Here is a 286387-nt window from a genome sequence, read left to right as displayed (position 1 = left end):
GATACGAGATGCGGGGAACTATGCATGCATAGCTAGGAATGCACTACAATTAACACGAGAAGAAATGTTTTTAGCAGGTATGTTTATATTTTATATCTTTCCACTTCCATGAAATATTTTCCAATTTCCATTGGATGAATATTTCCATCTCCATGAAAGTTTTTTTCCATGTGAATTTAGATTTTCCATTTTCAACAAATGACCTCATTCGAACGTCTGCTTGAAAATGATGAAGATGTGCATTTCACATGATGTTGATGTGGTCATAGTGCATGGTATTTAATTAATTGTTTACGTCGCACCAGCCAAAAGCAATTAATTGGACGTCAAATGCTTGCCTTGCATTGGAAGCTGAAGAGGAGAAGTTGACTCTTGTTTCACAGCTAGATCTAAGACCGCTTCATTAATTACTATCAAAACAAACATGCCATGACCATCAGATAGTTTGGTGCTGCCAAACCATCGGAATTGTCTTTCCAAATTGAACATGTTGAATAGTAACAATCGTCTACGTGCTCATTTTTGGGTAAGAGTTCGATATTTAGAATGGTTCGTGAAACTGTGTGAGTATGTGATTTGTCATTAATGGTCTGTGTGCAAAATGTTTTTGGCGGAAAGTTTTTCGCAAAAGTCCTCGATCAATTTGTGAGTGAGAAGAGCGTATGCTGATAAAAAAGTTTGGTGTGAAAATGAGTGATGTGTGAGGATTTCTACACTGAGTTGGTTCCAAAAAAACGCTGACCGAGAAGTGGATCTTTAAACAGCTGACTTGTAGTCTGCTACAGACAGAAATCAGGCTCTCACTCCGTTGGAGCAGTTGTCGGTATTACGTTGCGATTTTATGCAAGAGCGTCATTCCAACTTGACATCGGCAACATGTATGGCGTTTCCCAAGCGACGGCATGCCGTGTCATTCATCGTGTTTCTGCTGCAATTTGCGCACAGAAGAGGCTATTCATTCATTTTCCGGAAACAGCTCAAGAAAGGCAGAATGCTGCTGAGGACTTCTACGATATTGCGCCATTTCCCGAAGTAGTGGGTTGTATAGATGGTTCTCACATTGCTATTGTGAATCCTGGTGGAAACTACGCTCTTCGCTTCATGTGCAGGAAAGGATATTACAGTATCAACTGTCAGTTTTTAACTGACCACGAGTCCCTCTTCACCAATGTTGTTGCGAGATGGTATGGTTCAGCGCAAGACTCCCGTATCTTTGAGGAATCGCAAATCTTCAGAAAATTCCTGGCACACGAATATCAAGGCATTTTGCCTGGTGATCCCGCTTACACATGCCGCACACTTATGCCAGCTCCAGTTCGCAACCCAAGGATGCCAGCTGAGAATCGCTACAACAATGCTCCAGGGGGGTGATTCAAAGAGCATTCGGAGTTTGGAAGAAGAGGTTTCCACTGCATGCATTTCAAAGGGAATTCATCTGAGATGTTCAGTGAGTATGCATACAGTTAGTAGGCCTACCGGCCACTATTCAGGTTCATGGCCTTGTGATCAACTTCCGAACGTGACATTCTGTAAAACGTTATTTGAGATTAAACATGCCATCCTGAAAATCAGCATGCATGATTACCACCTCATGCAAGGCGATGAGAAGTTTTTGCATCATTTGCCGTTTGCTTGTTAAAGATCCGTACTTTATGCAACCTGAACTCTGGTTGAAAGTACGTACCATCCTAGGCCCGCACCCCTGACATGATAGTTGGCGCTGGTATGCACTAAGGTAGGAAGGTTTAACACGATATGGTACTGCATGAATTCACTTGCTGCACAGTGAAATTCATACTCCTGACTTTAATTTGCATTTGGATCACAATATTACCATTGTAGATGCAACTGCCTGCTTACATAATTTTACCAAATGAAGAAATGATCCTTTGCCAGAACCTGTCAGGCAGACCTTGTTCGATGTGATATTGAAAAACCAGATCAACTCGTCCACGCAGTTGAGACCGATGTGAGAGGCAGCTTATTTCGACAGAGGTTCATCAGGCAGCATTTTAATGAGTAAGTGAAAAGAATGAAAGAAAAACATTTCCGTTTTATCTCCATTTTATTCCGAATTTAGAGATCAATACACTTTTGCTTCAGCTTTTCTTTGTGGAATTCTGTTTTCACGTCTTAGGCCTTTCATTTTCATATTGCTGCCTGTTTCTGCAGTTCGATCAATTCCATCTTTGCTTGGTGTTCATCTTTCAGGTAAGACAATGCTTCAGTCATCTTCTGCTCTGCCGGAGTTGTCTGTGGACGTGGGGCTGTCGCAGGTTGCTGTCGACGAGGAATTGTCACAGGTTGCTGCGGACGTAGAGCGGCGACGGCTGGCTTTAGACGTGGAGCAGCGACGGCAGGCTGCAGACGTAGAGGTTTTATTGGCATTAGTTGAGAAGGGACTGCTGATGAAGATGACTGCTTGCTCCGATCAGTTGCTGGTTTATTGAGTTGTCTGAAAGTAAACAAGAAAACGTGGGCAATGCAAATGACATTGTAATTGTAAGAACGCTGAATACTGGTAAAATGCATATGGGGGACGTGTCCACATTCCAGACGGCAGAGCATTTCCTGAAAGGAAGAAACTCCTCAAATCAGGAATGCTATGTTGGTGTCTCTTACCCTGTTGATGTACTAGAGGGCTTGAATAATGGCTGAAAATCAACCTGCGTCATGTCTAAGTCACCGAAGTCTTCTTCAACCTCATTGTCCTCATCATCAGAAAGGTTTTGAGAAACATGACTTTCACTGTAATAGAAAGCTACAAATACGATAAGAATAACACTTTAAATCAAAACCTGTGTTTTCTTATTGTTCTCATGTCCATCCTGATGGATGTTCATATCCCATTTTGTCAGCATTTCCAAATTAGAACTTCCTTTAATCAAACTAATCCACCACATGGAAAGTGAAAATCTGTAATGATGTACATTACATTGCAGTAAGCCACTTATATATTTGGATTATCCCCGTATATCATAGATGGAATATTTCAATGCAGCTAGAAGACATACTAATACTTATGCTAAACTTAGATTTGATGGTGCTAGTTTCAGTTATGAAACCACATCTCATTAACTCCTCCACTTCCATTTCATCTGAGTACCGCTTGGCCATAATGAGGCCAGGAGTCCGAACGGAATTCTATTTGCCCCGAGCCAGCAGACTACACGGCGACTACTCATAACTTAACTATATTTTCCTGTGTAATGAAGTTTCAATTCCCCGTTCAACTATCCCATTTCCCAGTTTAGCTTAATGAACATTTGGCAGTTGACCAACAATAATCATCGCACTACCTATAATTGTTCTGATTTCATTCACAATTTTTACCACAGGATTTCCTTGAAATTTTCCAGTTCTGCTTTTACTGAAGCCTAATGCTTACCATCAGATATCCTAGAAAATTCTTCAGTTCTACTTTTATTGAAGCCTAATGCTTACCATCAGATTTCCTAGAAAATTCTTCAGTTCTTCTTTTATTGAAGCCTAATGCTTACCATCAGATTTCCTAGAAAATTCTTCAGTTCTTTTTTGATTGAAGCCTAATGCTTACCATCAGATTTCCTAAAAACTCTTCAGTTCTTCTTTTACTGAAGCATAATGCTTACCATCAGATTTCCTAGGACAAATGTTTCAGTTCTTCTATTATTAAAGCCTAATGCTTACCATCAGATTTCCTATGACAAATTTTTCAGTTCTTCTTTTACTGAAGCCTAATGCTTACCATCAGATTTCCTAGAAAATTCTTCAGTTCTTCTTTTATTGAAGCCTAATGCTTACCATCAGATTTCCTAGGAAATGCTTCAGTTCTTCTTTTACTGAAGTCTTATGCTTACCATCAGATTTCCTCCAAATTTTCCAGCTATCCTTTTTGAAGCCTCTTTTCTTCGCACCAATCAGTGTGGCGTTCTCTTCTTGAAAGATACAGCCCTACATTATTAAGTTTGCCTGGGTGTGGAGTGACTCTTATTGGATGTCTCAAGTCCCTTGGAACATGTCCAGGGAGTTTAAAGCTAAGACTCGCATCGGGTTATCGGAGAGTTGATGAGGAGGCATTGATTGACCAATTGTCTGAGGGTCTCCCGAATAGCTTACTGTTGGTATCAAACATATGGCATGCTCAGGATTGCTGTTAGTATGGGAGGTAGGGTGTTCCACCAGTTTTGTCTACCGTCTACTGTTAGCCAATTGACTGCTGCTGCTAAGGTCAACAAATACATGCCAAAGCTGCTGTTAGCCCCTTGATGGCTATTGCCAGCGAATGATGAAGCCGTTCAAAGTTGTTGCTGGTCCTTAAACTGGAGCCGTTGCAAGCTTAAAGATTGCCAATGCTAATGTTAGCCTCTTGACCGCTATCACAGCAGCAACAAGTGTTATCGAGCATGTCAAAGGGCCGTATCAAACTTTAGTCACCCTAATGATTATGATCTGTTGATGATTAGCTATCAGAATGCTGTCTCAGTGTAAATGAGTCATTAATCCAGGGTTGCACATTTTGATCGACTTATACATTTCCCCGAGTGTCAACAGTCCAGACAGATTAACACGTAATTAAGCGCTGGTCTGCTGAAATAGTTCCCAGAAATACATTGCCATATTTCTGAGAATTGTATATGATATATGCTTACTTTCTGATTCATTTGCAGTTGTGGAATCAAAAGTATTATGAAACAGTTAATCATTGATACTGATTGAGGTCTGGGAGGATTACGTCTGGCTGCTGGTATTGGCAACAGAGTAATTGCTCCCTGATACCTTTTGATCTCCCCATTGACATGGCATAGACTGCATTTAGTCATTAAATCGACATTGAATTGGAGGATGAAACGGAGAAGACAAATGGTGTGTGACTTGAAACAGATGAGAAGAAAGTTGGGGAGGGGGGTAATTATATCAAAGGATCATAGGACTGCCTACATGTACAAGGCTTAATTTGGAGAAAAACTTTATTGCACTCTAGATGAAAGTATACTGGCTTCCCTTCTGTTCTTGTGTTCTCTCTGATTGTCAGAATTTCCAAAACTTCTCAAATATTTTGTTGTAAATAGAGCTGGAGTTGTTTTTGTAGTCTTTTTGTTACCTCACCATGGTTGTTTGCTGAAGGCATAGTTTACACACCTGATGAATTGGTATCTGGAATCTTCTACAAACCTGTGAAGTTTCTAAACTTCCTTGTCTGTACATCTAAACTCGGAAGTTATGCTAATTGCCCACAGTTCATTATCAGGTTTAATAGGACTGATCAGTTCAGGTTGTTATTGGGGATTCTGAGAGAATAGGTTGCAGGCCTGATTTGCGAGTTCACGTTGATAGCCTGAACTACCAGGTGCAGTTGGGAAGATCAAAGCTTCACTGGCTGAATGGGATTTTTAGAGTCCATGACGAACTTTTAGGTAAAGTTCCCAGGCCAGGGCCCGGTTTTTCCAAAACAGGTTTGTTAATTCAAATAAAAACGAGCATCTGGACATCTTTGAAGAGCCACCAGTCGGCAACATCAAACAACGAACCAAGTTACCTCGGGTTCGTTTGATAGTGACTCCGTCGATCAAGACACTGGGCAACATCCTGCTGTACTGGATCATGGAGACAGTGACCTCCTGGCAGAGTACAAATGCCTTTCAGTCACTCTAGATTCCATATCTATATCTTTGTCCTGCTCATGTTTCTCTTTGCGATGAAATCTTTACTGTTTGAAATATGACTGATGTGGAATAAAAATTTATGGCTTTGTTGAGTCTATTGTCGAAGCCATTTTAAATGATGGGAGAGTGGAAGAACCGTTTTTAAACTATTATACTATACATTACAAGAAATATACTTTGGCGTCACCTATTAGGAAAACATTGTGATACACTTGTGATCTAAGCTTGACAAGATTATTCTTGCTTCCAGTTGAACAAAGCCTGACTGTTAATTAATCACCGCCCCTTCTGCTTTAACTAATTAAAATCACAGTCGAGAGAAAAGAAGCTACTAGCGTATGAACTGAAAACTGAAAACGAATCACCTGCTAAGATCAATCTCTCTATCCGCCCCTATAGTGCAGTTACTACAGAATTCTGCCGAAGTTGCTTAATATCGGGGAGTAGGGAGAGGGTCTTCCCAATCTTCTATAAAGGAAGCTGAGGAAATACCCAAAAGCCCTGTGCACCTCGTCAGAGGAAGCTGAGAACATTCTGGAAAAGTCCTGTCCCTCTCTGCGAGGAAAGTTCTGTCTTTTAAGTAGTTCATCTGATACTATTGATCTTGGCATTATACAAATATCTCCCTTAAATTTCTCTTTCCAAAACACCTGTGCAAGTGTGTGATTGGCTTTAACCACCTTGGAGCTACCTTAAGTGTGATACCTTACTTAACGCTTCATTGAAAAACACTATCAATCAGATTTGTTTATAATCATAGCGTGAGGAAAAAACATCGGTGGCTTTGTATATTTGCGGCCATCTTGCTTCGAATAAGAACTTCATTGATTGGTGATCGAATCATGAGCGGTAACTCGCAGACGTACGTCTTATCACGTATACTATTACCAGTTCATATTGACAGTTTGTTTTCACTTTAGCTTTCATTTACAAATAAAAACCGTGGGGTGTGTTTTTCCGCTGCAGGAAATGAGTAAGAAACACTGTAGAAAGGTGGCAACCACACAGCAGTGGATTATACTCAGCAAGTGTTTCCGCCTCTGCCGAAAGCCAGCGCAAGTTGCAGGTCTAAATAAGGCAAAAGGCTCAGTTGCCAATCAGTTTGTTGAGAATTTTCTGCTGCAGTTTATCCGTGAAGATTAGACTGCGAGGACCTTCATGAAAGTGAGAGATACTTTACGCTGTGCTTGGCATCATTTGGACCCAAATGACTCGGGCCTCACGCACCACTCGGAGACTTGGTGGTTATTTTTAGCTCTCGTTAACACTACCACTTGCTGAGCAGATTGGCTTTTTCTGCCTTAGTAGTAAACCGAACCTCTTAAAATTCCTCATGTTGTATAAATATCAAGGCGTACTATTTCATGTGACACACTTGCTTCAGACTTGCTCTGCTGCAAATCGCTGGCGTCAAACCAAAACATTTGTCGAAGTCGACAACTGACAATTTGAGATGGACTGTTCTTAAAATTGGATGTACCTGAGGACCTAAAACTGCAAGGATAGAATTTGAAACAATGGATTTCTTCTTATCAGGTTTGTTGAAAAAGTCTTATTTCATGACCTCCGTATTTATACACACAGCTTCTCATCATGTCAGAGAGGCATAGAAACATAGATGCAGTGTTTGGATAGGGGCCTACCTTCTACAAAAGGAAGATACTCGGCATGCTATCTTTCTATTAATGTACTTGGTAAACTTGCAAAATGGTTAGCCAGCCTTTGCCTACTACAATCTAGGTTGATTAACTCAGCCCTTTGTTGAGGGTATTGTGGATTTTTCTGGCTCAAGGACTGCGATATTGCCCGAGGCTATCGGTTGTCCTTTCCAAAATCCCTTCTGTTTTTATCCCGATCGGCCACAGATGGTCTGTCTATCCATCCATCAAGAAGACGAAAACACTCTAACTGGAGACTGCTTCAAGATTTTCTTTTCATCAAAGTCAATGAATAGCACGTCAGTAGGTGACTTGTGGAACAGAATTTGTATCAAATAGTGGTGTCTGTTTTCTAGAACACTCAGTTAAAACAACTGGCCTGATCTCACGATCCCCAGAATCAGTCATGTCACTTTTGGCCTATATAGGGAATGTGTCTTTCCAGTCTTCCGCTGAGATTTGTAGTGATATAAAGAGTGTGATCCTTTGTGGCATCAAGTCATGAGCCAGGCTGTCTTGCTTGTCAGGTCGCATTGGCCTCATTCATTACTAGAGGAAACCAACCATTGACTGACAAAATAAGTTAGGCCTACATTGTATTTTTGTCATGTCGTCATATGTTGTCATTCCAACTGATGCAGCGGTCAAGGTAAACTGTGCACCCCCTGATCATGCATTTGACCATGTCGACGCTTTATCAACACTTCAGAAGTTCTAATGCACCCAACCTATTTTCACATAAAGTGGTGCAAACATTCACCCAAACTGTCAAATTCTCAAACCCATCCATGCCATACTATATTCAGTTATAAATATTGGTACTACTCCATGCCATTTGGTTTGTCTTCTAACCTGGTTTTCAAATGGCGTCCCCTGCGGCACGAAGATGAACATCATACCCTAACTCAATCTTGTTCACCAATATTATGCATCATTCAGCAAGACAATTTCATAGTGAACCAACAGCGTATTTAATCATTGGCTATTGATCTTGGCAGGGAGAAGCCCATGTTGACCCGGGTCATTATCTCCAGTATGGTCTGGTGGGGTTCAGTCACGGGCAAGTTGGTTCATTGCCTTGGCCGATCATCATCCTCAGAGTAGTATAGGGACGAGGCGTATCGGCCAGTTGCTAATCTCTTTCTGGGCATGCTTCATTGCTGGAATCAGATACCTTTAATACAACATAACAAGGCTGTATTGATTATGGAGCCCATCAAAAGAACTCTCGACTCTTTTCCAGTACTTAGTCCAAGCAATACACAAACAAGAGATTTAAATTGCTGCTACATGTTCCTGCGATTATAATCACTGCTCTGTGGGACAAAAATATTTCTCTGTTGTAAAACTGGTTATCGCAGGGTTTGTGATTTGGATCACAGGTCTTCGGATCATCAATTCTTGACCTGAGGTACCTGCAATGACCACCAGCAATAAGCAATCATGGCAATGCATGTCACTGCAGTTTTGAGCGTGGGGGACTTTTGACCTGAGTGCCTCCAACTTTATAATATAAAAGTCTTGTTTTATGGAAAGTTTTCGATGCATCGAAGACTATTTTCATTGATTTTGTCTTCTATGTGTCTTGAAATCGTTTCCTGATAGGACAACGATGAACTGGATAGGTAGCTGCAAATTTGTACTTCTTCTTCATCATCACTGGATCTTCTAGCTTAATCTGCAAAATCAGCTGATTTATCATTGTATTAGCTTCCTGCGTGCACAAAAACAGACCTTCGTGTGGGAAATGGTCGGAAATCTTCTGTTCATTTCGCCATCCCAATTAACCAAATAAGTAGTTTAAGTGATAGCAATAGGAATTCCTTGAAGGTTTGGCTGTACTTGAGATGTCATTGTGTGGGCGTGGATGAGGAATGTTTCCTAATGAGAAGACATTAGACACCGCATGCAGATTAGAATGCTTAAGATTCTGAAGATGGAATGGTGATGGTACACTTGAGGATTTGGTGTGTGGGTGTGGAGCTAGCCACCAGGTCTATAGCTGTTTGTCATATGGTATCTTCTGGTGCCATATATGGATAATTCAGTTATCCATATATATGGATAATTCAGTTATCTATATAAGCTTACCAGTTAAGCGGCTCACAAAAGAGAGATTTTTATCGAAGTGACTGCAATCATAATCGCATACGGCAAAACACACTGGTTTTTCGGTGGTCATCATTGGTGCAGGCCACAATAACAGTGATTGAAATGGGATTTGGGGAAATTCGAAAGGGCAAAAAACGGCATCATTTTAGGAAATGCCACGCCCAAATTGTCCCTTTAATGTTGGAATTGGACAACTAGGTCACTTAGAGGATGTCAGGGAGCAATAAAAGAAGAAGTAGCTAGGATATCATGTCACAGTTCTGATTGATTATTGTTGGTTGGCTAGCTTTAACCGTTCAGATTATTTCACCATTAACGGATTTGTTAAACTAGTGGTCGAACGAACATACTTGGTCAGAGCCTCCATTCTGATTAATGGCTAAGATTGGTAAAGATTGTATGTAACTGTCCATTCCCATTTAGAACTGAAAGAATGTCTGATATACAATGTAGCGCTGTCTTCCTAAAGCCTACGTCCATTTGAGATGTGTCTCTGCGCATGGGAGGGGATCAAAAGTTTTCCCAGTTTTTACTAATCCGAAATGTCTGGTTAACTATACAGTAGAACCTCCCTTAGCGGACACCTCTCTATTAAGGACAACCTCTCTATTAGGGACACTAGTTTTGGTCCCAAATTGGTTGTTTCCATTCAATTTGACCTTTTCAACCAGGACACCTCTCTATGAAGGACAGCACTGGTCAGCCCCGATGGTGTCCTTAATAGAGAGGTTCTACTGTAGTTGATTTACATCTTAGGATGAATACTGAATAGAATGTGTGGTTGTTCCTTACCCTAAATTGTGTGGCTGTGACATTTGGTGAATGTGTAGGAGCTTGGAATAGGCAAATCCCTTCACCGACGGAAAAGTGATTTTTTCCACCCTGCATGTCCTAATTGCTTTTGGCTGTTTGCTGTGAATATTTGGGAGGGGAGAGTCACAACTTTTATTGACAACTTTGATACTTTTCTACCCGACTATAAGCACTATAATACTTGTCACTGTGTCTGTGAGAGCGTGGGAGGATATTCTCAGTCTCCAGCATGTATTGACAGAAGTTAGTTTCTTACCATTTTCACTGTAGATTTTGCTTAGTTCGGTATGTTTTCTGAAGCCGAAAAAGTGACATCAAAAAGTTTCATCATCCAGCATCATTTGCCTCGGGCTGGCGACGTCTCTCAGTGTATCTTCTGTCATTGACAGAACCTCATCTGATCTAGACATCATAACATCCATGTCATATTTCTAAGCACTTTTTTGTTACATTATTTTTCAACTGATCCATACTAACAACTTTTGGAGATATCTGGGAGAAAGTTTATATTTCAGGTTTGTGGTTGAGGTTCCCTCTGGGTAACTGGCTTTATATTGATATTGTAAGACATAGATTGATGTGTCATTTTGACCATTCCATCACATTGATTAGCTTCTGTTTCATCCGTAATTGTGTACACCTCCAGCACCCTTGCCTAAGGGTTCAAAACTGAAGAAGCGCAAGAAGAACAAGAAGAAAAAGAAGAAGAAAAACTCGAAAAAGAAATCTACACCAGGTTTGCTCAAAATCATGCATACCGAGTGTAGCCTTCTCTTCTATTCACTACCTACTGTAAACGGCAAAATTTTGGAACTTATTTATTTTTGCAATTTGCGAAAATTTCTAAAAATACCAATTTTCACGACTTTTATTTAGTTGGTTGTAAAGTTCTTTGCGTTTTTTATTTCGCCAATCATGGTTAATTGCAAAATCTGCAAAAATAAACAAGTTTATAGTAGTATTCCCTTATGGTTTGTTTTCAAGAGAGTACGTTTGTCCCATCGTCACTATTGAATGATCTTCTTGTACCAGGAGAGTTTGGTTGCAAAATGCTATAAATCCCTGCACAATCTGCTTTACATCTTGACCCCCAAGGTTTTAAAATGGCTTAGTCACTCACATGAAGTTTGTGGAGCCCAAATCTAGATTTTGAACCGTGATTTGGCATTTATCGTGTTTTGCAACAAAACCGTTCATTTCCAAAACAGCCCATGTGCGTGAGATCTGTGTGTTTCATTCTAACACATTACATCACTGGGTATAAGGGCCATTTACACACACTGAAAAAGGCCAGTTAAGATCAGATCGATTTTGGTTGTCTAAATGCGAACTAACCCACAATCAGGTCTTACGTGGACTGAAAGGCACTTTCCTTACAAAACCACCTGGAGAGCTTCTTTTCTCATTTGCATCTCCATTAGACCACATTAGGCGGGTTTTGTAAATGGGCACTTTTTGGCTGCGTGTGTAAACGGCCCATATAAGGTAGAATGGGGTAATTGTAGCCCCGGTTTAACTGTAGCCCCTGCCTATGATATTGATTGATAACCCAATGCATCAAACAATGCACGGGCTACAAATAAACTGGGGCTACAATTACCCCATTGTACCCTATGTGTTGATTGATATCCCCATGCATCAAACAATGCACGGGCTACTAATAAACCGGGGCTACAATTACCCCATTCTGTGTTTGTCTCCGTCTCTTCTTTTCTAACCCTGACTGCATGCTTCTTTACAGTTACACCTTTTGGTACATCAGGAAAGACACGTAGGCCATATAAAAAAAAAACAACCACAGGTAATGTGGTCGATGTTGTGTGTCAAATTGTTGTCGCTTTGTGTCCGGGGTTAATTTACCTAAATAAAGTTTGCCCACATCACTGTGTCCTATTGAGAGTGTATTCCATGAGCAAATCTGACTTCTTATTTCTGTTAACGTTTTTTGATTGCCACCCCCTGAAAGAGTGCCCGGAATGATGGTACCACAATTTGAGTGAAGAGTCCAGTGCACTGGGATGGGGATAAGACAACCTGGGTCTTCTTTAACGGTCATCAATTCTCGAGGTTGTTGTTGTTTTCTCTGTCAAAAAGAGGGATTGTGTCCCCACAGAATGTCTAAAGCATTGTTCTATTTGATGAAAAATCACAGCATTCTGAGCTAGTTGATGTAAATTACTACAACCACCCTGCGGACTTTTCCTGTGTTGATCCTGAGCAAAGCGTTTCATGGCCTCGAGCCTGCTGCAGTCATCTCATCGCCTTAGTGTAACAACATAAGACTTGAGTTTATGAGTCCCTGAGCTATTGTTAGCGTTGACACTGATGTTCTGGATCCACAAGCCGGGCTAACCCTTGGTATTTCACACTAATAGGCTATACTGATAAAAATAATGTAATCAATTGACCATTTTCAATATCCGCGTCACTACTGTCGAATGCATAGCGCGGGGTTGTCTGCGGGGAAAGTAGGGCTTCGTCGAGAATGGGATGGTTTTGTCCTGTATTAGATTGAAGAAGATGCTGGGGATGATGATGATTGTTATTGTCTGTAGATTGGTGGTGTAATGTAAGCTACAGAGTGGGTTGGTAGGGCGAGTTTCAGGAAGTGAACTCAGTATTTAGTCTTTCACTTCAGTGACTGTGTAAAATCTGTTGAACTGAAAGCTTTGAAAATTGTGTCATCTGCGCTGGTAAGCTGTTCAAGAGTCCACAGTATACATTAGCAGAGTCAATGTTTTAACCCTCGCTAAGACAGTCAGCAGTTTGTGTGCAGTTATCTTGTTGCTTTGTAAGTTATTGTCAGCTTTGATGGCAATCTTTTGGATTGAGAAACGGAAGGCCTGGGGTCCAATAGCTTCCGGTGTGGCATTTACTCTTCTATCCAGTGGCAAGAGTAACAGAGGATACTACGGATTCCTATCGAACTCACTAACATCACTCATTTACTGTCTTTATTAATTTCATGTTTTAATCATTGTGCGACTAATGCTTCCATATTTCTATAGCATGTTGGCCTTTACATCTTCCAGTCAGTCCAGTGACATCCCCTCCTATAGGACCAGTTAAGCCAAATATAACATCCAATTCCACAAAAGAGCCAACTCATATCTTGCCAACGACTGCTAGCACGCGCAAGCCAATCAGTATTACGTCTATAATCAGGAGTTCCACAAGTAGACCTTTACTTTCAACCGCTACAACCTCAAAATCTTCAACAGGTAAAATCGATGTTGTGAATCCAGTGGATTTTTCATCTAAATTTGTAGTCGCTTCCTTATACAAGCTTTTAGATTATCGCAATTGCTTTTTAAACATTGCTTTTATTATCCATCGTACATCGATATCCTCGCTTATTCTTTTTTTGTGAACTCCAGCCAACTCCCAGATTCTTCTTTATTTCATCCTCTTGAACATGTTGAAAGTGTCAAGCCATCTGAAAAACATACAATATTGAATAATTGCCCCTGCCCCAATTTTTTTCCCCTCCGCAAGTCCTATCCTGGCGAAAACCTTCTAGCGTTTTTAGGAGCAAATCTTGGCAATGATTCATTTCATTTGAGACATTGGATTCCTCTTGTCAACTTATATAGTTGTCTTTAAGTCATTTTATGTTTTTATCTTATTGCATCAGACAGCTAACCTACTTAATCATTCTGTGTGAGAGCAAAGAAAAACCTTAATTCCATATTGGCAAAAACTTCAAGTCATATGCACTCTTGATCAAAATATGACTTACCAGGAGTATTCTTATGTGTTGGCAATATCGAAAACTTTTTTCTTACCTATAGACACCTCAATGCAATCTTAAATCACTACACCCCACAGCATGCCATAGACAATATTCAAGTTCAAGAAGTTCGCAATCATTTGCACCTAATGTGCGCAGAACTTGTCAACTTGAAATTTGTCTGTTGGTAAAATTCAGCTATCCTCTTAATTTTTCTTTCCTGTCGAAATTGTTGCATGGTCCTCAAGGTAATGTCTGTGGCACTGCAGGTCTTTAAAATCTTATATCAATAGAAAAGTGAACGTTTTTCCGACTTTAGATGACACAATGCCACAAAAGAAAGTGTTTGTTTTTGTATTGATACGGGATTTTATAGACCTCCTTGACACAGTCTCAAAGGCAACGCTGCGTGATTCCAACTTAAAACTGATGACTTGTTCAGTACACGTTTATATTCTTCACCCTGTTTTCAGAACATACTTTTGTCACCATATTATACATTTGTCACTTCACTGTCGTCTATTTGTTGCCAAGTTTTGAAAAAATAAGGCTTTCTTCAGACAAATTTTCTTAATTATTTGTATATAACTTATAACTTTGTTATTAATTAACAAATTTAATCATAACAAATTTAACATCACGCGCCTGCATATTTCTGACACACATAATGATATGCTCTGGTTTCACCTATCTAAGACAGTTTCTGAAGAGTTCAGACAGACTTCAAATATGCACATGGATTCTTGAGGCGGTATTAGATAGGTGAAACTATAGAGTCTTTAGAATTTAGTATAACTGTCTTTGTCATGTTATTTATTTCATTTATATATTCATGTTTTAGTATGAAAACCTCTTTGGGTTTTTTTAACAACGGCTTATGGCCATCATGACTCTAGTAAAATACAAGTTATTTTCACGGCATTAACGTCTGCTTTCTGTTACAGTTGAATCCATATTGAATGGAAAAGAGACGACATCAACTACTACCACGGTGCAGCCCATCAGAACGACAGTAGCGCCACCAGAGTCAGTGACTGATGGTAAGAACATCTTTATCCCTCGAAATGGGAACAGGAGAGTCCCTCAGCCTATTTTTGAGTTGATCTGGCCGACAAAATCACTTGTTGGCAGGACACTCAAGGGAAACGGTCGCTTCAAAGATCGTGTGGTGATGTGACCAGGTTTTGATAGGACTACTTACAATTTAGGCCAGGGGGAGATTTTCTAACCTTTGGAACTAAGGTCAGTCCCTGAATGGTTAAAATGGCCACGCTGTGACTCTGTTCAGATTTAACTGGGTTAAATTCGGTTATTAATATCAGCCTTTTTCCCTAGGTCCTTGTCGGACTCAAAATGTCCCCGTTATTGGCCTTTATTAAGCAGTTTTCCAATGATCTTTGGATTTAATTGCCCCTGTGCACCGAATTCATCTCATCATGAGTGCTGAGATCTATATGCCAGTGAAATTGCGCGAAAAAAATATCAAATTCCTTCGCATTCGAAGTCAGTCTGCGCTAAAATTGGGATAATTGGAAACAAGAATATTGAATTTGTTGAAGAAGTAGATTGACCCTATACTTCCCAGCTGAAGAATTAGAAACACCCTACATGTTTCCTGGCTGAAGCAGTTTAGATTGACCCTACAGTATGTCTGAATGGTTGAAGAATAACAAAATGACATTTATCTCCTTTATCCTTGGAGTTCAAAGCCAAGTCAGATATTGTTTGATTTGAATATATCTTTCCATTAAAATAATCAACTTACTCTTTAGTGTCTCTTTAGCGAAAGCTTTACTACTTGAAAACAGAACCGCATCATGATTTGAGTGCAGAAGGTGTTAAGGGAATCTGGCTGAGAAGGAGTTAATGGTCATGCTTATACTCAACACCCAGTATTAGGGACAATCATCGACTGAGAGAACAGCTGATCCCATCATTTAGCTGGCGATTGCAGCAAAGACACTCGCCACTCTGACCTTTGCGGCATATAATCGCTAATAAGTCCTTATATTGATTTACTAATTAATCTGATGTATTGATGCCATTTGTTCTGCAAACAGGATTACCACCAGACCTTGACTAATTGTTCTGGTGTCATTGGTGTAACATGCGGTGCGACCATCTGTAAAATATCACCCTCTACCATGTTATGCGAATTATAACTTTTGAAATTGAAGTTTGTTTTATCAAACCAATATGTGTGAGAAAGAAATCTCCAAATGATGGCGGTGTGTATAGATTTGAGTTGTCACCAAGAAACACTGGCGATCAGATAGCACCAGTCTGTTCCATTCCTCTTCCAGGGTGTGCACAAATAGTTTGAAACTTCTCATAAAAAGGACACATCAGTTCTATCATTTTATTGAAATCGTTTTCTGACTATGGTTGGTCTTAGTAGTAACCGAGCTCCATTGAATGCGGCTACAATTGCATATAGTTGAAGTAGGAGGAGTGGGATGAGCGTAGGTGTTCCTCGCCTTTTTCTTGCGGAAGCAATCGGTACAGGAAGATCAGTCCTTTGTAACGGTGATCGGAATACCGATATTAAGTTCCCTCAGGGAAACTTAACGCTTCTGAGGACTTGATCCTCCCTGTCACCAATAAATGCCTACGGGTGTATTCTACTTAAGACGAGAGTTTCTTTGGCTGAAAAATTCTTTTCCAACTTTCTGGCCTTGATTATCCTAGAACTTTAATTGATTATAAAACTTGGTTGGAGCTTCCTAAATATCTGTAGATCAGGCCCTTCCTCCAAATGTTTCAACTTAGACAAGAGTTTTCTGTTCTGAAAATGTTTGTGACAGTCACATCGAATAGGCTAGATCCTCTCCTAGATAATTGACAAGTTCCATGAATATAAGCAGAACAGGGCCTACCTCAAAATGATTCACCCAATTCAAAGCGAGATTCTATCTCTGCATGATATTCTTTATTGTTATACCGGAAAAAGTTTCCTTCTCAAGTAGCCAAGGATTATGAGTCTGCAGGATCCAATATGGCCACCATATCTCGGGTGTCAGCTTTGTTCTTTGTACATCAGAGTGTTGTGAGCTGAATGAAACTGAGTTTGTAACCTTGGAGGGTCTAATCTTTCTCTGTTGTTAGTATCTATAGGAACATTTTCCAGCGTATAGGCAAAATAGGCATCTTGTATGTTGTCAATATTGTACATTTCGCTTCTATTTTGAGCCAATGGGAAGGTTAAGGTTGGCTAATGCTTTTACAACTAGAAGAGGGAATAAACATCTGCTTGCAACTGATCACATAACACTTGGTTGTGTGTTGCCCAAGTTGAAATGTTGGTTTAGTTCTTGATCTGGGGTTAAATTGTGAAAATAAATCAGAAAAATAGGTGGCAAAATATTCAAGGTCAACCAATTTGAATAGACAATGGGTTGTGACACCAAGAGTGTGTGGTCATGACGTCATGTTGTACCTTGGCCGGTGTTGATTTCATAGAAATTATCATAGTGGTCTTAGATTGGTGAAACTAGAGTATTAACATTTCTTTCTTCTCTTTGCAGTGGAAGCATCGCAAATAGCACCAACTGGGCATTATTATCCGTGCGAAAAACAAACTTACTGCTTGAATGGTGGGACCTGTGTATATTTACCAGCATTCAAAGCTCAATTCTGCAGGTAAGACCCCTTTTCCTTCTGAATCCTTGAAGTCTGGGTACTAAGATTCCATCTAATTAATACCTACCATATACCATCGAAATCAGATGGGAAAATTGTTTCAATTGTAAAAATGTGCCTAATGACTGTCTGAGCATATGGGCGTCTGACGTCACATAGTAGACACATTCTGCTAAGACCTGTTCAGCTGCATATTTTGATGTTTGCTAATGTTCGATTTACCTGCTTGAGGCTGTCCAAATGTGGTATGGAAAGAACGGGATTAAGGCCTGAATCCCTGGTAGAGCCGGCAAACTGCTTCCACAGACTGTTATGGTCAGTAACAATGCCAACCAATAACTTACATCAAAATTTATCTTACGCCTGTGAAACACCAGTACCATGCCTGTGAAAGCTATATGGTTTCCCCCATTCACTCCTGCTGTAGTGGAATGACGCCTTTACTGTTTGCATATCATTCTATTGGGTTCTTGCCCCAGATGTTAAATTGAATTATAAAAACTATAGGAATGAAGAATACTAGAGCTGTCAAAAGATTTGAGTGATGACATCAAAAAAGCAGTGTAACGTCATCCCGTTGGCTGATTCTGCGTGTGGATTGAATTGGAGAATGGGCATCTTGGGGGGAGGTAAGAAAGCTCCTTGATGAACAGACACCATTGGTTGTGGCAAGATAAAAACTACGTTATCATATGATCTTCTTGTACTTTTAGTCTGATTAGCTGTGTGGCTTAGACGTTCCATTGATACTGTTCATATGAGTATCCACCCCCAATCTGCGTAAACCTCTCCGATATTGGATTTCTTGTAGGCCTAGCAATGAACCTACATAATACTTTGGCAAGTTTGTGAGAAAGAAGGCAAGTCTTCTGTTGCAAAGGCACATTTGTGGCTATTACGTAGGAAACGGCATTCAGTAGTCAGGCTAGATTCTTTAGAACTTATCAGATTCTTTGTATCCAGACAGAAATGAAAGACCAACTTCATCTTATCCCTTCTTGATCTAGACTAAGACGGGTATAGCTGTCCTATTGAAACATATATTTTTGAAGTGGGCAGTAGGAAGGATGACATCATTGCCATTCCTTTTTTTGCTCGGGAAAAGTCAAAGTTTCTGCTATTCTGGCGTTGACCTATCGATCAGAGCTTTATTTCATAACTTTGCTGCACCACAGCATCAATGAGCTCTGCAGAAGACAATGGAAATGATTGTAAGTTGTCACTTCCGATAGTAATACGTTTTAAAATGGCGCATGAGATGGATAGTTGATGAGAGAAAAGGAAACATCTTGCAACTAAATAGTGTTTATTTGTGTCGCAATTTGTCTCGTAAACTTGTGGCTGACCCGGTCGAACTAAAAAACTGTTTTGCAGGTCAACTGAGAAAGTTCCTGCTTGTGGCGCATGAGACGGATAATTGATGAGAGAAAAGGAACATCATGCCATTGAATAGTATATATTTACGTGGCAATTTGTCTGTAAACTGTGGCTGACCTGGTCGAAATAAAAAGCTGTTTTGCAGTTCAACTGAGAAAGTTTCTGCATATGATGAAAAGACAATTGCCGTAAACATCTGATAACTTGAAAAGAACGATTTAGTTTTTCAGTTTCCAGCAATGTATAAAGAGCAACGATACTAATGGTTCACCGAATATTCATTAAAATTCATCAAATTGTAATTCAAGGAAATATTCCTTTAAACTGAAATAGCACACCACTCCAAATTGAAAGTATGAATCCTGCAAGATTATCCCATCGTATCAGTTGACTTTACCAGGGACGTCTAGGATTTAATTGAGCTGTCTGCTGTGCTGGCGGGATTCATTTATCGCGGGCGACAGTAATCACTCCAGTGCCGAAGAACACATTATCAGCCATTGTTCCATTACAATAGAGAGTATCCTGTATCCCCTCTTGCCTGAACTGAGGTCCCATTTCATGAGGAGCATGGATGAGTGTAATTAGCTGGTAAGGGTCTCCACCCTTGGAGGAACATTTCCCTTGACCTGCCAATTTCTTAGTGTTAAAGTGATTGGCAAAATTTGTCAACTTTTTCACCAAATTTGATCCCATAAAGTTTTTGATAATTTCTTGTGACTTTAATGCTTCATGCAAATAGTGAGAAAAGATTAATAATTCGTGCTTAAAATTTATCATAACCTGTATGAAAGAATTTGATGAAGTGATAGTCAACTTGTTCATGCAGAGGGGTCTGGCCATGACTGAGCAAGCTGTGATTTTTATTGCAGACCTTACACAGCCATAAAATGACCCCAGTGTGCTGCGATGGTGATAAAAATCACTCATCTGCAGTGTGGGCTCTAAAGCCAGAAATCAATCTCGGAGAGATGATATTAGATTAGATGAGAAAAATTGCACCTAATTATGTGATGGTCTGTCTTGACGAACAAAACATCTATAAGGGGAAGAAAGGGGATCTCTGGCAAGCTCTGCGTCATCACAATCAGATGTTGTTGCAATAAATAGATTTATTTGAAATCCCCAGAGAACAACTATACCGTTACTGTTCATTAGACTGAATGCATCAACCCTTGGGGAGTTAGTGACCTGTCCTTCATATCTTGTTTATGAATATTTCTGTTGATATGCATAAGGCCATTGTCCACAATAGGATCGAAATAGGGAAACCACAGGCGTTGGATTAATTTCGATGTAAGTTGGTTTGGCAATTTCAACTGACCACAGAAGCACGACGGTCAATACAGGAATCAGACATTTTGAACTGTGATGCAAATTGAATTATTCATCATGAAAACCACCCATCATAATTTGTATGTACATGTATACAATTCCTATTTCCCTGTGCCACAAGAGGTTAAATGAATGCGAACAGCATAGGTCTTGTCAAGTGTAAAAAATGTTTTTGACCGTAAATAACCTTGTGCTTTACGTGAATTCCTTTTACATCATGCTTATAGCAATTGAAACTTGCACTATTGAAATGTGAAACCTTTTATCTTATGAAAAAGTTGCCTTATCTGAAATTCCATTACCTTTCACGGAGCTAGTCTCAGTCCCGGGAACAGTATAGTGAGGATTTGCCTTTAGTATTGAAACATTAGAAACCCTCTTTAGAAAAATGGTGGGTTCATCCAGTTCATGATCTTGTTTCTTTGTTGTCTGTCTCCCAGCCTGATATATTTGTCTCGATGGTAATTAACGGTATTAACTGTGTGATTTATAATGACAAGAACTGGCTGTGAAAAAAAACCCTGGCATAAGAGAAGACAGAGTCACCCGTGTGAGATCAGAAGATGTGCTAATGAGTTACTATTTAACCCTTTCACTGCCGGTCATTTTGGTCACTATACCAGAAGATACCAGAAGGATCACGCAGACTCGAAGATTTCACAATTTATAATATCCTGTTTATGTTGTATGAAATATTATAAATTTTCTGATCCATGGCATTTTTGTCTTTCTTTGCATGTCTGTTTTAACTCAGTGTCTACACATGAACTAACATTTATTTCTTCTTAGCATTTGAAATTTCAGGGTGGCTGGGTATAACTTGGCGGGCGATGGCAGTCTAGATGTTTGCTTCCATGCACTGCAGCTGCTTACAACTACTAACACAATATTGCTGTAGATAGATTTGGGGTCAGTATTCAGAAACATGGTTGCTTTCCCTCTTACGCAATCCTTGATTGGCCAGGTTTTCACGTGCCAAGCTAAAAGTAAACGACAATTTTCATGATTTATTCCCACACGACTCCTGATGTCACTCATGTCACACATCATCATACACTCAGCGCTTGGCCGATTTGAAAATATCACATGGCATGGCGGAGTTGATGTAAATGGCTGTTGCCAATCGTTGAAACCACTCTCCAAACAGCTATCCTAAAATCAGCTCCGTGCATGGGCATTACATAGAAAAATAAAGTGTGACCTTGGTGACAACCTAAGTTTTGGAAGACAGGTGTACATTCTAGTAACCGAGCTTTTCCCCTTGGTCAAAGGAGTTGCTAATGCGCCAGTGTTTCTGAAGGTTGACCCACGGTTTAACAGCTAACCATGTTCACGGCAAGGTAATATGTTCAATCTGCTTTCCATAGCTGCAACCGTGCTCAGTAGGCCTATAACTTAAACCAGGTAGAGCTTCAATGGGAGTGGTGGTAATGGTAATAGGCTTTATTGGGGCCTAATAACATCTGTACCCATTTAGATTAAAATGAATAACCATCTCTGGTCAGTTCTGATCAAATAGGATGACCAATTTCCTTTTTTTTCATCTATTTTTTACCTGGTACCGATTGCGCGGATAGAAACGACCCCTTCTTTGTGAGAAACATACGTAGCACATCCCATGATGGACACCTCTTTTTTGGCAGAAGCCACGAGGCCAATAACTCCAATTAGTGCCCAACTGTAGTGCAGTGCAAAAAACGCTCGAAAAGGTCAGCGCAGAAGAAGAGAAATGAAGTTTAGTTATTGGTATAAAACTCTGCATTGAATTTTTGTTGGGGGAGGATAAATGATATTGGTATCTAAGTAAGCTGAGAAGCCGATATTGCTAAAGCAGGTCGGATACCATGATATTGACATCAGTGTGTGGGAATGTTGGTCCTTTAACATACAAAAGACTCGACAAGAAACTGGGCAAGATGATGCTGATGGAATTGCGAGAGAATACAAAGGCACTATTTCTGGCATAGTTAGTATGAAAGGTCACTCAGCGGTGGCTATTCTATCATTTGTTGGACAGTCATTTTTTTACGTAGGACACACTTTCAAAACTGCCTTGGCTGTAGTGGGTGTTCCGCGTTTTTATTCCCTTTTCTTAGAAGCATTGCAACAAAGTACTGAAAGCATGTTTCAGTTTGAAATAGTCTTGGGGGTTTAGGGATACTTCAAATGTCTCTAGAGATTGCTTTTTTATGTTTAAGGCATGTTGGATTGCGTGTTTGGGTTTATTTTGGTGTAGGCTCTTTCAGCGATATAAGGCATAGAAGTAGCACTTGCTTGTCAAGTAAAGGCATTTACTAACAAAGAATGCTAAGGTTTAGTGGAGTCGACCCAGAAGAGTGCCATCTCCATTCAACCACAGGACATCTCTCCGTCAAAAAGCCTAGTTTTACAGCGCCATATTACCATTTCCTGGAGAAATGGTCCTATGATGACGTTCTCTTCCTTGGCTTGGTGGGCACTCTTCTGGGTTGCATGCAGGGGCAGTTGCCGAACATACTACGTGAACTTGTCTAGTTGTTTAACCAAGCTAATGTACTAAACGGACAAGATGTTTGTATTACAGGTGCCCATTGCAGTTTTCTGGCGATCGATGTCAGGACTTCGACTTGCGATTTATCACCCCTAAGCAGCAACCTACCCCTAAGACTAAGCCAGTTCTTCGTATGTATAAATTTTCATGCCAACTGCTACCATACTAAAAACCCAAAAACCATGTGGTTATAGGAGATGTCACTGACTTAGGGTGTCAAAAACAAATCTCATTTCTTTCGTTATCGTACAAAACCTCCAGGTTACACAGATGTCCCCTTATTAATTGACTGCTTGATATCTAGATCCGCACTGTCCCCGGCTGTACACAACTTTGCACTTTGGTTGATATCAGAACTCCTTCTTTAGGTTCAGGTGAGACAGAGGCAGATGGGACATTACAACATCTCACAATTTGCATTGGAGCATTGGTGCATCAGTTTCAGCATTCATTTCTTCATTCTTTTTCGAGTTCGAACTGAGATGCAAATTTGTGTTCAGCCATTTTGAAATGTGTAACCTTGAGGTTGACCCCAGTGGCTGGACAGTCACACATCTTGTCAACACAATGCTTTAACGACTCAAATGTAACCAAACAGCTTTGTTAATAGCAGCGCCAAGTTGCTGTATTTCTTAATAACAGTCAGTGCTTTCACATACACATGGTTTTTGTACAGCTCTAACCATGTTTACCATCAGATAACCTTTTATTCATCTTGGAAATGCCGGAGAATGCCTGTGCTGTCTTAGAGAACTGTCCTCCTCTTCAGGTGATCCTGTTAGGAATTAGAAGGATCCTTCCTCTTTCTCCTTCACATTCTTTGGAACCCATATCTCATTTTGAATTAACTCGATTCTTGGTGGGAGAGAACTTTGATGGTCTTGTGCACAAAGTAGCCTCTTTGGTTTCTAACCATTACCCAATGCATGTACTAAGCCCCGGCCATGCATGCGACCATGGTTTGACAATGACTAATGCCCAGTTTGAAGTGATTCTTCAGATGTTTGACTCAAATCCATCATCCCATTCCATTATCAAAAACCATCTTTGAAATCTTAGTTTGTCAATGCTCTCCCTTACCTTGACTCCAAGGAAAGGAGAACCTTCCATAGCCATGCGTGAAATGGAATGCTATTCAAACCTGACTTAAATATTCTGTTCTTGAAAGTTTCCTTTTTTCAAAGCTTGGTTTGATCATCTTTAGATTTACCACTGTTTTGAAGAAAAAGATTCTTTATTCGTATGAAACAGGATGCAAAATTGTCTTTAGTTTTTGATATGTTCAATTGTTTGTTTTATTTTCTATTACTTATACTGCATTTCAGTATTGTTGAGAGTAACAATTCTCAAGGCTATTAACAGAAAATGTCTCATTGATAAAGAAATTAATCATGATATCATTCTCATTACTCATGGGTTAATACTGATTGCATGCAAGTCATAAAAGTCACCAATATCATTCCCGAAATTATGTATCAATAAATGCTCATTGAATGTTCTAAGACTAAATGACATCGTGCATTGGTTTTGCGTAAGATCTAAAGAGGAAGCTTGTTGTGTCATGGGCAAATCAGCCATCTCTGCTCAAGTAATGTAAAACCATCAAAACTGGACCACCATGCAACTTTCCTCTTGACCCAAAGAGATTGAAGTGACCTTCTCAAGATTAGAAAATACATGTCAAAGACTATCTTTAATATGAAACCTCAAGGCAATGTGAACTACTGTGTATTGGAGTAGTGCCATGAAGGATTCAAGTTGAAGATTGTTTTTTAAAATTGACTGTTATTTTCTATTTGACTGATGGTTGGGTTGACAATCTCAGCGGGGTTGGCCTTTCTTGCACAGTGGAGTTGTCATGTTCAAAAGTGCAAAATAAGGTAAGGTTTCGCACGAATACAGCAACACGGCACTATATCTCTGCTTTCATCAAGAGAACTGGCAACTCCACCACTTAAATCTAGCAACTCTACATCTGTTAACAAATAGCGAGTCTCGTCTTCTTGGAGATACAAGCATACACCAGGCTGATGACAGCGTCTCTCTGATGGTAGACATGGTGTATATATACATACACGCATTAAATGTTAATATGTCGAATAATGATATAACTTAAGCTTTTTCTGCGTCAGCTTCCAAAGCATAACCCCCAATAACCCAGGAAGTGTCGTTATGAGGACAGGTATCATATTGTCATTAGATGATCACCATTTTGTTGTGTCGTTGTTGATCAGGTGCCCACCAGACTTCACAGGAGAGCGATGCGAGACCAAAGACCTATTTATCCTTTTACGAGAGATCAAGAGTATGTAACTATATCGCTTCTATGCATGTCATGCAACATGGTTGGATTTGGTTTATTTGGCTGGTGTGAAGCTTACTAGCACTGCATATACACCCTTGCACTTTTGTTTCACCAAATCCTCAAGGACTGAAAATATTAATGGATCTACAATACTGAAAATCTGTCACAAATGTTTGGTGTAGTCTCCTATCAAACTATATATCATTGAATAAGGATTTGATCACCTAAAATGTGCTTTGCACTATTCTTTCCGTCGGCACATTTGAAGCACGAATCTGATTTTTGCCCCTTTTTGGAGCCACCATTAATATTCAGTCCTTGAAGAATTACACCAGAAAACATCATCAAAGATACATCTCTTGTTTTGAAGACCCTGGATTCCTGAAATTAATGAGGGGATAATTGGGTGCTTAGTACAATCTGAATATGAGACAATTATGATACTGATATTGAAATTAATGATATTGAAAAGAATACCCCGTTGGAATAATTGGGGCAATGACATCATGAACACGACAACTGTTCTGTTTTGCTTGTTGGTGACGAAGATAACTATTAACTTGTTATCTTTATTCTTGTTATTTCTCAATTTGGTTTTACATAAAAATCAAGTGTTATAACAAACTTTCTCATCCTCATTGGCATAACAAGTCCGCAAGAAATATCATTTTAAGAGCATTATAAATGCACTTTTGTATAGTCACAAGAATGCATGGCTGTAGAGTCCAAGGTGTCACCAAGAAAAACAATACATGTATGTGTTGATGACATGATTAAATGTTTATTTCACTGCCTCAGTGTGTTTTATCCTGTTTTATGGTTATTATGCTTTATACCGTCTCATTTCCCGCTTGTAGCATGTCAGGCAATGATTCCTTAACATTTTGCATGGGGTGGTTTTAAGTTCTCACTTTGCATGTGTCCAAACAAGAATGTAGGTATCTATTTTGGTTTTTAACTATTTCGTCACCTATGGATAGAATTGAGTGATCTAAGTTTCAATATGTGATGTCATGAACATGAGACCTTTTCCCGCCCTCAATATTGACCATCAATATGAACCCTTTAGATTATGATAAACTATCGATGAGTTCCGGAAATCCAGTCTAATTTTTGGCCTATCCAAGTATCGCAACCATTTCCATTCTATACTTCATCAAATATTGTGATCGGATGTAGCCAGTCCATCATCTGTTTCAGTAGGATCCTAAGATCATTGGATTATGTCTTTAATCCTGACTAAGCTTGTCCCAAATAAATGACAAAATGGCGATCAATTCTTAACCAGCTCAAACCGCAAGTGCTCATTCCCCTGTCTACCCTTGCCAATGGCAGCGACTTGCTTCATCTCTTACACCAAGCAACTTCTAGACCTGGAGTTCACGACTAGACACGCCGACATTCTCAACAATGCTTCCATGGTTCCTCGACTCGCTATTAGATCGATGAACTCATCACCGGACTCTATAGACTGTGGTAATGACAAATCCCCCCACCTCATCCACATCTTTGATCATTTGCGTCGACGATGAACCCTCGAGGTCCGCTGGGCCAGCGACGTGGCAGCCTGTAATTATAAAGGGTGGACACCGGTAGGGTGGACGCTCTTTTTTATTGACACTAGACACGTTCAATGTTATCTGTACTATTGACACATTTTCTAGAACTACTGTGTCCAGACAGACTACCCCACATGGGGATGTCTTTCAGACTGTTGATAATATCATAACTGATAAGTTGGAAATGTTTCATAAGTTTGTTGTGGCTTATTAAAGCCCGTCAGGCTCAATATGCAAGCATAGCCTGCAGATGAGGTTGGTAGGTCGACTATGTTTGAATATATCAACAAGAAATCAAATGGCTAAGTAGGGCTACTCATCGGCTGTCATTAAAGTTGAGCTAAAAAGTTAGTGCTTTTCCAAACCTTCTGAAGGCAGAAATCTTCCTTCAGTGATTTATATGCATGAGAGCTATTTATATCAGTTTGTATCTTAGGCAATTATTTTCTCAACAACTTTCACCTTTCCATGCAAATGTTATTATTTTCATGTCCTTTTGTTCTTGTGTCATTTGTGATCAGAATTAGTTAAAAATCCACCACTATGTCAGTTAATACAGAAACACCCAATTTATGTATTTCTTCCTATTTTCTTGATTCTTTCTTACCTTCACACATTGTGTATATTTCAACACAAATGTTTCTCAATAATGTTTAAGTTAACATTTCATTGTGTTTCAATCATATCATTAAGTCAATAATATTATTATTATGGTAATTCTTGATGACAAATGCTTGTATATTTTATGCCCAAATGTTCCACTGAACAATATTGTGCAATCTGGATTTCATGTCTCGAAAAAAAATGTATGGAAAGAAATAGTGGATTTCACTTGGATCTTGTCTTCCTTAGAAATTCAAGGCATAAGTGAAGTAACATTTAGCTGTTGCAGGCAGTCTAAGCCTTAATCCTCCCTGATTGTAGCTCCAGATCAGACTATCAATCAAGGCGTCGGAACATCATTAGTCCTACGGTTATCTCTGAGGCTAACTACATCATTACCAAGACATATAAGACTGACAACGTTATCATTGGCAACTGGATTTAAAAGGTTTCCTGTCTTGTGATGGAGTCTGGCCAACTTATTCTAGAGGAATAAACAGATTTCTCAGGTTTTGTAATCAGTCCCATGTACTGTGATTTGTGATTAAATAAATGATTTGGCTCTTCATTTACTCATTTGATAAACAAATACCAAGAAAACGACAAAGATGAAAAATAGGGTCGGTACTCAGAGGGTAAGGGGAACCATAGGTGATATAATATCACTATAGTGTCAGTCACAGAGAATGGGACTGGTTGTCAAAAGTTACAATGTGTAAAAATGCATGGGAAGACTTTATATATATGACTTTAACTGTCAAGTGGTAACTAATATCTATATTCGTAGTGGTTAAACATCAACAACAGAAGATTCTTGTATGAACGAAAACTAAACTCGCATGATACTAGTGCACACAGGGGAGTATCAACCCTTGCGATCAAAGACCATTGACCATAGTCGAGCATTTGTCAGATGTGATGATAAATAACCTGAGAGCCCTTCTCTAAAGCCCATCGCAGACCAAATATTTCTCTTACAGTGACCAGCGATTTTTGTTACATAATGCATATCACTGCTGATTTTTGTTTGCATGCAGCAATGTGACATGTGATTGCAACAAAAATCCCTGGCGTATGACAGTCTTAAGTTTCCTGGTTTACATCTCATGCTTGATTATGGCTTCTGAGTTTCTCATGGTATCCTCCTGAGTAAGGGTTACAATAGTTTTATCATCATCACTGTTGGTAAGAATGGGGTGAAATTCTATTGGGCGAACTCGATTTACAAAATCATCTTCTGTTGTGATGTGTTTGTGAAGATATACTGATGCGTTGTGTTTGTCTGATCTTTGCTTGACCTTGACCTTTGATCTTTACTGTTTTGACTCATGGTAGATCTGTCCTGTTTTGTCAAACCTTTCACACCATCGGCACATTCTTGCAAGGAAACAACGAAGCTGTTTCCGGCAAACTGATCAAAGCACCAACAAACAAAGGAAATGAAAGTAAAGCCTACTACAAAGGCTTTGAAACCGGTGAAGAAATCATCGCAGGGAAATCCCACTTCATTTCCAACAAAAAGGGCAGAAAAGTGAATTTGAATGAGGAGTGGGCTTGTCCCTGAATACGTGTGGTTCATTACAATGATTCCAGCCACTAGCCACATGTTGGCGATTCCCTTGAAAGGGAGATCTGTAAATGTCAAGGTCATGATATCATCACCCTTCGAAATGAAAACGTCTGCACAACACCGTGAATCTTCACATATTATATGATGTGCTCATCTTTTCGCCCAGAATTAGACGAACAACAATCCCGCTAAAAAGATGGTGCCCCTTTTTCAGGTTAGAAGCAGTGAAGCAGGGCGGGTTTTGTCAGGGAGGCAGGTCGCCCTGCTTTTTCCATGTTTGGGCAGAAACCTGAGGCCTAGGTGTGGTTGGACACTCAAGGTACATGGTTGTCATTTTACATCCATGTTGTGATTTTATTCTCAACTTTGTCATCCCGAGTAATGAGTAGCTGCTTCATTGTCTTACACCACATCTAAGTGTTCTCCCAGGTGCTGCCTCTAGTTGTTGTCATCCATGTGCTTTCTGGATAATTGTTGTCCTTTCCCTTCATGTTTCTTGGCAGTCCTCACTGCTGACACCTTTTCCAAAAGGTGTTCGTGTTACCTTTTCCTAAAGGTGTTTATGTTACAGATACTTTACTCTCGAGGTTTTCATGTCACCTTTTTCTAAAGGTTTTCATGTCACCTTTTTCTCAAGGTTTTCATGTCACCTTTTTTTCAAGGTTTTCATATCACCTTTTTTTCAAGGTTTTCATGTTACCTTTTTCTAAAGGTTTTCATGTCACCTTCTTCTCAAGGTTTTCATGTCACCTTTTTCCCAAAGGTTTTCATGTCACCTTTTTCTCAAGGTTTTCATGTCACCTTTTTCTCAAGGTTTTCATGTCACCTTTTTCTAAAGGTTTTCATGTTACCTTTTTCTAAAGGTTTTCATGTCACCTTTTTCTCAAGGTTTTCATGTTACCTTTTTCTAAAGGTTTTCATGTGTTTTCATGTGTTTATATAACTTTTCTGAGCAGGTTGATGAATGTGTCAACAAGTAAAGAAAAGTGGAAGGCCTCAAATATTTCACCCCTTTCAAGGGGTGCCTTTTCTATTTCAATGTTGTCCTTGATTTTCATGCATTTGTGTGACACTACACTCTCTTTTCTTTGAGGCCAGACTGAGGATTTTTTATTCATGTCACATACCATTCTTTTCTAGGGTCCTTTTTTCCTTCAGAGAAAAATTGGTGCTTTTGCTGTGGAACTTCAGTACCATACACCAATAAATTGTGTGTTTTCTTGGTTGAATAAAATAGACCTTATCTACTTAGAGAACATGACGAATTCAACCAAGTTCAAAATGAATACAAAACATGAGTGTCTGTGAAGAACTGCATGATCTGTTGTAACACTAATTGTTGTCCACATTGGTTGTTGTTTCGATATTTTTTCTTCATTGTTTACTTGTAAATTCTCTTGACTTCTTGTTGGATCCAGTATGGGTAACTCTTGGATTCTGTCTGTGGTTGCTTGTATATGTATCTCAGTTGTAAAGTCAATGGGAAATATTTGTGGAGTATATGTTTTGGTATGCTGGTGCAAATTAGACAAGTCGTATCATTCCTCCTTTCTTCTTCCCAATCCATTGTCACCTCTGCTGCTTCAGCCCATAGGCCTCATACATGTAGAAGTATTATTCTTTGACGAACTATGAAAGGAATCATGACTATGTATATCCTCCATCTAAAGCATTCCCAAGAACGCAAAAAGACTCTCGATATGTATTCTCTTCTCCCTTCTCTTCAGAAGATCTATCGTTATTATATTCTGCACCAAGGTTCATGCTGTTTATCAAAGAGAAATGTAAGCAGCCGAGTCAGACCTTTAGAAAAACAGACAAGGCTACTTATTCTAACTTAAGTTGCATTAATCCTGTCTCCAAGGGCAAACATCATTGATATACTGCATGTATATATAGCATTGTTTCAAAAATTGTATCAAAACATGTTCTTGATGTCTCGGAATTGTTGACAAAATCAAAGTACTTTGACTACAATCAGGTGGGATCAAAGACTTCATAAAGACCTTGAAGCATATGAACCCAAAAAAACAGCTGATCACTACAGCTAGGTTCTTTGATAATGCAGACCAGGTTCCTGGCTTTATATACTGACCTTGAGCAATGTGAACCTGGAACCGAAGTCGCAAGTGACCGGGAAACAATGAGAGTTAATCCTTGGGAGGATTGCACCCAGCCCCTTACGTTTCCTTGACTGTTTTAGACCAGTTCTTGAAATGGGTTTCAAGAATCACCCAAAAGAAGATATCAAATAGAAAACTCCCAACGTTTCTGCACTGAGAAGGTGTCACAGCAGATTCGTGCTTTAAAAGATGATCTAATGTAGTTTTTTTATGTCAGGAGTTGATCCATGCCTCCATGAGATAAAAGGGAGGCTTGTGTTTCTTACTGTCAACGTCTCATCAGCTGAGCTCCCTGACGATATGCTGTGGATTAGCTGAAAGCCAAACTCTTATTGGTAATTTAATATCAAGGAATAAGAACATAGATGACACCGGCTTGTTGAACTAAAGTACATGTGTGTCACGTGTGTCTCATGTCTTGGGTAAAACGGTTTGTTATTTGGATGATCGACTTCCCTCAAACTCTTGTATGGTTCGATAAGTTAACTCGTGGTATTCATTGCAAAACTTCAGGGCCATTCACAATGTTATGTTCTTCCAGTTGACTAATCTGATACGTTTGATTCAAGCAGGTCTCATGATGTCGTGCTCTCTGGGTGGGCCACCGCCCCCCCCCCTTCCCAAATTTCTGACCAGATCTGTTGCTGATATGACATATGCTTGTTGTTTATGCCAATGACCTCAGATCCTGTCCAATAATCAGTGACGTCTGAAGTTCATATGCTTGAATATTTTTATAGATCATATTATGAAACCCTTTTTCCATGCTTGTTAGTGTTGTACTGTTCTTGTGTCCTGGTGTTTTTATGTGCCTCATCAGCATAATAATTCACCTTATATCATCTGAAGGAATACCTTGAATTGCCAAATAAATCCATGTCACAAAGTGTTTGTCGATTGGACATAAAAGAATGAATCCAGATCTTAAGATGGGATGGTTTAAGTTTGTATCAAATGTTTAAATTCAATATTCCAAGGATTAATATGGTGAATTGTATGACTGTTTATTGCTCTCAATCAAAGGTGATCAATCCCTCCACTCTGAAACATAAAGTGGTAGCCATGTGACAGTCTGGTTAAAGTTAAGACAGGGAATTGCTGACAGGTGGTAACATGTGACTCTGAACCCAGTAGCTTACTATTGCATAATACCATAATGCATAAAGTGATGCACTATTAGAATCTCTACCTGTGGTAGACAAGGAGTGAATGTCAGGCTAACTATACTAAGCATCCTTTTGTAGGCAACTGCATTAAATAATGCAAATGACTCCCCAATTTATGCATCAGAGTGAAGGGACTGTTTGTAATGGCCAGTGTTTGGGAATATTGAAGGAATTGAAAAAGTGTAGCCTATTTTCATTCCATTATATGTCTTTTCCTTCAAGTATTCCCACGTGAATCATATAGTAATCATAACTATTTGCATGCATTAAAGTGGTGACGATAATATCTTATAGTGAATATGGTGGAAACTTTGTGAAAATAGTGACTTTAAATGGCTATGGCTAACCTGTTGTAGTGAACTGTGCCAAATGTGAAACCTGTCAATGGATGTCTGGAAACTCTATTTCTAACATACATGAGCTTACTTCCTGCTTACTGTAACCACGCAATATAAAGACGTTACTCTTTTCATGTCTCTTGCCTCGAATTTGACTGATATTTGCTGTTTGTGATTTCAGTGGCTGAACACCAACACCAGGACCGTGTCATCACCATCCTAGGTATCGTGATTGGCCTGTTGGTGTTGATCGGGATTTTCATTGGGGCCTATTGTAAGGCCAGGTGAGTCATTTACCTGCTCTCATTAACCCCCCCCCCCACCCCCCCCCCCTCTTACCCCCTCTCTTACGAGTCTAAAAATTCAAACTGCCATTCCGGATGGATTGCAGGCCTTCATGGACGTCATCACAGTTATACATGTAGATCTAAAGATGGTGATGAAGAGAAGTTTGTAACAATGCCTCAGGTGATTTGGTACCTATACCTTCGGCCCTTTTTCATTTCCGATGAGAGCTGGCTTAGTTTGATGAAGGTCTCCTGTCTAAAGCTTTGAAAAAGTGCCATTTAGACATTTGGGACATGGACGTCATAATAGTAATGGACTTAAAAATTCTTGCAAAGACTATTGTACCATACATTTGTACCGTTGCCTTGTTGAAGTTAAATGGGGCCCATCCTCATGTTTACTAAAGAAACTTTCTTACATGTAGCTTTAGAAACTGCCATTCAGAATGGACATTTATTAGGCCTGCGCAGACGTCATTCAGTTATAGATTTAAAGACGGTAGCAAAGCCATCGCCGTTCTGTTGCCTATTCACATGGAAGCGCTGACATCAGCATCAGATTACTGAGGGCCTAGTGATGCATTGAAGTGGTGTCCATGGATACCCCTCCCCCAGGCTTGTGACAAAGCTGTTGCTATCTTTAGATGCCATGGAAGTTGTCACACTTCTTGTAAAATGATCTGTGGACGATTAACCCTTTTCGCTGACTCTTTTACCAGATTCATTCTCAGGTGCTTCTGCTGAGAGCATAGCGATTGACAAACAATGGTGTCAGCCGGGGGCGTAGCCTTTGAAAATGCCGGATATGTTTTGCAACAAATTCCTTTAAGATTTCATGTGTAAATTGTCATTTTCGTTGTGATCTTCCTGGATGATGTCACCTGTTCGAATAACACTGTTCACATGTACATGTATTGTTTACACCTGATATAAAAAGGTCATGCTGTGAAATAAACAATGTCCCTCCGTATTGTTGCTGATGCAATGAAAGGATGTTTACTTGGTGCTGAGAATATGATTCCACCATATTGCCATATACTCACTACTCCATCCTTTTCTGATTTCAGGAAGAGGAGGAAGGCACTCCACGAAAGGCAGGAGTTGAAGAGAAGGATTACGGAAAGTTTAGAGTCTGATGGGGCCGGGAACTTTCCAAAACCAAACCATGGAAAAAAATCAGGATCCTCAAAACCGACCATGATGCGGAGTAACAGTGTAAGCTATTAATGTTAAAGGGGGACTATAGGCAGGAGCAGAGAGGCTAATTTGGCCATCTTCAGGTGACTAATATACACAGTAAGGGCCCTGGGTCATGACAGATTCAGCACTAAATGTATTCCTCGTACAAGCATGAATCATTTCGACGTACTGTGAGATGTGAGAGACCCCTATTGGTGACTTTGTGTAACTTTATCTTACCTGCCTAGCTGCTGCCTATATTGTCCCTTTAATGATTGCTGAAGTATTGCAAGCGTAGGTTTTTGGTCTTCCCTTAATTTAGTGTTGTTTATGAGCTGTGATTAACCCTTTCAGCCCGAGCCGATTTTGACATTCAGAGGATAGTTCGATTTCTGGTGCAAAGCCAGAGTGCAAAGAATTACTCGACAGAAAGCGTGCTGATACCCTCCCAAGTAGACTAAAAAAATGAACCAACTATCATCGGTGAATTTTTACTTGAAGTCCAGAAGTCTATTACTTCGATTTGCAAACTGTAGATGGCTCCCCAATCGCATTTGGGATCGTGTCAATGATGAACTACAAACTGGTATCGGTGTTTCCGTGTATATGCGGCAGCAGGATCTGGAAAATGATTCGATATCCGTGTATACACGGTCGTAGGGCTGAAAAGTTCAAATCCAGTAGGGTGATTCCATTCTCTCTGGGCAGCCTCATCATTGTTCTTGCAGCCTGAAATCGATAATTAATTTGATTATTTCCTTGCAGACCACCCAAACAGACGCTTACAACATCAAGGAGTCGTTTCCAACCATGCCGAATGGTAAGGATACCGGATTAGACACCGCCGACTCCATTCAAAATGGAACAGGTGGGATGCGCCCAAGGCTCCCCGGGGTATCCTCAACTCCTCAGTGTGTTCGGGTGGAACATCACGACAACCCCGGGAAGGTGGTGTCTGGTGAGTCATCTGATGGAGGCTCTAAAGGCAGTACACCTTCTCAGAGTTCTCAAACTGAATCCGCAATGCAATCTTGGCCTCCGCCGACCCGTAGAAGGGAGTCAAACTCCAAACCCGACTCTTGTGTAGACAATGATCTGAATCAAAGCGATTATGAAAATCTCGATAGTGACGAGTTAGAGGGCAAGCTAGGCGTTGTCCCTCCGTACTTAAGCCAGGAAAGTCGCGATTCATACACCGGCCCTCGTGATCTCCAATCAACCAAGCGAAATTCTGGTGGCACTAAGACTAAAGCTGACAACAATCGCAAAATCTCTCAAAGGAAATCTGCTGGTCTGAGCAGCGATTCAGGTAGTGATTCAGAGGATACTTCGAGTTCTGGTGGTGCAAAGCCAGAGTGCGAAGAATTACTCGACAGAAAGCGTGCTGACACCCTGCCAAATAGATGGAGCAATTCTCATAACAGTGCTGGCAATAAAAACTGCGATAGGTATGGCAATAGCCCAAGTGGCTTGACAGTAAATTCATGTGCATTTAGTCCATATTATGATGTCAATAGTGACAGAATGGATAATAGGTACCCGCATCGGCAAAAACCGCATTGTAAACTTTCGTATGACAAAGAGCAACGTCAAAGACTCTTACGCACACAAGATGACCATGATGCAACCCGTCTGTGATATTTTTGTAACACTGCCATTTTGTATATAAGATAGACGTTTCTGATATAATTACGCATAGTTGAACAGGTGGAAATAAAGATAGGTGTACGTTTTGTTGGTGTCTATTAATACAGCAACTGCAGTTCTGTAATATTGTAAAAAATATTGTGTACACTAAAATGTCTATTTATAATCCTATTGTGACGTCTGCCTGTTATTTATTATTTGTAAATAAATGTAAATAACAAATGACACAGCTAAACTGGTGTTCATATAATGGTACTATTATAATGGCATCAGATATGTAATGCTTTGGACTTATTGTTTTTGAACAAAACGCTTTGGTTTAAAATTCTATAAAGATAAATACTATGTACAGAAATATCGAGACAGTAAAGGTTAAAAATAGTTATGATATAGTGGTCATTTTCTGATGATTGTCAAACACAACTTTTTTGGACTAAATAGTTTTTTTTGCATGTTTTGTGTTTGTGTAGGTTTCTGAGTAATTGATGAATATATGCTCTTCTACCTTTTAACATGTTTAAGATATAATATATCAACAGTTATAAGTTACTGTTGTATCTGATTTGAAAATGACCAGTATATTTCATTGTATTTGCTATATCCGACTGACCCTTATATGGAGGTTGTAAATTAGGCTTATGGCTCACTACTAATAATAAGACAATATTGTGATAAAGAAAAATAATTTAGCTTGCTCTTATTCATTAGTAGTGATGCCATACAATTCATTTGGGGCCGTTTGAAGCCCATCCACAGTAGTATTGAATCTGGGGTTTTTCTTAGGAGAAATATCAGTTTGGTTTGACATGTCTGAGCTAAAACTATAAAGATTGCCGTGATCATCACATCAATGATGCTGGTTGGGTAATGGGTGCTGTTCATATTTCTTGTTGAATACCCTCAGTGTGTACTTTTCTTTCGTAAAAGCGTTGTTTTCTGAAACAGTAAACCGTGAAATTTTCTCTTTTTGACTCATGTACCAAATCCTTTCGTCTTCTTAGTCGCCCATCCAACAGGCTACTGAATCATTTTGTACTTTATTTTCTAGTTTCGTTTTCAATATCCTTCTTGAAACTGGAGGTGTGTTTAAGGGAAGAGAAAATACAGCTCCTGACAAGATATTTCTGTCAGCGGTGAATGTGCTTTTGACTTCATGATAAATTGGTTGCTGATGAATCCCAGGTGAGATCATCAAAAAGAAGTTCAAGATTCAAATGAAATATCGCCAGCGAAAAGTACACGTACACCTCCAAATGTATTGCTTTGTCGAAATAGCAAGTAAGGAAATTCTGAACTATGGACAGTACAGATACACACCAACACCTGTGTCGGGTAAAAATGGCCATTTGGGTTCAGAATTTTTATCGAACTTGGACAACTTCGATAATTTCAAATTCTTTTGACATTTCATTTCATTCTGGGTTTCATCCCAGTGACCATGCAGTCTGATTGTAACTTTTGGTGTACTTAGTTTAAAATTGTATACTTTTCAATTGTAAACAAATCTTCTGTTAGCCATTGTGCATGCTTTAAGGCCCATGGAAGGTACTGCTGCTTCCAGTAAGTTAGTTACTGAATCACTTTCTTTATCGCAAATATAATTACCATGATTTGCTTTTAGAACACAGCTTATTTCGTGTACAATTAGCCTGTACAAGCATATTTTGTTATCTTTTCTATAAAGCTGTCCTTCGATGATTATATTCCTTGTTGTTGTGTCAGGTGCAGCTTAAGCCGAAGCATTATTAAATCATCACCAGCAGCACCTCTTGTTTTGTCCTTGATATTTGATGAATGAAAATGTAATTGACATGGATCAAGGGGCCATGTTTGACTTCTCGGTCCTGGGGGGCAGTAGGCCTAGGCACAACAAGTAGTGAGATGAGAGAGATATCAAAGATTTCTCTAAACCTCTCTACCACACTATATATCTGAGGTAAAAAAATCTCTGATCTGAGACAAATTTTTTTATCAATCCCTCTGTCTTGATTTTTAGCTCGTTCTGGACGGCAAAGAAAAAGTAATGTTAATCCTTCCAAATCCAAAAAAATTCTGTGATATTAATCGTACACTTGACGTAGTCATGGTGTTGTTAGATTTATTGTTACAGAATTTAAATATACTGCACTTTCTCTCCTTTATTTTCAAGGAGTGTTAATGTTGTACTTGTTTCCGAGGGGTCAAACACACTTGCTAAAGTAGAAAAAATAAAAGTAAAAACATTTTGGTTGACGAAATAGAATAAACGGTAGTACTGTGTACATTTCATATTCGACACTTCTTGTACATATAGTGCCTGTCATTTACTGATCAAAGAAGAACAAAAATTCAAAAAAATGAAATTTTGCAAAAATTCAGATCTTTTTTCAGCCTGTCTTTCAGTCTTTTTGGTGAAAAATGAGAAAGACTGTACGAACAGAAGGCTGTACTATGTTATTCATCGGACGTTGTTACGGAAGGAGTTTAATATGTCTCCCTACTCGTAGCACATTCTGCATGCTGAAAGTAGTGTAAATATACATTTGGCTGGCTCTATTGTATTTTTGCATTTCCACGGATGATTTCATTGATGTGATACAAGTGGCCGTGAATGAATTCCTTGTTGTTATGATTGCTCAATGCCTCATTGTTAGTATTTGCAAAAAGGGCGTTGGATAATTTTCAGCAGTTTGTTATTTTGGACATGGTTCGATTTGTGATATTTACGATGTCATTTTATGAGCATGTTTTGAGGCAGATGTTGGAAAACTCAGTCATGTGGTCACATAATGTGGTCACATAATGTGGTTACATAATGTGGTCACTTAATGTGGTTACATAATGTGGTCACATAATGTGTTGTTTGTGCCTTACGGCTCCAGAAGATATCAAACCTTTTCAGTCGGAGTTCTCCTGAGGGTGTTTCTTCAACATTTCTAAAATACTTAAGATTTTCTATGATATTGAGAAGAAAGTCATCAACAATTGTGTAACAAACATTTTGGGGGTTTTCGATCAAGAAAATGTTGGCATGTTTTGTGGGGATATGAGACTACTGCCCTACATCATGCGACGAAGCCTTGTATTAGCCCATTGCATGCCCCTTTCTCTACCAGGAACCTCACTGGCAAGGGCAACTACCCAATGAGTTTTATAGCTATAGTACCTCGTGATTGGAAGGGCATGTTGAGAGGTCTTGCTGCGGTTCCATTGGAATCCAGTTGAAAGGTCTTGCTACAACTGTGTTTCCACTGGAACCTAGGTCATGTTTCCGTGGCTCCACTGGAACCAGGTTGGTAGGTCTTGTTGCCGTGGTTCCACTGGAATTGGTTGAAAAGTCCTGTTGCTGTGGTTCCATTCGAACCTGGTTGAAAGGCGCTGTTGCCGTGGTGTGACTGGAACCCAATTGAAAGGTCTCAATGCTGTGCATGGTGCTGGAAGTTGGTTGAGATGCCTTATTTCTGTAATTTCACTTGTTCTAACAAACCATGCAGGACCTGAGTGAAACATTTTGTGTGGTGGCCTTTGGTTGTAGTTCCGGAAATACCCTGGAGTGAAAAGTGTTTGTTAGAATTTGTCGATAATACCTCTCAGGTGTTCAGTTGGGCAATCCGTCATATATTCAACTCAAAATATTATTTTTAAATATTAAGCCTCAAAAACAAATATTATTTGAATAGAATTTTTTAAGTGAATGTATATAGTGTTTCTTGTATGATATGTTATTACGAACTGCGGCTTTGTAAGACTTATGGTGATCCTAAAAGACAGTCGGAGTTATATTTTCACAGACGTCAAAATGGTTTCCTATGGGTCTTACATGCTGATGAACATCATGGTTCAAGATGTACATGATTATTATCGGTATCAGAAATAAATAGGACTAGAATTTGCAGTTTGGAACCTGCCAGTATATATAAAACAACAAAATAATCAGAACTTCTGATGTACAAGTTTTCAGTATTTTGATACTGAGACATGTGATGTTTGACTTAAAGTATCACAGAAGAACAGTGGAACCTCCCTTAGCGGACACCTCTCTAATATGGACAACCTCTCTAATAAGGACACTAGTTGTGGTCCCAAAGTGGTTGTTTCCATTCAATTTGACCTCTCTAATCCGGATACCTCACAAATGAGGTTAGCAATTGTCAATCCCGCGGATGTCCTTAATAAAGAGGTTCTACTGTACTTGTATATGGACTAGCCTTGTTCATTTCTGATGCAATTAACTTCAACCAAGATGTGATGTGGTCGGATTGTACTATTTCAACTAACTTAATGGCAATTACTACAGTTGAATGTGTGTATTGGTTTCATTGCTCATATGTTTTTAATCAGATACTATTACATTTGGTTGATTTCATACGCATTTCTTCATTAACCCATTGCGAAAAAATCTTTAAAGGGACAATATAGGCAGCAGCTAGGCAGGCAAGATAAAGTTACACAAAGTCGCCAATAGGGGTCTCTCACATCTCACAGTACATCGAAATGATTCATGCTTGTACGAGGATTATATTTAGTGCTGAATCTGACATGACCCAGGGCCCTTACTGTGTATATTTAATAGTCACCTGAAGATGGCCAAATTAGCCCCTCTGCTCCTGCCTATAGTCCCCCTTTAAGGTAAAAGACAACTACTGCATGTGTCATGTGGGCATCTCATATGTTTTAAGATGAGAGCTAATTGTGTGAACTATTGACACATGCAAAAGGGTTTGTTCCTATCATTGGTTTCAACAAAATTGGAACTTCAGAACCCCCCCCCCCCCCCAAAAATTGTTTTATTCTTTATCAATGCTTGATAATAGTAATGAGCAATAAAAGATCAAAGGAAATGATCCCTTTTAACTTGGAATCAGGACTCATTTATCTGTGCGTTGGGCCATTTTGTGACATTAGTTTCTGCTATAAAACCTCTTGAAAAAATGTCAGAGCAATTGAAAAACATCATATTAACACACTATTCTTGGGCTGTGTGCAACATCCTTGTTATAAGCCGCACTTACACCACCTGAAAATGGACCACTAATCTTGGTTCGGGAACCAATGCCGCACCATCGAAAATCCACCAAGCGCTTACACCAGCGCTGCAGCTAGTTATAAAATCCGGCTACAGATGGCGCGCAAACAATAAATTGCATGCGCAGAAAGCGCCATTTCGAAAGCGCCGCCTGGAGCCGAACCATCCAACTAGCTAATTGCCGAACCATTTGCGCGTACACCACGACAAAGCCGAGCTTTTAGCAAGCCGGGCGAATTTGGACCATCAAGCTTGGTGGGACAAATTCGCTCGGCAATTTGTATCGGCAATGGATTGCCGAACCAATTTGTCGCGGCAATGTGGTGGTGTAAGTGCAATTGGTCCACCAATATTTCGTGGTGTAAGCGCAGCTATAGTGATTGAAGGGTTAATGTTTATTTACTTAATAAGTGTATATGAAGTCAATCGAAAATGTACACATATTATATCAGCTTCCATTCGAGTCAAATGTAATTATCCATGCATATTAAGGTTCAAGTTCTTGAGTGTAAAATCAGCTGAAACTATGCTATATTCCATCAGCTATATGATGTATATTTACAAAGGTACAGAAATAAATCCATTGCCTGTATCACAATAAGACACACTTAAAGGGAGACTATAGGTAGGAACAGGTAGGTCAGATTAAGTTGAATGAAGTTGATGATAGGGGTCTCCCCCATCTCTCTACATCAGACTGTTCAAATTATGAGGAATATAATAATAGCAGAATCAAACACAACCTGGGCCTTTAGCTGTGCATAATAGTCACCCAAATTTGAGCTTCTCACACCTAAGTATAGTCTTCCTTTAAGGTACATGATGCATGATCAAACTATGTATATCACCAAACATATGTACATAAAATCGAAAAAGTCTTCTCAAAGTTGTTAAACTTGTTAATTATGAATTGAGATATATAGTTATATGAAAATATCGAGGAGACCATCAAACACTATAGGATGAAATCTCATGTCTGTTTTATAATCCCAAGTCTACTAGTAGTCATGGTTGTTTATAATGCTCCCAGTGTACACAGACCCCCCCCCCCCCATAAAGTATTGCGCGCCAAGGAAATCACAATTTTTTAATAATGTTATTATGATTTATAATGTGATAACGTTATAATGATTTATAACGTGATAATGTTATAATGATATTCTAATATGTTTTGACAACATTAAAGGCCTACGCCATTGATTAAAAATTGTGAATTTGTAATTGAATTTAAAAATGTCCAATTGCAGAAATACGTACTAAATATAAATTTCAACATTGCCGTTGTGTAGACTGATATACAAATACACGTACTATGAATACCAACTATAAACAAATTTGTATTCACAATAACTGGACTACGGCATTGTGTATTAGTGGATTTCTATTTAGCTGGACCACAATTACGAATGACGTACCCCTTTAACTCCAAATTACCAATACATATATCTATTAGTCAATATCAAGCAGAGAAATACCAGCTGAATATCGACATAATATTGATATTGAACGTATCAGAATATCATGATATTGGAACATTTTGATATTCTTGATGCGCCCTAATAAAGCCATGCTGGATTTGGTTAGGCTATATACAGTGTCCTTTATCCTTAATATGCCAAAGTATAGTCTGCTTCTGTAATTTTAATTGTTATGTACGTTTTCTTCTGTGTATGTTTTTGAGTTCTGTGTCCAATTTCTTGTGTTTGCGTAGATACGTACTTTTCAAACTGAAATTGACTGCATTTCTGTCTAAAGACATCACCCCAGTGTCAAATTTTCTGAAAATGCTGAATCAGGTCCTAATGTAGCTACTAGTAATCAAGCACTATGCCCTGAATCTGTATTTTCAAAGAACTTGATCCTTTGTTGTGCAGGTCATGCTGTTTGATATCAACGGATGTTATCCTATTTGGTGACTGAATTTGACATTCTAACTTTGCTCTGCGGTAGCTTTGTAGTAGTTGCCATCTATTGAAATTGGCACGCAGGTGTCCCCATAACCACATTTGTCAATTTCATATTTGTCCCAGATCTAATGTAAGAAAGATCTGCAAAGAATGTAAATATCAATTTGTATATAGAGAAAATGACATCCCTCATATTGTGCAATTGGTAAGCTTATAAAGGAAGTTAACAGAGCTATATACAGTGACTAAAATATTGGCGTAAAGTGAAAATTTATTGGATTTTGATCCATATCCATGACCATTTCTTGGATTTTGATTCATATCCGTGAAAATCTGTTGAATTTTGATCCATATCCATAAAAATGTGTTGGATTTTGATCCATATCTGTGAAGATCTGTTGAATTTTGATCCATATCCATAAAAAATTGTTGGATCCATATCCATGACCATTTGTTGGATTTTGATTCATATCTGTGAAGATCTGTTGAATTTTGATCCATATCCATAAAAATGTGTTGGATTTTGATTCATATCCATGACCATTGGTTGGATTTTGATTCACATCTGTGAAGATCTGTTGAATTTTGATTCATAACCGTGAAAATTTGTTTGATTTTGATTCTTGTCCCTTAGTTTTGTATGAAATATTTGAGGAAAATAATTGTTAGTTTGTTGTTGTTCCATTGTGCTGTGTTATGACTTTCGGCCCACAGCTCCCTAGTCTTCCCGTAGGTTTTAGGCAATTAGGAAGAAGTTTGGAGTTCTTTTTTCAATGCACGTCTAAAAAAAAGCCAAATTGATTACATGCAACATTGAGCCAAAAAGCAATCTTTGCTCTTGAGATCCCATCAAATTGCTAAATTATGCTTGTAAAACAAAGTGACAGAGGCGAAAAACCATTTGTCATGGGTGGTGTAAATTTTATACATGCTATACCCACATCAAATGACTTACTTCTCTTGTCTATCTGCAACTCATCATATATACTATAGACTTTGGCTCTCATAGCAATGTACACACTTATGCATCAAGATATGTAAATTAATAACTAGAAAATACAGCTGTTAAATGCAGCTACAAAAAATCCAGCTGTTATTAGAATCGCTATTTTAATTTCCTATTTATACCAGCTGAAAAGAAGTAAGTTTCTGAAATATTCGATTTGAACACTTGCATGCCATGATCAGGGGCAAAATTGGGTGTGCCGGGTGGTATACAGTGATATTAACAGTCAATTTCAAATATTCTTTCCCAAATTCTAAAATGTCATGGTCAATTTGAAAGGTTTTTTTCTCCAAAAAATGGGGGGGGGCCTTGGATGTGCTGCAGTTTCTGGTTGGTGTTAAAACTGCAAATAATACTTACTGAAGGTCCATACACTTTAAGTTGAAATATGTTTGAAACAGAGTTTTTTAAAATTTCAAAATGCTCAAGTTTCAAAGACATCTACAAGGTGCATGGAATTTTTTATGCTAATCTTAAATTTGCACATACTGTCTCGTGATTGGGAAAGGTGGACCCCTTGTCTTCCAAGCTCTTCTCTGATTTTAAGTTCTTCAAATCACTTTGTCAATTGACATTGGTGTTCTTGTATTGCTGGGCTGAGATTCATGTATCTTCTGTTGATGTTAAGCGTAAGAACTGAAATTAATTTATTTGTGTATATTTATGTAAATAAAGGACATTATATATAACATATATGATATAATATATTGTATTATTGCAGTATAATAAATTGATTATGCAAGAATGTATATGGATGTCTTCTTGTTTATCCGGTTTCAACTGCCAGCTGTGCCAGCCTCCGGCTGTGAACGACAGACAACCAAGTTGCGAAAGACAAGGACTGTTCCTCCCCCACATCAGCCACTTTCTGTGAAACACAACGGACTATATCACAGGTTGTGAAAGAGTGGGGTTTATACCACCAGCCACAGGTTGTGAGAGATAGGGACTACACCACCTGCTACATTAGCCACAAGTAATGAGAGACAAGGGAATATAGCTCGACCGTCTTTAACCACAGGTTATGAGAGATGGGGGACCAACTAAGCTTTGAGAGACAGGTAAACAATTGCTACACCAGTCTGCAGGCTGGCCAAGAGCAGGGACTACTAAAGAACTTACCTCCTGCTACCCCACTACCAGTTGTGAACAACATGGGGCAGCCTGCACAGCCTGAGGGTCGGTGGAGCTGGTGGTATAAACCACAGTCTTTCACAACCGGTGGCCTAGTCCCTTGTCTTTCACAACAAGCAGCTGGTGTACCAATAGGAATGGCCCTTGTCTTTCACAACTTGGTCCTACATGGCGGGACAGGAAGGCGGGGCAGGAAGCAAGGCATCATTGGGCTGGGTGTGACTATCTCATCTCCCTTACCACACTGATGGGACAGGCAACAGGACATAATCAGGCTGGGTGTGACTGTCACAACTCTCACATTGTGTTGACTAAACGGCGGGGCAGGTAGCAAGACATAATCAGGCTGGGTGTGACTGTCTGATGTCTCCCACCACGGGAAAGGCAAGAGGACATACTCGAGCTGGGTGCAACTGTCTTATCTTTCTCACTATTGACCATTCAGCGGGGCAGTCAGCAGGACATAATCAGGCTGGGTGTGACTGTCTCATGTCTCCCACCACGGGAAAGGCAAGAGGACATACTCGAGCTGGGTGCAACTGTCTTATCTTTCTCACTATTGACCATTCAGCGGGGCAGTCAGCAAGACATAATCAGGCTGGGTGTGACTGTCTGATGTCTCCCACCACGGGAAAGGCAAGAGGACATACTCGAGCTGGGTGCAACTGTCTTATCTTTCTCACTGTTGACCATTCAGCGGGGCAGTCAGCAGGACATAATCAGGCTGGGTGTGACTGTCTCATGTCTCCCACCATGCTGACGGGACAGGCAAGAGGACATACTCAGGCTTGGTGCAAATGTCTTTATCTTTCTCAATATTGACCATTCAGCGGGGCAGGCAGCAAGACATAATCAGGCTGAGTGTGACTGTCTCATGTCTCCCACCATGCTGACGGGACAGACAAGAGGACATACTCGGGCTGGGTGCAACCGTCTTATATTTCTCACTATTGACCGGACGGCGGGGCAGGCAGCAGGACAAAATTGGGCTGGGTGTAATTGTCTCATTTCTCAGTTGACTGGACGGCAGGGGAGAAAACAGGACATAATCGGGCTAGGTGTGACTGTCTCATCAATCTCACTATTGACCGGATGGCGAGGCAATCAGCAGGACATAATTGAGCTCTGTGTGTAATTGTCCCTTTTCTCTATTGACTGGACGGCAGGGCAAGAAACAGGATATAATCAGGCTGGGTGTGACTGTCTCATCTCTCTCACTATTGACCGGACAGCGGGGACAGTCAGGAGGACATAATTGGGCAGGGTTTTACTGTCTCATCTCCCACCATGCTGAAAGGACAGGCAACAGAACGTAATCGGACTGAATGGGACTGTCACAACTCACACATCGTATTGACCGAACGGCGGGGCAGGTAGCAAGACATAGGGTGATATGAATAAAGACCAGCAAATGCTTTTATCTAAAACTCCATGTACATTTACACTAGGCCTTTCTGTACAAAATTGTAGTAAAAGCATTTACTTGTCTTTATTCATATCGCCCATAATTCGGCTGGGTGTAAACTGTCTCATCTCTCTCACTATTGCCATAATTGGGCTTGGTGTGACTGCCCTATATTTCTCACCTTGGTGACAGGACTGCTGGGCAGAAAACAGGACATAATCGGGCTGGGTTTGACTGTCTCATCTCTCCCACCGTGTTAACAGGACAGCGGGGCAGCCAGACATAACCAGGCTGGGTGTGACTGTCACATCTCTCTCACCAAGTTCACAGTACGGCGGGGCAGCCATCAGGACATAATTGGGCTGTGTGTGACTGTCTCATCTCTCTCACCAAGTTGACAGGACGGCAGGGCAGCCAGTAGGACATAATTGGGCTGGGTGTTACTGTCTCATGTTTTTCACCGTGTTAACTGGACGGTAGGGCAGTCATCTGGACGCAACCGAGCTGCGAGTGACTGTCTTATTTATCTCATCAAGTTGACAGGACGGCGGGCAGCCAGTAGGACAAAATTGGGCTGGGTGTGACTGTCTCATATCTCTCACCGTGTTAACTGGACCATGGGACAGTCATTAGGACGTAATCGGGCTGGTATGGGTGTAAATGTCTAATTTTTCACCGTGATGACGGAGGGCGGGGCAGTCATTAGGACATAACCAAGCTGTGTGTGATAGGCTCATCTCTCTCACCAAGTTTACAGGACGGCAGGGCAGCCAGTAGGACATAATTGGGCTGGGTGTGATGGTCACATCTCTCTCACCGTGTTCACTGTACGTCGGGGGAGTCATCAAGCCGTAACCAGGCTGCGTGTGACTGTCTCATCTCTCTCACCAAGTTGACAGGATGGCGGGGTTGACATCAGGATATAAGTGGGCTGGGTGTGACTGTCTCATGTCTCTCACCGTAATAACTGGATGTCGGGGCAGTCAGCAGGACTTTATCGGGCTGGTATGGGTGTGACTGACTCATTTAATCGCCGTGTCGACGGACGGCGGGGCAGTCAGCAGGACATAATTGGGCTGGGTGTGACTGTCTCATGTCACTCACCGTGTTAACTGGATGTCGGGGACGTCAGCAGGACGTAATTGGGCTGGTATGGGTGAGACTGTCTCATTTAATTGCCGTGTTAACCGACGGCGGGGCAGTCAGCAGGACATAATCAGGCTGGGTGTGACTGTCTCATGTCTCTCACGGTGTTAATTGGACAACGGGGCAGTCACCAGGACGAAACCGGGCTGCGTGTGACTGTATCATCTCTCTTACCAAGTTGACAGGACCGCGGGGCAGCCAGTAGGACATAATTGGGCTGGGTGTGACTGTCCCTTGTCTCTCACCGTGTTAAGGGGACGGCGTGGCAGTCAGCAGGACGTAATTGGACTGGTAAGGGTGTGACTGTCTCATTAAATCGCCGGGTTAACGGACGGCGGGGCAGTCAGCAGGACATAATCAGGCTCGGTGTGACTGTCTCATCTCTCTTACCAAGTTGACAGGACCGCGGGGCAGCCAGTAGGACATAATTGGGCTGGGTGTGACTGTCTCATGTCTCTCACCATGTAAATTGGACGGCGGGACAGTCATTAGGACGACCTATATTTCCCACCTTGGTGACAGGACTGCGGGGCAGAAAACAGGACATAATCGGGCTGGGTTTGACTGTCTCATCCCTCCCACCGTGTTAACAGGACAGCGGGGCAGCCAGACATAACCGGGCTGGCTGTGACTGTCACATCTCTCTCACCAAGTTCACAGGACGGCGGGGCAGCCATCAGGACATAATTGGGCTGTGTGTGACTGTCTCATCTCTCTCACCAAGTTCACAGGACGGCAGGGCAGCCAGTGGGACATAATTGGACTGGGTGTGACTGTCTCATGTTTTTCACCGTGTTAACTGGACGGTAGGGCAGTCATCTGGATGCAACCGGGCTGCGAGTGACTGTCTTATCTATCTCATCAAGTTGACAGGACGGCGGGCAGCCAGTAGGACAAAATTGGGCTGGGTGTGACTGTCTCATATCTCTCACCGTGTTAACTGGACCATGGGACAGTCATTAGGACGTAATCGGGCTGGTATGGGTGTGAATGTCTAATTTTTTACCGTGATGACGGAGGGCAGGGCAGTCATTAGGACATAACCGAGCTGTGTGTGATAGGCTCATCTCTCTAACCAAGTTTACAGGACGGCAGGGCAGCCAGTAGGACATAATTGGGCTGGGTGTGATGGTCACATCTCTCACACCGTGTTCACCGTACGTCGGGGGAGTCATCAAGCCGTAACCGGGCTGTGTGTGACTGTCTCATCTCTCTCACCAAGTTGACAGGATGGCGGGGTTGACATCAGGATATAAGTGGGCTTGGTGTGACTGTCTCATGTCTCTCACCGTAATAACTGGATGTCGGGGCAGTCAGCAGGACTTTATCGGGCTGGTATGGGTGTGACTGACTCATTTAATCGCCGTGTCGACGGACGGCGGGGCAGTCAGCAGGACACAATCGGGCTAAGTGTGACTGTCCTATATTTCTCACCTTGGTGACAGGACTGCGGGGCAGGCAGTAGGATATTACTGGGCTGTGTGTGATAGGCTCATCTCTCTCACCAAGTTGAGAGGACGGCGGGGCAGCCAGTAGGACGTAATTGGGCTGGGTGTGACTATCTCATGTCTTTCACCGTGTTCACTAGACGGCGGAGCAGTCATCAGGACGCAACCGGGCTGCGTGTGACTGTCTCATCTCTTCCACCAAGTTGACAGGACGGCGGGACAGCCAGCAGGACATAATTGGGCTGGGTATGACTGTCTCATGTCACTCACCGTGTTAACTGGATGTCGGGGACGTCAGCAGGACGTAATTGGGCTGGTATGGGTGAGACTGTCTCATTTAATTGCCGTGTTAACCGACGGCGGGGCAGTCAGCAGGACATAATCAGGCTGGGTGTGACTGTCTCATATCTCTCACGGTGTTAATTGGACAACGGGGCAGTCACCAGGACGAAACCGGACTGCGTGTGACTGTATCATCTCTCTCGCCAAGTTGACAGGACCGCGGGGCAGCCAGTAGGACATAATTGGGCTGGGTGTGACTGTCCCTTGTCTCTCACCGTGTTAAGGGGACGGCGTGGCAGTCAGCAGGACGTAATTGGACTGGTAAGGGTGTGACTGTCTCATTAAATCGCCGGGTTAACGGACGGCGGGGCAGTCAGCAGGACATAATCAGGCTCGGTGTGACTGTCTCATCTCTCTTACCAAGTTGACAGGACCGCGGGGCAGCCAGTAGGACATAATTGGGCTGGGTGTGACTGTCTCATGTCTCTCACCATGTAAATTGGACGGCGGGACAGTCATTAGGACGACCTATATTTCCCACCTTGGTGACAGGAATACGGGGCACGCAGCAGGACATAACTGGGCAGTGTGCGACAGGCTCATGTCTTTCACCGTGTTAACAGGACGGCATGGCAGTTGTCAGGACGTAACCGGGCTGTTTGTGACAGTCTCATCTCTCTCACCAAGTTGACAGGACGGCGGGGCAGTCAGCATGACATAATTGGGCTGGGTGTGACTGTCTCATGTCTCTCACCATGTAAATTGGACGGCGGGACAGTCATTAGGACGACCTATATTTCCCACCTTGGTGACAGGAATACGGGGCACGCAGCACGACATAACTGGGCAGTGTGCGACAGGCTCATGTCTTTCACCGTGTTAACTGGACGGCGAGGCAGTAATCTGGACGTAACCGGGCTGCGAATGACTGTCTTATCTCTCTCACCAAGTTCAAAGGACGGCAGGGCAGCCAGCCGGTCATTATTGGGCTGGGTTTGACGGTTCCATCCCTCTCACCGTGTTAACTGGACGTCGAAGCAGTATTCAATACGTAACTGGGCTGTGTGTGACTGTCTCATCTCTCTCACCAAGTTGACAGGACGGCGGGGCAGCCAGTAGGACATAATTGGGCTGGTTGTGACTATCTCATGTCTCTCACCATGTTAACTGGACGGCGGTGCATCCAGCAGGACATACTTGGGTTTGATGTGACTGTCTCATGTCTCTGACCGTGTTAACAGGTCGGCGTGGCAGTTATCAGGACGTAACCGGGCTGTTTGTGACTGTCTCATCCTCTCAGCAATTTGACAGGACGGCGGGGCAGCAAGCATGACATAATTGGGCTGGGTGTGACTGTCTCATGTCTCTCACCATGTTAACTGGACGGCGTGGCATCCAGCAGGACATACTTGGGCTGGGTGTGACTGTCTCATGTCTCTCACCATGTTAACTGGACGGCGGGGCATCCAGCAGGACATACTTGGGCTGGTTGTGACTGTCTCATGTCTCTCACCATGTTAACTGGACGGCGGGGCATCCAGCAGGACATACTTGGGCTGGGTGTGACTGTCTCATGTCTCTCACCATGTTAACTGGACGGCGGGGCATCCAGCAGGACATACTTGGGATTGATTTCACTGTCCAATGTCTCTGACCGTGTTAACAGGGCGGCGTGGCAGTTGTCAGGACGTAACCGGGCTGTTTATGACTGTCTCATCTCTCTCACCAAGTTGACAGGACGGCGGTGCTGACATCAGGATATAAGTGGGCTGGGTGTGACTGTCTCATGTCTCTCACCATGTTAATTAGACAGCGAGGCAGCCAGCAGGACATCAATGGGCTGGGTGTGACTGTCTCATGTCTCTCATCGTGTTAACTGCACTGCGGGGCAGTTGTCAGGACACAACCGGGCTGCCTGTGACTATCTCATCTCTCTCTCCGTGTTAACTGGACGGCGGGGTAGCCAGTAGGACATATTTCGGCTGGGTGTGACTGTCCCATATCTCTCAGAGTGTTAACGGGACGGCGGGGCAGTCAGCAGGACTTAATTGGACTTGTAAGGGTGTGACTGTCTCATTTAATCGCCGTGTTAACGGATGGTGGGGAAGTCAGCAGGACATAATCAGGCTGGGTGTGACTGTCTCATCTCTCTCACGAAGTTGACAGGACGGCGGGGCAGCCAGTAGGACATAATTGGGCTGGGTGTGACTGTCTCATGTCTCTCACTATGTTAACTGGACGGCGGGGCATCCAACAGGACATACTTGGGCTGGTTGTTATTGTCTCATGTCTCTCACCATGTTAACTGGACGGCGGGGCAGCCAGCAGGACATAATCGGGCTGGGTGTGACTGTCTCATCTCTCTCACCATGTTAACTGGACGGCGGGGCATCCAACAGGACATACTTGGGCTGGTTGTTATTGTCTCATGTCTCTCACCATGTTAACTGGACGGCGGGGCAGCCAGCAGGAAATTATTGGGCTGGGTGTGACTGTCAAAATTTTGAACGTGTTAATGGACGTCTTGGCAGTCATCAAGACATATCCGGGCTCGGTGTGACTGTCTCATCTCTCTCACCAAGTTTACAGGACCGCGGGGCAGCCAGCAGGACATACTTGGGCTTGATGTGACTGTCCCATGTCTCTGAACGTTTTAATAGGGCGGCGTGGCAGTTGTCAGGACGTAACCGGGCTGTTTGTGACTGTCTCATCTCTCTCATCAAGTTGAAAGTACGGCGGGGCAGTCAGCATGACATAATTGGGCTTGGTGTGACTGTCTCATGTCTCTCGCTGTGATAATTGGACGGCGGGGCAGCCAGCAGGAAATTATTGGGCTGGGTGTGACTGTCAAAATTTTGAACGTGTTAATGGACATCTTGGCAGTCATCAAGACATATCCGGGCTCGGTGTGACTGTCTCATCTCTCTCACCAAGTTGACAGGACCGCGGGGCAGCCAGTAGGACATAATTGGGCTGGGTGTGACTGTCCCATGACTCTCACCGTGTGAACAGGACGACGGGGCAGTCACCAGGACGCAACCGGGCTGCGTGTGACTGTCATCTCTCTCGCCAAGTTGACAGGACCGCCGGGCAGCCAGCATTACATAATTGGGCTGGGTGTGACTGTCTCATTTCTCTCAGCGTGTTAACTGAATGTAGGGGCCGTCAGCAGGACGTAATTTGGCTGGTATGGGTGAGACTATCTCATTTAATCGCCGTGTTCACGGACGGCGGGGCAGTCAGCAGGATATAATCAGGCTGGATGTGACTGTCTCATCTCTCTAATCAGGTTGACGGGACGGCGGGGCAGCCAGTAGGAGGTAATTGGGCTGGGTCTGACTGTCTCATGTCTTTCACCATGTTTACTGAACGGCGGGGCATCCAGCAGTACATACTTGGTCTGGGTGTGACTGTCTCATGACTCTCACCGTTTTAACTGGACGGCGGGGCATCCAGCAGGATATACTTGGGTTTGATGTGACTGTCCCATGTCTCTGACTGTGTTAGCAGTGCGGCGTGGCAGTTGTCAGGACACATCCGGGCTGCCTGTGACTATCTCATCTCTCTCACCATGTTAACTGGACGGCGGGGCAGCCAGTAGGACATACTTGGGCTTGATGTGACTGTCCCATGTGTCTGACCGTGTTAACAGAGCGGCGTGGCAGTTGTCACGACGTAACCGGGCTGTTTGTGACTGTCTCATCTCTGTCATCAATTTGACAGTACGGCGGGGCAGTCAGCATGACATAATTGGGCTTGGTGTGACTGTCTCATGTCTCTCACCATGTTAATTGGACGGCGGAGCAGCCAGGAGGATATTATTGGGCTGGGTGTGACTGTCAAATTTTTCAAAGTGTTAATGGACGTATTGGCAGTCATCAGGACATATCCGGGCTCTGTGTGACTGTTCTCTTTCTCACCGAGTTAACTGGACGACCGGGCAGCCAGCAGGACATAATTGGGCTGGGTGTGACTGTCCCATGACTCTCACCGTGTTAACGGACGACGGGGCAGTTGTCAGGAGGTAACCGGGCTGTTTGTGACTGTCTCATCTCTCTCAGCAAGTTGACAGGACGATGGGGCATCCAGCAGGACATAATTGCGCTGTGTAGGACTGTATCATGTCTCTCAACGCGTTAATTGGACAACGGGGCAGTCACCAGGACGTAACCGGGCTGCAAATGACTGTCTTGTCTCTCTCATTAAGTTGACAGGACGGCGGGGCAGCCAGCAGGACATAATTGGGCTGGGTGAGACTATCTCATGTCTCTCACCGTGTTAATTGGACAACGGGGCAGTCACCAGGACGCAACCGGGCTGGGTGAGACTGTACTGTCTTGCCAAGTTGACACGACCGCGGGGCAGCCAGTAGGACATAATTGGGCTGGGTGTGACTGTCCCATGAATCTCACCGTGTTAACAGGACGGCGTGGCAGTTGTCAGGAGGTAACCGGGCTGTTTTTGACTGTCTCATCTCTCTCACCAAGTTGACAGGACGATGGGGCACCCAGCAGGACATAATTGCGCTGGGTAGGACTGTATCATGTCTCTCAACGTGTTAACTGCACGGCGGGGCAGTCATCAGGACGTAACTGGGCTGCGTGTGACTGTCTCATCTCTCTCGACAAGTTAACAGGACGGCGGCGCAGCCAGCAGGACATAATTGGTTTGGATGTGACTGTGTCATGTCTCTCACAGTGTTAACTGGATGTCGGGGCCGTAAACAGGACGTAATCGGGCTGGTATGGATGTGACTCTCTCATTTAATCGTCGTGTCGACGGACGGCGATGCTGTCAGCAGGACATAATTGACCTGGGTGTGACTGTCCTTTATTTCTCACCTTGGTGACAGGACTGCAGGGCAGGCAGTAGGACATAACTTGGCTGAATGTGACAGGCTCATCACTCTCACCAAGTTGACATTACGGCGGGACAGCTAGCAGGACATAATTGTGCTGGGCGTTACTGTCTCATGTCTCTTACCGTGTTTACTGGAAGGCGAGGGCAGTCATTAGGACGTAATCGCGCTGACATGGGTGTGACTGTCTGATTTTTCACCGTGTTCAGGGACGGCGTGGCAGTCATCATTATATAACCGCGTTGTGTGTGACGGTCTCATCTCTGTCACCAGTTTGATAGGACGGCGGGGCAGCCAGTAGGACATAATCGGGCTGGGTGTGACTGTCTCATCTCTCTCACCAAGTTGATAGGACTTCGGGGCAGCCAGTAGGACATAATCGGGCTGGGTGTGACTGTCTCATCTCTCTCACCAAGTTGATAGGACTTCGGGGCAGCCAGTAGGACATAATCGGGCTGGTTGTGACTGTCTCATCTCTCTCACCATGTTAACTGGACGGCGGGGCAGCCAGTAGGACATAATCGGGCTGGGTGTGACTGTCTCATCTCTCTCACCATGTTGATAGGACTTCGGGGCAGCCAGTAGGACATAATCGGGCTGGGTGTGACTGTCTCATCTCTCTCACCAAGTTGATAGGACTTCGGGGCAGCCAGTAGGACATAATCGGGCTGGTTGTGACTGTCTCATCTCTCTCACCATGTTAACTGGACGGCGGGGCAGCCAGTAGGACATAATCGGGCTGGGTGTGACTGTCTAATGTCTCTCACCATGTTAACTGGACGGCGGGGCAGCCAGCAGGACATAATCGGGCTGGGTGTGACTGTCTAATGTCTCTCACCTTCTTAACTGGACGGCGGGGCATCAAGCAGGACATACTTGGGATTGATGTGACTGTCTCACGTCTCTCACCATGTTTACTGGACGGCGGGGCAGCCAGCAGGACATACTTGGGCTGGGTGTGACTGTCTAATGTCTCTCACCATGTTAACTGGACGGCGGGGCAGCCAGCAGGACATACTTGGGCTGGGTGTGACTGTCTAATGTCTCTCACCATGTTTACTGGACGGCGGGGCATCCAGCAGGTCATACTTGGGCTGGGTGTGACTGTCTAATGTCTCTCACCATGTTTACTGGACGGCGGGGCATCCAGCAGGACATACTTGGGCTGGGTGTGACTGTCTAATGTCTCTCACCATGTTTACTGGACGGCGGGGCATCCAGCAGGACATACTTGGGCTGGGTGTGACTGTCTAATGTCTCTCACCATGTTAACTGGACGGCGGGGCAGCCAGCAGGACATACTTGGGCTGGGTGTGACTGTCTAATGTCTCTCACCGTGTTAACTGGACGGCGGGGCAGCCAGTAGGACATACTTGGGCTGGGTGTGACTGTCTCATAACTCTGACCGTGTTAACAGGGCGGCAGGGCATCCAGCAGGACATACTTGGGCTGGGTGTGTCTGTCTAATGTCTCTCACCATGTTTACTGGACGGCGGGGCATCCAGCAGGACATACTTGGGATCGATTTGACTGTCTCATGTCTCTCATCATGTTTACTGGACGGCGGGGCATCCAACAGGACATACTTGGGCTGGGTGTGACTGTCTCATTTAATCGCCGTGTTAACGGACGGCGGGGCAGTCAGCAGGACATAATCAGGCTGGGTGTGACTGTCTCATCTCTCTTACCAAGTTGATAGGACGGCGGGGCAGTCAGTAGGACATAATTGCGCTGGTTGTGACTGTCTCATGTCTCTCACCATGTTAACTGGACGGCCGGGCAGCCAGTAGGACATAATTGGGCTGGTTGTGACTGTCTAATGTCTCTCACCATGTTTACTGGACGGCGGGGCAGCCAGTAGGACATAATTGGGCTGGGTGTGACTGTCTCATTACTCGCCGTGTTAACGGACGGCGGGGCAGTCAGCAGGACATAATCAGGCTGGGTGTGACTGTCTCATCTCTCTTACCAAGTTGATAGGACGGCGGGGCAGCCAGTAGGACATAATTGGGCTGGTTGTGACTGTCTCATGTCTCTCACCATGTTAACTGGACGGCGGGGCAGCCAGCAGGACATACTTGGGCTTGATTTGACTGTCCCATGTCTCTGACCGTGTTAACAGGGCGGCGTGGCAGTTGTCAGGACGTAACCGGGCTGTTTGTGACTGTCTCATCTCTCTCATCAAGTTGACAGTACGGCGGGGCAGTCAGCATGACATAATTGGGCTTGGTGTGACTGTCTCATGTCTCTCACCATGTTAATTGGACGGCGGGGCAGCCAGGAGGATATTATTGGGCTGGGCGTGACTGTCAAATTTTTCAAAGTGTTAATGGACGTCTTGGCAGTCATCAGGACATATCCGGTCTCTGTGTGACTGTTATCTCTCTCACCGAGTTAACTGGACGGCCGGGCAGCCAGCAGGACATAATTGGGCTCGGTGTGACTGTCCCATGACTCTCACCGTGTTAACAAGAAGACGGGGCAGGTGTCCGGAGGTAACCGGGCTGTTTGTGACTGTCTCATCTCTCTCAGCAAGTTGACAGGACGATGGGGATCCAGCAGGACATAATTGCGCTGTGTAGGACTGAATCATGTCTCTCACCGTGTTAATTGGACAACGGGGCAGTCACCAGTACGCAACCGGGCTGCGTGTGACTGTATCATCTTTCTCACCGCGTTGATAGCATGGCCCGGCAGTTAGGAGGACGTAATCAGGCTGGATGTGACTCATATCTCATATCTCTGATCTTCTTGACTGGATAGTGGGGCAGCTAGCAGTACATAATAAGGCTGGGTATGACTGTTTTATCTCTTCCACCGTGTTGAGAAACGTCGGGGAGCCAGCAGGACATGTTAGGGATGGGTGTAACTCTCTCATCTCACCGTGTTGACAGGTGTAATTGAAGGTGCTAGAGTTATAGTCTCTGGTTTCTCAACTTGTGGCTAGTGTAACAGGAGATATAGTCCATATTGGTCACAACCTGTGGCTGGTGAAGCTGGTTGTATAAACCCCGATCTTTCCCAACTGATGGTATAGTCCCTTGTCTTTCACGGCTGAAGTGGCAGGATCAAGGAATAGAGCTTGTGTTTCACAGCTTGGTCCTGTGTCGTTCACACCTGTTGGTGTAGCAGCAGGAGGTACTGCGTTAGTAGTCCCCTCTCTTGCACAGCCTGCAGACTGGTCTAGCAAGAGTGTCTCCCCTGTCTTTCACAAGTTAATTGGTCCCCTGTCTGTCAAAACCTGTGGTTGAAGACACCATAGTTATGGTTCCTGGTCTCTCATAACCTGTGGCTAGTGTAGCAGGAGGTAAAGTTCCCTGTCTCTCATAACCTGTGGCTAGTGTAGCAGGAGGTAAAGTTCCCTGTCTCTCATAACCTGTGGCTAGTGTAGCAGGAGGTAAAGTTCCCGTCTCTCATAACCTGTGGCTAGTGTAGCAGGAGGTAAAGTTCCCTGTCTCTCATAACCTGTGGCTAGTGTAGCAGGAGGTAAAGTCCCCTATCTCTCATAACCTGTGGCTTGTGTAGCAGGAGGTCAAGTCCCCTATCTCTCATAACCTGTGGCTTGTGTAGCAGGAGGTCAAGTCCCCTATCTCTCATAACCTGTGGCTTGTGTAGCAGGAGGTCAAGTCCCCTATCTCTCATAACCTGTGGCTTGTGTAGCAGGAGGTCAAGTCCCCAATCTCTCATAACCTGTGGCTTGTGTAGCAGGAGGTCAAGTCCCCTATCTCTCATAACCTGTGGCTTGTGTAGCAGGAGGTCAAGTCCCCAATCTCTCATAACCTGTGGCTTGTGTAGCAGGAGGTCAAGTCCCCTATCTCTCATAACCTGTGGCTTGTGTAGCAGGAGGTCAAGTCCCCAATCTCTCATAACCTGTGGCTTGTGTAGCAGGAGGTCAAGTCCCCTATCTCTCATAACCTGTGGCTTGTGTAGCAGGAGGTCAAGTCCCCTATCTCTCATAACCTGTGGCTTGTGTAGCAGGAGGTCAAGTCCCCAATCTCTCATAACCTGTGGCTTGTGTAGCAGGAGGTCAAGTCCCCTATCTCTCATAACCTGTGGCTTGTGTAGCAGGAGGTCAAGTCCCCTATCTCTCATAACCTGTGGCTTGTGTAGCAGGAGGTCAAGTCCCCTATCTCTCATAACCTGTGGCTTGTGTAGCAGGAGGTCAAGTCCCCTATCTCTCATAACCTGTGGCTAGTGTAGAAGGAGGTCAAGTCCCCTATCTCTCATAACATGTGGCTTGTGTAGCAGGAGGTCAAGTTCCCTATCTCTCATAACCTGTGGCTTGTGTAGCAGGAGGTCAAGTCCCCTATCTCTCATAACCTGTGGCTTGTGTAGCAGGAGGTCAAGTCCCCTATCTCTCATAACCTGTGGCTTGTGTAGCAGGAGGTCAAGTCCCCTGTCTCTCATAACCTGTGGCTTGTGTAGCAGGAGGTCAAGTTCCCTGTCTCTCATAACATGTGGCTTGTGTAGCAGGAGGTCAAGTTCCCTGTCTCTCATAACATGTGGCTTGTGTAGCAGGAGGTCAAGTTCCCTGTCTCTCATAACATGTGGCTTGTGTAGCAGGAGGTCAAGTTCCCTGTCTCTCATAACATGTGGCTTGTGTAGCAGGAGGTCAAGTTCCCTGTCTCTCATAACATGTGGCTTGTGTAGCAGGAGGTCAAGTTCCCTGTCTCTCATAACATGTGGCTTGTGTAGCAGGAGGTCAAGTTCCCTGTCTCTCATAACATGTGGCTTGTGTAGCAGGAGGTCAAGTTCCCTGTCTCTCATAACATGTGGCTTGTGTAGCAGGAGGTCAAGTTCCCTGTCTCTCATAACATGTGGCTTGTGTAGCAGGAGGTCAAGTTCCCTGTCTCTCATAACATGTGGCTTGTGTAGCAGGAGGTGAAGTTCCCTGTCTCTCATAACATGTGGCTTGTGTAGCAGGAGGTCAAGTTCCCTGTCTCTCATAACCTGTGGCTTGTGTAGCAGGAGGTCAAGTCCCCAATCTCTCATAACCTGTGGCTTGTGTAGCAGGAGGTCAAGTCCCCTATCTCTCATAACCTGTAGCTTGTGTAGCAGGAGGTCAAGTCCCCTATCTCTCATAACCTGTGGCTTGTGTAGCAGGAGGTCAAGTCCCCTATCTCTCATAACCTGTGGCTTGTGTAGCAGGAGGTCAAGTCCCCTATCTCTTATAACATGTGGCTGGTGGTATAAACCCTAATCTTTCACAACCATTGGTATTTGCTTGTCTTTCACAACAAGTTGCAGGTGTAGCAGGAGGAAAAGTCCAAGTCTTTTTCATGACGCAGCTTGTGTAACAGAAAGAGTCGGCAGTCGTAATGCAAAACTGTTTGCCAAGTCTCTCACACACCTGCACATGTGGTCGATGTAGCAGGAGGAAAAGTGGTCAGAATTTCACCCCTCACAATGGGTGATATGAATAAAAACAAGCAAATGCTTTTTTTTTAAACTCCACGTACATTTACACTAGGCCTTTCTGTACAAAATTGAAGTAAAAGCATTTGCTAGTCTTTATTCATATCACCCAATGGGTGTAGTAGGAGGAAGAATCCTTCACAACCTTATTGCTGTCTCCGATGTTTTTTCATTTAATAGATGACAATGTAGGCCGCAATGGCCTGTTCTACTGGGCAATAAAACTGGCTTAGAAAGCATTAGTGGGCTTCAGGTGTTAAATTAGAGGAATAAGAGGAAGTGGATCGTAAAAATATCCCATTCGTAAATGACGTGAGATGGGTACACTGATTGAACAACAGGATTCTACCAATATCAAGTATAGGTTTATTCATGATGATATCTATCTTGATATTAGCCTGTTCAGTGTTACGAATGACCAGTGATTTATTTTTAGCACCACTCCCTTTCCTAGTGCTCTTGTATTCTACCGGAGACATTTTTCCAATAGTCGCTTACTAGGTTAAGAGTCTGATTCCTGGTGTTCTAGATCAAAGACTTGAAGCGCTGAGGGGGAGTTGGCAAGGTGAGAACTGATACGGTGCAGAGGAAAAAGTATACCCAGTTTTAACCCAAGATTCGTGTAGTAAATCGAACTCTATGAGCAAGAAGACCCCAAGACACTTCGAAAGAGTATTCAACAACACAAGATCTGATACAGATTAACCTGACAGAAATTATAAACCCAATTTTAACCCAAGATATCTTGACCAGTTACATGAGGACGTCCATATCGACTAAGATTTTCTTTATTTTTACACGGTTGCTTTGATTTCTTGTCCGATGCAAATAGTAGTGCAACTTGTGTTAATTTGATCATCTTATGTGTTTGGCAAGCATTAAAGACTGGTGGTTTTCAGGATGACCGATGGTGAATGGACCAAAATGGCTTGGATAAAAATATTGAGTAGAGAGCACATGAGCTTACTTGGCTTTAGTCATTTTATGTAGGTAAACCAACTTGGACCTCAAATTTTCTTGACCAATTATGCCCGACTCAGACACTTTACAATGCGTGATGCAAAATCATTTTTGGGTTAACTCAAGTTTTAACTTGTGATTTATCACCAAGTCAGAATTTCGAAAACATAAAGAAGAAAGCTTCTTTTTACATTCAAGTCATGTTTATTCTGAATACACTCGTAGAACTACCAACACCAATCACCTGGTTAATGTGAATAAATATCTTCCATACTAACCACTTACTCCCTGTTGAGAGTGCCAAAGCCCTCTCGAGTGGAACTACAGTTGAACCTCCCATAGCCGACACCTCTCTATTAAAGACACCCTCTCTATTAAGGAAACTGCACCTAGGCCCAAATTGGTTGCTTTCACTGAATTTGATCTCTTGGATCATTACACCTCTTGATTAAGGCAAGCATTTGTCAGTCCAAGGGGTGTCCTTAATAGAGAGGTTCAACTGTGTCATGATTCAATGTAGTCTGGCCACAATTCTAGATTGTCTTAATTACAAAATGATAGCTGTCTGCAAAGGGTTAAACTTCTGTTACACTGCCTGCCTGATATCTTAATCGCTTTACGAGATGGAGGATTCATAGTTTCACAAAACGATCACAGATATCAAGTTCACAGCTGAGGGCAATGTCTCATTTCGAAAGACAGAAAAATTTATTTGCGTAAGCTATACAAAGAAGTTACTTCCGACCACGACAGTATGAGCGTCTGCAAACCTAATGACTGTTGCCTAACATTCTTTAGTAGGATGACATCCTGTAGTGTTACGTATTCTGAACACCTACCAGCACGTATCAAAATTCTGAAATATGACTTCAGTTTTTGAAATAAGTGCAAAATATTTCTTCGAGAGTCCAATGACATGTAGCATTTGATCTCAGACTTTATAGGTGCACACTGTTGGTAACATTATAAGCTGTCATCATACTATTCAATAGGATTTAAAGTATCAAGGCATGATTTCTAAGCTGTCACAAAGGACCATAAAATGCAATGTGGTCTTGTAAAATGAAACTTTTCAATACGATTGGGGTGGTTTCAAAAACTTTCTGTACAGTATTTACAGCAGGAAAACTCAAGTTAAAAATTTACATTTCACACACACACCCAGTATCAATCGATATGCAACCATCAAATCTGTAATACTATAAAAGTGGTAATAGACAAATACATAGGCCCTGTTCGGCATACCTTATTTGTTACACCCCAAATCGTGACATGTCGTGACCTGGTTACAAAGGGACTTATCACCTACGCGTAGTTCTAAAGGGGTTGAGTGTGTAACATTGGTCAAACATTGGCCAAACATGTGCACATCCTGTCTAATCTGGGCATTTTGTAATTTGTCAATTCCAGCTTTAAACCGCACAAGATTTCAATTGTCCGATGTACCTTTCATTAAGAATAATGAGCGTTGATAGCGCGGCCTATGATGAGGCGGCGAACTTCACTTGTTCCAGCACCTATTTCATAGAGTTTTGCATCTCTTAATAAACGCCCTGCCGGGTAGTCATTGATGTAACCATTCCCACCTGTAAGTAAAGTTGAAACGCCTTTGTAAACAAACATAAATACAAAAGTCTGGTGACAGATTGTTCGTCAAGAGTCGCAGCCAGTGTGGCGATTCTTATCAATCTTCGGTTATGGGTGGTCGGAAATAGGGGAAAACAAGGTGAATCTTTGTACATGTACTAGTGTCCTTAAGCTTCGTGCTCATTATGATGTACGGGTGTTGACAGGCCAGATGAATACTGCATCTAATATACTGCAAATGGTGTCAAACAGACATCTTTACTCAACTTACCTAAAAGTTGAATGCAATCCAATGCACTCTTTGTAGCTGCCTCGGCACAGTATAATATCACACCAGCACAATCCTGCAGAAAAAATATAACCAAGTAAAAAATATTTCAACAAGTGAAGTTTCAATTCTTAAGCATTGCCCCCACAAAACTACCCAATTTCCAATGTCTGTTCCCCCCTCTTTTTCAAACAACAGCATTTTCTGACTGATCGATCATGTTACGGGGATCGTTAGGTTACTTTTGGTGTCAATGAATAAGCCATTAAACTTTTCTGTGAGCCAGCTTTCTCACCTTTGCTTGTCTCTGCCCACTATCCAATGCTCTGGCTACATTATACAGGTAGGCTCGGCAAGCATTCAGTGAGGTATACATGTCGGCCATCTTGCCTTGAATTAGCTGAAAAAGATTGATAGCCGACATAAATACAGATTTTCTAGCACAGGATTTGTTTTCTTCTTATTGTCATCAAGTCTGTTTAGAACGTGTAAACCACATTTGCCTAACTACATTATTTTGTATTTTCAAGTTAAGTTGTAAAGTTTTAAATGTTTATAGCGTGTTTTTCCAAGGTGCCTCTCCTCTAAGTAATGTTTATAGTGTGTTTTTCCAAGGTGCCTCTCCTCAAAGTAATGTTTATAGTGTGTTTTTCCAAGGTGCCTCTCCACAAAGTAATGTTTATAGTGTGTTTTTCCAAGGTGCCTCTCCACAAAGTAATGTTTATAGTGTGTTTTTCCAAGGTGCCTCTCCACAAAGTAATGTTTATAGTGTGTTTTTCCAAGGTGCCTCTCCACAAAGTAATGTTTATAGTGTGTTTTTCCAAGGTGCCTCTCCTCAAAGTAATGTTTATAGTGTGTTTTTCCAAGGTGCCTCTCCTCAAAGTAATGTTTATAGTGTGTTTTTCCAAGGTGCATCTCCACAAAGTAATGTTTATAGTGTGTTTTTCCGAGGTGCCTCTCCTCAAAGTAATGTTTATAGTGTGTTTTTCCAAGGTGCCTCTCCTCAAAGTAATGTTTATAGTGTTTTTTCCGAGGTGCCTCTCCTCAAAGTAATGTTTACGTGTATAGTGTTTTTTTCCAAGGTGCCTCTCCTCAAAGTAATGTTTATAGTGTTTTTTCCAAGGTGCCTCTCCTCTAAGTAATGTCTATAGTGTTTTTTCCAAGGTGCCTCTCCTCAAAGTAATGTTTATAGTGTTTTTTCCAAGGTGCCTCTCCTCAAAGTAATGTTTATAGTGTTTTTTCCAAGGTGCCTCTCCTCTAAGTAATGTTTATAGTGTTTTTTCCAAGGTGCCTCTCCTCAAAGTAATGTTTATAGTGTTTTTCCAAGGTGCCTCTCCTCAAAGTAATGTTTACGTGTACAGTGTTTTTTTCCAAGGTGCCTCTCCTCAAAGTAATGTTTATAGTGTTTTTTCCAAGGTGCCTCTCCTCTAAGTAATGTTTATAGTGTTTTTTCCAAGGTGCCTCTCCTCAAAGTAATGTTTATAGTGTTTTTTCCAAGGTGCCTCTCCTGAAAGTAATGTTTATAGTGTGTTTTTCCAAGGTGCCTCTCCACAAAGTAAAGTTTATAGCATGTTTTTCCAAGGTGCCTCTTCTAAAAGTGCTTTGACATAAGCACATCACATCACCTACCCGCTCACCTCAACTTGGCACTGGGAGATAAGTGGCATAGTAGTTAGAGCACCAGGCTCCCACACATAAAACATCAAACAACTAGCATACCTGGAATTCTCCTATCCTTGTATCAAATTGTTTTCTCTGGTGAGCATAATCAAATGCAATATCACAACATGCCTGCATAATCCTGAAAGGAAAGTGATCAAGTTTAATATCTGACATTCTATTCCAAATCTCCCATTGGCTGTTATGATAATTCTTATAGAAGTGATAATTCCATTATCGGGTATGTACATCAACCTGTACCAAAATAACTAAAGAGCACAGTCAGCCATAACGCAGAACACCATCTAACGCCCACGACCGTAAGGTTGCTCAATAGAATACAAGTACAGTGGAACCTCCCTTAGCAGACACCTCTGTATTAAGGACAACCTCTCTATAAAGGACACTAGTTTTGGTCCCGAATTGGACGTTTCCATTCAATTTGACCTCTCTATCAAGGACACCTCTCTATAGGACAGCACTTGTCCGTCCCAAGGGTGTCCTTAATAGAGAGGTTCTACTGTATCTTGGCCTGCACATACCAAGATGACATGGCATGCATAGTTATACCTCTTGATCAAGACAAGCTGCTCTCGATGTTGCTTAAAGCGAACTGGAACCGCCGAGCGATTTATTCAACTTTTCGACTTTCACCGCCCGAGAAAGTCGAGTTCAGATTTGTAGCTCCGCCCCCAGTGCCCGAGCATGCGCAGTTCAATTTGTTATTATTGAGAATCATGTGAGTCATGCGATCTTTCATTCATGAATTTTCGTAGTAAATTCCATAGTAGTGACGTCACTGAATGATTGACAGCTAGGCGCCATGTTTCATTCATGCCTCGTTCTGATCACCCGATATGCGGGAAATGAAAACGAGGTCATACGAACTGGCTTGGCGGTTCCAGTTTGCTTTAACTTCACTGATGGTGCCCAAACACACCAACTACAATTCCATAAAGGATATTCCTTCAAACATTCGTTGGTTGCATGTCTCTTCAACCACAACAAATGTAACTCTGATGCCCAACAGGTCAAGTAGCCAAAACTAGCCTCTCAATATCAAGACTGCTCTTCAACATGTACAGTCCTACCAGAAAGTAAATTTTTACCGTTTTTACAAAATATCACAGAGATAAATAAGATATTTGAATGCGGTTTTCAGCAGAGTATGGTATATTTAGTTGGTCATATATCTGTTGTACTTTGGCCCAGCTCTCTGTGATATTATAAAAATCCTATGGACATTTACTTTCTGGTAGGACTGTACACCTTACATGCACCAACCATGTCATTACTCACCCAACGGGTCCTGCAGCCAAGACTAGCCTCTCAATATCAAGACCACTCATCAACACATAGACACCTTTATTCATTTCACCCAGCATATTTTCGGCTGAAAAATAAATGCAAATTCAATTAAAAACTCATAAAAAACAAAATAAGGATTTACAGTAGAACCTCTCTTTTAAGGACACCCTCGAGACTGACAAGTGCTGTCCTTAATAGAGAGGTGTCCTAATTAGGGAGGTCGAATTGAATGGAAACAAACCAATTTGGGACCAGAACTAGTGTCCTTGATAGAGAGGTTGCCCTCAATAGAGAGGTGTTCCGCTAAGGGAGGTTCTACTAGATATGATTCAGTCATGCTATGTGTATCAAATACCTCATATAGCAAAAATTACTATATTTCATTTATATCAGTTGGTAATCACGCCAATTAGGAACAACTGTTTTGATAGATGCTACTGTAATTTTTTCTCTCACCTGGGACTTTACAATCCTCAAATATCAATTCCCCTGTTTGAGAGCCTCTCATTCCTAGTTTATCCAGTTTAAGGCCAACGCTGAACCCAGGCATGTCCTGAAAAGGGGGAGAAAATATTACAACGTTTTCAAATTTTCAGGAATTTCAAAAGGAATCATCGGGAAAATCAACGAGTAACTTGCATCTTCATGGTGATGGCAAAACTTTAATAGTGTGAGGATTCGAACATAACAACATACATATTAAAGGACACCAATGAACATGACGCAAGGGGTAAAAGGGCTTTATCCAGATGTGCACTCGTGCAATGAGAGTAATTTGGGCCGATTGCATAATGGGATGTGTGGTGATTTTTCCAAACACTTTTCAACTCCCTCATTTCCCTCTTTGATACATCAATCTCAAGAGCGCATTCGTCAACAAAAAACCACAAACTCGCCCCACTAGCACAGGCCTACTTTCCCCTTTTAAAGGGTTAAAGTAGAAACTTCGTATTAACTCGCCTTACCTTTTCAACAATGAATGCACTAATTCCATGTTGCGGTTTATTTGTAGTGCGATCTGTTTTAGCATAAACGACAACAACATCAGCATTCGGTCCATTTGTGATCCAGAACTTGGTACCGTTCAAGACATAAAAGTCACCTATTATAAAATACAGGATCATTTTTGTGGATCGTTAGGACTACAATTCTGGTTACACCAACAGATCAGGGGCCGGTTGCACAAAAGTAAAAAATAGTTAAAAATCACTGTTAGTTTATCTTGGCTTTAACTTAACTCCAAAAAGTTAATTTGGGTTGCAAGAAAGAAAATTATTTAAAAGTAGCATTAAGTTAACACTAACTTTAACTGACCTCCTAACCCCAAGATAAATCCCTATTTTGGAGTCAGCTGAAACAAAATGGCGGATAACCAGGCCCTGTTTGTGGCTTTCCAGCCATTTTTTCAAGCTCCACGGCATTTTAGACAAAGAATCAACCACTTGGAGTTCTGAAACCTAGGGGACTTCCCCACTGACCTCTGACACTGTGTCTAACATCAACAAATGGTTTATTCTGTCTCTAGGCCCCACCATCGTTGATGGACGATGGACACTGCCAACAACGACAACGAATGCTCTGACGTCTGAGAAGACAGGCGTTCACCCATATGCTAATAAGGTGTACAACTAACCTTGTTTATCTGCCCTGAGTTTCATGCTCACAACATCAGAGCCACTTCCCGGTTCACTCATGGCCAAGGCACCTATGTGTTCCCCACTTATCAACTGCAACAGAAAAATATTGATATCTTCACAATATTGATGTGATTTCAAGGCGTGTGCAAACTATGAAATGGTAAAATGATGGAATGCACACTGATTCAGCTCTTACAGTTAACTTCGTTCTGACGTGATGTTTTCTTTTGTGTGCTGATGCAACAATTATGTACAGTGGAACCTCCCTTAGCAAACACCTTTCTATTAAGGACAACCTCTCTATTAAGGACACTTGTTTTGGTCCCAAATTGGTTTGTTTCCATTCAATTTGACCTCTCTAATCAGGACACCTCTCTATTAAGGACGCTCTTGTCAGTCCCATGGGTGTCCTTAATAGAGAGGTTCTACTGTATAACTCATGCAACAGTGTTCAGAATGTTGGATGCAACACAACACACTGGTAAAAGTTAGAATCAAAGATAGTTTTCACACCATTCTGACTTGCAGGGATGGTTGAGTGACCCCCTGGTCTCAACCCATTCTCTTGCATAATTGATCCCAGGTCTTGGGTTATCGCCAGCCCAGCCTGAGGAGAAACACCCTTTAATACCTTTGGGAGATATTTTTCCTTTTGAGCTGCACTTCCATTCCTCACGATTTGGTTGACACAGAGATTGGAGTGGGCACCGTAGCTAAGAGAAATGGCAGCAGACGCCCTGGACATCTCCTCCTGCACGATGCAGTGATCTAAATATGAACCCTCTGTTCCACCATAGACCGCTGCAAATACAAGAAAATGATAAAAAGGCTAAATCGATTCAAATCTAAACTGTCGATGGCATGAATTTCACATTTTTTATATTTTATGCCCAATCAAATTCGCACCTCATCAGAAGTAAGTTCCTCCCAAAGGTGTTGATCATACTCTTTTTTGTTGAGGTGTTTTGTATTAGTTTCCTGACAAGAAGACCAAATTTATCTAAAATGCAGCTGGGAAGAACAGGCTATTCCTGGCAATTACAGACAAATATCGTCCACTCAAAGACCTGTTCTCAGTATTTTGTGTTATCCTTCATTCTTGTGTTGAGAAATTCATCTTAAATACTCCTCGAAGACCAAAATGAATGTCCAAAATATAATGTTGCTTGGGAGTTAGTGAGTTCGAAAGTTACATACCTGGCGCAGTAAGGCCTAGAAGTCCCATTTCTCCACATTTTAACCAGAAATCCTGCAAGATGAAATTATTTAATGATCAGTTGCCGACACGATTTTTACACCTAATAAAGCCAACGTCCCCAAGACATGCCAGGCCTAAGATGAGTATTTTGCTACTCAAAATTACACCCCAACTGATTAAAAATATTAAAACTGCTACCGTACACAAAATAATCTCACACTTACAGTGCAACATTTTCATAACTATAATATGAAACGAGAATGTATATTAGTCTTTCGATAAAATCTTCTTAATTTTAATAATATGCTATCATTCAAGGACCTGAATAACATACAATTACCAAGAATTCACAAAAATTAGTCTTCGTTATATCTTGCTACATTTCGTAATTACTATGATGATTAACCAGAATCACAACACCTGCACCCACCTTCATATCTTCGAATTTGTCCAACTTGTCAATTTCTGCAGCTTTTGGAGCCAGTTCTTTCTGTACAAAGTTGAATACGGACTCCCTCAGCTGAAACAACAAAGAATAAATGAAAGGAAAAAGACCAAAGGTAAATTCTTTAACCCTTTTGCTACCACTGATCACAGAGTGGTACTAAACTCCAATGACAAGAATGACCCTGTGGCCTACTTTGCTCACAGCTTGCTCTTGCTTCATAACATTAAACTATTTAAACTTAAAGGGGTACGCCGTTCGTAATTACTTGTGGTCCAGTTAAATAGAAATCCACTAGGCTAATAATAATACACAATTTACGATTTTCCTGTATCACTTTGGCCGTAGGCAGCAACAACACACACACAGCTGCAGAATATAATTTGGCCTTACCCCTTCTAGTTGTGCGAGACTCAAGAACCCTAACCTGTTGATAAAAAAGAAATTCGATTCCTTTTTTATGGTCTACACTGTATATCATTTACACAAGCAAAATAAGACCATGAAATATGGCGTGATAATGACCTGTTTCTGTTCATCTGTCAAACCAAATAAGCTATCGTCAATAGGGAAGAAGCTAGCTGATCTTATGCTACATTGGAACTGATGGTTTGTCCCTTTTCGGAAGAGCTTTGCAGGGTTATTTCGAGCAAAAACTCGAACACTTCGGACGAAAATTGACATCTTGTATTTTTAGTCTACAGACCAGAATGGCAAAATTTACACTATTTGCTAAGGCGAAGATAAACGCATATACGCCTCTTCCTATTTAAGAATGTAATGAATTATTTTTGTTTACTGATTTTATGTATTTTTGTTAAAAAAAACATTGAGTTATAACAATTCGAAATATATTTTTCACTAAATTGGTCTGTACAAAAAGTGTTGCGAAGAAATCTTGATTTTTGCAACACTTCCCATTTGTCATGTTTTTCACTTTTTATCACTCTGAAAAGGCCAATTTCCGTGTATATTAAATTACAGTAACTACTCTGGCCATATGTATGTGTTCATTCTACGTTAGTCTATTGCTGAAATGCATATATTTTAGATTTGAACCAAGGGTTTATGTCACATTTGTTGTGAATAAGTAGGCCCACAACACAAGTGAGTTTTTAGTTTTCAGAAAAATGAGATTGTTGGTAGGCCCTAGCGGCCTAGGCATATACATCCATACACTTCTTGATTGGGATCAACGTTTGGAACGAGTTTACAATCCCCGATCACACCCCAAAAAAAAGTCATCGGTTGACTAACCAAGCACCACTGTTCAATGGATTTATAGTTGAATGCGATCAAACTACGTCATTTCTGATCGGGGATTCTAAAGTTTAGCCCAACGTTTACATAACGTAGTGTTGGCCGTCATCACGTCACCACGCATTTTTACATTACTGTAACGTGACGTGACGCGACGTCTTCGTAAACGTTGTTCCCAATCAAGTGCATCAATCTTTAGTTAATAGTTGGTCCTCGACACCATCATGCCATTACTTTGTTGCAAAATGCAAGGCCAAGGGGAATATGGAATGCAGGAAGACACAGATTGTATGCTTATATGGAATCACTTATATGTTATAGTGGTATACTGTTCTGGGGAAAAAGGCAGTTAGAGTAGGCCTACCCGTGTGAGCAGGTTGGAAGTGGACCTGGAATGAGGGCTAACCCTGTAAACAACCTGCTTTTATTCATGTGACAATTTCGTTTCAGCTCCTGCCTCGTGGCTGTGAAGGCCCAACATCAATGTCTAGCTCCCAATGCCAGTTTCATATCTCTGGGCTATTGGCAACCAAGGCAAGGTCTACCGCGTGTCTGTCACCTCCTCTCAGTGGGAGGAGACCCAGAGAAAGTGGCACCATGTGAGAGGCTTCAAGAAGATCTCAGCTGTTGGAGACTGCGCCTGGGCCATTGGAAGTGATCATCAGCCATATATATTTATACATTCTTCAGATGTCCCTATTAGGTGAGATTTTAATTTGTCATTTCTTTGTGAGAAATGTAATCAAAAACAAGACTTTCGATGAGTATCTAGATACGCTACATGAAAGTAAAATAACCTCTTACTTCATGTACTTTATGTTCACGCAGAATTATAAATGTAGATTAAGTTAACTATTGTGAGCTAGTGTTTGGGATACAATGGTTCTATGATGCATCCGAAAATGTACAGAAGCATTCCATCAATCGTTTGTGTTACAATCTTTCACAAACGTTTTTGTCAGTACTCACCTTTTACATGGTGTGTTCCAGGTATCAAGAAGTGACGTATGAAAACGAACGATGGAATCCTATCAGTGGTTTTTCCGGTAAGCGTCTCCTGCCAACTGATAGATGGCACTACAGTACTGAGGATGGCCGCCAACACACTACCAAGTATGAGTTCCAGTTGCCGTCTACGGCTTGGGATTGGGAAGATGACTGGGTGATTGATGAGAATCTGAATGGGGAGATTACAGACAAGGGGGTGAGTTAGTCTTAAAACTTACAACGATAAAAGAAAAAAGACTTCAAAGAAGCTTTATGGCGTAAATCCGATTGTCTCAGCCAATATACGTCGATGGTTCATTCGACTAGGAGTGAGTATTAAACAGTGTTCTCCACAAGGCTATTTGTCAGGGTGGCCCACCCTACCTTGGCAGCTTACCACCCTACCTAAGAAGAGCCACCCTACCTTGCTCTAGAACTTTGTAGAGGGTTCCTATAGGGCCACCCTACCTCAAACTGCTGGCCACCCTACCTTGTGTTGCACACTGGTAAAACGTCATGAAAATCAAGGGTATCGCCCTACCTTGAGAAAACCCTGTGGAGAACACTTGAGTAGGAGTACAAAACAGGCTCAGTTATGATTCCGCATACTCCTGCACAGGCTTGTACTGCAGTGGTTGACATGTCATATACAGTGGAACCTCCCTTAGCGGAGACCTCTCTATTGAGGACACCTCTCTATAAGGACACTAGTTTTGGTCCCAAGTTGTTTTTTTCCATTCAATTTGACCTCTCTAATCAGGACACCGCTCTATTAAGGACAACACTTGTCAGTCCAAACGTTGTCCTTAATAGAGAGGTTCTACTGTATTGTTACTGATGATTGATGCAGAATGTGGGAACATTGATTCGCAGGGGTGGAACTGTGGAATACAGAAGAAAGTTGTAAAAAATTCATGATGATTTTTTAAACAGGAGACAATCAGTATCATCAACAAAACTTGCACTTTCAGGGCTGGCAATATGCTAGAAAATTCAATGGAAATTACACTGCCTACAGAAAATGGAACTCGCTGGTGAGACGAAGAAAATGGATTCGTTACCGCAGGTATATTGCAACAGATGCCTGGGCAAAGGTGAGAATGAAGATTTGCTTTTGATATGATATTGAGTTTAGAGCTTGAAAGCAGTTACATGTACGACATTTTTAATTCCATCCATAAACAGACTTGGGCTAGGAGACCCAGAGAAATCTTACGCTGTCAGTGAGAGTTGTCTTTTCTCTAGCACGTAAAGACGTGCACTGATGAGCCACAACCTTGGAGGTGTCTGGTGCCGATGTTATTTTGAACATCAGTCGTACCACTGTGCTACTCTGTGTTTTCTGCTCAAGCCATGTAGCTGAAACAGCCAAAGGTCCATGGGATAGCAAAATACAAAATAGCTAAAGAGATGTATATCTTTCAATACCGTTTTTTTTCACCCCCTGCAGGTGCCAGGACCTACCCTTGGCTTAGACGCCATGGTGGAGCCATTCATAGATATTGCTGTGGGAGGCTATGACCTACCTAATCAACCTAAGGGCTATCTCTGTGTATGGGCCGTCACTCTCACTGGCAAGGTAAGTCACCTTTGATATGGAGGTTGTTGGGAACTGGGTGTTAGTCCAACTATCAAGCAGCAGACCAAGTGAAAGGTGCAACTGTGTGTTGCACGTAGTTAAATGACCTCTTGGTGTTCCAGTAGGCAGGGGGCAGTGGCACTGGGGTATAAACATTATCTCTTTAAATACTGTTGTTAGCGCCCACACCATAAAAGCATGAACCATGCATTTGAAAGTACATTCTAAAATACCCTGGTACCGTAAAGTCAACTTTTAAATGGAAAATGCATAAGCCTCGTTCTGAGAGCGGAGTGTTTTGGACACGCAACCAAGATGCTCTACCAAAGTTCCCTCGGGTTGCACTAAAATGTGGAAACCATGCACACGTCACGTCAATGGAATTTCAGCTCACTTCAGAAGTTTGAGGCTCTCAAAACACTGCTTCAAACACAAATCAGTCAAGGAAGCATCAACCACCCTAAGTTTTTTAATGAGCACTACACATATTTGCCGAGAAAAACGCTCCAAATAGCCCATTTGCGCGGATTTTAGCATCACTTGAGCGAGCCGATGCAGACTTCCTATGCGCTGTACAAAATGTACATGTCTCATTTTCTGTAACGTTGCCGTAACATAATGTAAACAATGGCGCTACCGGCGCTCCGGCCGGGCCGGCGATGGAAGGAATTTGCCAAATTTGCACATATTCAACCAAGGTCCTCCGCCTCGGGTTTAATTCCTTAAGTTAAACCTCTCTATTTAGGACACCCTCGGGAATGACAAGTGCTGTCTTTGATAGAGAGGTTTCCTGATAACAGAGGTCAAATTGAATGTCAACAACCAATTTGGAACCAAAACTAGTGTCCTTGATAGAGAGGTTGTCCTTAATAGAGAGGTGTCTGCCAAGAGAAGTTCTACTGAACTCAGCAAACCTACTCACTCAGACGTAGAGTTTAAAAAGATCAGTTTTTTTCATGTTTTACTAAAGAAATGTTCCCTTCGACGTGATTGATATAGGTTGTGGTGAGATTGGGTATCACACGTGACACACCAGAGGGGACTGAGTGGGCCAATGTGCCGACCATGGAGAATGGACAAGAGGTCACATCAATTAGTGTCGGACCAACTGGTTTACTCTGGGCAATCACCTACGATGGGCATGCATTGGTCAGGATTGGTACATCTCGGGAAAATCCCCTAGGTGAGTGACTAAAGTTTCAGATTTTAAAATGTCGGGATTTGATACCATGGTGGAGCCAGAGGTATTGGTTGTCTCACCAGTCACTGCAAGGATGGAGATTAGATGTTGACCAACACTGAGCCAGTAACCAGGCATATATAGATTTCACATGAAATATTGATATCGGTTTTGCCTCACAGTGGAATTTGAAAGTGTCACTCTGCAAATTCCCTCCAGATAAGCACGTTGTTTATTCCACAGTATGCGTATATCCTTGTTTTCCTCTTCAGGAACATCATGGGTTGAGATAGATCCACCAGAAGGTTCAAGACTCTCCCAAGCGTCTGTTGGAACTGGTGTTGTGTGGGCTGTCACCAGAGAAGGAAAGGTAGGCATCTCCCGCTGTGTCTCATGAAAGGCAGGCACCGTTCCTTGACAAAGACGTCTTTTGGCATTTCAATAAGTGTGTTGCGTGTGTCAATCATCTATCTCAAAGCAGTTTTGTCACCTGAAGATTAAGGCCCAGTTGCTCAATTGTGTCCGCATCACTCTCCTGGAATGCCAGTACAGGATACCATGTGTTCTGACCCAATCGATTGCTGCACTCTTCTTGTGGAGGAATTCATTTGTTTTCTCTTTCGACAAGGTTTGGTTCAGGAAAGGGATCAAGCCCTGTGAGGCATCCGAGTTGGAATCTGCTACTACTGGCGTAACGTGGATTGAGATGGTAGGCGAGATGGGCATGATCTCCGTTGGACATCATGACCAGGTAGGCGAAAAGTATATCCTTTATGATCAGTTCTCGGGGGTGGGGATGGGGGTGGGGTGGTTTGCTGGAGGGTGATCACCTGGTTTACGACCAGGTAGGCGAAAAGTATATCCTTTATGACCAGTTCTCAGGGGTGGGGGTGGGGATGGGGGTGGGGTGGTTTGCTGGAGGGTGATCACCTGGTTTACGACCAGGTAGGCGAAAAGTATATCCTTTATGACCAGTTCTCAGGGGTGGGGGTGGGGTGGTTTGCTGGAGGGTGATCACCTGGTTTACGACCAGGTAGGCGAAAAGTATATCCTTTATGACCAGTTCTCAGGGGTGGGGGTGGGGGTTTGCTGGAGGGTGATCACCTGGTCTAGACCAGGTAGGCGAAAAGTATATCCTTTATGACCAGTTCTCAGGGGTGGGGGTGGGGTGGTTTGCTGGAGGGTGATCACCTGGTTTACGACCAGGTAGGCGAAAAGTATATCCTTTATGACCAGTTCTCAGGGGTGGGGGTGGAGTGGTTTGCTAGAGGGTGATCACCTGGTTTACGACCAGGTAGGCGAAAAGTATATCCTTTATGACCAGTTCTCAGGGGTGGGGGTGGGGATGGGGGTGGGGTGGTTTGCTGGAGGGTGATCACCTGGTTTACGACCAGGTAGGCGAAAAGTATATCCTTTATGATCAGTTCTCAGGGGTGGGGGTGGGGGTGGGGGTGGGGGTTTGCTGGAGGGTGATCACCTGGTTTACGACCAGGTAGGCGAAAAGTATATCCTTTATGACCAGTTCTTAGGGGTGGGGGTGCGGGTGGGGGTGGGGGTGGTTTGCTGGAGGGTGATCACCTGGTTTAGAGTATCCTGTAGCCTGTTTTAGTGACAATGTCAGGCTATTTAAGAGTACCTGGTGAAGAGTATCCTGTAGCTATCTGTGTTTAGTGACAATGTAAGACAGGTGAGATAAATGTTGTCACAACTACATGTAATCGGTAAACATTTGGGTGGCTTGGTTGACACTTCTAATCTACCCTTCCACTTTCAGGTGTGGGCGATTGGTCTCGAGGATCGTCATATCTACTTCAGGACTGGAGTCGTACCAGACGATCTCAGTGGAAAGACTTGGAAGCGTATCTTGCTCCCTCGAGTCATGGGACATGCGAAGATTACGAGCTCAGGCAACAGTGAAAAGGATCCTAGGATGGAGGAGGTTGCTGCTGCTGAAACGTGGGATGGGGGTGTGCTTGAGGGAACCTGCGTCCCAGAGGAGGATGAGGTGTTCGAATCGGGACCCATCGTGCCTTTAACATCGGAGAGTTGTCCAACATTCATCCATCAAGAAATACCAGAGTTGAGTCAGTCTTGCAGTGACTCAAAAACTAACTGTGATAGTTCTAGATCAAGAAGAGTCGACTCTCTAGATGGAGCCGAGGGTGTTGAGAATCAAACCACAAATAATATTCCCAGTATTCCTGGTCAAGTTCAATTTCCTCTGGATTCAGAAGAAGCGGTGCTTGGTTGCTCTAGTGATCAGAATGCGACATTCCAAGTATGTGACACTGAAAATGGTGCTGTTAAAGTCTGTTCTGGGGGGACTTTAAATGGAGTAGATGCAGGGTCAAGTTCTCACGAATCTGATATAGTCAGTGAAATACTTAGAGCCAAGATTGAGGGTCTATCCAGCAGTTGTGGAAAGTTCGAATGTATTAGCGGTAGTCATAATTCCGTGGACGGTAAAAATCCACATCGCAAACTAACACGAGATTCAAGTTTTTGTTCTGATACATCGGAAACAATTATCGACTTTACTCAGGGGGAGGATCCGGAGGAGGAAGACGAAGTCGTTACTATATCTGCAACGAAATTGCTGCCCAGTCGCAGAATTGACGTTGTTCAGAGCAAAGGTGTCTCAAAGCGTACCAGTAGGTCTGTTGGTGACATCCAAGCGCAGAAATTTGCTGCGGGGAACCTTCTGATTAGTGGAGATTATCGTACTGTGTCGTTTACAATGAGTCCCCCGCTTATGGAGTTTCCCGAGACGCTGCCACCCACGTACGCTTTCAAGGATGAATCGGAGAAGTATCGCTATCATAAACATCAAATGACAAAAAGTAAAAGTGTGCCGGAGAACTTACAGGTTGGGAAGTTTGGGGTTGGTCTTCAGACGGAAATTGTGACGAACTTTAAGTATGATGACGATTTTACTTATGATGTTGAGACAGATGACACCTCGTGGGTATGGGTCAGTGGATCGGGATGCATGATGGATTCTGTTGCTAATGTGCCATGGTTCTCAAAATTTGGTAAGTTCAGTTTCTGCATTAGCACTGTTAATAGTTTGTCTAAGGGAGCTTTCTTTTCGTCTTAAAAAAACGTCACTGCTTGCACTGCACAACTTTTGATGGTTTGACTTTAAAAAGTGTTTTTGAATCACTTTCTATGTATTTCAATTTCTTAAACATTTTTTAAAAAGCGACAACCTGAAATGTAATCATTAAGAATGAAAAATGGCGGCTAATTTTATGATCAAGTAGGAATGAGAGGTATCCGCCATCTCCTCAAAAGCAGCCACAGTTAAAAGAAGGTGACCTTATTGGTTTGCAAACTATTTTCAGAGAAAATTTCGTCCCTGAGCAAAGAAGATCTTGTTTGGCGAAACAACTTACTCAACCAGTTGAAATTAAGGAATCGCAAAGAAGGCCTTACAGACCCGAAGTACGACTTGGCTGTGGAAAATGTAAATACGATTAAATGTCACGTGTTCTCATGTACTCCACCTTCATCATCACCTGAAGCCACAAGGGCACCCCGGACACTGAATCAGCATGTACAAAAGAACCTCCCTTAGCAGACACCCCTCTTTTGAGGTCAACCTCTCTGTAAAGGACACTATTTTTGGTCCAAAATTAGTCGTTTCCATTCAATATGACCTCTAATCAGGACACCTCTCTGTTAAGGACAGCACTTGTCTGTCCCAAGGGTGTCCTCAATAGAGAGGTTCTCCTGTAGTTCTACTATGAGTCGAACCAACAACCTTCGGGTTATGAGCTTGGCACCCTAACCATTATCTACCGATCCCCCCCCTTTGTGACCGATTTTTTTAGCTCGAATGTGAGATTTCTGTATTCTGAATCAGTGTGATTATACGCTTGCAGTCCACTTGGATTAAGAAGGGGACCATGCAGTGGTGGAGGGAAGAGAAGCGACCGAAATGGACAGAAGTGTCAGTGGAGCTTGAGCAGGGCTTGGAGAACTCTGAGGGATACTTCACCATTCATTACAGTTACAAGAAACAACAGAAGGTAGGAACCACAGTGCCTCATTTGAGCGGATCTCATTCAAGTGGATCTCATTCGAGTGGATCTCATTCGAGTGAGAAATACGTTTCTGTTGATAGACCCAGCCAAATCTTTTTTGTCTGGAGATATTCGAGTGGATCTCATTCAAGTGGATCTCATTTGAGTGGATCTCATTCGAGTGGATCTCATTCGAGTGGATCTCATTCGAGTGGATCACATTCGAGTGGATCTCATCGAGTGAGAAATACGTTTCTGTTGATAGACCCAGCCAAATCTTTTTTGTGTGGAGATATTGAGGGTGTAAGGAGTTGGTGGAGACCCTGGTTCTTGTTGATAGACCCAGCCAAATCTGTTTTGTCTGGAGATATTGAGGGTGTAAGGAGTTGGTGGAAACCCTGGTTTTTGTTGATAGACCCAACCAAATCTTTTTTGTCTGGAGATATTCGAGTGGATCTCATTCAAGTGGATCTCATTTGAGTGGATCTCATTCGAGTGGATCTCATTCGAGTGGATCTCATTCGAGTGGATCACATTCGAGTGGATCTCATCGAGTGAGAAATACGTTTCTGTTGATAGACCCAGCCGAATCTGTTTTGTCTGGAGATATTGAGGGTGTAAGGAGTTGGTGGAGACCCTGGTTTCTGTTAATAGACCCAGCCGAATCTGTTTTGTCTGGAGATATTGAGGGTGTAAGGAGTTGGTGGAGACCCTGGTTTCTGTTGATAGACCCAGCCAAATCTTTTTTGTGTGGAGATATTGAGGGTGTAAGGAGTGCATTACACGTCTCTAAAATTCATTTGAGGAATGATTCGAATGAGTCTCTTGTAGCTCGTAACCTGTATCCATTTGATTCCATGGACAAATAAGATTTTTTCCTCTTTTTCTCAGTTTATTCAAGAGACTTTGTCGGATATCATTGCTGTGTGGACGGTGAATGATCCTACCCACAAACCAGTGTTTGGTATTTACACCCCTACTCGAATAGCTAATCGACTGCCTATCAAACTTCTGGCTCGCACAGAGGAGGACCTTGAAGATTGGGTAAGTTCCGTTTCTAGTTAACTGCTACATGTACATAATCATATTCTTTGTCACAGCCTATACCTTTTTAAGCGAGGGGTCTGGAAATTGGAGTGGGTCGCAAAATAAGATTGAAGAGAAAGAAATTTGATTGAAGAGGAATCGGTCCAATAGTTTTGCACAGCAGCCCAAAAGAATGTGGACATACTTCAGTGATAGTCAGTTTGACAGCTTTTCAGTCCTGGCTCTTCAAGTATTTATTTCTGTTCTTCAGGTAACTGTCTTAAGTCTTGCCTGCTGTGATCTGAGGACAATCAATCGAGCCCCAGGAGCCTGTGCGCTATGGTCCACCACCGCTAGAGGAGACGTGTTTGTTCATGAGATATCTCCTGTCATTGACACTGCACCCATCAATCAGATGTAAGTATCATTTATATCATCATCGTATTGTATTTAACCCACTCAGATAGGTTGCAAACCTCAGATCGATAAAAAAACAACTTCAAATCCATCCAGTAGATGGCGCTCCAGAGCCAAAAATGATGTTACCAAAACAATAATGAATGGGCTTTAGATAGTGCAGTGGAACCTCCCTTAGCGGACACCTCTCTATTAAGGACAACCTCTCTATTAAGGACAACTTCTCTATTAAGGACAACCTCTCTATTAAGGACAACCTCTCTATTAAGGAAAACCTCTCTATTAAGGACAACCTCTCTATTAAGGACACTAGTTTTGGTCCCAAATTGGTAGTTTCTATTCAATTTGACCTCTCTAATCAGGACCCCTCTCTATTAAGGACAGCACTTGCAAGTCCCGAAGGTGTCCTTAATAGAGAGGTTCTACTGTAATTGAACAAATCGTCTCTTTAGTATTCAAATCACATTTATTGCTTGAGCTTTCTTTGTGTCCCACTGTTCAAATGTGTAAAAAATTGTGCCAATAAATCACAATACTATGTATGTTCATTATAAAAAGTTTTGACAATAAATAAAGTAAGAATCGTGGATGTTTCGTACACAATGTCATTCTTGAAGGCACACTTTCAACTTTATACATGTTGTGTATGGCACCCAGACCATGATCTACCGGTATACACCTTACCCAGTCGCGACAAGGAGGTTCTATCTTACATAGAATAAAATAAATCGACTCTTGTAGGGAATTGAGGACGTGGTCAGAATTCCTTTGTGAGTAGTGTCGTATGCCTCCAATGGTTGGTGCTGATATAAGTGTCCAATCAAATAGCCTTGCTAGAAGTAGCTCTCTTGACAAGAGGTACTCCTATTTTCAACAGCTCCACCCTTTCTCATATCGTAATCCTCATTCGAGGATAACACAATAATCTTCAATCGCCGTGAATTTCATGCCACAGTTTTGTCATCTTTCCTTGCGTCCGTTTACAGTATTCAAAATAAAGGTCCCTCACGCCCTCCAGTGTCATAATCTGAATCTTCTTGTTAAATTTAATGGCGGCTGTCTCACTTTTTACTGCCCGATTATATCTCTGAATTATATCCATCAATTTACGGTCCATTGTCTCTAGCTGATCGCAAGCCCGGAAGAATTTTTTCTGAAGTTGCTTCAGCTCGTCCGTTCGCTGCTTCCTGATGTTCACCTCATGAATGGAGGACCTTTTTCTCTTCATGGTGTCTGAGGGCACTTGTCATGCAAAGCAACGTATTCAAGATGCCTGAAATTAGAAGTCACGAATGGTTATGCATTGATATCTCAGCTGAATCTTGGGGGTGGGGAGGGGGTGGTAACCATGAAAAGATACCTTCACAACACTTGGCCATGTAGTATTTTATTGTCTTGATATGAAAGGTTGCAGTGATGCCATCATGAAAGATATACAGTATAACCTCTCTATTAAGGATACCCTTGGGACTGACAACTGCTGTCCCTAATAGAGAGGTGTCCTGATTAGAGAGGTCAAATCGAATGGAAACAACCTTTTTGCGACCAAAACTAGTGTCCTCGAGAGGTTGTCCTTAATAGAGAGGTGTCCACTTAGAGAGGTTCCACTGTATATAATGACGAATGGTGGGAAGGGCCCCTTTGATCATTGCTGGATGTACACAATGGCATGCATGCAGATGGGGATATCTTAGAGACCAGATGCTACAGTATTGGAAGGGGATAAGAATGGAGGGAATTAGCATATTGTACATGTAGCAATAAAGACTAGTATCATATCAAATTGGGAAAAAAATTCGAAGAGATCTCACCTTGATATCCTTGCAGACATGAAGTGTGTTTCTGGGGTGACCAATCTGGATGAGCTAGTTCATGTTGGTGGAGGCCTTTATCATATTTATATTTACTAGGCCTTTACACTTCAGTGCTTTTCACTGTATGCCTATCAACACGCATGTATATGCTTAGCACTTAAAGTTACCGAAGTTTGTAATGATGTAAGCTGAATGCCTATTATAGTTTAAGCCTAGACCCTAAGGCCTTCTGGAGTTGGGTTAACCTTGAGCATACTGTTGTATAGGCCTATGCATACTAATGACATGTTAAACCTCAATTCTATTTTAAGCAAGGCTTGATAATCTTGTATGGGAGTGTAACACATTGTATTAATCACAATGCATGTTTATTCATGTGAATATGAATTATTGACATTTAAGGCCATATTGACCTCAAGTCAAAGCATCTATCTTATTGCACCATCTGTTATCCATGTTCATGGTGAGCCTAGGAAAATAATGCTAAAGGTGTGGAAAGGGGCAGTGTTAATAGCATATTAAAGGCCAACGCCGTGCATCAAATATCAGAAATTTGTAATTGAGTTTGAAAATTTTCAAATTGTATAAATACGCACTGAATATCAATTTCAACAGTGCCATTGTGAAGACAGGTATACAAATACAGTATAACCTCCCTTAGCGGACACCTCTCTATTAAGGACACCCTCTCTATTAAGGACACTAGTTTTGGTCCCAAAGTGGTTGTTTCCATTCAATTTAACCTCTCTAATCAGGACACCTGTCTATTAAATAAAGCACTTGTATGTCCCGAGGGTGTCCTTAATAGAGAGGTTCTTCTGTATTTTAGTTACCAAGTTTCAGCGAATTCGTTTGCATAATAACTGCACTGCGTCATTGTGTATCACTGCATTTCTATTTTCCTAGACCACCAGGAATTACAAACGGCGTACCCCTTTAAAGGGGTGTGACACTCATGTTCATTGTATTAACTGGTGGCTGAGGAATCAAGTAAGGCATGATGCCATAGTAAAGTTATCTAGTCATGCAAATTCACAGAAACTTGGTACAGTAGAACCTCTCTATTATTAGTATTAAGGACACCCTTGGTACTGACAAATGGTGTACTGATTAGAGAGGTCAAATTGAATGGTAACAACCAATTTGGGACCAAAACTAGTGTCCTTAATAGAGAGGTGTCCTGATTAGAGAGGTGTCTGCTAAGAGAGGTTCTACTGTTGTTTATAATTCAGCAAACCTACTCAGTCAGACATAGAGTTTAAAAAGATCGTTTTTTTCATGTTTTACTAAAGAAATGTTTCCTTCGTGTCCTTAATAGAGAGGTGTCCTGATTAGAGAGGTCAAATTGAATGGTGACAACCAATTTGGCACCAAAAATAGTGTCCTTAATAGAGAGGTTGTCCTAAATAGAGAGGTGGCCGCTAAGGGATTTTCCACTGTATTAAACAAGAGATTTTTGTTGCATCTCAAGTAGCCGCGATTTAAACTGCTCATGTGCAGGGCGCTTGTTGTCCTCTAGTCTCCTTGCTGTGTATCCAATCATCGGTGCACTGTATACTTCATGTTTTGACATGTTTTCCGTCTCTGGCACCAGCTTTGCACATTGTCGAGATGACTCCATCTGAAGTAGTGAATAGTGTACTGTGTATATTCATATATTCATATTTTGATGATTTATCTTTCCAGTTTCTGGCATCAGCTCGGCGGCCATCAGCACATTGTCGAAACGAGTCCATCCGGAATAGTCTGGGCTATCGGTTATAATAATATTGCCTGGGTGTACACAGGTGGCTATGGAGGTGGAATATTCAAAGGTTAGTATATTTGGTTGGTTGGTTGACAAAGGAGTCAGGCACTGGTTGATGCTCTTGGCGTCCTCTCTCATGTTTTGAATCTTGCAGCTGCACACATATTGAATGTATGTTTCAATACATCATAATATGTAGTTTTCCTTAATGTTTATACATTTCACAATCTTTTTATGATGCAGTGGACTAACAGGGAGCAAACTGTACACAAATTACCTGACATAGTTTGCACTGAAAACTTGCCCACAAATGATATTAGAGAGGTTAAGATTTTGATTTGAGGACGAGGTGGGTTTTTTCCTCTGGTTGACGGCATCAAGTCCAACTGGTTGTTTTGTATTAATGTCTTTAGGCATACCAGGCATTATTAACACACTACTTCATTTCATTTCTGACAACAGGCAATACGGTATCTATCATCAAAATACCACCTCGTCCCCGTTCTCGGATCGAAAATCTTAACCTATTGCTTACTTTTCATCACATCGACTGAGATTACTTTGCCTTCTACTACATGTATTCTGTGACCATCTCCTCAGAAAAGATACTGGTGAGAAAACCTCTAGATGTGGTGTAACCTTTGTTTATTAGGTCTTGCGAGCAGTGCAACTGGTATCCATCCACAGGTGGACATCCGGCAGATGTACATTTATGAGAATCAGAGATGGAATCCAGTCACAGGATATTCTTACAAGTAGGTGAAATACTGTTAAAGGGGTACACCGTTTGCAATTACTTGTTGTCCAGTTAAATAGAAATCCACTAATACACAATGCCGTAGTGCAGTTATTATGAATACGAATTTGTTAAAACTTTGTATTTATCGTATTTGTCTGTCTGTCTACAGAAAGGCAATGCTGAAATTTATTGGTATTTATTTACGCAATTGAGAATTTTCAAATTCAATTACAAATTCAAAATTATTAACGAACGGCATAGGCCTTTATTTGGGAGTTTCTGCAAATCGAAAAAATTGCTCTGGTATGTATGTATGTGTGGGCACTTCACAATTCCAGTACAACATACACAAGTTGATATGTATGCATCAGGCTGTAGCATGTTTTTTTCATCGCCGAAACTCGCTAATGGCATAAACTCAATGACATTAGGGATCAAATGTTTGGTTAAAAACATTGTGAAAGTTGCTCCCCCTACTCTGTCTATAAGTATGACAAACTGATGACATGTGTGAGCATGAATGAAGCCCATGGACGAGACAGACGTCCAGTTTCCTCCCTGCAATTGACCTATAGGTAGCATGTGGCATCTTCTCTCATCGGGCTATGTTCTCCGTTGATCTTTCAGGGGGCTTTCGTTCGACCGGAAAATATGGAGCGACAAATCGGGCCGTTACGAGTATGCTAAAGAGACGTTCAAGTTACCCTCAACTCATTGGCAGTGGGTAAGTTGAGAAGCCATCTTTGCTCATCTGTTTTGGGCCAAAATACTGAGGTTGCTGACCCCTTTGTAATAGATATTTTCATGTCAACTTTTGCCAAATCAGTATGTCTCGTCTTTTCAAAGCAAAAGCATGGCAAGGATGTTTGGAATGAGTTTACTCTCCCCGTTCACGGCCCAAAAAAAGGTCATCGCTTGACTAAAAAAGTGCTATTGTTCAATGGATTTATAGTTGAATGTGATCAAACTACGTCATTTCCGATGGGGGAATGTAAATTTAAACGGGATGTTTATTTGTACTTGTACCAGTATGTACTGAGCAATTCATAGAGACCCAAAGAAAACCTGGTTACTCTGAGTTGTAGTTGAAAGCAATATGAAAGGAATGATTGATGTTGCTCCTCTTTTCCTGCAGACGTCAGATTGGAAGATTGACTATCAGACACCAGGTGGCACTGACAAGGAGGGATGGCAGTATTCGAGAGATTTCAATATGTGAGTTTGAAAATGATAAATGCAACTTTTATATTACACTTTACACTGACCTGAGTCACAGTAGAGGCATTCTGGAGTGTCAAGGAGCTGATTGCAGCACTTGGCTTGAGCTTAACCGCTTGGAACAAAGGAGCGAAAATGTCGGGGTACAATTTCAATGAATCTTGAATTGGGAGTTTAAATAAAATAAATAAATCTATCATTATGAACTGTAGCAAAGTTGAACGAATTTAAAGGGGGACTATAGGCAGGAGCAGAGGGGCTAATTTGGCCATCTTCTGGTGACTGATATACACAGTAAGGGCCCTGGGTCATGTCAGATTCAGCACTAAATTTATTCCTTGTACAAGCGTCAATCATTTCGACATACTGTGAGATGTGAGAGACCCCTATTGGCGACAACATGTCACATTATCTTGCCTGCCTAGCTGCTGCCTATATTGTCCCTTCAAGAATTTCTTTGGAAGTAGTGCAATGTTATAAACTTGTTGGATGTAAATTCTAGAAATATTACAACCAGCAAATATTTCTCTTTTAGGGATCTCCATGGCCAGAGAGCTTGGAATGACTACTTAAGAAGGAGGAGATGGGTCAGGTGAGAAAATAGTACCCTGCAAACTCTAATGAATAAAACCATTAATTTTGGCTGCAGATGGAGAATTTTTTGTACCGCCAATGTGAAAAGCAAGTTCGCCAACATATTGCAAAAATTTCACATTTTACAGTAATCCTATCTAAATCATCGACTAGAAAGTATATGTCAGCTTTGTCTCTCAATTCAGCCCTAAAGGCATGGGCATTGTGTTGTTCCAGTATATCTTTTCAATTTATCAATGAAAATCCTAATGAAGACCCATGTTTGCAGGGAGTGCAAAGTGGTGACAACAGGTCCATGGTTGGAGTGTGGACCGATACCCATTCAAGACGTCTCTGTCCAGGTCGACGCCTGGTCCACCGATGTAAATAGTCCACTGGCCGTTTGGGCCATCAGTGCAAACGGCGATGTTCTATGCAGAAAAGGTGTAACCAGAAATTTACCACAGGTAAGTTATCAATCTCTTGCAAGAAATTTATCATAAGTTGCAAAAAAGATGAAGCCTCTATCTGGCACTAACCAGTGATTGCAGCCAGGAAAATTTGCAACTCACTGTTAAAGATTGTTTTTAAGTATAACGGATCAAGACGGTTACAAAGTACATGTTTGCAATTGAAATGTTCCTTGTTCATTTCAGGGAAGTCAATGGCAGCACGTTCCCACCGACCAGCCATTCCAGTCCATTTCGGTTGGAGGTGGCTTCAGGGTGTGGGCTGTGGCAAATGATGGCTCCCCTTGGTTTAGAAACAGGATCACAAAAGACAATCCTACTGGTAAGTGAAGGAATTCGTTCCACTTCCACCGAGGGTGGTATAAGTTAGATGCACTTCCACTGTGGTACCACTAATACTTACTTTTTGATTTTGCTGCTTTCACAAGCTTTGTGATCAGTTCCAGTTGGAGTCAGAATTAAACATTCAAAGCACTTTTAATCCAACACCTGTGAAAACCACATGCTTCCCCATGCTCACTGCTGCTGTGGAATCGGTCTTAAAGGAAACCTATCATGAAACGCTTATAAAATTGGGGAGTTTTGAACGTTGTTAAAAACTATGGCAGGAATAAGCTGCCATTGACAAATCTTAGCAGTTTTGAGTTCCCCTCAGGTAGTTGATTATATGAGTTGGGCATCTGGGCAACATTTGCATAACGTTGCATAACATTACTGACTCCAGTCAACGAACTGCATAAGAGGTAATCACCCATTCAGTTATTTTTACTACGTTCAGCTAGTCTAAATAATAACAATTTTGAGCCACGACTGGATCTCTTTAACTGTTTTCATTATTGCTCTGAGTACCCAATCTTCTTTTGCTCTCATTATTTCTGTTGAATTCGTTTTTCAGGCACATGTTGGTTTCATGTAACAATGCCACCTAATGGCTTCTTGCTCAAACAGATATCGGCTGGTAGGACAGCAGTGTGGGCTGTGGACACGAAAAGTAAGCAATGGAATCGGTGTATCATTAGAGGAGCCTCATAGCCTAGTGGTTAACACTGCTAGCTACCACGCAATAGGGCCCGGGTTCGATCCCGGGAGAACCCAGGATTGTATTTCTGGATGAACCAGTGTGGCTTTTAAGGAACTAAAATTCCTGGCTCTTCACAACACGTACATGTACATTGCATGAAATACTCGAGGGTCTGTCGGATGAGACTAAAAGCTGTGGTCCCAATTGTACCTGGATGTCTATGCCAGGGCAAGTAAAAGATCCCACATAGGTGGACAGTAGCCTATAGTGGACTCCATACCTCCGGCAAAAATCCAATAGGGTTACGACGCCGGTAATGATATGATTACCTATATGTTATGCATGTCATTACTTTATGATACACAAAGCATATCAAGTGTGTATTGTAGGCCTTAGCTGACTATGAACCAGATCCATTGTGTGTGTGAGAAGTTTACCTTCATTACATAGACGAATACATTCTTGACATGGCCAAGTAATTCGTAAAGGTTATCCACTTTCTGCCTCTCACCTCTAAAATCTGGATTTAGCATCTTCTTATTGCCATATGTCCGTTTCTTACAGATCAACTCTGGTACAGACAGAACATCACAAGCACTTACCCAGAAGGTACCGACTGGATCCACGTGTCGAACAGCATCAAGCAGGTGTCGGTGGGCCCAGAAGATCAAGTCTGGGTCATCGCAGATATTGTGCCGAGCAAGAGCGGCCCTGTCCAAGGCATCGTCTGCCGAAGACTTGCGATTACAGAGGAAAATCCAAAGGGAACATTGTGGGACCAAGGCATTGGGGTAAGCGTTTAATACTAGGAAAAGAAGGAATGGCTTTGGGTTGTTCTGATAATTTGCACCGTACTGATTTGTCATCAAAACCATGAAGAGAACCACCACCGAACCATCAAAAGCACAGCACTTAACTGATGTACGTATTTAAAGGGTAACTCGTGTCAAATTTCACCGTATAATGTTTTAGCTGTTTTTGACAAATGACTACATCACTTTCTCATAAATCAGTAAGGTTTTCGAATCGAAATGCACATTTTCTAGAAATTGATGGTTTTAATCCCGCCCGGACGGCTCGCTTCGATGCCGTTGAAATTGCGCTACGCCGACGACGTTTTCGTTGATGACGTCACAACATGAACATTTTCGCGGTCGCGGTGGTGTACATTTGATTAAAACAGCGATTTTATAATAAATCTAATCAAAAATGAAAAATTTGAGCTTTACATTTGGGATCAACAATTAAAAACAGACGTATTTCCGCAAAGTTGTAAATCAGATCATAGTATCACTTTAAGCTCATCAGTTTTGGAGCATCATTAGAAAAGCTTTGTGATTTGCTTTTTACCAATTGACTGAGTTATTTCCTCACTATTTCAGGGAGGCTGGCAGCACATCTGCGCCCGAGGTTGCCTAAGCGATTTAAGTGGCGGCGACTATGCTGAAGACGTGGCCGCCATACTGCCAAGGGATGATTGTGACCAATGGGCACTGTCGGATAAGTCGAGCATGGTTTGTTGAAAGCAAGCCAAAGAGACCTGATGAGTACCGTATTTTGCTGCGTATAAGGCGCAGCTTTTTGACCCAAGAAAGCCCTAAAATCGGGGGGTGCGCGTTATACAAAGGTGCGTGTTATCTATGGCCTAGACCTAGGAAGCCACCGAATGATCACAAGATTTTTTCCATCAACTCATTTCTTTTGACGGCTTTTTTGGCTCGCAACCAAGTCGGCGCATTTTATATTTTTGCACGAAAGAAAAATCGGGAATATCGATGCACTTTGCATAGTTCACCGATGCTAACTCGCCTGTTCTGTACGCAATACATATTAGTATCCTCATTATCATTTCAGTTACTTCTATAAATGTTTTTGAGGGTCCTTAGCGGCAATATTCAGAGCGTAGATGCGAGATAAATCCAATTGATAAATCAGCTGATCGTGTGCCGCCATGATTTTTAAAGCCTCGCTTTGATGTTAAAACATCAAAGCGAGGCTTTTACGAAGGAAAGATAGGCAGGGGGCATCTCAGAAGTACTGCGTGTTATACGTAGGTGCGCCTTATGTCTGGATTTTGTCTACGGACTCAATGGGTGCGCTTTATACCCCGGTGCGTTTTATACGCAGCAAAATACGGTAGATCAATCAATCAATGTTCGCATTTGTAAAGCGCTCACATTATTCAGCAAGTGGGTATTCTGGAGCGCATTTTTTCCCAATGGAAACTGCAAAAAGGTGGGCCTTTTCATCAGGGACTTGAAAGTCTGGAGGGAATCAATGTTACGGAGCTTTTGCGGGAGCTGGTTCCACAGTTTTGGAGCAGATGCCACAAAGGAACGACCACCAAGAGTCTAGCACTTGAACCAGGAACCTCAAGAAGCATGGCAGATCCTGACATGCTCCCTTACTGTATTACTGGTAGAGAAATTTGTTGAATATTCTATGAACCCTGAATTTTTTAGAGATGTGGATCGGAACAGTGCTGGTAAAAAAATTTAGAGATGGATAACCGGAGATGTTTATTATATACTTGTTGAATAGTGGGGATGTTAACAGCAAGGGTTAACTTAGAAATTGTTCTGATCTATTCAAGATGTTTGAGAATTGCATGCCTTACTTTATTTTTAATTGTAGGAAAAATTTAAAACTAAAGGTTTTCTGGTTAGTGATGTAATGTTGTCTGGTTGTTAGAGATGAGAGTGTAGATCTACAAGTTTTCATGGTAGGCAGTGTAATGTACATGTATGTCACTTTGAAATGAGATGTCTGGTTGAGAGAGATATAAAACTAAAGGTTTTCAGTGTAATGATGTTATGTGTGTCACTGTGGCATTAGATGTCTGGTTGTTAGAGATGAGAGATGAAGCTCTACAAGTTTTCAGTGTAGGCAGTGTAATGTATGTCACTTTGACATGGGATGTCTGGATGAGAGAGGGATATAAAACTAAAGGTTTTCAGTGTAATGATGTGATGTGTGTCACTGTGACATTAGATGTCTGGTTGTTAGAGATGAGAGATGAAGCTCTACAAGTTTTCAGTGTAGGCAGTGTAATGTATGTCACTTTGACATGGGATGTCTGGATGAGAGAGGGATATAAAACTAAAGGTTTTCAGTGTAATGATGTTATGTATATCACTGTCATATCAGATGTCTGGTTGTTAGAGATGAGAGATGAAGCTCTACAAGTTTTCAGTGTAGGCAGTGTAATGTATATCACTTTGACATAAGATGTCTGGTTGAGAGGGAGATGTAAGACTAAAGGTTTTCAGTGTAATGATGTTATGGTTGTTAGAGATGAGAGATAGCAAGACGATTCTGTGTAACATGTCATATTATTGGTGTTATGATTGATTCAGCAGAATAGGGTCTAGATTACGGCGCACACAGTCGACTGTTATGAAGTAACACTGCAGAAATTATTAGTTCAGCTGACAAAGTCAGCAGAGCTAGTCAAATAGCTATTCGAATGGTGTCCATCCTTCCATCCATCCGTGGACAAAATTGGGCATTTTGTAACCATAAGACCTGGGCACTTCATATCTGGCCGTCGGGTAGAACAGCCCAAGATATGCTGCTGACAGAAAATTTAGCGCGATTCGACTGAGAGTCAGCTCACCAGGGGGCAAAAGGTGTAAATTACGAAAACAAATATTGTCACTTTATTCAAGTAGATAGAAGTTTGAAATAAAGTTGAGGTCGTCATAATATTGAGGTTTTGATATAAAATAGATTAGTTTCGATTTATGTCAGCGTGTGCTTGAGACAGGTAATATGAGAGCAGTTATAGCTCAGATTTGGCTCGCCTCAGCCGTTGGGTGATATGAATAAAAACTAGCAAATGCTTTTAGCTAAAACTCCATGTACATTTACACTTGGCCTTTCTGTACAAAATTGAAGTAAAAGCATTTGCTAGTTTTTATTCATATCATTGTCTAGTTTATAAAGGTGCTCTTCTTCTGCATGTGTCCTTTTTTAATTAAGATTGAGATGCCAATGAAACTAACAGATGTTTGTGATCATTGAGATCGAGAGGCTAATGAAACTAACAGATGTTTGTGATCATTGAGATCGGAACGCTAATGAAAATAACAGATGTTTGTGATCATTGAGATCGAGAGGCTAATGAAACTAACAGATGTTTGTGATCATTGAGATTCAGATGGTAATGAAACTAACAGATGTTTGTGATCACTGAGATCGAGAGGCTAATGAAACTAACAGATGTTTGTGATCATTGAGATCGAGAGGCTAATGAAACTAACAGATGTTTGTGATCATTGAGATCGGAACGCTAATGAAACTAACAGATGTTTGTGATCATTGAGATGGAGAGGCTAATGAAACTAACAGATGTTTGTGATCATTGAGATTGGGAGGCTAATGAAACTAACAGATGTTTGTGATCATTGAGATCAAGACGCTAATGAAACTAACAGATGTTTGTGATCATTGAGATCGAGACGCTAATGAAACTAACAGATGTTTGTGACCTAACAGTAGGTTCAATTTTGTACTGTTTCATTTTAATATTTTGATGCAGTTTTACAGAGTACAGTCGAACCTCTCTATCAAGGACACCCTCAGGACTGACAAGTGCGCACCCTATTAGAGAGGTGTCCTGATTAGAGAGGTCAAATTGAATGGAAACAACCACCTTGGGACCACAACTGGTGTCTTTTATAGAGAGGTTGTCCTTAATAGAGAGGTGTCCGCTAAGGGAGGTTCCACTGTATTAGTTTAAAAAAATGGCAACCCCTTGGATTCTTTGGCTATCAAGTGTGATACAAGTGCAAATCATATGGTTTGGTTCATCCAGGTTATTTATGGAAATTTTTTAGATGGATGTCTTCATATACAACATACAAGGAATTCTATTTTTTCGATTACAACATGCATGACTGACCAATAGTTCACTATAAATTTCAGAACATTCTCATTTCTTAACTTTCAGTTGAGGTGGTGGTTGTGTGTGGGGGGGGGGGGGGGGGTGCTGATAATTTACAATCTCAGTACTTTTTGGCTGTGTATATATTTAGAGCATTATAGGAGCTTTTTTGCCTCTGGGGAAGGAGAGATGAAATGTACTTACTTTCAAGACAATCTGTTTGTCCTTAAAGAGATCCAGTCGTGGCACAAGTCTTTATTTAGACTAGCTGAACGTGGTAAAATAACAAAATTGGTGATTACTTCTTTCTTATGCAGCTCATTGGTACATAATTAACGACCTGAGGGGAACTTGAAACTGCTAACATTTACCAATGGAAGTGTCTCGCCAATTTTTATAAGCGTTTCGCTGTAGGTTTCCTTTAAACTAAGTTTTATCAAATGCATTGTCATTGAAACCGTCCCAGATGCCGAGGAACTTTAATTTTGTACAACATTAGTATTGTGGGGTTGTAGTTAATTTCTGTGTAGTAACAAGGTGCTTTAGGATTTATGTTGTCCCTGACAGTCTATTGCAATATGCTCTCATGTTCTATGCATTTTATTTGTGGCAATGTTTATGGAGCATGCGGAGGGGGCTGCTGACAGCAGATTGCGAAGTGTTTATCAAAGGTATTGATTTAGTCTTTCGATGACGTTGACAGAAATGTTGCTGATGACGTAAACATTTTACGGTTTTATTCATCAGAAATAATCAATTCTCACTTGCAGCTGCAGAATGCATTATCAGTTCCTTTCTGCCCCGAAACTCCTAAAAACTGGACCAAATGGTGCTTACAGACGGCATCCAAAGTTGCAATATGCAATGAATACCTGTATTTTCCAGTTCATGTGTGATCCATGTTTTAAAACTCGCGTCTTGTTGTATGTTTTGAAATTCCGGTGTTTAAAGTATTAGAAGGTCGTGTTTAACAATGATTCTAGTTTTTTTGCAATAAAACAGTGAATTAATTACTGTTCCAACTCCGAGGCTGTAATGAGGTACCCACAGAAATTCAGCGCCCATTGGGGCGTTGGCTATCATTAACTAGAGAAAAATGGATGAGACATCACTTACATGTACCTCATTGATCAACAGAACAAATGATTTCACCCAAAACGGACAAACTTAATCGATAATCGCCAGTCACAATGGTGGAGCTTTGACGTACCTCATTATATGTCATTGCAGGATGTGGTACGTCCATCTACAGGGTGGCCCAGAATTATTTTCCCTCACACAATGGATACACAATAGAATTCTATTGTGCAAGGGAAGATAATTCTGGGCCACCCTGTAGTGAGTCACAGTTGGTCCTGACGGAGTTTTGAGAGTCGTTGTGTGATATTCATTGAGTTGGCAACTCAAGTCGTAACTATGCATGTTTGAATAGAATCATTGGCCAAATTTACTGTATTGATATTGTAGATAAAATCATGATTTAGAATTCTTTTAGTGTTATAATCGTGATTCATATTGACGCTTATAAATGTTTATTGTTTTGAAATGTTATCATGACTGTACACCTGGTACAACCTGAATAAATTTTGTGAAAATAATCATAAAAGATATTAAGTTCTTTCTTTCCCATTAACATACACTCAGGCACTCGACTGATCAAAACTAAGAGTCTCACAACTTGGTGGATCTAGAGAGAAAAGTTGTCACATCCTCAACTCGAGGACACAAGACTGCAACAGCTAGGTTGCTCTAAACAGGACAATGTCACAACCTCGTCTGATCACAACAAGAGTGTTTCAGCTAGGTTGAGCTGGAGAGGACAGTGTCACAACTGCAACTGATCGAAACGAATGTCGCAGCTAGAGAAGACAGTGTCACATCCTCGTCTGATCACAACAAGAGTGTTTCAGCTTGGTTGAGCTAGAGAGGATGGTGTCACAGCAGCAACTGATCGAAACGAATGCCACAGCTAGAGGAGACAGTGTTACATCCTCGTCTGATCACAACAAGAGTGTTTCAGCTTGGTTGAGCTGGAGAGGATAGTGTCACAACTGCAGCTGATCGAAACGAATGCCACAGCTAGAGAAGACAGTGTTACATCCTCGTCTGATCACAACAAGAGTATCACAACTATGTTGAACTGGAGAGGATAGTGTCACAACTGCAACTGATCGAAACGAATGCTGCAGCTAGAGAAGACAGTGTCACATCCTCGTCTGATCACAACAAGAGTGTTTCAGCTTGGTTGAACTAGAGAGGATAGTGTCACAACTGCAACTGATCGAAACGAATGCCGCAGCTAGAGGAGACAGTGTCACATCCTCGTCTGGTCACAACAAGAGTGTTTCACCTTGGTTGAGCTGGAGAGGACATTGTCAGATCCGCAAGATATCAAAACGAATGCCGGAGCTACAGAAGACAGTGTCACATCCTCGTCTGATCACAACAAGAGTGTTTCAGCTTGGTTGAACTAGAGAGGATAGTGTCACAACTGCAACTGATCGAAACGAATGCCGCAGCTAGAGGAGACAGTGTCACATCCTCGTCTGGTCACAACAAGAGTGTTTCACCTTGGTTGAGCTGGAGAAGACATTGTCAGATCCGCAAGATATCAAAACGAATGCCGGAGCTACAGAAGACAGTGTCACATCCTCGTCTGATCACAACAAGAGTGTTTCAGCTTGGTTGAACTAGAGAGGATAGTGTCACAACTGCAACTGATTGAAACGAATGCCGCAGGTAGAGGAGACAGTGTCACATCCTTGTCTGTTCACAAGAAGAGTATCACAACTATGTTGAACTGGAGAGGATGGTGTCACAACTGCAACTGATTAAAACGAATGCTACAGTGTCACATCCTCGTCTGATCACAACAAGAGTGTTTCAGCTTAGTTGAACTAGAGAGGATAGTGTCACAACTGCAACTGATCGAGACGAATGCCGCAGCTAGAGGAGACAGTGTCACATCCTCGTCTGGTCACAGCGAGTGTTTCAGCTTGGTTGAGCTGGAGAGGACATTGTCAGATCCGCAAGATATCAAAACGAATGCCGCAGCTACAGAAGACAGTGTCACATCCTTGTCTGATCACAACAGGAGTGTTTCAGCTTGGTTGAACTAGAGAGGATGGTGTCACAGCTGCAACTGATTAAAACGAATGTCGCAGCTAGAGAAGACAGTGTCACATCCTCGTCTGATCACAACAAGAGTGTTTCAGCTTGGTTGAGCTGGAGAGGATAGTGTCACAACTGCAACTGTAAAACGAATGTCGCAGCTAGAGAAGACAGTGTCACATCCTCGTCTGGTCACAACAAGAGTGTTTCAGCTTGGTTGAACTGGAGAGGATAGTGTCACAACTGCAGCTGATTAAAACGAATGCCGCAGCTAGAGAAGACAGTATCACATCCTCGTCTGGTCACAACAAGAGTATCACAACTTTGTTAAACTGGAGAGGATAGTATTACATCCTCAACTGATTAAGATGTGACATCTTGGTTGAATTTATAGATAGGACAGTGTCAAGTCTTGACTTGTTGACACATAGGCTACTTTAATTAGAGTACTTGGGCCAATCTTTAAGTGCTCATTGAGATAAAAGCTCGGAAGTGTCATGATAATGTCTCAGGTGGTCATGGTCTTCCTAAGGTATATAGGCTAGTTAAAGAGGGTTACTTGAGTTGTTCATTAGGGTACTGGTACTTGGACCTGTCTTCAAGGGCATACTGAATGTGAGTGGAAGCTCTACCAGGGCAGGGGCGGAAGGGTCCTGGTGTTGACATAGGAAGCCTACATACGGATCTAGAGGACGATGTCACTGTACTTTGCTTGATCAAAGCAATAGTGTCACAGCTTGGTTGGTCTAGAGAGGACAGTGTCATATTCTCAACTGATCAACCAAGAGTGTTACTACTTGATCTAGACACTTGTCCTACATACACAACATGGTCGACCCGATATGTGAAATGGCTTCACTGGGGCCTTTGTCCATGCACAGGTATATGAGGTACCACAAAAGAGCTTTGGGTTGCGTCCTATAGTTTTGGTAGGGCCAGTGTGACCCAGAGAAGACGGTGCCATCTCTGACTGATCAAATAAGAGTGTCACAGCATCATTGAACTGAAGAGGAAGAACGCTTCCTCAGCATTGAATAATCAAGACAAGAGTGTCATAGCTTGGTTGGTCTAGAGAGGACAGTGTCACATCCTCAGCTGATCAAAACAAGGATGTCACAACTTGGTTGATCCGGAGAGGACAGTGTCACATCCTCAACTGATCAAAACAAGGATGTCACAACTTGGTTGATCTAGAGAGGACAGTGTCACATCCTCAACTGATCAAAACAAGGATGTCACAACTTGGTTGATCTAGAGAGGACAGTGTCACATCCTCAACTGATCAAAACAAGGATGTCACAACTTGGTTGATTTTGAGAGGACAGCACATCCTCTGCTAATTAAAACAAGGACAAGAGCTACCTCAGGTACATGGGCTACTTCATGAAGGCTACTTGAGCCTGGGGTCTTCAAGAGCACAGCGAGATGGAAATTCTACTAGAGAGGCAGAAGGGTATTGTCATGTTTCCTGTGAATGTGGCCATCAAGGTACATGAGCTACTGGTACTTCAAGTAGTAGGGAACCTATGAGTCTGACGTCTTCCAAGAGCACAGCGAGATAGAAATTCTGCAAGAGAGGCAGAGAGAGGCATTGTCATGTCCAGTGTGAATGTGGCCATCAAGGTACATGAGCTACTGGTACTTCAAGTAGTAGGGAACCTATGAGTCTGACGTCTTCCAAGAGCACAGCGAGATAGAAATTCTGCAAGAGAGGCAGAGAGAGGCATTGTCATGTCCCGTGTGAATGTGGCCAACAAGGTACATGAGCTACTGGTACTTCAAGTACCTATGAGTCTGATGTCTTCAAGAGCACAATGAGATGGAAATTCTACCAGAGGCAGAATTAAGGGTCGTGATGTTGTTCCATTTGCAATTGGTACTTCAGTAGGCTACTGGAGTTGCTAAGTTGGGGCATTGGACCCGACTTCAGTGCACAGTGCAATAAAGCACTGTCAGAGGCAGAAGGGGCCTGATGTTGCCTGAGGTATTGAGCTACATGTACCTCCAGTTCATGGGCTACTTCAAAAATGTTACCTCCTTAACTAGGGGCGACTGGAGTTGCCAAGTATGGTTTAACTCGGCCCAGAATTGGAAAGAAGATCAAGATAGAAGCTTTATACCCGAGGTGGAAGGGTCAGTTTGGTTGATCTAGGGAACCATGTCAAATCTTGTTTGGCCGATCAAGAGGACTATGTCACATCAGTGTTTGATATGATCACAACAAGAGTGCCATAGCGTGGTTGAACTGGACAGGACAGCGTTATAATCTTTCACTGATCAAAACATTAGTACATGGTGACTATTGAGGTTAATGTCATGTTTCCAGATGAAAAGATGCCATATTGGTCTGCCTAATTTGGTCTAATCTAAAAGCCTGGGTCCCTTCCCAATCTGTGTTTTCCTTGTAAGGGGAACATGTCGTCTTCCAAAGACAATGCAAGGTGTGCAGAGGCAGGCTTGGCAATTCTAAAACCATTCCAGCAAGAGAAATGAATTTTCAGTGCCAGAGATGGATGGGATAGGATAGACATCTCAAATGAGAGTAAATAAAACAAAAGGGCAATTTACATAGGTGTTTATTCAACATATAGGCCCAAATATTTCATACATGTATCATACAGATATTTACACACAGTAGAAACAAGTCAATCAACTTGAATTTGCCCAAACATTCGCCAACTTGGGGAATTTAGGATTTTTCATCGAAGAGCATAGCATGATAGGGTACTATTCATATACAATCATAAAAGTCAATAATACATCACGCGAGGAATTTTGCTGGTCTCGCTATTTTAAAAAAGTCGAGTTGAAATCCTAACATAATGCATATTACGTAAATTCTTTGACCGTCATGGCCGTTAAAATCAACATTGACTACAGAGCCTTATGGAAGTGCACGATTCACAAAATTGGATCTTAAGCAGGTCTATGTTTGAAGCTTAAGTGATGCAATACAATGGTTCTTGGAAAACTACAGGAAAATGACAAGTGCTTTGAGCTGGTATTCGTTGGATAAGGGTACACGAACTTTGCTATTCAAAATCCATCCTGTCAACCTTTTTCAAATAAAAATACCGAACTTTCCCACGGTGGACCAATTCAGTGTTTTGAGTTACTAAACTGATGCTGGCTAAGGGAGGAAACCTATTTCAAAAGGCAATACATGCAAATTTCTGAAAAAAATTGGAATCATGCGTCATCTAAAGTACTTATTCATTGACATCTGGGGTAATCTAATTTTCTATACTCGGACACAATTACCTGCTATCCCATTTTGGATTTTTGGTGATTGCAGCATTCAAACAAAATGTTATATTTCATCCGACACTTAAAAATTCAATGTACCTAAAAAAACTTTGCCAGAGAAAGCACGACCAAGAAGGAGCTAATTGCAGTGAAATACAGCTCCGAGATGATCAATATATCAAAAAGGCATAAACAGTGCACTATTACACTAAAGTGATTCTATATAGGTACCAATACATGTATCTGCAATTCCTGGTTAAAAAATCATTCCCGGAAATCAGATTTTTGGTGGAAAGACCCCGAAGGTCCAGAATTTTCATATAAACATCAAGAGGGAAAATATTTCCTCACAGTCTCTAAGATGAACAGTGAATTGCCTTCAACCAGAGGACATGGTAGAGGCACACAGGTAGCCTTCACGTTTTTGACGATTTACAACACATATCCGGGAGGATCAGGAACCTTTGTTTTGATGCCCTTCCTCAATTTACAACATAAAAAAAGACTCCATACGACCAAAGGTGGAGTAAGAGGGGGTGGCGGCGCCTTCATGTCAAAATTGACCAGGAATTTGAGTGCTAAGTGCAAGTGTCTCCCACCTTTTCTTAATTCGAGTCGGCCACAGCGACCAGAATCACGGCAATGGTCTCTTGGAGTCTCGGCATTTGATCATTTACACTGTTTCACCGTTAGGTTGCAGTCTCGAAGAGTAGCATTCATATCTCCAGAATGTGAAGAGCCTACTCGGGGTAAATAATCAAATGCAAGCTTTGTTCTAGTCCTTTTGGCTGCTGTGAGAGCCTGATTGAATTATACACACAGCCCTTGTTATGGCAGATGAACAGCCTGAACTTTCATCAGTACAGTTTGCCTTTAAGAGCAAAAAGATGAACCACTTCTTTCGAAAACGCATTGATCTTTCAGTCTTTTCTTGACTTGTCTCTGTTTCCAGTCACAGTGGGTAAACTCTTTGTTGCAGACGCTGAATGTGCTACTGACAGGTAACCTGAATCTAAACTCTTCGGCCCATTTGCTTTTGAACGACCTGAAAGATAATCATCATCAATCTTTAAAAGCACTGTCATGAATGTGTCAATTAAGCAGACGTTCAACACGAGTCTTCGTGGAGATGTCATAATACTTGCGTCTCTTTGAATGAAACAACTTGCCAAAAAGGGTGTATTTTTCATGGACATGCGGCTGGTGTAACTGTGTCATTTGATGTTGTCTCAGTATCTAAGTTAAAGACAGATTTACAAATCAGGGTTTCCGCCCCTAAAATATTTCAAGGGGGGATATCCCCCCCTTAATTTTGAGCACTAAAGTTTGTTTTACTGTCAAATGAGTAATTTTCATGATTTGATATGTAAATTAAGCGCATTTGGGAGCCAATTGTAGCGGTTTTAGGGCCAAAAAACGTCTCAGGAGTGGTCATATACCCTTTTTAAGAAAAAAAATATTTTAGGAAAAGTTTTTTTTTTCCTCCCCTCAAACTTAATCCTGGCGGAAACCCTGCAAATAGCTGCATATTGCATGAAAATGCAGAGGGCCAACATCAATTCCGACCAGAAAGATGTCTACTTACGTTTCGTGACAACCTTGGCATGTTGATCCAGCACCTTTATAAGGTCAGGTCGATTAATCGCAGTTAGCGCTTCCTTTAGTTTTGCTACAGTTCCGTCAATAACCTGGTGGGAAATAATGTGAGATATATTAAAAGGTATCAATAACGTCTCGCGAGTCAAACAATTTTCTTTGATTTTTAGCTTGGGTGCAGAGGTGCCAAACGATTTGAATAGCTATTGCTCAAGAAAAAAATTTGGCATGAGATCAAACAAACAGGGAACCGAAAGTATTTGTCTTGGTAACAAATAGGCAGAAATCTATTTTGGGAGTTATTCAAGAACGAAAGTAAATATTGTTTTTTGTGTCACCTAGTACATGTACATACCTCATAGTTATCAAGCAATGCCATCGTTGGACTCTTCTCTCTCCCCAGTGGCTCAATAAGCGCATCCAGGTCTATCTTCTCCGCTAGACCTCTCCAACCACGCGCACTGTTATCCTTGTCTAGCACTTGGGCTAGCTTGTATCGGACGCCGAAGTTTAGATCCAAAATATCCCCTGAAGGAGAAACAAAAAAGAATATGTTAGAGCGTATATTATTAATTCCATTGAATGGCAGGCCTCTCAATTACGCTAAATGCACCCAGACACCGTTTCATGTTTAACGGTGTGTGCAACCAAATATTATGCAGTTAGTGTTGCTACTAGGTACTACCCTCATAGAATTGGGACGAGTGGAGAAAATTACTGTCACCTGGGCTCATAAAATCTCCCCCCCCGACCTTCTTCTGGATAAAGTGTCCAAAGCCTCAAATGATACTGTTGCATTCTCATCATCCTTTTTCAGGAATAAGCATTGGCTTTCTGGAGAAAATTTTGCTTAACGCAACCTTCGGGACACCCTGTAGCATAATGACAAATGAAAGAGGCAGACAAAGCTTTACCTTGAGGTAAGGCCTGCACTCCTAAGTCGTTCAACGAATTGTACAAGGAATCGATTGGAGGGAGATCATCGTGCGGATTAAACTTCACTCCTTGCATCCCCTTGGCGACAGAACTCACATTCGCGTAGGATTCCCCCTCTAGTATCCTGATCAACTGAAAAATAAACAAACAAATATTACTACAGGTAAGTCTCGGACACACACATTGCCTCAGTTGTTACTCAAAGCAGTTACTAGACTGCCTAGTTTTGTGGTTAGAACTCTGGGCAATTCCTTACAATCTCCACTGCTGCCTCAGTTGTTACTCAAAGCAGTTACTAGACTGCCTAGTTTTGTGGTTAGAACTCTGGGCAATTCCTTACAATCTCCACTGCTGCCTCAGTTGTTACTCAAAGCAGTTACTAGACTGCCTAGTTTTGTGGTTAGAACTCTGGGCAATTCCTTACAATCTCCACCCACCAAGATACTGCGGCACTGAGTGACAAACAAATTCTGTGCCCAAGATGCCAGCCGGCCCATGACTGGACTTCAGGACTCCCAGCTGAAACACCCCATACTTGACTTGCCAAATACAGTGGAACCTCCCTTAGCAGGCACCTCTCTAGTAAGGACACTAGTTTCGGTCACAAATTGGTTGTTTCCATTCATTCTGACCTCTCTATTCAGGACACCTCTCTATTAAGGACAGCACCCGAGGGTGTCCTTTATAGAGAGGTTGTACTGTACAACCATTACCTTCTTTTTGTCGTTTTCTAAATTCTTCAGCTGCTTGGCGAAGTCCATTGGCGTCTCTCCGCGGACTCCGTCTTGTTGCGCCGCTGCACACTCTTCAGCTTCATCATCTACATGAGCAGTGTTTGCAGTACGATTCGACTCGATGTTCGGGTCGGCTCCTCGCAGCATCAGCAGCGCCGCCATGCCGATACTGCCTCGGCTTACGGCAATATGAAGTGGTGTCAGACCGTCGTAATCCCTGATATTCACATCCGGGTTACCCTTAAAGAACAGATAGAACATCAGTATCATCTTCACCGACAAATGCAAAATGTTTACTGATGTAGATTTTACTAAGAATATATAAGGTGAGCATGCATGTACAGTAGAACCTTGCTATCAAGGACACCCTCGGGACTGACTAATGCTGTCCTTAGTCGAGAGGTGTCATGATTAGAGAGGTCAAATTGAAAGGAAACAACCAATTTTGGACCAAACCTAGTGTCCTTAATTGAGAGGTTGTACTTAATAGAGAGGTGTCCGCTGAGGGGGGTTCCAGTGTATATACTCATGTACTGTGTCAACCTTTTCAAGCTGGTTAAAGGGGTACACCGTTCGTTATTACTTGTGGTCCAGTTTACATAGAAATCCACTAATACACAATGCCGTAGTGCAGTTATTATGAATACAAATTTGTTGAAACTTGGTATTCATAGTATTTGTATATCAGTCGACACAAAGGAAATGCTGAAATTTATATTCAGTACGTATTTACGCAATTGAAAATTTTCAAATTCAATTACAAATTCAACATTTTTAACGAATGGTGTAGGCCTTTAAGGGGCACCTGCACAAAAGGCAGTAATGTCCTTCGTTGAGAGGTGACCTGATTAGAAAGGTCAAATTGAAAGGATATAACCAATTTTGGACCAAACCTAGTGTCCTAAATAGAGAGGTTGTCCTTAATAAAAAGGTAATGGCATCAGTGTAACAGAACCCTAAAGCCGTTACCAGCTCACCTCGCATTTCATAAATACATAACAATGTCATTGTGACTAGAGCCTACATGAATAATGAATTCAAGAGACGCCTACCTCTGTTAGAAGAGCTCCTAGGATGCCAATGTTGTTGACATCAGCGCAGATATGTAAAGCTGTGCGGCCACTTTTCGCATCCTCTATGTTAGGATCTACTTTTGCTTTCAGCAGAGCTTTCACGCAGTACAAGCTCTGACATCTGACCGCTAGATGGAGTGGTGTTACACCTGAAATGATAACCCAAACATTGAGATCTCAAATTGGGGCGTTAGACAATCTGTAAGCCAACCAATATTCCAGGTTATCTATTTATTTCATGATTTTTCGTGTGACGGATTATGAAATTTCGATCAGTGTTTCCCAATCAAAAAAGTTTATTCGATTTTATAGGATCAAATGAAACTTAAATTGGGGTGTCATTATTGTAAATCGACCAATTTCCAGGGTCATTTATTTATTTTGTGATTTTTATCATGGCGGATTATAAAATTTTGATCAGTTTTCCCAATCAAAAAAGTTTATTCGATTTTATAGGATCAAATGAAACTTAAATTGGGGTGTCAGTATTGTAAACCAACCAATTTCCAGGGTCACTTATTTACTTCGTGAATTTTATCACGGCGGATTTTAAAATTTCGATCAGTTTTCCCAATCAAAAAAGTTTATTCGATTTTATAGGATCAAATGAAACTTAAATTGGTGTATCAGTATTGTAAACCAACCAATTTCCAGGGTCATTTATTCTTTCGTGATTTTTCGTTTGACGGATTATAAAATTTTGATCAGTTTTACCAATCAAAAAAGTTTACTCGATTTTATAGGATCAAATGAAACTTAAATTGGGGTGTCAGTATTGTAAACCGACCAATTTCCAGAGTCATTTATTTATTTTGTGATTTTTATCATGGCGGATTATAAAATTTTGATCAGTTTTCCCAATCAAAAAAGTTTATTCGATTTTATAGGATCAAATGAAACTTAAATTGGGGTGTCAGTATTGCAAACCGACCAATTTCCAGGGTCATTTATTCTTTCCTGATTTTTCGTTTGACGGATTATAAAATTTCGATCAGTTTTTTCCAATCAAAAAAGTTTATTCGATTTTATAGGATCAAATGAAACTTAAATTGGGGTGTCATTACTGTTAACCAACCAATATTCCGGGTTATCTATTTATTTCGTGATTTTTCGTTTGACAGATTATGAAATTTCGATCAGTTTTTTCCAATCAAAAAAGTTTATTCGATTTTATAGGATCAAATGAAAAAGATTCTGATTAGAGAAAGTTACCCTCGTGATTCTTCTTGTTAGCCCATGACATGTCAACCACATTGTCCTTATAAAGCTTGTTGTCCCTGTATTTGAGGAGAACCTCCATGCACTTCTTGTCATCCTCCATGGCTATGATGTGAGCTGCGGTATTCCCGTCGTTATCCTGTACGGAAGGATCGGCATAACATCGGAGCAGACTGTCGAACACTTCATGCTGTTTGTAAATCACCGCCAAGTGGACAGCAGACTGAAATCAACCAACAGAACACTTGAATAAGCCAATGGAAGATATTTTCCTAAAGGGGGACTATAGGCAGGAGGAGAGGGGCTAATTTGGCCATCTTCAGGTGACTAGTATACACAGTAAGGGCCCTTGGTCATGTCAGACTCAGCACTAAATATATCCCTCGTACAAGCGTGAATCGTTTTGACGTACTGTGAGATGTGAGAGACCCCTATTGGCGACTTTGTGTAACTTTATCTTGCCTGCCTAGCTGCTGCCTATATTGACCCTTTAAAAGATTCATGAGACAGTATTCTCATTACTGTAAACCATTAAATTTTTAAGCGTGACAAATGCAAACGAAAAAAAGGTAAATATTTCTACTCTAACGTGTCTGATGCATAAACCATTAAATTTTTGTACCAAATACAGAATTCATCATTCGAATATACCGATTTTTTTGTTAATGTAGCACAACAAAGATGTTTAAAGTGTCTCACCTGGCCATCTGTGTTAGTTATATTGAGGAAGTCAGCATCCTGAATTGTTGCAGCTACTTCGACCATGGCCTTGGCAACATCTTTGTTTTTGTTGACGATAGCAATGTCAAGAGGACTGAAAAATTGAAAGCATTTTATTTGAGCTTTAAATGAAAACTCGTAATGTGCTTAAAAGTCTTTCAAACCTCTTTATACTAGGCTTGACATTGCTGGGCTTTAATTGGCACATCAATATAACCTCAGTGATACGCACTGTTACAGGTGCCAATGCTGAGAAAGAAGAGATTGAGAAACGAAAAATTAACTTACGTGTCCCCTTCCTCATCTTTCACCCCTAACAGATACCTCTGCACATGGAGAAGGCTCTTCGTGTCCGATGTCACTGCGTACTGCAAGAGGCCAGCGGTGGACCGCTCTGCAATACTATAGGCCAACGTTCCCTTGTAATTCGCTGTGTAGCGATCTTTGAGTTCTGAAATGTCGGAAAAATAGTGAGTAAAGTTTGTCAGACAACTTTTTATACTGTTGTAGGTTGCAAGGTCAGCCACAACGTCAGTCACAACGCTCTTACCCTTTGCACAAGCAGCAACGAAAACCCGTTCTCGTATGTTGAAGAAGGAAATGCCTGAAGCCTAACTGATGTTATGAATCAAGAAAAAGACGATATTCAAATTGTAACAGGTTGTGCACAGCCTGGCTTTCCTCACAAAGACCCTTGTATTTTAGATGTCCCCAATGAACCTTCGACTGATTATTGGCATAGTTTTATGTAATATTGGTCCCAAGGCAAGGATAAGTGCATCGTCACACCCTATGTGAGCTGATCATGACTGAATTTGTCGACGACTTGGATTTTGTCTACCGTACATTGAGTAGGACGGAACCCATCAGTTAGACTTTCTTTTAACCTCTGGTAAGCGTACTGGACTAGACACTTTCAAGGGATACAAACGACATCACCAAGCCATGGACGCTGATGATGACCCTTGAGAATGCCACACGGGCATCTCACCTTCTTCAGGATGCAACTCTGTTTGGCAGCCAACATCTTTCTCTCCCATCACGCCCCTCTGTATGTTGCCATGGTCAACTCGGGTTTTTAACGGCCGAATCTTGTGTTCAGGTTCAATAATACGACCAGTGTCAGCTTCTTCAAAACCACCGAAAGAATCCGCTTCCTGCATTTTATTAGCTGGTAAATGTTTCGTCGGGAACTCTTGGCGTCTTTCAAACACTGCAGCACAATCGGAGACAACATTTGAATCAAGAATCGTTGGCAGTCTTGGGGAACTGGCATTTTGCAAACTGTTCTGCCTAGTCGGTACGTTTGTGCTGCCAGCGCCCCCACTTCCTGGGGTCCGTGTGCCACGGACATTTCCACCATCCTGGCAGTTCTCTGCAACAGATTTGGGTAAAACACGGTCAAGTTTTGATGTGGTAAAAGTGGAGTAAAAACTACATCTCCACATGACAAGATTAGGGTGTCACCACCATGTCTTCCACCAAACTCTCAGGAAAACTTGCAAAAGAGACCGATCACACTCACAGAACAAGACTGGACCCATCGCCTAAGCTCACGAGTTCCTAACCTTCTAGCGTTATGAGTGGAATTTGAGCTCCACCCTTACAGCGTTAAATATCTAACAAAGATGTCTGCACAAAACGCCATTACATGTAGTTCCCTACAGCGGTTCATCACTAAAGTCGATGAATGCGTGACTGTTTTGAAACATCCAAGAATTGACCTAACAGGACTCAAAAGAAAACTCATTCGAGTTTACCCTATTGATGTCTGTAACAAATGTTATGTGGAATACTGGGAAGGTCGCCAGCTGTTTTCTTTTGAGGCAGTCAGTTGTGTCATCGATCAGTGGACAAACGTGGCATAGAACTGTAAGGAGTATATCTTACCTTGGTCCTCTCCTTCTGCCCCACCATCTGGGTATACCGGCATCAGGATTTTCTTCCGTCGTTTTCTTTGTATTTCTTCTTTATCTGAGATTTCAGGAAGAGGAGGAGAGCAGTTGAGATTAAACTGGAGAAATATTCCACAAAAGTGCCATTCGTACAACTCAAAAGAGTGACACCTGATCCACACTGCAGCTACAATAGACGATTTCGAAGAAGTTTGTTTTGGCACTGACCAGTCATGTGTTTCACCTTGAACAAAGGATTGCCGTGTCTCTAGGCATTGTCCAAAGTCGGCTTAGGCCTACTGACATGTTCTGAGTGTGCACATTTGATTTGTTTCGGCACTGATTCGTCTTCTTCGAATTTGTCTATTGCATCTACATCTGCGACGTCTGCTGATGTCAATGACCCACGTCTGCTAGTGTGACTTGGTGGGTGCGAAAATAATCTGGATTGATTTTAATAGCTTGCTGTGTGTGATTTCGCTCTAGAAGGACAACCGATTGAATTCGACTAATGATTGATCATAAATCCTACCTCGCTGTGGGCAGTATGTAAATGCCTTTGCCTCACTTTCTTCGTCATCCGATTTGCGGACGAGTTGAATCTTCACTTCAACCGGATGGTCAATATTTTGGTTCTGATATGGTGGCGTTGTGAACACAATGGCATACTGAAAGTAAGAGCAAATAACAATGATCTTTTATTCAATGCTTTAAGTCTAAGCCATCTAGTTGGGCAAGTCCCCGTACTGGCATATTCTGATGATTGGGGCAGACAGAATCAATCACGTAACAGCAGAATAATTTTGAAACGTTTAGAACTGTTCCTGTCTAAATGTAAACTCAGTCTACTAAATGTGAATTCAGTCTACATAGCTCTAAAGCGTGTCTGGTTAACCAGATTCCAACTAGAGAATGCTTGTATCTTACCTGTCTGTGGACATCTGATGGAGCAAAATTTCCCTCCGCTTCCCATTTAAGGACACCTCTATGATCTTTCTCAAAGAACCGCACCTTGATGTCATCTACAAAAAAAAGATGAAAACATGAAAAAGTGACATATTTAATGATAATTCATCACAAAATGATGGATTGCTTGTTTGCAGATTTTTTTCCACTTCCGCGTTTGATATAGGCCATCATTATCAAACAAAGATGAATCACACAATGACAAATATTATGGACAGCTTTATGATAATACATATCACCAGAAGTCTTTTTGCCAAAGACAACTAACCTTTTTGAACTTTATCGCAAAGGAGGAACACTTCCTCATGCCCCCGGCAACAACCAGCCTGTTTGTCCATTCGACAGATCTTCAGGGCAGCAGCTGCAGGTGATTCTGAATAAAAAGGAAACAAAGAAACTGCTTGAAACATCTTCTTGACGATTTTGACGATGTTATTTCAGCACAGTATTTCAAAAGACCTCGGAGACATTCCGTTTCCTTCCTCTGCTGTTTGTAAGAACTTAGGTTCACGAAAACAAAATTCAAGAAAAATCTTTTGATTGAAAAATTTTAAAAAATTGATAAACTCTTGTCAAAATAAAATCGCAAAATTTTGAAGTTTTTTAGAAATGTTTGCAAAAATTTGACGGTTAACAGTAGCCCAAAACTTACTGCTATCATAAATAGGCTTGGAGTACGCTGGAGGAAGTCTGCGGTGGGCCCTCCCCTCTGGTTTCAGAAGCACTTCAAACTGCAGACGTACTACACTCAATGGAATATCGTTTGCACGCTTCTTCGCCTCCTCTCGAATTGAAGTAATTTCCTCTTCTAGAATAAATAGACAGTCAATATTAGAACAGAGATATAGAAACAGCTTACATGTCATTAATGTCAATAATGACATGCACACACTGCAGACCTGTCAATCAATCATTTCTCCTTATTCACAAGGACAATCTTGTGACGTCCACAAGACTTCTATTTGCACATAAGAGATTTATGGGTGGCACATGAGGTCCCCTCGCCGTTTGAGTGGATAACAAATATTTTAGGGCGTCTCTCCCTATTAAAGCAGCATAAAGTCTTTTTTGGTTCTACATTGAATGACATCACTTTCACCAACATGACAGGTTTTTTTGTGAAAAGACATTGCCTTCTCAAAAGGCCAATTTATTGCCTGGTTTTTTTCGTGGGCAATATTTTGTACAGAAGTCTCGAGTGGTGGATACTCTAGGTTGTTTACCTTGTAATTTCTGGGGTATTTCCTGGAAGGGATAGCGGTTCTCACGAATCCTTTGTTCAAGTGTTTTTAACACAGACTTTTTCGTAACATGTTGAACACTCAAATTTGGAAATCTAGAAGAGGTGAAGAGGGAAATGTGAAGTGTGTGTTCTGAGAAGACTTGTTATTCTGTGGAAAGCTTGTAAAAACCATGTGGTAGTTTGATATTTTCATGTAACACGTACAGTGGAACCTCCCTTAGCGGACACCTCTCTATTAAGGACAACCTTTCTAAACGGACACTAGTTTTGGTCCCAAATGGGTTGTTTCAATTCAATTTTACCTCTCTTATCAGGACACCTCTATATTAAGGACAGCAGTTGTCAGTCCCGCGGGTGTCCTAAATGGAGAGGTTCTACTGTAATATGTTTGACGTGTCTTTGAATTTTTTTCAATACATTATCATAACTACATGTACAATACAAAATCTTATGTCAAACACAACACATCATTCTCTGAATAAAAATGTTCCATGCATGTTTTAGTTCTACTTCCTGGTTTTACTTACGGAATGTTCATTGCCCTATGAAGCCTGATTTCAAAGGAACACCTTCCATCTGTGCAGTTTTTTCCAACCAGTTCATGTGCATGCGGCTGTGGGGGGTCTTGGTCAGTCACCAGAGTGACGAACACTATTGCAGGGCCTTCATAATTGTGGATCTGAAAGGAGAGAACAGAACAGCATGTGAAAGAGACATACATCTCAATCGTCCATACCAATAAAGGAACAGACACAACACTCATATTACCAAAGACTTCATCTCTATTCTGTCAATTTCTCATAATCATTTCTAGTAATAAAAGTAAACTAGGGCAATTGCATCTCAATAGGTGTGACTGATTTTCATTGGAGTATGGGACAAAACGACCTCGAAACTCACACTAAATTCATGTCACTTCTCTCTCACAACCCTAGAACAGTCAATGCAACATACTGGTGGCTGTAGTTTTGCCGGTACCCTACTTCTGTGGATTTTCTATTACATTTTATGAATTATCTTCTTGTTCCTTTACGCACCTTGATTGCAGGATATGTTTTTTTCCCCCTTGAACTCGACTCTCCTTGCAGTCCACCATGTGATGGCCCCTCAGATTTGTATCGGAATCGAATACCCCTTGACTGCGGATGCTCTATTATTTCTACATATGGATCACCTGAAGGTGAAAAGTTTTGTGATCATTTAATTCTGAATAAGGTTGTTTTTATGGAATGATGATAGGTATCACTTGAACTTGCGGTAAAATTTTAAACTTTTTCCGTGATGGTGGTTTGTCACTAATTAGTAGTTCACTTTGAGCCAGTGACAGCGAGGTTTTCTTGGAACCCAATCAAAAGCCTTTGGCCGGAATAGTCTTATAGAATGAGAATGGAAAATAGACAACAATGAAGCCGGAATAGTCTTATAGAATGAGAATGGGAAATCGACAACAATGAAGCCGGAATAGTCTTATAGAATGAGAATGGAAAATAGACAACAATGAAGCCGGAATAGTCTTATAGAATGAGAATGGAAAATAGACAACAATGAAGCCAGAATAGTCTTATAGAATGAGAATGGGAAATCGAAAACAATGAAGCAACATACCAACACTTGCGACACCTTTAGAAATTTTGTGCGTAACTTTGGCTCCTCCATAACCAAGTTCAACAGAATCATCAGAATCTGACATTGTTTGTTACACCTAGAGAGAGAGAAAATTCATGATAAAAATGCACTGATAAAAGAAAACAATACATTTAAACTCCGGAGCTGGGTTTTAGAACAATATGCACTGCAATAAAATTATGGAATAGCATTCCGCGAAGATGACGTCACTGCAGCTGCTGCCCTCTATTTCCCCATCGCTGAATTACAGGCAATGTCGGACAAACATACGGTTTTGTAATGGATTCAGGCTTTCTAACTGGGGCAGTTAGATTCAATCTGGCACATGTCCGAGTGTTGAAAATACTACATAATTGTTCTGAATATTTCTCTCTCTGACTCTATGGTATCATTCATGCTAAAAACAATGCAGGGTCAAAGATAATTGACTTTGAAATAAGCTCAAATGCATAGAAATAAGTGTCGATGTCCGACTGTCACGTGACTAAAACGTCATCAATATCTTATGCAAATGACCTTGTGAGCTATAAATAGTAACTTCGCGGAATGCTATTTACCTTCACATGTGTATCATAATATTTCATGGTCTTAGTTATTTAGCAGAAAAATAAGCCAAGGTGGCAAAAACTGAAAGTCATAGAAGGAAGTTACTTAAGTTTTGTTGCACAATCGGATCATAGACACTTTAAGACAGAAAGGCTCAGAACATGTACATGTATTTTACAGTACCAACATCTTATCTTCCTCATTTCAACTGGGTCAAGCAGTACATGTGGTGTTTTAACATCATCTTCAAATAAACAGGAAAGAATCATAAAGGCCTATAATACATGATGTGCAGATGACATCGTGACCCCCAACATTGGACAGTATGGTCTTCCGACTCTTGGACAGCAAAATAGTGAGATTATTCACAGTTTCCACGGCACTGCACTTTGTATCGTGTGACATACTCGTGCAGTGTGAATTTACATGCGTGATGTATCATTGTACTCACGTAATGTCATCATTTTGCCCCCCCCCCCCCCGACCAAAATGGCGGTACTGAGTATACGTCATAGTCATGTTATGTAGCCTACCACACCACTAACAGAGGTACGTCAGAAGTGATCGTTTCATTGAGAATGACGTGAATGGCGATGATCGCAATGACATGTCTTCTGACCTTAGAGTAGACTACATACAGGCAGGTCATGAGGCTTAGGCCTACACCTAACTACAATACATGTGTAGGCCTAGGCTTACACGTACGTTACATACACTATACAGCATATGGACAATTGTCAATGGAGGAGTACAATACGGCTATTACTAAAACACCTTCTCCCCTCTTTCTTAACCAAACAAACACACTAGGCTATAATGAATCTTGTGAATGACATACTGTTAACTCTCAAGAACAACTTCAGTCGCAGAAGCGTCCAGTCGAAACTAAAGAATGTGAAACTGGGGAAAAACAGCGGAAAAACATCAAAATTACCAATGTGCTAAAAATAGAGCCAGGGTTATTCATAGTGGGAATTTCCCCGCATAGACTCCAGGTAGCCTATCTGTATAACAATGTACACAAGACTACATACAAATAATAACTAGGAAGCGAGGTGGATTGTCGTGAGTGGTCAGCGGCTAACAAGGAATTCGTCAGTGCAGGTTTACACTCAGTCACAGAGTAAAGAAAACAAAAGCATAAATTTGCTCGTTTTTCGCAAACAAAATGTCCAAAATCTAATTGATGGATCGGTCCAAGAATCAACCAAAACGTCCAATAGTTAAGGGCAAAGGTAAGTTTATAGGAAAACAAAATCTTTTGTTAAAAAATACGATTAAACGTACACTAAAACTGAATTGCATTGCAATCTGTGTTGTTTCTTATTATATACAGGGTGACCCAAAAAAGTGGGGGATTTTAGTACCTGTACAAATGTGCAAGTCACCAAGTGATCATCAGCAATGAGTTGTTGGGTGCCAAAGTAAAGTGGAACCCGACATATTTGTGATGAAAACTGACCAGCTCACCTTCTTTAGTCACTCACACACATGATTCACCTCTTTGACTTTAGTCTTAGTCTTTCCAGATGATCATGAGGTGTGTGAGTGTATGGTAGTAAAATGGCAGTGACTGGAGTTGACAAACTTTGCTGTCTCGAACTTACGGTCGTAAACATGTCAGCCTAAAATGATTACAATGTCACAGTTTTGAAAAAAATGTGACCTTGTAACGATTCTATTCTTTACAATAAACCATGGGATTTTTATTGGACACTAGTAGACGTGATGGACGCTGTTTAGAATGACCATCGGCGTATATTTTGACATCTGGGCTAGCTATTCTCAGTCTGCACAGTGAGCGCATTTCATTGACTCGCAATTATTTTCATTGCAGGGCATGCTCCTCCAGGAGACTTTATTGCTCTAGGTAGGTATTGTTATTACTTCATGAAATCTTGCCGTGAATCTCATGCATTTGCGTAATATCAGTGGAAATCTCTTGTGAAGTTGTGTTCAAACGTTGTCTCATTTTACAACCAGTGATGAAAATTTGCCTAAAACTTTGTAGGTCATGTCGTTGGGCATGTACGTGTATAAATCTCTATAGAAGTTGCTTAAAATACGTTTTTGATTCAGGCATATTTTTCATTGATAGGTTCAAAACCCAGAAGTGGATCTGATCCGTTGACTGAGCGACATGGACCAGTACCGTCTCAAAAGAAGTCTTTGCCCTCAACTTCGGGCGGGCTGGAGAGGAAGCGTGAAGCACCAACGCCACCTCTAGGAGCAAGCCTTGTCAAGAAACCCAAGTTGCTTGGCACCAGCCAAGTATTCACTCCGCTTGGCCGACCAGCCGATCCTGAGAGAAGGGCATCACCAGCCCCTCAACAGCTGCAACAATATGAGGAAATTGCTGTTGATTGTGAGTGAATTCTGAATTCTGTGTTCAGTAGAATAAGCTAGTAGCTTAACGACTCCGCTAGAGGGCCCAGTCATGCATGTGGCTTCTCTCGGCTCGTGTTTTGTCGATTGACTTTTTCAATCGGGGAGGATTTTTAATCAAATTTTATGTGATCCATTTCAGTTGAGCCAGCTGAGTTGATCGAGTCCATCTACGGAGCTGAGGATGCTGGTGATGATGATAAGCTGGAAGGGCTCATCTGTGGTGCTGTGCGTTACCTAAGGGCCAACAGAGCCAAGCCCGAGACCACCATGTATCTCAGTCTCATGTATCTTGCTAAAACAAAACAGGCCTTGTTTGACAGTGATATCATAATCGAGGTAATTAAGAAGTGTCTGTACCTGTGGTGTACTTTAATAGCAAATGTTACTTAACGAGTAAGTTGATCAGAACTGCACTGCTTTTCATTACTGTCATCTCTGTGAGCCTGAAAAAAATCCAAGAAATTCCAAATCAGTTATTAGGTCACGTGAGGCTACTATATGGGCCCATTTGTGTTATACCAATACCCATTCTTTAGGTAGCAATTGGCTTATTAAAGGGGGAGTACAGGCAGGAGATAGCGGATAAAATTGCCCGTCTTTGCGTGACTTTTGTACACATCTAGGGTCCAGGTTGTGTCCGATTCAACAATATCATTATATTGCTTATACAAGTGCAAATAGTTTCGATGTTCTGTGAGATCAGAGCATCACCTATCGGCGATTTTGTGTAACTTTATCTGTCCTTCTTGGCTCCAGCCTATAGTCTCCCTTTAAGATCACGGATTTCATCCGCCCTCTTTCCTCTTTTCAGGCGATGTGTAGTCTGCTGAAGCGAGATGTTGCCATCAACTTCAAGTCCAAAGGAAATGCACTTGTGTCCGTACTGACTTGTAATATTCTCATGGTAGCCTTCCAAGATGAAGAAAATTGGCCTGATCAGTTCCTCAAGGCAAGTATAACCTACCGTAAGACAGTCCTCTTGAATGGTACTGGCATGCTATGATAATAGTATTGTCACACAGTTATGGCCCAGCCATTGGTATTACTACCTCTTTTCATCAAAGATTTCGCGAAACTATTTCTTTTGGTATAATGTTGGAAACTTGGTGACGTCTGTCTTTCGAAAATAGTGCTTAAATTGATTAACAATGACATGGTATTGAGCCGAAATTTTGACTGCTGGAGTGTTAGGAGTGTGGAAAAATGGGTGATGTAGAACGGATGGACTTTTTCCCTCTCGGAATCATATGAAAAAGAATTTGTCTTAATTACTCATGTTTGCACCTGTCATGGTTCAAATTCCATCTGTGTGGCTTTATTCTTTGCACCAATTATATTCTCAGAACCTTTCATTATGATTGCAGGTATATTTGGAGGACTCTCTTGGTGAAAGAGTTTGGGTTGACCGAGAAGACTGCAAGGGCTTTGTAGAGAATATCCAGTCAGCTTTCAACACAAAAATGCCCCCAAAGTCAAGTCTTGTTGGAGACTTACCGAAGGCTATGGAAGTAGCAAGTAAGTCAAAATTTTGGTTAAGTGTAGATGGCATATGTGAATTAGTCTAGTTAATTGTGGGCTGGGCCGGGTCTTGGGCCATTGTAGCAAGCATCATACATACATACATACATATACAGATTTTTATAGGACACCTTTTCACCGTATAAACGTGTTCAAAGCGCCTACCCCTCAAAATGTCTCTCAAACAGCCATGTCTTTAGCGACCGCTTGAATGAAATGATACTGTCTGCCAACCTGATATTGGCCGGCAGATGGTTCCAAAGAATGGGACCACTCGCCGAAAAACTTCTGTCCCCGAACGAGGTCTTTGGTTGAAGCTTGAAGCTAGGAGCAGATGACCTCGTACAGTGAGCAGAATCGACGAGGGGTAGCTGAAGGTAACCACACTGGACTAAAATACTGGTCTGTCAATTTCTTCAAGATGATACTGTTGTGTGCTGTCAATTGTCAATAGATTGAGTATTTTTCATCTTACAGGTGCTAGCCCCGGGCACTATACCTCAGATGACGACCGTAGTCAAGATGGTGCAGAGTCCATGATGAGACAAGGAGGTTCCATATCCGATGAACTTAACGTTCCAGTGTTTCCAAGGTAAGACAAGAAAATTGATATAACCAATTTAACCCTTTGCTACTCTTGACCCACGGAGCGGTACATAAAATCAAAACTCTACAGCACCACTGAACTGCTGAGCGGTATGTTTTCATTTATCAAAATAAACCTCTCTATTAAGGACAGCCTCGGAACAGACAAGTTCTGTCCTTGATAGAGAGGTGTCCTGATTATAGAAGGTCAAATTGAATGGAAATAACCAGTTTGGGACCAAAACTGGTGTCCTTAATAGAGAGGTTGTCCTTAATAGAGAGGTTGTCCTTAATATAGAGATGTCCGCTAAGGGAGGTTTCACTGTACAGTGCTTAAATCTTCAAACGTTGGTAGCTAGAATTGCTATGTACTGCAGAAAACAGTTCGAATAACTCCTCCTTCAATATCCTGCTCCTCATGCTATCAAACACCCATATCTTTTAGCTGTTGGACTATCGCCTTTTGTATTATTTTCCATTGTGGCATGTATGGAGTGTGAATGAATCGTGTCATTAATGTTTGCATTTTAACCCCCTCCGATTCAGGTACACCTACCAGCAGACGAACATCGAGACGTTTGTGATTGACACCATCAAAGATCAGCTAACAAGAAGACAGGGGATTGATACGGCATCTCGGAACTTGTTGAAGCTGATCGCAGCCACTTGTGGATACCCAGAAATTAGATCCCTGGCTGTGCAACGGCTTGAGATGTGGCTGCAAAATCCAAAGGTAAGCACCATATACAGTGGAACCTCCCTAAGCGGACACCTCTCTATTATGGACAACCTCTCTATTAAGGACAATCTCTCTATTAAGGGCACTAGTTTTGGTCCCAAATTGGTTGTTTCCATTCAATTTGACCTCTCTAATCAGGCCACCTCTCTATTAAGGACAGCATTTGTCAGTACCAAGGGTGTCCTTAATATAGAGGTTATACTGTACATGTAGATTACTTTGTCATGTTAGTCTAGGTGTTAGGTGTTATCTTCATGCTGGTATGGTTTGTTTATTCAGGGCTGTTCCTGATGCAAAGCAAGCTTTGGAAACTCCCAAACTGAAATACCTCTCGAATAACTTGAGGTGACACTGACTGAAAGTCCGCTTGATATAATCAGTTAGACTGTGTGATAATAAATTGGGAATTATGTTCTGTGTCTAATTCCAGTTGACTCGGCCAGCCCAGGACTTGCTGCTATCCATCTGCCTCAACTGTAACCAGCATAGTCAAGTCGATGTGGACATTATGGCTGCGCTCATCAAGATTCGTCTGAAAACCAAACCGCTTATTAACCAGTACATGGCTAGTATCAGGTGAGATATGATGATATCATTTCTGACACAGCTGTCAAGAGCCCAGCCCTCCCTTAAAATCATCCTTTGGATCGCAGAGAACTATTACCTCGTCTCGGGGTAAGAGAGCGTCTCTCATATTTTTACTGTATGGAGAGTAAATTCTGGTCTCCAAATGTAACTTTGGAGAGAGTGAGACGCAGCTGTGTCCTGTTTCCGCATATCAAGCTTCATATCGTTAGCCTCATAGCATAATTGCCTAACTCATATTAATTTTGAAGGTTTTGAGAAAAATTAAAGAACCATTTTTTTAGACAACGCTTAGGAAATTTTTATTCGAACTTTAACAAAAACTTATAACCGATGTCTCAACATTTTTAAAACCATTAAATAAGTAAACAATGCTTGAATAACACAGAAAAGTGACATAGACGTAACATTTTCACATTTTGGCCAAAATATGACTTAGGTAATTATGCTATGAGGCTAACGATATGTGAAAACGTGAACCCTCTTTAAATGCGGCCTCAGGGTAACTGATGGCACTGAAGAAGTCTACAAGGCAGAGCTGAAAGCTTTGGCAGCCTTGAAACATTTTATATTTGATACTGTCCTCATCTGCGTGCCATTCTTTCAGAGAGCTTTTGAGCCAACACTCAGACAATACGAGGACACTGTTAACCCACATCGTCTATAATGAATTATCGACGGCGAGAAATCCAAACAATATGTCACTCATAGCTGTCATTTTACAGCATTCGCCAGAGTCCTCAGCTAGGGTGAGTGGGAAATATTATTAGAAGTGTGATCGAGGCATTGTTTTAATGGTTTGCTGCAAAATAATTTCCGTTATTTGACTAGGCCGCCAATACCTTTATAGGCAGCAGCTAGGCAGGCAAGATAAAGTTACATAAAGTCACCAATAGGGGTTTCTCACATCTCACAGTTCGTCGAAATGATTCAATTTGTACGAGGAACATATTTAATATTTAGCTGAATCTGACGTGACCCAGGGCCCTTACTGTGTATATTAGTCACTTGAAGATGGCCAGATTAGCCCCTCTCCTCCTGCCTATAGTCCCCCTTTAAAAGGTTAATATTTGAACTGTGCTGTCAAGATACTGTCAAAACCACATGGCTTGTACATAATCATGCTGACACTGACAGTGTAAGAATCAACAGCATGCCCTCTGGTTTTATCTCTGCCAGAGTGGAGCTTGTCGGAACATGTTTTCTTGAACTCTCATTTGTTTATTTCAGCTCTTGGCCGAAATATTCCAAGATTTCTTGTGCAATAAGGATGACTATTTACGTGCGTTACGTGCGCTGCTGAGAGAAATAGTTCGATCTGTCAAGTATGACATGAACTTTTCTGCATTTGCCCTCGGATTGATGCAGGAGAGAATTGAGGCCAAACTAACTGATCTAGATTCAGCTGTCAAGGTAAGGAATCTCTTAGTAACTTTTTACCACTCTCTAAATGATTTCTAGTTAGATACCTGCCTAAGGTCTTTCGCAATAGGTTCCCAAATGACCCATCTTTCAATTGAAATAAAGGCTTCTTACAGCTATGTCCTCCATGTCTTTATTTTGGCATTTCTTTTCAAAAAGGGGGCAAGTTTCAACAAAAAGTTCCCTCCGGATCATCTTAACGCTTCCCTAAATCACCAACCGAAACCAAAGCAGAAGCTTTCATTGGGAGTGACACTGTAATAAACATACTCCACTTTAATAAATTGGATGGTTTTCTTTCAGGATCGTGTTCTATTGTCATCGGCCGACTTGATCACCTTGACAGGTCTGATGAGTGTCACGCCTGCAGTGAGAGAGGCTGTCAACAGCTTCGATCGGGGTGATTTTAAGGGTAAGGTTTGGCCGCGTGTTGCATTGCTGGTGACTTTGGGAAGGGCTTTTCATTCGGCACTTCATATGATGTCATCATTCCCTAGTGACCTGGCAGCCTGCATAAATGATCAGTTGGGCATTTTTCACTTATGACGAAAACTTATTATTGTACATGTACTTTCAGCTTCAAAATGATTAAAACTTTCAGTTCACCTACATCTAGTCTAGCAGATTACTGTATTAATTTTGTTTCTTTTCAGATATTGAAGTGTTGAAGACATTTCAGAATCAGATGGCTGTCATTCAGCGGGACTCCGTCTGGTGGCTCCACACTTTTGTTCCAAAGGTTTTTGAACTCAAACCCAATGACTATGCTCACTGGTATGTTGTAATTTTATTTGCTCACTGATATGCTGTGATTTTATTTTGATGCTAAATAAATGCTGTTTTACCTTTTGAATTGTGTGTCATCAGAAATTGACATGATTTATTAAAGGAGATTTTTTGCCGCTCAGAAGGCTCCACACATTGTCTCCGATTATCGAGTGGAAATAATGCTCTAGTTTATTTTTGCAGCCTTCATAAACTGTTGTTCCTGGAGAAAGCTGAACATTACTACAACAAGGATAACTGGCCACCAGAGGGGGACAGAACGTAAGCTATCAAAAATAACGTGATGGCAATATCACCGTGAAATGTTTTGCACTTGTTGATAATATTAATAATAATAATAATGTCACATATTTATATAGCGCTCCTCAGTATTTAAATGGAACTGTGAGATATCACATTATTACCCCAGTCTCCACAGAAATCAATCAGGGGTTTGAAGGAGCAACCAGAAGGCGCTCACTTGAACTCGGCCAGTAGGGGCCGGGAGTCGAACCCACGACCTCCTGATCATGAGGCCGATTCTCTTCCACTGCGCCACCACTGCCCCTTATTAAAAGGGTATCTAAGTTTTGATTGATACAGGTTTCTCATGAGAATGTCCTTTGTCTAGATAACCCCTTTAATGGTTTAATCACCATTCCTGAAAATAAATGAAAGCAAAATCTGAAAATGCTTTCGTTTTTAGAGTGCCTCGCTGCAAACTGCAGTGATACACATTGCATCTTGTGAGTGATTACAGAAGAGGAAGAAGATTTAAAGATAAATTCATCGGCACTTTTTCCTGTGTTTCAGTATGTTGTTACGTATCGCCTCGGAGGTGCCTGTCCACGAGGATACCCTCATGCGCCTCCTGATTATTGGGTTATCAAGGGAGCTACCGATTAGCAATGTGGATGCTATCGAATTAGCTGATCGACTTATCAAGAGGGCTGCTGCTCTTCAAGATGAAGGTAAGATTCCATAACCTCTCCACGAATATTATGGATACTATGATAATAATAATAATAAAAGAATTTATATAGCGCCGTTTTAAATCAAATTGTCAGCAGCGCTTGGCAATACATACATAGGTATAAACAATTTAATCATAGAACACATTGAATAAAACACTATCTAGTGGAAATATAGGTTAAAAAGGTGCATCTTTAAACATTTTTTAAAAGTTGCCATTGTTTTGGACAATCTGATTTTTTCTGGCACTTTGTTCCAGAGCTGTGGGGTGCTGACACTGTACGCCCTATCTCCGGCTGTCTTCTTCTTTGACTTACTTTGAGTGAGTCTCGGTGCCGCTCCTGCCCTTGTTGTTCTCTGGGTCGAAAGAAGCGGCAGCCGAAGATAGGCAGGGCTCATGTTTAAAGTGATACCATGATGTGATTTACAACTTTGCGGAAATACGTCCGTTTTTAATTGTTGATCACAAATGTAAAACTCAAACTTTCCATTTTTGATTAGATTTATTATAAAATCGCTGAATGTAAACCACCGCGTCCGCGAAGATGTTCATGTTGTGATGTCATCAACGAAAACAGCATCGAAGCGAGCCGTCCGGGTGGGATTAAACCATCAATTTCGAGAAAATGTGCATTTCGATTCGAAAACCTTACCGATTTATGAGAAAGTGACGTAGTCATTTGTCAAAAACAGCTAAAACATTATATGGTGAAATTTGACACGAGTTGCCCTTTAAGGTGTTATGATTGCAAAGGCCAAACTGAATAAGAAAGATGAGATAGGCATGATGTTTCCTTCATGTGCTCTGGAGAAGAGACCTTACCATTTAAGTACAGTGGAACCTCCCTTAACAGACACCTCCCTATCAAGGACAACCTCTCTATAAAGAACACTAGTTTTGGTCCCATTCAATTTGACCTCTCTTATCAGGACATCTCTCTATTAAGGACACTGATTTTGGTCCCAAATTGGTTGTGTCCATTCAATTTGACCTCTCTAATCAGGACACCTCTCTAATAAGGACACCACTTGTCAGTCCAAAGGGTTTCCTGAATAGAGAGGTTCTACTGTATTTTAATTCGTTTGTTGCGCTTCAGGTTTCCCAGTGCTACAGGTGGAAAGACTTGAATTGATTGATGCCTTATTGAACCTGTCCACCTACCATCATCCTGAAAACATTACCTTACCGAAAGGTTACCAGCCACCAATGTTAGCCATCACCAACCTATACTGGAAAGCTTGGAACATGCTACTGATTCTCGCTGCATTTAACCCGGTCTCGTTTGGTAAGTATCGCTAAACTTTAAAGAATACTAATAATCCTTTTGCCCTTTCCATACCCTGCCTCCACAAAAAGGTTTTTTCTCATGAAATCATGAAATGTAAATATAGAAAAAAAAGAAAAATGTAAAAATGTAAAATGTAAAAAAGAAAGTACTAGGGAAATAAAAATATATATTACAAAAAAAAAAGTATCGCTAGATATCTAAATATCCTCTGATGAAAACAAATTCAAAACTGACTGAAAAGTTAATCAGCTCAACGAGAGCATGAACTGCTCGGCGAAATTCATGAACATTTCGTCCGGATGAATTTTCTTGTCGAAGTATTATCTGATCTCATTCATTCTGTTGCAGGTTATGCAGCCTGGGAAACTTACCCAACATTAAAGTACATGATGGAGATGGTTATGACTAAGTAAGTGATCAAATCTTGTTTTTAGATTGACTTCCTGGGTGTACCAAACTCATTGCGCTCAGCTTCTCATCCTTTCACTCTTGATATATTTGTGAGTTTAAAGTTCAATTTGTCACTTGAAACTCAGAGTAATTGTGAAGACTTCCTAAATCATGGATCATTTTGTGATAAATGAATCTGTTTTAAATGAAAAGTGGTTTTGGAAATAAGAACAGCTTTGGGTTCCTTTTACAACGCTCTCCTCCTCTGATGGAGGTGCTGACAATTTATCCTTACACTGTTGATATATTTGTGAGTTTAAAGTTCAATTTGTTACTTGAAACTCACAGTAATAGTAAAAACTTCCTAAATCATGGATCATTTTGTGATAAATGAATCTCTTTTAAATGAAAACTTGCTTTGGAAATAAAAAAACTTTGGGTTCCTTTTACAACGCTCTCCAGTTCTGCTAATGGAGATTCTGGCAATTTATGGAAGATGACCTGTGTTGACATGTATTTATTTTGATGCTTCTTCCCTGCATATTCCAGCAACTACAAGTTCCCACCCCCAACAACTGCAACTGATGAAAATTTGATTGAAGAAATAACAAATAGAGAGAAGCAGGTATGTTTCATCTTGGTTCTAATTATTGTGCAGTTTAATTTGAGCTTTTTCCGGGGCTGAGTTGTTCAAAATCATCCAGCTTTAACAGCGTCATTAGTCTTGACATAAACAATTTGAATAATATCAACTGATGGAGACTTCATATCATATCATATCATTACCGGCGTCGTAACCCCATTGGATTTTTGCCGGAGGTATGGAGTCCACCATAGGCTACTGTCCGCCTATGTGTGATCTTTTACTTGCCCTGGCATAGACACTCAGGTACAAGGGACCACAGGTTTTAGTCTCATCCGACAGACCCTCGAGTATTTCATACGTTAATGTACGTGTTGTGAAGAGCCAGGAATTTTAGTTCCTTGAAAGCCACATCGGTTCATCCAGAAATACAATCCTGGGTTCTCCCCGGGATCGAACCCGGGCCCTATTGCATGGTAGCCAGCAGTGTTAACCACTAGGCTATGAGGCTCCTTAGACTTGCTTGTGTATCATTTGGGATTTTTTTGGGCTTACAGATTCAGCAAACTGAGAAGCAAGAGATCCTCGAGTTTGAAGGTCACTTGGCCGCGGCGAGTCGTCCAGTTGTGACCATTACAGAGAGTAACAGTCTGCTCATCACTCAGCTCATGAAGATGGAACCCAAGTAAGCCCCGATTCCACTGAGACAGAAACAATATATGTGGTGTCCCAAAAAAATGTCACACTGTTTGACTTGTAATACATTTGAGACTGAGAGCCAAGTTCTTTGAAATTTTCCTTCCAAGCAAAGAATCTCATTGCCCCACATTGTTCAGAATTCATTTTTAATTTGTACAGTAGGACCTCTCTATTGAGGACACCCTCGGGACTGACAAGTGCTGTTCTTAATAGAGAGGTGTCCTGATTAGAGAGGTCAAATTGAATGGTAACAACCAATTTGGTACCAAAACTCGTGTCCTTAATAGAGAGGTTGTCCTTAATAGAGAGGTGTCCGCTAAGAGAGGTTCCACTGAAATCTGTTTTTCACTAAATATCTTTGTTCTAACAAGAGCAATACTCGATGCATCAACAGTTTCATGTGATTTTGACTGCTCAATGGTTTACTTGTTTCAGCGGTCCAGCACGACGTCCTCCAACCCAGGTTCTAGATCAGCTGAAGACAGTGAACAAGTCACTGCGCATTGGTCACATGTTGTGTCGCAGCAGAAGTCCCGACTTCCTAATGGACGTCATTCAAAGACAGGTACAGTAGGCTGTCCTGCCAATCAGAGTACAGTAGAACCTCTCTATTAAGGACACCCAAGGGACTGAAAATTGCTGTCCTTAATCAAGAGGTGTCCTTTATAGAGAGGTGAAATTGAATGGAAACAACCCATTTGGGACCAAAACTAGTGTCCTTTAGAGAGGTTGTCCTTTATAGAGAGGTGTCCGCTAAGGGAGGTTCCACTGTAATTCGAAGAATAAACATCAGAGGCCTATGACTGGTATTCCGTTTGGGACCTGAATGAAAATAAATGTACCCAGTACATGTAGTACCTCTCGATTAAGGACATCCTCGGGACTGAAAGTGCTGTCCTTTATAGAGAGGCGTCCTGATAAGCGAGGTCAAATTGAATGGAAACACCCTAATTTGGACCAAAACTAGTGTCCTTAATAGAGAGGGTGTCCTTAATAGAGAGGTGTCCACTAAGGGAGGTTCTACTGTATTTCTGTAAACCGCAAATTTTCTTTCCCAGGGCACTTCCTCGTCGATGCCGTGGCTGGCCGAGTTGGTTGAATCGAGTGATGGTTCATTGGATGTGCTCCCTGTCCAGTGTCTGTGCGAGTTCCTCCTACACGAGAGCCCTGATCTGTTCTCAGCACAGGAGGAAGATGATGAGTCAAATGCTCAGAAATACAAGAAGAAACAAGTAAGTCTATAACCGCTACCATCATGCTTTGTATAAGAAAGTCTAGTGGTGAGAATTTCAATGAGAACACAAACTTCCTTTTTCATTCAGAGCTCTGCCAGAAACATCATTTAAGAGGCAACTCAAAACCACCTTGTTTGAGGACTATTTGGGGGGGGGGGGTGGCGCCTTGAGCGTAGTGGACCACGGAAAGGCGCCCTATATAAGTATTTCTATTCATTCATTCAACACATATACTCAAGCGAATGACAATTACATTTGTCATTTTAAATGCAATTTTGTGCATTAACAGCCCATGTCAATATGTCAATATCTGTCTCTGTCCTAAGCTGCCTACTTTCGCCAAAGAAAGTCGCATATGAGATTTACCGCCTGACCATATTCTATTTTTGTTTACAGAAAGTGAAGAAGCAGGAGCAACTGTTGTCAAGGTTACAGAAGCTGCTTTACGATGGCGACGCTAACTATCAAACAAGTGTCGAGGTCATCGACTACTTCTTGAAGAGGCTTGGCAACCAACAGTCTTCATCCCGAGCTCTTGCTGTCAAGGTAAGGTATACTAGAACCTCTCTATTAAGGCAACCCTCGGGACTGACAAGTGCTGTCCTTAATAGAGAGTCGTCCTGTTTCGAGAGGTCAAATTGAATGGAAATAACCAATTTGGGACCAAAATCAGTGTCCTTAATAGAGAGGTGTCCTGATTAGAGAGGTCAAATTGAATGGGAATAACCAATTTGGGACCAAAATCAGTGTCCTTAATAGAGAGGTGTCCTAATTAGAGAGGTCAAATTGAATGGAAATAACCAATTTGGGACCAAAATCAGTGTCCTAAATAGAGAGGTTGTCCTTAATAGAAAGGTGTCCGCTAAGGGAGGTTCCACTGTATATCCTGATGAAGAGTACTGGTTTGATACCAGGCACAGAAACACCACTTCATGAGGTGTGAAAATAATAAGGTCAAAGATTTTGTCGTTTACAGTTACCTAGAAAACTCCATCTTATATTCGTACATAGCTGAGCACATGGTTCATGAACCATTTCATTTGAATAACCCCTCTCTATATGATTTGTTCCAGGGCCTCTCCATGGTTCTGTCGCGCTCCCACCTGGATTCGGGTGAGGGTATGGTGTGTGATAATGTCGGCCTGATGATACCCACGCACCAATGGCTACTCACTCAACTCCCTGTTATACCACACTTTGATATGGTCAGGTCGAAAGTTTGCAATGCTCTCAGACAGGTGAGTGAAAAGTTCATAGTTCAGCTTCTGATCAGTCTGATTCGTTTTGCTGTCTTGCGTCGTATAAAAGATATTGCAGTTGAAATTCAGAGCATGGCTACGTCACAACAACTAAAGCGGAACCTCGCTTTTAAAGACAGCGTTGGGACTGACAAATGCTGTCCTTAATAGAGAGGTGTCCTGATTAGAGAGGTCAAATTGAATGGTGTCAACCAACTTGGGACCAAAACTAGAGTCCTTAAAAGGGAGGTTGTCCCTAATAGAGAGGTGTCCGCTAAGAGAGGTTCCACTGTAGTAATTTTCCACTTGGTCAGTACTTTATTGTTATTCATAAGTTCTCAACGAATAACAAAAAAAGTCATATTGCTATTCACCATCATTTTCTGTTCTAGGCCTGTCAGATGGAGACGGATGTTAGTGCTGTGTCAGCTTACATTGTATTCCTATCAGAACATGGTTCGTCAGAACAACTCCATGAGGTAGCTGATATTGCCCTGGTACGTATGTTTCTGTGAAATTCCCTGATTGCTGTATGAGCTTATATAGTGTTCCTGTCAGAACACGTCCTGACAATATCAGGCCGTTCATCAGAACAACTCCATGAGGTAGCTGATATTGCCCTGGTACGTATGTTTCTGTGAAATTCCCTGAGTGCTGTATGAGCTTATATGGTGTTCCTGTCGGAACACGTCCTGACAATATCAGGCCGTTCAATCAGAACAACTCCATGAGGTAGCTGATATTGCCCTGGTACGTATGTTTCTGTGAAATTCCCTGAGTGCTGTATGAGCTTTATACATAGTGTTCCTGTCAGAACGCATCCTTGCAATATCAGGCCACTTCATGCGGTACATACTTACTCCCGCAAACATGCGTAAGGAGAAGTCGTGTTGTAGGCCCTGTTTGCAAGAGGATGGTCGGGACACGGTTCATCAGAACATTGTCAGCGATGCGGTTCTTTTACATCAATGCTCTACCTGAGCCACACTCCCCATCTCATGCTAACTCAAGCATTCCTACACTTCAATTCTTTCAGGATTTGTCTCAGTTGATTGTCGAGCGATCGTCAGTGATGGCACAAGTCATGCCCCAGGATGATGTGCAGAACAGCCCACGTGCCGACCTAGTGTTGGCATCTCTCATCAACTTCTTCATCAAGTACTTGCGCTGGGCGAAGGAGCCAGAAAAGGAAGCATACTCTTGGGTAGGTTGGGAGAATTTTTCTTGGTCATATATGTGACTCTCTAAAGCAAAAAAACAGTCACAGGATCCTACAGGGTGGCCCAGAATTATTTTCCCATGATTTGGAAACAGATTATAGTACAGCTTACATGTAAAATGTACAATACTCTGTTTCTAAATCATATGACATAGGGAAAATAATTCTGGGCCACCCTGTAGATTGAGATATTCATGTTTAGATAATAAGCAAAAAAGGGCGGAAACTACTGCTTTCCATTATAAACATTAACTAGAAAACTTTGTGTGGCTTTCAAATGCAAGATACAATTCTAGGTCTGTTTACTCTCTCCTGTAGAAATGTACTTGCTCTTCGTTGCTTAATTTGCGGGCCAAATAGTGTTCGTGGCCAGAGTACCCTGGGTCGTTTTAAAACTGCACTAAAAACTCATATTTTTAAGAAATTCTTTTGAATCCTTTGCACGTTTTCTTTAGTAATGACTTTTATTCTATCATGTATTAATGTTATGTTTTATTATAAATTGTAAAGCGCTTAGAAGTTTTAACAACGTTAAGCGCTATAAAAATGTTTTTAATAATAAATTTAATAATAAATTATGCAACAAGGGTATTGACACTCTACCTCAAATCGGTCCCAATGACCTATCAATCATTTCTTTGTTTCCAGTCTGACAGTCAAGATCAAATCCTCTTGAAGTGGACAACTGGAGAATCGGCGACTCTCCACATTCTGGTGGTGCATGCCATGATCATACTCCTAACGTATGGTAGTCCGAAAGGTAGCGAAAAAGGTGCCAACTTTTCACTAGGAGCTCAGGCTGATGTGTTTATGGACTGCTTGTCAGATGCATGCCTGACTTGTAGTGTGGTACACTGTTTATTTTCATTTTCTTTCGGGACTGCCCATAGTCCTAATCTGCCAAAAACTTTCTGAAATTTGTTTGTGTGTCGCAAAAATGAGGATATGCGACAGTATACAGGGTTAACCTTTCATTCTGATCATTCAGAGCAAGGTTTATGGACAGTCTTTCATTCATCATGCCTGTTTTTTATGATGGATAATTTGTTATTATTATTTTGGTTCTAGCAACATATTGTAATTATGATACTGCATGCTTACTTCTAACAAGTGGTTTAAATTTAATTTTGATTCCTTTTGCTCTTCATTCTAAAAGGCCTTGGTTGTTGCAACTTTGTATTGTAAATTTTGATTGTTGAATGAACTGCTTGAACATTTCCCCCTGACTGCTCCTATGGGTCTTTTTCAAAAAGTGAATACCGTCCGCCCAATAATTTTACACTTCTGTGAATATCCATGAAATATTTTTCAACTGAAATCTCTAAAAATTGTGTCTGGTATAGCTTTAAAGAATGACTACATTATATTGTACAATAGAACAGACGTCAGTTGTTACTTTGAAATATACCGGAATACTTTCAGTTCGTATCCACTGTTGTGAAAATTCAATTCTCTCTATTTGATTATTTTGAGAGGGTGCGGTTATTTTGAATTCCTAACGAATGCCTCGAAATGTTCATCTGTGTTTCAGCTACGAGTGAGTTCCAGGAATTATCCGATAACTGGTTTCCACCGGATGGCCCTTCACCTGCTGCGTACCTCGTCGACACGTCGGAGGAAGCACTGCTGCTTCCTGATTGGTTGAAATTACGTATGATAAGGTCGAAAGTTCAGACTCTTGTTGATGCAGGTAATTGTCAATTTATCGGGTTTTTTATAGGCACTTTTTATTTCTGTAATAATGGAAAGGGGATTGAGCAGTCGGCGACCTGTCTGGATCCAGCCCTTTAAAGGGGGACTAGAGGCAGGAGGAGAGGGGCTAATTTGGCCATCTTCAAGTGACTAGTATACACAGTAAGGGCCCTTGGTCATGACAGACTTAGCACTAAATATATACCTCGTGAAAGCATGAATCATTTCGACCTACTGTGAGATGTGAGAGACCCCTATTGGTGACTTTGTGTAACTTTATCTTGCCTGCCTAGCTGCTGCCTATATTGTCCCTATAATGGAAGTCAATTCAGAACTTTCAAATGTCATTTTGGCACAAACAGATGTTGTGAGTTGGAAAATAATTAAAGAATCAAATACCGCTTCGTTATTATTTCAGCTCTTGTTGACCTTGAGCCCGCCCAGCTTCTCTTGTTTGTGCAGTCGTTTGGCATTCCAGTGGAAAGCATGAAAAAGTTACTCCAGTGCCTAGACAAGGCCGTCACCACGGACATGTACAGTCTCGAGCAACACATCGTAGATAAACAGTACATGGCTCAACTTGTTGAGGTGCAGCACCTGAGGGGAGCCAAGGGCGGCGACAACTTCTACAAAATGCTAACTGATGGAGAGGAGAAACCAAAAACAGGTACGAGGGGAGATGGGTTCCCTAAATTTTACCACTAGAGGTTTTTATATTGTTATATGGTTAACACTGTGCTTTTCACCCGGGCACGACCTGGAACGTGCGCTATATCAATCCATATTTACATTACATTACAACATTGCTGTCTCTCAGTGTAAATCGTCTGCCGCAACGATGCAATATCATGTGAGCAGATCATTACGACCTGGAACGTGCACTATATAAATCCATATTTACATTACATTACAACATTGCTGTCTCTCTCAGTGTAAATCGTCTGCCGCAACGATGAAATATCATGTGAGCAGATCATTACGACCTGGAACGTGCACTATATCAATCCATATTTACATTACATTACAACATTGCTGTCTCTCTCAGTGTAAAAGCGTCTGCCGCAACGATGAAATATCATGTGAGCAGATCATTACGGCCTGGAACGTGCACTATATAAATCCATATTTACATTGCATTACAACATTGCTGTCTCTCTCAGTGTAAATCGTCTGCCGCAACGATGAAATATCATGTGAGCAGATCATTACGACCTGGAACGTGCGCTATATAAATCCATATTTACATTGCATTACAACATTGCTGTCTCTCTCAGTGTAAAAGCGTCTGCCGCAACGATGAAATATCATGTGAGCAGATCATTACGACCTGGAACGTGCGCTGTATAAATCCATATTACATTACATTACAACATTGCTGTCTCTCTCAGTGTAAATCGTCTGCTGCAACGATGAAATATCATGTGAGCAGATCATTACGACCTGGAACGTACGCTATATAAATCCATATTTACATTACATTACAACATTGCTGTATCTCTCAGTGTAAATCGTCTGCCGCAATGATGAAATATCATGTGAGCAGATCATTACGACCTGGAACGTGCGCTGTATAAATCCATATTTACATTACATTACAACATTGCTGTCTCTCTCAGTGTAAATCGTCTGCCGCAACGATGAAATATCATGTGAGCAGATCATTACGACCTGGAACGTGCACTATATAAATCCATATTTACATTACATTACAACATTGCTGTCTCTCTCAGTGTAAATCGTCTGCCGCAACGATGAAATATCCTTCAGGAGTGACAGTCATTGCATGTAGCTGTTGTAGTTTTTCTGGTACATTTCGAAACAACTGTCTGTCAACAATATTTTGAGGTCAAATGCATACAAAGTGTTTTGATGACGTAGTTAGTCATTAGAGTGATTGCAGTTATTCCAGTCTCCCGAGTTTTTCTAGTCACGTGCACGAATCGTCATCCCGACGAACTACTTTATCAACTATGACTTTGGGGTGTTAAATCTTGTGAAACAGTTTTAGAATAAAGTATCCGGACGTTAGAAGGCAAATTCAGGACTTCTTACTTTTGTAACCTGTGAAAATATAACAATTTCATAATTCACGCTCAGTTTGTTAAAATGTTGTGAGAATATAAACAAATACCTGGTCATTCTGTTGCAGATGATACGAGGGGTCGTTCTCCCGAACCGAGGAAGGAGAAATCGCCAATTAGTCTCATGTACACTCAAGATGACTGGTCGAACAAGTATCGTAGACCAGGCCATATCACTGCAGCACTCAAAAGGGTAAGTCTCGACGCGAAACAAGATCTATGAAAAAGTAGGCCAGGACAGCTAAACATGACCCTGCGTGTAAACTGATTCACGCATCTTCTGTCAGCAGTTTATTTTCTGCTTTGCCCCGTGGAACAATATAGTTGGCTCGTTTGCAATGCACTTGTATTGGAACATGTACTGGAAATACTGTCATCCTTGTCTAAGTATTCTTTAAGTTTTCTTCCTCGTGTAATGATATATTGCCCCCTGTATTACACCATTTTGCAGCAGTTTGATATTTATATCAAGATGAGAGCTTTCTAGCCTTACCTGCTCAGTATATATACTATATAATTTTTGTTGTTTAAGATGTTCCAAGATGAATCACTTAGCACTACTGACAGGGAACAGATGTACAAATCACTTCAGAAGGTAAAATATAACTGTACTTTCTTTTCTGTTCCAGTTACAATTCTCACCTAGTGTTCCCTTAACCATTTTGAGGCCAATAAGGAATAAAAAGTTGTTTCTCCTCCGAACCTTATCTCAGAATTGGGGTATTTGAAACATTTTCTATACTTATCAAAAAGTTTTCATTCCCGGGACCCAAGCTACAGTCAGAAGTCATGCTACTCTCATGCACTTCTAGGTGCAATCGCCTTTAAACGACAACAAAGTGTGAGGTTGCCAATGGTAACCATGCCAACGTCTGTCACTATACATGTGCAACGGTAATGCAAATACAGTTGTAAAACTGTCACTGTAATTTTAAGGGCCTACACTGTTTGTTAAAAAATTTGAATTTGTAATTGAATTAAAAAATTTCCAATTGCAAAAATACATTCTAAATATGAATTTCAACACTGCCGTTGTGTCGACTGATGTACAAATACTATGAATACCAAGTTTAAACAAATTAGTACTCACAATAACTGCACTATGGCATTGTGTATTAGTGGATTTCTATTTGTCTGGACCACAAGTAATTACGAAGAGCGTACCCCTTTAAACAATATTTTCTATGATTTACAGGCTGTTATGAAGAATACCAAGTTATCTGTAGCTGCCATTGAATGCTTAGAACAGGTAAGTACTGATTCAAGACTCAACTTGGCCCATTACTGAAGGTCTCTGGTGAAGAGATAATGCTGCAAAACACGCAAGGTGACCCTACCTACTGATTCAAAACCCAACTTGGCCCATTACTGAAGGTCTCTGGTGAAGAGATAATACTGCAAAACACGCAAGGTGACCCTACCTACTGATTCAAAACTCAACTTGGCCCATTACTGAAGGTCTCTGGTGAAGAGATAATGCTGCAAAACACGCAAGGTAACCCTACCTACTGATTCAAAACTCAACTTGGCCCATTACTGAAGGTCTCTGGTGAGAGATAATGCTGCAAAACACGCAAGGTGACCCTACCTACTGATTCAAAACTCAACTTGGCCCATTACTGAAGGTCTCTGGTGAAGAGATAATACTGCAAAACACGAATGATGACCCTATTACCTCACTCATTTAAGTGATCCTCACTGTTCTTCTACATGTCTTGATGATATTGGTCAGTGATCATGTTATTGTCATGTTATCATCTAAATGGTAAGCTTTTTATGATGCAATATATATCGTTTCTTTATTTGTAGATTTTCAGTTCGAGAGATGCTGACAACTTCATCAAGGCCATGTTCAGGTTTTCTGATCTGTCGTGTCCACTGTTACGCATCTTGCTGGCTAAACAGGTACATGTATGTCTTAGCAGGAAGTCTCAATTGAGATGTCTAAATGGGGCAGCGTGGTGTGGTATTGACATTTACTTCCGCAGCTTGATCTCCTGGTTCAAATGTCAAGTTCACGGGTCCATTCTTGTGCTGCGGTTGTTGTGGGGCCCAACAAGTCACTTCAAACCGTAACATCCATAAATGAAACTTCTTTTCGCCATTTCCGTTGTGCTTTAAAACTGTCTTTTCGGGAAATGCTTTTAGAAATGGAGCAACAAAAGGAAACAATTCTGATTATTGCCTTCATTATGTTGCAGAGGAAGTCAACTGGCCGGGTTGACACCATCATGGCGTGGATTCTGGATCGGGCCACAGACTCCAAGTCCCCTCTAACCTTGCTAGCAAAGCAACATTTTACCACCGGGAAACCATCAAAAGCGTTGAAGACAATCCCAGGCAAACTCATGAATGGTGATCAACTGAATCAGGAGAAATTTATTGCAGGTAAGTTTATTTGTCAGTTTTGATTTTCTTGTGTTGCTGGACAGGATAATATCAAGGCAGAGTGGTGTATTTACTGCCTTTGATGCCTGCACTGAAAGTCCTCTTGGGGTATTTTGTGACGAGGAGGGTAATCTTCCCGTTGGTGGGGTTCCTTGTCAGTTCTGGGCCCAGTTCTTCAACCCAGCCCTGGTCTCGGCCTGCAGCAGAAACCGGCATTTAAACCTATTCTTTTCATTCAAAAAACTGCTTGTAATCTTGTAGACAGATAACGACGGAGCAATATTTCTTCATTCGACTTTTTAAGGCCTTCTGTTTGTTTCAGCTGTGGATAACATGGACATCAAGTGCCATTCTAAACTTGAGGAGCTGGTTAATCTCTCCATGAAAGAGGGTCTAAGGAAAGATGTTCGCAAGGCACAGTTGTGCTCCACATTCTTAGTGGATAAAGACAGAGGGTGAGGCTGTTAGAGTTTGCTGCCTAAGCTGACAAATTTTCACAAGCATTTTAATTTTCCTAGTTTTCGTTTTTATGGTGATCAACTGAATCTGTATCTTAATTGAATCTTTAATTTATATGTTGACATGGAAAAGTCACAATGGAACAAGTTGTCAAGTCTCGTGGAACAGTGGAGCCTGTCTCTAATTAGGACACCTCTGCCAGGAGACCAACCTCTCGAATAAGGACACTGACTTTGGTTCAAAAGTGGTCAATCCTATTTAATTTGACACCTTAACCCTTAAAGCGCCAAATTAACGGCGAGGTTTTCCGACCTTTGGTCAAAAACATCGCTATAAAATCACCCTAGGCGGTATAGCGCCAGAGGCGACGATACTTGCCTATAGCTAAGCATATAAGCTTTCAATTTATAACACCAGACAGCACCACTGCATACGAGCTTTCGTGTTTGGCTTCATTCTGTGCGGGATTTTGGGAAATCTGAAATTCGACGATCGTCGCCTCTGGCGGTTTAAGGGTTAATATACTACAGTAGAACCTCTCTATCAAGGACACCCTCGTGACTGACAAGTGCTGTCCTTAATAGGGAGGTATCCTGATTAGAGAGGTCAAATTGAATGGAAACAACCATTGGGACCAAACCTAGTGTCCTTTATAGAGAGGTTGTCCTTAATAGAGAGGTGATCGCTACGGGAGGTTCCACTGTATATATTAAGAGCAGCATTCTCAAAGCATCCATGATAAAGAGTTTCTACTAAAATGGAGAATTCTTTTCGCTTCAGAAGAAAGATGAGTGCCTCGGCTGCCGGTCTCTTCATAGACTGGTTAGAACTGCTTGACCCAGAGATTATCGAGGCTTGCCCAAGTATCGTACAGACGCTGGTGTTTGCTAAACAAGAAACGAAGGACGCGAAGAATCAGACGTCGCACCAGCCGTATCTTTTGGCATTGTTGACACATCAGAGCAGCTGGAGCTCACTCCACAGCTGTGTACGGTCCTTGCTCAAGACGGATGCTGACAAGGGATGGTAAGCTACCAATCTGCTCACACGATTATCTGAACCATAGAATGTTAAAGGGGTACTCCGTTCATAATTACTTGTGGACCAGTTGAATAGAATATACTAATACACAAGGCCATAGTGCAGTTATTTCGAATACAAATTTGTTTAAACTTGGTATTCATAGTATTTGTATATCAGTCTACACAACGGCAATGTTGAAATTTATATTTAGTACTTATTTACACAATTGGACATTTTTAAATTCGATTTCAAATTCAAAATTTTTAACGAATGGCGTAGGCCTTTAAATGCTTCACATTTGAAAATTTAACAAATCAGAATTTCAAGAGGGTTTGGGGTAAATTGCAAAAATATCTTTTAGATGTTCATGTATCGTATGCTCCTCCTTATTTTGTCATGGGAAGGACAATACTGGATATCCTTCTCCTAAAGGTCCCTTGATCATATTTTCAGGTATGAGAGTAGTGCTGTGTTGGATTTCCTGTGGGCGTGTATTCATATACCCAAGATATGGCAAGGAAGAGAGAGAAGTCTTCCAAAGGTATGACCACTTGTCATATCATCCCATAGTTTTTGTTGTGGTGTATGACCACTTATCATGTCATCACATAGTTTTGTTGTTGTGTATGACCACTTGTCATATCATCACATAGTTTTTGTGGTGGTGTATGACCACTTGTCGTATCATCACATAGTTTTTGTTGTGGTGTATGACCACTTGTCATATCATCACATAGTTTTGTTGTGGTGTATGACCACTTGTCATATCATCACATAGTTTTTGTTGTGGTGTAAGACCACTTGTCATATCATCACATAGTTTTGTTGTGGTGAATGACCACTTGTCATATCATCACATAGTTTTGTTGTGGTGTATGACCACTTGTCATATCATCACATAGTTTTGTTGTGGTGTATGACCACTTGTCATATCATCACATAGTTTTGTTGTGGTGTAAGAAGTCAAGTAAATCAGATAAGTCACATCTTTGATCAGTTGTTCATGCAAAGGTCTAATGCAAAACATAATATTGTTTTGATATTGTAACGCATTTTGCCAAAATGTCACCTCAAAAGTCTGGTTGCTACCACGACACCTAAAGCCACGGCAGGCTTTCTCAAGCAATGAGGCTTCAAGCAAGAAAGGGCTAAGGGATGGAAAATAATGTGTCAACAGTTTAGCTTATGACTTGCTTTTAAAATCTGATATACCCACACTTTATTTCAGCATCATAAACTTGAAGATGTGTTCAATCTGACAACTGATCAGCTCTGTTGCATCGTGGACCATGTGATTACTGAAGCCTGGGAGATGTCTGATGGCAAATGTAGCGAATCTGCGCTAGAGTGTCTCGAGTGGCGTGTCCAGCTGTTAGAGAAATGCTGCTGTAACTATAGGAGTAGAATCGTCACAGTTATACAGCATATATGCAATCAGGTCAAAAAGCAAAGGTATCATTCGCTCATGACAAACAACAAATTAACCCCAGAATAGAGTCCTCTTTGATTGACTCATCTCTGATGAGCACGTCGGGGATGCAGAATTCGACACCTTTGATTGGTCAGTCCAGCAGAATTAACCTACTGATTTGCTTGGGGAAATCCCTGAAATCCTAGATTAAGCTGTTTACTGCCTTTTAATATACCCAGATGAAATTATGTTTTCATTCAATTTGACCTCTCTAATCAGGCCACCTCTCTATTAAGGACAGCATTTGTCAGTCCCGAGGGTGTCCTTAATAGAGAGGTTCTACTATATATACATGTATTTGTATATTTTTTCAGCCCCAAATCCAGTCTCTGCCAGCATTTGGTTCTTGAGGTATACTTCCACTACCCATATTCGTATCATTGGGTCAGTGATCTTAATTTCATCCTGAAGGACATTCAGACAGCTCAAGATTGTGGTGCGAGCAAGGTAAAGTGCATTGTTATAAAACAGTCTACCGGTACACAACCCAATGCCTCGGCATAAACTGTTAGAGGTCACATCAAGAAACTGGGTAGCGATCTTAGGTTTCCTTTAGGTTTTCAGGTTTCCTCCTACGGTACCTATTGCCACAATACTGTCTATAAAGGAGAAAGTAATGATTTTGGTTTAACTTGCACGCTCTCGAATCAATACTGTGGAACCTCCCTTATCGGACACCTCTCTATTAAGGACAACCTCTCTATTAAGGATACAAGTTTTGGTACCAAATTGGTTGTTTCCACTCAATTTGACCTCTCTAATCAGGACACCTCTCTATTAAGGACAACCTCTCTATTAAGGATACTAGTTCTGGTACCAAATTGGTTGTTTCCATTCAATTTGACCTCTCTAATCAGGACACCTCTCTATTAAGGACATTACTTGTCAGTCCCGAGGGTGTCCTTAATAGAGAGGTTCTGCTGTATTTTAAAATGAATAGAAAACAAACCCAATGTTTCACATTCTTTTTGCAGCTGGATGGCATCTCTCATCGCCTGTTGACCAGTCTCTCTGAGGCCAAACACGGATCGAGGTCCGAGAATAGAATGTACGATGCCAACATTGCTTGTCGGAAAATGGCGACAGAACACCCTATTCTACTTCTCAGGTAAGAATTCTGGTCATGGTTCGTTCCTTTTGCAATTATCTTAATAAAGGGACACTATAGGCAGCAGCTAGGCAGGCAAGATAAAGTTACACAAAGTCGCCAATAGGGGTCTCTCATATCTCACAGTACGCCGAGATGATTCAGGGTTGTACGAGGAATATATTTAGTGCTGAATCTGACATGACCTAGGGCCCTAACTGTGTATACTAGTCACTTGAAGATGGCCAAATTAGCCCCTTTCCTCCTGCCTATAGTCCCCCTTTAAGTTTGTGTACAATGTAGAAAATAAAGGACTTATCACTTCAAGGACTTATCGCTTTCCTTCCAAGGCGTACAGTAGAACCTCCCTTAGCGGACACCTCTCTATTACGGACACCCTTTCTATTAACGACACTACTTTTGGTGACAAATTGGTCGTTTCTATTCAATTTGACCTCTCTAATCAGGACACCTCTCTATTAAGGACAACACTTTTCAGACCCCGAGGGCGTCCTTAATAGAGAGGTACTACTATATTTTCATTTTTTATACTTTCCCAACTGCAGGCAGTTACCTATGATGGCTGCTCTCCTAAAAGGTCGCACCCATTTCACCATTGGGGAATTCCGGCACAAGAATCATCACATTCTCTTCACCCATGTGTTGGGCATTCTCGAGCTCCTGATGCCACAGGTGTTCCAAAAAGAGTACACTTCCCTTGGAGATATCATTGAGGCATATTTCGCAGCGATTGGGGTAAGTAAAGGGTGTGTGAACGACTGATTCTTGTTGGCAGGGTGACAACGACTTCTAAAATCTGTTTGTCCTCAGGAGTCAGTTTCACATGCCTAACACCAAAATGTTTTTTACAAACTTGGGGACGGATTTGAAATCTGCTGAATGTTACAAAATATTAGGCTCATGACAACAAAAAGGGTTTACAGTATTAAAGTGAGGTTATTCATTTATCAGGCCAGAGACCTCTATTAGCCAGCGTGTACATTCTGTACATTTTAATGAATATAGGTTGGTGAAAAAAGTACACCAAGGGTGCTTTAATTCCCACCAAATTTTATGTGTTATGAAGAGGCTTTTATCGAAATAATGGTAAAAATTCAAAACATTCCAATACCGATTGCCTGAGAAAAATTGATTTGTGTACAGCATTGCCATCAAATCGTCACTCGTGGACTGATATGGGCCTATTAGAATACAAGTTCTAAACTGGCCAGTGAGACAATATTTCCTTAAATTGATTATCAAAAAGTATATCCCTGTTATGGCCTGGCTCTGTAGATTAAGAATCCACCAAAGATTGAAGAATAAATCCACTTTCACCCATCACAGTCATGTATTTACCACAGCTTCACAGTTCAGTACGGACTATGTTATGGCCTGGCTCTGTAGATTAAGAATCCACCAAAGATTGAAGAATAAATCCACTTTCACCCATCACAGTCATGTATTTACCACAGCTTCACAGTTCAGTACGGACTATGTGTCAGTGCCACACTTCCGCCTGTGGATAAATACATGTCTCTGCCCATCAACTGAATTTTGTTTTTTTTCTTCAGAACTATGGTTTCCAGAATCCTTTACTGATGCCACTCATCAACAAGTTCATCCACTTCATTCATCAGTTCACCGCCCATGATCCAGTCAGAGCTACAAAGATATTACATAATCACGTGGAACTCCTCAAGTAAGTTTTAAAGACAGCGCAATTATGTTTTCCTATATTTCACATTTGAATTTGTGGTATGGCGTAAAAAAAGAGGTCTGTGGGCATCGCCCCAACAGAATGATAATGCACATCAGTGTCCAAGGAGATTTTTGAAGGCTGCCTCAGCTAGGAGCAGCGTCAATCCACACTTCTTTCACATGGTGAAAATTAGATTTTTTGGCATAAGCAGGTGTTATGTTGAGTTTATTCTGCCTGGCAATAGCTGTGGAACGCAATCCCGGAATATATGAAAGACAGTTTTGTGTCAAATTTAAAGACGTTACTTTTCAAAGGACACTTCAGAAGCGCTTAGAGCAGCTATATAAGACTAGGACATTATTATTATATTATATAGTGCTAAATTGTGAATCGCGAAGAGCTTCAGTTGGATGGTATCGTTTTTCTCTTGTAGTTCTATTAAAGTGAAGGCCATATGGTTCTGTGTTTTTTCACATCGCTTCATTAATGCGCAAGCATGATTATAGATTTTTTAAACGTCAACATGCCTTGTTATTTCCAACAAATCTCCTACTTGCAGTGCTCTGACCAACTTACTACCAGATTTCTCTATACTGAAGAGCCTGCTCGCCGGCTTGTCCTTGCCAAGACAGGAAGCTGAGGGACCAGAGAACCCTCTTGAGGCAGGACCGGTACTGCTACCGACACGCTCCTCATCCCCTTGGACGATGGCCGAGTTGAATCCATTTTTGGTCAAGATAGGAAAAGACAGATCTGAAGAAGGTAAACCTTTGGTCTGTAATACTGTGATCTGCCAAAGGGTCACCATTGTTTCCTCTCGGTGTCCTTGAGCGTGACACTTAACCCTACATGCAGTCTCTGTCACCGACAAAGGACGAATCAATCACAGTTTAAATCAACTTCTGCTAGGTTCCCGACTAAGTTCAATCCCTACCTATGTACATGTAACTGGCAGTCTTAGGCTCCTTAAAGAGACTTTGCGATATTGGAGCCTCGTGTGTCAAGATGTCATTTACATTGTACATGAAGTACGAGTACATCGAATAAAAGAATGTATTACTCATTTCAGACATTACTGAGGTCCTTGAAGATTTAGACAACACTGCCAAGCGAAAGGTGGAAATTTTGGAGCATTTTCTGGTAAGAGCAGTATTCTGATCAAACTAATGTTCCTGGCCGGACCAGTGCTCGCTGTATTATACCGGTACTCTTGTTTTCAACTGGTCTAAAATGGCACTCCTTGGTTTCTGCAGAAGGTTCTGGACTAGGCTTAGCAATTACAGTAGAACCTCTCTATTGAGGACACCCTTGGGACTGACTAGTGCTGTCCTTTATAGAGAGGTGTCCTCATAAGAGAGGTCAAATTGAATGGAAACAACAAATTCGGGACAGAAACTAGTGTCCTTAATAGAGAGGTTGTCCTTAATAGAGAGGTTGTCCTTAATAGAGAGTTGTCCGCTAAGGGAGGTTCAGGTGTAATCTAAAACACCTTGACATTGTGTGCTATAAGGAGTTATAATGATTTACTTTTATTGATTTCAGGGTGATTTAAAGAGGTTGATCTACCACAACAATGAGAGGATTAGGAACATAGCCTTCATGTTGGTGATGAGGCACGTCAGGTCAAACCCAAGGTACATTTACAATCAATCTCTCAATAAGCCTATCAACTTGTAGTACTCTAAAACCTCTCTATTAAGGACACCCTCGTGACTGACAAGTGTTGTCCTCAATAGAGAGGTGTCCTGATTAAAGAGGTCAAATTGAATGAAAACAACCAATGGGACCAAAACTAGTGTCCATAATAGAGAGGTTGTCCTCAATAGAGAGGTGTCCGCTAAAGGAGGTTCCACTGTATTTGAGTCGCCAACACCAAGCAACAACCCCTCGATTCGACAATCCCAGGAGACACAGGAGCACTGTAGTCGAATTTGCGGGTGTGACCAGCAGAATTACCTGATTTGCTCACACTTCACAGTTCAGGGATCCTTGTCTGACTGACAAGTACCTTCTCTGCAAGAAACTTGGTCTCAGGACCATTGTTTTTCGATATCATATCATATCAATATCGGCGTCGTAATCCTACTTGGATTTTCGCAAGAGGTGTGGAGTCCACTTGGCACTATAGGCTACTGTCCACCTATGTGGGATCTTTTACTTGCCCCGGCACAGACACTCAGGTACAAGGGACCACGGCTTTTAGTCTCATCCGAGAGACCCTCGAGTATTTCATGCGTTTGTGAAGAGCCAGGAATTTTAGTTCCTTGAAAGCCACGCCGGGTCATCCAGAAATACATCATGGGTTCTCCCGGGGATCGAACCCGGGCCCTATTGCGTGGTAGCCAGCAGTGATTACCAGTAGGCTATGAGGTTCCTTTTTTGGTTGGTTTTGACAATAAGAACCTCTATTACCTTTCATTTCAGCTCGTGTGGCCAGTTTGTTCCTTCCTATATCAAGTGTTTGGAGAGTGAGAACCATGAAGTTATCGATTCAGCTCTTCGACATCTGCCGGAATTCTCTCTGCTTGGACAAGGTTTGTCTACATAAAAATTTTAATACTATATTGCAGGTCCTTTATTTGCCAATTCATGTCATATTAAAATCATTCTTCTTCTTAGCATTCAATTTACTATCTATGGCTATACTACACAACCAGGCCTATGTCTCTTATAAACCTTGCTGTCATCTCTTGTTCCTCCCTTGATCCCAAGAGCTTGGTCTCCAATGATGCACTGTGTGGCCATGTGGCTAGTCTCTCAGTGTCCCAGAGTAGGCAGGTCTGGAGTTCATGCTCTGGTGTCTGATCAGATGTGTTGCACTTGCACCTTCCGGACTCAGCCATGTTCATCCTCTTGAGATGATATTAATATCATTTGGTTTGAATAATGCTTATTCATCATTGCGTAATACACAGAATTTGAATTTCGTTTAATCGACATTTCATTGCCGTACCTTCATATTTCACAGGTTACAGAATATCTTTTTCATGTCATTTCAGAGCATGCAAGTACTATTCTACAAAAGGCCTTCTCAGCCGGAATCTCCTCCAAAATTGACATGGGATCTCATATTACCGATGCTATACAACTGCTTAACATGGAGACCATGTTACAGTAAAGGACAGACTGGTCTATGCACTTTATTAAGCACATCTGGTATACAGGGTGGCCCAGAATTATTTTCCCTGTGTCCCATGATTTGGAAACAGATTATTGTACAGCTTACATGTAAAATGTACAGTACTCTGTTTCCAAATCATGTGACATAGGGGAAATAATTCTGAGCCACCCTGTAGTTTGTCAGAAGTGATTGTTATGAGAGTTGGAAAAAATGATCGCAAAGCTGAAGCTAGCAACATTTTTCTGTAATAATGTTCATCCGGATCAATGTAATATTTGGTTGGCATCAGAAAAGAAAATCATGTTGAATCCTTACACATTGTGTATGCTTAATGTATTTTGGTGGAATAAAATTAATGAAATGTATCAGACATTTTGTTATTTATTTAGTGGTCAATATGGTTAACACCACCAGACACAGACCACTTGGTTTCGCATTTGCCTTGCTCAACTTGAGCCATTTAGGTCTGACCGATACCTCATGGGTTGCCCTAAAAATGTAAGTCTAAAAATGAAATCTGGGGAAAGCCTGGCTGTGCAACACCATAGCCAGGAATGTGACGAAGGCAAATGATTTAATTCGCTGGTGATAAAACGAGCACCTGACCAGCTTCTGAACTCGGCCCAGGTGAGGACAACTGTCAGGTTGGTGAAAAACTGCATCAATCACTTTCTCAGTCGCTGTGAATCCAAGTAGTCTGGACAGTGAGTGAGTGACACAACTAGCTCGGTACAATGGGCAATATGACAGCAAATTAGAAGCATGAAAAAATGTTGCGAACAGTTCAGGGGGACGGTGAACAATATCCAGACTGGCTCTTGGTTATCATGCATTTCTGAAGTGGCCGAGTTTAAGTTGCATTACAGTTGATTCAGAGCCATCATGGATCTTCTGTGTCTGTTCAGGACGATAGACTGAGGCACATTCACTTTCGTATGTAACCAGTACCATGAATCATCTCGGAACCCATCAATGATGTATGATGGCAAATAATTAGGGTTTCCTGGACAAAGTCACAACCACTGCAATACCACCATGGGGTATAACACATCACAAGATGCCTCTTCACAAGTATCAATGGACATTTTGGTTACAACTGATTCTAGCATTGAACATCACAAAAGGATCAGGGTTGTGGACTAGACCACCTTAAAATACCTTGAAGACAACTAATTTGGGTTTTCCTGGACAAAGTCACAACCACTTCAATACCACCATGGGGTATAACACGCCCCAAGATGCCTCTTCCAAAGTATCATTAGACATTTTCGTTACAACTGATTCTAGCATTAAACCCATCAACAATGTATAATGGCAACTAATTTGGCTTTTCCTGGACAAAGTCACAACCACTTTAATACCACCATGGGGTATAACACGCCCCAAGATGCCTCTTCCCAAGTATCATTGGACATTTGGGTTACAACTGATTCTAGCATTTAACATCACAACTGGATCAGGGTTGTGGATGAAAGACCACCTCAAAATACCTTGAAGACAACTAATTTGGGTTTTTGTGGACAAAGTCACAACCACTTTAATACCACCATGGGGTATAACACGCCCAAAGATGCCTCTTCACAAGTATCATTGGACATTTGGGTTACAGCTGATTCTAGCATTGAACATCACAACTTGATCAGGGTTGTGGACTAAGGGACCACCTCAACAAACCTTGAAGACAACTAATTTGGGTTTTCCTGGACAAAGTCACAACCACTTCAATACCACCATGGGGTATAACACATCCCAAGAAGCCTCTTCACAAGTATCATTGGACATGGACATGATTCTAGCATTAAACATCAGAACTGAATCAGGGTTGTGGACTATTTAAAGGGACCACCTCAAAATGCCTTGAAGACAAGTAATTTAGGTTTTCCTGGACAAAGTCACAACCACTTCAATACCACCATGGGGTATAACACATCACAAGATGCCTCTTCACAAGTATCATTGGACATTTTTGTTTACAACTGATTCTAGCAATGAACCCATCAACGATAGCAACTTATTTGGGTTTTCCAGGACAAAGTCACAACCACTTCAATACCACCATGGGGTATAACACGCCCAAAGATGCCTCTTCACAAGTATCATTGGACATTTTGGTTACAACTGATTCTGAAGCATTAAACATCACAACTGGATCAGGGTTGTGGACGAAGGGACCACCTTAAAATACCTTCAAGACAACTAATTTGGGTTTTCGTGGACAAAGTCACAACCACTGCAACACCATGGGGTATAACACGCCCCAAGATTCCTCTTCACAAGTATCATTGGACATTTGGGTTACAAATGATTCTGAAGCATTAAACATCACAACTGGATCAGGGTTGTGGACTAAGGGACCACCTTAAAATACCTTGAAGTCATAAAAGACAAGTGCTGAGGAAAGTGAACTATGAATTAGTCCCCCAATATACACAACCTACCGACCACATATAAAGGAGCAGTATCTGTATTTTATGATCATATGCAGTGGAACTGCCCTTAGCGGATTCTATCAAGCACAACCTCTTTATTGAGGACATTACTTTTGGTAGTTTCCATTCGATTTGACCTCTCTTATCAGGACACCTCTCTATTAGGGACAGCACTTTTCAGTTCCGAGGGTGTCCATAATAGAGAGGTTCTACTGTAGTTGTATCACTCGAATGGAAGTTGATTTCATAGCTGCAATTCTGGCATCTTTAGGCACCTGTGGCCACTCCAGATTCAGCACTTGATATATTCCTCATACAAGCATGAATCATTTCGACGTACTGTGAGATGTGAGAGACCCCTATTGGCAACTTTGTGTAACTATATATTGCCTGCCTAGCAGCTGCCTATATTGTCCCTTTAAGGAGGTTCCACTGTACATGGAATGGGAGTTGTACCTGCAACTATTTTTCAGCTAATGACAAAGAGTAAAATTAAGATGAAAAGACATGGTGGTATTGCATGATTGGGACACTGTCCAGGACAACCCAAATTGGTTGCCACTTATATACACAGTAGAACCTCTCTATTAAGAGACATCCTCAGGACTGACAAATGCTGTCCTTAATAGAGAGGTGTCCTGATTAGGGAGGTCAAATTGAATGGAAACAACCAATTTGGGACCAGAAATCGTGTCCTTAATAGAGAAGGTGTCCTTAATAGAGAGGTGTCTTCTAAGGGAGGTCCCACTGTACATCGTTCATGTATCACCATGGATCCCGAGATTGTTCATGGTACCGGTTACGTCCAATACAGGGTGTGGAGTTCCATGATGACTATGAAATGACTGTCTGAACTACCCCTTCTTCAGAAGAGCACAACCAAGAGCCAGTCTGACATTTTTCAGGTGCCACCATCTGGAAATGTTTGCAACATTCTTTAATGAATTGCCTGATTTGCTTGGTGCATTCTTAATGCTTCCAAATTGCTGTCATATAATTTCCCATTATACTGAGCTGGTTGTGTCACTTTCTTGAGTTGTTCACCGTTTTCATCAAAGCAGAAATGTGTGGCGAGAACACCCTAGGTGCAATGACAACCATTGATTCCCATTCTTAGTAATATGCCTGAGCAGTAGAAATAAGACTACACCGTGGTCTGGTTGGAATATTCTAGGATCGGTTGGAATAGGTTGTGACACAGTCCTTGTAGTCCCATCAATGGGTGATATGAATAAAGACTAGCAAATGCTTTTATCTAAAACTCCATGTACATTTACACTAGGCCTTTCTGTACAAAATTGAAGTAAAAGCATTTGCTAGTCTTTATTCATATCACCCATTGTAACAATGTCCAGGTACAATCTCAACTGGTTGTGACTTTGTCCCCAGAGTGATTCTAAACACTGGCTGGGACATTCCCCTGGAGTCTCCCTGTGCTGATTGTGACTTTTGTCATGGTAACTACAAGAAGTACATGTATTCTGTGACCCCTCATGCCAAATCAGGCAGTCAGTCACCAGGCCTAGTATTGAGCAGTCACTGATCACATCAACTTATGTCAATTTTGATCCACTTTCAGATTTATATGGACAATACCACATGCCCCCATTTTGGTGTAATGTTCACATATGCAGTACAGTGGAACCTCCCTTAGCGGACACCTCTCTATTAAGGACACTAGTTTTTGTCCAAAATTGGTAGTTTTTATTCAATTTGACACCTCTCTAATCAGGACACCTCTCTATTAAGGACAGCACTTGCCAGTCCCCAAGGTGTCCTTAATAGAGGTTCTATTGTACATAGTTTTGACATTTTGCCGAGATACCTTGAGCTTGTTCTGAATTGTCAATAAATATCTGAAATTTGTGATGACTTTTCAATCACATCTTTGCACAGGATATCTTTCCATCTGGTACTACAAGAATCAACAAACATAAAATTCTATTCTGATAAATTTATTTTGTATTAATACCATTGCTTTCTCAATGGTACAACTATATACAAGGTGATTCATAAAACATGTACGGTACAGAAAGGGCATAAAACATACAAAATGAATTACAGAGCAGTGATTTGAGTATCCATGATTTACGTGAGACATGCCGACATGCCGACAGTGAATGTCAATCTAAAAGTCTCCTCCTTTCACCGCTGACTCAATAGGGCGGGAAATCTGTCAGACGCACACTCATAAAGGGAATCAGTGGAGTAATGGTTAGAGCGCCGGACTCATAACCGAAAGGTCGTGGGTTCGACTCGGTTGGAACCACAATACTGATTCAGTGTCCCTGGGCAAGACACTTAACCCTGCAGTTGCCTCTCTCCACCCAGGAGTATAAATGGGTACCGGTCTGAAACGATCAAGTGAACGCTGTATGAGTTGCTCCTTGAGTTCCCCTGAAAGATTTCAGGAGAGACTAGGTAATAATGTAAAGCGCTTTGAGCGGGCGAACAGCCTGGATACTGCGCTATATAAATCCCAACATTATAAACAGGTGGCCAATGAAATTGCTCAACACAAAATAATTGAATGACAGCCTCAACTCATATTGCCACTCTGGCTTAGGATCAGGTTACCCTTCTTCTATACAACATGCACAATGCATCTGTGTCAGGTCAGCATCCAAGGAACCGTTGCTCTTGTAATGTAGCATTTGTGTAACTCTGTCAACAATTGTGCTTCAAATGGCTCGCTGTTGACACCTTGCAAGCGACAACATCTTATTCATGATGACCAGGCAGCCCAAACATTAAAAGCTAACCAGCTAAAATGTAGCAGGAGTGTCCAATCTCGTTATCAAAGCTTCCTAAAAACATACCTATAACGTTGTTACATGTCTAAGCCTTTATCATGGGCAAAAAATGAACAAAATTTGAATGTTTTCTGATATTCAAATGCCCTTGTACTGTACCAAAGGCAGTCCTGCCACTTCACAAAAGAATCTAATCCCGATGAGAAGGAAAAGTTCCCAATGAATAGTTCAATGATCACAGTTTATGAAAAATGTCCAGATGAAATTCAATCAATAAATGTCTTTTTAACTCAGCTCTTTCCTCATCTGCTTGACATGAACTCCTTAACTTTATCTCCACTCGTCACTACACAGTATGCTGCAGCCAACCCAAACCCTATAGCTCCTCCCCGGGCACATTTTTTTAGACCAGCTGAAAGAAGAACAAGAAGATTTTTATAGCCAAGGGAGTGTTAAAAATGCAGTAGAGCAAGATATCACACTTTATACATTTTCATATTTGGCTACCAGATGGCCAAGTCAAGAATCAGACTAGATCGAAATAGTATAAACAAGTTAATCTGGTGTCCAATTACTTTCCTACAAGGGTGTACATGGAAACTAAGTTTTAAAAAATTTCTTTTTATGACTAAACACGTCAAGGTGAAGGTGACCTTCAACTCACATGATGATTTGTAAAGAAGTCCTGTTGCTGTTCCAGCTGTGAGTGTATTCAGTTCATCTTCAACACCTCGAGCCCAGCCTATCACAACACCGAATACACTGTACATTAGGGCAAGTACACCTAAAGATTGAGCAGAAGACGCTCCTTGTTTGGCGACGAAATTCAACATCCTGAAATTAGAATAGCAGAGAATGTCATTGAAGAGTTAAGGTACTAAATCTGCTAAAATCCGTGGTAAAATGAAGTCAGGGCCGACTGGGACCTCAGAGGTGACATGTTCCCACTGTTGCACTCCGATAACTTTCAAAGATTTCCAATTCCATGAACATTTCCAGGTTTACAGTATTATTAGCTCTGTCAAGAAGTACATGTACATATTGTCTCTATCAATTTATAGGTGTCATTTTTGCTGGCGCAATGATGGAAAATGATGAAATGTACCGAGGAATGTTGACTTACTGTGTTCGCTTTGCCGCTCCTGCCAGTTCTCTCGTTGCCCTAAGTCCACTGAGGACACCATTTGTTCCACCAATTCCAGCACCTAGACAAAGGAAACATGATTATAAGACAAACAAGTACAGTAGAACCTCTCTATTAAGGACACCCTCGGGGACTGACAAGTGTTGTCCACAATAGAGAGGTGTCCTGATTACAGAGGTCATATTGAATGGAAACACCCAATTTGGGACCAAAACTAGTGTCCTTAATAGAAAGGGTGTCCTTAATAGGGAGGTTCTACTGTATAGAGACGACTAAAATCAACCTCATTCACGAATTCATGTATATCCAAAAGCTACTCGGGGAGAAGAATTTTAGCAGTTAGATGTTTTAGAGTAGACTGGACAGTCAGGTTTGTATACTTGGTCTCAAAATTCAGCAAATCAAATAGCATACAGTGTTCTCCACAAGGCCATTTGTCAGGGTGGCCCACCCTACCTTGTCAGCTTACCACCCTTCCTTGGAAGAGCCACCCTACCTTGCTCTAGAACTTTGTAGAGGGTTCCTATAGGGCCACCCTACCTCAAACTGCTGGCCACCCTACATCTTGTGTGGCACACTGGCAACACTTCTTGAAAATCAAGGGTATCACCCTACCTTGAGAAAACCCTGTGGAGAACACTGGGATAATACTTATTACATATAATCTGTATAACAATGAATTTATGTTATCATCTTATGCTTCAACTTACCAACAAGTACTGAACCGCCAATTTGTGAGAATGCAAGTTCAAATCTTCCTCTATGAGCACTGGCTCCTTCTGGCATGATAAACTCTGAACCAGGACTCTGCAAAGTTGAATTGACATTATCATACATGTAATTTGTTTTAAATCACCATGCATAAACTGACATTTCTGCAACTTTCAAAGAAAATGCATTCTCACATCCACCTATCACCATACTGTCCCAATCAGTACGTTGTACATTTATCTTACACCAGCCAAAGTAATTAACATTAAGATGTCTCGCAGTTTAGATGGCACCCAGAAACTATGATAGATATCCACCTCATTGTGACCCTGCCATCATGATGACACAGAGTATATTGTGGCATGTGTTCCTAATATTGTATCATTCAAGTAAAAGATTTCCAACAAAACATTTTTTGATCAATAGTCAGTTTAACTTACCGGAGAAATATATGCTGGGTCAAAATTAAGATAAGGAGACATCATCGAATTGGGACTTGAAGTAACTGAAATGAGTACATAGCAAGTATTTTATCAGTAATTTTTTACACAGGGCAGACATGAGCTGGGGCCTATGATGATGTTGAGAATTTGTTACAAAAAACCATTGGACGAAATTGAAATCCCTCCACTCCTTAGCCTTGGTTGGACTGTTGGTAACTACCCAACATCGGCGATATTGTTTATTGTGTCTGTGTTACTTTTTTCCTTGATGACGCGCCAACGTCAACGAGATACCAGGATCAGATCGGAGTAACAATAATCAGTATGGTAATGTATTCGGTGTGATGTACGAGTAGAGCGATTATGCAACCGTGAGGAAAATAGATCTATAACTTGATCGAAACATGAACTTCTGTCGTCGCAATAAGACCAGCAGAGTATGACGGTCATTCACTGCTGATAAAAATACATACTGCGAGTGTGCAACTGCAACAATGCATAGGGGCCTACATGCATGCATTCAATGCATGGGATGGGTATGATGATGAAATGTGAAGGACAGATATAATACATGAAATAGCGAACTACTGCACATACCTGGAACATTAAGTGTTGGATCAGATGAACCATAAGTTCCAAATAAACCTCCTTTCCGTTGACTGTCCATTTTATCAGAGGAGTTCTTTTCAAACAGTGGAAAAGTGATAGTTAAAATACGTTTCTGGATTTTTGCACATGTAAGAGGAAGTCGTTTTGCGCATGCGTAAAACTTGACCTTTCGTGAATGAGGCAGGTAAAAATGTTCCAATTTTGTCAATATAGACCCTGCTTTTAGTATAGCTCACAATTATCTAGCTGGAACCAATCATTAAGAAGCTATTTAGTAATAATTCCTTAAAAAATACGCATTAAAACATGTTTATTTATGTGAAAATTGATTTCCATAAACTAGTTCCGGTTAGCCTTGCACTTTGACCTCAAAACAGATACACATGGCAAGCACATGGCAATTTTGAGGTTTGACTGTCTTCTTCCATTTATTTCTAACCTGTCGATCAACATATTGACAAATAAGTACTTGATGCATTGTTAAACGTTAGGCAGGGCTTTAGATAATAATTTCTGTTTTGTTTACATGGTTTGCCTACCTATCAACTAGGCCTAAGTAGGTCTAATAATTTATTATAAAAATAAAAGCCTTCCATAGACTCCCAAGGCAACCCATTGCGTTATCCTAATTTGGTCTCCTTAGCGTTAGGAATGAGGCCGGTCCACTGCGTCCGGAGTGTATGGGCCAGGTTTTGGCACTGATTCATCTTCTTCGAATTCGTCTATGATTCTTTGCTGCGAACTATATAGTCCGGAGCAAACGGAGGGACTCGTTGCTGGTGCCTGCGATTAGATAGAATCAGTCAGCACCGCAACCTGTGATGATTGTCAAACCTTAGTGATGTTGTGTCCTGTCACGTTGTCAGGACATTGTGAATGTGATGATGCTGTCAAGACAATGGTATTTAAAATGATACTTAACTTTTATAGGTTCTGATGCCCTGGCGGACTATCCAATAGAATTACATTGAGAGAAGCATGGACGCTGAATGGACAGTAATTGATGAAACTGATAGTGGTTGTAACACATCGGACAATGACAAGAAGACAATGAATACGCCAGCTACCATGTCAACTGATCAGCCAATGGAAGCTCTTGAGTCCTCAATTGTCTCATCCGGCGGGGTTGATGCTCTAGAGGATAAACACAAACTTGATCCCCTTGGTGAGGGTCCCATTGACAATGATGGGCAACTGATTGAATCCTGTACTTTAAACAATAAAGTAAATCAGATACTTACATTTAATCAGCCCAAAACGGATTGTACTGAAAAAGGTGAAAATCATGTAGTGGGTTCATCTGATCATCATGACAATAAGGGAGACCACATAACTATTGAGTCCATGTCTGAAAGTTCTCTACAAGCTGGTAATGGTGAAATGAGTGCAACCAACCAAACCCCTGAGAACTGTGGGAGTGACAAAGCTTTGAAAGACGCTAAAAACATTGAAATCATTCAAGATTGTAAGACTTTGGCTGACGTAGACAATGCCTACAGAATGAGGGACCCATTTCTTAGTGGATCCGACTCCGAGAATGAATCGGATAGTGAGAGCAGTAGTTCAGATGAGAGTAGTGTCCTGAGCGCCCCAGCTGAATCGGGAGGTGAATCTGAGGAGGACGCAAAGAAAAACAAGGCAAAGAATCAAAATGATAACAAGCCAAATAAACGCGAACCAGTCATCAATGTGACCAAGACGAAAGGAGAACTGCTTATAGAGGTAATGGATCAAAGATTTACTTGCCTCGTCTTCTTAAATATTACCAGTACTTCCTACATATGTGCTTAATCTGCCATGTCTGTCTCAATAGAGTTAATGTCTTTGACCAGTAACCAGTGTTGGTCCAGCTTCTCTAAAACATTCGGCGGGGCCATCCGCCTGACCATTTTTTCAGGCAGCTTGTTCCATTTGTCAACAGCTTGGTTCGTGAAGAAGTGTCTCCAAACACTGGTGGTAAAACGTCCTGTTTCTATGGCCTCTTAGATTTGGATTTTGTGCCGTAGCAGCCAGGCTCGGTAGTTTTAAAAGTCTTCTCGGCTGTGAAACAGGGAAACTTGTACCGGCACTATTGTTGCTATCTCTGTTGAGCATACAGGAAGGGAAAATTTGTCGACCATTGAAGAGCATCCATTATCTCTTTCAGGACCTCCCACCAATTGAAGACCTACACATTGAGGTTGACAGTAGTGTCGAGATGGCAGAGATTGGAAAGGTGGCACAGATTGTCGGATTACTTGGTAAGTACTTGTAGATATGCCAGACTCAATGACTGTTTGTATGGTGAAATTGTTTATTGGATGGGATGAATATAAAGTTAGTGCTGTGCCAGGGTCTGTTGTTCTCATAATTGTTCCGATTTATGAAAAGAACCTCTTCCTGCCTTGGGTTTGTACCGAGCCTTTCAAAACTCCGATTGTATAAGCGTGCGTTACAGGTTTCCTTGAAAAGACATCTGATCTGTTCTTCTCATTACTATTTCAGCGGTGATCCAAGCTATTCCTGATACGCCAGCTCTCAATGTCGACTCCATTCTTTTTAATGAAAAAAGAGAACCATTGGGCCAGGTGAGTTGGATGTTTCTGCTGAACGCATAGTTCTTCTGACTTATTGAGTTATGATAGTAACTCTCACTGCACACTCCTTAAAGGCCTATGCTGTTCGTTAAAAATTTGTAATTTGTAATTGTATTTAAAAATTTGTAATTTGTAATTGTGACCCGTCACAGCAAAACCAGGCGCATGTCGCACAGAAGATGATCCTAAATGACACCAGGAGATAATGGAAGAAATAGGTGTGCTCGTATTTCACAAAAGGCTTTAAGGGACAGTCACATGCGGTTGGGGACAGGCTGGGTACAATTCCAAATAGCCAATCTTAATCAAGATAGCCATTGGTGTGTATAATGGGATAAACACAAGCTGAGGTGATGTCATCTGCCCCTGAATGTAGGTTTTAATGCTCTATCTCAATTCTAGGTCTTTGAAACTTTTGGACGCGTGACATCTCCAATGTACACAATGCGCTTCAACTCTGATGAACATATGAAGACAAAGAATATTGAAATAGGCCTGGTCGTATTTTGTGCCCCAAAGATGTCCGAGTACACACATTTTGTCTTTGTGGAACAGTTGAAAGCGTAAGTGATCGTCTTCAGCTTGAAAGGTGGATGTGGCTCTTCAGGTCTTGTGTACAATATTGGACAAGGTGTTGAATAAATGAAAAAGTTTGTGGCTGAAGTGCCTGTGTTATGGTCCCCCAGTATAAAATTTAAGGTGACGACGTGAATTAAGAAATATCAACCATTTTGTATTTCCCTTGGAATTGAACTTGGTCCAGGACGACGAAGTTTTATTCAAGTGCGCTGGCCAGGATGTGCTGGTTTTGGAAAAAACACTAATTTCTCAGTGATGGTAACTTCTTTGAAAAATATATCAACGTAAACCTTATTTTTTTCTTCAGGTTGAGAGGGTCTGATGCATCTTGGGAGAATAACAACGAACCTCCGGATAGGGTAGGTGTTACATGTATGAAGCATGTGCATTACATTGGCCAGTTAGTCATTTCGTTTGAATAAAGTTATTTGCTCAACAGTACGGTGAGTCTGAGATACAATACCACAATGTACGTCATTTTCGTCGTCTGTGTTCAATTGACAAAACAGTGGCTTGTTACAGAACAACTTAAGCTATGAACTTGGTGACTGTAGCTGGTTTTACTTCTTCATTCAAAACCGAAGAGGTTTTCATGTAGAATACTTGGCTCTCTGTCTGTTGTTCTGATTGGCAGCATTGTGTTTGATTTCAGTATCTGGATTATTCGGATGACGAGGGAGAACGGCGGGCTAAAGCAAAGCATCGAGACAGAGATGACCCTAATGCTGGAGGGAAGAAAAACAGAAGCAAGAACATGAAAATGGACAGCTGGTAAGTTCAAGGGATTTATACCAAACTGGAGGTATGGGTTGTCTCACCAAACACCGAAAGTAAAATGTAGGTTACCAGTTAAAAGTGGAATATTTGTTTATGTTAAGGATGCATCAATTTCTTACTGTTATTAGGACATCGCTGTTTTAGTTTTGTTTAAAAAGTGGAACAGTGGAACCTCCCTTAGCGGACACCTCTCTATTAAGGACAACATCTCTCTATTAAGGACACTAGTTTTGGTCCCAAATTGGTAGTTTCTATTCAATTTGACCTCTCTAATCTGGACACGTCTCTGTTAAGGACAACACTTGCTAGTCCCGAAGGTGTCCTTAATAGAGAGGTTCTACTGTAGTTCAAACGTCTCATAATCGATGGCATTGGTTGCAACATGTCCTCAATCTTGTCTCCTGTTCTCTCATCATTAGTATGTTCATGTGATTACTTATCCTTCTCTGGTGGTCAGTGGTTTTGATTGTCATTCAAAAATATTATTTACAGGCCACCAGAAAATGATCCAAATGCACCAAGAGGACCCAGTTGGCAACCAGGAGTGAAAGGTAAGTGTGGACCAGTTTCTCGCACTCTGCTTGTTTGAACATGTAGGTGTTATCATCTCAAGCCAGGTGCTATCAAGTCAAAAGACTTGCCTACCCCATAACAAGGTCTATTCATGATCTGCAAAAAGTCTAACAACTGAACTCGATCAACATCTGTGTTGATCATGGACCTCTTGAACTTTTTAGCCAACCTTTTTAGCACCCATCCTTTCGCGATTACATTTATTCTAATACAGATGTACTTGTGTTGTTTGATTTCTAGATATCCGTAATCCATGGACGGGACCAATGCCGAGACAAGGGCACCAATATCGAGGGCCACGATCACATTCTGGTCACTCATTCCGACCGCCACCGCCACCAAGATCACCTGCTCCCAGGATACCATTCGGGCGTCTACCTCCCCCAAGTCATTGGACACAGAGAGTTGCCCCACCTGCATGGGTACCTCGTATGCCAACAGCTGGACAGTATCAAGTTTCAGTTCCAATGCCACCACCAAATTTTGGACAACCACCACCGCCATTTGGTGGCCAGGCCCAAGTTTATCCAACCTTGAGCAGTGCATTGCCAAATGTTGCTTATAATCCTGTTATGTGGGCACCACCGCCATCTTCTATGGCTATAACACAACAATCGAATGGACAATTGACTGTTTCTCAAGCTGCACAACAAGCGGCCAGTGCTGCAGTTTTACCGCAGGCTCCCGTGTCGTTTTTACCGCCTTATAATTACCAAACTCGGCCTGTTGTTACGAATTCACAGTTTGTCACTAAAAGTAGCACACCACCACTCGTAGCTAATCTTTTGCCTGGTACGCAAAGTCCTCAGCCAAGTACCTCACCACAACTGTCATATCAGCAACAAAGTGTCCCTGCTCTGCACCAGGCAAACACGGCTACTAGTGTGGCACCCCATTTACTGAATCTTCCCCCACCGCCTCCCCCAAACCAGACAAATTCAACGCAGCAGTCACCAACCGCTGGCCAGATGGCACTGGTAGATCCGAGGCAAATACAGGCTCTGCAGTATGCAACGGGAGTCTTCCCACAATATACGCAGCCTTATTATAACTGGCAACAATAAGTTGCTGCCATCATTTCTGTTATGATTACTTTTGCTTTCATTGGCCTGTTATACAGATGTTCAGGTACATGTTCAGATGGATGTACACTCATGGTAGAAGCCTATATGATCACAGTTACAGTTAGCTTGTTAACTTAGTGTGGTAACATTATTCTTCCTTTATTGATGGTATCATGTAATGTGTATAAATCGCAATGAAATAAGAACACGCTTTATTGTAAGAACTTATTCAATTAATGTTGATGTCATTTTGACGGCGATGTGGTGTCATGTGTAGTCTTGATGATTGGAATTCCTGTCATGCTGTCTGTTGAAGAGATGGTGCAGTCTTCACGTAAGAAGAATCCGACGCAATTTTGGGCAGGGTGGAGGGCTCAAGCCTGAGGTCTCCAGTGGGGAAGACAAATGAAGTGTTGGAATACAAAATCAGTCAAGTAAGAAGGACACAATCAGTCCACCAGGTTGTCGCTATCAATCAAATGAGAACACAATCGGGGACTGTCACAATCGGTCCAATTTATTAGAAAGACACAATCAGTCCACTAAGAAGTCACATTCAGTCCATTGTGAAGGACACAATCAGCCCATGGCCATAGGGCAGTCACATTCTGCAGTCCGTTGAAAAAGGATGCAGTCAATTCACCCAGAAGTCACAATCAGTCTATTGAGAAGGACATAATCAGTCCATTGAGAAGGACACAATCAGCCCACTTTGATGTCACTGATCAATCCAGTGAATGGGCAGCACAATCGATATAATGACAAGGATAAAATCAGTCCACTCAGAAGTCACAATCAGTCCATTGAGAAGGACACAATCAGCCCACTTTGCCGTCACTGATCAATCCAGTGAATGGGTAGCACAATCGATATAATGAGAAGGACACAATCAGTCCACTAAGAAGTCACAATCAGTCCATTGAGAGAAGGACACAATCCGCCCACCAGGCATTTATAATCAGTTGAGTGGCAATGATAATGTTAAATCCATTGTGGGAAGTAATCAGTCCATGGCCAGTAACCAAGACGCATTCAAATCAGTTCATTCGGAAGTCACAATCAGTCTAGTGAAAACGACACCATCAGATGACCTTTGTGATGTCACAATTTGTTCAATGAGGAGGGAAATCAGTCCACTGATCAGTGCCAATCAGACTAGTAAGATGGACATTGACAGATCCAGTTCACTGGTAGTCGCAATCGATCCAGTATAGGACGCAATCAGTCTATTGGGAAGTCACAATCAGTCCAGTGACCAGTCCACTGATAGTCACAATCGATCCAGTATAGGACGCAATCAGTCTATTGGGAAGTCACAATCAGTCCAGTGACCAGTCAACTGATAGTCACAATCGATCCAGTATAGGACGCAATCAGTCTATTGGGAAGTCACAATCAGTCCAGTGAGGATGACGTACAATCAGATGAATCATGATCATTATCAGACTTGGTAGTCACAGATGAGGTACACACGGAGGGAAATTTGGAGAAATACACAAAAAATACTGTCGCACCCAGCCCGATTACGTCCTGGTGATTGCCCCACCGTCCCGTCAACATGGTGAATTAGATGAGACAGTCACACTCAGCCCGATTATGTCCTCGTGAGTGCCCCGTCGTCCACGGTGAGAAAAATGAGACAGTCCCACCCAGTCCGATTACGTCTTGCTGGCTGCCCCGACGTCCAGTCAGCACAGTGAGAGAGAGATGACACAGTCACATCCAGCCCAATTATGTCCTGTTAGCTGCCCCGCCGCCCTGTCAACTTGGTGAGAGAGATGAGACAGTCACACACAGCTCGGTTATGTCCTGCTGACTGCCCCGCCGTCCCGTCAACACGGTGAGAAATGAGACAGTCACACCCAGCCCAATTACGTCCTGCTGCCTTCCCCGCCGTCCAGTTAACACAGTGAGAGAGATGGGACCGTCTGTGAACCGTCACACCCAGCCCGGTTATGTCCAGCTGTCTGCCCCGACGTCTAGTCAGCACAGTGAGAGAGAGGTGACACAGTCACACCAAGCCCAATTATGTCCTGTTAGCTGCCCCGCTGTCCTGTCATGAGACAGTTACACCCAGCCCAATTATGTCCTGCTGGCTGCCCCGTCGTCCTGTCATGAGACAGTTACACCCAGCCCAATTATGTCCTGCTGGCTGCCCCGTCGTCCTGTCATTAGACAGTTACACCCAGCCCAATTATGTCCTGCTGTCTACCCCGACGTGCCGTCAAGACAGTGAGAAACATGAGACAGTCAGTCCCAACCCGATTATGTCCTGCTTACTGCCGCGGTGAGAGAGCTGAGATAGACACACCCAGCCCGATTATGTTCTTTGGAGTGCCCCCGCTGCCTCTCAACACGGTGGGAGAGAGATGAGACAGTTAAATCCAACCCGATAATGTCCTGCTGCCTGCCCCGCCGCTAAGTCAACATGATGCGTGAGATGAGAGAGTCACGACCAGCCCGATTATGTCCTGCTGCCTGCTCCGCCGTCCAGGCAACATGTCGACAGACATGAAACAGTCGCACCGTCCTGTTAACGCGGTGAGAGACATGAGACAGTCACTATCGGCCCTATTATGTCCTGGTCCTGTCAACTCAGTGAGAAGCGTGAGACAGTCACACCCGGCCTAATTACATCTTGCTGACTCCCGCCACGGCCAGTTTACACGGTGAGAGAGACCCAACCCGATAATGTCATGCTGCCTGCCCCACAGTCCTGTCAACAGGGGAAGAGATATGGGACAGTCACACACAGCCCGGTTAAGTCCTGCTGACTGCCCCGCCGTCCCGTCAACACGGTGAGAAATGAGATAGTCACACCCAGCCCGATTACGTCTTGCTGCCTGCCCCGCCGTCCAGTTAACACGGTGAGAGAGATGGGACCGTCACACACAGCCCGGTTATGTCCTGCTTGCTGACCCGACGCCAACACGATGAGAGACATTTGACAGTTACACCCATCCCGATTGTGTCCTGCTACCTGTTCCACTGTCCTGTCAACACGGTGAGAGAGATGATACTGTCATTCTCAGCCCGATTATGTCCTGCTGACTGCCCCGCCGTCCTGTCAACTTGGTGAGAAAGATGAGACAGTCACATCCAGCCCAATTATGTCCTGCTGGCTACCCCGCCGTCCTGTCAACTTGGTGAGAGAGATGAGACAGTCACACCCAGCCCAATTACGTCCTGCTGCCTTCCCCGGCGTTCAGTTAACACGTTGAGAGAGATGGGACCGTCACACCCAGCCCGGTTATGTCCTGCTGTCTGCCCCGCCGTCTGTCAACACGGTGAGAAATGAGACAGTCACACCCAGCCCAGTTACGTCCTGCTGCCTTCCCCGTCGTTCAGTTAACACGTTGAGAGAGATGGGACCGTCACCCCCAGCCCGGTTTGTCCAGCTGTCTGCCCCGACGTCCAGTCAGTAGAGTGAAAGAGAGATGACACAGTCACATCCAGCGATTGTGTTCAGCTGACTGCCCCACCGTCCTCTCCATACGGTGAGACAGATGGGACAGTCAAAATTAATTCAACCTGATAATGTCCTTCGGCCAACCCCGCCGCCCAGTCATGAGACAGTCACACCCAGCCCGATTATGTCCTGTTACCTGTTCCACCGTCATGTCGACAGAGTGATAAAACAGTCACACTCAGCCCGATTATGTCTTGTAGACTGCCCCGCCGTCCCGGCAACACGGTAGTCACACCAAGCCCGATTACGTCCTGCTGACTGCTACGACAGTATGTTTCCACGGTGAGAGAGATGAGACAGTTACACCCAGCCCAATTATGTCCTGCTGTCTACCCCGACGTGCCGTCAAGACAGTGAGAAACATGAGACAGTCAGTCCCAACCCGATTATATCCTGATTACTGCCGCGGTGAGAGAGCTGAGATAGACACACCCAGCCCGACTATGTTCTATGGAGTGCCCCGCCGCCTCTCAACACGGTGGGAGAGATGAGACAGTCAAATCGAACCCGATAATGTCCTGCTGTCTGCCCCGCCGCTAGGTCAACAGAATGCGTGAGATGAGAGAGTCACGACCAGCCCGATTATGTCCTGCTGCCTGCTCCGCCGTCCAGGTAACATGGTGACAGACTTGAAACAGTCACACCGTCCTGTTAATGCGTTGAGAGTCATGAGACAGTCACTATCGGCCCTTTTATGTCCTGGTCCTGTCAACTCAGTGAGAAGCGTGAGACAGTCACACCGGGTCCGATTATGTCCTGCTGCCTGTCCCCACGTGCCGTCAACACAGTAAGAAACATGGATAGTCAGTCCCAACCCGATAATGTCCTGCTGCCTGCCCCACAGTCCTGTCAACAGGGTAAGAGATATGGGACAGTCACACCCAGCCCGATTATGTCCTGCTGCCTGCTGCGGTGAGAGAGATGAGACAGACACACCATGCCCGATCATGGTCTACTGAGTGCCACGCCGCCAAGTCAACACGATGAGAGACATGAGACGGTCACACCCAGCCCGATTATGTCCTGCTGCTTGCCCCGCTGTTCCGTCAACTCGGTGAGAGTTGAGACAGTCACACCGAGATAGATTATGTCCTACTGCTTGTTCCACTGCACGTTTACGTCTTGCTGACTGCCCTGTCATGCAGTCAAGATGGTGAGAGAGTTGAGACAGTCACATCGAGACCGATTATGTCCTGCTGGCTGCCGCACCGTAATGTCAACGTGGTGAGAGGGATGACACAGGCACATCTAAGCTGATAGTGTCTTGCCATCCCATCAGCAAGGTAAGAGAGCTAGATGAGATAGTCAGTCTCACCCAGCCCGATTTATTTCAAGACGGTGACAGAAATAAGTAGCTACACCCAGCCAGATTATTGTCTTGCTCCCTACCCCGATGTCCTGTCAACATCTACAGTTAAGAGAGAGGAGACAGTCACATATCTAGCTTGATTTGATGTCCTGCTGACTGCCCCGTTGTGCAGACGTATGCAGCAGAATAGTGATCAGGAAGTCAGCTGCGAGTTAATTACGGTTTTATTGAGAAATCAAAGAATACATTTCGCCTGTAACAGCTCAATTGCAACATCAGTTGGATTGAAAGCCCGATCATGGTTCCTTTGGCGTCCTGGCATAGCCTTGCCGCAGTAGAAAGTTGGAGTGGGATGAGCGGTCCATACAAGGACTTCGTCTATAGGGTGGCCCAGGGTGGATTTGCTCAAAGGGGCTGTTGGCCACGACTGCGAAGAGGTTGCAGTGGATTCACAAGGGTGTAAGTGTTGGTCTGGCATTCTGTCAGGCTTTGAAGGTATCCTTGTTGTTATCATAACGTTGTCCTGCTGTTTGCCCCGCAGTTCCGTCACCTCGGTGAGTTGAGACAGTCACACCGAGACAGATTATGTCCTGCTGCTTGTCCCACAGCACGGTGAGGGAAATGAGAGTCAATCCGTTCACTGATGTTGCAACTGATGACCTAACAGAAGCGGATGCCATTCTTCAGTAAAAAGTTGCAGCGATGAGAATATCGTAGCAGAATAGATCCCATAACTTCTCTCCTTTATCTAACATATTGAACAACAACAGCATATGAGCATCAAGGTCGATTCTTTATTGGTCAGCTGAGAGATGATCGCCAGCTAGTATGAACCGGTAACTGGCAACACACACAAACTTTCACTGCTATCGACAGGGTGGCTTAGAATTATTTTGCCTCAGACAATGGATGCTATTGTCCAATCGAAAATAATTCTGGGCCACACTGTAGAGCAGGCATTTCAGCAACGGAAAGTGTCTTTACAATATGATGTCACCAAAACTTGGAGAACAAATATACAAAAGGTCAGGCATCCAAGCTAGAACCACTCAAACAGTTGAGAACTTGGCTTCCAAGACAGATATGTTAATCAGAAGTGGACGTTCAAGATACAAAATGTATGCTACATGTACATTGTATCAACAACTAAATCTCGCATGGTAAACGAAACGATGAAAATTTGTAATAAAATGTACAAATAGTCAACTTTGGGAGGCCGACAGGGAAGTAATCATTTTGGCACTGCCAAGATTTATCTGCATGCTTTTACTGGACGACACAATGGTATATTTGCCTCCAAATGTTTGTATGTTTAACAGCATCAAGAATGTATATGAATCGTGTGAACACTGGAATACTTGTAAATGTCTTCAGTTCACTAAACAAGGAATTTCTCACCGATTATAAAGCACAACACGCGTCTCAACTCAAAACAATGAAAGAATGATGGTAACTATTCACAGCGACAAGAAGGCCTGGCCATTATACTCAATTCCCCTGCGCAACTGCAAGATAAATGAGTAGCACATTTTAGTTCTGAATGCTAGTTTCCTCTAGTGCATCTGACTGTTAAGAATTATCATATCTAAAAATGAATTTACATTTAAATTCTGATTCCGAATGACTACAAAACAGTCGTCATGCCTCAAGTGTTAACTTGACATTGGTACCGATTTTCTTATAAATAATTACATACACATTAACACCTCAAGAAAAGTAAGTCCACCCCTAAACAATTGGTCATAATATCTAAAGTCTCCACGACAATGCAATGAAAATGGCCGGACATCATCATACCAACATCAGGCATATCGGGTGAAGAGGACAAGGGCCTACCTATTTTTACGCATTAATGATCTTCAATTGAATGAAAAAAGTGATGTTTCAAAAAAACCAGAACTGATCCACCAAGGCTGAAATTGACTGGCAGTGTGGGCCATGCAATCAGTAAGTTGTAGTTCAATACTCACTGAAACATGCCACCAATGTTGTTATTTTTGAAATGGCACTTTTTTTCATTCAATAACAATAGGTATGCCCCTGCCCTCTTTACTCATTGTTCCTAATGATGGTATGCTGATGTCCAGCAATTTTCATCGCATTGTCGTGGATACTTTAGAAATTATAACGAATTGTTTAGAGGCAGACTTACTTTCGTTGAGGTGTTTATAATCCGTATTTAGACCAGCATACGTTGCCAAGGAGAGAAAATTGTTAGTAAAAGTCATGTTATCTACTTGTCTGAACGGGAAACTGCTCCTGACGATATGAATTACTTATTTAGCATCCAAGTCAAGACCTATACCGAGCTTGTGTCCACCTGAGTTGATATTCTTGGCATCAACAAGTGCAGAGAGGGTCAGCTGCACGCCTGAAAAGGGAAACAAGCTGCTTTAGAAATGTACAAGTCTGCTGAAGAATAATGAAAGGCAATCCAAGTAAGTGTTCAGTTACTTGATCACAGAGATAAACTTTCTCAAGGTGTTTAGGCCGACTGACCCCCCCCCCCCCAACACACACACTTGATCAGAAAGACAATCACAACCAGCTCGGCACCAAGGTTTGTCTTCTCACACCAGAATTAGAGTTGGTTGAAGTGCCCATACTATCTTACCGACGGCACTGACAAATCAGCCCATTTTTGTGTCAATTTCCTTGCGTATAAAAAATTCTTAGCGTTAGGCCCAGTCATAAATCAGGCAGTACTACACAGAGCAAACCAAGTTGACAGCATTGATAAGAAGACACCACAATTGTGTTTATGTCAACTGGAATGCCAATCCACAAACCCACTGCTACTTACCATCCCTTAGTGTCTGCGTATATCCAAGACCAATTTGTCCAGTATTGCTCACCTTGCCCTGAAAAGTGAAAGCAAATTTGCTGAGTTTCTCTGAAGGAGAAGCATTTTGATCCATGCCACAATGACAAGCCATGATGAAAACACAATTCAGATATCACCTGTTGTTGACAATTTCAGAGAACGACTTGTTTTAACGCGTGCGATTCATGCGTGGATTGTTGACTTGCCACAAAAGTCACCAGGAGGAAAGTTACTGTTAGATTTTGTTACATGGGAGCCCATTCCCACATATGCTTACCCTCAAGGTACAATCCTTGTCTACAGTGTATTTGGCTGCAATTCCAAAACGAGTTGTATTGGTTCCTGCTGTCCATGATAAGTTGATTCCAGTTTCTACATTGCTGTTAACTTTCTGATGAATGGAGCCAGCAAATTCAGAGCCAGCATTTCTGAAATTACAATAACATGAATATTTAATCACACATTGCTGTAATGAGACACCAATAACAATACCCAGTGTAAGAAACAGTTCTAGGAATGTAGAAAGTCTGTCCAAGTATCTGCCTTCTTCATTTCATATCTCTCCATTTGCTTGTCTCTTTTTTACTGGATGCTAGTGCTAATGCACTGACCTGTACTTTTTCTTTTCTTCTGAAGTCTGGATAATATTGTGACGTCTGCCAGATTCCCTGAAGACAAGTCATGTTTTGTGCAATTCTGGGTTTCTCCACGGTGTGATAAACAAATTAGAGTTCCAGTCATAACCAGGTAACATACTTACACACTTGTGTGGAGAGCAAAGTCGTCTCCAGCATATCCAACACCAAAATTATTTTTTGTCAATTTTGATTTGGAAGTATCGAAGGACATTTGGTAACCTGCTAACCAGCCGTTGTATCTGCAATGGACACCAAATGGTAAGAAATTGGTTGCCGTGTTATTTTTTAAGGGTAGCTGTGTACAATTAAGGTGGCCTTCCACCAGCATCAAAATATTCCTCTGAGGTACTTGCCGCTTTCTTTTCCTTCCATTCTAGATGGGCCCATTGTGACCCGGCTGCGATGAAAAGACAAAACCAATCATCATCTTCATTGTTGTTGCATACCGAGATATTCTGTGGCGATTGATTACTATTTATTAATTCATTGTTATAACCCATGACATACAAGCGTCTTACCCGAGGACACCAGCACCATGCACTGTTGGGCCAGCAAAATCAAAGTCAACATCACAGTTCACGTTAATGTAGTCTCTCTTGTACCCAGTTTTAATTTTACCAGCCTTCTTTCTGGAAAATAAAAGATATTGTAAAGGTTTAGTTATAACAACAGGAACAACTACTGTTACCCTGGAAATGTTTGCAAGCATGCCTTTTATATCTTTGGTGTTTTTTTCTCATTTACAGATAAATGAGAAGATAGACGGCCGCAAGCAAACAGATCAAAGTTACGGTTAAAGAGTTCTCAAGGCACTTAATCATGAAATTAAAAGTACGCCCAAGTTGCAATATCACAAAATAAAACAGACAGAAATCTTCTGACGTTTACAGTATGATCTACACACTGAACTACAGTCCTGACTCAAATAGCTGACCGGCGATGTTGCTTCACCCGCCACAGTTGGGTGAAGTTTGGTAATAGCCTCCCCTATGGTGAGCCAAAAAGGCTTGATCTATCACAACCTGTAAAGGGCTAAAACAAAAGCTATCGGGCCCTACGTCACAAAATGGTAGTGGGCATAGTTTTTAACAGGATTTATCAGCCCTCAACACTTCAGCATTTGCTTACTCTTTTGGCCAGGTTTAGACAGAATTGACGCAAAAAGTGACCAGCATCCAGTAAACAAGTCGAAGTGACGAGTGATACGTAAAAAGTGAAAATGTGAATTCTATATAATTCTAAGATTATAATAATAAACCCAGTCCTTGTGCGAATATTGCATTTAACTGGCGGGTAATGCATTGTCTATCAATCAGTGTAGTTCATCGCAATACCCACTATAAACACATCACAATTACCCCACCATTTGCGACATACAGCCAACAGTAAAATCAATCAGCCTTACTGATTTGGATTCCAATCTTCTCTCCATTGAGCATTGAAAGTAAACTTGGCCTTTCCTATATCACAGCGATGTATGAGCCTTGCAGAAACATGGCGTGGCATTTTTCTACAGGGTGTTAAAAATGTGTGCCATTAAAATTTAACAGACGACAATCAGAATGGCGCTCGAGGAGAAAACATTATCTAGTTATCCCTTGTTACTGTACTAATCATGTTTTTGTACTAAGGCCACACACTCTGTATTACCACATGGCATCTAAGCAATAATCTGATATCATTACCAATACCTTTTTTGTTTTCGACATATACCAAGGTTTTTTTTAACCCAGTGTGATAAAGGGTTTCACTCAAGCCCTGGCCCTAGTGATACATTAAACGTATCATTAGAATGGCACACTTTTTTTGAAACCCTGATCAAAAATACTACAATATCACTCATTAAATTGGAGAGTGAGGTTTTTACCATGCTTACTTACCCAGTATTTGGGGCAAAGGATGTTTCAAATGAGAGTTTTTGGCCCTTGGCAATCTGATCCTCAATTGTTACTTCAGTGGCAAGGACATTGTCAGTGTTCCACTTCTCAGTGAATGTCAGGCCTGAAAAATAACTGCAAAGTTTCATTGACAGAACAGGAATAATCGTAAAACAGACTCGTTAACTCACTCCGAGACTGCCAGAAAATACAACAGTTTATAAACAAGAGTTAAGACACCAACAAACTCAAATGACTGAAGCACTAAAAATAAAACCTCTTCACCCTTTTGATGGGTTTAAAAATTGGTGCACAGCAGTCACAAATGCCCTGGCACCACATGTGTTTTCTCAGCCCAAACAAACTTACCATAATCCGCCCATTTGTATTTCGTCTCCAAATTTCCGGACAACTTTCCAGAATCGGAGTTGTGGTTCCCACTTGTGGTGAACTCCATACCATTGCTGGCCTTAGTCTTGCATTCCAGTTTGAAGAAGCCATAGTCTGGAAGAGAATATGACTACAATTTTAAAAGATAAAACTGGTTACGTGTTAATCGTAGTCAGCATGCAGCAGCATCACTGCCTATCCATCATCAAGACAAATGAAACGGATTCTGTCTGACCAACCATTTATTATAAGTACTGCAGGTCACACAACAACAATTAAAGTCACAAAATTGCAAGCATGCTTCAGATTTTAAATCAGAATTGCTCTAAATGTAAGTTTTACAATTAATTGTTTAAGTGTAATGCCTCTTTTCCTGTCAACAATAAGCCCTTCTGTCTTGTGCAAATTGTGAACTACAGTACAACCTCTCTATTGCGGACACTGGGACTGGCCGTTGGTGTCCGTAATGTAGAGGTGTCCTTTATAGGGAGGTTATGCCATTATTGTCCAAAAGGTGTATTCATGTGTATGAACACGGGAGTCGTGAAGCCTGCATACTCCATATTCCATTTAGTTTGTCCAAAAAATGAATTCATGTGTATGACTATGAACACGGGGGTCGTGAAGCCTACATATTACATATTCTATTTAGTTGTATAAATTACATGCATTTAAAATAATTTGATGCCATTTATATGCGAACTTGAAATTAGTTTATTGGCATTTCTAGTGGAGGTATTACCAACATTGATGCAGGTTGTGTTCGCACGCTACTAGAATTTTTCTAAAATTTGAATCCATCATTAGTACATGAAAGGGAGGCTTTACTTACTGTACCCCTTGTTGAAGAGATCTTTGGCACTTTTGCCCAGATCACCGTAACCTGGAGGAATAACCATGGTGTCACCTGTCAGTATCTGAAAAGAGAGAACAAAAACTGGTCTCAACATCAAGTCAATAGAATACAATTTAGACAAAATCAGTAGAGTGAATTTCACAAAACGTCTTCTCATCATCAGGGAGTCCAGTCGATTGACTGCACATCAGAATGGGGAATGGATAATCGTAACAATAGACCCTCGCAATATTTTGTGACAAGTAAAACTGAGCGCATTCCATACAACCATAGAGAAATTGTTTGAGAAGATTTTGGCGAGTCTGACTCTTGTGTAGTAGAAGTAAAACTGGATACCGTCACTGTAGTTTACAACAATGTCCATCGGTCCCTATTGTTGGGCTGTTGTGTTGCTCCATCGACGCGCGTTTCTGCCCCTCTAGAGTCTGACTCTTGTGGCCTGTAACCACTATTATTCAGTCGATTTTGCACCATGATTTACAGGGTGGCTTTCCCTCACACAATGGATACACAATAGAATTCTATTGTGCAAGGGAAAATAATTCTTGGCCACCCTGTAGACACACAAGGCCCCGAAACCAGTCTTAGTCCTTGTTGTAAGTCGTCAGGTGGTTCAGATTTTACACTTGCGCTTTACACTTTACACTTAAGTTGTCCTCTCCTGTCAGACTTGACCTTTCACTGAATTGACTCTAGTTCAAAGAGTATCCTCTAGTCCAAGCTACCATAGTAGGACAAGCATAACCTTCAAAACCCATATAGTAATAGTATATTACAAATGAATAGATCATCTCCCCCCAATTGGAAAATTGCTAGCAGCACATACTTCATACGATTTAGTACTATACTAAACTTATGTAATTATAACACAACATGTGGGGCACTGTGATTTAACAAGTTGAATACACAAATTTTCAGTAATACTTCAGTCAGGCCACCATTCATTATTCATTGTTAGATCGCAACAGTAATGAGGTTTCCCCAACAGGGCAAGGCCAATTTTTGAGTAAGAACATGGGCACGATTGGTGGTCCTGGTGGCCGAGGACAAACGACAGTGTGTACAGTTTTATTTAAACATGCATCGTGGATCTTTTTATTTTACAGTGTACACAATGACAATCAAATTTTATATATACTGAGTATTAGATTTTACATTTCTACTTCCAGTTTGTTCCGAAATCTGTGCGGTGGCACTGGAGCCCACTTGTCCAGTAATATCTAGAAAAAAAAAATAAAAAAATCACCCATCGCATAGACCAAGGTGGCGTATCCGACAGGAGGGCAGGCAAAGAGCCTACCCTGCCCGTATAGGCCTACCCTATTCATGGGGAAGTTATTCAAATTATTTGGAAGAATCGGCATCGGCCTCATTCAGGCGATTTTTATGAGTTTCTTAACAGTAAACAGTGACAGGTTAAAGCTTACGAACTTCTCTGCTGTCCCTCTAGCAAGCACAAATTCGTATGAAAGAGCATTTATTCGATGCGGGTTTTGTTGACTTCACAGGCTCCTGTGGGCTGCACAGAGTCGGACACTTCGTCTTTGACTTGTCAGTGAGCGAGTAAGTAGCCTGCATGCTAATGATGCCGGGCCAGCCCTCGTCATGCTGCTGGCTGCTGCACACGTATGTGACGACTTGCATGCTTGACGTACGTAGCCTTCGTCGTCACGGACAACTGTCCACCTTTGACCTTACTAGTATAAAGGGCTAAACTTTAGAATCCCCGATCGGAAATGACGTAGTTTGATCGCATTCAACTATAAATCCATTGAACAGTGGTGCTTGGTTAGTCAACCGATGACCTTTTTTTGGGGTGTGCGGGGATTGTAAACTCGTTCCGTATAAAGTATAGAAACGACTCTGTGATCGACTACGGACAACTGAACAGTGCCGTTGGTGGTTCTCCCTTGGCCGGGCCCTTTTAAGTGATGTGGCAGCAAGTAGAGGTGATGACCTCAGGGTCGGTTACATATCATATGCAATACAATGCACACAACTACTGCACATACAATACATGCAAGAACGACGCCATCATTATTTCCCGGAAACCTGTTCACAGGAGTCCATCAATCTCAAACGACGAAATGCAGTGTGTCATGTTATACGAACTAGCACAAGATGCGCACCAGGCAAACTAGGTTTGCTACCTTACTCAAAAAGTTAACCTGCTCCACTCAAAGTAGATAAAAAAGAAGTAAAAAAATTAATCGGGGTCACTCACAAAGTCACCGTCAAATGCAATGTACTGCAAAGAGCAGAAATCGATATTGGGGCCTCAAAATACTGCTTCATGGAGTTCTCAGCAATCTCCAATTCAGAAAGTCATCAGATATCCCTTGCACACTTGGGACACTCCGTCGTGGTTTTCGTCGGGATCGTTGTCGTCGTAGACAGCTTCAGAAATTATATATATATCAAATGTAGTTACTTTGTTGCTCGAACGTAAACTTATGTATTTGTCAGAGCATTGTATTATCATATTTTAGTCATAACTGAAAAGAACTGAATATGTTTGACATTTTGAGAACAATATTGTAGAACTATTTTGTTTATCGACGAAACACAGACCTATTGATAGTGAACAATCTGTAGTATTCATACGCTCAGCGTAACCTGCAACAGAGTTGAAAACATAGACTCTAACGATCCGAGAGGTTGTTAATGGCTGCGCCCAATTGTCGTAAAATTTTGTTGGAAAAAAGCGACAAATTGTCATCAATGAGGTGATGGGCGGCATTTTCAGATATCGTGCACTGTGGGCTCATGATTAAAGTCCTCATTTACCACCACTAGACTACTTTCATGTGGTTGTGTTAACACTGGCTGTCTAAATCAACAATGACAGTAGCCGGCTGTGCATTCGTCGTTCAAGCATACAAACCTATACTATTACTATACTAAGGCCTGCACTCTTACACATGCTTCATTCATGTGCATTGCCACATGCATGTTACTTACTTGCCTGATACGCCGGTACCACCTTGGACTAGGGTGTGCCAAACAAACCGTCTTTACAATCGTCAATAGATCTTCACGGTAGGCTAGTAAAAGATGCCAGACATTGGGTGATATGAATAAAGACTAGTAAATGCTTTTACTTCAATTTTGTACAGAAAGGCCTAGTGTAAATGTACATGGGGTTTTCAGTAAAAGCAATTGCTCGTCTTTATTCATATCACCCATTGGCCATTGTCACATTGTGACAGTCTCGAGAGGCATTGTCTATAGTGTCATTGACCGTAAAAACCTATAGTAGGCCTAAAGGTAGTTTGTTTTGCCGTTCCTATGTCAGTATGTGGTACCAGCGTATCTGAAAAAGGGTCTATTGCTGTATCATTCTAGGTAGGGCCAAAAGTTAGGAATTTTGTTACATACAGATACACTGTCAGTGTCATCTGTACAATTGTGGTAGCATATTCTTAGAGTAATCTGGTTACTCTATGGAACAATACATAGATTATAATTTTATCTGATTTGGCAATTATGTAACACTAACAGTGATCATTTGAAAAGTTCAAAGGGAGTAATGAAATGGGTTAAAGGGAACTGGAACCGCCGAGTGATTTGTTCAACTTTTCGACTTTCACCGCCCGAGAAAGTCAAACTTCCAACTTCCTGTTTTCAGATTTGTAGCTCCGCCCCCAGTGCCCGAGCATGCGCAGTTCAATTTGTTATTATTGAGAATCATGTGAGACTCACGTGAGTCATGCGATCTTTCATTCATGAGTTTTCGTAGTAAATTCCATAGTAGTGACGTCACTCAATGATTGACAGCTAGGCGCCATGTTTTATTCATGCCTCGTTCTGATCACCCGATACGCGGGAAATGGAAACGAGGTCATACGAACTGGCTGGACGGTTTCAGTTCCCTTTAAGTTCACATTTTGATTATGTTTTGCAGATACATGATGGGACAGGCAGAAGAACTGGTTCGGCAGTTTCTGTCCCAGCTTATCATTTCAAAAGATGACGAAGAAAAGAAAAAGACACTGACACTATCGTCACTGGACCTTTTTGAAGTTCCTTCATGTGTTCTCACTCTGTCTGAGCTGACCCAATTGTTTCTTGATTACAATGAAATTGACAAACTACCAGGAGATATAGCCAACCTACATAACTTAAGCATACTCTCGCTCAACGGAAATGAGCTAGACAAATTACCTCCAACAATTGGACAGCTTTCGAAACTTGAAGAATTGTTCTTGTGTGAGAATGCTCTTCAAGAGCTTCCCGAGGAATTTTCATGTTTGAAGAGACTGAGAGTTTTACACCTCACAGGGAATAGCCTCCGTGAATTAAAGTCTTCGTTTTGTTGTTTAGAATCTTTAGAAAAACTCTTCTGTGATGAAAATAGTTTAGAAGTTTTACCTCAAACGATAGCAGGCTTGGAAAAACTACAGGTGCTTGAACTAGGCTTCAATCAGCTCAAAGAACTGCCTCCGAAGTTTGGTGAACTCTGGGAGCTTCGCGTGTGCAATTTATGTAATAATAACCTCGATTGTTTGCCATCATCGTTCTCCGATTTGGAAAAGCTTGAAGAGTTAGATCTTACCTTTAATGAAATACCGCATCTCCCGGAAGTAATGAAGTGTGCTAAAAATCTTCGGAAGTTGTTTCTTGGGAATTTGGATATGGTAGATGTTCCCGATTGGATAGGGGAAATGCCTTTGCTGGAAGAATTGTCTTTACAGGAAAACTTCTTGCAGGGCAGCGTCTTGTCGGAGCAGTTTGGTCATGTGAGCAAACACTTGCGTGTACTCAATATGAAAGGGAACTGTCAGACGTCTTTGCCCGACAGTTTTGGTGAACTTGAATTCTTAGAGGATGTCCATTACGGAAGCCCTTACCAGGAACTGGAACGATCACATCGTGTTAATGGAAATGCACTGGTGTCCTTACCTGATAATTTTGGTTGGCTGAAAAATATGACGAGACTTCGACTTGATGAGAATCATCTTAAAGAGTTGCCTGAGAACTTTGGGGATATGGTAAACCTGGTATATCTTGACCTTGGTAAGCATGTCTGACGACGAGGTACATCGGTGCAGGATACAAATTCTTCTATTAAATAGTGTTGTCGCAAAGTTTTTGTCAGATGGAAGGGGAGGTGAGCAAACCACACTTCCAATCACTGTCCATCTTGACATTATCAGGCCATTTCACTTGATACATACTCGGAAACATGCATTAGAAGTCGTGTTGTAGGCCCTGTTTGTAAGAGGATGATTACTGTCTCTCATTGGAATGTGAAGTTATGGAATTTGAACGAGGCAAAGTACTGAAATCGACTTGGAATGTGAAGTCATGTTAGAAAGCAAAGTACATTTGTTATTACTGTCTCCAGTATGGATTGAGGTAGCTGTAGTCGATCAGATTAGAATGAATAGTTTTGAGAATATGCTAATAGAGTTAAATGATGTGTTAATTTATACATTTACCTTATCCTATCCACTTATTCATTTCAGCTCAGAATCATATTCGTCGTCTACCAGATTCATTTGGGAAGCTGAAAAACATGACTTTGTGTCAATTGTCCTTCAATTCCATTGAGTACTTGCCGTCGACTATTGGTGGGCTCGCTAAACTGGGTGAACTGCGTTTGGATTGTAATTCAGTAAGTGATCAGCTAGTGCATACAGAGGCAGTCAATAATATATTGGTCGTGAGGTGTAAGGCGGTCAAAAGGCAAAACAATAATTGTGCAAAAATATCCTGATCTAAATGACATAATCCTTGAAAATCCCATCCATAAGCAGAATTTACCATAATTCCAGTGGTAGGGAAGTCTGTAAAGGCTCAATGTCGGTAGAATTTACCATAATTCCTGCGGTAGGGAAATCTGAAAAGGCACATTGTTGGTAATTCAGGACACAGTGTTGGTTGCAGAAATAAAGGGGTCAACAGTTTTTTTGTCACTGTTGGGTAAATTTCTTCTTCTCTTCACAGCTGGCAGAAATTCCTGACTCCATGGGCGATATGCAAGAGTTGTTCTTCCTTGATTTGTATGCGAATTATTTGAAAAAATTGCCACACTGCCTTCTGAAGCTAAAGAAGTTGAGAGCATTGGATCTTGGTGCGGTAGGTATTTTAGAGTCCGGCTCGTCATATCAGAATCTGGCTCGATATATCAGAATCCGGCTCGATATATCAGAATCTGGCTCGATATATCAGAATCCGGCCCGATATATCAGAATCCGGCTCGATATATCAGAATTTGGCTCGGTTAGAACTACAACAACTTACGTGGTGCCTCTGAGTGAGATAAGCATGTTTTAAAAATAAAAAGCCTCCTTTATAACATTTAATAGGAAATAACATTTTAAATTGGTTTCTGTGGAAATCAAGGCACAATACATAAAAAGTCATTTCCAACCACACTGCTACTTAAAAACAATTAAAAACATGCTTATTCCACTCACAGGCACCATGTTTCTATCCGTTGGTAATACATTTATAGGGTCTAAAACCAACCATTCAAGATTTACGTGTACATTGATGCTTGTACTCCTGTACAGAGCTCCCATTCTTGGTCCATTGATGAAGCCATAAACAAAAATTCTAACCCCTCTATCTCCTACACACACCACTGGAAAACTTAAGAATTCGGTTTCTACTGTCAGGTTGGCGTACTCTATCCCTCGACATATTCAAATCATTTGTAGCTTCCATGTTAAATAAAAGTCGCTCAGCTCCCGGACTTTTTCATGGGAACCAGTCAACACGACCAGTTTGGACCATTCATGGCCATTTCAGACCACTTAAATCTTAATTTTTTTTCAAGTCTTGTCACGTGAGGGAAACTTGTGATCAGTGTACCGGTAGTGGTTTAAAATCATTCCATATATTTCATTCGAATTTCAGAATAGCTTTGGTTTACCGGATGATGAGATACCACGAATCTTCAATCAGATCAAGTATGAAAATAGTCAGAGGAAACTAAAATATAGCGAGAAAGCAGGGGTAAGTTCCTTTTTGTTCATGCACAGGCTATTAAAAGTTGAACCTGGCCCAGAACTTGGGAAACATATGGCATAGTATCTTTCTAACCTTGAAATGATTCAAATGGCTGAAATGAGGTGATTGACTTTTTGGCTTACCATAGAGGAGTCTATACAATACCACAGTATAGTATGGATTCCAGTTGTCTGAAGAAAATAACCTGGAAGGAATTGGTTCAGGAGGTTTTCTTTCATAAAAATTGGTTGTTTTTATCTGTTTGATTTTCAGCGTGATCCAGCCGATGACAGTGTCAACTCCGAATCCAGTGAATGTGATGTTCTGACTGCCGCTTTGAAACAGTCCTCTCAGCTCTGGAAGTTGCACAGTGATTCTGAAAGGAAGGAGAGGACGAAATTTAAACGGACAAAACTGGGTTGGGTGCCAGTGAGTGAGTCTGAGGCCTCTTTGGAGAATAGCTGCAGCTCTATTACAGGTAATAAAATATTTACTGTTTACGGAATGTTTTGGAGATTGACTTCGAAAAACACTTGGGTGTCCACTCTTTCTCAGAAATGTGTTCTCTTTCTGTCCCTGTCATTGATTTTACCTCATCAGGCATTGTTGCTGGTACCAGTGAGGCAAGACTTAATGCAAGGTGTGGTTGTCATATATATTGTCCTAGTAGAAACAAGGAATGAGGAATTTCCTCAGGAAAAGCGCTGTAGTACTTATCTTTGAAGGCTTGATCATCTGTCGTCTAAGGTTGGTGCAAATTTGGATTTTAAAACCTTGTTTTTGGCTCACCGTAAGGGGAGTCTATATGATAGCGCTGTGTCCGTCGTCGTCGTCGTCGTCGTATCCTAACAGTGGCACGTTTCTTAACTGCTAGGGCTATGAACTTGAAACTTTGTACACAGAATGCCCTAGGTCAGCTGACCTCTGACACTGATTTTCGGTCCGATCTGATTCTCTGTTTGGCCACCAGGGGGCCAAATGTTGATATCTAAAAAGTGTGATATCTCGCTTATTAGTGACTTGTTTTCGATAAAACTTTTGTTGTAGGTACTCATAGCAAATATACATTTTATATTATACGGGTTTTTAATTTGACCTTGTTTTCAAGGTCGCAGAGGTCATATGGCGTAAATTGGCCATTAGAGTGTAAACTATGGCACGTTTCTTAACCACTAAAGCTATGAACTTGAAACTTGGTACATATAACCCCCTATATCACATAGCCTCTGGTGCTGAATTTTGGTTCGATCTGATTCCTAACTTTGCCACCAGGGGGCCAAAAGTGGAAATCTAAAAAGTGTGATATCTCGCTTATAAGTGACTTGTTTTCGATAAAACTTTTGTTGTAGGTACTCATAGCAAATATACATTTTATATTATACGGGTTTTCAATTTGACCTACTTTTCAAGGTCACAGAGGTCATATGGCGTAAATTGGCCATTAGAGTGTAAACTATGGCACGTTTCTTAACCACTAAAGCTATGAACTTGAAACTTGGTACATATAACCCCCTATATCACATAGCCTCTGGCGCTGAATTTTGGTTCGATCTGATTCCTAACTTTGCCACCAGGGGGCCAAAAGTGGAAATCTAAAAAGTGTGATATCTCGCTTATAAGTGACTTGTTTTCGATAAAATTCTTATGGTAGGTACTGTTTGGAAGAATACATCACATATTTTACGGGTTTTCAATTTGACCTACTTTTCAAGGTCACAGAAGTCATATGGCGTAAATTGGCTGTTAGAGTGTAAACTATGGCACGTTTCTTAACCAGTAAAGCTATGAACTTGAAACTTGGTGCATATAACCCCCTACATCAGATAACGTCTGATGTCGAATTTTGGCCTGATCTGATTCTTTATTCGGCCACCAGGGGGCCATAACGGAAAAAGGAAGACGTGCAATATCTTGCCTATTTGAGTGAATTGTTTTCGATAAAATTTTATGGCAGGGACTCCTAGCAAGGATACATCACATTTCCTATGATTTTTGGATTTGACCTCCTTTTCTAGGTCACAGAGGTCAAATGGCGTAAATTGACCGTTCGAGTGTAACTATGGCACGTTTCTTAACTGCTAAAGCTATGAACTTGAAAGTTGGTACATGTAACCCCCTACATCAGATAATCTCTGACACCGAATTTTGGCCTGATCTGATTCTTGATTTGGCCACCAGGGGGTCAAAACTGAAAAAGTAGGACGTGCAATATCTCGCTTATTAATGACTTTTTTTCGATGAATTTTTTATTGCAGGGACTCTTAGCAATCACACGATATTGATCTTGTTGATGTCATAGACAATTATTGGTTGGATCATAAACTTATATATACTGCCCTGTCTTATTACTTGACATCAATACACATAAAAAAAAAGTCTTCATGCCTGATTGTGTTCACCATATTCACCTCTAAACTAAGCATGATCCTGCCTAATAAAAGATGTATACGGTGAGCACAATGGCCCCTGGCCGTTTCATTACTGATTGTTTTTGTTAATCTCACAGGTGCAAGTATGAACTCGTTTCATGTGTCAGCCACAGAAGACTGGGATGAGGAAGCTGACCTACTGCCAAAAAATGCTGAATACAACTTCGGTATGTAAAGATGGTGGTGTAAGTCTGGACCAAATTATTGCCATAGATGCTATTTTGTCAGTTTCGCAGCATATCATTATGGTGATGGTGCTCTATGGCTCCGACATATGCACTGTCAGCAAGGAATCTCGTATGTCTTATTCAAACAGTTTATGTGACAATCGAAGTAAAGTGACCTGGTCAAGGTCGCCTCAGGTTTTGTTTGGGTCAAGTCAAGTAATGATGGGACCAGTGCCTTGACCAATACCTCCCCCCCTCCCTCACTAAGAGCCGGTACAAATTCTGTGAATTTACTATTTTGTCTTTTGCATCTTTCAGAGTTTAATCCCACTGCTGAGGCTGAAGACTGGGATAAAGTGGATGATGAGAATGATGATGATCCTTATGGTTATGGTACGCATACTCTTCCTCACATCTGAAACGCTATGCTCCCTCTCTTGTTAGGGATTTTTGGAATGATAAAAGCACATACGTGGTGCGGTAATTCTTACTCTCAGAGAGGCGGCAGGTCTAGTTTTATTATGCAAAACTTACTACATTTGAAGTTGTGAGGGTATTAAGCCTGATGATAAAAACACATTAAACCCTTGCATTTTGTCAAGAATTGAATTCTTTTCCAATTATTCTAGGTGTCTTGTCAATGGGCTCATGTCATCATTTAGCATGATGTAAGCAAAAGAACAAGGCGGTCATGCTTATGACTGGGGTCCTCTTCTGTCGATTTTAGCTCTGAGAACTTGATTTCTGCATTTTCTCTTTTAAGGTTCTGTTGCCTATCGACATCCAGGTGCAGCGTTTCAGCAAAGGGGTACTTGGTCTTTGCACCATGGGTTCAACCCTTCTGACAGACATGCTCCTGCCATTGTACGGGAAAGGTTGGAGTTTGAAAGCGAAGATGGACAGTTTGATGACGCTGAGAGTTCATGATGTTGGTTTGAGTGTAAAAGTTGTTTCCATATTGCTGTGCCGGCTCTAATAAGTACAGAGAGTTAGGGAGCATGGCAAATGTTTGTTATTGTCAGGAGAAAAAGACCCCCCCTCTCTACCTAAGAAATTAAGTTTCTGGGATGCAACTCACGAACCACCTAAGTCTTTGTGTACATTGTATGCTGTGTGTGATAGCATGTTGTCGGTTATGGGCTCGTTTTCAGCTGATCTCTTCCACCATTTGTTGCTCAGTTAGCCATTCTCGCGTCTATATCACTGCCAGGGTTGATGTAAAAAGAAAGTGTAGATGTACGTTTTTAATGCTTTCTACGCTGAGCTAGCATAAAAAGCAAGTAGCATTTTTGGCAGTATCAGGTAATTATATATTGTTTTAATTACACCTATTGCCAAGATGAATTAAACAAGTTGTATTCAGACTTGTTTATTTTCTGCCAAGATGTTGCATGCAGATTTGTATTTTCAGAGAAATAAATTATTTTGTGTATTCATATGATTTTTTCCTTGCCTCTGGCATCTTCCTCCAATCACAATCGTCGTCGTCGTCGTCGTCATTACCAGTGTTGTGCCGGAGATATGGGGTCCATTATAGGCACTGTCAAACCATGTAGGATCTTTTACTTGCCCTGGCATAGACAGTCTGGTAGGAGGGACCAGGGCTTTTAGTTTCATCGGACAATTTATCTCGGATTGAGCCTCAAACCTGTTGTGAAGAGCCAGGAATTTCAATTCCTTGAAAGCCATGCCGGTTCATCCAGTAATGCAATCCTGGGTCAAGAATTTGGGTGTCTTATGCTACACACTTGAAGTGTGACCCCACGTAGCTCCAGGGGGTGTTTCATGAAGCTAACAAGTAAGGATGATCGATAATAACATACCATGGTAATGTGAGTAACACAACCAGGAGGGGCATATAACATCGATGTAGATGAACAGAACCGATGCAGGTATCGCACCTGGAGAAGACATACCAGGGAAGGCGATCACGTGGGGCAAGGCAGGAGTCACAACCAGGAGAGACATCATGGATCAAATGGGGGCAATGCAAGTGTCCCAACGTTGGGACATACTAGTATAGAGACTGTGATGAACTAGGTCAAGACGAGGGTTTATACTATCGCAACCAATTATTAGAGAGACATACCTGGGATGGTGAGCAACGGGCGATGTAAGTGTCACAACCAGGAGAGACATGACTGAGACCACCCAGGAGCAAGGGAAGGGGGAATGAGGAGGGCCACACCATGTAGGGACGGTGATCAGTTCGAGCAAGGCAATAAGTGACATAACAAGGAGAGACATATCAGGGATGTTGATCAATTAGGCCAATGCCAGTATCACAATCAGATGATACCAGGTACGGTAATTGTTAAAATCATCAGTCCGATCAAAACACCTTGAAAAAATGTACATGTCTTTTATCCTGCCTCATCTTGAATTTGGTTCAATCATTTTTGCCTCTGCTAGCCAGATTTTATTAGCTAAACTTGATCAGATCAATTATCCGGCTGCCATAATAGTCAGTGGCTGTCTACATGGAACAAATCATATGAAACTGTATAAAAGGCTTGGCTGGATGACACTTGATTCCCGTCGAGTTGAAAAGAAAGTAATTTTAATGTACGATGTAGAAAATCATTCTGTCCCGTCATATGTTTGTAAAATTTTAAACTCATATCGTAATCAGGTTATAGATGCTAGACTAAGGCAACCTAGACCATATCGTCTTCCTCAGAATGTATCCCAGGGATTCTCCAAGTCCACTGTTCTAAGTTCTATTCGTCTATGGGACACTATACCAACTAATGTCAAGCAATGTTTATCGCGTAATTCATTTAAATATAATCTTAGATTACTTCGGAAAGGGCCAAAAGACCCGCTTGTCTCCACTAAATTAGATTTAACCCGGTATGAAGAACTATATCTAAATAGAACCAGGTGTGATTTGATCTTTAAATCACACCTGTTTAGTCATAATTTTACTAATGTACAAAGCCCATCCTGCACCTGTGGTTTTAAGAATCAATCCACAAAACATATATTTCTCGACTGCCCTCTGTAGATTCTGCCATGGACTCTGTACGGAATCAAGCCGCCCCAGGTGGTGGACCAATCGTTCTGATGAATAAACACTCTTTATATGATATACGGGCATCTTTATTGATAAATCTTTCTTCGTTCTCTGTCTTACAAATATTTCTAACTCCTTATGTATGTCGTTGATGCCGTAAAAGACTGAAAGAAGATGCAACACTTATCTTGAGTTCACAGATCAGAATGAAAAGAAAGAAATCCTAAAGCTAAAGCTAAACCTATCTCCAGAGACAGGGTATAAGAAACTAGCGTCCTAAAGATATAAAATCATCTATATAACACCAAAGGTGTGATATACTTGTATCAAGCTCAAGAATGGTCTTATAGTAACCAGTTAAGCCACTTGTCAAAGGTTATACTAATGAATTAAGAAATGAAGTACATATGTGGTGGAGAACAAAGACTCCACATGGCTCATTTTGATGCTCACTTTACATGTCCAAAATATCTATCTATGAATAACTAGAAGACGGAAATATCACTTCCATGATATTAATAAAGGCATAGCTTACTACATACCGTGTTTGCCGCATTCTGGGGTCTAGGATTCCGCTGATATATGTTAGATTGAAATTGGCATAAATGTTTCTGATCTATCCAAGACAAGAGCATGTATGAGAAAGGATGGGAGGAAGTTGACTATCCCAAATCCTGGACATATAACCAAATAAATACTCCGTTAATCACAGCTAATAATCAAGGAATAAACGAAAGGAAACATCCTGAAATCTAACATGAAAACTATTTAAACCCAAACGATGATGTGTTAAACTTAAACCATCATGAAATATACTAAATCAAAAATGGGACTAAATCTTGAAAGGTGTAAGAATCAAGTATTTCTTAACAGGAAGTGAAGTGGTCCATAGTGCCTACAACCTTGGTGTACCACTCATGCCAGAGTTTGACCCGTCCAAAGTGCTTTCTAAGAGATGCTAACTGTGAGTCATCTTCAGCCACACAAAATAGAAAACATCTCACATTGCCTGCTGTCACACTCCCACCCAAATCACCTAAGTGATTTCCACAAAAAAACCTAAACTAATCAATCACCAAAGGTAATCCGAGGAATTCCATAACGTTATACTATGTACGTATCCAAAACTGTAATATCTACAAAAACATATAATTGTCGTATGAAAGAAAAAAAAAAAAAAAACTTAAATCTAAACGCAATCTGGAAGGTAATGTGTAAAAGGACACAAAAAAAATGAGAATGAGAAGAACTCCCACCCATTGAAGACCAGGAAGCTATAGGAAAATTAATCAGGCTGATCTGGGGACTTTTCCAGCAACATAATCAACTTGTGGATGGGTCTCTCCAGGAATCGGACCTTGCCCTTGCGCTTCCCGTCAGCCGTTAGCTCAGCACTAGCCATCCGGAGCTTCACTGTTCTTGTTAGATCATCCCTTCCTTTCTCAGTCGTCTCTACCATTGCCAGCTTCCAGTCGCATCTTGGTAGGTCTGCGTCATTTAGGATCACTATGTCTCCCACTTCAACGTTTCTTCTTTGCTTCTGCCATTTCTGGCGCTGTTGGAGATTCTGGAGATATTCTTTTCTCCATCTTTGCCAAAACTCATTGGCAAGATACTGAACCCTGCGCCATCTCTTCCGGGCATACAGATCCTCCTTGGGGAATTCCCCAGGGGGTGGCATCAGGATGTCTGATTTCATCGTCAGCAACTGATTTGGAGTGAGTGGCAGGGGTGCAGTAGGGTCGTTGAGGTTTTCTACAGTCAATGGACGGCTGTTGATTATCGCCATTACCTCATAGAACAATGTCCTGAGTGAGGAGGTGTCTAGACGGGAATGTGACAATCCTAGGACTACTCTCAGCACGCTGCGGATGGTTCGGATCTGTCGTTCCCATACGCCTCCTTTGTGGCTTGATTCTGGGGAGTTCATGACGAATTCGCAATCGCCCTGGAAGTGGGCTTGAATGGTTGCATCATCGATCTCTTTCATAGCCTCTTTCAGTTCTTGTCTTGCTCCTACAAAATTAGAACCCCGGTCACACCGGATTAGGCGTACTTTGCCCCTGAGGGCGACAAAGCATCGCAGGGCATTCAAAAAGACATCCGTTGTCATGTCATCCAATAACTCTATGTGTATGGCTCTGGAAGCCATACAGGTGAACAGAAGTCCATACCTTTTGATGGTCTTGCGCCTTTCTGTCACTTCAAATGGCCCAAAGACATCGATTCCGCAGTATGTGAATGGGGGAGAGGCGTCTAATCTATCTTTAGGTAGGTCAGCCATCTTCTGGACTTGAGTGGTTCCCCTGAAACGTCTGCAAACAACACACTTGAAAATGTGTGAGGAGACCTGGGCAGAGCAACCTGGTATCCAAAATCCTCTTGCTCTCAACTCATTCATGGTCATACCTCTGCCCTGATGTGCAGTCTTTTCATGATGATGCTTTATCAGCAGCTCAGCTACGGCAGTCTTCTTGGGGATGATAGCTGGATGTTTGGCTCTATAATTCAGGTTCGAATGTTTGAGCCTGCCTCCAACTCTCAGGATTCCATCTTCATCTGGGAAGGGGTCCAAGTTATAGAGCTGGTTGCCCTTCTTCAGATGTTCTCCTCTTTGCAGTTCGTCTATCTCGTCTGCAAAGGCTTCTCTTTGTATGCATAGGATGATGAACGTCTCTGAAGCTCTTCTTATCTCTGTCAAATCGGGTATACCTTTACCTAGCTTGCGTAAACAACGCTCACGAAGTGTAGATATGGCTGAGAGTAATCTTGACCAATCAGAAAACTTCTCAAACCTCTTCAGCATCGCTGTTCTCTCTGTGGCTTTAGTGGCTAGGGCTGTGACCTTCTTGACCTCGGGATCATCGTTTGAGATTTCATCATGATCAGGTGTTGAGTCGCTTACCTCAGGGAGTTGCTTTTCCCACAGGAATGCAGGCCCATTGAACCATCTGGAGGTTTCCAGTTCTTCTGCCTCCAGTCCTCTGGATGCATGGTCAGCTGGGTTGATATCTGTGGCTATGTGGCGCCACTGTCCTGGCTCTGACGACTCTCTTATTCTTTGAACTCTGTTGGCAACAAAGATTTTGAAGCGGCGTGCTTCATTTTGGATATACCCAAGAACAACCCTGGAGTCTGTCCAATAATAATTCTTCATTTCTTTGATCTTCAACTCTTTGTTGAGAAAGTCACTGATCTTTACAGACACTACAGCAGCCTGCAGCTCCAATCTGGGGACTGTTACAGGCTTCAGGGGGGCCACCCTTGCTTTAGACATTGCCAATGAGCAGTGAACCCTTTCAATCTCATCCACTAATCTCAGATAGCTGCATTGTCCGTACCCTGTGAGCGATGCGTCCGAGAAATGATGCAATTCCATCTGTTTGATGGGTCCAAAATCGGTCGGTTTGAAGCACCTAGGTATTTTTATGGTGGCCAGGCTTACCAGCCCCCGTCTCCATCCCTCCCACTTTGGGCGAAGCTCATTTGGAAGAGGCTGGTCCCAGTCTGTGCTCTCTCTACAAAGGTGTTGGAGTATCTGCTTACCAGTCAGCAGAAATGGTGCAAGGAAGCCAAGTGGGTCAAAAACCGAAGATACCATGGACAGGATGCCTCGTCGGGTGAGGGGTTGGTCTTGGATCGTCAGACGGAACTGGAAGACATCAGACTCAATACACCACTGAATGCCAAGGGCTCTCTCTATGGGGAGGTCATCAAGTGACAGATCAAGTTCCATGATATCCTTAGCTCTTTCGGACGGCGGGATGGACTCAAGCACTTCCCTGCTGTTTGACGCCAGTTTGTGGAGTCTCACGTTTCCTTTCTGGCAGATTGATCTCGCTCCTTTGATGACCTTGATTGCCTCTTCTACTTCGTCTGTGCTCCCTAAACCATCGTCCATGTAGAAGTTTTCAGCTATGAATGCGGAGGCTTCTGGGCTAAGGTCCTTGAACTTCTCCGCCATATGCCGTAGTCCATAGATGGCGCACCCTGGTGATGAAACTGCACCAAAGAGGTGGACCTTCAGACGATAGCTCACTGGTTCTGTCTCAAGGTTTCCACCTTCCCACCACAGGAATCTTATGTAATCTTGATGGTCATCTCTGACTCGGAAGCGATGGAACATGCGCTCTATGTCACACATGAATGCGACCTTCCCAAGACGGAAGCGGCATAGTACACCCAGGAGCCCATTCAATTGATCTGGGCCCTGTAAGAGATGGTCATTTAGGCTTGTTCCCTGGAATTTAGCTCCACAATCAAAAACTACTCTGATCTTCTGTGGTTTTTTGGGATGATACACCCCATGGTGAGGAATATACCAGATTTGTCCCTTTCTATCGCTGTCCTGTGTCGCCCTTTCGGCATCTCCTTGCTTGATAATGTCTTCCATAAAGGCTGTGTAATCGGCAAAGTATTTGCTGTCTCTTCTAAATCTGCGCTTCAAGTGTTCCAGCCGGACCTTTGCCATGAAGATATTATAAGGGAGGGTTGGTCTCTTTTCTTTGAAAGGGAGTGGCATGTTGAAGAAGCCGTCCTTTTGCTGGTGGATGCCTTCACTCAGGATCCGAAGGAACTGGATGTCTTCTTGAGATACGGTGTTTTCTTGTGGTCCATCTTGTTTGAAATCAGCCTCTAATATCTCGGCTAGGTGGAGTGGTCTTAGTGTTGTTTCCTTGATGCTCGTCTTGAGCACAAACTTTACCGTATTTGGTGTTTCCGATAGCTGGAGTGTCTCCGGGACCTTGGTTGATACAGCCATGCAAGATAGTCCTACACTGTCCCCCGAGGGCTGCAGGCAGTCCCCTCCAACAAGGCTCCAGCCAAGGGACGTCTCTATCGCAAAGGGTTCATTACCCTGCCCAAGGATGCTGGACCTCGGAGCCAGTGCCTGGGGGCAGTCAAAGCCAATCAGCAGCCCCACGTCGATGTCTTGGAGGGGTTGAAGCCTTGTGGCGACCTCTCTGAGGTGGGGCCACCTTTTGGCCACCTTTGGTGTGGGTATGTTGTCTTCATTCGCTGGTATAAACTCTCTTGAGTAAGCCACCGGGATGGGGATCTTTTCCTTGCTGTCAAAACCTCTGACCACGAGATGACGATATTTCTGGCAATTTATTACTCTATCCTTCGTGGTCATCGTGGACAAACTCAACTGGGCTTGTGTGAAATGTGTCCCCAGCCGGTCTGCAGTGTGACTGAGTATGAAGGAAGTGTCTGATTGTGTGTCCAGTAGAGCATAAACCAATTGCTCTTTGTCAGGATTGTCTGAGCTGGACACCCAAACTGGCACTATCATGGCACAATTCTGTTTAGCAGTGGGACAGGCTGTCCTCTTGCAGGAAGCTTTCTCTCTCACTGTCTCTGTCGCTTCTTTTCCATCCTTCATAGGGTCGGGGTTCTTAATTGCTCTCTCTCCCCTTTCCTCATGGAGACTGGTCGGATGTTTCCCATTACAACGCTTGCAAGTGCCGCGTTTGGGGCACTCCTTCACCATGTGGCCCCTTTTCAGACACCCATAGCAAAAACCTCCGTTCTTGACAATCTCCTGCTTCTCTTGTCTTGATTTTGCGGCAAGTGAGCGACATTCTTGAATGTAATGTCCCTTTTTTCCGCAGAAGCTGCACACGCTGGTCTGTCCCTGAGCAGCGTAGGTAGTTGTAGTGTTCTTGTTGTCACCGGTCGTTTTAGTAAGAAGGGTCTTTGCTCCTGGTCCCTTGGTACCCTTCGCCGCGTCTTTGGGGTAAGGCTCCCCCGCTGTCTCTGGGGACTTCAGCGATCCTATGGAAACAACTGGGTCACACGCGATCTCGGCCTCTTCCAGGAGAAAGGTCCTGAAATCTTTGAATGTAGGGTACTCTCTTCTGGTCTTTTTGATCTTGTTGACGGTGCGGCCCCACCTGGAAACTATCCAATCTGGAAGCTTTTGGAGTAATTTCCTATTCTCCCAGATATCATTCAACATGTTGAGGCCCTTCACCTCCTCCTGAGCAATTGCGCACTGCTCTAGGAAATCGGATAATTTCCTGAGTCCTTTGCTGTCTTTTCCAGACAGCTTGGGCCAGGAGTCCAACTTCTTTCTGAATGCATCAGATACGGCAAAGTCACTGCCGTACCTGTCTTCTAAGATCTCTTTTGCCTTCTCGTAGGCGTTCTCTGAACGAAGAAGAGAGCAGCCTGCAACCGCTTCTCTTGCCGGGCCTCCTAAATATTTTTTAAGATAGTGTATTCTCTCATGAGATGGTACACCTCGACTCTCTATCAGGCTCTTGAATGAGGCCATCCAGTCTGGGAAGAGGAGGGGGTCTCCACTGAAGATGGGCGGCTCTGGCACCGGAAGGCGTCCCAGGTTAATTGATGCTGCCAGGGTGTTAGCGATAAAGGCCAGATCGCTAACCGTCTCTTGCTTTGGGCCAGGTGTCTCCGGTTGGGGAGACCATACTGAGGCTTCAGGCCTCAGGGACGACCCAGGCAATCTCGTTGGGTTTTCTGTCTTCGGAGCTCTCCCGCTTGGAGGGTGGAACAAGACTTGAGCCGACTGTTGGACTTGTGCCTGTTTCCTCTGTGTCTCTGTTACTGTCACGTGTGGCAAAGGTGACTGCAGCGAGGGTGTCGTCCTTAACTCTCTGAGTGGCTCCATCCGGGTAGCAAGCATGGTCATGGGGTTGACTGGTAGCCTCTCTGGTTCCCGGGTTGGTTCCATCGGAGTCTGCTGTGCCGACATAGGAGGAACTGGAAACTGCCTGATCTCCGACACGGATGGGGCCTCTTCTTCTTCGTAGGCCTGAAGACGAGCTTCCTCCATCTTCAGCTCCTTTACCAACTTCTGGCGCTCAAGGGATCTTTTCAACACGGCCTGCTGAGATTCAGCTTCCGCCTTTCTCTTTGTTTCATTTAGTTGTAGCTGGAGAATCTGATCCTCGATCATATCCTCCTCATCCTGGACCAACAAAGCCGCTCTTAACGATGCAGTCTTCGCTGCAGCCTCTCTCCTGGCAAGGGACGCGCTGGATACTGAGGAACTTGACCTCCTTGACCTGATGGACCTGCATGACCTTGATGATCTGGAGTGGGATGATGAGCGACCATCTTCGCTGTTCCGATGCTGAGGACTTTCGTTCAGGAATTGGATTAAACCCCTGGCATGTGAGGTGGCCTGATCAACCCCTCTGCAGATCTCTGAGGGAGGTGAGCTGAAAGTGGCCCGCACCTCATCGTAATCTCCGGCAATTCTGTCGGAAATTCTGTTTAAATCTGCTACCAGCGTGTCCCGGTAATCTGGGATCAAGCTGAAGTCATAATTGGAGCAGGTGTCATGCGCATACGCTCCAAATTTCTCTAGTTCTCTGAAGGTGTGCCAGAATTTCTGACACACCTCTTGCCTCTGATTTTCTCTGGCCTTCTCTGTAGGTCGCCGCGTTCGCAAGGATCTGCGCGGACCTTGCGTCGGTTCGCCGGTCCTCCTTTCTGGCTCTCTTTCTGGTGCTTGTTTCTCATCGGCGTCCTTCTCTACGTCAATCAGCGTGTCAGTGGGCTGTCGGCTCTGCTCTCTGTCAGCTTCATGCTTATGGAATAGGGCGGGCAAGTCAAAGCTATCTGACTGTTGCTCAAGAGGTCTCTCTTGGGTTCTCTCTTCTGAGGTTTGGGTCCGGGTTCGGTCTCCTTCCTGGGTACTAGTCTCTGTTGCTGGCAAAGTTTCCATATTGTAGCGCCCCAATTAACCTAAAGCTTCTAAAAGGGATAGATTTGACCAAGTTCACTTAACTCTGAAACTAAAAACCTTTTTTTTGCAAAGGGGTAAAAAAACCCAACTCTACTCTGTGTTTGTTTTCCCTTTTACCCAAAAATAAAGGCTTATAAACTCTACTCTGAGGTGAAAATGGATCCGACAAAATCAATAACTCCCAAAAGTAAATAGCTAAATGGCAAAAAGGTAACACGCAGGCAATATGAAAATACCAATGGACATCATAACACAATCAGGCATGAGTCAATGAAGTACCAAGATCGTAAACACTTACCCCAATCCGTCCTCAGTTCAGGTCACATGAGATGAGTTACATCAACATGGCAACAGAATGCAAATGACACATGGTAATGAAACGCCACTCCAAGAATAGGCCTGAGGTTAACTCTAGCATTGATCCTATAATCCTAAGATCCTGGAAGTCCATAATAGTCCGTGAATGTTGACAGTAGAGATTTATCCTCACAGTCCCAGTTCTTTTGGTTGGTTTGTTGTTGTTTGTTCTTGTTCCTTTATTTTTATTTACTAAATGCGATATCCAATTGATAGAAGTTATTCCATCTGTCCTCACTCACTGCACTGTAGGTCATGGGTTTAGTTGAGTTCAGCATATGAAAGTCAAATGTTTCTGTACAAGATCGTATGGCCATCATCAGAGTCAGCTGTGACACACTGACCTGTTGACAAACAAACAAAACAAACTGCCAGGAGATCCTGGAATAAAGTTTATGTCATCCGACGTCGACTGCCTGACTTCTTGGAAGTTCTTGGAAGTTTCTCTGGAACTCTTTCTTTTTTCCCTAAGGAGTTGACTGGTGCACATGGGTATGCACACGTCTTTTACTGTAGATTCTGCCATGGACTCTGTACGGAATCAAGCCGCCCCAGGTGGTGGACCAATCGTTCTGATGAATAAACACTCTTTATATGATATACGGGCATCTTTATTGATAAATCTTTCTTCGTTCTCTGTCTTACAAATATTTCTAACTCCTTATGTATGTCGTTGATGCCGTAAAAGACTGAAAGAAGATGCAACACTTATCTTGAGTTCACAGATCAGAATGAAAAGAAAGAAATCCTAAAGCTAAAGCTAAACCTATCTCCAGAGACAGGGTATAAGAAACTAGCGTCCTAAAGATATAAAATCATCTATATAACACCAAAGGTGTGATATACTTGTATCAAGCTCAAGAATGGTCTTATAGTAACCAGTTAAGCCACTTGTCAAAGGTTATACTAATGAATTAAGAAATGAAGTACATATGTGGTGGAGAACAAAGACTCCACATGGCTCATTTTGATGCTCACTTTACATGTCCAAAATATCTATCTATGAATAACTAGAAGACGGAAATATCACTTCCATGATATTAATAAAGGCATAGCTTACTACATACCGTGTTTGCCGCATTCTGGGGTCTAGGATTCCGCTGATATATGTTAGATTGAAATTGGCATAAATGTTTCTGATCTATCCAAGACAAGAGCATGTATGAGAAAGGATGGGAGGAAGTTGACTATCCCAAATCCTGGACATATAACCAAATAAATACTCCGTTAATCACAGCTAATAATCAAGGAATAAACGAAAGGAAACATCCTGAAATCTAACATGAAAACTATTTAAACCCAAACGATGATGTGTTAAACTTAAACCATCATGAAATATACTAAATCAAAAATGGGACTAAATCTTGAAAGGTGTAAGAATCAAGTATTTCTTAACAGGAAGTGAAGTGGTCCATAGTGCCTACAACCTTGGTGTACCACTCATGCCAGAGTTTGACCCGTCCAAAGTGCTTTCTAAGAGATGCTAACTGTGAGTCATCTTCAGCCACACAAAATAGAAAACATCTCACATTGCCTGCTGTCACAACCTCCACTTCTAGATCTTCGTGTCTCACTGTTCAATGACTTGGGTTGGCTGACCAACTTTTCTTTTGTCAATTTTCACCGCATAGATGAGCGCCTGCAAGCCCTTTTGTATGGTCACAGTTCCCTTTCAACAGCTACTAACAAGAAGGTGGTTGAAAGAGTTGCCAAATTTATTTTTGCTGTGGTAAATTACTTTGCCGACCATTGAAAGGGCTTGCAGCGCTGCATCTCAAAATTACAAAATTTTATTCTTCCTACCTCTTTGCTTGTTATTATTTTATACTTCCTTATGTGGTCCAATATCATTTGTAAATATATTGTTTGTACTCCAGGGCTAATAATGCACATTGTGCCTCAGCCCTGGAAATGTATACCTTTTGTAACTTCGTATCTTCTTGTGATTCTGAATAAAATTTCATTAACAGGTACGGTAACTATGGGGCAAAGCAAGTACAGGTGAGCAAGGTTGAAGATTCCCTCAGCCTGGTCGTCTGAAGCCCCGGTATGGCGAACGGCGGTTCAGCGTTTCGGCTGCCATTGCCAAAAAGCTAAAAGAACACGGAGCCTTTGCAATACCTTCAAAAGACTGCTAAAGACGCACCTCTTTGTTCAGTTCTATCATTCAGCTATATGTAACATCAGCTTGGATCGACTGGGGCAACAAGTATAGTGCCACAATCAGAAGCGACAAACCAGGGACGGTCATCAGGTGAGGAAAGACAGGTATCACAGTCAGGAGCGACAAACCAGGAATGATTATCAACTGGGGCAAGGCTACAGTCACAAGAGAGGGCGCGGCAGCGGTTAGCTGGAGCAATGCAAGTGTCACAATCAGGAGAGACAATCATACCGGGGCGATGATTAACTGGTGCAGTCCGGTATCACAACAAAAGAGGTTCACCAGGGGCGGCGACAAATCATTGCAAGTCAGTGTCACAGCCAGGAAAGACAACCATACCAGGATGATGATTAACATACTGTGTCTTGGATATCTTTGAAAGAGTGCTGGTGCTGCGAGTTTAAGATTGTGTTTGAAATTATATCCGATCGCGAAATACAATGATACATCAATGGCTCTGTAATGTCATGGGTCAAATAGACAATTCTGAATTCCAGCGCAGTTCAAATTTAAGATCTTGAAATATTTATTTCGCTTCTTAAGGTGTTGAGATTAAGATTGTCACTGTGGGACTCCGATATAATGTCTTTTTGGACTTATTAAAGTATTATCAAATTCATTTAAAGATTAGTTTTGATACGAGGAATACGCGAAATGCCTTGGTTATCTAACCATGCAAGAGCGAATTATCGCGGAATGTCATCCGTCCACTTTTTGTGTCCGACTGAGCCAGGTTTAGGGGACCGTTCCTATATTTCGTAGCCAATCTGCGCGCTTTAATCACCGTTAAGTAGAAATCAACAACGGTTTTTTGGGTTTTAATTTTACCAAACTCAGCAAAAATATGCCCTCGTAGGTTTTTCAGCGAAATTACAACCCCTATGCGTCTTTTGAGATTATTAAGAACCTTTCAGGTTTTTTAAAATTCGCTGATAAGGTGCTAAGGGTGCGTATTTGTGTTGTCCGAGGAAAAAATTCAAAGGTTTTCAAAATCTCAGAAACCTTCATTTCCAAGAGGATTCTTTCATCAACGGACTCGACGCACTGTAATTGGATGGTATTAAAGACACATGGTACCAATATTTTCTTGATGGTACCCACTGACAACTTTTTTGAACAATAAAATGGCACGTGCAAAATTTTGTGCTCTAAGTTCTCCCCAGATATAGCTGTATCGTACGGTTCAATTTGCAAGCGGAATCTGCGCAAAATCAAGCTCTCTGAGTGACAGGCGCGATGAAGCTGAAACAAGCATCACAATGAACACGACACATTCCTTTAATTCAACATTTCGTTTATTGATCCCTGAGGCATATATTTAGGATATCTTGATTAAGATATTTCCTAAGCAGGATTCGTTGCTTTACAATTGGTTTTCTATTTAAACGATAACCATTCCATCACCAAACCATTCTAAATTGTGTCTTGTTCGATAAGAATACGCCAGCTGAGACGCCACGTTGTTATCATGAAGTACAGTGTTTTGCTCGTCCTCCTTCTCGGAGTTGGTAAGTTGATATGAATTCCCGATTAAGTAGGTTTAAAGGGACTTAATTTTAAATCAAGGGCCAAGAACAAGAACTATACTTGAACTCAAGAAGGTGTCACCAGTCAGGCAAGGATCACGAAACGGCGATTTTCGCCAAAACGAGAGCTATTTTGCTTGGACACCCGCCAATTCGACAACCGGTAACGCCTAGTCATGGCTCCTGACCGCATTCTCGCTAAAGCCCGCTTCATTTCTAAAAATGAAATATAGATTTGCGCAAAGAAAATCGCAGCGCACACCTGCACATGTCCTTGTTGTTTCAGACGATGAGTTCCCAATTATTCTCTGTCGGTCACTTAGTTGGTCTAACACCAGAGACGGGTTGTTAGAAACTATACCGTTTTCGATAAAGAGTCGTCAAATTCCTTATCGCTATCAATTATACACAAGGTTGAATTTGTCCCTACTAGATCTAGCTATTGATGTGAAACTCTCGGTATATCTATGTGTACGTTATTTGCGCAGAATGAAATGAGATTTAAAGATTATTTCTAATCCCGTCCAAACTGGAGAGAAATTGTTTTGCTAATGCTATATGATATGCGCACTGTACTGCGTTTTCGAAAGAAGGAATCGAGACACATGTGGTTTCTTGTCGTTTTTTAAAGCAAAAAATAACAACACGCGCTTCCATCTAGGCCTATCATAAAGGAATAAACATAAATGTCTGATGTCGTATTTCAAATTGCAGCTAATACCCTATCGATAAGTTCCGGCCACAAACGAGTCCGTCGAGAAGGTAAGTTTAAATAAAGCTATTTGATTGGCACTTCAGAACTGGGTACGACGACCGCGAACGCCACATAGCGGCAAAAACAGCTGGCTAAGCTAAAACTCTAATGCGGGCACATCTGTTCGAGAATATTCGATTCGAGTGTGTATAGATCTCATGCACTCGGTCGTTTGGCTGGACATTGGGTTGGCAACATTAAGTGGTCCCTGGTCATCATGAAGTTGCTCCGGCTTGACCTTTTGTTTAGAGTTTTTATGACATAATGAGTACGTCTTAGAGATCGGCGATGCTAGAGTATGTTCGGAGACACTAAGCAGTGCTTCTTTTTCAGAGAGCCATTCGGCGATAACAACGACCCCCGCATCCCCAACACTTGGAACATTCGCCGGTGAGTTCTTCGTTGTCGGTCATTTTTTTAACGTTGATTGCCAGTGCAACATCTGCCAGTGTCACCATATTTCAGTGTTCCCCTAATGTTGCCTATTTAGAGATAACCGAAAATCAAGCATTCGAAGCCTGATATATTGTGGGGGAAACACTCGAACACAGAAACACTCACAGATTTAAACCGGCGTAACGTTTTATTTCTTCCCCCTATTTCTGTGTTCCAGTACAATGGCTGGAAAGACCATGACTTTTATCGTCAAATTTGTTTTGCGAGGTCTCTTGAGGTCATTTAGGTTAAAAGGTCAAGGTCATTTTAGGCAATAATGAACCCGCTTTCACAGAAGAATAGCTTCCACTTTTGGTGAGAATGTTTCCACCTGAGGTGAAATATAGTTTCGCCCTCAGGGGAGAATGGTGTTTCATTCCATTTCGGCGGATTACAAAATGTCGGTCGGTTTTTCCACGACTTTTCATTTTCGTGAATCGAGGCTTTTGGTAAAATAACATGCCCGCGAAAATTTGGCGGTTGACAGTTACACTGAAATTGATACCATTTCTATTCCCAGGGAAGTGTCTTGTTTGTCCGCTTGGTGAGCCACCATGTAATTCTCCCGTAGCCCAAACAATCAAGGTAAGTATTGCAACGGACGCCACGTGGGTATTCCAGAAATGGGGCGCTGAGTGTCCGAAATAGTGATGTCATAAGGGGAAACTAGGCCTTATGGTGGAGGGACAAAGGAGATAGTCATGGTTGACCAACACACTTGAATGCCTTTAATGACGGACAAGGGGGAAAAAGTTAGTTCCAATGCAAGCCACCAATTTCGGGAAGCATGTATACTTCTATCGCTTTTTTATGAGTGAAGTTTATACCTTTAGAATAAGATATCGGTTGTCACTCACATTCTGAAAACAATAGCCATGTTTACAGGAATCTTGTCCTTTTTATTTGGCACCAATAAGCCAATGATGGAATGATATCATCATCCAGAGGCGATGATAGAATGACTTGGCCATCCCAAAAGGGAAAATGTAATTATCATCGAACATTGGCCAGATAAGAAAGTCAGGAAGTGATAAGAATTAGACGTTTGTGCTCAACACTGGTCGGCAAAAGTAAGAAAGCAATATATGCATTGTTTTCCCTTGTTTGTAGGACCCTTATTACACGTGGCATATCTATGATCATGAAGCAAAGGCAAAAGACCATACCAAGCCGGACGCAAAGGACGAAGACGGATGCAAGAAGGCGTGCGTGGACCAAAAAGGCTGTTTCCAGGCTACCTTTGTCCAAAGTACTTCCTCGTGTCATCTAAATGGTAACTTCATCCACCAAGATATCTGCCAAAAAGGTGAGTTGGGCATGACCGCTAACCAAAAATACTGTCGGGCCTAAGCTCTATCGCCAAACTTCCTTCTTGTGCATGGTCTATAAAGGTTGGCATTATCAAAGATAGGTTTAGGTTGGGGCCGCTGGCATTTACAAACAAATGTTTACTAGGTTGGGTTTGGCATTATCAAAGAAACGTCTAGGTTGGGTTTGGCATTATCAAAGAAAGGGGTGGCATTATCAAAGAAAGGTGTGGGTAGGGGTTAATAGCATCATATTATCCTGTGATCGTGGTATGAGTGTTGTCACTAACCGACGTCATTCCGCGTATGCGTGAATATTTTGCCTGCTTGGAGATTGCCAAAATTATTTCTGTCGATATGAATGAGTCTCATCCGTGTGAAAGAGAAAGTGTCGTCCGGGATGGCGTTACTGCACAGCCTGACTGGCTTTTGTCGACAAGACGAATTACAGGCAATCTAAGTATAAAGTAGATTATGCGGCCCATTGTAAGAGATACTACGAACACGAAAGATACCATTTCCCGCTGCCGTAGATGATTATTAAGTCATGATCGACCGAGCTCATGCATGCAGCTATAGCAGTGTTTAACATTGTCGTTCTTCTTGCAGGAGAAAAGCAAGAAAACAGAGTACCAGGTAAAAATTACATGTGTGAAATGATAGCTGGTGGCTTTGCTTGAAATAGCACTAGAAATGGAGAAACAGAGAGAAAAAACAACACAGCACAGGTTGTGAAAAGACCCGACGACCACCTGCCAAATTTCAAATCGGAAATTAACACTCTTCACCCCCTTGGCTCAAGAGATTACTTGTTTAACTTGGGTCGACCTGCAACCACACTACCGACATGGATTTCGTGTTTATACATGTACTGACATGTCTTCGCTTGCAGAAGTAAATATCCCCGTCCTTTAGTGTTTTTGAGCGAAAATTCCTGGTGCAGAGTTCTACTGATTTTGGACCACCACAGTAGTAACTATAGAAATAACTGTTCGCAAGGAATCTGCAGACGCAAAAGTGAAAGGGTTTACATAACATGATTGAACTCTCATTTTGCTTTGAGTTTTAGTTGAATGGTGGCTTGTCAAATACAAGTACATTTGTATACTATCCGGTCAGAATTTGTAAACGCGTTCAACCATTCTCTATTTCAGAAAAAAGCTGTGTGCAAGAGAAAGTCAAATGCGAATCGAAGATAGCACCAATTGTTGCGTATGTTGGTCATGAGGAGTCGACCCCTCAGCAGGATATGCAGGAATGTCAGAATCTGGCGATTTCTGACAAAAATCAGCATAAGGACTGTGAGACGGAACGCTGCAATGCCGTTAAGGTGACAGGCAAGAAGTGTGAGATCCTGATAGACGCAAAGTGTACCTTCGGTGGTAATGGCAATTGGTCCCACTTGGTGATTGGTAAGTAGATACATGAACACGAAAAATAAAAATTCGAGGTCAAATGATATTTTCTTAAAGATTATATATACAGCAGATCGGATGGGGTCATTCCGCATTAATATGTACGTGTAGATGTACGCTTACGAGCTACTATATCATGTCAACATTTTATTCACCCCAACAGTAATTATGAGCCACCAAGTATGCAAAAATATGTGTCATATCGCTTTGTAAATTTCCATTTGTAGGCATGATGGAGGTGACAAAAGGGTACATCATGAAAACGGACAATTCCGCTCAAGATGGCGATCAATGTGCTGAAAAATGCCGCGAGAGTGACGATGCTGCTGTGAACTATTGCAGCGGAGGAATGATGTACGTTCACGACAAATGCTACTACCTGAGCGTGAAAGCCACTTCTGATCTGTTCGTTCGATGGCACAAATGCCCAAGGTATAAAAGGTAAGAATATATCACTGAATTCATCAAATTGTTGCCTCGTCTGATGTCGTACTCGATGAAATTGGCCTTGTTGGTCCTTCACGCTAAATCTGATTGTTCACTTAGGAACTTAGACGTAATGTTCGAGTTAACAGCTGAAAAATAATTACAAATATATTTTCAATAGATTTCTGATTCTAAATTAGTTGATTGAGTGAGTTGTCAAATTGACAAACTACTTTACAGTAATCAAGAATGATTTCAATTTCAAAAGTGACGGGTGCATCGCAATCCCGATATTTTCGAGTTATTTTCTCATTGCGTTGATTCGCTTGACGCGGCTTGGTTCCACTTCGTTGTCGGGCCGTCGTGATCACCTTGGTCTTCAGGCCGTCACTTCACCCGCCCCGCCGCGTTGATGAGCACGGCCAGATTCTCTGATGAACGTGTAACAGAACCACCAAGGATTAGTATTTTTTGAGTGCGCCTTACGCTTATGATCAGTTGTGGCAATCAATTAGATCTTAATAACTAATTTAACTTATTCCAGTGACGACCTGACAAAGAAGAACAGTGAGTAAATGGGAGCCTCATGTGATACATCAGATATCCATTACCCCCACTGGAGTGGTGTGACTACAGAAGGATAGATGAACTATGCAATTTAGAAATCATTCTTGGACATACATATAGGCTGGCTAGTACTTTCAGCAGTCTCAGACCGGTTCTCGATAGTTGAAGCCATATACATGTACACCGAACTTCCAGCGGTATTGCCACCGTAACCTCCACCCATGTATACCGACGCGCGTTGTCTTGAAGCTGAGTTATGTCAATACATTAAGGGTCAAGACGGTTATTAAAGCTACATGTAGGCCTACATTTGTAGATATTAAGCACATGGTCGTTCAGTTCAATGACAGAAAGACATTGGGTGAGATGAGTAAAGACTAGCAAATGCTTTTATCTAAAACTCCATGTACATTTACACTAGGCCTTTCTGTACAAAATTGAAGTAAAAGCATTTGCTCGATTTCATTCATATCAGCATACCGAGTTGTCCAATGATCTAGACCTTATGTTTTGGCTGCGTAGTAATTTCGTAATTGATCAGCAGGCCTCTGATCGGTGAAACGACTAGAGTATTACCAAGGCTACAAGGATGGGTTTACATGGAGTTACATGGACTTTACGTTGTTACTTTACGGTTTTCACACGGCATTCGTGACATCAAGAACGAAAAAGTCATTTCCAACAAGCGTCACATATTCCACTTTTCCCCCTCCTTTTATGCAATGTCTATTCCCATGATTTATCTTTAAATGACATTGTCATGTATTTAAGTTAGTTGCATGGCATTGTCAGACGCATTGTCGTATCGATACTTACTATCAAAACATGCATTTTCATCCATTTCTGTCGGTCGTGTTGTATTCGTGGTATTCGAATGAAAAAATTACCGTACATGTTTGTATATTTAGGGCTGAATACCATGATCACATTGTTAGCTAGTGTCCGTGCCATGATGATATAGAAAGGCCATAAATAACACCAAGAAGCCATACACTCTTAGAAATAAAGCTTTTTGGCTGAGGTTTTTTGGTCAACACAAAATGAATTAAGCTACCCGTAGACGCTTTTCAGCGAAACGAAAAAGCCTTTCAGAATTTTAAAAACCATCGTTTTTTCCATTTTACAGAAATCTCCACAGGCGTGTTGCACATTTCTGTTGGCCGAAAACCTTTAAAGTTCTTTTCAAAAGTTCAAAAACCTTTATTTTTATGAGTGTACTTATTGACCTAAGTGTGTCCAATGAAGATCATACTCTGAATGATTTCTACATGTTAAGCACCTCATGTTTGGTTTGGTTTTGTGCACACACCAAAGCTATATTACATGTACTTGTGATTGGACGAATAATCGCGTGCCTCACCTTAGCTTTCCATGACGCCTAATACCACATCTCTACATTTCGTGGCAGTTATTAGAGTTTCATGTTCAGATAGATTTAAAATATGGTGTTTTGCTTGACAGATGGGGTGTAAAGAATATTTAGTATTACAGAAATGGCGAATAAAATCTTACTTGTGATTGGACGAATAATCGCGTGCCTCACCTTAGCTTTCCATGACGCCTAATACCACATCTGTACATTTCATGGCAGTTATTAGAGTTTCATGTTCAGGAAGATTTAAAATATGGTGTTTTGCTTGACAGATGGGGTGTAAAGAATATTTAGTATTACAGAAATGGCGAATAAAATCTTACTTGTGATTGGACGAATAATCGCGTGCCTCGCCTTAGCTTTCCATGACGCCTAATACCACATCTGTACATTTCATGGCAGTTATTAGAGTTTCATGTTCAGGAAGATTTAAAATATGGTGTTTTGCTTGACAGATATAAAATATGGGGTGTAAAGAATATTTCGTATTACAGAAATGGCGAATAAAATCTTACTTGGGCATCAGTTGAGGGGACAATATAGACAGCAGCTAGGCAGGCAAGATAAAGTTACACAAAGTCGCCAATAGGGGTCTCTCACACCTCACAGTACGTCGAAATGATTCACGCTTGTACAAGGAATATACTTAGAGCTGAGTCTGACATGACCAAGGGCCCTTACTGTATATACTAGTCACTTGAATATGGCCAAATTAGCCCCTCTGCTCCTGCCTATAGTCCCCTTTAAGTACAGATATTGGGGCCTGTATTTTACTTTACAACATGTCTGTGAAAACCAGGTGTTATTTTAGAATAAAAATAAGAAGTGCTCTCTGTGATGAGATTGAAATGTCTTAAAAACTTTCTCCTGAACAATTTACCTTGATGGAGTTCGGTCTTTTGTAATCGTTGATTCAATCTCCGCCCTTTGAGTCAAAATGTCAGTTCCATTTTTGTGTCGATTATTTTGTTGAAGGAGGGTGTGGTATAGCGTGACTGGGCGTGGTGGTGAACGAAGAAGCGAGACCATTTTTGTAATCGTTGAAGTTAAATTAAAGTCTTATACACATACTTCTGTGTTATGTTGCTGATAAACTTCGGACCTAAGGATTCGTAGGACTCTCTCCGATGGCGTCATCACCATAACATAATATTACTCTATATATTTTGTGATATGAAGTCGTTTTGTAAAAGATTCAGGCGAGTATACTTTAATCGGAAATCTACATGACATGATCTGACGTTCAAAGCCTACTACCAACATCCGATTCCGCCAAGCATCATTCTGGTTGTTAGTATTATCAACATTGTTGATCATAAACTGACAGTTTCGGAGACCAGGTATAGAATACTCAGTGTAAAGTAGGTAATAAATAGAACACTGAAACTGCACATCCCTTCAGAAATTAAGCCGTTCTTTGACTAATATGAAGGGCTCGCGAGATTGATCGATCGATGCCTTATCAGGTTCAGATCTTATCGGCAAATGTAAGAAAAAAAAGACATACTTTAAAGGATTTTATTGTTGCTTACAGTAGATACTACAGAATAATCATCAATCAAGCGATTCACTGAGAAGAAACCGAGGAAGGTCCATTCAAAATATCGGAGCCATTGGTCCGTTCTCGTGCGTTTATCCATGGTAAATCATGTGTGGTAAATGTATTTAGCCAAATAATGAACACTCCCTAACCGGTAGTGGTAAACCTCGTTCCCGATGTCCAATTGCATGCATTCCATCGTGTTTCTGAATAGTCATAGAAATAGGTAGCAACGAGTGCAATGGGGAGTGACCATTATTTTTGCCCCCCCCCCATCTTGTCATCCTAATATAAACTTGGGGCTAACACGGCCACAGGATAGCCGTAACTCCATATCGTGGATGGTGTAATGCTTGCTCATGGGTTCGATTCTTGGGATTAACTCCTCAAATACGTAAGCCATGGGTTTGAATCTAGATATTTACTCCTCAATCAGTGTGATGGTGTAGTGCGTTGGTCATAGGCACAATTCGTGATAGTTACTCCTCAATGGGGTGGTGTAGTGCTTCGGTCATGGGTTAAATTTTGAGATTTACTCTTTGGTGTGGTGCGGGTCTCAGCTTACCTCAATATGTAACATACCTTCCATTCGTCGCGCTGGCGCCACCTATCCATCACCATGAACTTAGCCAAACTCATATTCCAAACTAACCTAATGTGACAATATAATTGTCCCTTTAACTGCCAGTGAATCAGCTGTGACTAAAAATAGTATTCCATCGCCTCGGCCGCCAGTCCATATAAAACCTCATTTGAAACAATTATGTGTACTGGAGTTCGGCTTACTGTATTTAGCGCAATATTACGCCTATTTAGCGCAATATTACGCCTCGGGAGCAATCATTATTTTCTGACACTAAAAAATACAATGGAACAAGGGTAGATATCAGTTATCGTATCATCTCAGAGATGGGGCGCCTATTGATCTACTATTATATACTAGTAGTAGTACATGGTGTGGTGGCGGTGACCTATAAGCTTGAATATCATGTCTTTTTTGCTTTGGGATAATAAAGATTACCTTAAAGAGACAATATAGGCAGCAAGATAAAGTTACACAAAGTCGCCAAAAGGGTTCTCTCACATCTCACGCTTGTGTAAGGAATATATTTAGTGCTGAATCGGACATGGCCCAGCGCCCTCACTGTGCAAAAGTCGCCTGAAGATGGCCAATGTCAGGGGACATTTTCTACTTCTACACCCGGTCGGCCTGTGGCATTGCAGTGGCAATGGCTACACTAGGCCTACATTGTACATCATCATGATCATGTATAGCGTCTTCCCACTGGCACTGTACCGCCGGGCTGGAACACACGCCGACATGCATGACATGCTGCCATGCGAGTGACTGAACTCATTGACATTGATTGAACAGAGCACGAAAGTGTGTCTTTCACGGAAGAAAATCGCCTATCAAACCTATCCAATCATTCCGGGGATGACACATATCAGGTTTATCAGGTCAAAATCTACTTACATCACTGAATGCAGACAAAAATCAACACTATTACGTTAACGTACGATACACCACCCTGTGTACTGTACAGTTTGGGACGGGTGCCAGTTGGCTGGTCGGGGAACTAAGTCTACCTACCACCCTGCCATCTTACGACGATTATGGAACCAAGGTAAACACAAACTCACACTCGCGAAAGTTGTCGACCTAACAGTACCCGTACTTCAGTTTTTTGTTATTGGATTAGTAGTGTTAGTATACATCGAAAATATCGGAGCTACAGGTCCGTCCTCGAACGTTTATCCATGGTAAATCATCATGTGTGGGTAAATGTATTAAACCAAATAATGAACACTCCTAGTTGATCTCGTGCCTTATGTCCAATTACATGCATTTCATCGTGTTTCTCAATAGGCAGAGAAATAGGTACCACATTTTGGGTTTTCCCCATTCATTGCGCTAAGCGTAATGATTGCGCTAAATACAGTAAGCCCTGGAGTTCTATGTCATGGCTTGTATATGCTAGAGTTATGAGTGCTAGCTTAATCGACTCCAGCTTGCGTTTGGCCTATTTTGCAATGCTAACTCCCCATGTAATCAGGATGCTAGGATGACCAGGCTGTGTATTGAAAATAGTAAAATACACCTAGGGACCGTTGCGATCGTTGCGTTGCGTTGCGTTCTTTGCGCAAAGTCCAGTAAGCCGTATGATGAATCCAATTATCACTTAATCGGGACTTAATCAAGCACAACCCAGGCCCTGTAGACACCATTGACCTTATGTTTCCCAATTTGACCTCGCTGCTGCCCCAAATCACTGATCACACACATATAGGCCTACTCTAGACTCTCCGATCTAACACCGGTTCATTATCTCGGGGCATGACCACCCCCAGCACAATACGCATTGGACAGGCGAAGGCCCCTTCATACCTGATTGGCTGATCGGACGGTCTTAGATCGGTGAGTCTAGAGTATCATATCATATCAATATCGGCGTCGTAATCCTATACTGGAGTTTTGCCGGGGGTATATGGAGTTCACTAGGCTACTGTCCACCAATGTGGGATCTTTTTCTTGCCCTGGCATAGACACTCAGGTACAAGGGACCAGGGCTTTTAGTCTCATCCGACAGACCCTCGAGTATTTCATACGTTAAACTCATGCATGCATAACCCGTATTATTTGGCCTTTACTTGTCTCACAACGCTTTATTTTGTGGTCAACCGAATCATTTTTAGCCCGCTATCATTTCCGATTTCACATTTTAGCAGTCTCCCATTGCCACTTCCGGACCAACTCAGTAAGTATCGTATTGAGCACATTTCCTATACATTTAATGCACACAAATAATGACCGCACATACATGTAATGTACATAAATTAATTCTTTTCAGACCTGTTTTCCTGTACGTCATCCGATATTATCGATAACCAATTAAAGGATTTTACATGGATCTTTAAATGTGAAGAAGGGATGATAAGTGGACAAGAAGGGAGCGCAATGACCCCCTGGAATAACGTTGCGATGTTCTTACTCTTTTCCTAAGGGTCCTTACGCTTCCACTTCAAACGTTACACTTTTGGAGATTTTTCTCGGCATAAAATACTTGCGGCGATGTTCGTCAGACAATAGCATTCCGCGAAGATGACGTCACTGCAGCTGCTGCCCTCTATTTCCCCATCGCTGAAAAACAGGCAATGTCGGACAAACATGCGGTTTCGTAATGAATTCAGGCTTTCTAACTAGGGCAGTTAGATTCAATCTGGCACATGTCCGAGTGTTGGAAATACTACATAATTGTTCTGAATATTTCTCTCTCTGACTCTATGGTATCATTCATGCTAAAAACAATGCAGGGTCAAAGATAATTGACTTTGAAATAAGCTCAAATGCGCAGAAATAAGTGTCGATGTCCGACTGTCACGTGACTAAAACGTCATCAATATCTTATGCAAATGACCTTGTGAGCTATAAATAGTAACTTCGCGGAATGCTATTACGCCGATAGTTCGACTTGTCAAACGAGGAGAAGCGCGGTTTGTTCATACCTCTGTCAACATTGGAGACAGTTTTTCCATACCGACATCGCCGCCATCAATCGAGGAAGCTTTGTCTTTATTTGCAGACAACATGGGTGATATTGATGGTGGTTGGGCATGGATTGTCCTCGTTGGGTGCACCGTCATGACTACCATCATGGCAGGGACAGACAAATGCTTCGGCTTGATTTATCTAGAGATGCTGGAGGTGTTCGATGACAAAGCCGCCACCACTGCATGGGTGACCGCACTGGCCATTACGATTCGATCGATGCTTGGTAAGTTGCATACAGGGACCTGACACGTAATGGAAATTACCTTACTGCGGTGGTGATACAAATTATTTCATCATGGTATCGGGCCACAATAGATTCGTCGGAAATTTCTATGAAAATAATTTTAAAGGGGTCAGATTCATTCCTATCAGGTCCTTTCGCTCCTTAATTCCAGTAGCCACCTCTGGCGGCGAGAGGAGTTCAGTCGAACACTGGTTAATTATATTGTTCATACATGTTCCAAGAATGGGTTTTTAAAAGTTGAAAATTGAATCGTAACAATCATTTACAGACAATAAAAAAGAAGGCTTTTGTGCGGTAAAGTCGCAAATGCGATGAGATGACCGAAGAATGATGATGATTCAAACATGTATGGTGGTGATACCGTTACAACGAATTCATGAACTAATGCATATTTCTTAAGGTCCGGTGGTGAGTGTCCTCTGTTCTCGCTTTGGGTGCCGCGCAGTAGCCATCGCTGGGGGCCTCATCACCAGCACTGGTATGATTCTCAGCGCATTCCGATTCAGCCTAGCTTACATGTTTTTCACCTTTGGAATCTGCACAGGTAAATATCTAGGAAGTGACTATTTGGCAAGCCCGGCTCACCAAACAGCTTTTTTTTCTGCCCTAGATGGAGAGCCGAACTCATGCATATTCAACCATCCAGGAGCTCATTATCATTCGTGGCAACACGGTCAGCAACACTGGAGTTACAGTGAAACGCCTTTAGAAATGCACACTAATGCATTTAACATGCTTATCAGTTAAATCACGTTTATGACTTTTTTTGTAAATCCATACAGTCATGTACATGTACATGCTTCTTCATGGATTATTGACCAAAACCCGAGTTTAGTAACAGAATTTGAATCGAGAGCGGGAAGTCGGCCATTGTTGAATATGCGCATATAAATTCGAATATGACGTCACTGCTCTCTTATTGGCCAACATGTTGTAACCTCTCCGGCTCGCCAAAGAGGGTAGTATTTTTGCCCTGTTTGGCAAGCCCGGCTTGCCGAACAGGGTGGCTTTTTAGTGCTGTTTGGCAAGCGGCTCTCCAAACAGGACAAAAAAAGATGCCTGTTCGGCGAGCGGCTTGCCAAATAGACCCGGTGTAACATCTGTGGTTGTTTCCCATGTGTCAGTGTTTCCAAACAATAGGCAGCTAGAGAGACCACGACTTTTCAATAGGGGGGATACACAGAAAAACTTGTCAATCTATTTTTGAGCGTTCCCAAACAATGAGGGGAAACACTCAAAAACAGAAACACTCAAAAACATTACACCTGCCAAATATCTATCATTTGCTTGATAAACTGGATTACACGTTGTTTCTTCTTATTCCTCTTTTATACCCGTAGGGCCTACATGTAACTGCAAATTAGGCATTCTCTAATGCAGACATGATATTAAAGGATATTCCCTCTGCTAGTATTGGCATTCATGTTGACACGGATCCGTTACTTGATGTTGATCACCATGTGTCGTACATCGGGTTGTCCGACCATTATTGGCGACAGCTTTCCGATGCCGAATTTTCGGCAACTCGCGGGATCCGTGCATGACAGGCTATTATAATTGTCATTTCTGGTGCCAATTTTTGTATCTAATGCAGAAGAGAGGCTTTACTCGTAATATTTCTATTGTCCCCATTTTTTTACACCCTCTTCTAATAGAATTTAATGATCAATTTCAGGCGTCGGCACCGCCCTTTTGCAGACAGCAATATACATCAACATTGCTCAGCACTTCAAAAAGAAGGTCACGCTTGCTCTGTGCATAAACAGTGGAGGAGGGGGAATCGGCGCCATGATCGCGCCACTAGTCTTCATTCTTTTCCTTGATAAGTATGGATTCAGTGGTACGATGCTTTTATTTGGCGGCATCATGGCGCATCTCATCCCTGCAGGCGCCCTCTCTCGATCACAGACGAAGACAAATGTCTTGAGAGATGACATCATTGCTGATGCCAGTGTAACCGTAGAAGGTGAAAGTGATGATGATGATGATGCAGAAAAAATTGATGCAAGCGTAAAATCATTATTTGACCAGACCATCTCACCTCCAACCCAACAGTCTACGTCAATCGACAATTCAACGGCCTCGGCAATTTACGTGAGAGTGGAAAGAAGTTGGACAATTGCTAATAACGAAGACATCGGTGATGAAAGAGGACCTTTGAAAAAAGCAGCCTATTCCCAACCGAAGGGAAAATATATGTCAGGACGTTCCTGCTGTGCAGGTATTTCGGACCATCTTGCACTATTAAAACAACCCGGGTATGTTATGCGGAGTTCGGCGGGCATTATGATCGGAGTTGCTTTTTACATACCATATATATTTCTTCCTGCCTTGGCCGAGGAACGAGGAGTATCCGAATCTGACATTGGCATTCTTCTAACCGTGCTGGGATCCGTTGATTTGGTTGTTAAAATACCGACAGCTCTTTTGCTGGATAGAAAGACGTTCCGCCCTTTCAGGCAACACGTGTGGGGAGCCTGCACAGTTGTTTGGTCCATGCTGGTCGTGCTTCTTCAGTTCACCAGGACCTTTATTGAACTGTCAACAGTAGCTGTTCTGTTCACGGTTATCATGTCCATTTATATATCACTCACAATTTGTGTCATTGGGGATGTTGTCGGAAAAGAACGACAACCTGCGGCCATTGGCCTTTTTCTACTTTTCAGTGGGATTTCAACCACAGCATCACCATTCATAATAGGTAAGAGCAAATAATGGGCAGCATGCCCAGTGGTTATCAATTGGCTTTTGTGTGCACTCATAGGACAGTGCCCCAGTATTATGTTGATGTTATCTGTTATCTGAACTAATTTTTTAGTGAGTTCATGACCCAGAAAATGAGTCCGCTCCGAGAGAGTTTGACCTTGACATTCTAAAACGTGCTGTTGTTGGGAGAATCGATGACTTCCACAATTCGTTCGCTACAAACATGTGTAACCCGTAGGCTCTCCGTTGGTATGGAGTGTCACGGCCGACGCGTGGCCAATCTCCAAAATGAGTGTGACAAAAACGCGCCCGTTATTGTATGAACAATAGGGCCTACTTACAATAACATTAACGATACCAACCAAACTGCCCAAGCTCCTAATACTTTTGATGAGAACTATAGGTTTCATTCGCAATTTCTGTCTTTGCAACTGTTCTGAACATCCCGTGCAACGAATATAACATAGCGTATGCCACAAAGACGCGTGTATCAGGGTTAATATTTCTATTAAATGTTGCCTCTTTATATTTTTAGGAACAATGAAGGATCTCACTGGTTCTTATGATACAGCATTCTACCTTGGAGCAACTGGCGTTGTTGGGGGACTTCTACATTTCGTGCAGTACTTCTGTCTTCCTATTACTAAGAAAGAAGATGAAGACGAACACCGTGAACCCGAGGGAATGCGGGCGGAGACGACTGGACTTAATAGCATCGAAGCTTTAAGTCAAGAAGAAACTAACTATTCAGAGTAGACAAGAAAAAGGCGTCACTTTGGATAGACAACCAAAAAGCTTCAATGCAGACTATAGACGAGAAAACAAATTCCAAACGTGATAAATATATTTTTTTCACTTCCAGCGGGAAAAAACCTTTTTACCAAAAATTGCTTCAAAACTGTCTGTCTCTAAATCCAAGCTTGATGCAGGTCCAGTTACATAATCGGTCCTTCATTAAAATTATTAAACCCAGCATTTTCAATATTGCTATAATACGACCCATAACCTATTCTAACGACAGTTATTTTTTGAATCGTAACGGTTTGTTATTAAATTACCTGTGCATTGGTACATGTATATGTGCATTTTTTGGTAATAAATATTGTCTCCCGATATCGCATTTACGTATATCTTATTTAATACAGCTGACGACAGTGTGCCACAGCCTTCAAAATAGGTTTTTAAGACGGACACATCACCTTTTTTCACGGCAATAATTTGGAAATCATTAACACGTGATTTCGTCCAAATTATGAAACGTGTACTTACATGTAACTCGCCCTAGCAAGTAACCCTCAATCTGTTAACTATCCCCATCAATCATATCTGAAATCTTAAGCATCATCGATCTCACCTCATTCATCAAGGCTCACTCTGGCGTGTTGATAGGGTCATTCAACATGAGGTAATCCCCCACCACGGAATAAAGCCTAGGGGAATGAGCACTGTGCCCTGTGCACCAGTAGCTCTTTCAGTAAGTAAGCCTAATCGGTTTTGACCATGACCTGATCAACCGTTCGAAGCAGACGCCGAAGTGGCGACTGGTTTTTTCTAAGTATCCTTAGATAATGGGGAATAAAACGTCTGCTTTCTGCTTATCTATCTTCAATTGCTAGGTTAAATTGAAAATTGCAAGATTACATGTACTATAAGGTTTTATAGCGAATACATTTTCGCCACGAATTTCCAACAATGCCGATAACTTAGCAAATATCTTTCGGCGCGCAGGGAGCTGGATGCGATCGTTTTATCCCCGAATTACATTATTCAAATTTGATAATCTGTTTGATGATGTGAACTCAGTCATAAAGTTTTGGTATTGCAGCATGCCGAATAGTCATAAAAAGTCTTTACTAAAATTCCACGGTGAAAACTTCTTGTTTTTTCCCCCCGACTTCTCTATTCACTGACATTTCAAAAAGGCGCGCTCACCTGCACCCCCATGCTGTTTAGGAAAGCTATGCTCGCTTTATGTGTTGGTTCTAAACCTCTGCAAGTAATCCCCCCGATATCAGTATATCTTGAAGACCCGAAACCAAAGAACGACGATCGGATCCCGTCTTTGGCATCTGTAGTGCGCCGCCAATCTCCCAGCCAGATCAGTTCTTTCTTCCCGGGATTTCTTCATGGTCCGTCCAACAAATGTTGTTTTCCGTTCTTTTTTCGAGATACTGCGTATCTACATGTAGCCTTGTTCATTCGGGCCAGTGTAAAAGTCCCCACAGTCCGCCCTGTAGTACATGTATTGTATTAGTCAGTCATGACGCATTGTTTATGCTTAAAGATCACTTGACCTTATATAGTGAATATAGAGTATGTTATCTGGTGAACTTAACTCAAACCTTAAGATATTGCGTGTGCCGTTTGCTTGACTTGCACGTGGCCACACTCAACGCTCAGCACCTCGGATTAACTTTCAGAACCTGATTCAGAACTCCGCGGCGTTAACTTGAAAATAGGTTTGGCTTTGATTAGTGCAAGCGAAATGAAAACTCTCGTCTGCTGGAGTCAAGAATTAGATTGACGTATCGGGGGGCTCAGGGGAAGAAGTGGAAAGAAGTGATCATGCTGGTTATAAACAGAGCAAGTGGATGTTCCAACTGTTTTGTTTGATCGAGAGAACCAATCTATGAAAATAAAGTTGATCCGTTTAGTTTCAAACAAAAACACAAACGCGTGTTCTACTGGTTGTTTGACGATATTTCCTTGGCTTGAATATCCTGAGACCACGCACAGCGATAAAGTTCGTCTCGAATTAGCCTTGAGAACGGTGTCCCCCGGTAAAGAAACATGTGTAAGAATTTTGTTTTGATCCGAAACGATTTGTTGAACACATAAACTTATCATATGGTGACAGTTCCAGTTAAACACCGACGTCTCTCTTTTCACAGCAATGATAGTGATGATTTGCTATGTTTTTCCACTACAACAATACTTATCATACCTAGCTAGAACTATCGTTGAAGGAAGTAGTTTGGTACATTTTCAGCCCGTGAAATTGCTCATGGGGTGGGAGGGGGGAGGGGATAATTACCATTTAAGGTGACGACGGAGATAACTTTTCTAGAAGCGCACTGCACAAAAACACACATCTATTCTCGAAAGTCACCCCGGAAAGAAACCAGGCGTGAGGAATGTCAATTTGGGGATGGTGTTTTGTCAATGACACATAGCCTGATCAAAAATATATATTTCTTCACGAGCATCAACAACCGATGACTGGAGGACATAAATATATGCATAAGTGCTGATTTATTGTTCTTGATATCAAGAATCTATTTGAACACGGCGTTATCCAAGGTCTTGTGTAAGCACACTGATGCTGGTGTTTGGCAAACCAAGGAATGTCCTCAAGTCAAAGACCCCCCGCAAACCCTGGATCCGCCCGACATGCCTAAAGCTAGCGAGTTCCTTCAAATTTCACGTTTTCACTTGTATATTGCAATGTAGCATTTTTATACTGATGCAAATAGAGAACCGACGCGGCAGAATACCTGATCATTGCTGATACACGCGCGATTAATCAATTGAAAATATCTAAGACAATATTAGTACACACATACCCAGGGGGTGCATCCCTTGCAGGTATACGAAGATAACCAGGCCAAGGGCTTAGCAACTCGATTCAAAGAAATATACATGTAGCAGTTGATTATCGATTATAATATAAATATATCAATATATATAATATATATTGCTTAAAAATGCTTTTCAGGGTTCTGATTGGCCACCTTAGTGATACATGTAGTTAACCCCTTAATATTATGCTTCATCCTTTAAACACAGCCTCTTTGACGAAACTGAGTGCAGAGTTTTCCGTAAAAGATATCGAGAAGTAAAGGTTCATACGATTTGCCGGGAGGTTGAGCCCACGACGACGTCTTGGTTAGTAGGAACGTAGCAGTTTACCCATTGTGCACCTGAAGAATACGTTTGGATTATTCTCTATAGGAGAAGCAACGCCGGGCGGTATCTTCAACGCGAGCTCAGCTTACGGTCCGTTGATAAACTCTTTACCTACATGTAATACTTGTCATGAGCTCTCTAATTAGATGGAACGCGCTTGCCACGTGCGCCTACTGAGACGACCTGCTCGGCTCGAACCCAGACCAACTTACCAGAGATTGTGGTTAATGTAATGGAAACATCGCTTAATTTCCCAAACTCAATGTTGGCAGTGCATTCACCTATACACATATTAACCGAGCGTGTTTACAGACAACATTTCGAAAAATCTTACGCGGCTTGATGGAATTGCTCAGTTTCTTGTCCTTATAAAGCACGAATGGTATTAATCGACAAGGTATACAGCAAGTCACGAATTATTTCTAGTATCTCGAAAATACTATATCCCCATTTTAAAAGCTTCTCGGGTCGGAGATGGCTCTTAAAACTGAAATACCTCTTTTCCGAAGAAATTGGGAGCGCGGATGCGAGCGGTGGTAGAGAGTCCACTCGTTGTTTATCGGAATGCGAGAGATTACTATCTAACCAATGTCTTGAAGCGTCTCTGAAGTCCTTCTTTAAAAACGCAACTACATGCAATTGAAGCAAACGATTGCTGGCTTGTCAATGCGATGTCAGAAGGTGCGCTTTAGCATGTCAGAAGATGCTACCTTTGAAAGGCCCCACCCAGTTACCGATGGAACAATCTGATTGGCTCTAAGAAGCAGCGGAACAAGAAATTGACTTCTCAGCTAGACTTTATTCTCTTGATTACCTGATAAGTGCCAATAATCAGCCGCTCGCAGGTGCTTACAACATTATTGGGATCACCTGCTGAAATACACTTGCTCTCTGTCATCGGATCGTTAGTGAGAATAGACTGATTAACTCTTGAGGATTCAATCCGTTCACCTTTTATAGGACACTAGTTCAAGAATTCTTTTCAATTTTTGTTAACTTTCAACTGTTATCATTCTTCAGGACACCAATTCGAAGATTTTCTGTGGCTCGTAACCTTCATGGAGATATTATAGAGAGGAACTTTTCTGATTATTTAAACCTTCTTGAGGACACCGTTCAAGGATTTTCGTCGATGACAACGGGATAACGTAACACCTTACCCTTCCTGTTTACATGTAAATCGTCCAGGAACAGTTTAGATAAACAGTTAGGACCTTGTTTTATATCATCGGTAGCATTGCAGACGATACTTTTGGAAGCACTTCTGTTTACACCCACTGGGATTTCGATAATACGGATAACTGACTCCTGTAAAACACGTGGTCTTTACATTTCAGTGGAGTAATTCTAAATACCCCTTTTCGTGCCAAGGATGCACACGACTTTTCCCGATATGCCGGGCACATACGGGCTCACCGGACGTCAGCTTGACAGCTTCAACGAATTTCAAACGTACAACTATTCAGACAGTCATATGGACAGATTCAGTGGCCTTCCGAACAGTGAGAGTCCGGTCACATCCACGAACTCGTACGTATACAACTATTCAGACGATTGTGAGAGCAGTAACGCCTCAATGTCACCAAATGGTGACAATCGTGCATTTGCTTCCCAAAATGGCCACCTAAATGTAGGGCAATACGATGAAGCAGAAAGGAGCTACATAAATGGACATTCTTTAACTTCCAATGGAACTTTCGCTGTGTCGCAACCACTGTCTTCTTCATTTATGGAGCCGAGCAGTCGAGGCCAGGAAAATCGACAAAAGGAGATGTCGCCAAAATACTCACGAAATGGTGCTACGGAACGTGAACGAAATAGGATGCATATGTTAAATGAGGCATTTGAAGAACTCCGGAAGGTAGTGCCGAAGTCGAACCTCAGTGAACACCAGAAACTGTCAAAAATTGCCACACTGAAATTGGCCATTCATTACATATCAGCGCTGGCGAATATTTTACGTAGCAACGGCGAGGAGATTAAGCTTGTGTCGTGTACGTCCCATGATGGGCGGAGGGGACGCCGGAGGAGGTATAACAAGAGAAAGGCAGACGACACACCAGGGCAGGACAAGAAACAGAAGATTAGGGAAGTGGAAGAGCCCGGAGAGAAGAGCCGTTAATTCAGAACAGTTTTATTTGGGCGTCCTCCTATGTTTCAGAAGTACATTGTATATTTGGTACGTGAAAAACGCAGATGCTCTTCCCGAGCACTGTCGATGTAGCAGTCGAAAATGTCCCCCTTGAAAAAGTGTGCGGCCCTATTGTATTTTGACGAATTATGGTATATGCCTCAAGCTGGCAATACTTAAGAAATTGGTCACCCCCGAAAAACCTTTTTTCAAACTTTGCTGCATGTAAAATGCAGATGAATTAAATGCATTTTACGCCAGGAGCCTGAGCGAGATTGAGGTATGTAAAAATTTTATGAAAATTAAACAGGTATATAATATGCAACTGTAAATATGATAGGCCTACATGTGCATGTGCACAGGTAGAGGAATTCGACTGAGAGTCCGACCGTTTAGAGTAATTGCCAAAAATGTGTGTTGATATATTTTCCTTTTGATTTTGTTGATTAAAGGTCTGATATCTACATGCGAATCAATAATATTGGAATCCTTTATTCTATTTTCTGCTTTCTGTTCACTGTAGTCGTGTCGTAGACGTATGAAACTAAAGTTAGATTGCAACATGGCATAATACTATGCAAATACACTGCACACGTTCATGTACTGCATACAATGTAGTACCAAGTATGTATAGAGAAATTGCAGCTGAAACAAATTGCTTTTTAAAAACCTTATTTAACTTAACTACCAAGACTTTTCTACAACTACATGTATGCAGTACATACATGTATAGGAGTGAAGTTGACGTGTCACTGCCAGGATACGGAAAAGTCAATGTATTCGGTACAAAATGATATCCTATTTCTTGTCTCTCTTCAAAAAGCGGACATGGTAAGGTGAAGGGTGTTCTATAGCTCCGACAGGTGGTCCATCCAACTCTGCTGGGTCTGTACTCTCAACAGTGAATCGCTGAAGGCAACCGGTGAAGAGGAGGAATAGCTCGGCAGTGGCGACTGATTGTCCAGTGCAGGTACGCCGGCCTGGAAGACATAAAGCGTAAAAATGTGTGTCAATTAATATATGTTCATGTATTATGGTTTGGCTCACTGGACTTTGCGCAAAGAAAGCAACGCAACGCAAAACGAAAAACCAATTTACGTGTACATTGTAGATAGCGGTTTTCTCCAATATTAAATTCTAAAATGCCAGATACTGTTTAAAGACTTAATAATGTTGTGGCTGAAGGATCAACTCCTAACTGAATTTAAGAAAACAATGAAATAAGGTCCGAACAGAAAGCTCTAATTTAAGAATTGTCGTACAACTACAGTGCAGTATTAAGGTATATGGCGACTGATTCATGAAAAGGGGCAGGAAGAACATACGTACCATATCCGAAAGGTATCAGTCGGTCAACATTCTTCAACTCTCCAGTGGCTTCATCTAGGAAGTTATTCGGGTTGAAGTTCTCCGGGTCTAGCCATGTGCCGGGGTCATGATGCACCGCGTACAGGTTCGGGGCGACATAGGTTCCCTTCGGAATTAGATAGTCACCAACCTCGATATCTTCCGCGTCATTGCAGTGGAACGCACCATGCGGGGTAACCGAGGCCTTTCGCTGTATTTCCATAAACACTGCGTTAGTGTAGGGAAGCTCGGCTCTTTCCTTCAAGGTGGGGAGGCGGTCTCTTCCAATCTGACCATCAAGCTCACTTTGGACACGTGTCTGGATTTCAGGGAACTTGGCCATGTAGTTCAATGCCCACGATAGCGTGGCCAATGTTGTCTCTCCTCCTCCGAAGAACAGATCCAAGAGGTCACAGCTGAGGTGAAAATCTGTAAAGTGAATTGTCTTTGGTGTTATCAAGAATTATATAAATTCTTGGTATTATACATACATGTATAGTCTTCACGTAGAAACAACATGTTCTCCAAAGCTCAGTTGGAACTCGCACAGGGAGGGGCGCCGGAAATATACCCACCAGTAAAATCTTCCGTGCCTTTTTGCCTTTGTAGTAGATAGGCATCTATGAAGCTCTTGATGTCACTCGGGTCAAACTCAGCTTTACACTCTTCTATCTTGTTCTCAAAGAACTTGAAAAGCCCGTCCACGTTGCGCTGCTGTGCTTTGAGACCAAGTATATCTAGGAATTCAGGGAGATACCACATCCAAGGCTTCATGAATAAGGATTTCCCGTAGCCTGCAACTATTGTACCCATATACTGGAAAATAAGTCATTTGTATACATCATCATTATTATCTGTGACTAACAATTGTATCGGGTCTGATCGACATGCTAAATGAACCAAATCAACATGTGTGTACACACTCTCGACGCTAATCCTGGGTTGATGAAATTCACCTCGTCTTCATAAAGTACAAGCTGTATGATATCTCGTTGTATTACGCGCCGTAAAGTGGCGCCATCTAGATCTCGTTTGTAAACACAGTTGGAGATGATTAAAATGGCCGAGTCGTGTTTGTAACTCCGTTTTCCTCGTTAAGTCCGTAAACCTGGAGGGCAGCACAGCCCGAGACGAAATATTGTGCACAAGCTAAACCTACAAATATGCACACGTTGTCTGATTGAAATGAGATTATATGGACTCTAAATGAAAATACTTTGATACTTAACGGCCGAAAGTTCTATGATCATTATCTCCGGACAAAAAACATGCGCCCCATACTGTACCTTCAAGAGATTCACGAAGTCTTCGTCATTACTGGCATAGCGCTTTCCAAATATCAAAGAGCACATAATGTTGTGATGAGCTTCATTGATCATCTGTTTGGGATAAGTTGGGCCTTCCTCGGTCGCTTCCATAGCGCTGAGAAGATGCCCCAGTTCCTCCACGATGCTTCGCTCGACCGCCTCCCTGCAAATCCCCGACTCTCTCAGCACGCTCATAGAGAACTCCCTGTGCTTCTTCCACATGTCATCATTAGCGAAGATCAAGCCTGAAAAGAACAGACACCGGAAAAGTAGGCTGTGGCTCACTCACAGTCACAACACAGCATCTTTACAATACTACTTCACTTTCTTCATATTATACTCTTTCAGCGGACGTCGGCGATAGACGCGGCGCTACAAACATTCACTATTTTGATATTAAAAAAAGCTCAGATCTCGAATTTTGGAAACTTGTGCATGAACATGCGATATAATAGTGTACTTTTTGAACAGTATATCAAAGACCAATGACTGATTTTTAAAGTTAATGACATTTAAAAAAAATGAAAACCCCAATATATTAACTGCAAATCGAATTGAACATTACGTCGCTAAAAACAACAACATATATATAAAGTTACCTACCCTGATGTCCTGGGTGAAATTTGGTGAACATGTTGTCTCGCGTACGATAAGCAGCAAGTTCTTCCCTTTTTTCAAACACTTCTTTGATGTCATCGTATGAGTTAACAATCACTACCTTCGCAAAATACGCATCAATGAAGATAAAATTCGACTTTAAAGCTGACCCATATTTCTTGGCGATGCGGGCAAAACTGCCCTCCTTTTCTGAAATGAAAATGAATTACACGGATATATATAGAGATAAAAGATTCAGAAGAAAGTTTGCAATCGGCTCCGTTCCTTCACATCATTCCTATCTCAAAGTGATCTATGCATCCTGGTATTAGTTTTCAATAAACTCCGATTTTCAATATATTAACGATTTCATGGACAATCGTCGCAGGACTTACGTATATATGGTAGGTAACCGAAAATGGGCACTCCACGTGGTCCTGGAGGCAATTGCTTCTTTGACATCTTCGAGTCTATCAGGCTGACGATACACAAACCTAATATCAGAAGTATTCTCTACGGGACAAACGAAAGATGATTATTATTGGAAATGATTCAAAATCCCAAGCTATAATAAGACTGTCACTTGCATATAAATAACATTGACTAACCCATTTAATTTAACCCAGGCATTTAATTTTCAACGATTTTGATGAAATCTAAGTCTGAAGAACACTTCCTGTGTCATCTTATTGCCCTACATCTTGTACAAACATAAACAACATGATCCCGGGTACAGGATGTGTACAATGCTATCAGAGGAACACTGTTCGATATCAATACGTACATGTACAATCATACAATTAGAGCATAATGAAATGTACACGAAATGCCAACTAACTTGTTATCTGGTGAGGCAGTTTCCTGTATTAAAATTATTCTTGCGCATTTACCAAGTTCAGATAAAATTCTGTGAAGGCGACGCGAAGAATACGCTTACATAACCCTGTTGTTGAACGCCAGTCAAATATTATGAGATGATTATTATCACTATTATTACAGTATTATGAGTTATTTGGATTGTTCGTTTTTCTAAGGGTTTAATAATCAATCACCGTTCTAATCTAGCAAAAAATCAAAAGTTAAATTATCCAACGAAGCTCTATTTGCGCGAGTGCAATTGTGGAGCACAATATGAGGCTACTTTTGGGGTGAGACACGTGCAAGCCTACCCGGTAATAAAAACACGGCGATGGTGTCGCGGACATCTACATGTATACCTCCGTGAGCTCCCAGCTTTAGGCTCCATTAAATCGGCATCATGCATACATGGGTATACATGTACACATACTGTGCTCGCGCAGTTACCTCGTCGTCGAAGGCGTTCACAAATAACATTGAAGGTGTAAACCGAAGTCACCACTAATAGGGGCTAAACTGATGAGGGCATGGCTTAACACAAAGATGATCTATTTAGGGGAATGTCTCTGTCCATTGCTTTTGTGGAATTGAACGTTCCAGGGCCTTGATAATTTGCACAGGCAAGGGTCGTAAGCCTATCTCATTTCGTTGGAGTATGAACCATTGGGAAATGGAGATTTGCTCATTTCGGGCAGTGTTTGAGACTGTTTTCATAATACCCAAATACAATTTACTGAAGGTATTGTCGCTCGATTAATAAGAGAGTTTAAGAGACAGTCCAGATGACACGTCCCCGCTAACGCAGTTTTTTTTACAAGCAAGTACTGTAAAAAGATGTTTACATTAGCGGTAGTGTTTTCGGGAGTGTGCTAGAAGACGTAAACACCGAGTCAGAATTATGATTATCAAATGGACAACCGATGTATAACTAAAGAACGTAATTAGTGAAATTCGTTTCAATAATATCCGTTTATTTACATTGAGATATCAGGCGGGTGAATTTAACTCAGGTTAATCTAACTCAGGTTCATCCTGGAACTAAACATCATTATTCTCTTCGTCACTACTCAGTTCATCAGCTCCAAGTAGAAGCTCTTCACCTGCTTGTACCTCCCCAATAAGTCCGGCTGCTCGAAATGCACGGTCTGGAGCTTCGGCTAAAACATCTGCCCATGCTTCGCTGACTATAGTAACCACATCCGCTAAAGTGATTTTTGGGCACTGTCCATCTGGTGTTGTGTTTCTCCATTTCCAGTTACTCCACTTAGCCCTTAGGATGCATTTGAATCCTCTAATCACTGTCAAGTCCAGTGGTTGTACCAGTGACGTACATCCAGCTGGAATGAAGTCCAATAACATCCCGGCTTCAATGAGAGGAACCGTGAACTCCTCTGTCATATGTGGACGAAACCTGTCAAGAATAAGTAACATGTCTCCTGGTTCCGTATCCCGAGCAACAGGCAGTGCAATTTCATCCAAATAAAATTGGAGACTGTCCCCGTTTTGCCAACCTGTCCTAGATGACGTAACCCTTATATTATCAGGGATGTTACCGAGGTCTCTAATTTGACGAATGTATCCTTGCTCCCGAAAGATGATCTGAGCCGGCAGCTTCACTCCCCCAGTACCTATTGTCAATGCGATCGTACAACCGAGCTCGTGGTTGCCAAGGCTCGTGCGAATGTCCACATTTTTAGTTCCTTTTGGTTCAGCTGTGTAACTTGGCGGATAATACAGCTGCATGAATGTCTCGTTCATGTTGAGCAAACGCTGCACATGCTGATCTCGGACAGTATTCCTTATTTCTTGCTGAAACTCAGCAACCCGTGCTGCTGCATCCGCTGGAAGTAAAGGCAGAATCTGTTGCACGCCGACGAAACACTATGTTCCATCTTTTCATGAAACGCGTGACCCAACCATCGCTCGCACCAAAGTTTGAACGTTGAGGACAGTCTCTTTGGATTCGTGCGCGTTCATCCAGTGGTAGGTTGTCCCTCCATCTATCGAATGCGAGGATGACAGCATCTTGGAAGTCTTCTCTGGTCACCGGAAGTGCGTTTCGCCGTGACTGAAGAAAGGCGTCATGGACCACCCTCTCAACTTCCGGCCAGCAACCATCGTGGTTTTCTCGAACTCGCCTTGCCTGCGGGGCCGTCTCAAGCTTTTCCATCAGGTCGTCGATGTTGCTTATCCATCCCCTCAGCGTTGTGGGTGGGATACGGTACCTCCGAGCATACTCGGCTGCGTTTAGAATTCGCCCCTGCTGGATGAAACCCTGGCAGTCAAGGACATGTCGTACCTTTTCCTGAGTCGTATAGGAACGCAGTTTCCTTGGTAGCGGCTGCTGTTGGGCGTCTTCAGGGTTTGGGTCCATTGCCAGAGTTGGGGATAATAGCAATACAGCGACGAAAAGTTGAGCGAAGTTCATCATGACACTATATACGGCATCAATCAAGAATGCCCCAATCGAAAACCCTACCAATGGGCCTATTACTAAGAGATAACCCTCATGTAATTCTATTACGAATACCTTAGTGGCTTTATTTCAAATAAAGGACATTGACAATGTTGAGCAATGTTGTAAGACTCTGATCTACGATGTCAGCAACAAGCCTTGGACATCATGTCTGCATGTGATGTAGATTTCAAATCCTAGTTATTATGGAAATTAGGGATCTTCCTATCGGTACAGTTGTCTGCCTATAGACCACCCCAATACACATGAGCGAATGGTCGTAACTTTAGAGAAAAGGCATTGGTACCTCCCCAACGACGAGGTAACTGCGCGAGCACAGTATAGTATTTTTGGTAGATGAGTGAGCTGGACACCCCCCCCCCATCTACTGTGTTAATTGATTACCAAAGCCATTCGAAAGAAAAATAATAATTTCGCAATTTAATTTTCTTCCAATTCATCCTAAATGTCGATCGCGCTTGGTAACTGACCATTCTGCAGGGAGCACGCAAATTTATTCTGCTCTACACCCGATATTTTGGTACTGCAATTTTTCTTACATGTATCTCTTTATTGCGATATGGTTTAAAGAAATAGTGACATTATCAGTGGGATACGATATAAAGAAGAATATGTAATGGCTGATGACGTTTACACTGTTTTGAACAACTTTACGAAACATCCATGTGGGCATCTGTCCGTAATCGCATATCGGGCTGGACGCGGTATACAAAGGGGCAACACACTGTATATTGGCCTCAATATTACCATGGGCGCTTAGTGATTGCTCATCGCTTCATGGTCAGAAATGACGCTCTTACATATCAGAATGCACATTTTTTCAGAAAACCTAGTAGACAAAACGAATTTGGGGAACGTACCTTTTCACAACAGTGGCAGGTGTGCCTGCATTCACCAACTGGTTGATCCCTTGAGGTCAGCTGATGACCAGGTTAGACTCCCGCATTACCAGCAATGGCAGGCCTAGCACACTCTGTTTTGAGTAGAGGGAGACTCCATCATTCCTATTGTTTGAGATTGGACAGGTGTGAATTAATCTGGCGATTAGCCTCCTGTGCATTGGTGCATGCAAACAATAAAATGTTTGGTTTTTGCTAATTTAGGGTAAAAAAAATCAGCCAAAAGTTTTGAAAGCTTCACAAATGATTGTCGCAAGGAAGTACTTTATGATAGTTTGCGAAATTTTGATTAATTCTAGGTGGAAAGTAATATTTTTCGCATATTTGTTGGGAAAAAAATTGAAAATCCTCCAATTTTTAACCCCCCCCTATGGATACTATGAATTTTTCTCCAATAAAGCTGAAATCTTGGGAATATAATCCTAAGAGTTATATCAACCACGTCTGAAGTCAGGAGTTTGTATCAAATGTGTAGTTTCGGAGCTAGCGCAGCTAGAAAAGCCCCCAAAACCCAATTTCTCAGGAATTTACACTACGGGCTACGAGTGAAGCATTACAGATTTACCAAAATTTTCAACCTATAGATGGACCCATCGAATTTCCATCCAAATCACTCCAAATTTTGCCAGTAAATACCTAGACATATATAGAATTGTGTCAGAAGTCGGGAGTTGGGATTATTTTAACACCCCGCCCAAAAAAGCCAACTTTTTGATATTTCCTATGCATTTTCCATTAGGCTTGCCAGGACCAATTAAGCAGGTGCACTAATTGACTTGATTAGCTAGGCCCGCAATAGCTGGTGGTTTTTCACCATACAAGTGGCGTCCACGCAATTGATTACATCCAATTGACACATTGAATTCATGCAAGAATGCTTCGGATGACATACGGCTAGGCAGATTGCTCGGCAATGACATATATTGAAACAGAAGGCATCAATTTTGCGGGTGAATAGTGTAGCTCACATCAAGCATACAAGCATATCAATAGCTCAGATCCTATGCTTTCGCTCATGGTAGTGGCAGTGTCACCAACTTCCTAAAATCAGCAAAAATACCACCCCCCTCAGATATATAATGCAAGCGATTCGGACAGGGGGGGGGGGGGGGGTAGATTCTCCTTGGCCGTGCCTTCATGTGGCGACACTATTGCATGTTTTGAACATCAGACATGTCTGAAGGTGATGTTATTGTTTTTCAAATAAGAATTATGCATTTATTCTCATAATAATTACATGAAAATGGTATACATTTATACAACATCGTCATAACTTAAAGGAAATCTGAATCAGCAAGCAATCTGTAACGAGCAAACCTATACAGATGAGATTACAATTGCGGAATTCACGCCCACAACCGACATAAACCATCCGAGCACATACACAGTACACATGCTCTGAATAAAGACGGTTTTCTCATTATCCGACCGAACCATCCCTTGCAACAACACTGGACCGGCTTGTTAGGTCACTACATGTAAACCAAAAATCATGGAGTGGGCCAGCCCAGGTGCCTCAGAAATCTCGGACAATGTCGGACTTTTCTCGGAAACATCAGGAGAAAGTTGGAGAAACCGTTTAGAAGAAGGAAAAGTATCTTACAAGAATTAACAAAGAATAGGCCCTGTATGATCTACAGCTTCATGGTAAAGTCGTTTTCTGCTAAATCCCTTGCAACGGGCTAATGTCTAACACTGTATGTCAAGATCAACTTTAGACCTCGTCCGACGTTTGGATATGACGCCTGTGTAGTCGGAGTCGCATCTTTTTACTTCAGCCTAATCGTCAGACAGAGCGAGTGGTTGTCAGCCCCGTCTTTCGACAATACCCCCGAACTGCGGCTAATCATGCCAGCGGTTATTAGATAGTAGTGGTAATCGAAAAGAAACGCTGGGGCCAAGCGTCCTGAAAACTGACCACTTGCACGTTTTTAGTATGATTTTGAATGATGCTGAGCTCATCCGTGATTGCCATGGTCTATCTATGATTGCCAAGTAATGTCGCCAAACATCCACTATGTTTCCGGGAAATTATTGCGGTCATTGCTTTCTCAATTAATCCAAACAGAGGTCTCTGCATGGTACTCAGTCAAACCAGCTCATGGTCAACAGAACTATCCAACCCGTCGAGATGAGGGCGCATGATGATATCCAACTTAACGACCTCGACAAACTACCGCTTCCGCTTCCAGCATGTTTGGTCGTTGTTGCTGGGCGTTTCGTTGTCGTTGCAGGTTGCCTTCGTGTGGTCATGAGGAGCTCTGCCGCAGTTGTTGCATATCCTGGCGTGGTCGTAGGCTGCCGAGTTGTAATCGTTTGAGGCATTGGCGTTGTGATGGAAGTCGTGGCCGGTTTGACTGTAGTGGTTTTGCGCACTATATAAACGATAGAAAAGGTGGAATGTGTGTGTAAATACTACTTCCATGCCTTACTTCTTATTTCAAGTTATGAATCTTCAAACAAGCCAACTATATACGAGTGTTGTGTTTCAACAGATAGAAGACGCTTTGCCAATAGTGCGGCCGGTTGGTTTTGCCCATCTAGTGGCAATGCTACGAGATCACAACCCTGGATTTTGGACCCCGGGTATGATGGTAAAAATCTCAGATTTGGTTTTAACAAAACCGTATTTTGGGTATTGGCGAAATTGCATTTGTGTGTTTGCTAATCATCTGATGAGTCCTTGGAGGTATTGTCAAGAACAGATAGAGACTACTCGTAGTCTTGGTATAAGTGATCAAATTTTTAGCTATTGCTACTCACCCTTCGCCTTGATTGATGATGCAACAATACCTAGTCTTGTTGCCGTCTTCTTATGCGTTTTCACATAATCTTTCAATGCGTGCGCGATGTCATGAGAGAGGATCGAGGTGCCCGGATTGGCCACCACTTCCGTTATGACCTCGATACTTCCTTTCCTGAAAACATGCGCAAGCTCATCAGCATATTCAGTCCTAATCTCATTGTAATATTCAAATCTTTTGATACATGCATTAATCGGAACGGGTCGAAGCGGTTACTTCTTAAGCCTCTCACGACCATGCCCCTCAATATTGTTAGACTCTTTCACCAGTCTCTTCTATTCAATCATTACAGAGCGGAGCAGAGGGCCGAGGTCATCTGGACTAGAATGTTTTCCTCGTACTTTAAGTGCTTAATGAAACATGTAGCGGGAAGGACATACTTAAAACCGATTATCCTGATATGTGTGATCCCACTTGCAAGATGTGAAACTCCGTATACCTTCGCCAGCTGAAATGTAGATGAAATCACAATGCATTAAACATATATAAAATGTAGACTTTGTAACAGCCTAGCACTTCATGCAACATTTGAAAGTTTCATTGAGCATATTGAAAATCTGTCAGAGCCAGCGTGGTTACTCTAAGGTAAGAGTCAATAGTTCTGCCGTAGAGCGAATCGCTGCATTCGCTGCATTAATTAGGAATCATTTTGCAGCCGCATTTTTGGATCTGATGCGAAACCATTCGTCGTCAATCAGAGCTCCTTTGACTCCAAAAGTATCTATCAAGAAAATTCAACTCTTTGTTCCTTTGTGACAGTCTTCAGATTGCTGAATGCATTCTGTGAATTTACCAGTTTTAACATCTTCTTCTCGAGTTTTTTAAACGCTGGAGACGATGGATTGTTTAGGTCGCTTGTGAACTTATTACCAAGCTTGAAGGACATTTTGATTCGCTCTGAAATACAGAAAAACTATTTCATCACCTTCATCACAGCCTAGGCCTATAGGATCACTGGTACTCTAGATTATCATGATGATTGAGGTTATCCCCAGCTACAGCAACAGAAAGGACGATAACATTAAAATCAATTATCTCATCATGAAAATAGCGGTATGGGTACATTCCAGTAAGTGCTATCAAGACTATAATATCAGTGGTGGATATTATTGTAGGAAGTGACTACTTGGCAAGCCCGGCTTACCAAACAGCGACTTTTTCTTGTCCTGAATGGAGAGCCGAACTCATTAATATTAAAGTAAAGTCTCCAGCTCGCCAAACAGGGTAGATTTTTTACAATACCTGTTTGGCAAGCCCGGCTGGCCGAACAGGGTGGCTTTTTAGTGCTGTTTGGTAAGCGGCTCTCCAAACAGGACAAAAAAAGATGCCTGTTCGGCGAGCGGCTTGCCAAATAGACCCGGCCATTATTATAATAACTTACTCCCAGTTGGTATGGTGGTATTGTGCAAGGTAGGGACAACTGCAGTCGGAGACATCGCTGTTGTCAGGGGAGTGTCAAGTTGGGCAGTAGTTGTAGGACGTTTACGAGGTTGTGTCGTAGTTGTAGGAGGTTGTGTCGTAGCTTTAGGAGGTTGTGTCTTAGTGGTAGGAGGTTGTTTCGTAGTTTTAGGAGATTGTTTCGTAGTTGTAGGAGGTTGTGTCGTAGTTGTAGGAGGTTGTGTCGTAGTTGTCGGAGGCTGTGTCGTAGTTGTAGGCGATTGTGTCGCAGTTGTAGGAGGCTGTGTCGTAGTTTTAGGAGGTTGTGTCATTGTTGTAGGCGAATGTGTCGTGGTTGAAGGAGGTGGACTCGTAGTTGTAAGAGGTTTTATCGTAGTTGTAGGAAGTTGTTTCGTAGTAGGAGGTTGTGTCATAGTTGTAGGAGGTAGTGTCGTTGTTGTAGGAGGTTGTTTCGTAGTTGTAGTTGGTTGTGTCGTAGTTGTAGATGTATGTTTCGCAGGTGTACTAGGTTGTTTCATAGTTGCAGGAGACTGTGTCGTTGTTGTAGACGGATGTGTCGTAGTTGTAGGAGGTTGTCTCGTAGTTGTAGGAAGTTTCGTAGTAGGAGGTTGTGTCGTAGTTGTAGATGTATGTTTCGCAGTTGTAATAGGTTGTTTCATAGTTGCAGGAGATTGTGTCGTTGTTGTAGACGAATGTGTCGTTTTTGTAGGAGGTTGTGTCGTAGTTGTAGATGTATGTTTTGCAGTTGTACTAGGTTGTTTCATAGTTGCCGGAGATTGTGTCGTTGTTGTAGACGGATGTGTCGTAGTTGTAGGAGGTTGTCTCGTAGTTGTAGGAAGTTTCGTAGTAGGAGGTTGTGTCGTAGTTGTAGATGTATGTTTCGCAGTTGTACTTGGTTGTTTCATAGTTGCAGGAGATTGTGTCGTTGTTGTAGGCGTATGTGTCGTAGTTTTAGGAGGTTGTGTCGTAGTTGTCAGAGGCTGTGTCGTAGTTGTAGGCGATTGTGTCGCAGTTGTAGGAGGCTGTGTCGTAGTTTTAGGAGGTTGTGTCATTGTTGTAGGCGAATGTGTCGTGGTTGTAGGAGGTTGACTCGTAGTTGTAAGAGGTTTTATCGTAGTTGTAAGAAGTTGTTTCGTAGTAGGAGGTTGTGTCGTAGTTGTAGGAGGTAGTGTCGTTGTTGTAGGAGGTTGTTTCGTAGTTGTAGTTGGTTGTGTCGTAGTTGTAGATGTATGTTTCTCAGTTGTACTAGGTTGCTTCATAGTTGCAGGAGATTGTGTCGTTGTTGTAGACGGATGTGTCGTATTTGTAGGAGGTTGTGTCGTAGTTGTAGATGTTTGTTTCGCAGTTGTACTAGGTTGTTTCATAGTTGCAGGAGATTGTGTCGTTGTTGTAGACGGATGTGTCGTAGCTGTAGGAGGTTGTCTCGTAGTTTTAGGAAGTTTCGTAGTAGGAGGTTGTGTCGTAGTTGTAGATGTATGTTTCGCAGTTGTACTAGGTTGTTTCATAGTTGCAGGAGATTGTGTCGTTGTTGTAGACGGATGTGTCGTAGTTTTAGGAGGTTGTCTCGTAGTTGTAGGAAGTTTCGTAGTAGGAGGTTGTGTCGTAGTTGTAGATGTATGTTTCGCAGTTGTACTAGGTTGTTTCATAATTGCAGGAGATTGTGGTTTTGTTGTAGACGGATGTGTCATAGTTGTAGGAGGTTGTCTCGTAGTTGTAGGACGTTTTGTAGTAGGAGGTTGTGTCGTAGTTGTAGAAGACTGTGCCGTTGTTATAGGAGGTTGTGTCGTATTTGTAGAAGGTTGTTTCGCAGTTGTACTAGGTTGTGTCGTAGTTGTAGGAAGTTGTGTAGTGGTATGAAGTTGTGTAGTCGGAGGAGCATATGTCGTGGTTGTCGGAAGTGCTGTGGCAGTTTTCGGAGGTTGGGTGGTAGTTATGGGTGGTTGGGTTTTTCTTGTTGGAAGCTCAATTGTAGTCACAGGAGGTTCTGTCGTAGTTGTAGGAAGTTGTGTAGTAGTTGTGGGCCTTTGTGTTGATGCCGATGCTGTTGTTACTGCTGGTTGCGCTTGTGTGTTGGGTCGAGGCGTTGTTGGGAATTTAATTGGAACCGCTGTCGTCGTCTTCACGTTTTCTCGATAGAACGCCTTTTCTATATCTGGAATGAAAAAGGACGTGTTCATTAGGTTTGCCATCGAAACTCCAGTTTCATTCAGGTTATCAGGCTGTTTTCATTACTCATTGAATTTGTAATGTTAAATACTGTTCACAAAACCATATCGATTTATTGTCATTAACGTCAACATGTCTTCAACTAGTGCTCAGTCGAGTTCTCAGGATAATTATGGAAGCAACGCTATTGCAGTAAAATAGCTTTAATACGGAACGGTTGATCATACCTACCTCTGTGGCAAGGTCCGTTATGAATCATTATATTTTCAACTGCTATATTGCTCTCGTGATCCGAGTGTCCTCGAATTCCTTCGATGACAACCTGAAATGTATCATTGACATTCACACAACTAGGAAAACGGGCACTTCGAATATATATGGTAGATTTTCATTGGCTTACCATTCGAAACTGAGTACTAACTGCCATCCTAAATTTTAACGCGCAGTCGTCATCAAGTGTCACAATTTAAAGTCTGAACCATATCGATGCCATAGTCTTCGGTGATGATACATGTACATGTATATGAAATGATGACGTGCAAACTTCTTGGGACGTCCCTACCAGACAAATACATGGGACCACGGCATGGTTCGTAAAGTTTTTTGAGTCACTTACTTGGCATTAGTAAGTTAACTTCAACTTTGTAGTATCTCCGTTGGATTTAACGCCAAGTAAAACTTAACCCAAGTGACTATCTTGTTTTGAACAACGGGGCCAAGATGTCTAGTCGGGCACTTCGATATTCAAGTCGTTTTTGCTTCTCTCTTGAGGACATCTGCCCGATCCAGAAGCTCAATCGTGCAGGATTTTTGCATATTCTCTCACCTTATATTCTCCCGTAGTATTGATTTGAACCAGTCCTAGGATCCACTGACCCGTCGTTTGAGCAGTTCTTGACCAAATTGGTGGAAGGTGGACGTGGTTCTTCGATAAATATACCATTAAAGTTCTCATCTTTTGTCCAGAGATCTTATAAAAGAACATCAAACATTTTGGGCCATTCGACGACAACTCCGAGCTTATTAACCTCGATTCAGCGGGAAAATGTTCATGTGGTTGAGGCAACTGGTGCACTCCACCTGAAACGAAACCGGGAAATAAAATTACCTAGGGCGTGTGCAGTACGAAAGAGGTTGCGTATCCTTGAATAATTACGGTCTTCTGATGATAACTTCGATTCCACTGAAGAGGAAAACGTCCGTTTTCATGATGGTGCAAGAATATCTTTAAATTCTTGCTCGTGCATACATGTGCATAAGGACTCAGCAACAGTGCTGCAGGCTTCCAGCACGATGTGGTTGTATTGTATTACCTACCAGTTGGGCATGGCCCGTCTCCAATCATTGGACTTCCAATTGCTATATCACTCGGCTTTGTCGACTCCCGGACGCCTTGGAATGCTACCTAAAGATATGTGAAGAAGATTAAGAACTAACCAAAATTTGGCCCGGTGTAGAAGTCTAAAATGTCCTAGGATAGAATGCCCGGGAAACAAAGGATTATATTATTCGCTTCAATCTCTGAGCTATTGACGGTCAGGGTCTCTATAGAACCATATTGCAGAATACAATAGGGCCGGACACTTTTTCCAGGGGGGCATTTGTTACTGTTACACCGGCTTGTACATTGTATATCTGGTAGTGCATGGCGTTACCTTTACACGTTTTGCTGTAGCATTATCGTGTGTCTGTTTTATTTTCATCGTTGACTTGAAAATATAACACCTATGTAACAGACGGCTTTAAATACGTATTATACTATCGAGATTGGTTCACCCTTAGTCTTTTTAATTCATTAATTTATTATCTAGAAATCTAGATTGGAATACTTTATGGGTGAATTTTAAATATCGTTCCGGCATTTTCCCTCGGGAAGGTTGGATGTAATTTGGTCAAGCCGTCACACACTTGCTCTGAGATAACACACTGGTTTCGGCAGTACCTGCTGGGTAACATTTATGTAAGGGCCGCGTAAAAAACCATAGGATACATTGGAAAGTTTGTCGTATAAATCATCTCCCAGCTGTTGTCTAAATGTGTGTACATTTTGACAGAATACGAAATAAAAAGAGACTACTCCCCTATCGAGGACTCTGAGGTTGACTCCGGTCGTGACGATATCGTACTAAAACACATTCAACTAATTCTAGATTGTCAAACATTCAAAGTTCATTCTGACAACTTCTAAAACTCAAATCTAAATCTAAGTAAGTCAACCTTTCTGAAAGTACACGGCTTATTATTTAAAGCTGTACCACTGCTAAGTTTCTCCAGAGATGCTCATACTTATCAACCAAATCCATGGTGAACATTGCTTAAAAAGAGTTGCTGCAAATAAACGCCCACTTCAACATGTTTGAGGTAACTATGTTACTGCGAAGAAAGTTAGCGTCCGGAAGATAGTATACACCAAGAAAGACTATAGCAGTGGTATGGTGCCAATGGTTTAAAGGGACAATATAGACAGCAGCTAGACAGGCAAGATAAAGTTACACAAAGTCGCCAATAGGGGTCTCTCTCATCTCACAATAGGTCGAAATGATTCAGGGTTGTACGAGGAATGTATTTAGTGCCGAGTCTGACGTGATAAAGGGCCCTTAGTGTGTATACTACTCACTTGAAGATGGCCAAATTAGCCCCTCTCCTCCCGCCCATAGTCCCCCTTTAAAAGAATACTACCAGAATGTGTGCAGTTGTACTACTTTTTTATACAGAGAGCACTTGGCGACTTTACTTACCTTATAGTCGCCAGTTGCATTAATCCGCACAAGGCCAACATCCCAGCTAGGCGGCTCGTTTGCACTTGACCAGATAGATGTTGGTTCTAGATTATGATCCCTCATGATGTGGACATTCAATGTAGTCCTGGACCCGCCCCCGAGAAGCTTGTAGTAAAACAGCAGACATTGTGGTCCGTGGGAATGAATCATGGAACTAAATAGCCACGCCTCGTGGTGGGAGCGGAGATGATGTCCTCCAACATGCGAAAGGTAATTGACTGAAATATAGAGGAGATTAAGGTCCGTTAACCAAGTTTTGGAACTCCTACCTGTATGCTAGATGGACAGAGTGGCGTATTTTTGCAGTCTTTGGCAGGTGAGTATTGATACGTTTGTGTGGGTGAAATACTAAGCCACCCGCCGCTAATCGAAATCATTTTACGTTGTTTTTTTTGGTGGGCAGGAGTATTTAGTACACGTGATTGCTTTTTCGATTCCACTAACCTTCCGGGCACGGGCCATCACCAAGATATGTGTGATCAACGGCGATGTCACTGTCTGTAGAAAAATGAATGCCTTCAAATATAATCTGAAAAATAATCGGTGTAACATGATATCATGGTTGTCATTCACATGATTGGAATGGTTGAGGGAGACTCGCCGGACGACAACACGACAACGGAGTCAGACGGGTCTGCTGTAAAACTGCAGTATTCCAGTTAATGGCTGTACCGAGTGAATGACAACCAAGGAGTTGTCTATAGTTTTCGAACCGCTGATCGAGGTGAACTTGAATCCAAGAAATCTGCCAAAGAGCAGATTGCACATTAAGTGGAACTAGACATAACATTATGAGAGCTACATCTTTCTACTAATGTGCTGGTAGATTCGATATCAAGGGCGTACATAATGTAGGAGCCGTGGGTGTGAAGGAGGACTGCTTAAAAGTTTTGTCTGAGACCTTGAACAGGCGTGACAGGCAGTCAGTTAAAAGGTTAAGGCAAGTCTAAAAGCCCTTTAGCCGGTAAAACATTAAAAGGAGAACAACCACGGACGGACAGGAACCACCGATTTTGTTCTTCAAACCTTTCTGTGCGAGCATGCATGGCCAGAGTAATTTGCAACCAACCTTATATTGCCCTGTTATGTTGACTTGAACTGAACCCGTTTTCGATCCAGACGTCATACCAGACCTTGACCACACTAGCACCTTTGACTCCCCTTCTATCTTCAGATAGACACTAAATGCCTCGCCGGGCCCAAGTATATGGTACCTGAACACCAGACAGCGCGGGCCGTTGGAGTGTATTGCCCCGCTAACCAAATACGAAACATCTCCTTCAGAATGTTTCTTATGGTAGACTGAAATTAGAATTACGCATGATAAGTTGCTTCAATCATGACAATGGATAGCATCTAAAGTGCGTGTAGAATACTTTGTTCCCGGGACACTCTGAATCTATCCTCGCACATTTAGAAGAACTGTTACACCAACACGTATATCATCCAAGTGTTTTATTGCTCGAATTCAACCAGCTCAACAATCGTGACACTAGAGGCGCTGATTTCGCTAGTTCCTTACAACGCCTCCAGAATCAGTAAGTTTCCACAATCTTGAAAAGCAGTACCGCGGAGATAGAAAGGGAAAGAACTGTTCTTATCATAATGAGGCTATACGCATCACCACTAGGCCCGCGAAAATGATTACTGCCCTACGCTGCGTTTATAGTTCTCCATCTTAAAACCCACCAGTACTAAGTGTCCAGATTTTATTCATAAATATCACAATTTGTTGGTTATTAATAAAATAAAACGTTTTATGAGAGAAAGTGGCACTAATTCAGTCTGAATATAAAGATGGTGACGCAGTGGATGACGTATGATTATCAAAACCCTGAATCTCAGGATGCCGACATCCAAGATTGCATCAATTCCAGTGTCTGAAATTCAATTTAAATTTCGTCACTGTGCGAGTTTGCCAACTCAAGTTAAGCCATTGATGATAAAATCCATTGCTTACTTAAAGAAAACCTGAACATCATTTTGGCAAGTCGTTCCTCGGAAAAATTATTATTAGTTGATGAAGCTAGATTTGTCTACCAATATGAAATTATGCGTTATGTGTATGCGACAGTTTGTTCTATTTATAAGTAAAGGAGTGGAAATCACTCACCAGAGATCGAATGATGAGGCGAAACCTTCCCATGTTCGCCCATCTTACTGCACGGTTTCTTTGACCTCACTGAAGAGATTGAAGTTCATTAATTAATTCATGCTAGGTTATATACGCATACACGCTATACATTAAGATTTTTGGGCAAAATATCAGACCTGTACGTCTGGAAAACGGAAATCTAAGAATTATGAAACAAGTTGCACATAACTTAGCAGAGTACATGTACATGTAACTAGAATGGCTGATTTCTCGCTCTCGATTCATTTTCTTTTACTAAACTCGTGTTCTTGTCAAAAATCTATGGAGAGGAATATACACGAGTATGTGATTAACTGATAAGCGTAATAAATGCATTGGGTATATTGCTAAGGTCCTTCGCTTTAACTCCAGTTGTACTGTTGACCGCTTTGCCATTGAATGATAATGAGCTCTTCGACAACTATAAATATTAATGAATTCTGGCTCTCCATTCAGGGCAAAAAAGTCACTTTCTATATCTTTTTGACACTCTGGTGTAATTGTACTTATATGATGATGTATATACATGTATTGCCATGATCATCTGGAAAAAAACCCGATATACACCAATTCATCTTGTGAGGATTATCCTGGTGATGTTGGTGGATAAACAAATGATAAAAATACGAAACACTTTTGAAAATGAATTGAACATACAGGTCACGGCTGTATAAATTTACATTTAAATGAGCTAATTAACCATAGATGTAAATTTGTAGAATGTAATATATGCCTGGCCTTTTAAAAATTCAATATTCGTAGACAACAAACTAGCAACAAAGTACACTGTACTTTCCGTATGTTGCCGTCCAGACCAAATGATTTGTATCGCAGATGGCATTGATAACGGTACAATGCTTTTTCCTGCATGTACCTGCAAATGTTGATGCTGAACTACCATTGATTACAATTGAAAAATAACCACGAGATCCCACCCGGAAGTGTAAAAATCACACTTTTTTCAAGTCAGTGGCGTTCTAGTGGGCCTTCTTTTGGACCGAGTCATGGACTCGGTCTTTGCCAATTTATTAGCTGGAAATCATTTTTTGACTATTTTGAAAATACGCTATGCCCCAGTACATCCGGTTTCGATCTTTTGGATAGTGATTTATTGATCTGAACTCACTATTGACAGGGATCGAGGGGAGCGACTTTTGTTCAACATGCAGGGTACAAATGACTTCAATGTGTTGTGGGATAGAGTACGCCTACCTGACCATAGAAACGCGATCTCGCGCATTGAAGCGCATGCCCAGTATGAATTGAGCCCAAACGCTCTCGCGCCAGGCCCGAGTAACTTTAGGGTAAAGTAGCGCAAATAAGAATGACCGGACACACGACCGGGTGTGCGTAAACTACAAAATCTACTCACCAACCTTATTGACCAATTTTTTCACATTCTAATATGAATTTCTTCCAACAGCTATTCTATTTTTGCCAAAAAAACTGCAGTCTGATGCAATAAATACATTTGTATATATCGCAATGCCGGCATTTACAGGATCGTCTGCCATCTTTTCTCAAAAGTTAGGTGCGGCGACCATTTTATGTCTAAGTAACCCGCTCACAGGGTCGCTCGATTCGGCCTGGCGCTTACTCGCGCAAACCCCGCGCTAGTTATCGAACACGCCATTTGAGATCAATGCGTGGGTTCACCAAAACCAGTTGTATGGTATTTTCCATTTAAAAAATATTTTTTCTTAAATTGAGAATTAGGTGTGTTTAAAATGAAGAACGTAATGAAGTTTCAGTCCTATTGGCCTACTTAGGTGGTTTTGGGCCTCAGATTAACCCATTGTGGCCAAAAAGCTAATTCGCGGGCTAAAAGCTGTCAAAAATCATCCCGCTTACTTTAGACCCCCAAACCCTGAAATTATCACACACAGCGTACAACGAAAATTTCATCTGGTTTGACAGGCTTCCATGAATCTATTTGGCGGTGAAAGCGTTTCCTCGCTGATTAACTCTGGGAAAAAGTTATGAGCGTGTGGATTGTGCCAATTTAACTGAAAAATGGCTTAGGCGTGTATTACATACGTGACATACAGGAGAACAAGTATCAATGTACACGTAAATCTTGATCGTTTGGATTTAGACCCCTCTGTATTAGCAACAGACAGAAACATGGTGCCTCTGAGTGAGATAAGCAAGTTGTTTTTAAGGGCTTACTGGACTTTGCGCAATATTTCGCCAAAAAAGTATTCTACGCAACGATCCCTAGGTGACTTTTCCTATTCATAATACACAGCCTGTCCATCCTAGATCGTGGTTAGATGGGGAGTAATCGTTGTAAAATTAGGCCAAACGCAAAGACAGTTAACCCGGGTACCACTATGTTTACGATGCGAACAAGCCGTGTAAGTCATTATCAGCATTTTTTTTCATTGAACATTTGCGGGTACAGCGTCACAGGGAGCAGCATTGAACGGTAAACAGGTTCACATCATATTCAGACAACGGCTTGTAACGGCCATACAGGAAACGATTCGTATCAAAAACCGACGATCACAACTATTCGCTTGCTGAGAGTATACATTACGCGCATACATTACATTCAGACATTTGAGCTTGTTGAGAAATAACAGGTCATGTGCGAATTTGGCATGTAATTTTGGTAATTTACGTGAGTACATACATTTTCAACCCCGAACAGTGTGAAGTGAAGTTATGCTTTTATTTAGTAAAAATCGGTAGGCATGTCCAACAAGACATGTGTCTCAGCTGCCTGGGTGGGTGTGGGTCATCACGTACCGGGGTAAAACATAATGGTCGCTCCCCCATTTCGCTCGTTTCGTTTCGTTGCGCAAAGTCCAGTAAGCCGTTTTTAAGTGGCAGTGTGGTTGGAAATGACTTTTTTATGTATTTTGCCTTGATTTCCCAAGAAACCAATTTAAAATGTCATTTCCTATAACCTATGAAAAAGAGGCTTACAATTTTTTGTAATTTGACTATTGTTCAGATGCAAGGCATTATACATTGTGAAACATCAAAGCGGGGACCTACCCTCTGCATTATACACCAAACAGTAGGCCCTCACTCTCTCCATGGCGCTGGCATCCAGGGCTACATCAAACAGCATCAGGCAGCTCATACTTCCACGGAAAGAGTTGGCATCTGACACAACCGTATGGGGCTGCTTTCCGACATATATCTGTGATCCATCCGTCCGAGCACGCAGTCTTGGCATGGGAACAACGTGATCATCTTCATTAATCTTAATTCTCAATAATAAATTCGTATAATCATAACTCACTCCTATAAATGACCACCTGTTCAGTTCTACTTGTGGTAATTTAGGGTCCGTGAATCCTACCCCTATATCCAGGCTCTGAAGTATCACAAGGAGTCTTTGGTTACTGATCGTGATTGCTGATTGCGGTGTTGGCCCCAACCACGCCCAAATATAGCCCCCCGTCCTATCCAATTTGATGAAACCCGTATAAGAAAAGCTGCCACCAGCGCCAACATCCAATATAGATGATGCAGGGATATCCATATAAGAGTTGATATTTCCAGAGAAGGCCAGGGCAGTGTCTTTATCACCAGAAGGACCTTCTGCAAGCACCAGGTTGTGTCCCAAACCATCGTTTCTACTTTCTGATGCATCACGAGTCACAGACTGTGAATTCATAGGCCAAAAGCCCACTGGATTGGGTGTGAATGTCTTTACACACGTATCTGTACCTGCAAAAGAGAGCAATTTGTGGTTTCGCGCTGAATACATCTCCGGGATACATCTACACTCTTACAATTAAATAGTAAAAATAACTATCTAATAGTTATCTTTTACTTATACTCTGAAAGTTGCTATTGCACCGACTGTGAAATAAGTTGTTTTAACTATCAAAATAGTAATTCTTAACCATTTTAATTGTAGTTTTTACTACTTTTATAGTTGGAACAACTAATCAATGGTTAGTTTTTTACTAATTTCACAGTTGGTGCAATATCAACTACCAAATACGTTGTTTTTACTGATAAATTTCAAGAGTGTACATGTAGACATACATTCGTCGTGTTGTTATTTAGTATCTCGTGTATTGTCGACCTTAAGAAGGCCACTAAAGCCCGCAGCACACTAGCCGCCAACTTTGGCGACAAGAAGCGTACAGCTGACGCCTCTCGACGCCGAAGTTGGCGGCCAGTGGATCCCGGTCAGAGCACACCTGCCAAGAATCGGCGTCCAGTAGCGTCTTTTCCGCCACTTTAGGCTGGCATTTTGAAATCATGTGACATTAAGACGCATACTGATTGGCCATAGCCTCGCCGCCGACGCCAATTCAGGCGGCAATCCGTAGCACACCTGGCTTCTTCTTCTTGCGTTCAAACGCGGCGACACGCGTCAAAAATCATGTTAGATATTTGGCGTTTAGTTGCGGCAAGTGGCGGCAAGTCGCGTTCGCCGACGCCGTTCGTAGCAGACTAGGGATTTTTCAGGCGTTATCAGGACTCTTGCGGCAAAAAACGCCTGTGAACGCCGAAGTTGGCGGCTAACGTGCTACGGGCTTAAGAGCCGGAATGAGGACGATGCGAATATGCATGTTTCTTTGTAAAAAGATGTCATAAATGTGCTTCTGGCACTGAAAAAGTGATAGTTTGTTGGAATTCATACATGCCGACTTTTCTCTACAGTCTCACGACAGACAGGAATTCATGGGTAAGCCGCCTATCTTTCAATAGCTATAATTAGTAAACTTCCAACATCGAATTCAAATTATGACGCCCCCACGCAGCAGAAGGCCAGAATTAATGAGTGCGAAACGGATATTTTTTGTCCGTGATCGATATTTTAGAAACGAAACTAGCATGAAAGACGGTTTTTCAAGTAAGTCATGATGAGCACTCGTGACCTTATTTGTCGACTCGAAGTGCAATATTATAAGCACGATAACATGTTGTCATGAACGGAAAGGATCGGATCGATTGACATTTAGTTTTTGATCGATTCAAATCACATGCATTGTTTCGCTTCTTCGTCCAATCGGTATTTTCTAATTACATATACTCGTCCTTCTTGGATAACTACCCCCCCCCCCCCTTACACCTGACATACACTTAACTGAGAGGGTTTATGAAATTGTACAGTTTTAATACACAGTCCCTTTCTACGAAATCACAACAAAACAATTTCTTAAATATTTTCCAGGCTATAGTGGACACCGTAACCCGGTTATCAAGATAACCCTTCCTTGAAATCTTAGTGACATGCATCGTTAATAGATAAATTGGGGACATGTGATTTTATGGGAAGGACTTGGAGATCTGACACTTCATCGTTCAGCTGACAGTCTGTGCCTTGCCAGTAAAGAAAGTCTAATTTCCACATTGACTAGGTAAGTAGCAGTGAAGGACACTTCATAATCAAGTAAAAATCGCAAATTAAATGTTAATGCAATGTTGGTTATTGATATGTTTTTTGAAAATGCCTTGAAAGCCTGGCATTACTTGATTCGAACTCCTATCTTTTGCTATGTTTGCTTATGTGTGTTTGTTCTGAAAACGAATGGTATGAGGCCAGGATTAGAAAAAGGTAACGTGACGCGTGTGGCACTGTGATGAGATCAACTTTGCCGTTCTAAAAATTGTCTTCCCGATGTACTCATTATGTTTTCTCTTTTTGGTTGAGATAGGGCATCATCATGAGGATTCTTAGTTTACCCTTACTTGTCCTTTTATTGGTTGCTGCTGCTGTGGGTGATAGTGCTGGCAAAGAATGCCACGATGGGACATGCATCACAGAACACGGTTAGTAACATGATTATACTATGTACTCTATTTCCGCAATCTTGGATTTCAATATAGCCGCCCCCTGAGACTCGAACCAAAAGGCTTTTTTCCTGAATATATTGGAGTTAAAGGCAGCCAAGAATATGATCTAAGACATTTACTCATCTAGTTTGGGTAGGGCTTTTCAACTGGCATTATTAGAATTTTTGTCAAAAGTACGCCATCTTGGATTTGGCGTTAGTGTGACTTCCATACCACATCCATTTCCCAGAGTTTAGGGATTGACATCCCGTGTGAAAGCTTTAAAAGTTAAATCCAGCGTTATTTATTCGTTGATTGCTACTTTTCTTTCACAGAATGGTCCCAGTTAGATTGGAGCTGGCAGATTCTGAGAGACATTTCGTTAAAGGTGGACGGTAATAATGCATCAGTTGAAGACAGGTAGTTATAGTTTCCTTTAAATTTCATAGGCAGTACTATAACTGGTCTTAAACAAAGAGATAACGAAACGGCTTTAAATTAGAAAAATAACTACAAATCAAAAACAAAAAAAGTTCACGCAAAGGGACCTCCACACTGCAATGTTTTGTTTCTTCAGATTAACAGTGCGACCACCTCATGAAAGAGCTATAGTGTAACTTAAACAAAACAAAAATAGATGAATGCTTTCCCATACGAACGTGGATTCCCCACTGATACATGTGCGATAAATTGTGAACATAAAAAGGAAACAAATTTGATTTTCAGGACAAAGCTATGGGGATCTTTCACCGATTTCACAATTAATTCGAAAGGATCAGATCCCCTTCCCGATGTTACGCCATCCTCACAGGAAGAATTTCCTTTAGACGTCATTGCGTTATTTGTCCAGGTATGTTATCACAGCTCTTCTTCATTCGCAGTCTGTGAAATCCCCCCCCCCCCCCCGCACTGGAAAAATCATCCACCCTTATTGTATGGTGATGGATTAAGGTATACGGGTCTATAGAGACCATCACCGTCAACCTTTGAGATTAGCCTATGATGCAGAAAGACCTGCTCCGACTGCATGGGAGTCGACGCCGCGAGCTGTGAGGTGACAGTCGCTTACTGTTAACGACCATCTTACATGTATCACTACGCCACTCTCTGATAGCCTTTATTACGAAATGTTAGGAACCGAAATATTTATCCGTGCTCATGACTTCATATCGAACCAGTAGAAGGTCACTAAGCCAAATGTGACAGAAATTATCTGTCCCCATTACATTCGATTAACCCAAAACCGTTCCACTTTTATTAAGTTGAATATTTCAAAGTCATGTGCTCAGCAATCCATATCTTGACTGCATCTACATTTATCGTCACTGATTTTACGTGCGCGGTCAATTCTCAATGCCTCAACATTCAAATTAAGTAGGACATTTTTTGAATCATGAGCATTTTGATTAAACGATCACTCATATTGTAGTACAGAAGACAGGCCTTTGATTGCGCTCAGCAGTAGTTGATTAACCTCTGATCCATCTCATGGTAGAAAGACACCTACTGGTTGAGATGTGACCAGCGCAGATCATGCCCTTTACCTTGTGCAAAACTACCAGTTTTTTAACGAATAGTAATGGTTTAGCCATCAGCAACCAATTTACCTCTAAGTCCATCGGTCAAGTGACGATGTTGACCAAGACGCACGTTGGGACAGAGCTCTCTCGGGTCACGCGTTGACCCAAGATAATTCCACACAACTGGAACTTGAACAATTCTTCGATCAGCTGAACAAAGCCATTATAAATGCTCAGTTTTAAAGCAAACGCCAACTTCAAATTCACTGATTTCTATAAAACTATTTAGATACAGTGTCAAAGACAACATTGATATACTCTGGTTGACTGTATGCATAAAGTTGGCCAGCTCACATTTGAATTGGTCTCCCAGTCAAAATGAAGTCTGGGACCAACCTAAAGTTGCTCAAAAAGGACTTAATATGTTTACATAGTGAAGGCCTTTTATAATTGTAGGCTTTCCATGGCAACAGAAACCATGTCCGTGAGCGAGACAAGCCTATCAAGGAAATAGTGGAGAATCGAGAGCACGATGGAATGAGGTACGACAAGCAGATCATATTGGTTTTGGAGCCTGATGATCCCATAGTAAGCGAAGCTGCCAACGATCTTTACCACAAGCATGAAAGTAAGTCTGCAGTTGTTGTCTGGGATGAAAGGCTGGGCAGATTTAGATCTGTAAAAGGTGGGTTTCCAAAGCTGACAAAGTACGACAGAGTTCAAGTCGTGGGCCATGGTCGCGAAATGGATGGAAAGACAAAGATTGGCGGGCGTACAGGGGCAGAATTAGCTGACGAGGTCGCCAAACTACCCGGAGCTGGTGATGGGGAAATAGGACGAATAAGTTTAATTGGGTGTAATATCGCCAAGACAGCCAAGCCAGATTCCATGCCTCTCGGTGATGAACCGTTCCTCACAGAATTCATGAATGATCTGAAGTCCAAACACGGGATCGAGACGGTAGTGAGCGCCAGGAATACGTTTGTTCAAGTCAATGCTGAGGGGCGTAAAATGGTTGCGGAGGTGACGCCTGATGGAATGAAATGGCACTCAAAGGACGCCTCTAAGAAGGTTGTATTGAGCTTTGACGAGGATGGTAACATCGTGTCGGAGAAGGTTCCTGCAACTGAACGGATCCCGGCCTACCCATGTGTGGACTGTGCACTGGGCCCTCTCGACGTGGCGACTGTGGATGGCGTGTCTGAAATCTATTTGCTCGTTGGTCCTAAAGGCAAAGAAAGAATTGCCACGATTGACCACAATGAGATGAACCGCGTGTTAGATAAACAGACTGTAAACACTTTCTTGAAAAGTAAGGATGACCTCATCAGAGAGGCTATGATACAAAATAAAGACAAGGTTGCACAACGTTTTAAACTAAAGAAGAGTGACGATGTTAAGACGGTCGGCTATAACATTGTGTCTATAGATGGTAATTCCGTTACAATCGAAGGTGTGGGTAAAAAGGGTAAAAGAAACAGAATAGAGTTAAATATTGGGTCAAGTGTAAAGAATGCGTACGTTTATGAGTGGGGAAATAAGTTGGAGGTCAGAGGTAGAAAGGTCAGGGTAATAAGCAGTGTCGAAGAAATGGTTCGTGAAATTAATTGGCTGGGTTTGAATGGGATCAGAAACAAGGGAAAGGATAATCTTTATCGGTTTGGTGACTGGGTCATAAGCCTCGGCAAGGGAGACTTTTATGCAAATATTCATGGCTTCATAGCTTCAGAACAAGAAGCGGGTGACAACGAGATCGATAAGGTTATTACTGATCGTGGCAAAGCAGAAAAGAAATGGCCTTTCAATAGTGAAAAGGGTCGTCCAATGAAACCACCTAGTAATATTGATAAGGTATCATACGACCAACTTCAGGACAATATAGATGATTGGGGGACTCTGAAGGAGTGCATGGATCATTGGTACAAGGGGGACCACAGTGCTATTGCCTCCAGTATGAAGCTTGGGTACGGGTCTGCGAAGGCTGCTGTGCTTACATTTGCTTTCAGCATATCCGAATCCGTAAGAAATTTTCGAACGCACATTGTTAATGTAATGGCATTGGAAATGTTAGACCCGTTAAGGCATGGTGCTACTCTTACGATGAAAGAGTTCCTGCAGAACCATCCAATGGCTCGTGGAGGAACGTGGCCCGACCGTGGTAGAACAGGATTTAATGGCCTAAATGAAGGTAATACTGACAAGGTACTTCCCAGAGAGCTCGCATTCACTCGGCATTGGCTCCTTAGTCTTAAGCCAGATGAGGCTTATCCACATGGTAGGGTAACAGCAATTGACAAGTCCGATCCACGATTCCGGGGACAACCGGTTGAAAACACCGAACTACAGAAGGTAATTGATAGCTTTGCCATTCGAGACTTTAATGCAATAGCTGAGGGGGAGGATGGCTTGGGAAGACGTACAACTGGACAAAGTGAGTCACAAGGGAAAGAAGAAAAGAGAGGACCACTTGGTGACATGAGTGAAATTGTAGACACAGCGGAAGTAATGGAATCTAGACGGACATCACTGGATATTAGATCACTATCCCTGCGTTCAATGAGTGCGGTAGCAGCTGACCATGCATACCTTACTGGTAAAGTCGCAGAAATCGTCAGAAGTAAATCACTGCCAGCGAACTTCAAGCTGGATGAAAACTCAGTAAAAGTTGAGGAGGACGAGATGAAATTCTCAATGGTTAATGAGGAGAACCCTGCAGAAAAAGAAGAACTATCTGGCGAAATCGACCACAGTGAGTTGCAAACGCACGACACAGTAGACGATCTACATGATCATGTAACTGAATTTGCAGATCCTGTCAAGGGAGGGGTGCATCAAGCCAATACCGTTTTAGGTGTCTATGGGATCGTGTCTGGTCTAGGAGGAGCCTTGCAGGCTTTTGAAGATGGCAAGAGCGGTGAGGGTTTTTCGGACCTGCTCCAGAGTTCATATGGCATAGGTGATTTGACTGGGTTGAACAAAAAAATTTCAAAAGCGGCAGGCAAAGCATTTGTTTCCCTTTTCAAAGATAAAGTGGTGGATCTAAAGACTGCCATTGGAGATAAGTTAGGAAGCCAAGTTGAAGAAGGTCTGGGTAAAACGGCTGGTAAAGTGGTTGACCTCATGGAACATGTCCCCGTTTTAGGACTTGCGTTTGGTATCATGAGTGTTGTTGATGATATCAAGCAGCACAATGCTCTTGGATACATGGACGCCGGTTTGGATACTGCGATTGCGGGACTGTCAATGCTCGGCCCAGAAGCAGAACCACTTGTAGTTGCCCTGACTGTTGTTCGTATGTTTATTGGCGACTTCTACAATGAGATTGACAGTGCCCTGAAGAAGTTACCCAAGGACGCGAGTTCCTTGCAGAAATTCGATGCATTTATGAAGGGGTTTGCACTGGCATTAAAGGATGTATGGGAGCAATTCACGTTATTTGGACAAATATTTGGTGCAATCGAACATTCGAGGAACTTGGACAAGGAATACAATAAAAACAGAGCGTTTTTGCGTGGTCTTGCTGATTACCATAATTACTTTAAAGTTGAAAAAGTTAAAGGTGGATCAGTGGTAGACTTCGCCGACGGCAGCTCTTCATGGAATGGTGGTGATATAACATTTTGGCTTCATGAAGACGGAACGGCTACACTAAAGATGGACGAAAACGTTGATGAAAATGGTAATCAGCGCACTGTAACAAACACCATTAATGTTGGAGACTCTACAGGTATAGTCGCGGGCATTGGCGAGTCGCACGACATTAGCTTCAAGACGGAAACGGTCAAAATATTTTTTTTTATCCCTGTTGACAAGAAACGAATTATTAGTGGCACAGATGGAGATAGAAATAGCTTACACGGTACATATTATGGGAACTCCAAGGACAACCAGTTCTTCACAGTTCAGAAGTTGCCAGATAATAGCAAGCTTGACTATACCCTTGGCGATTACTTCTACGACTTGTACGGAATGGACGGCAACGACGTCTTCTACCTTGGTCCTCAGAAGTCAAATGTTCATGGGGGTGAGGGTTCCGATGCATACATATTAACGAAAGATGGCGGGTATACCCACATCGATAACTATGCCATTGACATGAAGAACGACATGCTAGTTATGAATTCCACTGATTTTCAAACATTGTCATGTCAGAGGGTAGCCAATGATCTTTACATCAGCAATTCAGGGTACTCTCATCATGTGCAGGTGACCAACTGGTTTAGTGGGGATCGTTATCGCCATCTTAACTTCCTTGCTGATAAAGGTGTCTTCTTTGAGGTACGTGCTGCGGCCTTTGGCATTCCACGCTTGGTAGCCATCGCCATTGACTGTTCGAAAGACAAGTCGGCACGAACTGTCGATACCAGTCAGCCTCCTTGGAAAAATGTTGTAACCGTCCACGGCTCGAACTACTCTGATACTATTGTTGGGAATGACCAAGACAACAGATTAGATGGGGGCAATGGAACGGATCATCTAACTGGTGGCAAGGGGAAAGATATGTACATAGTTGATGCCTACGACACTGGTAACGATGTTATCAATAACTGCGCTGGTGACACACAGACAGACACACTTATGGTAGGTTTTGAGTTTCTCTCCACGATTGGACGGATTGATAAACTGAATCTTGAACTTACTGATAAAAAATCTGGACACTTCATTCGGGTTCTCAATTGGTACAGGGGTCCTGACTGCCAGCACATGACATTCGTCTCGACCGATGGAGTCGCTTATAAAGCATCAACAAACACGAGCCTTGAGGATGTTCCATTGACCGCATACTTGATTGATAAAGAAAGTAAATCCAGTGGTCAGACTGTCGATACAGCAAGCATTCCGAAGTTCTCTACCGTCGTTTCAGTTATCGGATCAAATTATACGGACAAGATCATTGGTAATAAACGAGATAATTATATCTCTGGAGGGCCAGGTGATGACCTTATCCGAGGGGATGAAGGTGCCGATACCTACGTCATGAGACCAGGACACGGGTACGACACAATCATCAATCTGGCCTTTGACCGCAAACTTGACACATTGTTGTTTGGATTCAATTTTTCCGACGTGAGTCTAGCGAGGGAGGGATATGACCTGATAGTCAAAAGCAAGGGATCAACCAAGGCTGCTAATTTGAAAGATTGGTTCAAAGGCGAGTTCCACCAGCATCTAGTAATCCGAACCATAGATGATGTGGTGAGCGTTCTACCAAAGTCGCAAAATGATTCGTTAGTTCTGACCCCGACAGTTATTGACAAGTCAAAGTCCAAGACTGATGTACAGATCAATTCCAATATCATACCATGGAGATCCATCCAACGGCTGATTGGAGGTAACCATTCTGATATCTTGACTGGTAATGATGAGATCAACTATCTGGACCCGAAGATAGGGGGATCTAAACTTATGGGCGGTAACAACAGTGATACCTATATCATTAAAGTAGGGTATGGTACAGACAATGTCATTGACAATTTCGCCGCTGATAAAAAAACTGATGTTCTCTCATTCGAAGCCCACTATTCAGATATGAGGCTCGTAGATGGAGGCAGTGACGATTTGTTGCTTTCTTCTGTTAATCATACAGCTTTGACACTAAGCCACTTCCAGAAAGGACAAGAATATCAGCATCTATTCATACAATCAGGCGACGGCGTTGGCTTCACATTGAGTCAAAAAAATGACAGCGAGTCTTTCCAAGCCATTCCTCTCTTGATCAACAGAGCTACGTCGTTGAATCACGAGAAGATTGACCTGAGATCAAGTTGGAATTGGACAGAAGTCAATTCAGTGATAGGAAGTTCTACAGCAGCGAATTACATTCAAGGCCAAGGTAAAGATAACACACTTGTTGGGGGAACGAAGGTTGACAGTTTAAAGGGTGACGCAGGTAATGATCTTTTGAGGGGAGGTGACGGCGAGAACTTCCTTGATGGGGGACTCGGCAACGATACGCTGGTAGGAGGCAAGGACGTCGATTGGATGTTAGGCTGGCTAGGCGATGACTTGCTCTACGGTGGATACGGGGCTGACAGAATTGACGGTGGTCCAGGATGTGACACGGTGCTCTTTTCCGGGAATCCTGTCAATAGAACTGGGATTTACGTGGACCTTCACTATGGACAAGGTGCTGGCGCAGATGCTGAGGGAGACATCTACATTAGTGTTGAAAATGTCTATGGAACTCCATATGATGACGTTCTTATTGGTAATGATGATGACAATATCATACTCGGACGAGCTGGGAATGATGTCATATATCCCGGTAACGGTACAGATCTACTAATTGGTGCCGAGGGACGAGATGTGTATATTATTGGTGGAACAACGGGAGTAAAAACAATACAGAATGCTGCTAACGACTCTGCCGAAGACACTCTCACCCTTCTTCCAATAAGACGTGAGCACATCAAGATTGACCGTTATGGTGACCATCTCTCTGTCAGCATAGGTGATAGGTACTCAGGATATTGGTGCCCTGAAGGTGAGCTTGAACCAATCATTATTCAAAACTGGTTTTCTAACGACACGGACAGGCATCTTGTGATCCTATGTAATGACACAAAACTGAACCAGACGGACCTTGATGACATGGCAGTACCATATGCAAAGCCTTCTTCCATGAACAACTTTGTGTGTAGTGTCTACGACTTTGGTGTTGGAAAGGCAGTAGCAATTGGTCTTGTGTGTTTTGTCATCCTGGTGGCCCTTATCGTGATCATCGTGCTCGCATACACTGGAAGGCTGACGAAGTTCGGCAGGAAGACCAGCGATGACAAAGAAGGACAAAGCTTCATGTATTCAGATTCTGTTAACTTTAATAGCCTACGGGAGGCTGATGAACAACTAAACGTCTAGGATAATCGATCGGCAACAACACATCATGATCAGCTTTAGGCCAGGAATGGACTTCATCTGGACCATTAAGAACAACAGAGATGAATGCACGATATGCATGTAAACATACATGTACATGTATGTTTTGCTCACATCACAACATTCGCTTTGAGACTTGCAGCGTCGGAGATGTCCGAATTACCAATACCAATTAATGACTCCTTTGTTCATTTTCTTAGCATTCAATTGGCAAATTGATGATTCAAAGTGAAATAAAGAAATGACATACGTTAGGGGTATTTAAGACAATATGATTTCGGCAACTGATTGGTTGTCGCTAAAAATTTATCACGATAGGCCTACTGTTATATTCATTGAAGTGGGAATATATTCCAGGTTGAAAAGGTTGCCGTATAAATTCATTCTACACCAAATGGGTGTCTAATCTCCATATTATTCTCGACCCTATTATTCAAGCTGGTCTATTATAAATATATTTACCAACAGAAAATGACTTTATCCTCCAAGGTTTGAGCAATTACCTATAGCATTCTGAAACATCAGAGTTAATCGGTCCGTTACCTCGGAGTCCGGGTCGGCGGAGTGGATCCAAGACTTGAGGGTCAGGATGAACTATATAGTTGCGCGGACCACTTTATATTTAGCTACATATAACGTCGTTATTCAAGTACTTCATGCTGGCCAAGCCACCATTGTGGAAATGGGAACATGATTCAAAGATATGAAACATTGCGTTTAGATGCCTCACTTTGGAATATAATTTACCGGTGGAGGTGATCTTAGGCAAAAGTTGTCATTTTCAAAATCGTCATACCCGTAATTCATTATTAGTGAGACAATCTGATGTGACGGTCTTTTCATTCGAGATCACTTTATATTTTGTTAGTTTTATATGATTACCCCTGTAGAGCGTTCGATTCAATAAAAAGGATTCTATCTTAGCTTCTTTTGTAGTTATCTTGTTTTTTTTCTGAGGCACAAGTTTTTTGCAGCACACTTTGCAAGGCATGACATAAACCACAGTACATTGATTGGTAAGGTTGACCCCTTTCTCAATCAAGTCAGGCTAAGCCTGTTTTTAATGAAAAACCAGTTTTTTGATGGTGATAGACATATTCAACACCTTTTTAAACATTCCACGGTGGCTTTGATTTCCATTGTGTCTTATTAGACACTCATGAAGAAGCCACACGAAACTGTGGAGAAACCCTGCGATTGGTGGTAATCATTAGTCGTCAATATTGGACCTTCCAATTCTGATATTACGTTTTATTTTTTATGTTCTCGAGAGTTCAGACTTTCGTACCATACTTCTGAATCATATGTTTATCGATTTCAATGGCCTTACCTTTCCTGGCAGTTATGAAAGCGGCAAAGGTAACTGCGGAAAAAAGAAGAATGCATACGTATTTTGTCATGGTTGTTTTTCGATTCTCATAATTACAAAATATATGACAAGTACAAAAGTATAAAACGCTGAAAGATAAATTGACAAGTTTTTCTCGGTTCCCCCTATTGAAAAGTCTCTCTTATTGTCTATTATATAGAAATACATACGTTGTTTTTACTAATAAATTTCAAGAGTGTACATGTAGACATACATTCGTCGTGTTGTTTTTTAGTATCTCGTGTATTGTCGACCTTGAGAAGACCACTAAGAGCCGGAATGAGGACGATGCGAATATGCATGTTTCTTTGTAAATAGATGTCATAAATGTGCTGCTGGCACTGAAAAAGTGATAGTTTGTTGGAATTCATACATGCCGACTTTTTTCTACAGTCTCACGACAGACAAGAATTCATGGGTAAGCCGCCTATCTTTCAATAGCTATAATTGGTAAACTTCCAACATCGAATTCAAATTATGACGCCCCCACGCAACAGAAGGCCAGAATTAATGAGTGCGAAACAGATATTTTTAGTCCGTGATCGATGTTTAGAAACGAAACGCATGAAAGACGGTTTTTCAAGTAAGTCATGATGAGCACTCGTGACCTTAATATTTGTCGACTCGAAGTGCAAAAACATGTTGTCATGAACGGAAAGGATCGGATCGATTGACATTTAGTTTTTAATCGATTCAAATCACATGCATTGTTTCGCTTCTTCGTCCAATCAGTATTTTCTAATTACATATACTCGTCCGTTTTGGATAACTACCCCCCCCCCCCCTTACACCTGACATACACTTAACTGAGAGGGTTTATGAAATTGTACAGTTTTTACTCAGTCCCTTTTTACGAGATCACGACCAAACAATTTCTTAGAAACATTTTCCAAGCTATAGTGGACACCATAACCCGGTTATCAAGATAACCCTTAGTCCTTGAAATCTTAGTGACATGCATCGTTAATAGATAAATTGGGTACATGTGATTTTATGGGAAGGACTGGAGGAAATCCCACTTAGTTATCATGATAGTTAGGTCATTTGTCATTCGGTTGGAGGTCTGACACTTCATCGTTCAGCTGACAGTCTGTGCCTTGCCAGTAAAGAAAGTCTAATTTCCACATTGACAAGGTAAGTAGCAGTGAAGGACACTTTTCTATAATCAAGTAAAAATCGCAAATTACATGTAAATGTTAATGCAATGTTGGTTATTGATATGTTTTTCGAAAATGCCTTGAAAGCCTGGCATTACTTGATTCGAACTCCTATCTTTTGCTATGTTTGCTTATGTATGTTTGCTCTGAAAACGAATGGTATGAGGCCAGGATTAGAAAAAGGTAACGTGACTTGTTGTGGCACTGTGATGAGATCAACTTTGCCGTTCTAAAAATTGTCTTCCCGATGTACTCATTATGTTTTCTCTTTTTGGTTGAGATAGGGCATCATCATGAGGATTCTTAGTTTACCCTTACTTGTCCTTTTATTGGTTGCTGCTGCTGTGGGTGATAGCGCTGGGAAAGAATGCCACGATGGGACATGCATCACAGAACACGGTTAGTAACATGATTATACTATGTACTCTATTTCCGCAATCTTGGATTTCAATATAGCCGCCCCCTGAGACTTGAACCAAAAGGCTTTTTTCCTGAATATATTGGATTTAAAGGCAGGCAAGAATATGATCTAAGACATTTACTCATTAGTTTGGGTAGCGCCTTTCAACTGGCATTATTAGAATTGTTGTCAAAAGTACGCCATCTTGGATTTGGCGTTAGTGTGACTTCCATACCACATCCATTTCCCAGAGTTTAGGGATTGGCATCCCGACAGAAAGCTTTAAAAGTTAAATCCAGCGTTATTTATTCGTTGATTACTAACTATTTTTCTTTCACAGAATGGTCCCAGTTAGATTGGAGCTGGCAGATTCTGAGAGACATTTCGTTAAAGGTGGACGGTAATAATGCATCAGTTGAAGACAGGTAGTTATAGTTTCCTTTAAATTTCATAGGCAGTACTATAACTGGTCTTAAACAAAGAGATAACGAAACGGCTTTAAATAAGAAAAATAACTACAAATCAAAAACAAAAAAAGTTCACGCAAAGGGACCTCCACACTGCAATGTTTTGTTTCTTCAGATTAACAGTGCGACCACCTCATGAAAGACCTATAGTGTAACTTAAACAAAACAAAAATAGATGAATGCTTTCCCATACGAACGTGGATTCCCCACTGATACATGTGCGATAAATTGTGAACATAAAAAGGAAACAAATTTGATTTTCAGGACAAAGCTATGGGAATCTTTCACCGATTTCACAATTAATTCGAAAGGATCAGATCCCCTTACCGATGTTACGCCATCCTCACAGGAAGAATTTCCTCTAGACGTCATTGCGTTATTTGTCCAGGTATGTTATCACAGCTCTTCTTCATTCGCAGTCTGCGAAATCCCCCCCCCCCCGCACTGGAAAAATCATCCACCCTTATTGTATGGTGATGGATTAAGGTACACGGGTCTATAGAGACCATCACCGTCAACCTTGGAGATTAGCCTATGATGCAGAGAGACCTGCTCCGACTGCATGGGAGTCGACGCCGCGAGCTGTGAGGTGACAGTCGCTTACTGTTAACGACCATCTTACATGTATCACTACGCCACTCTCTGATAGCCTTTATTACGAAATGTTAGGAACCGAAATATTTATCCGTGCTCATGACTTCATATCGAACCAGTAGAAGGTCACTAAGCCAAATGTGACAGAAATTATCTGTCCCCATTACATTCGATTAACCCAAAACCGTTCCACTTTTATTAAGTTGAATATTTCAAAGTCATGTGCTCAGCAATCCATATCTTGACTGCATCTACATTTATCGTCACTGATTTTACGTGCGCGGTCAATTCTCAATGCCTCAACATTCAAATTAAGTAGGACATTTTTTGAATCATGAGCATTTTGATTAAACGATCACTCATATTGTAGTACAGAAGACAGGCCTTTGATTGCGCTCAGCAGTAGTTGATTAACCTCTGATTCATCTCATGGTAGAAAGACACCTACTGGTTGAGATGTGACCAGCGCAGATCATGCCCTTTACCTTGTGCAAAACTACCAGTTTTTTAACGAATAGTAATGGTTTAGCCATCAGCAACCAATTTACCTCTAAGTCCATCGGTCAAGTGACGATGTTGACCAAGACGCACGTTGGGACAGAGCTCTCTCGGGTCACGCGTTGACCCAAGATAATTCCACACAACTGGAACTTGAACAATTCTTCGATCAGCTGAACAAAGCCATTATAAATGCTCAGTTTTAAAGCAAACGCCAACTTCAAATTCACTGATTTCTATAAAACTATTTAGATACAGTGTCAAAGACAACATTGATATACTCTGGTTGACTGTATGCATAAAGTTGGCCAGCTCACATTTGAATTGGTCTCCCAGTCAAAATGAAGTCTGGGACCAACCTAAAGTTGCTCAAAAAGGACTTAATATGTTTACATAGTGAAGGCCTTTTATAATTGTAGGCTTTCCATGGCAACAGAAACCATGTCCGTGAGCGAGACAAGCCTATCAAGGAAATAGTGGAGAATCGAGAGCACGATGGAATGAGGTACGACAAGCAGATCATATTGGTTTTGGAGCCTGATGATCCCATAGTAAGCGAAGCTGCCAACGATCTTTACCACAAGCATGAAAGTAAGTCTGCAGTTGTTATCTGGGATGAAAGGCTGGGCAGATTTAGATCTGTAAAAGGTGGGTTTCCAAAGCTGACAAAGTACGACAGAGTTCAAGTCGTGGGCCATGGTCGCGAAATGGATGGAAAGACAAAGATTGGCGGGCGTACAGGGGCAGAATTAGCTGACGAGGTCGCCAAACTACCCGGAGCTGGTGATGGGGAAATAGGACGAATAAGTTTAATTGGGTGTAATATCGCCAAGACAGCCAAGCCAGATTCCATGCCTCTCGGTGATGAACCGTTCCTCACAGAATTCATGAATGATCTGAAGTCCAAACACGGGATCGAGACGGTAGTGAGCGCCAGGAATACGTTTGTTCAAGTCAATGCTGAGGGGCGTAAAATGGTTGCGGAGGTGACGCCTGATGGAATGAAATGGCACTCAAAGGACGCCTCTAAGAAGGTTGTATTGAGCTTTGACGAGGATGGTAACATCGTGTCGGAGAAGGTTCCTGCAACTGAACGGATCCCGGCCTACCCATGTGTGGACTGTGCACTGGGCCCTCTCGACGTGGCGACTGTGGATGGCGTGTCTGAAATCTATTTGCTCGTTGGTCCTAAAGGCAAAGAAAGAATTGCCACGATTGACCACAATGAGATGAACCGCGTGTTAGATAAACAGACTGTAAACACTTTCTTGAAAAGTAAGGATGACCTCATCAGAGAGGCTATGATACAAAATAAAGACAAGGTTGCACAACGTTTTAAACTAAAGAGGAGTGACGATGTTAAGACGGTCGGCTATAACATTGTGTCTATAGATGGTAATTCCGTTACAATCGAAGGTGTGGGTAAAAAGGGTAAAAGAAACAGAATAGAGTTAAATATTGGGTCAAGTGTAAAGAATGCGTATGTTTATGAGTGGGGAAATAAGTTGGAGGTCAGAGGTAGAAAGGTCAGGGTAATAAGCAGTGTCGAAGAAATGGTTCGTGAAATTAATTGGCTGGGTTTGAATGGGATCAGAAACAAGGGAAAGGATAATCTTTATCGATTTGGTGACTGGGTCATAAGCCTCGGCAAGGGAGACTTTTATGCAAATATTCATGGCTTCATAGCTTCAGAACAAGAAGCGGGTGACAACGAGATCGATAAGGTTATTACTGATCGTGGCAAAGCAGAAAAGAAATGGCCTTTCAATAGTGAAAAGGGTCGTCCAATGAAACCACCTAGTAATATTGATAAGGTATCATACGACCAACTTCAGGACAATATAGATGATTGGGGGACTCTGAAGGAGTGCATGGATCATTGGTACAAGGGGGACCACAGTGCTATTGCCTCCAGTATGAAGCTTGGGTACGGGTCTGCGAAGGCTGCTGTGCTTACATTTGCTTTCAGCATATCCGAATCCGTAAGAAATTTTCGAACGCACATTGTTAATGTAATGGCATTGGAAATGTTAGACCCGTTAAGGCATGGTGCTACTCTTACGATGAAAGAGTTCCTGCAGAACCATCCAATGGCTCGTGGAGGAACGTGGCCCGACCGTGGCAGAACAGGATTTAATGGCCTAAATGAAGGTAATACTGACAAGGTACTTCCCAGAGAGCTCGCATTCACTCGGCATTGGCTCCTTAGTCTTAAGCCAGATGAGGCTAATCCACATGGTAGGGTAACAGCAATTGACAAGTCCGATCCACGATTCCGGGGACAACCGGTTGAAAACACCGAACTCGAGGAAATAATTGATAGCTTTGCCATTCGAGACTTTAATGCAATAGCTAAGGGGGAGGATGGCTTGGGAAGACGTACAACTGGACAAAGTGAGTCACAAGGGAAAGAAGAAAAGAGAGGACCACTTGGTGACATGAGTGAAATTGTAGACACAGCGGAAGTAATGGAATCTAGACGGACATCACTGGATATTAGATCACTATCCCTGCGTTCAATGAGTGCGGTAGCAGCTGACCATGCATACCTTACTGGTAAAGTCGCAGAAATCGTCAGAAGTAAATCACTGCCAGCGAACTTCAAGCTGGATGAAAACTCAGTAAAAGTTGAGGAGGACGAGATGAAATTCTCAATGGTTAATGAGGAGAACCCTGCAGAAAAAGAAGAACTATCTGGCGAAATCGACCACAGTGAGTTGCAAACGCACGACACAGTAGACGATCTTCATGATCATGTAACTGAATTTGCAGATCCTGTCAAGGGAGGGGTGCATCAAGCCAATACCGTTTTAGGTGTCTATGGGATCGTGTCTGGTCTAGGAGGAGCCTTGCAGGCTTTTGAAGATGGCAAGAGCGGTGAGGGTTTTTCGGACCTGCTCCAGAGTTCATATGGCATAGGTGATTTGACTGGGTTGAACAAAAAAATTTCAAAAGCGGCAGGCAAAGCATTTGTTTCCCTTTTCAAAGATAAAGTGGTAGATCTAAAGACTGCCATCGGGGATAAGTTAGGAAGTCAAGTTGAAGAAGGTCTGGGTAAAACGGCTGGTGAAGTGGGTGACCTCATGGAAGATGTCCCCATTTTAAGACTTGCGTTTGGTATCATGAGTGTTGTTGATGATATCAAGCAGCACAATGCTCTTGGATACATCGACGCCGGTTTGGATACTGCGATTGCGGGACTGTCAATGCTCAGCCCAGAAGCAGAACCAGTTGTACTTGCCCTGACTGTTGTTCGTATGTTTATTGGCGACTTCTACAATGAGATTGACAGTGCCCTTAAGAAGTTACCCAAGGACGCAGGTTCCTTACAGAAATTCGATGCATTTATGAAGGGGTTTGCACTGGCATTAAAGGATGTATGGGAGCAAGTCACGTTATTTGGACAAATATTTGGTGCAATCGAACATTCGAGGAACTTGGACAAGGAATACAATAAAAACAGAGCGTTTTTGCGTGGTCTTGCTGATTACCATAATTACTTTAAAGTTGAAAACGTTAAAGGTGGATCAGTGGTAAACTTCGCCGACGGCAGCTCTTCATGGAATGGTGGTGATATAACATTTTGGCTTCATGAAGACGGAACGGCTACACTAAAGATGGACGAAAACGTTGATGAAAATGGTAATCAGCGCACTGTAACACACACCATTAATGTTGGAGACTCTACGGGTATAGTCGCGGGCATTGGCGAGTCGCACGACATTAGCTTCAAGACGGAAACGGTCAAAATATTTTTCTTTATCCCTGTTGACAAGAAACGAATTATTAGTGGCATAGATGGAGATAGAAATAGCTTACACGGTACATATTATGGGAACTCCAAGGACAACCAGTTCTTCACAGTTCAGAAGTTGCCAGATAATAGCAAGCTTGACTATACCCTTGGCGATTACTTTACGACTTGTACGGAATGGACGGCAACGACGTCTTCTACCTTGGTCCTCAGAAGTCAAATGTTCATGGGGGTGAGGGTTCCGATGCATACATATTAACGAAAGATGGCGGGTATACCCACATCGATAACTATGCCATTGACATGAAGAACGACATGCTAGTTATGGATTCCACTGATTTTCAAACATTGTCATGTCAGAGGGTAGCCAATGATCTTTACATCAGCAATTCAGGGTACTCTCATCATGTGCAGGTGACCAACTGGTTTAGTGGGGATCGTTATCGCCATCTTAACTTCCTTGCTGATAAAGGTGTCTTCTTTGAGGTACGTGCTGCGGCTTTTGGCATTCCACGCTTGGTAGCCATCGCCATTGACTGTTCGAAAGACAAGTCGGCACGAACTGTCGATACCAGTCAGCCTCCTTGGAAAAATGTTGTAACCGTCCACGGCTCGAACTACTCTGATACTATTGTTGGGAATGACCAAGACAACAGATTAGATGGGGGCAATGGAACGGATCATCTAACTGGTGGCAAGGGGAAAGATATGTACATAGTTGATGCCTACGACACTGGTAACGATGTTATCAATAACTGCGCTGATGACACACAGACAGACACACTCATGGTAGGTTTTGAGTTTCTCTCCACGATTGGACGGATTGATAACCTGAACCTTGAACTACTTACTGATAAAAAATCTGGACACTTCATCCGGGTTCTCAATTGGTACAGGGGTCCTGACTGTCAGCACCTGACATTCGTCTCGACCGATGGAGTCGCTTATAAAGCATCAACAAACACGAGCCTTGAGGATGTTCCATTGACCGCATACTTGATTGATAAAGAAAGTAAATCCAGTGGTCAGACTGTCGATACAGCAAGCATTCCGAAGTTCTCTACCGTCGTTTCAGTTATCGGATCAAATTATACGGACAAGATCATCGGTAATAAACGAGATAATTATATCTCTGGAGGGCCAGGTGATGACGTTATCCGAGGGGGTGAAGGTGCCGATACCTACGTCATGAGACCAGGACACGGGTACGACACAATCATCAATCTGGCCTTTGACCGCAAACTTGACACATTGTTGTTTGGATTCAATTTTTCCGACGTGAGTCTAGCCAGGGAGGAATGTGACCTGATAGTCAAAAGCAATGGATCAACCAAGGCTGCTAATTTGAAAGATTGGTTCAAAGGCGAGTTCCACCAGCATCTAGTAATCCGAACCATAGATGATGTGGTGAGCGTTCTACCAAAGTCGCAAAATGATTCGTTAGTTCTGACCCCGACAGTTATTGACAAGTCAAAGTCCAAGACTGATGTACAGATCAATTGCAATATCAAACCATGGAGATCCATCCAACGTCTGATTGGAGGTAACCATTCTGATATCTTGACTGGTAATGATGAGATCAACTATCTGGACCCGAAGATAGGGGGATCTAAACTAATGGGCGGTAACAACAGTGATACCTATATCATTAAAGTAGGGTATGGTACAGACAATGTCATTGACAATTTCGCCGCTGATAACAAAACTGATGTTCTCTCATTCGAAGCTCACTATTCAGATATGAGGCTCGTAGATGGAGGCAGTGACGATTTGTTGCTTTCTTCTGTTAATCATACAGCTTTGACACTAAGCCACTTCCAGAAAGGACAAGAATATCAGCATCTATTCATACAATCAGGCGACGGCGTTGGCTTCACATTGAGTCAAAAAAATGACAGCGAGTCTTTTCAAGCCATTCCTCTCTTGATCAACAGAGCTACGTCGTTGAATCACGAGAAGATTGACCTGAGATCAAGTTGGAATTGGACAGAAGTCAATTCAGTGATAGGAAGTTCTACAGCAGCGAATTACATTCAAGGCCAAGGTAAAGATAACACACTTGTTGGGGGAACGAAGGTTGACAGTTTAAAGGGTGACGCAGGTAATGATCTTTTGAGGGGAGGTGACGGCGAGAACTTCCTTGATGGGGGACTCGGCAACGATACGCTGGTAGGAGGCAAGGACGTCGATTGGATGTTAGGCTGGCTAGGCGATGACTTGCTCTACGGTGGATACGGGGCTGACAGAATTGACGGTGGTCCAGGATGTGACACGGTGCTCTTTTCCGGGAATCCTGTCAATAGAACTGGGATTTACGTGGACCTTCACTATGGACAAGGTGCTGGCGCAGATGCTGAGGGAGACATCTACATTAGTGTTGAAAATGTCTATGGAACTCCATATGATGACGTTCTTATTGGTAATGATGATGACAATATCATACTCGGACGAGCTGGGAATGATGTCATATATCCCGGTAACGGTACAGATCTACTAATTGGTGCCGAGGGACGAGATGTGTATATTATTGGTGGAACAACGGGCGTAAAAACAATACAGAATGCTGCTAACGACTCTGCCGAAGACACTCTCACCCTTCTTCCAATAAGACGTGAGCACATCAAGATTGACCGTTATGGTGACCATCTCTCTGTCAGCATAGGTGATAGGTACTCAGGATATTGGTGCCCTGAAGGTGAGCTTGGACCAATCATTATTCAAAACTGGTTTTCTAATGACACGAACATGCATCTTGTGATCCTATGTAATGACACAAAACTGAACCAGACGGACCTTGATGACATGGCAGTACCATATGCAAAGCCTTCTTCCATGAACAACTTTGTGTGTAGTGTCTACGACTTTGGTGTTGGAAAGGCAGTAGCAATTGGTCTTGTGTGTTTTGTCATCCTGTTGGCCCTTATCGTGATCATCATGCTCGCATACACTGGAAGGCTGACGAAATTCGGCAGGAAGACCAGCGATGACAAAGAAGGACAGAGCTTTATGTATTCAGATTCTGTTAACTATAATAGCCTACGGGATGCTGATGAACAACTAAACGTCTAGGATAATCGATCGGCAACTACACATCATGGCCAGGAATGGACTTCTTTTGGACCATTAAGAACAACAGAGATGAATGCACGATATATATATATACATGTATGTTTTGCTCACATCACAACATTCGCTTTGAGACTTGCAGCGTCGGAGATGTCCGAATTACCAATACCAATTAATGACTCCTTTGTTCATTTTCTTAGCATTCAATTGGCCAATTGATGATTCAAAGTGAAATAAAGAAATGACATTTGATTACGTTAGGGGTATTTAAGACAATATGATTTCGGCAACTGATTGGTTGTCGCTAAAAATTTATCACGATAGGCCTACTGTTATATTCCATTGAAGTGGGAATATATTCCAGGTTGAGAAGGTTGCCGTATAAATTCATTCTACACCAAATGGGTGTCTAATCTCCATATTATTCTCGACCCTGTTATTCAAGCTGGTCTACTATAAATATATTTACCGACAGAAAATGACTTTATCCTCCAAGGTTTGAGCAATTACCTATAGCATTCTGAAACATCAGAGTTAATCGGTCCGTTACCTCGGAGTCCGGGTCGGCGGAGTGGATCCAAGACTTGAGGGTCAGGATGACCTATATAGTTGCGCGGACCACTTTATATTTAGCTACATATAACGTCGTTATTCAAGTACTTCATGCTGGCCAAGTCACCATTGTGGAAATGGGAACATGATTCAAAGATATGAAACATTGCGTTTAGATGCCACACTTTTGAATATAATTTGCCGGTGGAGGTGATCGTAAGCAAAAGTTATCATTTTCAAAATCGTCATACCCGTAATTCATTATTAGTGAGACAATCTGATGTGACGGTCTTTTCATTCGAGATCACTTTATATTTTGTTAGTTTTATATGATTACCCCTGTAGAGCGTTCGATTCAATAAAAAGGATTCTATCTTAGCTTCTTTTGTAGTTATCTTGTTTTTTTTCTGAGGCACAAGTTTTTTGCAGCACACTTTGCAAGGCATGACATAAACCACAGTACATTGATTGGTAAGGTTGACCCCTTTCTTAATCAAGTCAGGCTAAGCCTGTTTTTAATGAAAAACCAGTTTTTTGATGGTGATAGACATATTCAACACCTTTTTAAACATTCCACGGTGGCTTTGATTTCCATTGTGTCTTATTAGACACTCATGAAGAAGCCACACGAAACTGTGGAGAAACTCTGCGATTGGTGGTAATCATTAGTCGTCAATATTGGACCTTCCAATTCTGATATTACGTTTTATTTTTTATGTTCTCGAGAGTTCAGACTTTCGTACCATACTTCTGAATCATATGTTTATCGATTTCAATGGCCTTAACTTTCCTGGCAGTTATGAAAGCGGCAAAGGTAACTGCGGAAAAAAGAAGAATGCATACGTATTTTGTCATGGTTGTTTTTCGATTCTCATAATTACAAAATATATGACAAGTACAAAAGTATAAAACGCTGAAAGATAAATTGACAAGTTTTTCTCGGTTCCCCCTATTGAAAAGTCTCTCTTATTGTCTATTATATGGAAATACATACGTTGTTTTTACTAATAAATTTCAAGAGTGTACATGTAGACATACATTCGTCGTGTTGTTATTTAGTATCTCGTGTATTGTCGACCTTGAGAAGACCACTAAGAGCCGGAATGAGGACGATGCGAATTTGCATGTTTCTTTGTAAAAAGATGTCATAAATGTGCTGCTGGCACTGAAAAAGTGATAGTTTGTTGGAATTCATACATGCCGACTTTTTTCTACAGTCTCACGACAGACAAGAATTCATGGGTAAGCCGCCTATCTTTCAATAGCTATAATTGGTAAACTTCCAACATCGAATTCAAATTATGACGCCCCCACGCAGCAGAAGGCCAGAATTAATGAGTGCGAAACGGATATTTTTAGTCCGTGACCGATGTTTAGAAACGAAACGCATGAAAGACGGTTTTTCAAGTAAGTCATGATGAGCACTCGTGACCTTAATATTTGTCGACTCGAAGTGCAAAAACATGTTGTCATGAACGGAAAGGATCGGATCGATTGACATTTAGTTTTTAATCGATTCAAATCACATGCATTGTTTCGCTTCTTCGTCCAATCAGTATTTTCTAATTACATATACTCGTCCGTTTTGGATAACTACCCCCCCCCCCCCCTTACACCTGACATACACTTAACTGAGAGGGTTTATGAAATTGTACAGTTTTTACTCAGTCCCTTTTTACGAGATCACGACCAAACAATTTCTTAGAAACATTTTCCAAGCTATAGTGGACACCATAACCCGGTTATCAAGATAACCCTTAGTCCTTGAAATCTTAGTGACATGCATCGTTAATAGATAAATTGGGTACATGTGATTTTATGGGAAGGACTGGAGGAAATCCCACTTAGTTATCATGATAGTTAGGTCATTTGTCATTCGGTTGGAGGTCTGACACTTCATCGTTCAGCTGACAGTCTGTGCCTTGCCAGTAAAGAAAGTCTAATTTCCACATTGAAAAGGTAAGTAGCAGTGAAGGACACTTTTCTATAATCAAGTAAAAATCGCAAATTACATGTAAATGTTAATGCAATGTTGGTTATTGATATGTTTTTCGAAAATGCCTTGAAAGCCTGGCATTACTTGATTCGAACTCCTATCTTTTGCTATGTTTGCTTATGTATGTTTGCTCTGAAAACGAATGGTATGAGGCCAGGATTAGAAAAAGGTAACGTGACTTGTTGTGGCACTGTGATGAGATCAACTTTGCCGTTCTAAAAATTGTCTTCCCGATGTACTCATTATGTTTTCTCTTTTTGGTTGAGATAGGGCATCATCATGAGGATTCTTAGTTTACCCTTACTTGTCCTTTTATTGGTTGCTGCTGCTGTGGGTGATAGCGCTGGGAAAGAATGCCACGATGGGACATGCATCACAGAACACGGTTAGTAACATGATTATACTATGTACTCTATTTCCGCAATCTTGGATTTCAATATAGCCGCCCCCTGAGACTCGAACCAAAAGGCTTTTTTCCTGAATATATTGGATTTAAAGGCAGGCAAGAATATGATCTAAGACATTTACTCATTAGTTTGGGTAGCGCCTTTCAACTGGCATTATTAGAATTGTTGTCAAAAGTACGCCATCTTGGATTTGGCGTTAGTGTGACTTCCATACCACATCCATTTCCCAGAGTTTAGGGATTGGCATCCCGACAGAAAGCTTTAAAAGTTAAATCCAGCGTTATTTATTCGTTGATTACTAACTATTTTTCTTTCACAGAATGGTCCCAGTTAGATTGGAGTTGGCAGATTCTGAGAGACATTTCGTTAAAGGTGGACGGTAATAATGCATCAGTTGAAGACAGGTAGTTATAGTTTCCTTTAAATTTCATAGGCAATACTATAACTGGTCTTAAACAAAGAGATATCGAAACTACTTTAAATTAGAAAAATAACTACAGGACCTCCACACTGCAATGTTTTGTTTCTTCAGATTAACAGTGCGACCACCTCATGAAAGACCTATAGTGTAACTTAAACAAAACAAAAATAGATGAATGCTTTCCCAAACGAACGTGGATTCACCACTGATATATGTGCGATAAATTGTGAGCGATGAACATAAAAAGGAAACAAATTTGCTTTTCAGGACAAAGCTATGGGAATCTTTCACCGATTTCGCAATTAATTCGAAAGGATCAGATCCCCTTCCCGATGTTACGCCAACCTCACAGGAAGGATTTCCTCTAGACGTCATTGCGTTATTTGTCCAGGTATGTTATCACAGCTCTTCTTCATTCGCAGTCTGCGAAATCCCCCCCCCCACTGGAAAAATCATCCATCCTTATTGTATGGTGATGGATTAAGGTATACGGGTCTATAGAGACCATCACCGTCAACCTTTGAGATTAGCCTATGATGCAGAGAGACCTGCTCCGACTGCATGGGAGTCGACGCCGCGAGCTGTGAGGTGACATGCGCTGACTGTTAACGACCATCTCACATGTATCACTGCGCCACTCTCTGATAGCCTTTATTACGAAACGTTAGGAACCAAAATATTAATCCGTACTCATGATTTCATATCGAAACAGGAGAAGGTAACCAAGCCAAATATCACTGACATTATCTGTCCCCATTATACCCGATGAACCCAAAGTTGAATATTTTGAGGTCATGTGCTCAGCAATCCATAGTATCTTGACTGCATCTAGGCCTACATTTATCGTCACTGATTTTACGTGCGCGGTCAATTCTCAATGCCTCAACGTTCAAATTAAGTAGGACATTTTTTGAATCATGAGCATTTTGATTAAACGATCACTCATATTGTAGTACAGCAGACAGGCCTTTGATTGCGCTCAGCAGTAGTTGATTATCCTCTGATTCATCTCATGGTAGAAAGAAACCTACTGGATGAGATGTGACCAGTGCAGAGCATACCCTTCACCTTGTGCAAAACTACCAGTTTTTTAATGAAAAGTAATGGTTTAGCCATCAGCAACCAATTTACCTCTTAATCCATCGGTCAAGTGACGATGTTGACCAATCCACTACTTCAGTTAATCAACCTAATTAGTCAAGCAGACCAGAGTCTTTCAAATGATTATTTAATAATTTATTTGAAAGACTCTGAGCTGACCAATTCAGTTGACTCAGAGTCTTTCAAAACAAGAGTCAGGTAACTAGGGAACACATGGTTTCAACATCAATCCCCACCGCCCATTCCGAAAGACGCACGTTGGGACAGAGCTCTCTTGGATCACGCGTTGACCCAAGCCAATTCCACACAACTGGAACTTGAACAATTCTTCGATCAGCTGAACATAGCCATTACAAATGCTCAGTTCTAAAGCAAACGCCAACTTCAAATTCACCGATTTCTATAAAATTATTTAGATATAGTGTCAAAGACAACATTGATATACTCTGGTTGACTGCATGCATAAAGTTGGCCAGCTGACTTTTGAATTGGTCTCCCAGTCAAAATGAAGTCTGGGACCAACCTAAAGTTGCTCAAAAAATGACTTAATATGTTTACATAGTGAAGGCCTTTTATAATTGTAGGCTTTCCATGGCAACAGAAACCATGTCCGTGAGCGAGACAAGCCTATCAAGGAAGTAGTGGAGAATCGAGAGCACGATGGAATTAGGTACGACAAGCAAATCATATTGGTTTTGGAGCCTGATGATCCCATAGTAAGCGAAGCTGCAAACGATCTTTACCACAAGCATAAAAGTAAGTCCGCTGTTGTTGTCTGGGATGAAAGGCTAGGCAGATTTAGATCTGTAAAAGGTGGGTTTCCAAAGCTGACGAAGTACAGCAGAGTTCAAGTCGTGGGCCATGGTCGCGAAATGGATGGAAAAACAAAGATTGGCGGGCGTACAGGGGCAGAATTAGCTGACGAGGTCGCCAAACTACCCGGAGCTGGTGATGGGGAAATAGGACGAATAAGTTTCATTGGGTGTAATATCGCCAAGACAGCCAATCCAGATTCCATGCCTCTCGGTGATGAACCGTTCCTCACAGAATTCATGAATGATCTGAAGTCCAAGCACGGGATCGAGACGGTAGTGAGCGCCAGGAATACGTTTGTTCAAGTCAATGCTGAGGGGCGTAAAATGGTTGCGGAGGTGACGCCTGATGGAATGAAATGGCACTCAAAGGACGCCTCTAAGAAGGTTGTATTGAGCTTTGACGAGGATGGTAACATCGTGTCGGAGAAGGTTCCTGCAACTGAACGGATCCCGGCCTACCCATGTGTGGACTGTGCACTGGGCCCTCTCGACGTGGCGACTGTGGATGGCGTGTCTGAAATCTATTTGCTGGTTGGTCCTGAAGGAAAAGAAAGAATTGCCACGATTGACCACAATGAGATGAACCGCGTGTTAGATAAACAGACTGTAAACACTTTCTTGAAAAGTAAGGATGACCTCATCAGAGAGGCTATGATACAAAATAAAGACAAGGTTGCACAACGTTTTAAACTAAAGAAGAGTGACGATGTTAAGACGGTCGGCTATAACATTGTGTCTATTGATGGTAATTCCGTTACAATCGAAGGTGTGGGTAAAAAGGGTAAAAGAAACAGGATAGAGTTAAATATTGGGTCAAGTGTAAAGAATGCGTATGTTTATGAGTGGGGAAATAAGTTGGAGGTCAGAGGTAGAAAGGTCAGGGTAATAAGCAGTGTCGAAGAAATGGTTCGTGAAATTAATTGGCTGGGTTTGAATGGGATCAGAAACAAGGGAAAGGATAATCTTTATCGGTTTGGTGACTGGGTCATAAGCCTCGGCAAGGGAGACTTTTATGCAAATATTCATGGCTTCATAGCTTCAGAACAAGAAGCGGGTGACAACGAGATCGATAAGGTTATTACTGATCGTGGCAAAGCAGAAAAGAAATGGCCTTTCAATAGTGAAAAGGGTCGTCCAATGAAACCACCTAGTAATATTGATAAGGTATCATACGACCAACTTCAGGACGATATAGATGATTGGGGGACTCTGAAGGAGTGCATGGATCATTGGTACAAGGGGGACCACAGTGCTATTGCCTCCAGTATGAAGCTTGGGTACGGGTCTGCGAAGAATGCTGTGCTAACATTTGCTTTCAGCATATCCGAATCCGTAAGAAATTTTCGAACGCACATTGTTAATGTAATGGCATTGGAAATGTTAGACCCGTTAAGGCATGGTGCTACTCTTACGATGAAAGAGTTCCTGCAGAACCATCCAATGGCTCGTGGAGGAACGTGGCCCGACCGTGGCAGAACAGGATTTAATGGCCTAAATGAAGGTAATACTGACAAGGTACTTCCCAGAGAGCTCGCATTCACTCGGCATTGGCTCCTTGGTCTTAAGCCAGATGAGGCTAATCCACATGGTAGGGTAACAGCAATTGACAAGTCCGATCCACGATTCCGGGGACAACCGGTTGAAAACACCGAACTCGAGGAAATAATTGATAGCTTTGCCATTCGAGACTTTAATGCAATAGCTAAGGGGGAGGATGGCTTGGGAAGACGTACAACTGGACAAAGTGAGTCACAAGGGAAAGGAGAAAAGAGAGGACCACTTGGTGACATGAGTAAACTTGTAGACACAGCGGGAGTAATGGAATCTAGACGGACATCACTGGATATTAGATCACTATCCCTGCGTTCAATGAGTGCGGTAGCAGCTGACCATGCATACCTTACTGGTAAAGTCGCAGAAATCGTCAGAAGTAAATCACTGCCAGCGAACTTCAAGCTGGATGAAAACTCAGTAAAAGTTGAGGAGGACGAGATGAAATTCTCAATGGTTAATGAGGAGAACCCAGCAGAAAAAGAAGAACTATCTGGCGAAATCGACCACAGTGAGTTGCAAACGCACGACACAGTAGACGATCTACATGATCATGTAACTGAATTTGCAGATCCTGTCGAGGGAGGGTTGCATCAAGCCAAAGGCGTTTTAGATGTCTATGGGGTAGTGTCTAATCTAGGTGGAGCCTTGCAGGCTTTTGAAGATGGCAAGAGCGGTGAGGGTTTTTCGGACCTGCTCCAGAGTTCATATGGCATAGGCAATTTGACTGGGTTGAACAAAAAAATTTATAAAGCGGCAGGCAAAGCATTTGTTTCCCTTTTCAAAGATGAAGTGGCAGATCTAAAGACTGCCACTGGGGATAAGTTAGGAAGCCTAGTTGAAAAAGGTCCGGGTAAAACGGCTGGTAAAGTGGTTGACCTCATGGAAGATGTCCCCGTTTTAGGACTTGCGTTTGGTATCATGAGTGTTGTTGATGATATCAAGCAGCACAATGCTCTTGGATACATCGACGCCGGTTTGGATACTGCGATTGCGGGGCTGTCAATGCTCGGCCCAGAAGCAGAACCACTTGTAGTTGCCCTGACTGTTGTTCGTATGTTTATTGGCGACTTCTACAATGAGATTGACAGTGCCCTGAAGAAGTTACCCAAGGACGCGAGTTCCTTGCAGAAATTCGATGCATTTATGAAGGGGTTTGCACTGGCATTAAAGGATGTATGGGAGCAATTCACGTTATTTGGACAAATATTTGGTGCAATCGAACATTCGAGGAACTTGGACAAGGAATACAATAAAAACAGAGCGTTTTTGCGTGGTCTTGCTGATTACCATAATTACTTTAAAGTTGAAAAAGTTAAAGGTGGATCAGTGGTAGACTTCGCCGACGGCAGCTCTTCATGGAATGGTGGTGATATAACATTTTGGCTTCATGAAGACGGAACGGCTACACTAAAGATGGACGAAAACGTTGATGAAAATGGTAATCAGCGCACTGTAACACACACCATTAATGTCGGAGACTCTACAGGTATAGTCGCGGGCATTGGCGAGTCGCACGACATTAGCTTCAAGACGGAAACGGTCAAAATATTTTTCTTTATCCCTGTTGACAAGAAACAAATTATTAGTGGCATAGATGGAGATAGAAATAGCTTACACGGTACATATTATGGGAACTCCAAGGACAACCAGTTCTTCACAGTTCAGAAGTTGCCAGATAATAGCAAGCTTGGCTATACCCTTGGCGATTACTTCTACGACTTGTACGGAATGGACGGCAACGACGTCTTCTACCTTGGTCCTCAGAAGTCAAATGTTCATGGGGGTGAGGGTTCCGATGCATACATATTAACGAAAGATGGCGGGTATACCCACATCGATAACTATGCCATTGACATGAAGAACGACATGCTAGTTATGAATTCCACTGATTTTCAAACATTGTCATGTCAGAGGGTAGCCAATGATCTTTACATCAGCAATTCAGGGTACTCTCATCATGTGCAGGTGACCAACTGGTTTAGTGGGGATCGTTATCGCCATCTTAACTTCCTTGCTGATAGAGGTGTCTTCTTTGAGGTACGTGCTGCGGCCTTTGGCATTCCACGCTTGGTAGCCATCGCCATTGACTGTTCGAAAGACAAGTCGGCACGAACTGTCGATACCAGTCAGCCTCCTTGGAAAAATGTTGTAACCGTCCACGGCTCGAACTACTCTGATACTATTGTTGGGAATGACCAAGACAACAGATTAGATGGGGGCAATGGAACGGATCATCTAACTGGTGGCAGGGGGAAAGATATGTACATAGTTGATGCCTACGACACTGGTAACGATGTTATCAATAACTGCGCTGATGACACACAGAAAGACACACTCATGGTAGGTTTTGAGTATCTCTCCACGATTGGACGGATTGATAAACTGAATCTTGAACTTACTGATAAAAAATCTGGACACTTCATTCGGGTTCTCAATTGGTACAGGGGTCCTGACTGCCAGCACATGACATTTGGCTCGACCGATGGAGTCGCTTATAAAGCATCAACAAACACGAGCCTTGAGGATGTTCCATTGGCCGCATACTTGATTGATAAAGAAAGTAAATCCAGTGGTCAGACTGTCGATACAGCGAGCATTCCGAAGTTCTCTACCGTCGTTTCAGTTATCGGATCAAATTATACGGACAAGATCATCGGTAATAAACGAGATAATTATATCTCTGGAGGGCCAGGTGATGACGTTATCCGAGGGGGTGAAGGTGCCGATACCTACGTCATGAGACCAGGACACGGGTACGACACAATCATCAATCTGGCCTTTGACCGCAAACTTGACACATTGTTGTTTGGATTCAATTTTTCCGACGTGAGTCTAGCGAGGGAGGGATATGACCTGATAGTCAAAAGCAAGGGATCAACCAAGGCTGCTAATTTGAAAGATTGGTTCAAAGGCGAGTTCCACCAGCATCTAGTAATCCGAACCATAGATGATGTGGTGAGCGTTCTACCAAAGTCGCAAAATGATTCGTTAGTTCTGACCCCGACAGTTATTGACAAGTCAAAGTCCAAGACTGATGTACAGATCAATTGCAATATCAAACCATGGAGATCCATCCAACGTCTGATTGGAGGTAACCATTCTGATATCTTGACTGGTAATGATGAGATCAACTATCTGGACCCGAAGATAGGGGGATCTAAACTAATGGGCGGTAACAACAGTGATACCTATATCATTAAAGTAGGGTATGGTACAGACAATGTCATTGACAATTTCGCCGCTGATAACAAAACTGATGTTCTCTCATTCGAAGCTCACTATTCAGATATGAGGCTCGTAGATGGAGGCAGTGACGATTTGTTGCTTTCTTCTGTTAATCATACAGCTTTGACACTAAGCCACTTCCAGAAAGGACAAGAATATCAGCATCTATTCATACAATCAGGCGACGGCGTTGGCTTCACATTGAGTCAAAAAAATGACAGCGAGTCTTTCCAAGCCATTCCTCTCTTGATCAACAGAGCTACGTCGTTGAATCACGAGAAGATTGACCTGAGATCAAGTTGGAATTGGACAGAAGTCAATTCAGTGATAGGAAGTTCTACAGCAGCGAATTACATTCAAGGCCAAGGTAAAGATAACACACTTGTTGGGGGAACGAAGGTTGACAGTTTAAAGGGTGACGCAGGTAATGATCTTTTGAGGGGAGGTGACGGCGAGAACTTCCTTGATGGGGGACTCGGCAACGATACGCTGGTAGGAGGCAAGAACGTCGATTGGATGTTAGGCTGGCTAGGCGATGACTTGCTCTACGGTGGATACGGGGCTGACAGAATTGACGGTGGTCCAGGATGTGACACGGTGCTCTTTTCCGGGAATCCTGTCAATAGAACTGGGATTTACGTGGACCTTCACTATGGACAAGGTGCTGGCGCAGATGCTGAGGGAGACATCTACATTAGTGTTGAAAATGTCTATGGAACTCCATATGATGACGTTCTTATTGGTAATGATGATGACAATATCATACTCGGACGAGCTGGGAATGATGTCATATATCCCGGTAACGGTACCGATCTACTAATTGGTGCCGAGGGACGAGATGTGTATATTATTGGTGGAACAACGGGCGTAAAAACAATACAGAATGCTGCTAACGACTCTGCCGAAGACACTCTCACCCTTCTTCCAATAAGACGTGAGCACATCAAGATTGACCGTTATGGTGACCATCTCTCTGTCAGCATAGGTGATAGGTACTCAGGATATTGGTGCCCTGAAGGTGAGCTTGGACCAATCATTATTCAAAACTGGTTTGTTAATGACACGAACAGGCATCTTGTGATCCTTTGTAATGACACAAAACTGAACCAGACGGACCTTGATGACATGGCAGTACCATATGCAAAGCCTTCTTCCATGAACAACTTTGTGTGTAGTGTCTACGACTTTGGTGTTGGAAAGGCAGTAGCAATTGGTCTTGTGTGTTTTGTCATCCTGGTGGCCCTTATCGTGATCATCGTGCTCGCATTCACTGGAAGGCTGACGAAGTTCGGCAGGAAGACCAGCGATGACAAAGAAGGACAAAGCTTTATGTTTTCAGATTCTGTTAACTATAATAGCCTACGGGAGGCTGATGAACAACGAAACGTCTAGGATATTCGATCGGCAACAACACATCATGATCAGCTTTAGGCCAGGAATGGAGTTCTTCTGGACCATTAAGAACAACAGAGATGAATGCACGATATATATATACATGTATGTTTTGCTCACATCACAACATTCGCTTTGAGACTTGCAGCGTCGGAGATGTCCGAATTACCAATACCAATTAATGACTCCTGTGTTATTTTCTTAGCATTCAATTGGCCAATTAATGATTCAAAGTGAAATAAAGAAATGACATTTGATTACGTTAGGGGTATTTAAGACAATATGATTTCGGCAACTGATTGGTTGTCGCTAAAAATATATCACGATAGGCCTACTGTTATATTCCATTGAAGTGGGAATATATTCTAGGTTGAGAAGGTTGCCGTATGAATTCATTCTACACCAAATGGGTGTCTAATCTCCACACTATTCTCGACCCTGTTATTCAAGCTTGTCTACTATAAATATATTTACCGACAGAAAATGACTTTATCCTCGAAGGTTTGAGCAATTACCTATAGCATTCTGAACCATCAGAGTTAATCGGTCCGTTACCTCGGAGTCCGGGTCGGCGGAGTGGATCCAAGACTTGAGGGTCAGGATGACCTATGTAGTTGCGCGGACCACTTTATATTTAGCTACATTCGTTATTCAAGTACTTCATGCTGGCCAAGCCACCAATGAGATAATAAGAACATGATTCAAAGATATGAAACATTACGTTTAGATGCCTCACCTTGGAATATAATTTGCCGGTGGAGGTGGTCTTAGGCAAAAGTTATCATTTTCAAAATCGTCAACCCCGTTATTCATCATTAGTGAGACAATCTGATGTGACGGTCTTTTTATTCGAGATCACTTTATATTTTGTTAATTGTATATGATTACCTCTGTAGAGCGTTCGATTCAATAAAAAGGATTCAATCTTAGCTTCTTTTGTAGTTGTCTTGTTTTTTTTCTGAGGCACAAGTTTTTTGCAGCACACTTTGCAAGGCATGACATAAACCACAGTACATTGATTGGTAAGGTTGACCCCTTTCTCAATCAAGTCAGGCTTTTCTATATTAAAGCCTGTTTTTAATGAAAAACCGGTTTATTGATGGTGATAGACATATTCAACACCTTTTTAAACATTCCACGGTGGCTTCGGTTTCCATTGTGTCTTATTAGACACTCATGAAGAAGCCACACGAAACTGTGTAGAAACTCTGCGATTGGTGGTAATCATAAGTCGTCAATATTGGACCTTCCAATTCTGATATTACGTTTTACTTTTTATGTTCTCGAGAGTTCAGACTTTCGTACCATACTTCTGAATCATATGTTTATCGATTTCAATGGCCTTACCTTTCCTGGCAGTTATGAAAGCGGCAAAGGTAACTGCGGAAAAAAGAAGAATGCATACGTATTGTGTCATGGTTGTTTTTCGATTCTCATTATTACAAAATATATGACAAGTACAAAAGTATAAAACGCTGAAAGATAGATTGACAAGTTTTTCTCGGTTCCCCCTATTGAAAAGTCTCTCTTATTGTCTATTAAATGGAAACACTGAAATATGGAGATCAACCACAGATGTAACACCGGGACTGGTAATTATTAGACAAATGGGAGCGCGTGAAAACAAAGCTGTTATAATTATGTTTTGTATAATCTGATCAAATCTGAACACCATGTGGTAATAGCAGTTGGTGTGTTAGAGGCATTGGCTCGTGCGACACGATGTAACCCCTGGATAATAGAGAGGTTAAGATTTTGATCCGAGAACGAGCGAGGTGTTTTTTTCCCTCTGGTTGACGGCATCAAGTCAAACTGATTGTTTTGTATTAAGGTTTTAAGGCATACCAGGCATTATTAACACACTATTTCATTTCATTTCTGACAACAGGCAATACGGTATCTATCGTCAAAATACCACCTCGTTTTCGTTCTCGTTCTCGGAGCGAAAATCTTAACCTCTCTAACCATATTTGGGGTACAAACTCAAGAGCGCAACGCAGATGCAATCCAAAACCCATTACACGAATTTCAACCTACCACAAAGCAGCCAGGCAAACCTCATTTTTCTTCGGATGCTCGCTGACGATACGTCTATTTTCTGTAACCTGGTAATTCCGTAACAGTGAAAAATGCACATATCGTCCAGAAACCACGATCGAGATGGTACAAAGCAAATGTAGCCTCCATTACAAAGTCTCTACAAGTCCATACTGTTCAACGACAATCGTCATACCTTTGTTGTATCAAAATGACTGCATATGTATTTGCTAAACAGTAAATTAAAGGTAATGGAGTTTTCAAACCTATAAAAATAAAAATATTTCATATATGCTGAATATCAATGCTGAATGTCAACAATGCGGATCCTAGGCCTACACTTGCAAGGTTCCTTAGACTGGCTTATGTAGTTACTGCACTAATGTCATGTTAATTTCAAACTTTCCTGCGGATCACATGTAAACAAAATACCACCAATGAACTGGACCTTTAAATGTCCGTTCAGTTCAAGCAGCTGACGAATTGTTTCACCCACATGTTAAAAAGCAAGAATGATGAATATTTTGAATATTAATTTGCGTATCAATGTGTTCATGTACATACTTATGCATCATGATAGGTTTATGTTCCAGATGCATAGTAAGTGGACATGTCATTCTGCGTGGGCATTAAGTGACCCAACTTTGTTGTGACTTCATTAACACCGGACCATATTGTCTCTTGGTAAAAATATTATGGCTGTGATGTTGTTTATGGTCATTTTGTCTCTAGAGAAAATCGTTGTCACGGTTGAGACATAAGAAGACCACATTGTCTCTGGGAAAAAGTGCTACCTCGGTAGGGACATTGTTGAACTTTTCCCACATTTGTGACGTTCTTCAACGCTTGTTGAAGGCTAGGTTGTGACATATTGTTCCTCACAGTGAAGTCAATACAAAGTTTACGCAACATTGTTGAAAACCACATTGTCTCCAGGTGAAATTGCTACTTAACCTAGGTTGTTATATTATTGAAGGCCATCTTGTTTGGCAGTAAAATTGTTACCAAAGGTTGGCGTATTGATAAAGAGGAAATTGTCTCTTGACCATAATTACCAAGGTTGTGACGTTGCTGAAGACCTGGCCAGGTATCTGGGTGAAGTATCCATAAGGAGGAAATGCCCTTCAGTGAGACCAGAATGGTTGAGGTATCCATACAGAAGGTACAATCATCCAGTCTCACCACAATAGCAGAAGGAAAACTTCGAACATAAGACAACAAAATATTTAAAATTTACATATAGAGAGTTAATTTATTTAATAATACCATGCTCAACTGACTGATATCTTGATTTGGTCCAGGTAAATAAGGTTTTTCTTGATCACTCTTCAACATGCTGAACCTAGCAATGATAAAAGTAATTAATCAGATGCCAAGTCTTCATTGAGATTTTGCAATAAATCACATCAAAATCACAGGTGAGACAAATTAGTGGAAGAAAATCATCTCAAAATGTACATAAACATTCTTAATGTATTTTTTGCTGCATAGCCCTCTTTCATTAGTCCACATAGAATATAGTATTCACTCGTTCCCTAGCAACAGTCAAATACACTTGTCTCAGTATTTGAAAAGTCAATGCACTCTCCACTAGGAAGCACCACATCTCTGCAACAATTTCTCCTTGACCTCAGTTACATGAACTGGTTCCTGAAAGAACGAAATAAACTACATGTACATTGTATTTAGCTACACATGATAATATTTGGCGTTATAGGTTGGTCTGCCTAGCCCTTTTTCAGACAGGACCTGGTTGTTTAACACAAGTTTTGTCGTTAAGGCTAGCGTTAAAGGGGGACTATAGGCAGGAGGAGAGAGGCTAATTTGGCCATCTTCAAGTGACTAGTAGACACATTAAGGCCCCTTGGTCATGTCAGATTCAGCACTAAATATATTCCTTGTACAAGCGTCATTCATTTCGACCTACTGTGAGATGTGAGAGACCCCTATTGGAGACTTTGTGTAACTTTATCTTGCCTGCCTAGCTGCTGCCTATATTGTCCCTTTAACTGATGCCTATATTGTCCCTTTAAGTCTAATTGGGGTTAACTGAAGGAGAAAACCCCAAGTAAGTTAACAGTGTTTAATGGTGGTTATCAAGAAGGCTGTCTTCACTAGTTCATCTTTGCCTCTCCACAGCTTGCATTTTCGGTTCTCTACTTCTCAGCAATTATTGTCTTTCGCTCGGCCCGAGCCTACTCTCACAACCAGAAGCAAGCATCAAATCAGTTCTATTTAATAATGGTAGATAGTATTTACACGTACTATCTACCATTATTCAGTAAGAGGCAATTTTAAAAATTTTGAGACAGGTTTTTTAAATGGAAACTATTTGTGTGACCTTTACACATTTTCTCCTGTTGTACTTGTAACTTGCAAAAATATTTTTTTAATCCCATTGTAAATTTGCTCACAATGTTTTCATTGTCATGATGTCTTTTAAAACTTATTGTACAGTGTTTAGAAAGGGTTTGCCATAGGGCAGCCCTCTTAGCACTTTAAATAACAAAGTTGTTATTACATTGTATTAAAGTTATTATCTATTTTTGAGAAGTGCCAAAGAAGGTTTACCCATGCTGATAGTTGTGTCAAAGTGTTTTACAATGTCATGATGTCTTTAAAAACTTATTGTACAGTGTTTAGTAAGGGTTTGCCATAGGGCAGCCCTCTTAGCACTTTAAATAATAAAGTTATTATTACATTGTATTAAAGTTATTATCTATTTTTGAGAAGTGCTAAAGAAGGTTTACCCACGCTGATAGTTGTGTCACAGTGTTTTACAATGTCATGATGTCTTTAAAAACTTATTGTACAGTGTTTAGTAAGGGTTTGCCATAGCTCAGCCCTATTAGCACTTTAAATAATAAAGTTATTATTATTTAAGTTATTATTTATTTTTGTGAAGTGCGGAAGGTTTACCCACGCTGATAGTTGTGTCACAGTGTTTTACAATGTCATGATGTCTTTAAAAACTTATTGTACAGTGTTTAGAAAGGGTTTGCCATAGGGCAGCCCTCTTAGCACTTTAAATAATAAAGTTATTATTATTAAAGTTATTATTTATTTTTGTGAAGTGCGGAAGGTTTACCCACACTGATAGTTGTGTCACGACTCCTCAGCTGTGATACGCCAACATCTAATGTCTTTACATCAAGCAGAAGAGTGTAAGGAATACCAATCTCATCATAACTGGAAATAAAGACACATTGTATGAGGAAATCAATAAAGATTTTTAGTCACAGGCAAGTCGCCTAGTGTTGCCACCTTGTGTTGGTGTCTTGCACGAATGATCTCCAATGAATCCAAGACAGCACATCAGAGGAGGTTCAAGAGGGTGAAAAAATATATTCTTGCTTAACTTTTTTTTTTGGCCCTGTGATAATGAAGTAATTCTACCAGTATTTGACAAAGCAGTCCATAATTAACACAGAGCGGCTTAAACCATTTGGAGGTCAAAACAAATGTTGATACAAATGCCATCTCGTCCCGTCATAGTTCAAATCAAGTACTCCTCGATATTACGCACCATTCTGCATTCTAACAGAAGCAAGTAATAATCCACACAATAAAATGAGGAGACACAGCAACTTAGTGTTATTGTAAATTCAAAGAAATGAATTTACCTTTTAATTTGAGCATCAATGTCAGAAGTTGGATGTTTATAGTTGAGGGTCATCAGCCCCACCTGGCGGAATTCTTTCACGAGAAAATCGGCCACGATTCTGAGGTCATCTGAAGGCTGTGACATCACAATGGCCACCATATAAGGAGAAAGTTTTGGATGTAAAGTAAGCACCTGCAAGGAAGGCATAAAACCTATGGATAGGGTCATGACAAACAGAAATATATAAATGATAACAGTCACATAAACTAATGCTACTGATATGTGAAATGGCTTTTTGGCTTCGGCCTTTAAAGGGGAACTATAGGCTGGAGGAGAAGGGCTAATTTGGCCATCTTCAAGTGACTAGTATACACAGTAAGGCCCTTGGTCATGTCAGACTTAGCACTAAATATATTCCTCGTACAAGCGTGAATCATTTCGACTTACTGCGAGATGTGGGACACCCCTATTGGCGGCTTTGTGTAACTTTATCTTGCCTGCCTATATTGTCCCTTTGAGATTGGCTCTGGATGGTCATCTCCAATCTACTGGATTTTCCGCTCTAACACACTCACCTGTTTTACATTGCCGTGATCAATCTTTTCTGTAAATGCATCATAGAGGAATGCAAGCAGTGCTTTGTCGATGGAGGTTGCGATTTTTATAACGTGGGGATAAAAAGACTTCTGACCAGCTTCAACCTGAAATAGCGAAAGGTTGCGATGAACTAACAAACTAAAGGATATCAATGATTGTGATGGAAACTATGTAACGCCTCCTTTTGGTTGCAGCAGTCCTTGGGATCACAACCAAGAACCGCTAGGTTTGAATTTTGATGGCAAATATTCACTTTGGGCATGTCTAGAAAGGAAATTGATACCTCGCTGTGGGGGCTCTTGGGGGTCTAATCAAGATAGCTTGGACAGACCTCAAATAAGATCCAAAACCTTAGCATTTTTCGGTCCCAGAGCTTACCATACCTGCAGTTTTATTCCAACTTTGGATTCTAAATCTTTCATGTAATCTTCATTATAGTTAGTTATAGTTTCAATTGTCTCTTGTTCCCACGGCGATGAGAATTTCACATGTAATTCTTGCTGGGAACCATTTTCATTAGCACCTTTAGTTATTTCCTCCTCATCTGTTATTGTAAATGATGATGGTGCATTCGAAAACTGAAAAAAGTTAAATGAGATATAAAGATGGGGATGGCATATTTGAAAACTGAAAAAAGTTTAATATTGAAGAACTGATAGCTCAGTTGATAGCCACTGGAACACATTTGCACAATTTACTCGACCTAAGAGCCAGATCAGATGTTTTTAGAATTAAGCTATTCTTTCAATTGAAGAAGATGACAACTTTGGCCAAAATAACTGAAAACTTGGTTTACATTGGCCTCAGATATTTTGGTATCTCACAGCCAACCTACCGTACCTTTTTAAACCAGTCAAGTCGCGACCTTTGCCAGAAGTCGCACCACTTCTTTGATGAACTGGGGGTCACAAAGTGATAGAAATGAAACACTTCGTGAAATTTCAAACTGAAAAAGAATACGTTTGGTCTGAATTGGTATTTAGGCTATTGAGAAATTAAAATGACCATCTGGCACATTGCCTTGAACAGGATGAGACAGCAGATCAGTGTTGCAAATGACTGACTGACAATAATGCAAAAGCCAGCAGACATAGGGTTGGATAAAAGATAAGGCCTTCCAATCAGCGAATTCAAGCTAACATTTAGAACATTCTAGATGATGGCGAGAGTTTGGGGCATGTTGTACGCCTACAATCACCGATGCAGTTGAAAGAATATTAACTCGGCCGAATATAAAAAAAATACATTGTCATAAATTTCCTTTTTCAAAATACCAACCTTTTAAATAGATCATTACCACCGATTTTGTCGACTGGCTGTAAATTGTGTTGTTTTTCGGTCGCTTGGCATAGAATACCCAGAGGCGACATGCCAGGGAACAGCTGGAGGAGGTGGCTGTAAGCTCGGAGCAGCGCTGAGAGGGAACTCCTGTCATCGCATTCAGCTGGCATCACAGGAAAGACATTGTCCTGTCTTGTTACCATCTCCTTTTGACTGAAGATAGAATATATATATGTTTATTCGTACTGAGGAAATCTAGTACAATTTGAAACAGTAAGCAAGTTAAGAAAATACAGAAAAGAACATTACACTGAATACAGACAAAGCAATGTACAATATACTTAATTGGACATTCTACTAATGTCCCTGCATCTTTGAGTAATTAACATGACAGACTTTCTCAGTTCACACACAGCATTTCTATCATGTCACTGATTTCATAAAAATTGAGTTGGTCATCTCCCGAGTCCCTCATCTCAAGTAAATCCTTAATAAAAGCCCCCCTTTGTTGAACTAAAACATCATCATTGATTTCCATATCGTCTACATTTAAAGCGGGTAAATGAAACCTACTAACGTTATATTTGTGACATATGTGCTTAAGGCTGCCGCTGAACGAGGATCTACTCCCGTGTACTGCCAGCCCTAAGCACATTCTAACAACAACACTGCTAGACCTTTCCATGAAGATCCAAACTGAGTCAACATACTTACTCAAAAAGTGGGTACATTTTCGATTAGAAGGAAATCACTCTTGGCAAAAGTAATTCTCACCTTGTCCACATAGAGACCACATAAGACCACATAAACTACTTACTAGTCTACTTTGAGGTTATTTTTCATAGCAGTTCCACAAGGCCCACAGCCATAAGTGCCTGGATTGTCTATGGTTTCAGTTATGTAACACCCCATCTGCAGTAGTCTCAAGCATTTATTTCGATTAGCAATACTTGGCAGTCGGCTTGCACACATGGCTACAACCTGTAAAATAGAATACCAGTACATAACTGGAAGAATTGATGGTAGTTTAGCCAGCAACAGGCTCACTGTCAATCACATCTTAAGCAAGCAGTGCTGACAGTGACATCACTAAACTTGGGAACACAGGAACAGATAGTTTAACAGTAATGATTTTTTTAATGCTACACGAAGCTAAAACACTTTTTGTGCAATAACAAGTTGGCAACCATGGTTATGGTAACAGGATCACATTACAGCCAGATCCCGTTAGCGAAGGTTAAAAAGCGAACCTCAGGCTGCAAAGGCAAATGCCTTGAGGCCGTGAGGTTGGAGTTTCTCTTTGAATTGCCCGATGATGTTGTTATTAGGGTAATCAGGCGTGATCAGAGATTAGCGCAATCTAGCCTAATCTCCTATGGCATGTCTGGCTGACCTACCACAGCAGGTGTTACAGAATTTGTTATCGTTACTCCTGCCTGTAAGTGGCACACCATCTGACAAAATCAGAGTGTACTCAATGTAGGCCTAATGGCAATGCTTCAGATGAAGACCTGATTGGTCCTGTCGGATGCTTGTTTCTATATTGCAATATTGTAGTTGATCATGGTGCAGGATGTAACTGCTTTTTCGGACTGTTTGTTTATAGTAGGCCTATGTGAAAAAAACATTTTTTTTTTTCATAGTTTTTCATCAGACTGGTTAAAACATGTACCTTGCTTTTTAAGTTAGGCCTGTAAACAATAATGATGTAGGGGCCTTGAAGGCTTTAAACAATATATTGTTCCGCCCTGCGAAGAGCGATCGTGTGCAAAGCGGTGGGACAGAATGGGGTACAACTAGATTACCCTGGGCTCACTGTTATCCATCTGAATTTGACCACCCCCACCCTTACTCTTAGGAGAGGAGCCTTGCCTCTATCTTGACCTAACTTGAAAATAGTACACATCCCTGCGACCTATATAATGTATGCTATTGCGTGGCCTACTTACTGACACAGACTCCCTGTAGCCAGGTCAGAACTATCCGTCCAATTTCAACTTAAGCTAAAAAAATTGCAATGCATCAGGTGTGGATATACTGCCTATCCTGCAATGTCCAGTTTAGCATGAAGCATGCTGTTTCATCTTTACCTGTTCTGTTAACACACAGACCATGCAGACCTTGGCCTAGGAATTTTATGGTCAGTCTGGGGTGAAATCCCAAGGTGTATTGTAACAGTGACAAACAGGAATATTGCTTCAAATCTGCCAAGGGTTTGTAGAGTGACTTTGAACGAAAATTTCATGGACATCAGATAGAAACCAATGCAGAAGCATACACTGCTTCTCTGCATCACAATCATTGAAGCAACTGTTCCTTGACCAATCCATGACTCATCATTATATAACATTATATAACAATTCATGGCACGAATTCAGCAACACATTGAGTGCATTCGATCTAATCCACATACCCATATTGCACCAAGTGTAATGAACCCAGTAAGACCGGTAAACCTAACACAGCAGGTGGTGTCTGTAGTGCAATAGCAGATGTCTAGGAGGAAGGCCTTGGAGTGCAATCAATCAGCTTATCTGACCTATTATAAACATCCAGCTGAGAGGCATTCCACCTATTTTGCTCAACTTTCGCTAACGGGGTCTGGCGGTCATGAAATATGGTTCTGTGAGGGAGAGCAATACCCACTGTAGCCCTCTCCAGCTCCATCATTAGTATCGGGCTCTACTAGGGGCGGATCCAAACTTTTTTAAAAGGGGAGGCGTAAGTGAAGGTGAATCCTGAACATTGGAAGTGCCATAGGCGCAAAGTGTGATCGAACGGGGTGTCACGGTGTGTGGGGGCCCTCCCCAGGAAAATTTGAAAACTAGAAGCTCTGAAATGCGTTTTCCTTGCATCTCAAGATCATTTCTGCCTCCATGTTCGATGGAATATTTTCTTTCTAGCAAGGCAAAGTAAGTATGTTTTGGAAGTCTCAAAAAAAATCATTGTTCTGCAAAAAATAGGGGGGAGGGGCATAGGCCCCCCACGCCCCCGCCTAGATCCACCACTGTCTGCTGCCCCTGGCTGACCAGGGGGCACCAACAGCCAAGATCTTTTCTTTGCTCAAATGCTCGAGCACTGTTTTTAGTCCCATAGTACCAACTACCATGGCATGGGGAGAGAGGGTGCAGATCCAACCATGGAGGTATTGACCTCCATGATCCAACCAAGTCTAGACTCCCGGGGCAGTCTATTTCGTCATCCTATTCAAGTTATTGGATGAGATGAGGCCGGTCCATGGCACTGCGTCCGGAGTGTCGTAACGACAAACCACCAGACCAGGCCCAGGCTACTATATATAATTTATTATACTATTTAAGACAAGTCCAAGTCCTGCACAGTTGGTTTTTCTGGAATAAAGCCAGAAGGCATGGCACTGTATCTTGCACGTCAATAGTTAGAGATTTACAAGCACTGGGGCATGACAGTAATACATAAGAAACAAATACAGGAGGAACAAATGGTAACATTTCATGAAGGTGGCGCCACCGGTGCCCAACGAAAAAATCGGTACGGTTAGAGGCCAGACATTTCCTCCAAGAAATTACCTCTGTGCGCAAGTACAGAAGAGTAATTGCATGTGGATTTGACCTTCTTATATTCCACTCGATCCAAGAAAACAATATATGACGTTGGTGTTCTAAATCCGCCAGATATATAGGAGATATCACTCAATTTTAGGAAGTTTTTTCACATTAAAATAATTTGTCAGCCATTTTGAAACTCGCGGTGTTCTGGTTGCGATTTGTTACATCCTCGATATACACATCGAGGGATGTCGGAGTTCTTTTAAGTTCTTAACGCGGGAAATACGAATACGCACGTGGGCCTATTTAAAAAAAGGATGACCCCTGTAGGATTTGTGGGGTCCTGGGGGGGGGGGGGGGGGCCCAGCAGCCTTGGGCTTCTGTTGACCAGGATTCATATACTGGCGATAAGTGAATGTGATCATCTGAGGGATATGGATTCATACTGGTGATAAACCATTCGATGTGAACTCAAGTGAATGTGATCATCTGAGAGATAAGGATAAACCATTCAATGGGAGCCCAAGTTAATGTGTTTTTGCTAGCTGTCGCCCTTCACATGATTTCTGGCCTTTCCCAATTATTGACGGGTAGGGCCTAGGGGTCAATCTATCGAGAGCCAGACGGTCTCTCATTTCTCACTGGACGTTCCGCCATTACCCCCCTGGGAGCTGGTTGACATGGCCCCATGCAGAATTCTTTTGTAATAAATCTTTCTTAGGGGCGTAGGTGGGGGGGGGGGGGGGGCAAGGGGCATGGGGCATCCATTTGCCCTAGGAGTCACAAAATATTGAAATAGTCAGAAATATAGTTATAACGAGCTTTACGGGCCGGATTCAACCCGTACCCCTATTTGCCATATATATATATATCAATGATCAAGGACATTTCTCCTAAAACATGCGGGAATGGGCAATAGCCCCTGGCCTGCTGAGAATCAATGATTATCAAGTAAAGGCCCTGTCATGAGAATAATTAGATGATTGGCGAGGAAACGTGGAAAGCAAGAGATCTCAACCCAGTACGCACTTTAATTCCCAGAATGCACCGGGCGCCACGTCCACAGCGGCCATATTGGAACGTGTACACTGTCCACACGTACTGACGATCAAAATGAATATTTTTCGGCTTGTAGGCGATCTTTCTCATCTTTTAGCAATATTCATATTGCTCATGAAAATATGGAAAACACGATCATGCGCAGGTAAGAAACATTCGTGTCGTAAATATGTTTTAATCGCCCATGGTCTGTTGTAAACATTGCCGGCAAAATGTTTGTCATGATTGTGTACATTGATGTACAGTATACGTGCATCATGTACGCATCCACGTATCGTCACCCAGCTTCCACGTCATCTGTTCAATTCCATCCATTTAGTTTGTTTAGTAATGCGTGCATCATTAGTAACCCAATATCTATGTAGTAAGATAGGATATTTAATTGTTGCTAAGTTTGTTTCCCCGCCCAGTCTTTTTTCTACAATTTTAAACTAGGCCTACCAAACATAGGCCTACCAATACCATGTCCCATGCTACAGACCGTTTTGTATGCGAAAATAAATTTCGGCCACTTTGATAAGACCCTTTTCACAGGCAGCGTAAGTTTACCATGACATAAAAGTCATGTTTTAAAGGGACAATAATAGGCAGCAGCTTGGCAGGCAAGATAAAGTTACACGAAGTCGCCAATAGGGGTCTCTCACATCTCACAGTAGGTTGAAATGATTCACGCTTGTACGAGGAATATATTATAAGTGCTGAGTCTGATATGACCCAGGGGCCTTTCTCTGTAAATTAGCTAAAGATGGCCAAATTAGCCCCTCTTCTCCTGCCTATAGTCCCCCTTTAAATCTAATAATCATCAAAAGCATTCAAAATGTCATGAACGTTGAAAGGCATGGACAACTTGAAGTAAATTGCTTGTATATTTTTACTTTTATGCCATGGTAAACAAACGTTGCCTGACATTGTGACAAAAGCGGTGAAAAGGGTTGTTTCAAAATGGCCGAAATTTATCTTCGCAGGGTGTCTATTGAATATGGTCAAAGTAAGTAAATGTTTTGTTTTTTTTCAGGTATTTCTGGCAAAAGTCAAATAATGTTTGCGATCGTCTTCTCGTCGCGGTACCTGGATCTGTTCACGAGTTTTATATCTGTCTACAACACATGCATGAAGGTGATCTTCATCGCAGCATCCATTGCAACAGTTTACCTTATTTACATGAAGTTCAAGGCCACTTATGACAGTAACCACGATACGTTTAGGATGGAGTTCCTCATCGTTCCTGTCGGAGGCTTAGCTCTGCTCGTCAATCATGACTTCAGTCCACTTGAGGTGAGTTTTAACTTGTGTGTCATTTTTCAGTGATATTTGTTATTTTACCAATCAACAATTTTTACATTTGGGATGGTTGCCGTGGTAATAGTATAGACCCTTCTACACCAGGTGGAGGAAGTCATTGGGGGCCCAAACACACCTAAATATCTAGGCACAACGAACAAAAGATCATGTGGTGTGCGACCATGTGGTCTTTTGTTTGCTGCTTGTTTGTTTTGGCCTTCAGTGGCTTCCTCCACCTGGTGTGAGGGCCTCTATCATTAACTTAAGTCCGAAACTACTTAAAAAGTGGTTGTGTGAATTTGGAGTGCTGTCATCCCCTACGGGTAATTTTCAGTTTGAAAATTGAGACTTTCAAGAATAGAGTTCTTTTCAGTTGGCAATTCCCAAGAGTCAGTTGCCTCCTCCTTAGTTTAAACAAGTTGTAAAAGAACATTTTACATAGCAAATCTGCCTTGCTACTGGCAAAAGAACCAATCCAGTCCAAGTGGACAAAGCAAGTGCTTGAAGGAGTTGCCTAAACACAATTTAAAATTATTTTCTTACAATACGATAATTTTGTCTCTTTGCAGATCCTGTGGACATTCTCCATCTATTTAGAATCTGTTGCCATCCTGCCACAGCTGTTCATGGTCAGCAAAACCGGCGAAGCGGAAACAATAACAAGTCACTACCTATTTGCCCTGGGATCATACAGAGGTCTCTATATCCTCAACTGGGTCTACCGCTATTACTTCGAAGGCTTTTATGATCTTATCGCAATTGTGGCTGGCTGTGTGCAGACCATTCTCTACTGCGATTTCTTCTATTTGTATATTACGAAAGGTTAGTCAAGCTGTTTAGTTTAATTTCTTATAATATGTAGAATTCCCAAATTGAAGTAACCTTTGCTGTGGATCTATCTGTAAAAAAGCTTAAAATTGCCATTTTCTTGAATTTGAATCCGTTTCGGTTCCATCCAGATCTTACCAGCTACATCACATAAACCTATTCAGCATTTACGTCTTATAACAAAGTACCCAAAGGTACAGTGGAACCTCCCTTAGCAGACACCTCTCTATTAAGGACAACCTCTCTATTAGGGACACTCGTTTTAGTCCAAAATTGGTTGTTTCCACTCAATTCGACCTCTAATCGGGACACCTTTCTATTAAGGACAGCACTTGTCAGTCCCGAAGGTGTCCTCAATAGAGAGGTTCTACTGTCTATTAGTTATACATGTATTCTTTGCTTACAATTTCAGTGTTGAAGGGCAAGAAACTGAGTTTACCAGCATAAAGAGAAACCAGCAGCACTTAGGAAATTGTCGAAATGGACAGGATGCTGGTGATGTAGTCATGCTGAAAATGGAGCTGCCAGAACAGAGGGGCAACACCAGTCCTCATTTAGCACTCTTTGTCTTCCTCTGGACTTCCTTGGCACAACCTTCATTTTGGACATGATGGACTAGACCCCTTCCCTCAGCTCCCAAATACTTACTCAGATTACCTTGAGGCCACTCTGATTACCTTGAGGTTCTAATGCTTCGTTCCCTTTAAAATCCGTGGCACACTTTTTGACATTCCAAAGTTACATGTACATGTAGATTTTTGCTTGGTTGACTAAAGCAGTTTCCATGTCTGCAGTCGGGAGAGTCACATTGGAGATCTTTGATTATGATCATTGTGAGACCTCCTGGTGGCAGTGGATAGATGTAGCTACGACTACAATACAGTGACTTTCATGTGCATTGTTGTCAGGAAATGCCAAGGGATTGCCTACATGTACAACTAGAAAAAGCCTCTATTTTTGGCCTTAACTGATCGATTGAGCTACATTTCCATTGTTTTATTGTAAACCGAAAAGTCCTCTGTTCTCGGCCTAATTGATTGCTACACTTACATCATTTCCATTGTAAACCTTAATTTGACTGTACGAGCAGAGAATCTCAAGCCATGAACACATATTTCCTGATTGAGCTTGATGCCTTTTCTAGTATTTTTTTTTGCTTGTATCCTGTCAAAAACTTGACCTGTTTGTAAAACTGAATGAAGATTGTAGTCTAATGAAATATAAAAAATGGACAGATTCTTATCTTTCATCATGGTCTTCAATTTGGTTTTAAGACTTGTACGGTTCGTTGGTTACAACTTGATATAGAGTTACAATGTATATTTGTAAAACAAAAAACTATTATTTTGGTTAAAGGTTTTTTTGTTCAGCATGCATGATAAGATCGTCGTCACGAAGAAATTCTCCTTTCAAACATTCTGAAGACTGGGGGGACATGTTATGGAATTGTGTGATGTGGGCCTACTGACTTTGTTGTAATTTTGAGAAAAGGGTCCAAGTTGTGTTAAGGATTTTATATCAATGGTTAAAATTAGTGTGGGCTTCATTTTGGTGTGACTACCGATGATGTACCTGTCAAAATAGTCAAAATAAAAGGATGGAAAAATGGTTTCGATTCAGTTCAGTGAATAAGATCAAAATAGTTGTGGCGTCCAAGTTGACTATCATACGAATATTTTGTGATGTAAGTTGGTGACAATATGTTGATGAAACAGTAAGGGGAGGGCAGGGGTGTGATTTTTTTATCAGTAGAGTTCTTGAATGAGAAGTTGTCTCAATTTTCTTTGATCGTGCTCTTCTGCAACGGATATTTTGTTTGTGGTGGATAACATTTCAGCTTCAATAGTTTTTCCCGTTTTTTTCCTCTTCATTTCAAATACCATACATTCTTGGTTCGTTACATGTCGGATCTCTTGGAAATGAAAGTGTATCAAATCAGATTGGTGTTCAGCAGGTCTTTGAGTCCTGAGTGTTCAGAGAGTCCATCAGCCAGATGCAATAACATTTGGGAAGTTTTTGCCATGTTGGACAGAGTCCATGAGCCATTAGTAAAACATTAGGGAATTTTATTCCCCGATTAACTTTTTGCCATGACTTTGAGGAGGCAGTTCAGAGTTTTGAATACTTTTAAAACTGATAATGCGCATACTGTAGTGTCTTAAAAGTGATGCGGTTGGTTGTTAAGGTCACTTTGGTAGTAACGGCAGCCTTGGCATTCTAATTGACTTGATGTTGTTCGAACATAAGTGCTAAGTGTTTTGTTGTTCTTTTGGCGAGGAGCAATATATAATGAGCCATCACTGTGACAATTCTCAAGGGTCAAGGTTTCAAGAAGGGTAACCTAAATGCAGCGGAATTTTTTCTAGATCATAGTATAGTGGTTGTACTTCATTGCATGCTTTCATGTTCCTTTTTAAAAGGCAACCATGTCATGCCTGTCCTTGATTTCAAAATGTCGCTAGACAACTTAATATTTTCGTCTTTTTTCAGATTTGAATGTTTTTCTTGAAGCCAATCTTTCAGTGGCAGGTCCAAACAACTTTCCATATCGAAGCGCTCGAGAGATTTCTTTTAGGGTGGAGACATATTTTAAGGTGCGGCCCCGTGGTGTTCTTGAGGTGCTACCATGGCAACCCACATGCCTTTTAATTTCATGCCAGATTGGCCGAAGAATCTTGGCAACCCATTCCTTTTGGGGAAATAATTCTGAAGACCCGTTATTTGTTCTGAATAGAACTGAATTGAGGCTACAGTACACATTATGGGGTGTTGTAAAATGGATGTAATTAAAAGGCATGACCCAGCATCTTGTAATCATCATTTCCCATACTTAAATTTTATTTTTGAATCTGTAGGCTTAGACCATTGGAGTTCAACGCCGATGCCTAGTTTCCCTTATTTCGTTTTCGTTTCTTATGCATTTTAGTTTTTTCTAATGGTGAACTTTGTAGTGTTGTCTGTTTTGATTTGGAAGAGGTTTAATAATCATTATCTCATTGTTTTTAAGAAAAAAAAAATTGTGTGGTTAACGTTTGAATATTCTGTGACAACACCATTTACTCTGTACATGACGGTTGTTTTTGTACACAGGGTACACTTGATTGGTTTTGAAATACTGTGTAGACATATTTTTAGCTTGTTTTCGTGCGTCTGATTAAAGTCGGCCTTATAACATGGAATTCAGACCTTTGTGCAGGCACTCTTCAACGGGCTAAATAGCGTCTACACAGGATTTTGATAATACCAGTTCAGTGAAGTCTGATATTACATGTAATACCTGTATAACCTAGTTATTTAACTGCAAATTACAATACCTTATGAGGACAATAAAAATTATCAAAATGTCACTGAATAAAAGGGTTTACCCACTCATCAGACATTAGGTTGATGCCATGTTAAGGTCGTTTTCTCAAGTAAAGAATGGTTGAATCAAAACACGTAATCTTGCAAAAGAATGGAAGAAAAAAACTGAATATAACTCTTTTTGCTCGGTTGTCTTTCTTTACTTGGGAAATATATCTTTTCACATTGAATGATAAGTGTCAGTGTCAGACATTGTTACATTATTTGTAAATAGTAAACATATTATGGAGAGAATGTGTATTTTTATGAAATATGCCCCCTCCAACCTTCTTGTAAAAGGCGGAATTTACCAAGTGAAGCTAGAATACCGGTAAGTTGTTAATGAAATCATTGCTGGCTCTTTTGGAGTTGCACCAACCATGATCGCAAGTTCTGCTCATAGTGCTTTGCAAAGGTGTCTGTGTCCCCTAGGTTTCGATGTCAATGGAATGTAAGTTCTTGTATAGCGCTTTATACTGTACTGTCTCAAACAAAGTGCTTAACATTCACTCCCCAGCCTGATCCAGGAACATTCGGTTGATACCAAGGAGAACAGATACTGCCATTTCGGGCCAGTTGATAATACAGAGTGCCCTTTCCAAGCCCCAAACCCCACTTTCTGATTCCAAGGCAGGTCTTTGATCTTGAGGTCATGGATAAATTATTCCAGTGTTTCTTTGCATCATTTTCACGAGCAACTTTCTAAGGGATTGTGTCTAAGCGATACCAACTGCAGGTAACCTAAATGTCATTCTGCTGGCACTGGAGTGTTAATCTCAAACCTGTCTGGTTGGTGTTTCTCCCCGAAGATGACTCTTGTGTATGACATCATATCTGCATGAGTTGTATTTTGAAAAAAAGATTTATAACAAAACTAAGTTTAGGTGTAGGATTTAAAAAGCTAACCATACAGGGCAGTCTTTACTGGAATAAACCTGTGGTTGACTGTTTTAGTTCATCATAATATATTTAAAAATTTCATTGTATATTGGTTCATCATGGTCTTTATTATTGAGTATAAATAGATGCACAGTTTTGCTCGTTGAGCATTACTTTTGGAATATGCTGTACAGACATGTATGATTCTAGACTTTCTTCAGATTAACCTGTGTCACTGGAATTGGATCAAGATGCCTTCAGTAGTTTTGATCCTGTGGATTGTTGCTCATACATGAAACTGGGACCCAGTCTCTCACAGTCTTTTTCTCAAATGACATGCTGTGCTGAGAACAATTTGGAAAGATTGGTGTTCCAGTTAAGGTTAGTTGATTGCTTTAAGGGCCAATTCCCTGTGAAGACTTAACTGGAGCTCTCCTCTTGGATGAGAATGAGAGTGAAATGAAAATCGTAGCATGTTTGTGCATTCAGCATTGTTTCTCTGTACAATATCACAACATTTGTACAAAGTTTTGAACGAGAACATTGTAATATTTGGCTAAGAATAAACAAATTTGTGGTATACAGCCTGTAAAATTGTAGCGCATTCTGTCTTATTCTGACCAGACACAGTGTTGGGTGGATGTTGTCCTCAACAACATTTAGCAATATGACCATTTTGACTGCTCAGTTGGTCTTTACATTCTCCAATCCGGTTCACTGGAATACTCTAGGGGAGCATCAATTAAGTACGTACGCACGAAAATGCCGATTTTAGACCACCTCCCCCTGTATGCCCTTTTACGCATTGCCTCAAACCCCTCCCCCTGAACCAGCGTAAGCCTAGAGACCACTGTTGCCTATTTTTCCTTCCTGCGGCGCCACAGTCGGATCGGCGGCGGACTGCGGATAACGCTGACCTGGCACACACGTTGGGAAACCGCTATAAACCTCGTAGTGGGGTGACATCAAAACAGTCAAGTTCCGGCCTCGTGTGAAAAACCAGTATGATTCCCTTGATTATTACGGTAATCTATCATTTGAGCATTTTCTGATTTGTTCAGAAAATGGTTTATGTTACGTACGTACACAAGACTATATTCCTCCTCCCCCGTACGCATAGTGTACGGTTTTTCATTGACCCCCCATCAGTGCGTACGTACTTGATGGATGCTCCTTGTCTTCCTGATCATGAATACTAGTCTGTTTGTCTCGAGACAACCATCCCCCAAGTATATCAATTGGCGCTCGATTACGAAACGGTTCTTTTCCAATTAGTATTGAAATAGGACGATATCGGGGAATAGCTCTGCAGAACCGTATCTGTCTTTGTGATATTGAAAACGAACATTTTCTTTGTGCACGTGTCGCATATAATGACCAGAGAGAGACGTTATAAAGATAAATTGAAAATATTCTACATATAAGACTGAATTTATTGTCATCAAAAGAAATGCATGAAATGATGCTCACTCGAAGTTGTATCGTAAAGTGTGTTGCGACGTTGAAATTATATAGATTATATTCATCTCAATTCATCTAAATTATATATATCTCCTCGATGTCAACGTGAAAGTGGATGCTCACTTCAGACACTGGGTGAAGAAAAGGGAATTTCAAGTGATGGGTCTTCCTGGCCTTGGGTATCACTTTAATCAAAGGAGCTCCGCCCAACCCCCTACTCCGCCCCTCGAGCACATCCCGCATGCAGACCCACGCACGGCCCTCATCACGCACTCCTGTCCAATCCCAGTATCCATTATACAACCCATCGATAG

General features: G+C 41.8%; 20 protein-coding genes across 34 annotated transcripts in view; 11 read left to right on the top strand and 9 right to left on the bottom strand.

The window, feature by feature from the left end:
* Positions 1-41674, top strand: part of LOC135489190 (pro-neuregulin-1, membrane-bound isoform-like) — a 101531-nt gene extending 59857 nt beyond the window's left edge. For 2 of the 6 annotated variants that reach the window (XM_064774437.1, XM_064774421.1), the window contains 9 exons: positions 1-77; positions 11970-12029; positions 13261-13449; positions 14903-14998; positions 17483-17597; positions 22873-22970; positions 32685-32787; positions 33858-34005; positions 34735-41674. The exon at positions 1-77 is cut by the window's left edge and continues 33 nt beyond it. In XM_064774437.1, the coding sequence (XP_064630507.1) occupies positions 1-77; positions 11970-12029; positions 13261-13449; positions 14903-14998; positions 17483-17597; positions 22873-22970; positions 32685-32787; positions 33858-34005; positions 34735-35607 (1759 nt within the window). In that variant the 3' untranslated portion in view covers positions 35608-41674. Of the gene's footprint in view, positions 78-11969; positions 12030-13260; positions 13450-14902; positions 14999-17482; positions 17598-22872; positions 22971-25073; positions 25145-32684; positions 32788-33857; positions 34006-34734 lie in introns of all 6 variants that reach the window. The other 4 variants (XM_064774454.1, XM_064774446.1, XM_064774428.1 and 1 more) reach the window with 3 other exon arrangements.
* An 18703-nt stretch (positions 41675-60377) lies between these two features.
* Positions 60378-68968, bottom strand: LOC135485828 (isovaleryl-CoA dehydrogenase, mitochondrial-like). Its single transcript, XM_064768187.1, has 12 exons — positions 68810-68968; positions 68270-68359; positions 67839-67890; positions 67273-67442; positions 66638-66731; positions 65970-66106; positions 65461-65557; positions 64996-65089; positions 63757-63838; positions 62333-62437; positions 62041-62113; positions 60378-61768 (listed from the first exon to the last, which is right to left on the bottom strand). Exons 1-12 carry the CDS (start codon positions 68966-68968, stop codon positions 61635-61637), a joined length of 1287 nt encoding a protein of 428 aa, XP_064624257.1. The 3' UTR covers positions 60378-61634.
* A 232-nt stretch (positions 68969-69200) lies between these two features.
* On the top strand, positions 69201-91322 carry LOC135489177 (tectonin beta-propeller repeat-containing protein 1-like). Of its 2 annotated transcripts, none has more exons than XM_064774408.1 (23): positions 69201-69286; positions 69995-70247; positions 70535-70748; positions 71503-71625; positions 71982-72110; positions 73110-73293; positions 73563-73660; positions 73919-74041; positions 75065-76322; positions 76635-76756; positions 77175-77321; positions 78207-78359; positions 78613-78758; positions 82259-82386; positions 82972-83074; positions 83686-83782; positions 84194-84273; positions 84812-84868; positions 85139-85316; positions 85506-85641; positions 86215-86310; positions 86905-87131; positions 87723-91322. In XM_064774408.1, the coding sequence occupies exons 2-23, from the start codon at positions 70042-70044 to the stop codon at positions 87861-87863; spliced, it is 4146 nt and encodes a 1381-aa protein (XP_064630478.1). In that variant the 5' UTR covers positions 69201-69286; positions 69995-70041; the 3' UTR covers positions 87864-91322. The 2 variants fall into 2 exon arrangements, with proteins under 2 accessions (XP_064630478.1, XP_064630469.1); XM_064774399.1 differs by having other exon boundaries at positions 69210-69391.
* A 5578-nt stretch (positions 91323-96900) lies between these two features.
* LOC135489162 (nuclear factor NF-kappa-B p105 subunit-like) lies at positions 96901-111067 on the bottom strand. Of its 2 annotated transcripts, none has more exons than XM_064774381.1 (20): positions 110974-111067; positions 109569-109665; positions 109001-109137; positions 108491-108642; positions 107944-108056; positions 107373-107528; positions 106989-107093; positions 106682-106776; positions 106287-106422; positions 105750-105833; positions 104851-105234; positions 104148-104310; positions 103839-103953; positions 103134-103362; positions 101901-102070; positions 100828-101088; positions 100093-100246; positions 99534-99706; positions 99168-99270; positions 96901-98627 (listed from the first exon to the last, which is right to left on the bottom strand). In XM_064774381.1, the coding sequence occupies exons 2-20, from the start codon at positions 109651-109653 to the stop codon at positions 98503-98505; spliced, it is 2940 nt and encodes a 979-aa protein (XP_064630451.1). In that variant the 5' UTR covers positions 109654-109665; positions 110974-111067; the 3' UTR covers positions 96901-98502. The 2 variants fall into 2 exon arrangements, with proteins under 2 accessions (XP_064630451.1, XP_064630458.1); XM_064774388.1 differs by having other exon boundaries at positions 104851-105072.
* A 195-nt stretch (positions 111068-111262) lies between these two features.
* LOC135489150 (integrator complex subunit 1-like) lies at positions 111263-141126 on the top strand. 2 transcript variants are annotated; one of them, XM_064774368.1, is made up of 46 exons: positions 111263-111370; positions 111973-112005; positions 112234-112500; positions 112663-112859; positions 113335-113472; positions 113888-114038; positions 114519-114633; positions 115173-115359; positions 115796-115941; positions 116558-116699; positions 117181-117363; positions 117676-117784; positions 118026-118146; positions 118342-118419; positions 118951-119108; positions 120207-120395; positions 120747-120807; positions 121338-121413; positions 121929-122056; positions 122506-122635; positions 123129-123302; positions 123702-123851; positions 124379-124543; positions 124936-125040; positions 125580-125747; positions 126411-126522; positions 127294-127452; positions 127873-128121; positions 129604-129728; positions 130068-130130; positions 130731-130784; positions 131345-131440; positions 131737-131923; positions 132246-132378; positions 133163-133408; positions 133859-133946; positions 134634-134857; positions 135191-135323; positions 135851-135984; positions 136530-136719; positions 137538-137665; positions 138225-138427; positions 138735-138805; positions 139208-139299; positions 140090-140199; positions 140665-141126. In XM_064774368.1, the coding sequence occupies exons 1-46, from the start codon at positions 111322-111324 to the stop codon at positions 140781-140783; spliced, it is 6336 nt and encodes a 2111-aa protein (XP_064630438.1). In that variant the 5' UTR covers positions 111263-111321; the 3' UTR covers positions 140784-141126. The 2 variants fall into 2 exon arrangements, with proteins under 2 accessions (XP_064630438.1, XP_064630430.1); XM_064774360.1 differs by having other exon boundaries at positions 126411-126534.
* A 4042-nt stretch (positions 141127-145168) lies between these two features.
* LOC135491266 (mitochondrial import inner membrane translocase subunit Tim23-like) lies at positions 145169-149009 on the bottom strand. The gene is made up of 6 exons (XM_064777050.1): positions 148864-149009; positions 148264-148328; positions 147823-147919; positions 147092-147173; positions 146633-146802; positions 145169-146380 (listed from the first exon to the last, which is right to left on the bottom strand). The coding sequence occupies exons 1-6, from the start codon at positions 148931-148933 to the stop codon at positions 146271-146273; spliced, it is 594 nt and encodes a 197-aa protein (XP_064633120.1). The 5' UTR covers positions 148934-149009; the 3' UTR covers positions 145169-146270.
* Positions 149010-149257: 248 nt separating this feature from the next.
* Positions 149258-154649, top strand: LOC135491339 (uncharacterized). 2 transcript variants are annotated; one of them, XM_064777174.1, is made up of 9 exons: positions 149258-149283; positions 149806-150597; positions 151022-151115; positions 151360-151442; positions 151854-152014; positions 152338-152389; positions 152683-152801; positions 153300-153358; positions 153621-154649. In XM_064777174.1, exons 2-9 carry the CDS (start codon positions 149854-149856, stop codon positions 154442-154444), a joined length of 2136 nt encoding a protein of 711 aa, XP_064633244.1. In that variant the 5' UTR covers positions 149258-149283; positions 149806-149853; the 3' UTR covers positions 154445-154649. The 2 variants fall into 2 exon arrangements, with proteins under 2 accessions (XP_064633244.1, XP_064633328.1); XM_064777258.1 differs by lacking the exon at positions 149258-149283 and having other exon boundaries at positions 149790-150597.
* A 5347-nt stretch (positions 154650-159996) lies between these two features.
* On the bottom strand, positions 159997-168122 carry LOC135489137 (voltage-dependent anion-selective channel protein 2-like). 2 transcript variants are annotated; one of them, XM_064774339.1, is made up of 10 exons: positions 168032-168122; positions 165784-165868; positions 164931-165065; positions 164565-164685; positions 164090-164194; positions 163203-163313; positions 162807-162923; positions 162324-162474; positions 162026-162083; positions 159997-161593 (listed from the first exon to the last, which is right to left on the bottom strand). In XM_064774339.1, the coding sequence occupies exons 2-10, from the start codon at positions 165848-165850 to the stop codon at positions 161499-161501; spliced, it is 960 nt and encodes a 319-aa protein (XP_064630409.1). In that variant the 5' UTR covers positions 165851-165868; positions 168032-168122; the 3' UTR covers positions 159997-161498. The 2 variants fall into 2 exon arrangements, with proteins under 2 accessions (XP_064630409.1, XP_064630417.1); XM_064774347.1 differs by lacking the exon at positions 164090-164194.
* A 354-nt stretch (positions 168123-168476) lies between these two features.
* LOC135489126 (leucine-rich repeat-containing protein 1-like) lies at positions 168477-176794 on the top strand. 2 transcript variants are annotated; one of them, XM_064774327.1, is made up of 9 exons: positions 168477-168533; positions 169712-170823; positions 171276-171424; positions 171757-171888; positions 172672-172770; positions 173038-173242; positions 175271-175360; positions 175679-175753; positions 176124-176794. In XM_064774327.1, exons 1-9 carry the CDS (start codon positions 168529-168531, stop codon positions 176285-176287), a joined length of 2031 nt encoding a protein of 676 aa, XP_064630397.1. In that variant the 5' UTR covers positions 168477-168528; the 3' UTR covers positions 176288-176794. The 2 variants fall into 2 exon arrangements, with proteins under 2 accessions (XP_064630397.1, XP_064630389.1); XM_064774319.1 differs by lacking the exon at positions 168477-168533 and having other exon boundaries at positions 169107-170823.
* Positions 176795-178368: 1574 nt separating this feature from the next.
* Positions 178369-182700, bottom strand: LOC135489117 (uncharacterized). Its single transcript, XM_064774304.1, has 2 exons — positions 178919-182700; positions 178369-178540 (listed from the first exon to the last, which is right to left on the bottom strand). Exon 1 carries the CDS (start codon positions 182518-182520, stop codon positions 179662-179664), a length of 2859 nt encoding a protein of 952 aa, XP_064630374.1. The 5' UTR covers positions 182521-182700; the 3' UTR covers positions 178369-178540; positions 178919-179661.
* On the bottom strand, positions 182571-185301 carry LOC135485707 (uncharacterized). Its single transcript, XM_064768131.1, has 2 exons — positions 182699-185301; positions 182571-182586 (listed from the first exon to the last, which is right to left on the bottom strand). Exons 1-2 carry the CDS (start codon positions 185299-185301, stop codon positions 182571-182573), a joined length of 2619 nt encoding a protein of 872 aa, XP_064624201.1.
* Positions 185302-190045: 4744 nt separating this feature from the next.
* Positions 190046-197254, top strand: LOC135491185 (uncharacterized). Its single transcript, XM_064776935.1, has 9 exons — positions 190046-190125; positions 190858-190905; positions 191231-191287; positions 191853-191917; positions 192443-192638; positions 193249-193275; positions 193794-194051; positions 194282-194495; positions 195025-197254. Exons 1-9 carry the CDS (start codon positions 190086-190088, stop codon positions 195053-195055), a joined length of 936 nt encoding a protein of 311 aa, XP_064633005.1. The 5' UTR covers positions 190046-190085; the 3' UTR covers positions 195056-197254.
* Positions 197255-200291: 3037 nt separating this feature from the next.
* Positions 200292-203865, top strand: LOC135491111 (monocarboxylate transporter 12-like; the record flags this gene model as incomplete). Its single annotated transcript, XM_064776811.1, has 4 exons — positions 200292-200378; positions 201544-201735; positions 202157-202300; positions 203432-203865. Coding segments are annotated over exons 2-4 (765 nt in total), but the record flags the coding sequence as incomplete, so codon positions are not given.
* A 5896-nt stretch (positions 203866-209761) lies between these two features.
* Positions 209762-210490, top strand: LOC135485653 (neurogenic differentiation factor 6-like). The gene has a single exon (XM_064768011.1). The coding sequence runs from the start codon at positions 209762-209764 to the stop codon at positions 210488-210490; it is 729 nt and encodes a 242-aa protein (XP_064624081.1).
* Positions 210356-218330, bottom strand: LOC135489098 (cytochrome P450 2J6-like). Its single transcript, XM_064774271.1, has 7 exons — positions 217945-218330; positions 214146-214263; positions 213757-213960; positions 213133-213398; positions 212422-212662; positions 211829-212275; positions 210356-211479 (listed from the first exon to the last, which is right to left on the bottom strand). The coding sequence occupies exons 2-7, from the start codon at positions 214210-214212 to the stop codon at positions 211298-211300; spliced, it is 1407 nt and encodes a 468-aa protein (XP_064630341.1). The 5' UTR covers positions 214213-214263; positions 217945-218330; the 3' UTR covers positions 210356-211297.
* An 877-nt stretch (positions 218331-219207) lies between these two features.
* On the bottom strand, positions 219208-269368 carry LOC135489087 (mucin-2-like). 2 transcript variants are annotated; one of them, XM_064774249.1, is made up of 16 exons: positions 268215-269368; positions 267525-267557; positions 244740-244772; positions 232269-232949; positions 229245-229313; positions 228201-228433; positions 227576-227660; positions 227090-227349; positions 225669-225756; positions 225178-225431; positions 224583-224673; positions 222169-224337; positions 221581-221684; positions 221168-221235; positions 220747-220901; positions 219208-220358 (listed from the first exon to the last, which is right to left on the bottom strand). In XM_064774249.1, exons 1-16 carry the CDS (start codon positions 268312-268314, stop codon positions 220069-220071), a joined length of 4713 nt encoding a protein of 1570 aa, XP_064630319.1. In that variant the 5' UTR covers positions 268315-269368; the 3' UTR covers positions 219208-220068. The 2 variants fall into 2 exon arrangements, with proteins under 2 accessions (XP_064630319.1, XP_064630328.1); XM_064774258.1 differs by lacking the exon at positions 267525-267557.
* On the top strand, positions 234519-244987 carry LOC135489074 (uncharacterized). 2 transcript variants are annotated; one of them, XM_064774236.1, is made up of 5 exons: positions 234519-234598; positions 234892-235010; positions 235349-235433; positions 235740-235863; positions 236990-244987. In XM_064774236.1, exons 2-5 carry the CDS (start codon positions 234905-234907, stop codon positions 243389-243391), a joined length of 6717 nt encoding a protein of 2238 aa, XP_064630306.1. In that variant the 5' UTR covers positions 234519-234598; positions 234892-234904; the 3' UTR covers positions 243392-244987. The 2 variants fall into 2 exon arrangements, with proteins under 2 accessions (XP_064630306.1, XP_064630299.1); XM_064774229.1 differs by having other exon boundaries at positions 234521-234598; positions 234896-235010.
* LOC135496637 (uncharacterized) lies at positions 245769-254717 on the top strand. Its single transcript, XM_064786063.1, has 6 exons — positions 245769-245912; positions 246220-246334; positions 246676-246760; positions 247067-247190; positions 248314-251880; positions 252063-254717. The coding sequence occupies exons 2-6, from the start codon at positions 246229-246231 to the stop codon at positions 254715-254717; spliced, it is 6537 nt and encodes a 2178-aa protein (XP_064642133.1). The 5' UTR covers positions 245769-245912; positions 246220-246228.
* A 98-nt stretch (positions 269369-269466) lies between the features above and the next one.
* LOC135489104 (DNA polymerase subunit gamma-2, mitochondrial-like) lies at positions 269467-277419 on the bottom strand. 2 transcript variants are annotated; one of them, XM_064774285.1, is made up of 9 exons: positions 277245-277419; positions 274514-274677; positions 273694-273909; positions 273256-273361; positions 272799-272993; positions 272394-272519; positions 271838-272010; positions 271307-271403; positions 269467-269864 (listed from the first exon to the last, which is right to left on the bottom strand). In XM_064774285.1, the coding sequence occupies exons 2-9, from the start codon at positions 274666-274668 to the stop codon at positions 269805-269807; spliced, it is 1128 nt and encodes a 375-aa protein (XP_064630355.1). In that variant the 5' UTR covers positions 274669-274677; positions 277245-277419; the 3' UTR covers positions 269467-269804. The 2 variants fall into 2 exon arrangements, with proteins under 2 accessions (XP_064630355.1, XP_064630363.1); XM_064774293.1 differs by having other exon boundaries at positions 277275-277419.
* An 873-nt stretch (positions 277420-278292) lies between these two features.
* LOC135489071 (ER lumen protein-retaining receptor 2) lies at positions 278293-285206 on the top strand. Its single transcript, XM_064774215.1, has 4 exons — positions 278293-278427; positions 279298-279557; positions 280133-280385; positions 280804-285206. Exons 1-4 carry the CDS (start codon positions 278337-278339, stop codon positions 280836-280838), a joined length of 639 nt encoding a protein of 212 aa, XP_064630285.1. The 5' UTR covers positions 278293-278336; the 3' UTR covers positions 280839-285206.
* The last annotated feature ends 1181 nt before the right edge of the window (positions 285207-286387 follow it).

Source organism: Lineus longissimus, chromosome 1 (assembly GCF_910592395.1).
Source record: "Lineus longissimus chromosome 1, tnLinLong1.2, whole genome shotgun sequence".
NCBI classification, from domain to species: Eukaryota; Metazoa; Nemertea; class Pilidiophora; order Heteronemertea; family Lineidae; genus Lineus; species Lineus longissimus.
This window is presented reverse-complemented; position numbering and strand designations above follow the sequence as displayed.

Coding starts and splice junctions, on each gene's coding strand:
- LOC135489150 (XM_064774360.1), top strand. CDS start 111,322: ATGGATCGGTCCAAGAATCAACCAAAACGTCCAATAGTTAAGGGCAAA. Junction 115,360..115,795: donor TGTGGCTGCAAAATCCAAAG/GTAAGCACCATA, acceptor GTCTAATTCCAG/TTGACTCGGCCAGCCCAGGA. Junction 137,666..138,224: donor AATCACGTGGAACTCCTCAA/GTAAGTTTTAAA, acceptor TCCTACTTGCAG/TGCTCTGACCAACTTACTAC.
- LOC135489137 (XM_064774339.1), bottom strand. CDS start 165,850: ATGGTTATTCCTCCAGGTTACGGTGATCTGGGCAAAAGTGCCAAAGAT. Junction 165,066..165,783: donor TCTCTTCAACAAGGGGTACA/GTAAGTAAAGCC, acceptor ATTCTCTTCCAG/ACTATGGCTTCTTCAAACTG. Junction 162,475..162,806: donor TTTGCTCTCCACACAAGTGT/GTAAGTATGTTA, acceptor TTGTAATTTCAG/AAATGCTGGCTCTGAATTTG.
- LOC135489117 (XM_064774304.1), bottom strand. CDS start 182,520: ATGTGTGACATAGAGCGCATGTTCCATCGCTTCCGAGTCAGAGATGAC.
- LOC135489098 (XM_064774271.1), bottom strand. CDS start 214,212: ATGTCAAAGAAGCAATTGCCTCCAGGACCACGTGGAGTGCCCATTTTC. Junction 213,399..213,756: donor ATTTCACCCAGGACATCAGG/GTAGGTAACTTT, acceptor TGTTCTTTTCAG/GCTTGATCTTCGCTAATGAT. Junction 211,480..211,828: donor ACTGATACCTTTCGGATATG/GTACGTATGTTC, acceptor TATGTCTTCCAG/GCCGGCGTACCTGCACTGGA.
- LOC135489071 (XM_064774215.1), top strand. CDS start 278,337: ATGAATATTTTTCGGCTTGTAGGCGATCTTTCTCATCTTTTAGCAATA. Junction 278,428..279,297: donor GAAAACACGATCATGCGCAG/GTAAGAAACATT, acceptor GTTTTTTTTCAG/GTATTTCTGGCAAAAGTCAA. Junction 279,558..280,132: donor ATGACTTCAGTCCACTTGAG/GTGAGTTTTAAC, acceptor GTCTCTTTGCAG/ATCCTGTGGACATTCTCCAT.
- LOC135489162 (XM_064774381.1), bottom strand. CDS start 109,653: ATGTCAGATTCTGATGATTCTGTTGAACTTGGTTATGGAGGAGCCAAA. Junction 109,138..109,568: donor TAAAGGTGTCGCAAGTGTTG/GTATGTTGCTTC, acceptor TTTCACCTTCAG/GTGATCCATATGTAGAAATA. Junction 107,094..107,372: donor CAAGCCTATTTATGATAGCA/GTAAGTTTTGGG, acceptor CTTTTTATTCAG/AATCACCTGCAGCTGCTGCC.
- LOC135489074 (XM_064774236.1), top strand. CDS start 234,905: ATGAGGATTCTTAGTTTACCCTTACTTGTCCTTTTATTGGTTGCTGCT. Junction 235,011..235,348: donor GACATGCATCACAGAACACG/GTTAGTAACATG, acceptor TTTCTTTCACAG/AATGGTCCCAGTTAGATTGG. Junction 235,864..236,989: donor TCATTGCGTTATTTGTCCAG/GTATGTTATCAC, acceptor TTATAATTGTAG/GCTTTCCATGGCAACAGAAA.
- LOC135489104 (XM_064774285.1), bottom strand. CDS start 274,668: ATGTGTGCAAGCCGACTGCCAAGTATTGCTAATCGAAATAAATGCTTG. Junction 273,362..273,693: donor GGTAATGATCTATTTAAAAG/GTTGGTATTTTG, acceptor ATTCTTTTTCAG/TTTGAAATTTCACGAAGTGT. Junction 271,404..271,837: donor ATTGATGCTCAAATTAAAAG/GTAAATTCATTT, acceptor CTTTATTTCCAG/TTATGATGAGATTGGTATTC.
- LOC135485707 (XM_064768131.1), bottom strand. CDS start 185,301: ATGATCGAGGATCAGATTCTCCAGCTACAACTAAATGAAACAAAGAGA.
- LOC135491185 (XM_064776935.1), top strand. CDS start 190,086: ATGAAGTACAGTGTTTTGCTCGTCCTCCTTCTCGGAGTTG. Junction 191,918..192,442: donor CCGTAGCCCAAACAATCAAG/GTAAGTATTGCA, acceptor CCTTGTTTGTAG/GACCCTTATTACACGTGGCA. Junction 193,276..193,793: donor GCAAGAAAACAGAGTACCAG/GTAAAAATTACA, acceptor TCTCTATTTCAG/AAAAAAGCTGTGTGCAAGAG.
- LOC135491266 (XM_064777050.1), bottom strand. CDS start 148,933: ATGGACAGTCAACGGAAAGGAGGTTTATTTGGAACTTATGGTTCATCT. Junction 147,920..148,263: donor ACCCAGCATATATTTCTCCG/GTAAGTTAAACT, acceptor TCAACTTTGCAG/AGTCCTGGTTCAGAGTTTAT. Junction 146,803..147,091: donor GGAGCGGCAAAGCGAACACA/GTAAGTCAACAT, acceptor TTCTAATTTCAG/GATGTTGAATTTCGTCGCCA.
- LOC135489087 (XM_064774249.1), bottom strand. CDS start 268,314: ATGTGCATTTTTCACTGTTACGGAATTACCAGGTTACAGAAAATAGAC. Junction 244,773..267,524: donor TTTCATAACTGCCAGGAAAG/GTAAGGCCATTG, acceptor TTTTTTCCGCAG/TTACCTTTGCCGCTTTCATA. Junction 229,314..232,268: donor TTTGGTGTATAATGCAGAGG/GTAGGTCCCCGC, acceptor CAATCTCTTCAG/TGAGGTCAAAGAAACCGTGC.
- LOC135491339 (XM_064777174.1), top strand. CDS start 149,854: ATGGACGCTGAATGGACAGTAATTGATGAAACTGATAGTGGTTGTAAC. Junction 151,443..151,853: donor AAAGAGAACCATTGGGCCAG/GTGAGTTGGATG, acceptor TCTCAATTCTAG/GTCTTTGAAACTTTTGGACG. Junction 152,015..152,337: donor TTTGTGGAACAGTTGAAAGC/GTAAGTGATCGT, acceptor TTTTTTCTTCAG/GTTGAGAGGGTCTGATGCAT.
- LOC135489177 (XM_064774408.1), top strand. CDS start 70,042: ATGCCAGTTTCATATCTCTGGGCTATTGGCAACCAAGGCAAGGTCTAC. Junction 72,111..73,109: donor CCGTCACTCTCACTGGCAAG/GTAAGTCACCTT, acceptor TGATTGATATAG/GTTGTGGTGAGATTGGGTAT. Junction 74,042..75,064: donor CCGTTGGACATCATGACCAG/GTAGGCGAAAAG, acceptor TTCCACTTTCAG/GTGTGGGCGATTGGTCTCGA.
- LOC135496637 (XM_064786063.1), top strand. CDS start 246,229: ATGAGGATTCTTAGTTTACCCTTACTTGTCCTTTTATTGGTTGCTGCT. Junction 246,335..246,675: donor GACATGCATCACAGAACACG/GTTAGTAACATG, acceptor TTTCTTTCACAG/AATGGTCCCAGTTAGATTGG. Junction 247,191..248,313: donor TCATTGCGTTATTTGTCCAG/GTATGTTATCAC, acceptor TTATAATTGTAG/GCTTTCCATGGCAACAGAAA.
- LOC135485828 (XM_064768187.1), bottom strand. CDS start 68,968: ATGTCAATTTTCGTCCGAAGTGTTCGAGTTTTTGCTCGAAATAACCCT. Junction 66,732..67,272: donor AGGAAAAATATCTCCCAAAG/GTATTAAAGGGT, acceptor TTTCTGTTGCAG/TTGATAAGTGGGGAACACAT. Junction 62,114..62,332: donor GTGGGCAGAGACAAGCAAAG/GTGAGAAAGCTG, acceptor TTTTTTCTGCAG/GATTGTGCTGGTGTGATATT.
- LOC135489126 (XM_064774319.1), top strand. CDS start 169,701: ATGTTTTGCAGATACATGATGGGACAGGCAGAAGAACTGGTTCGGCAG. Junction 171,425..171,756: donor TGCGTTTGGATTGTAATTCA/GTAAGTGATCAG, acceptor TTCTCTTCACAG/CTGGCAGAAATTCCTGACTC. Junction 175,754..176,123: donor TGATGATCCTTATGGTTATG/GTACGCATACTC, acceptor TTCTCTTTTAAG/GTTCTGTTGCCTATCGACAT.
- LOC135485653 (XM_064768011.1), top strand. CDS start 209,762: ATGCCGGGCACATACGGGCTCACCGGACGTCAGCTTGACAGCTTCAAC.